Consider the following 288,358-nt stretch of genomic DNA (forward strand, 5'->3'; position numbering starts at 1 on the left):
TAATTGTCTAAATTTGAGTTGTATTACAGAAAATATAAGCTAAATAATCTAAATTTGGCAAGTTTTGGGAAAGTTATATAAGGTCATAAAATTTTAAAAAAACATACAACTGTAATAACGAGAAAATAATCATGCTAACGGAGAATGTGAAGCAGCAAATACAACCCTGTTTTCATGAGTCCCGGCAGATATTCCCCGCCTACACGGAGAAGGAGAACCCGCGATTATACAGGAGGGTCTCTCCACATTACAAGGGGTCATGACCTGAGGAATTACAGAGGGGCGTGGTTCACCAGAGTCACATTGTTGGTGAAAGCAATTAAACCTCTTCTTTCGTCGGCACGTGCGTTCTGTTTTCGCTTTTCATTACTCTACGTGTGTTTGATAATGGCATTGTTTTCGTTTCGCGGTTCCAATTATACTCCATACGTAGACGTGGAGGGTTGAAGGGCTGCGTGGCGTGTCAGCCAGCGAACAGGCGCAGAATTACTCCTCGCTTCAACTCTCCTTCTTCATACGGTACATTATCGAGTTTTTATTAACTAAACGTGTACTTTGCAGTTGGTTAATATTAGGATAATCATCAATCAAAGGCGTTCCCACAAATTATTTTAAAGGCGGCGAATATAAATACGTTCGGATGTTTCGTCTTTAATTTTTAAAATGAAATACAACATTCGGTGACTGTAGTAGTGCACGAAGGTTTTGAAGTCGATTTGAGTGACTTTGAGTCCTTTTAAAATAAGAGTCAGATGTTCGCCGTTCCAGTCCTATTTCTAACAACATAAGCAACATAATAGCGTAAGTATGATGACCACATTACTGCCAGGCTAGCGTGATGGTCAAAAGTGTGGATTTCACGGACATCATTACCAGGCAGTTCCAAAGACTATAGCCAATTTATGATTTATGTTGGTGACATCATTACACAAATTGGCATTGGGAGAACCGAACATACAATATCCCGAATTTATCTCTCAGCAAACACCAACAATTTTTTGATATTAGTGAGACATGCCGGTTGGAAGATTCGTTATATCGATATGATATTGAAAAACCTAATCTGGTGATTTTGGGATGTTCGCCGGGAAACCAAATGCTATTATTATCCTTGTCCGTGTGACATCCAATATTGAAAGTTAGTGAAGTGCGAAAGAAAATCTAGGGTTTTTCGTAACATCCTATTAAAGTGCTAAGAATATTAGTTACGTACATTTTGAGAACATCGTTTAGAATTTTAAAGAGAGGATACTTTCCTACACTCTTAAAAAAAAAGAGTTTATTTTCAAACCTTTAGGGTTTTTTCTTGTCCCATATTTAACACCTTCACAGGTTTAAAAAGGAAGTTATTCTACACCTTAAAAAGCAGTTTTCCTGCTAGGGTGTTTATTTACACTGTTTGGGGTGCTTATGTCCTCCGTGTTGGTTCCTTTGGTAACAGTTTGTGGTATAAAACTATTCCCTTCAGGGTTATTATCTACTCCCTCTAGGGTACAATACCACTACTTTTAGGGTACCAAACGACGCCTTTCAGGGTGTTACACTACCCCCTTCAGGGTTCTACAATACTCCCTTAAGGGTTCTATAATTATCCCTTTAAAGTTTTTAACTACTCCCTTTAAGGTTCTAAACTACTGTCGTAAGGGTGCTACAATACTCCCTTTAAAGTGTTAAAATACTCCTTTTAGGGTACCAAACTACTGCCTTAAGGGAGCTACACCCTTACCAGGTGTGAAATCACTCAATTTACGGGGTAATAAAACACCCTTTATACACCTTTTGAAGTTTTTAATTTGGGACAATAAAAATCCCTTTAGAGCGTTTAAATTAACATAAAAGAGTGTTTTTTAACAGATATTACACCCTTAATATACCATTAAAAACCCTTTATTTAAGAGTGTAGGCTTTTTGCTCGGTGGTTTAGTAACACACAAATTAAGGCGCTTGTAAAACTTTGAGAAATTTAAAACCACATAACTTTATTAACTAAAATCTAGTCTGACTCTGAAGTAATCTGTACTACACTGTACAGATGTAATTATTCCACAAAGCTAAGTGCAAAATATAAAATATATTATATAAATTTATTTTAAATGCTATAAGTTAAGGTTTAAAAATATCTTCCTATATTTCATACGTTTATAAATACCTTAAAATATTTAAAAAAATTACTTTGTAGAAAATCAACTTGAGCATTTAATTTTTTTAATTTTTCAATCAAATTAAAGATGCTCTGGTCTCTATCAACTTTTTTTTTTCATTATATCGTAGGAAAAACCAATGGTTTTAATTTGATTGACCTAGGCACATGTGAAATTTCCAGGATGTACACTATCGGAGAAGGTCGTTGTTATACAGGGTGTTTAAAAAGGTTATGCAAACACTATAAGGAGTGGTAGGGGGTGACTTGAGAAGTATGCCTGTTTATTTCCCATTTTCCTACGATGAGTTAAAAGAACGCCAGAGAGCTTGAAAGTGTAGCCTTCTGTAGGCTGCGACAAGCGCAAAACCAAGCAGCAGGGAAATGCTATTTCAGAGCTACGATGAATTCGCGAAGCCGTGGGAATTGAGATCAATAACAAAAAGCAAATGAGTAAATAATAAATGTGCAATGAGTTTACTTAAGCACAGAAGAATAAAGTAGGAAAATGTGTATTTTGCACTAATTACAATAAGTGTTCGAAGTTTCTTCCTTCAACTCTTACACAAAGATGACAGCGTCGAAGGAGGGATTCGCGTATGTTGAAATACTCCCGGTGTGGTCCGAATCTGTTAGGTAGCGGCTTGGATCCTTGCCACCAAATCTTTGTCAGAATCTACTGACGTGGCGTATACCAGACTGGCTCCCATTTCTTATCCTACAGCACTTGGCTTGTTGACGGGTTGTCGTTGAAAACCTCTAGCACATCTTCGAACAGAACATTGTGGGCAACCCGTGGTCGACCTACTACGTTCCTGTTCTGTAAAACATGCTAAACGTTTGTAACGAACCAGTCACGGAGAAGTTCAAACCAAAAAGTTAGTAACATACCTAAAATATGCCTGTCTCACGTAATCGACGATGGACATTGGTTAAAGTCTGCGAGACGGGGATGGGCCGGTTCGGGCATCTTTTCTGGTAGAGACGTTGAGTAGCCAAAGCATTGCCATCCGCTTGTACATACACGAAATGAATAGCCGCTAGTTTTTCCGAAGTGAATTCCTAGTTGCCGTTTGAGAGGATTATATAATTAGCAGTTTGAGAGTGATGAGAAATAGCGGTCCATCACGACTTTAAATACTGTTTAAGTTTACTTTTTACGCTGGTTACCTCAATTAGTTTACAAAGTCCTTTTAACCTATCACACGAATCCAAACCTTAATGATCGCATTTCCCTGTTGCTTGGTTTTGCGCTTGTTGCAGCCTACTTCCAGGGGCTAGTAGGCCACACATTGAAGTTCTCTGGCGCTTTTTTACCTCATCGTCAGAAAATAAGAAAAAACAGGCACATTTCTCAACACACCTCCTACAACTAATTAAAAATGTTGCATATCCTTTTGAAACACCCTGTAAGTATGTAAATTTAAGCAAAATCCTGAAATTATTTACGTTTAAGATTATTTTAACGCTAGGTGGTAGTTGAAAACTCTCAATGAACAAGTTGTAGAGCATACTCGAAAACCTTATATGAAATTGGCTTGGTCGGAACAAGTCAATTTGTCACTGAGATATTAAGTCATGAAAAATAAAAAGTTGGAAGTACTAATTTAAAAATAAACGTATTTAAAATGCAATGTTTGTATAACTGCTAGAAATTAGCAATTTTTAATTATTTTTGAATTGTAATAATTCTTGAGAGAAAAAAAAACAATTTCCGAAAGTGTTACTAATTTTTATTTGAAAAAGGTGATTGTAAGAAGTCTACAAAAATGTTTAATTTTGCCCACTAAATTTTCCATAGCTTTTTTTGCATTTGCACTTTGTTTAAATTAAGGTTTCTTTTTAAGTTTTTAAATTGCGGAGTCACTGATTCGTGAAGGAGGAAGTTAATTATTTTATAAGACGCCGGTCACTAGCGAAGAAGACTTGCACCAAATAATTATTGTAGCGTTTCAACTCCTATCTTCCGCTATGGTCCGTGATTCAATTCAAAATATGCCGTATTGCCAATGAACGTGTATAGATATCAACAGATGGTGAAATTATTAAACCACATTTAGTATAATACTGGCACATTTGTAAATTTTGTAACCAATTGGGAATTGTTTTTTTTTCTACCCTTAATTGCCTAGGACGTTTCGTCTGTAAAACAGAAGGTTGTCTGACCGGCAGCCGGCGACGCTTTGACCAACGTCGGCTCGACTCCAATGAGATAGAGAGGGTGTGGGAATACTTGTATAAACTTACAGGTATTGGTCCAGCGTTTTTTCGAAGAACAACCTTTACCAATCCGCTACGTGTTGAAAAAACTCTCAAGGAAAGTTAAAGTAAAACTGCCTTTTACCAAGGTGAAACTAAAACGAAACAATGAAAATAAAAATTATATTTAATTAATTTTAGAGCGACAGTACATGTTAGCAGTGACCATTCAATTTTGCCCACAAACCAAATAGACAGAAACGAAGCCGGATGGCACCAATCAGAAGTTCGACTCATTTTGATTAACCGCCCTCTGATTAACATATTTTTAAAGTGTTTCGATGACTTCTTGCGTTGAGGCATGCTGTTCGATAGTCGCCGTCCAAATCTGCATACTCCTAAATTGATGAACTGCTGGTACGATGACATTGCTTGGCGCCATAGTTAATTGCAGCCTTACAACGGAAATATAACATAGGCTTACAAAAAATTGTGAAATGTTCAATTACAGCACTGTATAACGTTCTACTTCAGGTTTCCCAAAGTACGTGACTTTCACGGCCATCACACGAAATATTACAACAATACTCTATTAAAAACAACGTACCCCAATTTACGCCAGACCATAATTAAGACCAGGAAAGTGGGCTCTGAAGGTGCCACAGAGTAAAGTGAGCGCGTGACGTCTCAACTGGGTTGAGTTGCGCATGACGGCTTCCAATCGGACACCATCTGCCACGTAATACATATAACGCAGCAGTCATATGAAGAATATTCTCATTTTCATTTGTTTCGTCGCAGTCACTTTGAGTTGTTGCGACATTCGTGCAAGATTTCCTTTTCAAGTCAGTGAAATAATAACCCCTGAAGGTGAGCTTTTTCTCCATTCGAATAATCGCGTTTGTTGGGGTTAACTTAATAATTAAACAGGCATTGTTTAAATATCAAAATGAAAGACATATTTTTATTTACTTAGGAAATGGTGACTCTTTACACCGCCTATTCATTCTCTGAACAGTCTATCCTTTTTACACTCTCAACTCCTTTTCATATTACTCTCACAGCGCCCTCTTATGGTGGACGGTTAAACTACATATATATATATATATTGTCATTATCTCAACATTACCTTTTCCTTTTTTTTTATTATGCATACAAAACAAATATAAAAAAATTGTCAGAGAACAAACAAAAAAATTGTCAAAGGTTCAAAAGAACGCGAGGTTTTTTAATTCGTGTAGAACGCCTAGCTTGAGAAACATGAGTCTGCGGAGGATTCAATGAAGGTTGTAGGGCTGCGTTGCTTGATGAGGGTTGTGGAGGTAGAAATTGCAGATGTTGGTTAGGAAGTGGAGCCCTAGTTGGAGAATGTCGCACCGGTCTGGGCACCTGGGGAACTGGCGTCGGTGTAGGTCTCTGGACAGTCCTGAAAAAGATAATAGGAGGTGCAATAGACATGCCTGGCGACACAATTGGAACATGCTTAGATATCAAAATCTCCTTGGCTGGGTAGACATTCTGTATTGGAGGTTGTAAAACATTGAAGCGAATTTGATTACGGTGACGTCTGTGTATTCCTCCATCGTTAGTTTGAACTTCAAACATGACCTGTCCTAAAGAGCGAATGAGTTTTCCTGGAATCCAGAGATCGCCCCGCGCATAGTTACGAATGTATACATCTTTACTTTGGTCAACAGACTGAGTGGTGGATGGTGTTTTATTTTTGAGAGGGTGAAATAAATCTAAACGAGTGAAATTTTGGCGGTTAAACATAAGTTCAGCTGGAGATTTGCCATTTTTAACAGGAGTACGTCGATAATTTAACCGGATTCTTGCAATACGTTGTTGAAGTGTGCCTTCTTTGAATTTCTCAAAACCGGCGTCAATCATCTCAATGGTTGGTGAAGTTTGTCCATTTAATTTTTTTAAAGTTGATTTCACCGTGCGAACAGAGCGTTCGGCTTGGCCATTGCTGGCAGGGTGATAAGGAGGAGTTGTAATATGACGAATACCGTTATCTTTTATGAACTTCCGAAATTCGTCACTCGAAAAACATGTAGCGTTGTCAGTAACAAGTGTTGGTATGATTCCAAACCGTGCCATATGTGTGCGAAGGCAACTAATGACTGCTGACGAAGATGTAGATGACGTTATGTCGATTTCCAGCCATTTAGAAAATGAGTCCACAGTAATTAATAGATATCGATTTTCAACAGGCCCTGCGAAATCTATATGGACGCGTTTCCAAGGTGAATCTTCTTGTTGCCAGCTGGAGAAATGTTTTGGTGGCATAGGTGCATTTGCTCTGCATATAAAACATGATTTTGATAGTTGATCAATTTCATCATTGATACCAGCCACCATACCTTCGACCTAGCTAATTCTTTCATAGATCTTGTGCCCTGGTGTGTACTGTGTAATTCAGTTAAAACAGCTTGTCGCAAAGAGGTTGGCACAATTACTTTGTTGGATAAAATTAAAATATCCTCAGCTGCTGTTATGTCAGTTAGGTGTTTGTGATATTTTTGCATTGCAATTGACAATTTATTGCAATCACGTGGCCATCCATTCATGGTAAAGTTGAGAACTTGTGAAAGTATTTCATCATCTTTAGTAGCTTGGGCCATCATTTTAATGTTAATCGGGCAGTTCGAGGTGTTACTGAGTAAAAGTATAAGTTCTGGAGGAGCTGGTGTATTTGTTGGCATAGACTTCAAGGGTAATCGGCTTAGCGCATCAGTATTGCCATGTTCAGAACCTTTTTTGTAAATAATATCATACGAGTAACCTGACAAAGTTAAAGCCCAAAGCTGTAAACGTGATGCAGTGGTTGCTGGTAACGGTTTACTATTTCCAAATATCACAACCAACGGCTTATGGTCGGTAACCAAAGTAAACTTTTTACCCAACAAATAATCCCTAAATCTAGTGACACCAAAAATAATCGACAGGGCTTCTTTTTCAATATGAGGATATTTCTGTTCAGCACTGGATAATGTTCTGGACGCAAAGGCAATAGGCTTTTCGATGCCATCAACTAGGTGGGAAATGACTGCGCCTACACCAACAGGTGAGGCGTCGCAGGCGAGAAGAATATCTTTTTGTGGGTCAAAATGAACCAATACATTTGAAGACTGTATTGCGTTCTTGGCTTTCTCAAATTGTTCTTGATGAAATTTTGTCCACGTGAATTTTACATCCTTATGAAGAAGCTGGTTAAATGGTTCTAGGAGTGTTGAGGCATATGGAATGAATCGTGCATAGTAAGTGATTAATCCGATGAAAGATCGAATATCTTCAACTGATTTAGGAGTGGGTACTTCTTGAATTGCTTTAAGTTTCGATTCAAGTGGGTGAATTCCATTTGCATCAACTCTGTATCCTAAAAATTCTATTAAAGTTTTCAAAAATTGATATTTTTCACGGTTCAACCTAACATTTTTGACAGTTAACATCGCCAAGAGCTCGTCCAACTTGATCAAAAGGTCATCATCATCTTTACCACCAACGAGGATATCATCCTGAAATGGAATAGACGTGTCGTGACCTTGGAGTAATGTTTCAATAAATTTCTGAAAAATAGCAGAAGCGGATGCAATTCCAAAGGGCAATGTATTACTTTCAAAAAGACCTCTTGATGTATTTCTTATTACGTGTTTACGGGATTCCTTATAAAGAGTAAGTTGGTTATAAGCTTGTTTTAAAACTAGTCTTGCAAATACCTTGCAACCGTGAAGTTTTGCAAAAATGTCATCCACTTTTGGCATTGGATATTTTTCCACATTTAGAATCTTATTTGTGGTAACGCTGAAATCACCGCATACCCTCACGGTGCCATCGCTCTTCAAAATAGGTACGATGGGAGCCGCATACTCCGCATGAGGTATTGGCGTTATGACCTTTTCATCTTCCAATCTCTTGAGCTCCTTTTCTACTTTGTCCTTGACGTGGTATGGAAGAGTTCTAGGTTTGTGAAAACGTGGAATTTCAGCATCAGGACGAATGTATAATTTTACTTTAATATCTTTAATACGTCCCATTTCCGAACTAAACGGTTTTGGATACTTCCGCAGGATTGCTTCCAATTTGGCATGTGAGGATTGAATGTAGAGAACTTTATCATCTGGTCTATCAAATATTTCAAATGCAGAGAAAATCCAAGTACGTCCAAGTAGATTAGGTCCTGAGCCTTTATATACCAAAATTGGCAATGTCAATGTTTTATTCTTATAAGTAACTATTGCCATAGTTCCTCCAATAATTGACACTGGGTGTCCCGATAGTGTGGTAAATCGATTATTGATCGGTTGTAGATTTATTAGATTGAAACGTTGTTGTTGATGTTCAGAGACCAGAGTCCACTTCAAATGTGATATTTGTAGAATTTACTTGACAAGATACAAATACCGGGGCAGGTGCCGATTCTGAAGAGTCAAAAATATTGTGTATTTTAAATTGGATGGTATTGGTGCAAGTTAATGGGTAATCGTTGCGGTGTCCTTGAATATTTTCAGTAAGGTGAAACAATTCATATTCCTTAGGTAACGTCTCGGTAGTTTCAGTTGCATCAGATTGTTCGATATGATTAGCGGAATGATTTTGTCTATTATGTCCTGGATGACTTGATCGTCCTTTTGAAGTTAATTGTCCTTGATTCATACTTCTTTTTCTGCAAGCACGCGATATATGACCTTTCGTGTTACAATGGTAACAGATTTCGTCCTTGAAATGACATTCCCACTCTGGATGTTGAGAAGAATTACAACGAATGCAAGCTTTTTGCAGTGACTGACCTGAGTTCTGTCGATGGGGGCCTTGATGTTGTTGATATGAATTATTCCAAAAAGAATTGTGACTGTACGAGCGTCTTTGTTGGGGACCATTTGAAAAATTCGGAGTCGGATGATGGCCTCGATGATAAGATCTTGATTGATGAGTATTATTATCTCTACGAGTTGATTGATGCTTGTTTTTTGGTTGTTTACGTTCACTTGAAATTTTGTTAACTGTAAGATCATCTGTCCGAATACCACTGTTCATGTCTTGGGCATCACGATTTACTGCTTCAACTGACTGTGCGATATCCAAAGCCTTTACAAAATCCAATTGTTTTTCAGCTAATAATTTTCTCTTAGTAATGTCACTAGTAATTCCAGTTAAAAGTCGATCTCGTAACATTACGTCAAGAGTTGCTCCAAAGTTGCAAAATTCAGCCATTTTTCTCAGGGTTGCTACGTATGTGGCTATAGATTCCCCTTTTTCTTGATTTCGGCGATAAAATTTATCTCGTTCAACAATCTCATGTGGTTCAGGTTCAAAATGTTTGTTAAGGGTGTCAATCAATTCATCATATGTTTTGTCAGTCAGTTTTTCAGGTGAAATTAAACTTCTTAGTAATGTAAAAGTTGGCGTACCCAGTACTGTTAGAAGAATGGCTCTCTTTTTGTCTTGTACATCTTTTATAGCTGCCTGATTCGCTGCAATATCTGCGGCTACATTTGATAGAGTTACTGCAGGTTCCTTTATGTCCATTGCTAAGAAGTAATGAGTTAATCTTTCAGAGTAAATGATCCATTTATCAGTTTGGATATCAAAGGATGGAAAATTTCCAGCTAAATTTGACATCATGGCCATGGTAAAGTTGATCCTCCTAAGTGTAGAGCTGTCTAGAGCTTTACAACCTGTCTTTCTTTTGTCGAAAATAGCCACGAGTTGAGAAACCTTGTTAAGCCTAACGCCCAATGCACGTGGCTATCTTGATAACTGGATATATTGTTTTACTTGATAACTTGATTATATAAATTGTCATTGTTTAAACATCTCCGTCGCCATTTGTTGGGGTTAACTTAATAATTAAACAGGCATTGTTTAAATATCAAAATGAAAGACATATTTTTATTTACTTAGGAAATGGTGACTCTTTACACCGCCTATTCATTCTCTGAACAGTATCCTTTTTACACTCTCAACTCCTTTTCATATTACTCTCACAGCGCCCTCTAATGGTGGACGGTTAAACTACATATATATATATATATATATATATATATATATATATATATATATATATATATATATATATATATATATATATATATATATATATATATATATATATATATATATATATATATATATATATATATATATATATATATATATATATATATATATATTGTCATAATCTCAACAGCGTTGAAAATGAAGTTTTCCAAAAATAATCTATTTAGAATATCTACGTTTAAAGCTATGAAATCGGTTAACCTAGTTAAAATTTCGTGTTAAGCACGCTGTAAAAAAATAGTAGAGCAGAATGCACGAAACAGATTTTCTTATAAGCTCAATATAATTCAAATATACCCAACAAAGAAATTGAATTAAAAAAAATTAAATTGTTCATTTCAGGCTAAAGATGACTTTCTTCGTTCCCTGCGTAATTTTCCTGGTGGCATTTCATAATGCACTTTCGTATATAGATGAAAAAGGTAATGTTATAACTTTGTATCTGTTATTGGTTTGACTCATCTGAAAAAATAGTCTTACAGAAATATTCCAGAAAAAGGGTGTCAAATAATTAAAGGAAGACGCGCTCAAGTTATTCGTGTTTGGCTTTGAATCCATGTTCCCAATTGGGAACTCAATTAGCCTTTTCCATTAATCCGCAGCGTTAATTGGCGGCCAAGAAGAGAAGGTTATGTATCTGATGGATTTTCGTCTGCTAGGCTGCCGTTAACTCTGCTATAAGACAAAAATGGAAAATTATATCATTTAATCAAATCAAGTTGTTTAAAATACTTACAGGGTTTTCTCTGCTCGTGGGTCCTTAATTTGGGGGACACTTACTTAAAATTTTCGAGACCCCTTTTTAGAAAACATTTTCGGTAATCTCATTAATAATATATGCGCAAGATCACACATAGATTGTTAGATTGATTCCATGAAAACCATCTGATAATTGGATCTCATCCTTTATTTTATTTCTATTGTTTCAGAATGCAAAAGTAATTCAGAGTGCAGTGATATTTCCTGTCCCAGTTCCGCTGCGGCAATATGCGCGCAGGTTTCTAACGGTAATGATCGGTATTGTTTGTGCCCCTGCAGCATGGGTGATGATTGCGCCAATTCCGTGCCGTTAGACCTTGCCGGCTTTTGTGCACTATTAGGTAACTCTATTGCGTGTGCTTCTCAAAAATTTGCCGATGAAACGACTGGAAACGTTTGCTCCTGCAAACCGGAAAGCCCACAATGAATGTATACTCTACCTTTATTTTTTGTGAGCCACATTCGGACCTTTATTCTATGTTTGTAATATGTACGTTCTCTTAATAAAAAATTCACATTATTATTTAATTTCAAATAGGTAATTATGTAGTTTAAGTAAATTAAAATTTAATGCTTATTAGTCGGTCTGATTTTCTTATTTTAATACTACGAAATTTTCGTAAAATTCATTAATTTTATTTTCGCAATTTATATTTCAAAGATAAAAGAGAACTCCGTACCCGAGCTTGAAAGTCAGAGATAGTTTTGTGACGAAGTGATTGCCCACTTCCGGTACGTGACCTCCGAAAAATCGACTTCCATCGCGCTACCTTATAGCAAGAGTCAAGTAAGTCTGAAAACCCTTATTTGAGAAAAACCATTTTTAAATTTGAAATCGAGCATAATAACAATGATAATATAATAATTAAATTTGATAAAAATGGACTGAAAATATACATTGAAAATTTTGTACTGAGTCACCTTAATTTAAAAAACACTCAAGGATTCTTATTTTTAATTTCTTTCAATAGTCACGTATCTCGACTTACTTGACTTTGGCTCTCAGGTAGCGATCGGTTGCTGTAGGGCGCTATCTGTAGTTGCTAACTACCGAGCTAATTTTTTCGGAGTTAAGGCAGTTAGTTGGTAAATGCTATTGACTTAGAAAATGATTTTGAATCTATGGTATAAGAGATATTATGTGTAATCTTTAACTTACGTTTAAATCTGTGACTTGATTTGGAATACGTTAAAAGTTTTTGTTTAAATTTGGGACAGTAAAAGTCAAATTTTCTGTTTAACGGGAATATAACCTCAATTATTTGGCGTGAAACACCAATGTTGGCAGCTTTGGCTTCGAAATGTCTGGCGCCACTACAAAGGTTAATTTGGAAAATGTAATGGGTTTTCCATAAAGATTGCGTTGCAGGTTATACTCCTGTTAAATTACAATTGCGCACCTCGCCACCATCTCGAGAAGTTCACTCAGACTCGCGAAATTCGTTTGCTCACAAGAATATTTGGCGTTTTAAAATGTAATAATCTAGCAGGTATGGAGCTGCAAATTCATCCATTTGAATCAATTAAAGTATCTTAGAGCGTAGACCGTGTTTCAATCTAGGTAGGTAAAATAATAAGTACAAGATGTTAATTTCTGTGTAGCTAAGTTAAAAATAATCTACATTTGACGCTGTCGAAATGTTCTCCGGCAAGAAAGGAAAAACTTCACAGTGTTCCAGAGAGCCTTTATTTTTGAGTAAATTCCACGAAAGATCATGTTGAAATATTTTTACTATTAAAATACAATAAAGCATGGCGACTCGTAGTGGTGGAACTAGCTTCCGTGAAGAAGTATCGAAACTCCGCGGCAGGAAATGGATAGTACATCATGAAATAAGTCAATTTGTACAATTTCAGCTTCTTAGCTATATTCGAACTCTCGGCAAAGACGAAATAAGAATGAAATAACTCGTTTGCGGCCATGTTTAGATCAGGAGTTTTTCTTAAAAATTTATATGATTGTTATAATAATAGGGGTGACGTATGGACGACGATCAACTACAAAAAGCCCAGGACATCAGTGTTCATTCGACGAGGCTCCCTGTTTTTAAGTAATAAGTGAACTGAGCGAAAAAAGACGTTCAGCAAGCGAATTACATTTTCTGGAAAGGCTTATTAAGCCGGTATATACTTAGAGTACTTAAACAATGTCAAATGCAACTATCACATTTGAGTGCCTTAGGTGTCAAAGTACTAGGGAAGAACTAGAACCGCTTTAAATATATCCTCAAATATCTATTGGGTTTTCACATAGCTTCTGCGCATGCGTGTGTAGAGTATATTTGTAACCGCGAAACAAAATCCAGACTTCGCATTCAACATACAAGTATAATATAAACCTGTATTAATGTAACGGAAAACGTAAAGCAGAAAACACAGCCTCTGTTTGCATGAACCCCGACAGATATTCCCCACCGAAACGAGGGAAGGGGTGATGACCCGAGGAAATACAGACGGACGTGGTTCACCAGAATCACTTTGTTGGTGAAAGCAATTAAACTTCTTCTTTCGTCGGCGTGAGCGTTCTGTTTTCGCTTTTGATTGCTCTACGTGTGCTTGATAATGGCATTGTTTTCGTTTCGCGGTTCCAATTATACTCTTCGCACGTGCACGTGGATGGTTTAAGGGCCGCGTGGAGTGTCAGCCAGTGAACAGGCGCCGAATTACTCCTCGCTTCATCTCTCTTTCTTCTTACGGTTCATTAGGCAGTTTTTATAAATTAAACGACTTCTTTCCATTTGGTTAATATTCTAGGATAATCATCAATCAGTGGCGTTGCCACAAATTATTTTAAAGGGGGCGAATAGAAATACGTTCGGATGATTTCATGGGAGTGCATCTTCAATATTGATGTCTTCAATATTTTAAAATGAAATCCAACATCAGGTGACTGTAGTAGTGCCTCCAACCACCCTTCCCCATTCCTTTGTTACATTCCAGGATATTAAATTGGTTTCTAAGGTGGCCTACATGATGGAAGTTTCGTAAAAATCAATCGATATTTCAAGGGAATAATTCTTCGTGTATTTGGTGTGGAACACCAACGTTTGCCGCTCTGACCGCTCAGCCTTTGGCTTTAAAAAGGTTTGACACCACAGTAAAGGGCATTTTGAAAAATTAAAGGGGTCTTCCATAAAGATTGCTTTTCAGGTTATATTCCCTTTAAGGGAAATATTTACCATGCTCCTCACATTGCGATATTTTATTTTTATTTAACAGCGATAGTTCTTTTTATAAACTAACGTGGCCTTCTGGTTTAAATGTGGCTCTTACGTCACAGTCTCTTACTTTCAGAAGCCTACTAGCGCGCGCTACCGCCTCGAGGAATATAGGTTTTTTTAGCGCGCGTGCAAATCGCTCGTGCGTAAAATATACTAATAAAGCTGTGTCTTTTTATAAAATCAACTATTCCGATAAAAATTAGGAATCAATTGCGGAATTTAGTACCTTCTGAAGTCGATTTGAGTAGTGTTCACTTTTAAATTATAAGTCAGATGTTCGCCGTTCCTGTCGTATTTATAACACCATAATCAAAGTAATAGCGTTAGTATAATGACCACATTACTTGCCAGGCGTGATGGTCCAAAGTGCGGATATCACGGACATCATAACCAGACAGTTCTAAAGAAAAGAAACCCTCCTTAGCCAAGTTATGATTTAGGTTGGTGACGTAGACTATCATTACACAACAAGAGGATCGAACATGCAATACCACGAATTAATTGATATCTCAGCCAACAGAAAAGATTCTTTTGATATTCGTGAGAGTGCCGGCTCCAAGATTCTTTATATCCAGATGATATTCAAAAACCTAAACTGGCAGAGTTGAGAGATATCTTTTTTTTTGACATCCACACATCGGTGTCGACCCAAGGCCTTAGACACCAGCACACAATAACTGATTAATCAGGGCGAGATATGTGTAACGGCCACGCCAACGGGGGGATACGTGGGGACAGGGGTGGGGACACCCGTGGCGGAAGTATTCCGACCACCCGTTGGGGGATTGGTGGTAGGCCTCACACGGCCATCCACAAACTCTGCCTCCCGGACGCCCGGGATTACAGGAGTGAGCCACTACTCCCGGCTAGTTGAGAGAGATCTACCCGAGCAAGTCAATTAATTTTACACAGCTGACGGATCTCATTCAAGGTGAGCGTCCGGATGGTCTGTTCAACAACAACTGCTTGTTGGACTGGGGGCGTATATTTCAAAATACTGTTTTTTTATCATCATAACGAATTTTTTAATTGTTTTTTTCAGTGACGGGACGAATATTTTTCTTTAATTTATCATCGATTTATGTTCTAAAATTTTAGTAAAAAGCGGAACAGAGGATATAAACGAAAATGTACAAGATACTAACTGCAAAAAATTTTAATTATTTAGAATAATATAAAAATAAGAAAAAAATATAAAACAAACAGCACCAAACAGTCGAGATATTAAATCTGTAGGTAACAGGTTCATTGGGCCGGGAGTAGTGGCTCACTCCTGTAATCCCAGGCGTCCGGGAGGCAGAGTTTGTGGATGGCCGTGTGAGGACGACCACCAATCCCCTAACGGGTGGTCGGAATACTTCCGTCAAGGGTGTCCCCACCCCTGTCCCCACGTATCCCACCGTTGGCGTGGCCGTTACACATATCTCGCCCTGATTAATCAGTTATTGTGTGTGTGCTGGTTTCTAAGGCCTCGGGTCCACACCGATGTGTGTGTATCTCAAAAAAAAAAAAAAAAAAACAGGTTCATTGAAATCTGGGGGGCTCAGTGGCTGCAAACATTTTACTCTCGATTTTAATTAATCCTGGTTTTTAGTATCGTTTTATACTGAATTAAGGTTAAAGGGGTTGTATTGCGAACGTGGGAAAACATTTAACTTTTTAATCACTCCGCCTGTTACGTCACATGACCCTTTAAGAAACCAAATTTTTGTTAGAATAGTGTTTCATTGCCCACGGAAATAACCTGTGGCGTACAGAAGGGGTCGGATTGGGTAGAGTAGCTGATTTACCAACTCTCTACGGAAGTTTTCCAAGTCACAAAGGAAATCTGAGTTTGCAAACTAAATGAGTAATTAATATTTTTTAACTTTTTGTAGTAACAAATCCCTTTTACATCAAGGAGGAATTCACATAACTACAAGAACTCACAAGCGATAATTTTTATGGCTTATAAATACGTATATCACAGCCAAAAAACTAAAATTAGTAATTATAAAAAATTATTTATTTCCATATGGAATATATAAATAAACATTGCACTAAGAAATCTCAGCTTGGCGTAGTAAGCCAATTTAACAGTTGTTACTCATTCTCAAAAAACCCAATAGTCAAAGTGTTCTTTTTACCTCTCCGAGGGGACAAAGTCCCCTAGGAGGGGTTATACAACGACCGTGTCTGTCTGTGGGTGGGTCTGTGGGTGTGTCTGTCTGTCAGGACTGCGAACGCGTTCGCATTTTCGGTGCAAAGTGTAATCACTGCGTACGCAGTTTCTCAAAGGGTTGGCAAAACCACCGTGTGACGGTGAGCGTTAACGGATGCATTTGCGGTTTGGTTGGTGTTTTTTCGCTCACCGTCGTGACGGTTTGGTGTATTACGTTTTTGTAATGTTTATGCGTAGGTTGTGAGTGTTGAATTTGTTGTGTTTGTGTTCTGATGGTTGTGCATGTTGAGTCTGTTGTGTTTACATGGGCGTTTTCTCTCCAACTTCTTCTTAATGACTTTGGGACGGACCGAGTGCTGAGTGTAATGCTACCTCTCAACGTCCAATGGCAGGGTTTCCACCAGTTGTACACGGTATTCGTCTTAGTATCAATTTGCGATCGCATCGGGCGGGATTTGAACCCGAGACCTCCTGATTGACAGGCGGACGTTCTACCACAGAACCACCGACACTTGTTACGCCTTATTGAAAATTAGACCTTCAGCTTTATCGGAAGCGTATTTAATAGAGTACGAAATTTTGGTTTAATTGAAATAGAATTGAAATTGAAATTATTGCATCGAAGAAATTCTAATTTAGCGTTTCTCTATTGATTAAAAACAAATGCGCCACCCAGGTTTCGAACCCAGACCATTCGGCTTGGCAGTCGAGCGCTCTACCACAGAACCACCGATAGCTGCTCAGATTCACTGAAATTAAGACAGGCATCGTAAGCATAATAGGTAATAAAGTCTTTTTTTATTAATGAATTTATGAAGGCCTAATCTGGTATTTTTTAAAGGTTAAATCTTGTTTTAGCGCAGTCAGCCGAGATTAGAGGGTTAAAGGGTAGACCCTGTGGGTGGTCCACTTTCTTAACGACCTATATATAGTTCTGTTAATTCAAAGGAGATAATTTAACGTTAATTGCTTTAAGAGGTGGCGGTTAGTCAAGTGGCTCTCTGTGCTTTGTTGATGGTAAGGTTTTTGCTTCTTGTAAATACATTTGGTGTGGATATTTGGATATCTACGATTTCTAACGCAGTCAATGATTTCTTGGGTGTGCGAGTCATTATATGATATTGGAAATTGGACGGCATTGGTCTTTTTCATGTGGTATGCGTCACAACGTCAACAGGAAGTGAACGAGTCGTCCACTACCAGATATCTACGGTATCTTCATCAAGGGCGAGTGTTGAAATAAAATGAGCGTTAAAGATGCGGCAAGTATTTCGTAAGCGAGTAATTCCAAAAAGCCTCTGTAGATATTTCTTTCATTAAAATTTGCTTCGTATTATATTTAACTGATAAACTTGTTCTGTAAAAGGGTTTAATTCAATTGTGCATTGTTATAGTACGTCTAACTTACTGTTGTAACTACTTAACTTATGATATTCTGAATAAATTAAAATTCGTCGTTCGTCTCAATTATTTTAATTATAATTAAAATTTTATACCGGGCGGGATAGAAATGGGTTAATATTTTTAACAAATAACTCTAAATTGCGGAGATATATCTTTAAGGGTTATCTCGAGAAATTAATACCACTAGGGATAATTCTACCGAGGAGAGGTATATTTTGGCTTGCCAACTTGTTTGACGTTTAAGTCCACCCAGTCAGCAAGCTCTGTACCGAAACCCATTAAATGCGCCACACATTCTTCCGATGTGTACAGTTCCGGACGTATAGCATTATATATGGGACACTCTACTAGGATGTGTCCAATATCCTCATGTGGTGCCCCACCCAGAATACATTCAGAGTCCTCCCCAAAACTTTCGCTCCGGTACGAGCCTGAAACCAAAGGGGGCTCGGCCTGTCGTTACTTTCTTGCTACATAACTTAAGGCTTCTGTGATTGTGAACATCTCGTCGGCATTTTTCTTCAGCGATCTTCTCAGCGGCCTTCTCGCCAATTCTGGCCCATTCTTTGGGAGAAGTAGCTCCGCCTCTCCTGATAGAAGCAAAACCGGAAGTGTGATCGGCAAATTGTACTCATCTGCACCAACGGGTTTGCTGTCCTTTTTCTCTCATATAACGGAAGACTTTCCCCACCATCCTGTCCCTGCATCCAGCGGCGGCAATCGGAAAATATTTCCGTGGGGGCACGGGCCATTATTTCTTTATTCAAAAATTCATATACTTAAACTTAAGCAAGAAAATGTACAGCTCTAAATTTTTATTAATATAAATATATATATTTTTTTAAAAGTGTTCTTTCTAATATCTCATCCGTCAATGAATACATTGGAAAAAAAAAGTTAAGTCGATAACTTTAGAAAAATATCTGTGTACATGGCTAGATAATTAAGCCCTTCTTGACCACATGCTTAACGAAGGTAATTTAGGTAAAATAGGGTACACGACGACTTGACGAGTCGATTTTCTGTTTAGTCGAATATATCGAAATCAATTTTACCGTTATATCATTTTAATTGTACTTGCATCTGCAATCTCAAAAAACTTCTGTAAAAAGACCGAATTCGGGCCCAAATAAAGCAGTGAGATTATACATTTCTCCCTGATTGATATTTTTCCTCAATTTAATTTATCTGGGGGCTCTGCCCTCGTTTGTTTTTCCTTGTGGGGGCTCGAGCCCCAGAGCCCCCACGGGATCGCCGTCACTGCCTGCATCCATCGTTATCAGGCGTCCCAAATAAACAACAACAGCGAAATTGAAAAAAGCGAGCAAGCCTTGTATTGCGCCTTTGGCCGTCAGGAAATATCCCCCTTCGGCCAACTTGCCTACCACCAATTCCACCGGTTCCAATGGCCGATTTGTAGGTTCTTTAAAACAAAGAACGTCATTTGCGTTACGTAAGACCTGGTACAGCAACGTGCTTCCCCAGCGTACGAGTCCAATGGCTCCTTGAAGACGAAGCGACTTGGTCCTAAATAACTTTTGCTTCTTGCGGATCTAAATACTCCTTCTCAGCTGACAAGGACACACCGAGATAGACGAGTTGGTCAGCGAATTATATTAAACAAAACTTTGGGCGGGGTGATCTAGTAGTTATCTAGTAGTGTTATTTTTAGGGTTAACATTTTGTACATTGAAATGTTACATATTTACACTTACATATTTCACATATCGTATATTTATATTCACATTTTTAACTATACCTACTTATTCAACAATATTATAGACTTATGTTTAGTCTAAATACCAATATGAAAATTCCAACGACGTCTTATAAAGCATGACCAGTTTCTATCGTCCGTATACCAAACTGGCGTTTAGGCTTAAGCTCTGCTATTGTGCTTGTTCGGTTGTACACATCGTAATTTTGTATAGTACATCTACCTATATTCGTTTTCAAATGTTTATATAGCGCACGCGCGCGTGAAAGTGAGTTTTTGGTTGCTGTTAAAAAAGGTGTTATTTTTCGCGTGTAAAAATAAATTAACGGCCAGTTCTGTTTTGAAATAAGAGGAAAAAGGTTTACCGGTTTTTATGTCGGAAAAGTTCGCGTCTTTTATTTCGCTGTTCACGACATTTTTTGGTCCGTCGAGCCGGATACATTCGTCAACTTGATTATGTTCCTCAACTAATCATCGAATCGGCTATCTTTCCGTGAGAGACAGTGACAATTAGCGTGGATTCTCCGTTGGAAACCGTTTAAACCATCGATCATATCCCGATCGTAAACGAATCAACATAAGTCATCATGGATGTTCTGGTGAGGAGAAGAGCAGCTATCAAGGGACAGATCACCAGGATTGAAAATGCGGTGGGTCAAACAGCAACGAATCTATCTGACGTCGCCTTGAAGCTGTATGTAGACAAGGTGGAAAAACTTTCGAAAGACTTGGATGAGGTTCACGATGCCGTAGTTGCAAATGTCGATCCCGACGACGACGATTTCGCGGATCACGAAGATGAATACAACCCCCTAATCGCTCGACTCGAAGATCTGACAATCCTACTCGTCACTGAATCGAATGAAAGAGCAGCAAACATTCCAGTGAGACAAGTCAGACCAGCTAGTGATGTACGTTTACCGAAGCTGGAACTTCCATCATTCAGCGGTGGTTACGTCGATTGGCTTCCATTTCACGATCTCTTCACGGGCACCGTACACAACAACGAATCGCTCACCGGAGCTCAGAAGTTTCAGTATTTGAAGTCATCGTTACGAAACGAAGCAGCGCTCCTAGTTCAATCTATTCCGGTAACTGACGCTAATTATCTGGAAGCTTGGGATATCTTAAACAATCGGTTCAACAATACCCGGGAAATCATCGATGCACACGTAAAACGTCTCTTCAGTCAAACTAACGTCATCCAAGAATCTTCATCCGCTTTACGAACGCTCATCGATACCACCGCCGAATGCATAAGGGCGCTCAAGGTTCTCAAAGAACCAGTACGACATTGCGACTCCATACTACTTCATCTTGTAAAGGAAAAACTGGATTCAGAATCTCGCCGACAATGGGAACTTTCCCTGAGGGGGACCGAAAGACCAACTTTCGAGGATCTCGTTACATTTCTTGAACAACGGGCCAGAGCCTTAGCAGCAGCTCCGCCTACAACTACTGCAATCAAGTCGAAGCCTCCATTACATCAGAGACCGAGTACAAAGGCTCATCATGGTGCTCTGAGCGAGACGTGTCACTTTTGCAACGAAACACACTCGGTATACAAATGTACCAATTTTCTGAATGCATCTTCGGACGAGCGTTGGAACATGGTCAAGAGGAGTGCCATGTGTTTCAATTGCTTACGAACCGGTCATCAAAGCAATGACTGCAAATCTGGTCATTGTAGGAAATGCAACGCACGACATAATACACTTCTACATCAAGAGAAGGAATTAACGAAGACGAAGGCAACCTCCGGTGTAGTTTCATGCCCATCTCGTGAAATAATTGGATCAACCCAAGTTATCTTGGCAACCGCAATGGTCCAAGTCAAGGGACTTGACGAGCAACTTTATCCAGCCCGAGCGCTTCTGGACTCGGGTTCTCAAGCCAGTTTCATCACGGAACAATTCACGAGGAAACTAAGATTGAAGCGAACACGTTTCAACGTCTCAGTTGACGGAATTGGAGCAACCGGAATGAACACCTCTCAAGGCAGTGTCATGGTGAATATTCAGTCAAATATCATTAACACGTCGGAGGTCATCGTCGAGGCAATCGTCCTGAAAAAGGTCACGGATTATTTACCTAACAGTCCGTTCGATCCTGGAAATTGTCTACACTTGAAAGGCTTAACACTTGCTGATCCAACTTTTCATAGCCCTGGACAAGTGGATATTTTACTAGGTGCTGACGTGTATCTAGAGCTCTTACAAGATGGCATTTGCAAGGGGAAAGAAGGTCTTCCAGGTGCCTTTAATACTCTTTTCGGATGGGCAGTTTCCGGTCCATTGCTGATGGCCGGAAGAAGTTCGAAAATAAAGGTCCACCATTGTACATTGGAAGCAGATTTGAAACATCTTTGGGAGCTAGAAGACATCCAGCCTCGTAGAATACTATCTCCAACAGAAATTCAATGTGAAAAGAACTTTGAAGAATCACATACACGTGACTCTACAGGAAGATTCACTGTACGATTACCAAAGATAAACGATGTACCAAAACTTGGAGATTCTAAACAAATGGCAATCCGTCGATTCTCTCACTTAGAACGACGTCTACGTGTTAACCCGAATCTCTATGAGGAGTACCGCAAGTTCATGAGGGAATACATTGCCCTTGGACATATGGAACTCATTCCCTCGAATGAAATAAAAATCGAAACCAATCCATCTTACTACGTGCCTCATCATGCGGTATTCAAAGAAGACAGTACCACCACGAGAGTTCGTGTGGTGTTCGACGCCTCTGCCAAATCTACAACTGGAGTTTCCCTAAACGATCATCTGCTAGTGGGGCCAAAACTTCAAGATGATTTGGTCAACCTCCTTATTCGCTTTCGTCAACATTGCATTGTAATGAAAGCAGACCTTGCCAAAATGTTTCGTCAAATTAGAGTACATCCAGACGACTCCGATCTTCAAAGAATTGTTTGGCGAAACAACTCACACGAACCCTTGCTCGAATACCGTTTGCTAACCGTTACATATGGAACCGCATCAGCGCCATACCTAGCAACTAAAGTCTTGAAGCAACTCGGCCATGACGTGAGAGAGACACTTCCGTTGGCATCTTCGGCTTTACAAAATGACTTCTACATGGACGATCTAATGACAGGAGACGAAACGATTGAGAACGTTTTAAGACTTCAGTCAGAAATCATTCAAGCTACATCTCAAGCAGGATTTGAAATAAGGAAATGGGCGTCGAATGAAGCTGCATTATTGGATACACTACCAGCCAACATGAAGGATTTACAAAAGCCACTATGCATCGAGAACGACGAATCAGTCAAGACTCTCGGCCTATATTGGACTCCTTCGGCTGATAATTTCTCGTTTATGGTTACTTCTCCAGCGTCAAGAAGTTCAATCACTAAACGTACGATTCTTTCGGATACAGCAAGGATATTCGATCCTCTGGGACTGTTGGCACCAGTAACCGTTCGAGTGAAACTGATGTTACAGGAAATGTGGCAGCTAAAATTGAATTGGGGTGAGCAACTTCCCCAACCACTTGAAGCTAAATGGAGGTCGTTTCGAACCGATTTACCAGAAATTGAAAACATTACGGTTCAACGGCACATTTCGCAAGCTAATGCTACAGACATTAGCCTGCATGGATTTTGTGACGCATCGGAGAAAGCGTACGCAGCTGCCGTATACCTGAAGACGGTGAATAACAACGGACAAATCAAAATACAACTGATCGCTGCGAAAACAAGAGTCGCTCCGCTCAAACAAATCACACTTCCGAGACTGGAATTATCTGGTGCATTACTTTTGGCTTCTCTGATTCAACTGATCAGGGAGTCATTGAGATTGGATATAGCTGATGTTCATTGCTGGTCGGACTCAACAATCGTCCTAGCTTGGTTGAAAGCTCCACCGCAACGTTGGAAAACGTTCGTAGCCAATCGAGTGTCAGAAATCCACGAGAAACTACCGAGAGCGCAATGGCATCACATTTCAGGAGATAGCAACCCTGCAGATTGCGCTTCTCGAGGAATATCCGCTAGCGAACTGGGAAATCATGGTCTCTGGTGGCATGGACCGCAGTGCCTTATTTTCGCCGCAACAACGCAAGAACTACATGAACTCTCAGAGCCAAATGAATGTTTATCCGAGGAAAGACGAATTATAATCGTTAGTAACACATCATCAAATGGATTTCACGCTCCTTTCCAAATTTTCAGCGCTTAAAAAACTCATTCATATCACCGCCTACATTCTACGTTTTGTCTTCAATTCGCGAAATGCGACAGAATTGAGGATTACTGGACCTTTATCGAAGGAAGAGAACGAAAAGGCGCTATCCCATTGGATTCGGGTCGTCCAAAGCAACAGTTTTAACGAAGAGATAGCTTGCCTTAAACAAAACAAGGAATTACCACGGAAAAGTAAAATCCTTTCGATGCGTCCGTACATCGATCAAGATGGGATTCTTAGAGTTGGTGGCAGACTTTGCCACTCCAACTTACCATACGAACAAAGGCATCCGGCACTGTTACCGAGACAGAGCAAATTAACAGAACTTCTAATACAACACGAGCACGAAAAACATTTTCACGGAGGTGCTCAACTACTAACTTCTGTCTTACAGAAACGTTATTGGATCGTCGGTCTTCGTGATGCCATACGTTTCCATATCAGAAGATGTGTTTCATGTGTACGACAGCAGGCAGTCACTGTAAAGCAACTTATGGGCGATTTACCACCAGCGAGAGTAAATCCTGCTCGGCCATTTTTGAAGTGTGGAGTCGACTACGCAGGACCATTTACCCTTAAACTAATGAAGGGACGAAGTCACCTCAGGTTTAAGGGATACATTGCCGTCTTCGCTTGCTTTACCACAAGATCAATTCATCTTGAACTTGTCAGTGACATGACCACCGAAGCATTTCTGGCAGCATTGAAACGCTTTGTTGCTCGACGAGGAAAATGCGCCGATATTTACAGCGACTGTGGAACCAACTTTACAGGAGCCGATCGAGAGATGAAAACATTCATCAAATTCATAGTCTCTACAAACAACAACGATCAAGTATCACGATGGCTCGCAGACGAAGGAATTAATTGGCACTTCAACCCGCCTGCAGCGCCACATTTTGGAGGCCTCTGGGAAGCCGGGGTGAAGTCCGTCAAGTATCATCTGAAACGAGTTCTTGGCACCATGGTTCTAAACTTTGAAGAAATGCAAACGCTTCTTTGCCAAATCGAAGCTTGCTTAAATTCACGTCCTTTAACGGCGTTAAGCTCGGATCCAAACGACTTCAATGCGTTGACACCTGGACATTTCCTAATCGGAGATGCGCTCACCGCAATACCCGAACCAGATCTCACTTCTGAAAACGTCAACCGCCTGTCACGTTGGCAATTGGGCCAACAAGTACTGCAGCACTTTTGGAACCGTTGGCGAAATGAATTCCTCTCTCGCCTTCAACAACGTCCAAAGTGGACTACACCAAAACCGAATCTACGAGTCGGCGACTTGGTCTTGCTCAAAGATGAAGATTTACCTCCAACCAAGTGGAGAATGGCAAGAATCACTGAACTTCATCCAGGACAAGACAATCAAGTTCGCGTCGTAACTGTCAGAACCTCTGACAAATCACTGAAAAGACCCGTAGTTAAATTATGCCAGTTACCACTAGACTGATTTTAATTGTATTCAAACTGTTTACTAAGGGTTATTTATGTATGCAAATGTAACTTTTCGGACTTTTACTATCTCATTTGAAATTCGTTATTTCAAGGCGGGCGGAATGTTCGGTTGTACACATCGTAATTTTGTATAGTACATCTACCTATATTCGTTTTCAAATGTTTATATAGCGCACGCGCGCGTGAAAGTGAGTTTTTGGTTGCTGTTAAAAAAGGTGTTATTTTTCGCGTGTAAAAATAAATTAACGGCCAGTTCTGTTTTGAAATAAGAGGAAAAAGGTTTACCGGTTTTTATGTCGGAAAAGTTCGCGTCTTTTATTTCGCTGTTCACGACAGTGCTAGTTAGGGTATTCAATTAATAGCCAAACGGTTTTTGCCATTTTGATATAATAAACTTCAACACCAACAGCCTCCACCTAACAAGTTGGGACAACCAAATCTGGTACACGTATTACGCAAATAACCAAAATTGTATCAATAGAAGCATAATTGAAGTCAAAGTTATTTGCTAGGTAAAAGTTGGTAATGGAGGAGGGAGAGAATGAAGTTCAAAAGTAGGTTAATTTTTTTACCCCTCGACGGAAACGCTACCGCCATCTAGCTTCGTTTAAAAAAAAAGACGGTAGAGCAAACCAGAAAGTAAGTCCATTGTCCATCCTAGTCCAGCCTTGCCTTCTATGTGGTATATCTCGATAGCAGCATTCAGAAAATCTTTAGCTCGGGGAAACATAGGAAGTGGCTTAAAAAATTAAAAATTAAAGCAAGTGGCGGCTCTATCAAAAAAAGTAAAAAAAAGTTTACAAAGTGCTTCTAAGTGGCAGCACCTTCCGGGCACCTAAATTGAAAAAGCGAGTTGTCTGCCATCTATTGGCCCTAAATGGGTTCGAGTGTGCAATAACTGGTGGCTTTACCGGGGAGTCGGGGTCCGGCTCTTGTAACCCATAAGGGCGGTGGCGCACTGGGAGATGTTAGCTCTGATCAAATGGTCCTATCTCCACCTCCGACTTCGGTCAGGTTTGGGCTGGATACTGAACTTCGGTTCAGGCTAACGGAGAGGGTCCAGGCAAAATGGCCGCCTCGGCGGATTGGGTAGCCTGCTGTGGGGCGGCGAGCCTCCATATGCGGGCACGGCGGTCCTGTTTCCCGGCCTTTTGGGGCCCACCGGATCTCCGGTGCCAGCTGTGCCGGGTTACTTGGGCTGCTGTGTGCTCGTCGTTCCCCTTTAGGAGCTCTTTCCAAAGGGTTTGGCTCCTTACCTTCATAGGTAGGGTGTCGGCTGGAGTTGCTATAGCATCCATTCTAAATCCCACTGCTATGTGCGAAGTGGGGATTGGTCCACCCATTGCTGCACCTTCTGCTGGGTTGAGTGGCTTGCGTCAAAGGTGAGACCATCAGTAGTAGGGTTCTGCTACCCATGCTGGATTTGTCACCTGTCCGGGCTTGGGGACGCTGGCGTAGGGCACTATGATGATAGGCCTCCGGTGGTATGGTCTTTGTTACTAGGTACACCGGGATATAAATTCTGAAACACTGTCTGCCATCTATTGGCTTCCCGAAACCACGTGTTCAATAAGTTAATTATCACGTGATTCCGGAAAGCCAATCAACGCCAGACGCTCCCAATTTGCGCCACCTTTTAGGCCAGATTTTTCTGCTAAATTAATACGCTAACGACCTCTAGTGCGTGCGAATGCAACTAGGCATGAGTTGGCACTTCTTTTCTTCACTCGTAATAACATCCGTTTCTATGCAAGAAAAGATTATGGCAAGGGACAGTGGCCGACTGGGTCTAATATTTTGGGTTGCCAGAAGACAAACTTTAACAACTATAACGCTATCATGTTTGAGGGGCCCACTTCATGAACGGTCCGTAGGGCCCACCTGCCATCGGGCAGGTTCACTCTATGGCCAGTCCACCACTGACAAGAGGGGAGGACTACCCCATCTATTGGTCAGATAAAGAAGTTACTCGGATGTTTATTAATGTTGAATGCAGACAGCTTTAGTTGTGTCAATAAACATTAATTTCGCGCATATTTACCCCCATGGTTTGCCAAAATCTACCAATTTTTAACGTATTGTTTTTCTTTTTTAAATCATTAAAACATATTTCAAATAACAATAAAATTAAAAAAATTGACATTGATTAGCATAAATGTTACACTACTAACATTTCCTAAAGACTTTAAATTAAGATCATGCGGTTTTTACAAGATAATTTCCATAATCTCATTGCCATCTATCGCCGTTAAATATACTATAAGGATGGTACTTTTCTCAAAAAGGGGAAAGCAAAGCTGACGGCAGCGGTCACTGAGGTATGAGATTTCAGCCCCTCATAGCGAATGTGTCAGACATTGGTGAAGATCGCTTATGGAATTATGATCTAATTAAGATATATATCTGCAGGAGATGATCAAGATGACAGTGACGGGGATTATGTCAATGACAGTGAAAATTATTCTTATGAGACGGCCACTGACGATAGTTCCGAGCCCAGTGAGGACTCCAATGAGACCTTGGAGGATGCAGATAGAGCCCACCCAAATGGAGCCCACACAAATGGATACGTTCTGAGAAATTATTATTAAGGTATTCAAAAGTCATCTTAAAAAATATTGAAAAAACAATATAAAATGGAATTTAAATAAACGATTCAATTTGGTTTAACGGTAATTCGAACAAATGATTTAAAGCAAGTGGCGGTTTCACGTAAAGTAGCTCTTTTTACAATAGATGTCGCTAACTTAAAGGTATCCTTCGTGTTGATTGGATCCTTTGTAAATTGTTCAATAACATAAATTACAGCAATTATAAACATAGTTTTTACACGGAATATATAATAAAGTCCACTAAATAGAGTATAAACTGTCTAACGATAATACTCTACAATGGCTCTCTGACGACGTTATCATTTGACTATTTCTTAGTTTAGATTCCTTTGCCATAAATAGATGGCACCACGCTCTCCAGAAAAGTGTTGTTTTTTTGAAAAATCCGATAGATTCATAGCCATCTCAAACAACAGCGGCCTTTTCATAATACAGGTGGCAATGATAGAGCCACCACTTGCTTTAAATATTTTTAGAAATTTAATAATTCAACCTTATAAAATACTTATTGTTTTTAAAAAGGTATTTTAATAGTAATTTTTTTAACAGTCTTCCCTTAACACTGGTAAAGGAACGTTTTTGGGTAACTAAGGGTGGTTGAAAATTTTACTCAACGGAAAAAAACTAGAAGGCGGAATTGGCGTTGTAGTTGTAGTTCCAGCATTCAGATGGCGCTTTAATTTCTACATCTTACATTATACGCGGTTTTTGAATTACTGCCTGGAAATTAAGATTGCTTATTGCATTTAGCGTGGCTAATACGATGGTTTTGGTACCACCTCTTTGGCGTGGTTAATGTACTAATTGATTTAGTTCCACCTATTAAGCGTGGTTAATATAGCGGTTTTGGTTCCACTTATTTAGAGTAGTTTCTATGTTTGTTTTGGTTCCACTTATTTAGCGTGGCTAATATGGTTGTTTTGGTTCCACTTATTTAACGTTGATCGTATTGTTGATTTGGTTCCGCTTGTTTAGCGTTGTTCATAGAGGTCTTTAGGTTCCACCTATTTAGAGTGATTATTATGATGAATTTGGTAGCAATAGCGAATAAGAAATGGAAAAATTAACGTACTTATTAACGACCAAACTAAAATCGCTTTATTAACCACGCTTAATAAGATAAGCCAAAACCACCATATTAGCCACACTTAATAAGTGGAAAGAAATCAACCATATGAATAACGCTAAATAAGTGGAACCAAAACAACCATATTAGCCACGTTAAATAAGTGGAACCAAATCCACCATATTAACCACGCTAAATAAGTGGAACCAAAACAAACATAGAAACTACTCTAATTAAGTGGAACCAAAACAGCTATATTAACCACGCTTAATAGGTGGAACTAAATCAATTAGTACATTAACCACGCCAAAGAGGTGGTACCAAAACCATCATATTAGCCACGCTAAATGCAATAAGCAATCTTAATTTCCAGGCAGTAATTCAAAAACCGCGTATAATGTAAGATGTTGGAATTAAAGCGCCATCTGAATGCTGGAACTACAACGATAACGCCAATTCCGCCTTCTAGTTTTTTTCCGTTGAGTAAAATTTTCAACCACCCTTAGTTACCCAAAAAACGTTCCTTTACCAGCGTTAAGGGAAGACGGTTAAAAAAATTACTATTAAAATACTTTTTTAAAAACATTAAGTATTTTATAAGGTTGAATTATTAAATTTCTAAAAATATTTAAAGCAAGTGGTGGCTCTATCATTGCCACCTGTATTATGAAAAGGCCGCTGTTATTTGAGATGGCTATGAATCTATCGGATTTTTCAAAAAACACCACTTTTCTGGAGAGCGTGGTGCCATCTATTTATGGCAAAGGAAGCTAAACTAAGAAATAGTCAAATGATAACGTCGTCAGAGAGCCATTGTAGAGTATTATCGTTAGACAGTTTATACTCTATTTAGTGGACTTTATTATATATTCCGTGTAAAAATATTGTTTATAAATGCTGTAATTTATTTTATTGAACAATTTAAAAAGGATCCAATCAATACGAGAAAATGCATGAATTCTAAAGGGTTGCGTTCTCCTGGTGCGTCTGTTGCTCCTGGGTTAATCTAAAGAAGAATAAAAATAATTTACAAAAACTTAAGTGTAAAATGAAATTAAAAATTTTTACGAAAATATTGTAGGATTAAATACATTATTACTTGCTTAAAATTGTATTTTATTGTGAATTTCATATTAAGAGCACGTACATATTGACAAAACTCGGATAAAGTTCAAAATGGGGCTAAGAAAAAATAAAGGTACAGATTACATGCATCACTCAAATCCGCAAGAGCAAACGTCTCCAGTCATTCCATCGGAACAACAAATAATTTCGAAATCCAATGACACGGAATTGGCGCAATCATCACCCATGCTGCAGGGGCATAAAAAATACAGAACATCATCGTCAAGAAACTGCGCGCATATTGCCGCAGCGGAACTGGGACAGGAAATTCAGTGCTCTCTGAAGTACGTGTGCATTCTAAAACAATAGAAAAAAAATACGGAATGAGATCCAAATATCAGATGGTTTTCATGAAATCAATCCAACAATCTATGTGTGATCTTGCGCATTGATTATTAGTCAGATTACCGAAAACCTTTTCTAAAAATGGGTCTCGAAATTTTTAAGTAAGTGTACCCCAAATTAAGGACCCACGAGCAGAGAAAACTCTAAGTACTAGATTTTAAAAAACTTTTTTTTATTAAATGATATAATTTTCCATTTTTTGCTTAAAGCAGATTTAACGGAAGCCTAGCAGACGAAAATCCATCAGATAATAACCTTCTCTTTTTGGCCGCTAATTAACGCTGCGGATTAATGGAAAAGGCTAATTGAGTTCCCAATTGGGAACATGGGTTCAAAGCCAAACACGAATAACTTGAGCGCGTCTTCCCTTAATTATTTGCAACCCTTTTTCCGGGATGTGTCCGTAAGACGGTTTTTTCTGATAAGTGAAACCAATAACAGATGCAAATAGCGGAGCTATAGCATTACTTATTTCTTCTGTTTGCGAAAATGCATTATGAAATGCCACCAGGAAAATTACGCAGGTAACAAAGAAAGTCATCTTTAGCCTGAAATAAACAATTTAATTTTTTTAAAGAAACCGATTGACTCAACAGTTTAAAAACTTTCAATTTCTCTCTTGGGTATATTTGAATTATATTGAGCTTATAAGAAAATCTGTTTCGTGCATTCTGCTCTACTTAACACGAAATTATAACTAGGTTTACAGATTTTACACATGGAGATTCTATTCCAACGCGACCCAATCACCGGAAGGACACAAAGAGCTTAGCTCCCGCCGTTCACCCGCGCCTATCCCGTTCCTCCCCCACCCGCGCCTCTCCCCCATCTCAATCACCAGAATTTCTAATCACCAGAATTTCTAATCACCAGAATTTCTAATCACCAGAATTTCTAATCACCAGAATTTCTAATCACCAGAATTTCTAATCACCAGAATTTCTAATCACCAGAATTTCTAATCACCAGAATTTCTAATCACCAGATTCTCCTTCACGGGTTGCTTTCCCCCATCTCAATCACCAGAATTTCTAATCACCAGATTCTCCCGTTCACGGGTTGCTTTCCCCCAACCCCCCATTCACTGGATACTTTATCTCTCGTTCACCAGCTCCTTTCCCCCATTGCTTTCACCCCTTCTAATCACCAGTTGCTTTCCCCCATCTCTAGGCAATAAAAACAACCATAATTGTTATCTCTCATACTATCGATCCCAATCGCTAGAAATTGGCTTTTTCCCCATTCGCTATAAATCGCAGCAGTTTGCCAGAATTAGTTTTATCTCTCCGAAATAATTTATGTACCCAAAATTGGACCGCCAGTTTATTATTCTTTTTAGGGGAATCTCTACGGGAGTTTAACATTACAATAAAGCTAAAAGGTCTAGTTTGGGGTACATTTGGTCCGAAATGGGGTACATAGGGCCGAAAATGGTGACTTTGGTCGTTTTTGGGGTACATTTGGTCCATTTTGGTCCATTTTTGGGTACATCCCTGCTTTCCCCCATCCCCATTCTCCAAAATTAGTTTTCCTCGCGCAGATATCTGGAGATTAGATTTTTACCCGTTTGCTTATCGCTTTCGAACCCCTTAATTTCTAATCTCTAGGCAATAAAAACAAGTTATTTACATTTAATTTTTTATTTTAGAACTTTGTTTTACATGTTAGTAGGTACTATCAGATATTCCATTAGATGGTTATCTTGTACATTACACAATTAAAACAAATTAAAGTAGTTAAGTTTACAGGCATTTAAATGGGGTGAAACGATCTCCTGCAACTTAATTTAATTAAAAGTTCTAACTCACGTATTTGTAGTGTTTAGCAACAGTATCGTCTGACATCCGAGGGACAGTCACAAACGTCTTCTTCTGGTACAGGTGAGAAGCTTTTGTCAGAGACCGTAGTTGCTTTTGGCGTCGGGGGAATGTCCCATTCTAGCGAAAGGTACTTTTTTTCCGATGGTGAATTATCCCTAGCCGGACAGTTTGGAAAGAATCTAGCATGTTCAAGTTCTGGTACGTCTCCTGATTTCCATCCTTCTAATACGCCATGGCATTTGTAACATCGTACTTCATCGCCCTGCTGAATATAGTAGAATCCAGCCTTCGCTAGTTGCTCCTTAGTGACGTGCGGATTTTTCCAGTGACGAAACGTTTCAAGTCGATACACTTCAATGTCCATAGCTGATCTAGACCAAATACGTTCTATAGTTTCAAATGATACATTCTCTAAGCCTACATTTACCCCTAAGTCTACTAAACCTAATTTTATCAATATGGTTAAATTTCTACGCTAAAATTATCAATATAAACGCTTTTTTCAATATGCAAATTGTTTTAAATATGTCTAAAAATATAGTCTATTACCAAGAAAAAATAGTAACTTACTTTACGGGTAGAAATCCTTTGTCGAGCTGTAGAAAAGACTGAGCGATCCGTCAGCAGGTCTTTACTCGTCAATGCGCCATAGAGAAATGACGCACGGAAGATTAATTTATTCCTATCTTGTTGAGAATAATTCATCACGTGATCTAAACTTCAAATAACCCTCAAATTCTATTGGCTGTCTCTCTCTGACAGTTTAAACTGCCTCTAATGATTGACGGCACATATTAACCCACTTGAGTATTTGGAAAAAACCCTTTGCTACTCGAAAGAGAGTTTTGGAAATACCACGTTGACGATATCAAAATCGAGCTCTCACTTCAAAATGTTTACGGAAAACAATCCTCTTGGAAAATTGAGTTACGTAGAAGATTGCTAAAAAATGGCTAAGTGTTATGTTTTTTTCAATAATGAGTCTTATTTTTTACATTTTAAAGTATTTATTAAGAGTGAAAAATCCTATGACTACACTGACGGCATATCTTAAGTACCGGTGGAAAAAAATCCATTGCTCAAAGTTCAGTTATCTTATTAAACGTGCGCGTGCACAGAAAAATGAACGAGTCACGTGATAGTAACTTAATTTCTACGCTAATCTTACCCCTACTAGACCTAATTTCTGTCTAATACATTTCCAATATATATATATAAAAGAATGCCTAAAAATTTCATTTTAAATATAATAAAATAGCCTAGCTGATTATTATTATTATAACTTACTTTTCAGCGTGACCTTCAATGACTATTCCCAATGCTAAGACTCTTTATTGAGATAACTAAGAATTGATTCCCATGACTACCCTGACGGCATATCTTAAGTACCAGTGGAAAAAAAATCCATTGCTCAAAGTTCAGTTATCTTATTAATCGGGTGCGCGCGCACAGAAAATGAAAGTCACGTGAGAATCGGTACGTCACTGAAAATAGTGGAAGTTTCATCACTAGAGTTCTTTTATCAATATATTTAATTAAGGATTATTTCAAAGTTTAGATGGCGCCATGGTTCTCAAAGCAGTGATATTAAAAGATCTCAACGGGTTGAATTGGAGAAACGCTAAAAATATTATCGACATATTCATTCTCCCTGAGTATAAATAAATAAATAAATAAATAAATACATTCTTGGCATAGTAGTAGGATTTTAAGAAAAAAATTAAATACGGAAAATCAATTATTTTATTTTAAAGGTTTTGTGATTTCTCACCAAACAATTTCAACATCTTCAATGTAGGCTATCACATCAGGGGCATCTCAAAAATCTTTTTCCTCTGATCTCCTAGTTTCTGCCTCTGTCTTTAGTATTTATAAATATGTTCCTATCCATAAACCATTTCCTAACTGGTGGACATTGATAACACTAAAAGTTTACTTATAATAATATGCTGAAATACATTTTCCAATACGCAAAAAATTAAAGCTAGACCTAAAAACCTGTAAAGTGTAAATAGTTAAGACTAAATTTCTAAGCCTAGCCCATGAAAGTACATTTTCCGTAAATCATATCCTAACATGAATGCATTTGTTAAGAATAAATGTTTTTTTTTTAAATATGCTAATTAATTTCGTAAACAAGCATAAATTTTAGTTCGCCCTTCCTCCAAAATATCTAATAGAGCTAGTACATTCTCGATAAATATACATGTTCTTGGGGAATAAGAGACGTTTTTTATCAAAGTAAGCCAAGTTTAAAGCTTATTGTCATTGGTTCCATAACAAAAACCACATTCGGATCAAAATAAATTTATTTATTTTATTTTTATACAGATTTTTTTTCATTTTTTTTTGCCTTAATTTCAATTTTGGGAGTCGGTACCCGTTTCACCGAAGATGAAGATGCTTCGTTTTATTCAGCGTTGGGTAAATCGCCGTGTAAAAAAACATCTAGCATTGCATTAACTTTTTCCTCGTCCTCGTCCGAGACCCCTACAATACGTCTCTCGATCTATAAAGTAAAGAAATCAAAATAATAAGCTAAACGATAATCCATACCTTCTATTCACTAGTTCAATTTATCACTGTCTCATATATCCACTATCGTACATACATACATACATACACTAACTTACTAACGCTTTATGTTGTATAATCAAAGTTTTGAATCGAATAATAATAATAATAATAATAATTAGATCAAAACAAATTTCAAGCTTACGTTAATGTATTCCCTTGAGTGAGGGCCCAATCTTTGAAAAATCTTCTCAATGACGACATGGGTAGCTAGATGGACGTCGATGTAACCTTCGTCCTCTTGCAGGTTCAATTCACGTAAATACCAGTTTTTATATTTTCTTAACATTATTTCTAACGTTCTAAACGAAAATTGTTTTTCGTTTGGCATATCAGGCTTAAAAGAAAACCTAAGAACTGCTTTAGTTACACGCATATCCACGTTATTTTCCATAGCTAATATTTAGCCCTTAAACTTGCTCGTAATTACGAAGAATGTAAAAATGTAGAATGCTCGCTCCTATATTTATGCCAAATCAGAAATCACTTGAAATAATAACTTCATTTGGTACTTAAAAACGGTGAGAGGAGGGAGGAGGGGTTTGGTAATTTATAAATTTTTATAATCAAGTGTACCATAGCAAAAGTATATAAATAATACAAGAAGTGCACTAATTATTATTTTCGCTCGCCAGGTAATTTCGTTTGATTTCCGTTTCGCACGGACGCAGATAACATGGTAACGCGACTACAGCGAACCGATAAAGCTAATTAATAAAATATTGTCAACCATTTGATATTAGAAATGTTAAAATAAAACTTTTACAGATAAATCTAATTTATAAAATATTGCCAATTGAGGGTTTGCAAGTTAGTTTGATTATAGGTTTTGAGTGTTAGAATAGAAATAACGCTAAATACAGGGTTAAATTCAATTCAAAATAAAAGACCATGACAATAAAAAATAACCTTTAAAATATAAATCGCGAAGAAAATGAAGTAACGCGACTTTTAAAATTAGTATAAAATGTTTAATCCCTCTGAAAACGTGAAAATTCATATAGGACAAAACCCAAATACATGTTTACTGAGCTTAGCACTCTACTTTTTCAATCCTCTATTCTCAATGGTGGCCTCTATTTTTACCATCGTCTGCTTCGTAAACTTTATGGATGCATTGGAAGGGCTCAAATTAAGCTAAGTGGGTACACTTCTTGTTTAATTTATATACTTCTAACCATATTAAAGTATCAATTTAAATAAAGTTATTGAAAGATTGAAGCATTTTTTTTGTATACTTAGATGGAATCATATATTACCTACTTTATCAAGTCAAAGTTTAGTAAATTATACCCAGGATATAAGTTATCATGTTGACTTATAACCCTAACTTAATAATTTAAGCAATTCTTTTCTCTCTCTCTCTCTCTCTCTTAAAGAAATCTTATTGTAATAAGCTTAAAAATTTAGGAATAAACTTATATTATAGGATGAAGAAAAGTCAATAGACATTTATTTGTAAATTATTCGCAATTTTATTTATTTATTTATCTATTTATAAAACGAACTACAGTTCGGTCTCTGGGAGGCTTAGGGTAATGACAGCATCCCATGAAATCGAACGCTGAGCACTCCTCCCGTCGACGGCTTCTCTTCGACCCTCTTCTTCCACAGTACGTACAGCGGAGATGGGGTGGGAACTCCTTTATAAGATGCCCAGGGATGTGTTTGGTATAGACATTACCATGTCGAAAAATTACTCCCATTTGATAATGCGCGCACTCTCGACCCCAGCAAAAGAAGAGTCCTCCGCCTCTTACTGCCAATTCTTCCGTACATTCGCCGCAGTGAAAGCAAATCATAGATTCGTTTGTCGTACCGACGTACTCATTTCCCGAGGCCAAAGTTATGGAAATAGGATCCATTACTATAAAATTAGTAAGAATGAATGATTGAATATAATATATATACAAAGTTTAGAATTTACAATTGACGTATATCTACGTACTTAGTCCCTCGAGCCGATTCCGAAACAATTCGAATTGGCTGTTTTCTTAATACTATCTCTCAATTTTTCTGTTTACCCTTTTTATACTCGAAAAAAAACAATTTACAACTGACATCATAATTATAAACTGGGGGCGGGGGTAGAAGAGAAAACTTTTCGAAAACCAATCAAATTTAGTTATATCAAAATCAAAACAGTAGTCCTCCAAATTGGTAGTCAAACCAAAAAATAAGTAATTAAAAATTTAAACTATATTCAAATTTTCCTAATGAATCATTATCGAACATAGGGCTCTAGAAATCGTTATCATACTCGTATCTTATTAAACGGTACAGATGTTTGCGAAACAATTTTGGTCAGGGACACTTTACGTGTTTCACTTTATCGATTTAAAATCATAGTTTTAAGCAAAATCGTAAAACTAAGTACTTACTTTCTTAATTACAAGTACGCTAGGACGTCGCTCGTAAATTGCTTAGCTTAATCAACTTTTTTCCTGTATCGGATTTCAGGAATGGAATGGTTTTATAGTACAAAAATGACCCTCTTTTATACGAGATGAGAAGTATGTGGGCACTTAAAAAATTAGATACCACAAATGATTATTTCGCTGTATACTTAAGTTATTTCTAAAAAAAAATATTAAAATCAACTTAAGTACCCCTGTACTACCTTCTTTGTTTTCGAATTTCAGATAGCAAAACAACACTTAAGTTGAATTCCTTTTATTAAAATTGATACTTTAATATGGTTAGAAGTATATAAATTAAACAAGAAGTGTACCCACTTAGCTTAATTTGAGCCCTTCCAATGCATCCATAAAGTTTACGAAGCAGCCGATGGTAAAAATAGAGGCCACCATTGAGAATAGAGGATTGAAAAAGTAGAGTGCTAAGCTCAGTAAACATGTATTTGGGTTTTGTCCTATATGAATTTTCACGTTTTCAGAGGGATTAAACATTTTATACTAATTTTAAAAGTCGCGTTACTTCATTTTCTTCGCGATTTATATTTTAAAGGTTATTTTTTATTGTCATGGTCTTTTATTTTGAATTGAATTTAACCCTGTATTTAGCGTTATTTCTATTCTAACACTCAAAACCTATAATCAAACTAACTTGCAAACCCTCAATTGGCAATATTTTATAAATTAGATTTATCTGTAAAAGTTTTATTTTAACATTTCTAATATCAAATGGTTGACAATATTTTATTAATTAGCTTTATCGGTTCGCTGTAGTCGCGTTACCATGTTATCTGCGTCCGTGCGAAACGGAAATCAAACGAAATTACCTGGCGAGCGAAAATAATAATTAGTGCACTTCTTGTATTATTTATATACTTTTGCTATGGTACACTTGATTATAAAAATTTATAAATTACCAAACCCCTCCTCCCTCCTCTCACCGTTTTTAAGTACCAAATGAAGTTATTATTTCAAGTGATTTCTGATTTGGCATAAATATAGGAGCGAGCATTCTACATTTTTACATTCTTCGTAATTACGAGCAAGTTTAAGGGCTAAATATTAGCTATGGAAAATAACGTGGATATGCGTGTAACTAAAGCAGTTCTTAGGTTTTCTTTTAAGCCTGATATGCCAAACGAAAAACAATTTTCGTTTAGAACGTTAGAAATAATGTTAAGAAAATATAAAAACTGGTATTTACGTGAATTGAACCTGCAAGAGGACGAAGGTTACATCGACGTCCATCTAGCTACCCATGTCGTCATTGAGAAGATTTTTCAAAGATTGGGCCCTCACTCAAGGGAATACATTAACGTAAGCTTGAAATTTGTTTTGATCTAATTATTATTATTATTATTATTATTCGATTCAAAACTTTGATTATACAACATAAAGCGTTAGTAAGTTAGTGTATGTATGTATGTATGTACGATAGTGGATATATGAGACAGTGATAAATTGAACTAGTGAATAGAAGGTATGGATTATCGTTTAGCTTATTATTTTGATTTCTTTACTTTATAGATCGAGAGACGTATTGTAGGGGTCTCGGACGAGGACGAGGAAAAAGTTAATGCAATGCTAGATGTTTTTTTACACGGCGATTTACCCAACGCTGAATAAAACGAAGCATCTTCATCTTCGGTGAAACGGGTACCGACTCCCAAAATTGAAATTAAGGCAAAAAAAAATGAAAAAAAATCTGTATAAAAATAAAATAAATAAATTTATTTTGATCCGAATGTGGTTTTTGTTATGGAACCAATGACAATAAGCTTTAAACTTGGCTTACTTTGATAAAAAACGTCTCTTATTCCCCAAGAACATGTATATTTATCGAGAATGTACTAGCTCTATTAGATATTTTGGAGGAAGGGCGAACTAAAATTTATGCTTGTTTACGAAATTAATTAGCATATTTAAAAAAAAAACATTTATTCTTAACAAATGCATTCATGTTAGGATATGATTTACGGAAAATGTACTTTCATGGGCTAGGCTTAGAAATTTAGTCTTAACTATTTACACTTTACAGGTTTTTAGGTCTAGCTTTAATTTTTTGCGTATTGGAAAATGTATTTCAGCATATTATTATAAGTAAACTTTTAGTGTTATCAATGTCCACCAGTTAGGAAATGGTTTATGGATAGGAACATATTTATAAATACTAAAGACAGAGGCAGAAACTAGGAGATCAGAGGAAAAAGATTTTTGAGATGCCCCTGATGTGATAGCCTACATTGAAGATGTTGAAATTGTTTGGTGAGAAATCACAAAACCTTTAAAATAAAATAATTGATTTTCCGTATTTAATTTTTTTCTTAAAATCCTACTACTATGCCAAGAATGTATTTATTTATTTATTTATTTATTTATACTCAGGGAGAATGAATATGTCGATAATATTTTTAGCGTTTCTCCAATTCAACCCGTTGAGATCTTTTAATATCACTGCTTTGAGAACCATGGCGCCATCTAAACTTTGAAATAATCCTTAATTAAATATATTGATAAAAGAACTCTAGTGATGAAACTTCCACTATTTTCAGTGACGTACCGATTCTCACGTGACTTTCATTTTCTGTGCGCGCGCACCCGATTAATAAGATAACTGAACTTTGAGCAATGGATTTTTTTTCCACTGGTACTTAAGATATGCCGTCAGGGTAGTCATGGGAATCAATTCTTAGTTATCTCAATAAAGAGTCTTAGCATTGGGAATAGTCATTGAAGGTCACGCTGAAAAGTAAGTTATAATAATAATAATCAGCTAGGCTATTTTATTATATTTAAAATGAAATTTTTAGGCATTCTTTTATATATATATATTGGAAATGTATTAGACAGAAATTAGGTCTAGTAGGGGTAAGATTAGCGTAGAAATTAAGTTACTATCACGTGACTCGTTCATTTTTCTGTGCACGCGCACGTTTAATAAGATAACTGAACTTTGAGCAATGGATTTTTTTCCACCGGTACTTAAGATATGCCGTCAGTGTAGTCATAGGATTTTTCACTCTTAATAAATACTTTAAAATGTAAAAAATAAGACTCATTATTGAAAAAAACATAACACTTAGCCATTTTTTAGCAATCTTCTACGTAACTCAATTTTCCAAGAGGATTGTTTTCCGTAAACATTTTGAAGTGAGAGCTCGATTTTGATATCGTCAACGTGGTATTTCCAAAACTCTCTTTCGAGTAGCAAAGGGTTTTTTCCAAATACTCAAGTGGGTTAATATGTGCCGTCAATCATTAGAGGCAGTTTAAACTGTCAGAGAGAGACAGCCAATAGAATTTGAGGGTTATTTGAAGTTTAGATCACGTGATGAATTATTCTCAACAAGATAGGAATAAATTAATCTTCCGTGCGTCATTTCTCTACGGCGCATTGACGAGTAAAGACCTGCTGACGGATCGCTCAGTCTTTTCTACAGCTCGACAAAGGATTTCTACCCGTAAAGTAAGTTACTATTTTTTCTTGGTAATAGACTATATTTTTAGACATATTTAAAACAATTTGCATATTGAAAAAAGCGTTTATATTGATAATTTTAGCGTAGAAATTTAACCATATTGATAAAATTAGGTTTAGTAGACTTAGGGGTAAATGTAGGCTTAGAGAATGTATCATTTGAAACTATAGAACGTATTTGGTCTAGATCAGCTATGGACATTGAAGTGTATCGACTTGAAACGTTTCGTCACTGGAAAAATCCGCACGTCACTAAGGAGCAACTAGCGAAGGCTGGATTCTACTATATTCAGCAGGGCGATGAAGTACGATGTTACAAATGCCATGGCGTATTAGAAGGATGGAAATCAGGAGACGTACCAGAACTTGAACATGCTAGATTCTTTCCAAACTGTCCGGCTAGGGATAATTCACCATCGGAAAAAAAGTACCTTTCGCTAGAATGGGACATTCCCCCGACGCCAAAAGCAACTACGGTCTCTGACAAAAGCTTCTCACCTGTACCAGAAGAAGACGTTTGTGACTGTCCCTCGGATGTCAGACGATACTGTTGCTAAACACTACAAATACGTGAGTTAGAACTTTTAATTAAATTAAGTTGCAGGAGATCGTTTCACCCCATTTAAATGCCTGTAAACTTAACTACTTTAATTTGTTTTAATTGTGTAATGTACAAGATAACCATCTAATGGAATATCTGATAGTACCTACTAACATGTAAAACAAAGTTCTAAAATAAAAAATTAAATGTAAATAACTTGTTTTTATTGCCTAGAGATTAGAAATTAAGGGGTTCGAAAGCGATAAGCAAACGGGTAAAAATCTAATCTCCAGATATCTGCGCGAGGAAAACTAATTTTGGAGAATGGGGATGGGGGAAAGCAGGGATGTACCCAAAAATGGACCAAAATGGACCAAATGTACCCCAAAAACGACCAAAGTCACCATTTTCGGCCCTATGTACCCCATTTCGGACCAAATGTACCCCAAACTAGACCTTTTAGCTTTATTGTAATGTTAAACTCCCGTAGAGATTCCCCTAAAAAGAATAATAAACTGGCGGTCCAATTTTGGGTACATTAATTATTTCGGAGAGATAAAACTAATTCTGGCAAACTGCTGCGATTTATAGCGAATGGGGAAAAAGCCAATTTCTAGCGATTGGGATCGATAGTATGAGAGATAACAATTATGGTTGTTTTTATTGCCTAGAGATGGGGGAAAGCAACTGGTGATTAGAAGGGGTGAAAGCAATGGGGGAAAGGAGCTGGTGAACGAGAGATAAAGTATCCAGTGAATGGGGGGTTGGGGGAAAGCAACCCGTGAACGGGAGAATCTGGTGATTAGAAATTCTGGTGATTGAGATGGGGGAAAGCAACCCGTGAAGGAGAATCTGGTGATTAGAAATTCTGGTGATTAGAAATTCTGGTGATTAGAAATTCTGGTGATTAGAAATTCTGGTGATTAGAAATTCTGGTGATTAGAAATTCTGGTGATTAGAAATTCTGGTGATTAGAAATTCTGGTGATTAGAAATTCTGGTGATTAGAAATTCTGGTGATTAGAAATTCTGGTGATTAGAAATTCTGGTGATTAGAAATTCTGGTGATTAGAAATTCTGGTGATTAGAAATTCTGGTGATTGAGATGGGGGAGAGGCGCGGGTGGGGGAGGAACGGGATAGGCGCGGGTGAACGGCGGGAGCCAAGCTCTTTGTGTCCTTCCGGTGATTGAGAATGAAATTCTCAATCACCGGATGGACACCCTTCTCTCTTAAATGTTGTCATATCATTTAATGTCTCATTTTGCTCTTCGAATTTCATACCGTATGCGCTTTTGTTTGGGTTGCTGTCATACTTTGAGTAACTATTCATTATATCGAACCTTTTGTTCATTCTTTCTAAAAATTCTGCAGTTGCCTTTTGCTCCTCCGGTATTATCTTATTATTTGGCTTTAATCTATTTACGACTGTGGCAACAGTGTGAGATAGTAATTCGGCAGCCAACCTAACATTCTGTCTCGCAGACTGTACACATTTTAAGTGTAATTTTGTGATTTTGTGGCAAGACTTTAATTCCTTATCACCATTCTGAAATAATAATTGCACTGGCTCTTTTGAAATTTTGACTTCATTATATATAAATCCATAATCTAGAAACCAATTCCGGATAAGTTTGAGTTAATGAGGGACATCGGCGAAGCAATATACAGGATCATTGGGGCTCGCTGGATTGTAGAAATATTTTCTCTGGGTAGACACTCCGAGTGATCGCCAAAACCCCATATTGCTTGCGCCCATGTCACTAACACAAGCATGAACCTTAAATTCAGCTTTCTCTAGCTCTAGAATACAATTAAAGAAAATATCTTTCGTCATTTTTTGATCGAAAGCATAATATATTGGTTGTTTCCAACTAGAGAATAGGCCCCTAGCCATAATAACTTGCATATGACTATGCATACCTACAACTTTATCTCGTTTTGGGTCGTATTTGTAAGTCGATCGTAAATGTACTTCGTCGTATGTTAAAACTGTTATTTTGTCTATTAATGGAATATTTCTAGCACTAGCTTTCATCAGATTTATTAAATCACGCAATATACCCTCCGAAAAATCTAACTTAGCGGCATAACGTTTTAAAGTAGAAATATGTGGAAGGGGTATATTCATTTGGCTTTTCATATATAAATAGGAGCGTTTGCTGAAATATCTCAGAGCAAATGCATTTGCTAGGTCCTCTTTCCCCCAAACAACTTGTTTGTTCCCCTTTAACATTTTAACTTGACTTTTCGAGAAAACTTTGTTTAAAATAGTTTTACTTTCAAACTGAAGTTTAGACATTGTTTCGTTTTCTTTTCTTAATTTAATATTTTACCTTTGGAGTCTAATGACTTCCATTTGTGACATTTTTAAATCGGTACGTAAGATGCGTTTAGCTTTGTCGGACATAATTAATTTTTAAAGGAGTTACTAACACGATTCTCTAACTTCTTAACTTTCAATTTAAGTTTAAAACATTTTTGAACGGCTTCGGACCTGTCACATCTACATTTCCTTTACTTATGTTTAAGATCTATAGAAGAGCAACTACATTTTTGAGTTAAAACTGCCTCATTATGTTCTTTGGGTCTGGTTAAAATAGTGTAGGTTTCGCTAATAGTTAAAGATCTATTTACATTATCACAATTTTTTTAATTTCTTCAAAAGTTGGCGAAATATCACCGTTTTCTTTAGGAAGATAAGACCTATCACAATTTAAAGAAGCGTTAGTAGCTTCTAACACTGGAGATTGGTTAAAGCTTTCTCCTAAATTAAAATTTTGTGATTTAAAATTTTTCTCACTTTGATTTACATGGTCATTACCTGTTTTTAAAGTTGAAAAATAATCACAGTTATCTTTAGGAATGGTAAAACTATCACAGTTATCTTTAAGAATGTTAAAACTATCACAGTTTTCTTTAGGAATGTGAAAACTATCACAGTTTTCTTTAGGAATGTTAAAACTATCACAGTTTTCTTTAGGAATGTTAAAACTATCACAGTTTTCTTTACAAACATACACATTATCACAGTTTACGACTGCATCAGTAGTTTGAAAATTTTCTTTCTGTAAAATTGAGCAATTATCGTGATTTTCAAACAAATTTGTACTTTTCGTTAATAGATGTGTCAGTTTCGTGGTTATTTTTGTTTGTAGGTATATTTGTAAGCTCTATTTGGCAGACTTCCCTTTTTTGCACAGTTACCTTTTTTGGGGCACGAGATGGTCTAGATGTCGAAGTGTAGTGATATGATAACGTATTCTTTGAGAGGTTTTGCGAAAGTATGACATTCGCCTTCAATATTCTGCGAGAATTTGACTCAAAAAGCCCGAAAAGTGGCTTAAGATGGCTTTCGTGATCATCTTCCTTAAAATGGCTTGAACACGAGCATATTTCAGATTCATGCACCCTGGGTTTCTACATTTTTCAAGCCATTCGTTTCTTGTATTTACATCTTTTGGGAAGCTGTGATAAGAAATCTTGCGGTCTCTAGTTGTCTGGTGATAATTAGTACAATCCAATATTGAGCATTTAATTCCAGGCATGATTAAATTTTAACTTGTAACAAAAATATACTGAAAAAGAATAAGAACTATTTAAGCCTTGTATTGAAATTCACAATAAGCGCCTAGGCTTAGCTTTCCTCACATTAAGAGGAAGTATACGCTCATTATATAAAATTGGCTTTAATAATTTTGATTACATCTTTAATCTGAGCATTAAAAATATATTCTACTAAAACATACAATTTTATTTAAAATATTACATACCTATATAAGTTTTCTAGTTTTCCGTTTCCCCATGATCAGCGGCCCGCCAGCTGTGGTTTTCGAGTTTCGCCTTTCCTTTCTTGCAATTTTGGCGCGCTTGGATCCTTTCCCCCGCGTTTCGCCTACCCCAAAACGGCCAAGTTAATTTTCACCGGTAGGTGCTAGAAAAAACGTTTCTAAGTGAAAGTTGTAGAGTGCTGTCGAAGATGTTCAAAGAAATTAGTTTCATTGGAAAATAACACTTTTTCACGAAGATATGAGCTGATGAAAAAAAAAGCTGTCTGTAGGGGCCAATAGCCTTCGCATTTTTGTACGTAAAGGAAAGAAATGTCTGAAAGATTTAATAGAACATTTTTTCGAATAAACATCAGAATTTTTCAAGTGCCCGTTACGATTGGCTTCACAAAACATTAATCCCACTTAAGATTCGAAGCCAACCCCGCCAATGCCTAGTTACGACACTGCCTTCAACTATTTTCGATGTTGCATCAGGTTTTTCAGTGATATAAAATTTGAGGTATTCATCAACCGAAAAGCCACGGCGATAGAGGGCGTCCCGAATTGGGCTCAGCATGGCGTTTTTCTATTTCCATTAGATTGATGAAAATTTGTACCACTGATGGGCTCCTTAAATGTTATTTTAATAGTAAATTATCTAATTTTTCTTATCCGCATACCAGTTTATTTGTAAACTGAATAAAATTTTAACTAAAGCTTATTGCCCAAACCAACTGTAGTGCCAGTGGCGGACTGGCCATAGAGTGAACCTGCCCGAGGGCATGTGGGCCCCTCAAAGATTATAGCGTTATAGTTGTTAAAGCTCGGGCACTTTGTCTTCTGGCAGCCCAAAATATTAGACCCAGTCCGCCACTGTGTAGTGCCATGTCACTTATTTTTGTTGATTTTCAATGAAGGAAAGTACCACTCCTTATTGTTCGTCTTCTAATAAATTCAATTTTCATGTGAGCCGTTTGACATTTCGTTTACTTCTCAAAGAAGAGTTTTCTTTACTGTAAGCCTTTATAGTGGGGTGGCAGAGTGGTTAGCACTTTCGCCTCGCAGCAAGAGGAGCCGGGTTCGATCCCAGCTTGTGGCACTGGGTGAAAACTCGGAACCACTCCTTCTGCGCTGAGTTTGCAAGTTCTCTCCCCACTGGTTTAAGGGGTTTTCCCCCGAGTTCTTCGGTTTCCCCTTCCATAACAACTTGTTGAGGTTAACGGTAATAGTTAGTGTAGGGAGCTGTCGGCTCGATCTCGTGGCATGCAGGGTTTGCCACCACCCTCCTACGCATTGTAACCCGGCCACCTAAACTAATGGCTTCAAAAGTCGCTTGATGACTTAGGCCTAAGTTGGTGCCTTGGGTATTAGCCTAGCTGATTATTATTGTTATTATTATTTTCCAGGATTATGTTGAATATTTATTTCTAAAAGCGTTTTACAAAAAGGGTTCCGAATTAGGGGTTTCCCGAATTAGGAGATCGCACCCTATAAATACCTAATTTATATTCCTTTTAAACGGAACATTTCACTTCTTACTGTCGAAAATGTAAACAAAAACTTTTAAGGTATTCTAAGTCAAGTCACAGATTTAAACGTAAGTTCAAGAATACACATAATCTCTCTTATAAAGATTCAAAATCATTGTATCACACTAACGAGGAGACGACCCGAGGTGGTTCTCACCGATTTGGTTCAAAGTTGGGGGATTGTTAGACCTAGATGTAAAATGAAACCCGTTAAAGGGAAAAGTTACGCTGGGCTTCCGTTTTGCCATGGCAACCAAAAATGTTTTTGACAACATAAAATAAGAAAAAGTCTATGTAAAATAACATGCGAAAATGACAAATTCTAAACTTCAATAAATCAAAAAAAAATAATTAAAAAAAAAATAAAAAAAAGTATTAAAATTAACATTTTTGGATTACTTTGGACAAATAGGGGGGGAGTAAAAACCATTTTGGATGAACTCGAGCTAATTTGAATAAATAGGTCGAAATTTTAGGTAGAATACAAAATATTTGTAAAACTTATGCCGTGATAACTACAATATATTTTCGCCGATAAATCTTAAAATTTCTAAATTACATTATCTGAACGATGCTAACAGATTTTTAGATTTCGATAGAAAAACGACGCCATTTTATAAAATGGCGGATACAAATATAAATCATGGTGCAATAAGTTAGGTAATTTGTATCCGATTAACCTAAGAATTTCTACGTTACATTATCTGCCCGAACGAATTCGTACTATAGATTTTTATAGAAATCCGACACCATTTTGTAAAATGGCGGATATCAATAAAACTCATCGTGCGATAAGTTCCGTTAATATTCGTCGATAAATCAGAAATTTTCTACGTTTCATTATCTGCCCGAGTTAATTAGACCTTTGGTTTTTCCAATAATAATCCAACGCCATTTTGAAATATGGTGGATATAAATATAACTTATGATGCGATAACTGCCGAAATTATTTGTCGATTTACGTCAAATTTTCTACATTACATTATCTGACCGAATAAATAAGCCCCTTACACTGTGATAGAAATCTGACGCCATTTTACAAAATGGCCGATATCTCTTAATGCGATAACTGCCGAAATTATTGTTCCAATTACTTGAAATTTTCTACTTTACATTACCTATTAAATATAATAAATCCTATTAATTTTAAAATTCGAGGCCATTTTGGAAAATGGCGGATGTCATATAAGTTCCGTAATTATTCGACGATAAATCTGAATTTTTCTGTATCATATAATGATCGAATAAATAAGTCCTTTCTATTTTGAAAGAATTCCGAAGCCATTTTGCAAAATGGCGCATGTCTGAGAAGTTCCGTAATTATTCGTCTACTATTCTGAATTTTCTTATTTCTGACCGAGTAAATTAGTCCAATTTCTTTTGAGATAAATACGACGTTTTTTTTAAATAACGCACATCAATGTATCCCTTGGTGCGAAAAATTCTGTATTGTTATTGTTAAAAAAACTATAGGAAACTTCATATAAAATGGTTAAATTTTAATACATTTCGGCAAAATCCAATATCCAATATCCTTCTCAAAGTCCATAGGTGGTTTCTTCTAACTTAAGTTATTATATCATTGGATTAATAGAAAATAATTATGGTTAAATTTATCATTTAGGCATAATTTGGGTTAATTGAAATATTATTAAATAAGTTTAATTGGCATTGTAGAATTATTGGTAATTCGGGAAATTATTGGTAATTCGGGAAATTATTGGTAATTCAGAAAATGGTTGTAATTCAGGAAATTTTGGGTAATTTGGGAGATAATTGGTAATTTGGGAAATATTTTGTTATTCTTGAAACTATTGGTAAATCTGGAAATTATTGGTAATTCTGGAAATTATTGGTAACTCGGGAAATTATTGGTAACTGTGAAATTATTGATAACTCGGGAAATTATTGATAATCGATAATTTTTCTAATAACAATCAAGATATATATTGTTATGCGCTATTTCGCATACGGCAGATTTCAAATTAATGGAGAAATAATTTCGGCAGTTATCGCATTATAAGATATTGATATCTGACATTTTGTAAAATGGCGTCATATTTCTATCACAGTTTAAGAGCTTATTTATTCGGTCAGATAATGTAATGTAGAAAATTTGACGTAAATCGACAAATAATTTCGGCAGTTATCGCATTATAAGTTATATTTATATCCACCATATTTCAAAATGGCGTCGGATTATTATTGGAAAACCCATAGGTCTAATTAACTCGGGCAGATAGAGAAACGTAGAAAATTTCTGATTAATCGACGAATATTTACGGAACTTATCGCACGATGAGTTTTATTGTAATCCGCCATTTTCCAAAATGGTGTCGGATTTCTATAGAACTCGATAGTACGAATTCATTCGGGCAGAAAATGTAACGTAGAAAATCTTAGGTAAATCGTATACAAATTACCTAACTTATTGCACCATGATTTATATTTGTAACCGCCATTTTATAAAATGGCGTCGTTTTTCTATCAAAATCTAAAAATTTGTTAGCATCGTTCAGATAATGTTATGTAGAAATTTTAAGATTTATCGGCGAAAATATATGGCAGTTATCACGGCATACGTTTTACAAATATTTTGTATTATACCTAAAATTTCGACCTATTTATTCAAATTAGCTCGAGTTCACCCAAAATGGTTTTTACTCCCCCTATTTGTCCAAAGTAATCCAAAAATGTTAATTTTACTACTTTTTTTAATTTTTTTTTTAATTATTTTTTTTTTATTTATTGAAGTTTTGCACTTAGAATTTGTCATTTTCGCATGTTATTTTACATAGACTTTTTCTTATTTTATGTTGTCAAAAACATTTTTGGTTGCCATGGCAAAACGGAAGCCCAGCGTAACTTTTCCCTTTAACGGGTTTCATTTTACATCTAGGTCTAACAATCCCCCAACTTTGAACCAAATCGGTGAGAACCACCTCGGGTCGTCTCCTCGTTAGTGTGATACAATGATTTTGAATCTTTATAAGAGAGATTATGTGTATTCTTGAACTTACGTTTAAATCTGTGACTTGACTTAGAATACCTTAAAAGTTTTTGTTTACATTTTCGACAGTAAGAAGTGAAATGTTCCGTTTAAAAGGAATATAAATTAGGTATTTATAGGGTGCGATCTCCTAATTCGGGAAACCCCTAATTCGGAACCCTTTTTGTAAAACGCTTTTAGAAATAAATATTCAACATAATCCTGGAAAATAATAATAACAATAATAATCAGCTAGGCTAATACCCAAGGCACCAACTTAGGCCTAAGTCATCAAGCGACTTTTGAAGCCATTAGTTTAGGTGGCCGGGTTACAATGCGTAGGAGGGTGGTGGCAAACCCTGCATGCCACGAGATCGAGCCGACAGCTCCCTACACTAACTATTACCGTTAACCTCAACAAGTTGTTTTGGAAGGGGAAACCGAAGAACTCGGGGGAAAACCCCTTAAACCAGTGGGGAGAGAACTTGCAAACTCAGCGCAGAAGGAGTGGTTCCGAGTTTTCACCCAGTGCCACAAGCTGGGATCGAACCCGGCTCCTCTTGCTGCGAGGCGAAAGTGCTAACCACTCTGCCACCCCACTATAAAGGCTTACAGTAAAGAAAACTCTTCTTTGAGAAGTAAACGAAATGTCAAACGGCTCACATGAAAATTGAATTTATTAGAAGACGAACAATAAGGAGTGGTACTTTCCTTCATTGAAAATCAACAAAAATAAGTGACATGGCACTACACAGTGGCGGACTGGGTCTAATATTTTGGGCTGCCAGAAGACAAAGTGCCCGAGCTTTAACAACTATAACGCTATAATCTTTGAGGGGCCCACATGCCCTCGGGCAGGTTCACTCTATGGCCAGTCCGCCACTGGCACTACAGTTGGTTTGGGCAATAAGCTTTAGTTAAAATTTTATTCAGTTTACAAATAAACTGGTATGCGGATAAGAAAAATTAGATAATTTACTATTAAAATAACATTTAAGGAGCCCATCAGTGGTACAAATTTTCATCAATCTAATGGAAATAGAAAAACGCCATGCTGAGCCCAATTCGGGACGCCCTCTATCGCCGTGGCTTTTCGGTTGATGAATACCTCAAATTTTATATCACTGAAAAACCTGATGCAACATCGAAAATAGTTGAAGGCAGTGTCGTAACTAGGCATTGGCGGGGTTGGCTTCGAATCTTAAGTGGGATTAATGTTTTGTGAAGCCAATCGTAACGGGCACTTGAAAAATTCTGATGTTTATTCGAAAAAATGTTCTATTAAATCTTTCAGACATTTCTTTCCTTTACGTACAAAAATGCGAAGGCTATTGGCCCCTACAGACAGCTTTTTTTTTCATCAGCTCATATCTTCGTGAAAAAGTGTTATTTTCCAATGAAACTAATTTCTTTGAACATCTTCGACAGCACTCTACAACTTTCACTTAGAAACGTTTTTTCTAGCACCTACCGGTGAAAATTAACTTGGCCGTTTTGGGGTAGGCGAAACGCGGGGGAAAGGATCCAAGCGCGCCAAAATTGCAAGAAAGGAAAGGCGAAACTCGAAAACCACAGCTGGCGGGCCGCTGATCATGGGGAAACGGAAAACTAGAAAACTTATATAGGTATGTAATATTTTAAATAAAATTGTATGTTTTAGTAGAATATATTTTTAATGCTCTGATTAATCGACGAATATTTACGGAACTTATCGCACGATGAGTTTTATTGTAATCCGCCATTTTCCAAAATGGTGTCGGATTTCTATAGAACTCGATAGTACGAATTCATTCGGGCAGAAAATGTAACGTAGAAAATCTTAGGTAAATCGGATACAAATTACCTAACTTATTGCACCATGATTTATATTTGTAACCGCCATTTTATAAAATGGCGTCGTTTTTCTATCAAAATCTAAAAATTTGTTAGCATCGTTCAGATAATGTTATGTAGAAATTTTAAGATTTATCGGCGAAAATATATGGCAGTTATCACGGCATACGTTTTACAAATATTTTGTATTATACCTAAAATTTCGACCTATTTATTCAAATTAGCTCGAGTTCACCCAAAATGGTTTTTACTCCCCCTATTTGTCCAAAGTAATCCAAAAATGTTAATTTTACAATTTTTTTTAATTTTTTTTTAATTATTTTTTTTTTATTTATTGAAGTTTTGCACTTAGAATTTGTCATTTTCGCATGTTATTTTACATAGACTTTTTCTTATTTTATGTTGTCAAAAACATTTTTGGTTGCCATGGCAAAACGGAAGCCCAGCGTAACTTTTTCCTTTAACGGGTTTCATTTTACATCTAGGTCTAACAATCCCCCAACTTTGAACCAAATCGGTGAGAACCACCTCGGGTCGTCTCCTCGTAAGTCAATAGCGTTTACCAACTAACTGCTGGAACTCCGGAAAAATTAGCCCCGTAATTAACAACTATCGATAGCGCCCTAGAGCAACCGATGGAAGCCGATTTAAAATCATGGAATGAGGTATTTTTCCGGAAAAATACGTAAAATATTCCGGAAAAAGGTCTCGGTCATGATCCGGGGAACATTTTCCGACTTAAAACACTAGTATCACCTTATCGCGATTTCTATCTATTAATCCAATAACCCTTAAAATAACTAAAGTAAAAGCCTAAGAAATCGGAAACTTTCCTACTTAGCCACTAAAGCGTCTGCTTAGCAGACTAAAAACCATCAGATAAAAAACCTTATCTTATTTCTTTTTCTAGGATATATCTGTAAGACGATTAAAGAGTGCGAATAGTTACAGATACTAATAGTGGAGTTATAGCATTACCTATTGAATCTATTTGCGAATGTGCAATATGAAATGCCACCAGGAAAATTACGCAGGTAACAAAGAAAGTCATCTTTAACCTGAAATTTATAATTGAAATTTTTATTAATCAAACAGATTGACAAAAAAGTTTAAGCCCTTTCTAAATTCTTTGTTTGCTGATAAGAAAACCTGATTAATGCATTGTGCTTTACTATTATTTATTTCAACCTGCTAAACGGAAAATTATAACTAGGTTTACAGATTTTATAGCCTTACACGTAGATATTCTGAAAATATTATTTTGGGAAAACTGCATTTTCAACGCGACCCTATCGAATGGAAACAAAGCTCACCTTCAGGGGTTATTATTTCACTGACTCGAAACTGTAAACTTGCACGAACGTCGAAACAACTCGAAGTGACTGCGACGAAGCAAGAAATGTGAATGCGTCCACTGACTGCTTCGTTATGTGTATTACGTGGCAGATGGTGTCCAATTGGCAGCCGTCCTGCGCAGTTCACCCCAGTTGAAAAGTCACGCGCTCACTTTACTTTGTCATACCTTCTTGGTCTTATTTATGGTTTAGCTTGGATTGGGGTTCGTGGTTTTTAAAAGTGTATTTCGTTAGATAGCCGTGAAATTCGCGTACTTTGGGAAACCTGAAGTATATCGATATACCGTGTCCTTGTAATTGAACATTTCACCATTTTTGTAAGCGTATGTTATATTTTTTGTGTAAGGCTGCAATTATCTATGGCGCCAATCAATGTCATCGTACCTGAAGTTCATCAATTTAGGAGTGTGCAGCTTTGAACGGTGTATATCAGATCAGCATGTTTGAACCCAAGAAGTTAACAAGATAAACTCTAAAATATTTTAATAATAGGGCGCCGAATCAAAAGGATTTGAACATCTGATTGGGGTCATCCGGTTTCGTTTCTGTCTACTTGGTTTGTGGCCAAAAATTAATGGTCGCTGCTAACGAAGATCAAAAGTCAAGTATCCCCGATCACACTATAATCTCAAACATTACGATGGTGCCTGATATCACTCAGTTCTTTACAAAATACAAACCTCCTTGGGTGAAAGTAGCCCTAGATCAAGTAAAGGCGTTTGACAGGATCGACCATAAATACTTTTTCAAGATTATTCAATATGTAGGCTTTGGACCACTCGTTTTTAACTTTACGAGGGCGATCTTTAAGTCGGCGGAAGCCTCCATCAAGTTTCATAACGTAATCACGTCGAAATTTGAAATCTTCAAAAGGATAAGACAAGGATTCCCATTATCCCCATAGCTATTTAACCTCTCCTTGGAGCAATTTCTTTATCACCAAAGGGATAAAATAAGCGATTGTTTTACCTACCGTTTCTTTCAAGACCACTATTCGTTTCATCTTTCGCTGGCGATACAATTAGTTTCGTTACATAACGATCCGAAAGTCTTAAAATTATTGAAGGGGAATGTTCGCGCTTCAGTCAAGTCACCAACGCTAATTTTAATATGAAGAAAAGTTGCGGTCTTTGGATTGACCCTTGGACAAACCGCATTGACACCCCTTTGGGGTTAATCTGGAGTATATCTTCGATGAAAGTATTAGGAATCGACTTCACCCAATACCCTTATTGCTGGACTGTGCAATCGGATAAAGTCCAAAATGATATAAATATGTCACTTAAGAAAATCAAGTGTCTAGCGCCTTTAAAAACAGTTTTTTTTTCCACATCGAGTCACAAGTTTGGCATCCTCGCGGAAGGTGAAAAACTAATTGCAGCTACCGTAAGAGCTTTGTCTCGTCAAACTGACATCTAGAAAGTAACAAACATAGCACCCAACACAAGGAGAACGCAACTCGTCAAAAGCCGTGCATTTTCTTGTGTAAATTTTTAATTGGTTAGACGCTTTAGTATCTACTGCCGTCGGAAGGGAAAAATTCGGAAATTGTCTTCCCCCTTTTCATTAAACGTTCAGCGTAAATGCTCCTCCAATGAAATTTGTACAAAAGGCTGTGTTAGCGTGTTTAAAGGCTAGCTGCGTTCTCCTGGTGTTTGATACTCCTTGCTGAGATAATCAAAAGCGACCTTGTGAGCGCGTTTCCAGCAAATTTTGGTTTAAGAGGAAACCATGGGAATCCCATAAATGTAAATCTTCATTCAACAATGGACATCTCAGAAACCGAATCAAACCGATTGTAAACATTGACTACTTTAGATTGCATACACTTATCAACCCAGAGCCCCCGCAATTTAAATCAAAACTTCTATGTTTACTTGATATAAATTTAATTCACTTACATCCATGATTATTGCTAATGACCTATAACCGGCTAATTATATATTTGTATTTTACAATATTCTTTTATCTTTTTTTATCTTTTGCGGTTCCAGATGGCGCGAGGCACCTTCAAATCAGAGAAACCTAGCGCGATCGCTCTGGTTACGCAAGGTACATTGTAACAATATGCCCGACTCGCTGAACTTACGAAGCCAAACTCGCCCAGGCGACATAGGTTAATTTCTCTAAGACTTTGAATAAATTTTGTCCCAAAACAGGCTTATTATGAACGAACCCAAATTAAACGTTCTTTACTGAAAAATAACTATTAACGTTTTTATATTTAAAAAAAGTTAAATGAATAAAATAACACACAATGCTAGACTTGACCAAACTGCTGAAGTCAAATGTGAAACTGAGCACTATTAGTGGTCAAATCTAACCTCAAAATTCAACTTTTGGAACTGAGACTGACATGCATCGAATGAGCGTTTTGAGGATAGATTTTTACGCGGCGAAATGGCCTAAGGTTGCAATTTAATTCCAATGCATACATTGCTTTAAAAGTAACGTTGGCGCCACCAGTTAATGTATCTATTGGGAAAAGGAGTTTAAAATTAATTTAAATTGATATGAGATCGACAATTATGAGCCAAGACCGTTTGTCAGGTTTGACGATTGAAAATGATATTGCTATAGATTTAGTTAAGGATGATATATTTGCCGACTTTGCAAATGCCAGTGCAAATGCCAGAAAAATCAAATATATTTATACTTATCATTTATTAATGATATATGAACTAAAGGGCCTCAATTTGGTTTTAGTCTGTCTTGGGCAAATGACGTTGCTGCGGATTTTTTTAAAGGCCCACCTCTCAGCGGGACCAAAATTGAACGGAATGATCTAAATGGTGTAGATTGGCTCGATTCAGCTTCTTCAAAATTCTCCTCAAGAGCTAATTCATTTAATTCACGCGTGGGAGGGCAACACAGATCTACCAACAATTCAAAAAATTCCAAGAAAGAGGTTATATTCCCTTTAAACGTCGACGAAGCCATTTAATAATAATTTTATTAAACATAACAAACATTAACGTTGTAATTTCTTTAGTGATAGAGAGGTTGCCTTAAATTAATTAGTCTTTAAACTTAAAAATATAACGTATTAAAAAATAAAACTAATAGATCAAAAATAAATAAAACCATGATACGGATTATTATTTTTATTATAAAAACAACTTAAATATGCGTAAAAGGGTAATGACGCTTTGTAAATAGACCATTGAACGACTACCACAGTTAATATAACTTTAAATAATACAAATTTCATTAAAATTATTTAATATTTTAACTGTGTGGACATTCCTTAACTTCTAATTCCCAACGCAAAGTTCATTCTCTACGTTAAAATATTTTATGGTGCCGAAACCCAAGACTAAGGAATGAGTTCGCTGTATGTTCAATCCAAGGTCATCAACGAAACACGCTTTGAAATCCGCTGATTAAGATGATGGAAAGGCTCAAGGGAAAACGAAAAGCTAACTGATCTTCTGCACTATAGCGAAAATCTCTTATCTCATCGAAACTGAGTTAGCAACCAGAGAATTCAACATTCAGGAAGCTTAATGGGGTCGTTCTGAAATTAATTACGAAAGCTGATACCTTTAAAGAAATTGACGCTGAATAAATAGAGTTCTTGCAGACCGAAGACGAAATGGACCACCAGACATGGCTGACACGGAACCAACCATACAAGATATAACCACCTGGTTAAAACCTGTTAAAGCCACTTGGCTTTTTTAAACTGAAACATTTTACAATATGTTACTAAAATAATAGCTTTTATTTAGATTAGCTTTTGTTTCATATTTACTAAATTTGGGGTGAGTTAAAAATCCTGTCTAAATGAGGGGAGTAGGTTTAAATTTCAAAATTTCGCAGCGTAGGTGACTCAGTCGGCGCGTCATTAACAAAAACTAGGGGCCTTCCCATGAGTTTACAAAACCGGCTATAACCTTAGAAATTCAAGATTAAGCCATTCATTGGGCGAGCCTTGCTAACCAGAAAATCAACGCAAGCAGACAACGAATCTCGAATTATACGACCAACGACAGCGCCTCCCGTATTCAGCTCAACATTGATAAATTTTACGACTTGTTTCAGTCCTCGGTTCCCAAGAACCCTACATTATCCGGAGCTCAGAAACTACACTATCTCAGGAATGCCATCTACGAAGATGCTGCTTTTTGATTCAATCACTCCCACTGACAGACGGCAACTATGTGAAAGCCTGGGATGCTCTTAAAAATAGATTTCAAAAATCCAAAAATCGTTGATGCTCACGTGAAAAGACCGTTTCATCGGTCAGCTTTAAAGGAGGAATCAGAAACTGCTTTACGACGTTTGATTGACATAACCTCAGAATTTATCAGGGCCTTGAAGGTTTAACAAGAGCCAGTTCAACACGGGGACGCGTTACTGATTCGCATTGTCAATGATAAATTAGAGCTAGAATCACGACGCAGCTCGTACAAATTGTGAAGAGCTCTCCGTATTCTTGGAACAACGAGCTAGAGCGTGAGCCGCAGCATCACAATCCACTTAAATCTTTCCAAAACCCAAAGACTAATTTCAAGCACTAAGAGAAATAGCATCGCTTCATGAAGCGATCAAGTTAAAATGCTATTTTGGCTCCGCATAACATTTAAATTATAATCGTCCCGTGTTGTGGGCTCTGGTTAAAAAACACAGCGTATGCTACAACTGTTTTCGACCGGTTTAAATGAGCGGCGACTGTCAAGGCTTAAGTTACCGGATTTGCCGTCTCAAATACCATTGTCTACATCAACCTCTTAAACAAAATTAAACCCCAAGTAACCTAGAAATCAAGACACATGTCGCTCGAGAGTCCATTCGAGCCTCATCAAAAATGTCAAATGAATACCAAGTTCTGCTGCCAACAGCGTTGATTCCAACTAAGAAAGTTTACGGGAAATTCAAACCAATTTGAGCGTTATTGAACTCTGGATCTCAGCGACGTCCATTACAGAGCACGGCATACAAAAACTTCAATTAAAACGCAATCGTTATAACGTATCCATCGGTGGAATCGGAGCTAATTGTAGCTGCGTTTCACAAGGGAGCGTTCGACTAGATATCAAGAGAGGAGAAGACCCCCTGTTACTCAAAGAGTAGATTTAGGGTCGGGTTTGGTCGGAAATCGCTTTTGGGTCCAAATCAAAATGCCGATTCTAAAAGTATGAAACGTTTTTGAGATAATTCCGAGTAAGTACGCTTTTGACATATTATCCCCTGAAGCACATTAAAGTCGAGCCGACGTCAGTCGAAGCCCTCAAATGGCTAGGTCGGTCGACCTTCGGTTTGACAGTCGCAATGTCCTATGGGAGTTAGGGTTGGCCCACCTTCGGTTTGAGAGTCGCAATGTCCTAGGGGAGTTAGGGTTGGCCGACCTTCAGTTTGACAGTCGCAATGTCCTAGGGGAGTTAGGGTTGGCCCACCTTCGGTTTGACAGTCGCAATGTCCTGTGGGTGTTAGGGTTGGCCGACCTTCAGTTTCACAGTCGTAATGTCCTAGGGGAGTTAGGGTTGTCCGACCTTCGGTTTTACAGTCGCAATGTCCTAGGGGAGTTAGGGTTGTCCGACCTTCGGTTTTACAGTCGCAATGTCCTAGGGAAGTTAGGGTTGGCCGACCTTCGGTTTTACATAGAATTATGTATTTGTACCCCGCCGTTCCGCTAGGCACTACGGTGGCTTACAAGACTAACCAGGCCGGGACAGGCCAGGACAAAAGTGCACTTTGCGGAATGAAAGTACAGCCAGTGAGACAGCTAAAAAAACTGGCTGACATATAGCAAACAAACGCCTTCATCATGGCCCAACAAAAGGCGACACTATGGGTCTGCCCGAGAACCCATCCTCGCACAGCTGAGAACTAGAGTGACCTTAATCTTCCACTGCAACTACCATCCCCGATAAGGTTATCAAATGACATGTATGGAGCGAACCATCGCTCGACCCCAAAATCCAGGCCCAGCAATCTCGAACAACACCCGTCACCCCTAGACAGCAAAGGGGCCGATGCGAACTGACGCGCAAACCTAGAAATCAGGCCTGGCAGCCGGAAGGACACCAGTGACCCCATTAAGGACAATCCGGATAGGGACAGTGGGAACCTTCGGATTTACAGTCGCAATGTCCTAGGGGAGTTAGGGTTGGCCCACCTTCGGTTTCACAGTCGCAATGTCCTATGGGAGTTAGGGTTGGCCCACCTTCGGTTTGAGAGTCGCAATGTCCTAGGGGAGTTAGGGTTGGCCGACCTTCAGTTTGACAGTCGCAATGTCCTAGGGGAGTTAGGGTTGGCCCACCTTCGGTTTGACAGTCGCAATGTCCTAGGGGAGTTAGGGTTGGCCGACCTTCGGTTTTACAGTCGCAATGTCCTAGGGGAGTATGGGTTGGCCGACCTTCGGTTTTACAGTTGCAATGTCCTATGGGAGTAAAGGTTGGCCGTCCTTCGGTTTGACAGTCGCAATGTCCTAGGGGAGTAAGGGTTGGCTGACCTTCAGTTTTACAGTTGCAATGTCCTATGGGAGTAAGGGTTGGCCGACCTTCGGTTTGACAGTCGCAATGTCCAAGGGGAGTTAGGTTTGGCCGACCTTCGGGTTGACAGTCGCAATGTCCAAGGGGAGTTAGGGTGGTCCGACCTTCGGTTTAACAGTCGCAATGTACTAGGGGAGTTAGGGTTAGCTGACCTTCGGTTTTACAGTCGCAATGTCCTAGGGGAGTAAGGGTTGGCCGACCTACGGTTTGACAGACGCAATGTCCAAGGGGAGTTAGGTTTGGCCGACCTTCGGTTTGACAGTCGCAATGTCCTAGGGGAGTTAGGGTGGTCCGACCTTCGGTTTAACAGTCGCAATGTCCTAGGGGAGTTAGGGTTGGCTGACCTTCGGTTTTACAGTTACAATGTCCTATGGGAGTAAGGGTTGGCTGACCTTCGGTTTTACAGTCGCAATGTCCTAGGGGAGTTAGGGTTGGCCGACCTTCGGTTTTACAGTCGCAATGTCCTAGGGGAGTATGGGTTGGCCGACCTTCGGTTTTACAGTTGCAATGTCCTATGGGAGTAAAGGTTGGCCGTCCTTCGGTTTGACAGTCGCAATGTCCTAGGGGAGTAAGGGTTGGCTGACCTTCAGTTTTACAGTTGCAATGTCCTATGGGAGTAAGGGTTGGCCGACCTTCGGTTTGACAGTCGCAATGTCCAAGGGGAGTTAGGTTTGGCCGACCTTCGGGTTGACAGTCGCAATGTCCAAGGGGAGTTAGGGTGGTCCGACCTTCGGTTTAACAGTCGCAATGTACTAGGGGAGTTAGGGTTAGCTGACCTTCGGTTTTACAGTCGCAATGTCCTAGGGGAGTAAGGGTTGGCCGACCTACGGTTTGACAGACGCAATGTCCAAGGGGAGTTAGGTTTGGCCGACCTTCGGTTTGACAGTCGCAATGTCCTAGGGGAGTTAGGGTGGTCCGACCTTCGGTTTAACAGTCGCAATGTCCTAGGGGAGTTAGGGTTGGCTGACCTTCGGTTTTACAGTTACAATGTCCTATGGGAGTAAGGGTTGGCTGACCTTCGGTTTTACAGTCGCAATGTCCTAGGGGAGTAAGGGTTGGCTGACCTTCGGTTTGAAAGTCGCAATGTCCTATGGGAGTTAGGGTGGTCCGACCTTCGGTTTAACAGTCGCAATGTCCTAGGGGAGTTAGGGTTGGCCGACCTTCGGTTTTACAGTCGCAATGTCCTAGGGGAGTAAGGGTTGGCCGACCTTCGGTTTGACAGTCGCAATGTCCAAGGGGAGTTAGGTTTGGCCGACCTTCGGTTTGACAGTCGCAATGTCCTAGGGGAGTTAGGGTTGGCTGACCTTCGGTTTTACAGTTACAATGTCCTATGGGAGTAAGGGTTGGCTGACCTTCGGTTTTACAGTCGCAATGTCCTAGGGGAGAAAGGGTTGGCCGACCTTCGGTTTTACAGTTGCAATGTCCTTATCGACCTATATATAGTTGTGTTAGTGCAAAGGCGATAATTTAACGTTTATTGCTTTGCGAGCTGTCGGTTAGTCTAGTGGCTCTCTGTGCTTTATTGGTGGTAAGGTTTTTGCTTCTTGTAAATACATTTGGTGTGGATATTTGGATATCTACGATTTCTAACGCAGTCAATGATTTCCTGGGTGTGCGAGTCATTATATGATATTGGAAATTGGATGGTATTGGTCTTTTTCATGCGGTTTGTGTCACAACGTCAACTGGAAGTCTACGAGTGTTGAAATAAAATGAGCGTTAAAGATGCGGCAAGTATTTCGTAAGCGAGAAAAATACAAATACCATCTGTAGATATTTCTTTCATTAAAATTTGCTTCGTATTATATTCAACTGATAACCTTGTACTGTAAATAGGGTTAAATTCAATTGTGCATTGTTTTAGTACGTCTAACTCACTGTTGTAACTACTTAATTTATAATATTTTGAATAAATTAAAATCGGTTGTTTCGTCTCATTTATTTTAATTATAATTAAAATTTTATACCGGGCGGGATGGAACCGGGATTACGTTTTTAGTAAATAACTCTGAATTGCGGAGATATATGTTTAAGGATCATCTCGAGAAATTAATACCACTATGGACAATTCTTCCGAGGAGAGGAATATTTTGGCAAGCTTGCCAACTTGTTTATTTTTTACACTTAGCTTTGTGGTTTAAAAACATCTGTACAGTGCAGTACAGAGGGAAGGTACATTTGTTCTAAATTCAATCGTCCGAACGGTGGAACAAATGTTAGAATTTCATTCGTCTGAACCGCCGAAATAACAAATGTTTCAATTGTTCGAATTGGACAACTTGTTTGTTTCATTCGTCCGAATCGGTAGCAAGCTCTTGTCCGAATTCTGTCGCTAAATTAGTATTTCTTTTTGATCTTGTTAAATTCAAAATAAAATGAAATGTAAAATATTTCAATAATAAACGGATATAAGCGGTATAATGTCTATTCATTTTATCCTCTTATGTACATTTTTCCTTTGGCTGATATAGTAAGTGGGAATTGCGTTAAATGTTGTGGATATTTTAGGTTAGGTTAGGTTCACGTTAATGTTACTATTTTCTTATATTAACAATATTTTAAAAAAACAACAACCAATTACTAATGTTCGAAAAAACGGACAAACGATTATTCGAACAAATGAAATTTTGCCAGTAAAGTTAACATAAATTGAACGACTAAATCACCAACAAAAGTTGTGATAAATTTTTCGGGCAAATGAAGTACGTTTTCGGACATACGATCCTTTTCCCAGCATTCGGACAAATGATCATTCGAACATTTGTACCACCGTTCGGACGAATGAAATTCGAACAAATGTAACCAAATCCTGTACAGATGCCTTCTGAGTCAGACTAGAAATTTAGTTTCTAAAGTTGTTCTGTGGTTTTAAATTTCTCAAAGTTTTCCAAGTTCCAAAATTTTTGTAAAATAAAACCACAGAGCTAAGTGTCTAGGATAACAAAATTTCTTTAGAATTCAAACCAATGTTCTTAAAATGTAAGTAACTTGGTAATCAACAAAATTTCTAAATATTCGGTATGATACTTTAAGAATATTCTTAGCACCTTAAAAGGATGTTACGAAAAACCCTAGAATACCCATTGATTATCTTTCGCTCTTCTCTAACTTGCAATATTGAATGTCCTATGGATAAGGATAATGATGACATTTGGTTTCTCGACGAACTTCCCAAAATCATCAGTAGGATCAATAGGATTTATTGTGTTTACTGAGAGATTAACTAATTCGTGATATTGCATGTTCGGTTCTCCCAATGCCAATTTGTGAAATGATAGACTATGTCACCAACATAAATCAGATCTTTGGTAATCTTTGGAACTGTCTGGTAATGATGTCCGTGAAATCTGCACTTTTGACCATCACGCTTGCCTGCTAGTAATGTGGTATCATACTTACATTATTACGTTGACTTAGGCCTAAGGTGGTGCTTTGGGTATTAGCCTAGCTGATTATTATTATTATTATTATTATTGATTATAATGTTAGAGACAGAACTGGAACGGCGAACATCTGACTCTTAATTTGTAAGTCAATGCCATTCAAATCGACTTCAGGAGGTGCTAAATTTCACGATTATTTCTTAATTTTTATCGGAATTGTTGTTAAATATATAAATTATCACAATCTGAGGAACAGGGAAAATATATTACTTAAAATATCGCTTGATGTTTTTGAAGATTCCGTCGTGTAGACCACCGTAGAAACCCATCTAATCTAAGGAATGTAGGGTGTTGGTTGTGCACGTCAACAGTCACTTGATGTTGGATTTCATTTCAAAAATATTGAAGACATCAATATTGAAGATGCACTCCAAAGGAATCATCCGATCGTATTTATATTAATTAAATGATTTGTGTGTTCTCCACTGATTGATGATTATCCTAATAACAGAAACCACAATCAAAGTAGTCGTTAAGATAATAAAAATCCCGAGATTGTACTGTAGGAAGAAAGATATTTGAAGCGAGGAGTAATTCGCCGCCTGATCGCTGGCTTACACTCCACGCGTTCCTTCAACCATGAACGTACACGTGCAAAGAGTATAATTGGAACAGCGAAACGAAAACAAGGCCATTATCAAACACACGCAGAGCAATGAAAACGAAACAGAACGCAAACGCCGACGAGAGGAGATAATATAATACTTTTACCAACTAAACTAATAAAGAACAGTTCTTGTACATAATTAAGTAATTAAAATAATTAAAAACAGCTATTGTACAATTAAAAGGTTTTATTACACAACTACGCCGGTTCGACGCCAACACCAGCGTCGTCGTCACTTTTTAATTGTACAAAAGTGGTTTTTAATTATTTTAATCTCTACTTTTACCAACAAAGTGATTGTAAAATGTGAACCTTAATTGTTATAATTTTATTTAAAACCCTCAAAATTTTTAAGGAAAATTAATTTTAAATATTTTTAATCAAAAATTACCGAGAAAATGAGAAAAAATAACTTTGCAAATAATTCTAAAAATCAGTTTCTTAGAAAACATATTATTAGTCTAGTTGTCATGCCCATTTTGATGCCTAAGAACGAGAATTTTTCGATTTATTAGCCCTTAAGTGTAGTCTTTTGTTCATTATTCGCTTCATGACCTTTGGTGTAAAATTTCTCAGGTTCCGATTACGTCGGGCTTAAGCCATTTCCACATAAATTGTGATGGGGAACACTTTTCTATTACGAACCAAGTTTCTATCTTTAATGGTTTTCGAGATACAATTTGAATAACCTTGAAGGCATGGTTCAAGGTCATATAAATTTTCATTGTCGAATGACCCCCTCGCTACACGCTTTATACACTCTTAAAATTTCAAATTGGCAACTAAAACCCATTTTGAGTAATTAGCTCTGTATTCTTTTTTAGTAAATACTAGTGTTGTAAGTCGGAAAATTTCCCGCTCGGAAAATTTTCCGGAAAATGACCGAGGCCTTTTTTCCGGAAAATTTTCCGTATTTTTCCGAAAAAAATAAAAAAAGTTTTCATTCCATGATTAGTCTAATATATTGTTTGCAAATTGAAATAAAGCGGTATTTTCGTCTCATTTTTTCGAATCTGGAAGTAAAACTAAACCTATACACTAGTTTAAACTGATTAACAATGTAACGCTATTAATGTTTTGTAGTATGTTTACTGATATTAGACATTTTATATCGATAAAAAGGTAAAAACATTAAAAACCCTTAAAAGGTAATTTATGTTGCAAATTTTTATTTTTCCGATTTGCGGAAAATTTTCCGCAATTCGGAAAATTTTCCGGAAACTTTTCTAGAAAATTTTTCGCATTTTATTTTTCCGGAAAATTAACATCCCTAGTAATTACCCTGTATATCAATTTTCTGCGTCAGCAAATTAAACTCTCAACCTAAAAAATATATTTTCCTAAAATATTGCTTAGATTTTTAAAGCTTTTGTATTATCTGACACTGAATAGTGCGTTCTATTAAAACACTAAAAGACCAAGTATCTTTAAGTAGCCATCGCCCCCACCATTTTGAACGTAGCCCTCGTTAGCGCAATATTAATTTCGCCCATCGCGGGCCGAGAAGTTAATAATTTGCGATTTTGTCTTGAAATGTAAGTATATTTTTTAAATTAATACCGACTTGGTTGGAAATCATATTTTTCGTTCGTACTGATAATTTCTGAACTTATGGAAATTCTACGTTATGATATTTCTGATGTTGCTATACAGGTTTTATTTTGTACTTTTTTATTAGACGAATGAACATGCTCATTGATAAAAGTGTTTTTTCACTGCATGAATAACAAGGTGATTAGGATAGCTGTTAATGCACTAGGTTATGTTAAAGAACAGGGTGGTTGAATTTATGTACAGGGCGCTTGATGTTTTAATGAAATTAACACGTAGGTACGCTTATTCATTTAAGATACGGGGTGATTGAAATATTATTCATAATTAATGGACACAGAGTTATGCATAAAGCTTGGCCACGGGTGTGTCGCCGAGTTAAATTACTCTTTGGTTGTTATTTATGTTAAAGGACAGAGTAATTGGCATAATGTTTTTTATACAGGGTGGTTCGTTTGTTAAAGTGCGCTTATTAATATAATATACGGGGCGTTTTAAATATTGGTCATAATCAATGGACAGGGTGATTAATGGAACGTGGTCATGGGTTTTTATAGTTCAAATTTATCTTTTGTTGTTTATGCTTAGTGGGTTAGTTATTGTTAGCGATAGGGTGATTGACATGTTTTTAATATGCAGGGTGGTTGAGAAAACCCTAATTTACGACAAAATTCCTCTTGGTTCATTAATTTAGCAGGAGCGTAGGAACCGGGAGAAGCAAGGGGGGGCCATTCCCTTCCCAGATGTTATGCTGGATAGGGCAACTAACGTAATTGCTTTCTCCAACCTTTTGGTCAGATAAAAACTACAGTCCAAACATTAGTTGGGAAGCTAGATAAGAACATTTTTTATATAGTTTATTTCTTTTACGAGAGTAGAAGCGTGGTTTTTCTGTTTATACACAAGCCACAACCGAAAAAACCAGGTTCTCGCGAACGTACTATTCCCTTTTGGTACAATGTAGGTTTAACAATTGAAAGGAACGAGTCATATTTTCGATTTCATTTTATTTTGTCATTTTGGGGAAGTCGTTATATAGCCTAAATATTTTAGTGTTGGTTATTTATTTTTTTCTTCTATCTTCATAAATTAGTTACCAATGCTTTCACTTCCATGTTAACCAAATACATAAAATCCTCGTTACAAATAATTATTAGGTGTAAAGTTCTCACGAAATCATCTAGGTTTGTTTGGTTTTTTGGTTTCTTCAGTTACACATCCATACCAGACGTTAAATATACAAGTGTGTGAATTTAATGGATATTAAACTCTACCTAATTTTAATCAGTTTTAGAGCATTCGCAACTTTGTGGAATGCCTCGAAATGGAAACGAACACAATGTTTAGGCCTATTAATAATATAATCGCATTTACAATGAATTTATGTACATTTACAGTTACTATGTACAATGAAAGAAAAATGCGAAAGCGTTCAATAAATTTGGGATACTGAATGTTTTCGTAAAGTGAAAGGTAATTTTTTGTTTATTACGCTTAAATATACCATAAAATTGCTTCTCAAAACTTTGAACTATTTATTTTTTTATTAGGTGAGCTTTTTTTTTATTAATTTTAGTATTTTCATACGTAATGGGAAGACATTACAATCCCTTTTTCAGTTTAAACTATATTCTTTTAAAAAAACCATTATAAGCAACGCAACATAAATTTTAAATACACAACATTTTCTTTTTTTGTTTCGAATGAAAATTCGGGAGTCCTCGATAGACAAAAATGAAATAAATTAAATTGTTTTTTATATTAATGAATAAAGTCACCCGTAAAATTTCCACTCGCTTCCGGAAAGCAAAGATTGAAACAGAGCGGGATTGGGGTCTCTTTTTTTGAATTATTTCCACGCATGGCACAACGAACTTTCATTTAAAAATTTTGGGATATGGCTGATATTTAAAAAATGGCGGAAATAACAGAAACTGGTTCGCTCTTCTTGGTTTCGTCGCGAATGCAAACAAGGGACAACGATGAAGAGTTCGAGTGTCCGAGGCACTGTCTTTAAAACGCGCAGTCATGGAGGGAACGTGGCTTCGATTTCATACGTTTCTCAGTTTATACTAATTATTTGGCAGTGGAACCAGACTCACGCGCGAAAACGGTTTGAATTTAACGGATTTCATCATTCTGGAGCTGCTTTTTTTTGTAAATGTTAGCTAACTGGTTTTCTTATTTTAAGTATCTTTTAATAGAACGCTCCATGTTCAGCCTGTGGCCGACTTGTTTGACCCCGAGACCCATCAAATCGTTGTTGTCCATGTTGGCGAGTTTCGCCCCGGTGATGCCCGCTTCGGTGAAGCGCGGTTTGTACTCGGCCAGGAATAAACTCTCCAACCAATCGCACACGTCTTTCATGCTCCACTCGTGCAAAGGCTTCTGACGAAACTCTTTAATAACCGTCTTAATCTTAACCGGCGGGTCTTTGGTGTTACTGTCTATGACGATGGGCGCCGCCACCCGACCGTGAAGTCTGGGTTCGCCCCGGTTGATGTATTGCTGGTGGTGTCCGGAATGGTGCGGCGGGGGGCGGTGGTGGGGCTGTCCGCGACTGTGGTGGTGGTGGTGGTAAGGAACCTCGGGTTGCTTCAAGATAGCGCTGTCGGGTGAGCTCGCCTGTCCGGACGAGTCGCTGGCGTTCGAAGGCAGCCGAGTCACGCGGCTTCGGCGGCCCAATCCGGACTCGTCGGAGAACTCCGGAGGCGGGGCCAATGCGATAGCCTCTAGCGCGGCCGGCTCCGCTCCGTTTTCCGGGGTTGGAATGTCGAACTCAGGCGGAGGTGGTAAAAGTTCAGTCATCACGTCCACTTCAGTCACGGCAGCTAAACCCAAAGAATCTACTTGTAAACGAATCATTTGCAAACTTTGTTCAATGCTCTGACTAAGATTAGAGAGGTCCTGGTCCGCCCTACCAGAGTCGTGATTGGTGAGCGGGGCTCCCTTGTGCGGCTGCGCTTTCGCGTGATACGCTTTCTTCCTTTCCGGTTCGCACTTGATGGAGTCGCCCTCAGCCGAGCTTTCTCCGGATTCCGTCGGAGGCGGTAAGTGCGATAAAGACACCGCGTGTTTGGTCAGCTGCCTTCTGCTGTGACTCTCCACGACCTCTTGAGGAACTTGTTGCCTACGCGCGATGCGGTCCTTCATGATTCCCAACGCCCCGGAGTCGGGCAGGCTGCCTTTCCGAGTGCAAACTCTGTGTTTCAACAGATGACTAGCTTGGGATAAAGTGGCCGACGTCGGGATCGTGATATTGTTCTCGTCCATACTCATCGTCTCGATGTCGGAGGACACTCCGCTCGAGCTGTTGTCACCTTTTTCGTTGTCTTCTTGAATGAAATCTTTCGGACACGACTTCGAAGTTTTCATTTGGGCTTTCACCTCCTTATCGTGCATCTTGCTCAGGGTACCCGCCAGAGCGTTTTTGATGGCTTCGTTTGTCTTCTTGAGAGCGGCCGCTTGGGGACCGGTCAGAATGCGGTGGTTGCTGGCGCGTTCAGTCCTTCGTTCGAAAGCGTAGATGTTTTCCTTGACGGAACTAGACGCGACTTCAACCACAGGCGACAAATCGTTCTTCGTGTCGGATTTCACTTCCAAGTCACCGTTCACGATCGGTTTCTCCGGCGTCGTTGTTTTATCCGAACCGTTAGTTTGATTACTCACTGAATCGCTCGCCACAGTGATATTCAAAGTTGTCGGGTTCTGATAATCACTTTTCACCGACGAGGAACCGTTCGAACGAGACGACAGGCTATCGTCCTTCGACGAGTCGACACCGCCAGCGGTTTGCGTTTCGCAGTACTCCGAATCTATGTTTTTCACTTTCAGTCGATGTTTGGCCTCTTGCATGGCTCGCTTCGCTTCCGCGTGAGGACTCGGAGGAAATCTGATCCTTTTATGGGCGACCACTTCGGCTTCGTCCATCGGGCCTCCACCCACGGGGCTCTCAGCACCGTCGGCTTTTCCAAACGTCACTAGAGTGTTTTTATCCATAGGCGTTTCTAGCTCGTCGTCCTCACTGCTGTCGTAGTCGGGTTCGGGAATGAAAGGTTCTCTGTTCTGATTGCGAATCGGAGGATAGTGCTGGGGGCTCTCCACCTCGGAATCGTCGGGGCAGAATTTGGGGCTGAAAGGTCTCGTCATGGTGGGCTTTCCTTTCACGGATTTTAAAGTGCCTCGATCGGAAACTAAACCGCTGTCCGACGACAACGAGTCTCGTTGCCGATGCAAAACTTTAAATGCCGTGTACAAACTACCAGAGTCTCCGCTGTTTTCCGCTTCGGAGGAAGTTCCGCTGCGCGGTTGTTGCTTGCAGCTGCTGTTCGCTATTCTCGGCGGCAGCGACTGGGAGCGCAGACTAGATCCACCGCTGCTGGATCTTCGAGAATGACCGTGCTCCTTCTTAATGCCGACGCCCATGATAGCGTCCGGAGACTCGTACAGCTTAGCGCTGTCGCCCGGTCTGAAACTGGACATGATGGTGGTTTTCTCCTGACGATTGAGATTGACGTTGGCGTACTCGCCCATGGATCTCGAGATATCCACCTTGACCACTTGCACCAGATTGCTGCCTCCGGAACCTCTTTCCCCGATGGCGACGGGTGGCGGCGGAGGCGGGTGCGAGGGAGGTGGACAACTGCTCCGAGGTTCTCCCTTCTTGGGGATCGAGACTGGCAACGTCTCGGCGTATATGCCGTTCTCCTTGTCATTTCCGTAGTCTTGGTTAGCCTTGACGCGTTCATAAATTTCTTCAACCGACTTCCAAGCGTCTTTGTAATCGCCGAAAGCCTCGCGACCAGATTTGTGATAAGCGTGAGGAGGACAAGCTAAGGAATGATGGCTGTGGCGAAAACTGACGGTGTGGATATCTTCTTGACTATGACTGCGTCGTTTCAGCGGTTCGTTACAGCCGGAACCCGCTTGATATATTTCTTCGACGTTCAGATCCGGGGAACTGTGAAAGTCTTTGTGGAGTTTGCTGTTAAAGTCGATGACTTTGCCCCTCGAGGCTTTGCATCTCTTCATGGCCGCGACACTGCCGTACACTTTGGGAATTTTGCCCTTGGTCAAGTGGGCCGGAAGGGTGGAGTAGCTGGTGGTACCCTCTTGGTGTCTTTGTCGCGAGAAGAACTCTTCCAACTCGGCCGCCGTGATTCTCCGCGAACTCGGCCGTGCCCGGATTGAAGCGATCTTCTTGGCGTGAGATTCCGAAGGCGTCGTGTTGGCGCTCTGCTTGTTCGGAATACTCTCGATGGAGCTACTTTTCGTTGATCGACCTTCCGAATCGTACTCGTTCAACGAACGATCCAAGACTTCTGGAATAAAAATGGATGTAATACCGCGCCTAAGACACGAATTCCACAACAGATTAGATAGAAAAATTAAAAGTATTTGTTGTCAGACTTAATTAATTGGAAATTAACGATAACGGTGATACTTTCACTGCCAAAATACGAGTGCATTACCACAAATATCACCAATCCTCAAGGCGTTTGTTCTTTTAGTTCGGCAGATTAAAACAAACACTGCATGCTACCATGATGCGAGAGATAACGAAAATTAATTTTATAGAGAAAGTATTAAGAAAAAAAACTAAATGTTAACTATATTTCAAAGAACTTTATTTTACATTACAGATCTACAAGAGTTAAATTTCGCGTAATAATAAAATGCTTAGTATTTGGAAAACAAAACTGTGAAACGAATTGCCAAAAATAGCAATACGATTGCATACTGGCCCAGATTCGGAAGAAAGAGCGCATGCACCAACAAAAACGCGTAACCAGGGACAGATACACCAAGAACGGATCGAAGGAGAAGTTAGAAATTACCAATTTCAGCAAGCCCAGCTACCATCGACCGTGCCCTCGCTCGTCCAACCGACAGCGTCGTTTTAGGATCCCGTTTTGGAGGAACCGGAGCTGAAAGTAACGCCAAATTAAATCAGTTCTATTCAGTGGTCGAGATTTTGAACGAAATACCCTTTTTCGTCGATAGCTTCCTAGGTAAAGTGGCACACTGTCTTCTAGGAATTTGCTGGCGATCAGCAGTGCCTTGCCCAGAAGGTGGTTGCACGGTTACCACCGTCATGGCCACCAAGTCTCCGGATTGCCGAATAATGCTCACTACGTGTTCGTGGGAGGCTTGAGAGACGTCTTGACCATTAATCTGAAAAGTGGAATTTAGCGTTGTACCACACTTCCACGAGTGGCTGTCTTAAGACGAGTACCTCTAGCAAGAAGTCTCCCTTCTTTAGGCCAGCCATATCGGCCACGCCTCCCTTGTCGACATCGTCTAAGTATTGCAAACTCGGCCAGTATTCCGACGGTTGACGTTCCATCAACGGACTAGTAGCTGCTTAAATTTGGTTAAAATTAATTCAAAGGTTAACATTTTGCCAAATATTTCAACAGGACGGTTTAAAATAAGCGAGTTTTAATATTATCTGGCCCGTCAGTGATTCGGTACGTGACAAGATGACGACACGCCTACCGTACCCTAATTGCCACGATTATGACACGTTTATGACGTCGTATAATGCATTACAAAAAAGTTTTTCAAGCGGATAGATGGCGGTGCAAATATTAAAACTGGCTTATCGCGAGCAACGTTAAAATAAACCGACCTTTGGCACCTCGAAGGACAAATCCAAAACCTTTCTTCCCTTTATGGAGGATGACGGTTCGGGGTTCTCCGTACCGACAATCCAAACTGAAAATTCCAAATATTCATCACTTTTATGGTACTCAAACGGCTGTAAAAGATTCTAGAACCACGACACAATAAACCATTTAACTGAGTTCGGTTAGGATAGACAATATAACGTTGTTAAGGGTTGCTCTAGTTTTACCAGTTTAAAATTCCCTGACTTTATTTTATCACAACTGGCCAATTTTTAAATTATCTTTCAGTAAACGTTTTCCATTTGCCAACAAAATTATATTCCGACTTTTTTGTAATAATTTCAAAAATTCGGTCTTCATTTCACTAGTTCTTAAAATTCCTTAACTTTAAGACCGCTTTTCAAATTTCCTTTTCCAGGTATCGCTATAAATTTTTACCAACCAGAAATCGGAAATTCAACAAGCAATTTAAAGTTCAAGAACGATAAGATGGAAAACGTTTACGTTTAACAATGGAAACCGTATAAATATTCGAGTACCGGTCTATTGATTAGACCTAGCGCTCTTTGCACTTTGAAATGATGATCAAACAGCGGCTGTGTAAATTGAGCATTTAAGTTTCGCGTGTGGAAGTTATTTAGTAAAGGGAATACAAGTTTACACGAATCTTCGCGACAGTAACGGCGCTTACATTCTCCATCGTCTTGGCACGGTACTGACTCTCCTCGCACTCAATTCGCGGCGACCTTCGACCCTTTGTCTGACGGGCAGTATTTCCGTGTTCCTCAGCTTGACCTCCTGAACGCAGTGCGGGGGGAAGAAACCTTCGTCACCATCTCTCGTGCGACCCTCGAACAAACCGGTCGACGTGATCGCAGTGACTATTTAACGAGGTAAAAAATGGTCAGTTGGTACAAGGTCATACCAAAAATAGGCCAAGAATCTCACAGAAGCCACGGTCACATGGCTGACTAAAGCTAGTGGTCCACCAGATGTTACGTAGCCGTATCGCAAGCGTTACGTCACTTCCACGTCGCATGACGTTTTAGCTGTGTTATATTTACGTTTCAAAAAGCACACGTCCATTATCTCTGATGCTAATAAGTAGACGCTGATTTTCAATAAAAGTATTGGACGCCATCTTTCGGTTATTTTACGTTCTACATACGGTTACGTAACCTCAAGTTGACCACGAGCTTTAAACGAATCTGAGCTGCGTTTAAAACTAGCTATTGAAAACGGTTTCAATGTAACCTAGCTCATACGAGTGTTTCATTACAAGTGTTATTAGCTGGGATGACTAACTTCTAACGGTTTTAATGTAACGTAGCTCATAATACTGTTTTGTATTTTTTTGATAAAGCAGGGTACACGACGACGAAATAGTACGCATGGATTAAATTTGTGTTGGTTTCTTCCAATTAATTATGTTTTTCGCCTTCGTGTACTACGGCTTAGAACAAAAATAGAAAGAAGATTTTTCAGAACCAAGTACTGGAATACAGTTTACAACTAATATTTTTGCATTTGGGTTTGATCATACGATGGGCGGGAAATAACAATACAACTTCATATCTTATCTTTTTTTTTAGTACCGAAATGCCTTGACTCGTGCGTTACGTTGACGCTACGATTTATTGATGCGTTATGAGTTACTTTGACTCTAAGGATTTATTGAAGGTTAGTAGATTAAGCTTTTTGCGGAAAATAAAATTAGTTTCACAATGGTAGAAATATCTATTTTCATAACTAAAGCTAGTCCTAATTTCCATTAAAACCCAAATAAAATAATTTATGGACAACTTGTCTAATAAAAAATCTGGGGTCACAATGATTGCTAGACCTCGGCGAAACAGATAAATTAACCGCTAAAGTTTTGATTAACCATAAAAATTACGATTAACTGTTTATCCATGAATATTATCAACGGCTATATAGCAATTTAACATGTAACAATCGTTTTTTCCCAAATAATTTTCGTTAGTGGATAAAAATAAATGAAGTGATTATTTCTTATCCAAACGCCGAGCTCTAATTAAGTCCTGCCTTAACTGAAATCCGGCCCTAACTGAAATTGGTAAACAACTAGTTAGTTTAGTTATTTATTTCTTAGAGTCATGGCTTTACTATGTTAAAATTTATATTCAAAGAAAGAGACACGATACTTCATGACTACATTTGGTTTTATTAAAAATTGTTTAAAATCTGCCAGGCAGTTGATTGTCACCAACTAGTCAGTTCAGGTTTGCCACATTATTCTCAGATCCATATTCCATGTTTTCCCTGACCATTTTACAAATTCTTAAAATTCCCCGACTTTTTAAGGCAATTTTTTAATTCCGACTTTTCCCTGATTTCCTTGACGTGTGGCAACCCTGAAGCCTATTGAGTATCAGTCGTCGTGTGACCATGGCTGTAGTTAGATTAAACGCCTATTTGTTGTTATTGGGAACTAGTTTGATAAGATACAACGGAGAACAATTACCTTCAACCAAATCTCCTCGAACCACATTCAGATGTCCCAGAAGCGGTAATTGGTAATCTTCAATGCAAACGCAGACTGCGCCGGGCCCGATTCCGGCGTCAGAGACATCCGGGGGTTCAGAGCCGGATTCGTAGCTGGTGCCGCTGTTGCTGGTGCAGACCCCGGACGAGTCGCTAGTCACGCTTTTATCTACGGAACACGGCAAAACATAGATTAGACCCAAAAAAAAGCGATCGAATTAGGGTACGTCCGCTTAGAAATGGAAATCTTGAAATCGAGATGAGAGGCAAGACACTGGCCGCCAAACAAAAGGAGCAAAAAATGCCATTATGATCATGCAAATTTGAGCACATCACACACGAACGGGTGAAAACACGCAACTAAACGCACAATCCAAGGGCCGAGATAGAGAACAAAATATAATGCAATTTTGACACAATAAGGGATTGAAATATTAAAATCTTACGGCGGATTTTTTTCTAGTTATTTTTAGGTATAGCGTTTAAGAATTTGCTTTCAAGCGCGATTTAGGTATATTTTTAAAAGTGAAAATAACATTATTAATTATGAAATTTAATTACGAATTAAATTGCATTCTTGGTAATTTTTTGGAACATTAGATTACGACGGTAATTGTCTATATTTGCATACGCGATGGCGCCACGTAACCTTAAGGGAGTTAGCAAGTTTGCCTTTTACAGGTGCCGTTGAGCTTTTTTAGTAGAAGGCTGATGGTACGTGGCGCCCTCGTTTGTTTAGATAGAGCAACTATAACGACCCTCATTGTAAAATAAAATTCCCAATTTTCGGACAATGTGATTGTAAAAATTGAGGGACCAAGTTTTACGTTTACAGAAACGCCTAGTGCAGATTTGAAACACCTTTTGTGTTCTCAATAGTTGTAACATCATGTATTTTCTATTTATGAAGATTTGCTAATCTGTTTTGACGATCTGATTGTGCGTTTATAATGATAATACCTCAGATTAGATACCACTGATCTGAGATGAATGTGCATAGACTGGTAACAGAGTTTCAATGCTACACATACAGAGTATGTTATATTTCGGATTTCTTTATAGAAACGTATCTTAAATTTTTCAAATTTTAAACGACTAATCAAAATATTACGAACAAAAGATCACAAGGTTTCTGTAGAAATTCTATGGAAATTTAATGTATATAGAATCTTTAGAAATTTGGCGATTTTTTCGATAGCTATTTATAATATTGCATGAAGTCTGTAGAAATTATTTGTAAGCGGATTCTCCAATAAGAGTTTGCAAAAACACCAACTCTACTAAAGCACTTATTTTGGGTTCCGAAGTTTGTTTTGTGAAGCTTTAACTATTCAATTACCAAATTTCAATGTAATTAAGATGAAAAGGTTCAAATTAGGAAAAATATTTTGTTTACAAAACTTCGTTCTATCAAATTAAATTAAAATCCGAAAAACAACGTTTGTTATTCAGTTTCGGATGAAGTCGCTAGTACTTCTCGCAATCTGATCAATGTGTGGGACAAACACTTTCTGTACGCCGATTACGTAAATCAAACAGCGATTACAAAATAATTACGGAGTTATGACGAGGTCTCCAAGGAGTGATTACAGGATTATTCCGGCAATTGCCCGGGAATTGTCGTAACGATTACCGTAGTAATTTCATCCAGAGTGTACACCGAATAGGGTAAGTGGTCAGCCCCTTGGACAATTAAGCGAAAATGTGGAAATTTTGAAACTCTGTAACCTTGCTACGGTGTACAATATTTATGTTGTAAGATGAATGAGCACGTGATACAATCTACGTGTCACTACTGGTGCATTGCTAGAAAGCGTAAATTCTAAAGCGAATGATAGATACGAATTAAGCTGAGCATCGGCTGAAGGACCAAGAACTTCTAGGTGCCTTATTGGCTAGTTTTGCGATACGAGAGTTTTTTGTTGCCTAGTAACACCCAATTTTTATCAAAAACAATTATGTACAAAATATCATCAAAATAAAAATTGAGTAAGGAGAAATCTTTTTAAGAATTTTTATCGTGAACATTGAAAAATGCGTTTTTTCAATATTGTTTTAACATGGTTCGTACAAAATTTGCGTAATTAAATTCCCTGACATTTCCAGGTTTTCCCTAACCAAATTGCAAAATTTTCTGACCATTTTTGTAGAATAAATTAATGTTTTGATATAAAAATCTTGAAAAATATCTTCTTACAAAAATTTATTGGCCCGATTTTTTTGGGGTTATTTTAAAATTCCCTTACTTTTTGGGACCATTTTCAAAGTCCATGACGTTTCCCTGACATTTTGGAATAATTTTCTAATTCCCTGACTTTTCCCCTGACATTTTGGAATAATTTTCTAATTCCCTGACCTTTTCGAAACATTTTCAAATTCCCTGACTTTTCCAGGTCGTTTACGAACCCTGAAATGTGTCCCTTACACTTAACAAGTCTATTTTTGCAAAATTTGGGAAACCCATTCGTACGCTTTTTAGGAAAGGGGGTTACTAGAAGTGGCCAACAAAAAATGCTCGGTGTAGAGAAACGATGTTAGCGTAATTGTGAACTCTGTCGTGAGTAGGTCGTACCGGTGACGACGCTCGCCGAAGCGGTATCTTCACTATCGTCTCCACTCGGCTGCGTGCACGTGGACGAGCCCGTCGACGCTTCGGAGATGGTGGAGCCCCCTGACGAGAAGGGCGGCAAGGAGCGGTTCGAAGGGCAGGGCGACGGCGGCTTCAGGCCCAAGGTCAAGTCCATCCTGGGGTCGCTGTGAGTGCGATTCAACAGCGCCATTGTGGCCGAACTGGCTCGCCGCCGCGGGTTGTACTTTGGTGCTTCGCGATAAGGAACTACGGAAGAACGAAACGGGAAGAACAAAAAAAGAAACGAAAAAAAAGAACAAAAATAAAAATAACCTGAAACATTTATAAATTGCGCAATAGCCCCTTATCGGAAGATCCCGCGATCCGTATCACAAACCGGTACTAACCCAATTTGCCAAATTGTTTACAATAGTTATCATTTTGAAATTTTAAATAGACGATAAAATACGTAGTGTCATAAGTCTACAAAATGAATTCCATAAGTACGACTGCGTCGTTGAAACAGTTATAAAAATTTTACGTTAACTGCGGAGCTATAGTCGAAAAACTTCTATCATGTTCGTGTACCGCTTAGCCACAGATTTAGTTTAACGAGTAGTGTACAGAAAACACGTAGTTATGGCACGAAAGCTATAAACTTATGACAGCCCTTTATATATTTTTCATATAAATTTCCGATTGGTAGGTCGTAAAAGACTGATACCATCTTTCAAAATGGCGGATGAATAAGTTTGCGAACTTAAGTTTTCCGCCATTTTGGATAATTACCAACTGAATTAGACGGATATGCAAACTACTCTAACAATCGTCACCTAAACAAGAATTCATAGTTGAGGATAATATAAGCGCTTAGTCTATATAACAGCCAAAAGTTTCGGAAATATCGCACACAGATTTAAGCAATATTTCTAACTAGTGCCGTTTCGTCGTATTCGAGATGCTGCCCCTTGGATCCAACTGTGCTTCCCCGTAACACACGGGTATATTGTACGCTTAATGGGAAATACAATATTATCTTATCTTACGAACGAAGGGGAAATAAGAGCCCGTGGCTCCATGTTCCCCCTTTTTTCGCGTCAAATATACATTTTCAATTGGACTCTAGCACTCAATATAACACTGTGCACTAAATATTAATCCTTCTCACGGTTAATCTAACATCGTGTATCAGATCCCCCACTGTGCAACAGGTAATATTCCTTACCCCTCACGGCGCGTCTGGTTCAGAGTAGTAATCCACCCTCATTCTTTGAATTGAATATTCCATCCCCCCCACGGTGCGTCAGGTTCGGGGTAATAATCTCCCCCCCTCTGAGTGGAATATTCCTTCCCCCTCATGGCACGTTTGGTTCGGGGTGTTAACCCCCCTCTATTTCAGTGGAATATTCCTTCCCCCTAATGGAGCATCTGGCTCGGGGTAGCAATCCCCCCACTATTTGAGTGGAATATTGTTTCCCGCTCATAGCGCATCTAGCTCGGGGTATTAATCCCCCACTATTTGAGTGGAATATTGTTTCCCGCTCATAGTGCATCTAGCTCGGGGTATTAATCCCCCACTAATTGAGTGGAATATTGTTTCCACTTAGGAATTCTCTAGCTCGACCTGCAAACCTCCACTGTGTACGTCCAATAATCCTCCTCCTGGACCCCTTCAAGAAGCCGGTGGTTCAATTTGCCACTTCGTTCATAAAATAATACGGTATTTCCCCAAACCAACAATACACGGTTTAGTGGGAAAGCACAGACTGGACCAAGAGGCAAGGCAGCACCCAGTGTCATGTAATAGCCAAATTGAAATGAACAAGTGACATCAATTCACGATGTTTGAACCACAGCAGAATTGGGCAGAACGATTAAAAAGTTCTGTCCGGGGTTTCAAAAAGCGCCAACAGATGACTCGCGCATTAGTCAAATCGTCTATTGATATTTCAACACCGCTTTCGCAAGTTTGCACATTTATATATGAAGATAACACATGTTTACAAAGTATAGGATTATATCTTTCAATTTTAAAGACCAGTTCTTGCTTACTAGTATTAGGACAAACAAGAAATTGGACAAAACGCCAGTTATCATTGAGTAAACAGAGGTCGATTTAACCTTCATCAAGCTTAAAGCAGTTCTATGAAAAGGAAACTCAAAGAGCTCCTGAAGCAAGGAAGCACATCAAACAAAAGAACATAAAACACATCGCATGCTTTGAAACCAAAATTGAACACAGTAAAAGCTAGATATATATGGACAAGTCAGTTCCAGATTTGTATTTCGGACAAACTGGGACAGAGTTATAGAGATAGAGATAGTACTCATGGTTATTATTAATTAGATTATTTCGGCAAGCCATGCTATGTGAAAATGTTTAGTTAAGTACAGACCTGGCAATTTTCCATGAGGGGCTGTGAAAGGAAATCAAAAGTTAGTGCTCCTGAGATATTTATTCAAAGTTTCCGCGCCGTGTTAGATTAATTAGGGATTTTCCTACTAAAAGGTATACTATACTATGTTATGTGCGTTACTATCACGAGCTATTATATAATTAAAAGTGTATTAGATAAACTACTTAAAATGGTTAAAGCAAAACAAAAAACAAGAGGTTATATTAAGAGGCTGGAAAAGTAATTTTAGGATGGACCCCAAAGAACCCGAAATACGAAGGCCAAAGGCCTAAATAGGAGCCATAATAGAAGCAGAAGAGTCGGGGATCTGCTTGGGACTGAACACACTTTGCTTTGAGTCTGTTGGTGAGATCATAGTTAAAATTGACCCACGTTACCTCGAAGCGCCAGTTTTAAAGTTATCGTAAAAACAGTATTTGCAAGAACGTATCGAAGCAACAAACAAACAAATGTGGCTTTACTTAGTGCTCTTGTTGCAAGATCTAGTATTTATTAAGTTCATTTTAAAATGTGAATTATGAAGATCGTCAAGGTCATTTCCAAAAGAAACCAGGTTCTTTCGAAATTAAAATTTAGTATTTAAGGGGGAAGACTACAGTGGCCATGGTCTACTTTCGCGCTATTTCAAGCTGAACTCTTTTAATTGTGAATTTTAACTTATAAAATTAATATTTAATTGTCGAACGGCCTCTTGTTTAGTGCTTAAAATAATTTTGACAATTTCATATTTAAAAGAAATTAAGTTATTACCTTTCAATTCGGATCCCCCGGAGCTAAGCAAGTTGGGCAAGCGCCCAAACTACCCATTAGTCAAGACCTTATATCTCGTTAACTTAATATTATAATTATCAAAATTATTTTAAGCACTAGAGAAACGTTCAGCTTGAACGAAAAAGAGGCTTTTACCGTATTCTTCCCCCATAACAGTAAGGCATCTCTAATTTCAATTAATTAAACCATTACATTAAACAAGAAAATTGTTTTATATGATACTTGACTTATAAGGAAACCGCTGACAAAGAAGAACAATGTTATGTTAGTAAACAGAGCATCAGAATTTATGACAATGATCGAATTCCGAGTCTAAACTCAGCGCAGAAAACCTTCAAAAGTAGACTCGGAAATGCAAATATAGCATATTCAGTGGGCTAAGTAGTAGATGAACATTTCTTTATACTCAGTTGCTTCGATTTGTTCTGGAAAATTGTTATTACACATGACCAACGAAGTAAATTTTAAACCAGCCCTAATTTCAACTAAAGCAAAATATGAAACTGCTTCTCTTATTTTTCCGTTACATGGAGCTGTAGGTAACACTTCCCACGAAGTAATACACATTTTACGATATTCAACTTTCTATTTATATTTTTTAAACGAATCAAACTGTCCAATTACTAAAACGAAAACACAAATCAAGACCTGAATAATTTAAAGAAATTTTGACCAAATACATGTAAATAAATTTAAAAAATAAGAAACACCAAGAAGCCAAATGTTGTAATGATATTGATTGAAATGTATATTAATTATGCAAGTATTATTTTAAAAACCAAGCGCCAAATAAAAATCAGCGGTTAACGGAAGAAAATTAAACACACATTCTTGTAAATACGCCCTCGCGAAAACCCCAGTCGACAGATGGCGATGCAGATTGGGCACAGATGTGACAAAGTTGGTAATCATATTAATGGAGATAGAGAGAATGGGCACGAGGAACAAATGGTATAATAATGACGATGAAACAGGTATTAACGTAATGATCATATCTTTCAATCTAACTACCTCAGTTTCAGGTTTGACTGATGGATGAACAGACTTCTCTTAGGCTACATTTTATTTAACAGTACATATATTTTGCTAAAATTGACCAATCTGTTGCCATACTACTAAAGTCGATCAATCCGTTGCAGCATGCATATAATCGGTACATCGGTAAGACTATCGTTAAAATCGATATATCGGTAAAACTTTCGCTAAAAATCGTTTTATCGGTGGTAAACAATTGTTAAATTAAACTATCGGTCGAAATGTTAAAATCATGGTAGCAGTTGAGATATCGATATTGGAAAATATAGTAATGTAATATAATTATCATAATCAATATTATTGTTTTCAATATTAAGGCGCTTTCGTGATACGAATTTGGTAAATCAACAGACCAGTTAAGTTAATTATCTAGATCCGCATATTGTTAATTTAATTACTGAAAAGGTAACCGAAAATAAAATAGTGATAGTACCGCCATCTGTCACTTTTAAGAGCTGTTACAGGGAGTGTGCGTTTAAAACCATCTAAAAATACGAGAGGGCTCTCTACAAATACTTTAGAACTGGTTTTTAAAATGTTTGTTTTCCGTCAATTTGAACAGCAACTATCAATAACACTTTGACTACCGTTAACTACGACTACAATTGACTAGATGCCAGCCGCTGAGGCAAAGATAGAACGGATTTCGATTCTTACCAACATCCTCGGGCCTGTGGTTCTGGATGATTTCCGCCAGGTTCAAGTTGCCGGCAATGACGGCCACCTGGTAGGGGTTCTGGTTGGCGTAGTTGAGCGAGTTCTTGTCGGCACCCCTGAAGAGCAGCACTCTGGCGCAGCTCTCTTGGTCGTTGACGGCGCACACGTGCAAGGGCGTGTTGCCACTAGCGTTGTGGGCGTTCATGTCCGCTCCGTAGAACAGCAGATGCTCCAAATGCTGAACCATGCCATGTTTGCAAGCCTTGCGGATGAAATAAGAATGGTGATACAATATTTGTACAACCACCATTTTACGTATAGGAGAACGTAGAACATGGAACCGGATATGTCAACAAGTTCATGTAGCTCTACCAATATTTATTTCCACTTTGGGATAATGACTCTGTTGAGACGATTTGTAGTGTGGTTCCCAATCCATCTCCCGCTCTGAGTGAGCTCCATCCCCCTCAAAATCAAATCTCATTGGTCCGACGCGATTGAAGCACACAGCGGTGACGTTTTTCTTTCCCCCTTAGATGAGTACAAGACCGAAATACCCACTGATCGTCTCAACAGTCATTTTCCCGATGTGTTAATAAATCCATTCTTGTTTAGAGAGGTATATTACCTGATGCACTTCTTGCCAGCCTTGAGGATCAGTAGCTCCAATCATGGCGTGGTCGTGCAGTAACAGTTCCGTGATCCTGGCATCGCATCCGTACAGAACGGAATAATATAACGACGTAAGACCTCTGCTGTCTTTGTAATTCGGTGACGCGCCCAAGTCTAAAAGCGTCTGCATTTGGAAAAACAAAATTCCATTTTTGGTAAGAATTAAGAATTCAACGAAATTAGTTATTTTGAAATCATTGTCTTTAAACACAATAGACAAAAATATTTATTTAAAGGAGGCGTTGCTGTTTGTGATTAACACGGTTTATCAACTACTACGTGACGTGCTCTACCCACAGTCTGGTTAAAATGGTTCTCACTCTAGAGATAAAAGGTTGAAGCGAACGGTAATAGTGAGTGTAAGGAGCTGTTGGGTCTCGTAGCATGAAAGGCTTACAACCAACATCTGGGACATTTGACTGAAAAGGCATTTAAAGTCGCTAGACGAAGTGGGCATAAGATGCCGCTATTTCTCTTCATTATGTCCGCCATACATCATTGATTATCTCTATTCACGAAGGTCTTCTTAGCTAGATACTACAGGAAGACATCCTGCATGGCGATTTTTAGAATACTAGATTAAAGGAGGTGCAAGCAAAAGATACTGCCTACTTAGAAACAACTATAATAGTGGTTTTGCCGCTTATGGTTGCACATGTTGACGCTAAACCAGGTTAATATACCATTTTTAAAATTCGTTATAATTTATGATCGTTTACCCCAGGAATGCGTAGAAACAAATGTAACGACAGGGTCTTTAAGCCCAGGAACGAGTAGAAACACACGTAACGACAGGGTCTTTTACTCCAGGAATACGCGAGGAAAGAGCGATAATTACCTTGAGAGATTCATAATTGTCCTTCTCGACGGCTTTGTGCAAGGCTGTCCGCCCGTCTTTGGTTCTGAAATCGAGCAGAGCTCCGCCGTTCACCAGCGTCATGATCAGCTTCGCCGAGTTGGGCACCGTCACCGCTATCGTCAGAGGCGATTCTGCCGGGAGAGATTCTACTTCATGCCACACTCATTTTAATAATATTTCAATACGTAACAAAAACAACATTCACGATATTATCTAATTAAAAAAATTTAAGGGATATGGTAATGGTAATAAATATAATTCGCGTGATTCATTGCTAGGGGAGATTTCTGACGAGGAGATTTTAATGAAGATACCACTCGCAGATTCGCATGAGTTTCCGCGGGGCTGTCTTTTAATAATCGTTTTAACTCGCAACAAGTTATCAGTTTATTATTTTCTTTATAACGCTGTTCTAGAATTATGTATTACATCGGTCTTTGGTTTGTAATAAATGTTATGTAGGTTGTAGGAGAGTTAAAATGGACAAACGATCTTAGACCGACGCCAATACTAGCCCACACAAACCATCCTCATTTTTCCCAGGTTCTTTAGAGTATTTCAAAATCCCCCAAAAAAAACAATCCCCCATGTTAAAACTAAAGCCATCCCCCCATGTTAAAACTAAAGCCATCCCCCCCATGTTAAAACTAAAGCCATCCCCCCATGTCAAAACTAAAGCCATCCCCCCCATGTCAAAACTAAAGCCATCCCCCCCATGTCAAAACTAAAGCCATCCCCCCCATGTCAAAACTAAAGCCATCCCCCCCATGTCAAAACTAAAGCCATCCCCCCCATGTCAAAACTAAAGCCATCCCCCCCATGTCAAAACTAAAGCCATCCCCCCCATGTCAAAACTAAAGCCATCCCCCCATGTCAAAACTAAAGCCATCCCCCCATGTCAAAACTAAAGCCATCCCCCCCATGTCAAAACTAAAGCCATCCCCCCCATGTCAAAACTAAAGCCATCCCCCCATGTCAAAACTAAAGCCATCCCCCCCATGTCAAAACTAAAGCCATCCCCCCCATGTCAAAACTAAAGCCATCCCCCCATGTCAAAACTAAAGCCATCCCCCCATGTCAAAACTAAAGCCATCCCCCCATGTCAAAACTAAAGCCATCCCCCCATGTCAAAACTAAAGCCATCCCCCCATGTCAAAACTAAAGCCATCCCCCCATGTCAAAACTAAAGCCATCCCCCCATGTCAAAACTAAAGCCATCCCCCCATGTCAAAACTAAAGCCATCCCCCCATGTCAAAACTAAAGCCATCCCCCCATGTCAAAACTAAAGCCATCCCCCCATGTCAAAACTAAAGCCATCCCCCCATGTCAAAACTAAAGCCATCCCCCCATGTCAAAACTAAAGCCATCCCCCCATGTCAAAACTAAAGCCATCCCCCCAACGTAAAACTAAACCAATCTCACCACGTTAAAACTAAACCAATCTCACCACGTTAAAACTAAACCAATCTCACCACGTTAAAACTAAACCAATCTCACCACGTTAAAACTAAACCAATCTCACCACGTTAAAACTAAACCAATCTCACCACGTTAAAACTAAACCAATCTCACCACGTTAAAACTAAACCAATCTCACCACGTTAAAACTAAACCAATCCCCCCCCCGCCCCCCCCCCTGATAAAACTAACCAATCCCACCATGATAAAAAAACCCAACTAAACCAAGCCATAACAAAACTAAACCAAACCATAACAAACCGTAAAATCAAATCAACGGAAAACCACACAAAAAACTAGTTTTGTCTTTAAAGGAACCGATAAAACTGATAATACGATTCAAAATATTTCAATTTAATTAAAATAGACCGAATATTTAGACTTCATAATAAAATGTATTAATAAATAATTTCCATATTTGACAATAGGGGCTTAAAAGCATGACGTTGGTTATACGTCAGCCAGGTTTTTCCAATTAGAAAAAAAAGTCTTCCAGCATGGCAGCCATAGCCAAAGGTACGGCGTGACGTCATGTTACCAAGTCCGTATTACCTTTAACATTAAATTAACCTAAGAAAACTTCAAAAAGAGTAAGAAATTTTCACTGCAGCAGTACGTATAATCTAAATAAATTCAGTGAAGTCAAGCTGGCTAAGACCAAACTCGTTTAAATTAATAGTTTGTTTAGGAAATTAGCGACATCAAAAAAAAAAATTCCGCAACAACGTAAACACGGAACCCGAATAAACGTGCATTTATAATGAGTAAAGATCTGGATAAAGAGGACCTCGCGAGGGCGGTAATGACTTATTAGCGTTTCAGACGATGCTAAGTCGGAGAAGATAAATTAAGTCAAGATTTATGAAGTGCCTGCAAAGGCCAATTTTCGAGCTCATTAAGTCGTTATTAATGAACCGATTAGGAGGGGCAATTAGGGCCAAACCCGAATCATGTTCAGTTCCCCTCCTTCAAGAGCAAGAAGAAGAAACATAGCCAAAAAATTAGAAATCTATTTAAAAATTTACGTTCCCATTTTCGCCATTATGAAAGTGCGTTCAACTTAAAAGTAGCAAAAAAAAAAAAAAAACCAGTGAAATGGCCCTACCCCTAATTTAAGCAAGATTAAAAGCGAAAGGTTTTATCTTTTTTCTTGGATTAAGAATTTATGAAAGTTAAAACAGGGTTGCCACGATATTTTCAGATTCAAATTCCCTGACTATTCCCGGTTTTCCCTGAGCATTTTTGGAGATTTTCCCTGTATTTCAAAACCAAAATTAGACAATATTTAGCTTCGTATTTTATCAGAAGTGTGTAAATGGAAATCAATCTACATTTAAGCACAAAAGTATTATTGCAGCGTTAAAAAAATAGCAAAATATTAAGGGAACTATAGAGTCAGTGAATTTGTCGGATAGCTAGAGTAAAATGTAGAGTTATAAAAATGACCCAAGTTTTCATTCCATGATAAGTCTAATATTGTTTGCAAATTTAAATTAAGGGGTATTTTCACCTCATTTTTTGAAATCTAAAATTAAAACTAAACCTCTAGACTAGTTTAAACTGATTAACTATGTAACACTTTTAATGTTTTGTAGAATGTTTACTGTTAATCGACCTTTTATATCGATAAAAGTTGAGAATTTATTTTTTTACTATTACGCAGGAATTAAGAATTAGAAGTTTCATTTAAATCAAGGAATACCTCTGCGTATTGTTCCATACCAGAGTGACTGAGAAAAATCATATCACCTCGGACAGGAAACGGACCTACGGCCATTGGGTTACCGTCCCAACGCCACTACCATTGTACTACCGAGGCCACGAATTATCAGGCCTCGGACATCCAATTTAAGAATTACTCGATCCGGTTCACATTATTGACGGGATACATTTAACCCGTTGTTGACGGACCGTAGCATTTTACGTCAACTAATTTATAACAGGTCCTTGATCGCCTGTAGTCATAACATTGAGAATTTATCAACGAAATAACTAAAACGAAATAACTAAAATAAACCCCTAAATGAAATGTGCCACAACGAAATAACTAAAATAAACCCCAAAATGAAATGGGTCAAAACGAAATAACTCAAGTCCAAAATGCAATGTGTGAGCTTACCTCCCGTATCCGGGCAATGGAAATTGGGGTCCAATCCTCGAGCGCAGAGTTTACTAACTTTCTCCACGTTATTGTTCGATACGTTCTCCAGCATTCGTCTCAAATTAGCCTGCCACAAGAAACATCCCGGGTAAGAAAAAGAAATAAGATAAGCGAGAAAGAGGAGAGGCCCGGGATGAGGGCCCGAGATGAGGGCCGCGGGCGGGCTCGCCTTCACTACCGCCATTCGATTAATGATGATAAAAAAATATAATTCCCCAGAAAACTCGCGTAAACTTCTTCGTCTAGCAAACACCGCGCCGAAAACGTCAAACCCGTTCTTTGAACTTTCCATCTCGTGTTTCCGGAAATGTATCGCGTCCAGAAGGTTTTCGTGTCGACGACAGCGATTTTCTGCCACTAACGTTAAAGAAAGTAAATTTATTCGTCCGGTAACACCGCGCGCCGGTCTTTGATGGGTAGTAAAGGTTTGGTTCTTCTGGCAGCGGCGCGTCCCGGTGGAATCGCTCCAACGTGCAATAAAAAGCTACAACTACATTTCTTTCGGAACGATATTACTTTCTCGAATTATTTAAATACCCGAAATCGTGTCCGCTGGCGGCGAGTGATTTGCCAAAAGGGCTTTCCCGGAGCCGCATTCCTCGGAGCGAGATCACATAAGGGTACTTTCATGAACCAGTTTTCTTCTGGGCTGAGGTGCGCGAAAAAGGGTTCGACTCGATACGTGACATCGACCTCCGGATGGAAGGTCAAGTTTGTCGTCATGTCGAAATTGTTGCTATAACATCTTGAAATGATCGTTATAAATACGAGTTTATACACGAAGGATTTTAAGATTAAGAAACTGTTGTTGAAATATCATAAAGGAAAACCGCGTTTTGGGTTAAAGACATTAATTTTTCTAAAGATATCATTAATCATGTTAAGGAATTATGATAGTTTTATAATATGTTTATGATGATAGATTTAAATTAACAAAGACTCATTAATTTATCAGTTACAGCAATTGCTAGGTAAACTCGCGATATAGTTGATTGCACTGATCGTTAAAAGTGCAAGATTTTTCACGAAGGAATTTAAAGTTAAGCTGTGCTCTGATATCATAAAAGTTAACATTTTTGAACACCGCATTTTGGTTTTAGACATTAAATTCAATTTAAAAAAAACCGTTAATGACGTTGCGGAATTTAGGGATTAAGATAGTATGGTTATATCAAGAATGTATTTATACTCAGTGAGAATGAATATGTCGAGACTATCGTCGGGCACACTTAGGCCCTAACCCCGTCACGCTAAGGGGGGGGGGGGGGGCGAGAAAAAAAGGAGGCGGTCTTATTTTAATCGCGTCGAAAAACGTAATTTTTAAGAACCAATAAGATTGCAGGATTATTTGATTTTATTTCCGGGGCCCCAACGGGTGGAATTGGAGAAAGGCTAAGAATAATCTCGACATATTCATTGTCCCTGAGTATAAATAAATACATTCTTGGTTATATTTAATACGATTGATTTAACGTAATATAATTGACTGCACTGATCGAATTTTAATTTTAATTGTTTTGACTGGATTGCGGCAGATTGAGCAAAGCATTTAAACTAATTTTTGGTTGCTTAACGATTTGGCATCAATTCTTGGATAACTGAAAACGTGTCAGATATTCCAAATACGGATTCAGATCTTCGAATTATGTTAAAACCAAGAATGCATTGATGTACCTAAGTATATAGGATATTAGAATTAGCATTTGCCACAGCCCTCATATAGTTTGATAGCAGCAGTTCGTGGAATTTACAACCTCAACAATCCCATATTCTTAGGCTTTAAAGGCCGACTACACAAATCTTCGGTTTACTCTGTCTTCCACTGGAAGTAGGCTGACTGCATGGCACAAGTGTATTGCAGTGAGCCTACTTCCAGTGAAAGACATAGTAAACCGAAGATTTATGTAGTCGGCCTTTAAGGAGGAATAAATAAACGTACTTATCTGAGATACCAAATTAACGCAAGGTATCCAAAACTACCCTTACTTTAATTATAACGCAATATCATTAAAAAAAACCCATTGTACGTTATAATATTTACTAAATGATCTTCCAATTTGCTGATCTAATCCTTAACGAAGGGTAGAAAAACCATGAAACGAATACTGACCCGGGTGTGAAGCTGCTTCACTTGCTTCTCCTCCATATTCATCATTTTATAAATGCGACGTTTGTAACGTAACTGCGAAAGATTAAAAAAAAACATTTTTATTAATTAAACAGTTCCCCGTAAGGCGCGCTCCGATCGCTAAGAAAAAAAAGTTAATTGACAGAAATCATAGGGGGGGGGGGGCGGAATTTGGTTCATTTAGATGATTGTGTCGGAAAGGAGTTGATCCATTATGGAGAATAACCGCTAACGATCGCCAAAATATCTGGGCCTAGCAGCCCTAGCCGTTAATAGAACTTAATATTTGTGGTCGAAATTAACATCGAATCGCATTTAAGGCGAAAATAAAAGTGATTTTCGAGGCGATAAGAATTACAAATTTTCTCATCGTCAACATGGAACCTCTGAAACTGAAGTCGCCACTACATCCCGCCTACCGCAGCGTATGAATTTGTAATCAGTGAAGAAGCGTTTGCTTTCGCATTAGGAATAACCGCCCGCGAACCCTTGCTGAATAATACACAGATCGAACACGTTTACGGGGTGATGGACAGTTAACACTAAAAAGTTATTTATACATTTCAAAGATTTATCTGGTGTTTTAGGAATAATTGTTATAAATTGGGATAATTAATAAAAATATTTACTCCGACTACGCTGAATATGTCGCTACGCCACACTAGGAAGTCGGTCAGTCTTATTTTAAATAACGGCGCGCGGCGAATGCTCGATGTCACGTGTTAATTCCAACATTCCACGGAGCACGCGTCACGCGCCGTTATTAAATAAAAGAGCGCCAACTTCAGATTTCTAATTGCTTTTAGTTTATACAATGGAAATTATAATTAAATTTAAATAAACACTTAGTTCAATTTTTTGTAATTATTTATGGTCTATTCAATCAAAATTATAATTGAATACAAATATAAACTGTGGCGTGGAATCTTTGGTTATACGAAAAGTGAAATTAATATACAAATATTAAAAAAAATGGCTTAGAAATTTCAAACGTTTGTAAAATTAAATAATAAGATTACAAGAATATGAATTACCAATAGTTTCTTAGCAAAATAGCACCACATGTTACAGCAGCGATACACAGATGTAGTTAGGGCGTACTTATATCGTTTCCGACAAGTAATCCGTCGTAATCTATACAGAAGAGTTCGCAAAACGGACATTCTGGCCAACGGACAAGACACGAGTGAAACGTGGAAATGGTAAGCGTACCAGTATAACCCAAAATTAATTAATACACGAATATTTTCGGAATCGATAGACCGAAACAACATCCGCCGTTGGATATAGCGCGTGGAATTCTAATATTTGTGACGTTGGAATGTCTTAAAAATATATTAAGTCAAAAGCAGGTACTGTAGCAAACTGCGATAAAGAGGTTCGGGTACTGTAGCGAACTGCGATAAAGAGGTTCGGGTACTGTAGCGAACTGCGATAAAGAGGTTCGGGTACTGTAGCGAACTGCGATAAAGAGGTTCGGGTACTGTAGCGAACTGCGATAAAGAGGTTCGGGTACTGTAGCGAACTGCGATAAAGAGGTTCGGGTACTGTAGCGAACTGCGATAAAGAGGTTCGGGTACTGTAGCGAACTGCGATAAAGAGGTTCGGGTACTGTAGCGAACTGCGATAAAGAGGTTCGGGTACTGTAGCGAACTGCGATAAAGAGGTTCGGGTACTGTAGCGAACTGCGATAAAGAGGTTCGGGTACTGTAGCGAACTGCGATAAAGAGGTTCGGGTACTGTAGCGAACTGCGATAAAGAGGTTCGGGTACTGTAGCGAACTGCGATAAAGAGGTTCGGGTACTGTAGCGAACTGCGATAATGAGGTTCGGGTACTGTAGCGAACTGCGATAAAGAGGTTCCGGTACTGTAGCGAACTGCGATAAAGCGTTTCGGGTACTGTAGCAAACTGAGATAACGAGGTTCGGGTACTGTAGCAAACTGAGATAACGAGGTTCGGGTACTGTAGCAAACTGAGATAAAGGGTTTCGGGTACTGTAGCAAACTGCGATAAGGAGTTTCGGGTACTGTAGCAAAATGCGATAATGCGGTCTAGGTGCTGTAGCAATGCGCGATAAGGCGTTTCGGGTGCAGTAGATATCTGCGATAACGCGGTCTAGGTGCTATAGCAAAATGCAATAACGCGGTCTAGGTGCTGTAGCAATGCGCGATAACGCGGTCTAGAATTGAAAATACTTTTTCACAAAATCAAAAAAGATTTGAGTTTGTTTATCGTATTGCTGAGATGTAACTACCGCGAGAGAGAAAAGAGGTGGAGTATCGCAAATTGGAGAGGTTTGGGGAGCGTCTTTTAATGAAGCAGAATGGACACTGACCTCTAAGAAAGCGCCGGGGTCGTCGAAAGGATAGTCCCCTAACAGCCTCTCCTCGTCCAGAAACTTTCCCGCTTTACCGTTGACTGGAGGACAAAACAGCCCATAGTTGAAACTCTCTTTCAATTCCTGAAACAATATCATCAAACACGTCAAAGAACGCCGAAGCTAATTTGAAAAATATTAATTTATGCTCAAAAATATATTAAGGCCACGAAAAAACCCTGGATCAATAGTTAACGTATGAATGACGTTATGTGTTATTAATCGAGGATGTTATACCGTAGAGGTTTTATAACAAAACAAATATTTCGCTGAGTAATACGAATTATCTAGAGTATTTATTGTTTTGTAAATAACAAGAGGAGGGATGACTCGAATTTTTTATTTAATTTATAATAATAATCCATTTAATTTAAATCGATTTTATAAATCCACTTATTATACTTCAATGCATTTATGAAAATGAATGGACGTAGTTTCTCTAACAATGTCAAATCGAGGTAGTTACAATTAAACGTCTATTTGATAATTAAATTAAAATCGGATTAAATTCATTATTTACACATTACCGCCGCACTCAAATAATAAATTTTGTCAAGAAAAACCTACATTAAACCTCAAAAACAATTCTATCAAAATCTATAAAAATCGGATGTAAATCTAATACATTTTTTTCGATATTTAAAAAAAAAACAGACAAGCCTGGTTTTAGAAATTTAATCTTGAGGTCTCGATATTTAAAATTTATACTACGTTATCGATTTAATATTGATACAATCGGGATTTCCATAAAAGATCGAGGTTTACTATAACCAATAATATGATATTAAGAAGCCTGCTGAGTTAGGTGATCTTAGGTTTAATATAAGAGTTATGTAAATGATTTTATAGTGGTTTTAATATTTGAGTCATAATTCGGTCAACTTACCTTAGGAAGGGATGATAAAATTTGTTGTTTGACACTCCAAATTAATTCGTCTCTATGAAAGCTCATACACTTCTGCAAAGATAAATTCGAAATTATTAATAAGCGTGTTTTAACAAATTACATAAAAATCGTAGGGTTGATTGAAATTAATCATTTTTTTAAAATCGCTTTAAATTAACTATTTCAATATATTTATGAAAATGTACTAAATTGTGCAATGCCAATTCAAAGCAAAATTGATTTAATTTAGTTTTTAATTGGTAATTATATTTAACTATGATGAATTTAAATTTTAGTTTACATTATTTTAAATAAATTCACCCGTATCACTGTTTTGAATTTTTATAAAACGTAAGAATATTTTATTGGCTTAAATCAGGGTAGGCTGATTTAAATCAACTGATTTTTTTGAAAAACCGGACTTTAAATCATAGAATGTATTTTAATGTAGGAATAAAAAATTACAAAAAGTTTCTTAAAAACTGAGCAAACTATAATTAATAAATAATTAAATTCCATTAAGAGAACAATTAATTCAAGATTATCTAGAGGTCGGCGGAACAAATAAATTCACCGCAAAAAATTCAATTAATCATTAAAATTAGTATTATTTGATTTATACGAATAAATTATACGATTAAACAACGATTTAACATGCAAAATTTATATTTATTTTCGAATATTTCTGAACAATTCTCGGTTATGGATAAATATAAACAATCGTATAATTTCTTATTCAAACGCCAACCTCTAAGATTATCCAACTAAAAAATGTAAAATATTTGTTAATTATACGGGAAAAAAGCCATAATTCAAGAAATCGATTGATTTGTCAACCCTGGTTTAAATCTAAGATTTTGAAAGGGGGAGGAGGATAATTAAGGATAGGACGCTACTGTGTATTATAATAAAAGCAACGCTACTATATATCTATAAAAAAGCAAATTCGAAGAAAATTTAATTCCGAGAACATCCAAGAGATGGCGATACGTGCATAAGAAACAACCGCTGTTTTAAATAATAATTTACTCCCTAAACGGATTCAGGTATTTGGTATCTAGGTAAAAGATACATCAAATGAGTAAATAACAGTACCTACGTTAAGGCCACCAAGGGAATCTACCACTGCCAGTTGTAAAATACATTGAAACTAATTTTTGTATTAACAGGGTTCGTAAAAAAAAATCCGGAATTAATATCCCAATTTGCCAATGTTTCCCTGACCATTTTTGTAGGATAATGAAATATTTTAAGGTATGTTTTGCGAAATAATACGAATATTTAATACGTATTTTTAATATATCTTTCAAAAATTATTTGCCTTATTGTTTGGGGCCATTTTTAAATTCCCTGACTTTCCAGGTCGTGTAAGATTCCCAATTAATAACTAAACGATCTGTATAACTTATCTTTCAAAACAGTCACGTTTGTACTCAAATATCTAGATATACCTTGAATATCTTATTAATGAAGTTGTCTAGGAATAGTACAAGTACATTCATGATTAACACGCTTGTAGTAAAAATAATACAGTGACACGAATGCTCAAGGTGGCCCTACACATCTCTAGGGCTCTCCCGATTTTCAAAATTAACGGCACGTGCTGTGTCACGTGGTTAATTGCAACTTGCCACAAAGCAGCGCCATCTTTAGCATCGTCGGAATGAAATAATATTCCTTATCAAATTTAATCGACAGAAATTTAACAATTAAACCTAAATTAGGAACGGGTTTAATATCATTGATGTCTCGCAAAAAGGAAGCTTTGTCTCGAATGGAACTCTCCATTTTCCGATGATGACGTCGAAACAAAGGGCCTCCATTGTTTAACACCCAAAGTTGGCTTATTACCGAATTAACATTCCTCGAAAACCGGTTTCGCCCACCACGCACGACCACATTACGAAATAAGAGAAACTTCACTTGATCTTTCTTGACCCCGGAGCCACGCTACGCGAAAGAGAAAGTTTGCCGAGAGTCGAGTCCCGCTCGGGGTCAAAGGGCGACGTCTGCCGGTTACGGGTCAACGCTCTACACGATTTTCAATTGTCTGAAAAGGGTGACTTACCAACCCGGGCTTGATAAATAATCGGATGACCATCAGATCGAGAGATTGGCTCGACGCACGATTAACATTGAGGATTTCGGTTAGTATCGGTTCGTGGAATTAAGGGGTTTAACAAATACTACAAAACGTCTTAAGCCCTATTCACACTATCCAACATTTTAGACACGTTTCGTTCGCTTACACGCGCCACATAATGTTGCCGAGATTTCACGCGTTAACAGGCTACATTTAGGTCTTTAACATTAAAATTATCACAACGATGTGTACGAAAAATAGATTTAAAAATTGGGATCCAAGCGTCTAGTGTTCCTAAAAAGGCTAAAAAAGCAACTTTTTGGAGGAAAGTCCAGACCAGTGGCAAATAGTGGAAAATTAGCCAAAAGTGGCAAATAGTGGCTAATAAAAAAAAATTGCATTTCATAAGAAGTTTATTGTAAAAATGTCTTAGTTTACACTGAACTTACAATGTTAGAATGAATTATTCCAAAAAATTTACAGACTATTCTAATGTTAATCATTCCTATAATTCATATGTATTAGCCTTAAGTAGCCCAAATCTGAAAATTGTGTTAAAATATTTATTTTATAATTATTATTATTACTTTTTATGGTAAAAATATTTACTGGCCACTTTTGTCCAGGCCGGAATTTTTCACTATTTTACACATTATTGTCCACCTCGGAGTAGCTGCATTTGCGATTCATGTTGATTCCAACATTTTTACTACACGTTGTTGGACATGTGTGAATACGCCTTAGCGTTGACGCGCCTAACAACGCAGGCTTACGCGTTGTCGCGTGTACGATAAACCCGTCCCAGTTATCCATTGTTCACTCGGAATGATTGATGCACCCACGCGCTATAACGATTACCGTTCAGTAAAGTCCGAACATTAATTCTACGGCCGTTCACGACTAAACTATCCTTCGTAAATATTTTAACAATGACAAAGACAATAAGTTGGAATATTTTTAAAGGAGTCAATTGCGTGTAATCCATTGTTACTAAATTTCATAAGTAACATAACGTACGCAAGTTCGACATGCCCTATTCTAACAAAGATAGAAAAATTTACGTAACACGAATTAAGTAATTTCAGCTTTAAAGCGCTTAAACTCTTTGATGAAAAACAAGTCTTCTCACAAATATTCACGAAGATAATAACTATCTAAGAAGAAAATCAACTCTTTCAAAATATTAAATCAATATTTTTATCCAAATGGCCGGTAAATAATTGTATTGAAACGTATATTTTCTTTTTAAACCAATATATTAGTAAAGGTATTCCTTTTGCAAGTAACATTAAATTGAAGTGTTTTACTAGATTTAAAATTCCCTGCTTTTCCAGGAACTGTGGTAACCTTGGTTTTAAATCAACTGTCGGCTCTATCATTGCCACCTGTATTATGAATAAGCCCTTGTTATTAGAGAAGGCTACGAATCTATCAAATTCTTCGAAAAATGCGACTTTACTGGAGAGCGTGGTGCCATCTATTTATGGCAAGGGAAGCTACAATTCAAAATAGCCAAATGATTGTGGAGTATAGCTAGACAAATTTGCTCTATTTAGTGGACAAACTGGACATTAACCTAAATTATTTATCCCATGTAAAAATACTTTTTTTAATTGCTCTAATTTATTTTATTGACCAATTTACAATTGATCCAATAATGCGAGGTTTTCAACAGATGTCGCTAGCGCCGACATCAAAACAAGACAGTTGAGCTACATTTTTACTCGCGTTGATTGGATTATTAGGTAAAAGCCCACTAAAAATAGTATACTCTACATTGGTTCTCTGACGACGTTACCATTTCGCTATTTTGAATTTTAGCTTTCTTTGCCATATACAGATGGCACCACGCTCTCCAGTAAAGTCGCGATTTCCGAAGAATCGGATAGAGTCATGGCCATCTCTAATAACAGGGGCCTTTTCATAATACAGGTGGCAATGATAGAGCCGACAGTTGCTTTAAAAGAGAGTTCATTTTAGATTTTGCTTTTCGCTTCAACGATATATTTGCAAGGACGTAAAGTTAACAAAGCTTCAAAATAAATGGAAGTTTTCGAAGAACACACAGCCATTAGGTTTAAGTCCATACAAAACGTTGTACAAGGTTCCCTAAAAAGTCATGAATAATTCCTTAAAATTAAGCCTACGCGATTTCCCGCTTTACAAATAGCGACCGTTTTCTGGGATAGAAGTGGTTACGGAAAGGCTTATTCGCGAAAATATGTGGGTATCAATTACGGCGAGTGCGTCCACCAAATGGCAAGCGAAGCTGGAGTGGCCACGAAGAAGTACGGTCTCGCCCACTTAGCGCGAATGAATGGGTTTGGGTCCGATTATTATCTGGGGAATTTGGGAGCTCGTGTTACCGATTTGGGCTAATTGACAGCTGAATAACCGTCTATTAGTCAAGGACTCGCGCGTCGCTCAAGGATTAATTATCAACCTTGCCCCAGACGGGGCATTTTTTGTCTGTGCCCAACAGACTATACGCGCGAGGTGTTGATTTTCCCTCTTCCTACAGAATGTGTCTTCGCTAACAAGGCTGCTTTGTAACTGGATAACGAGGCTCGCAGATTTACGCGTCTTGGTTCCTTTTATATGGTTTGTGTAGTTTTAGAAGCTGATGCACGAGTCGTAATTAGGTTTATATAAAAGGGGTATTGTCACCGAAAACAAAATTTACAAGGTTTTTTTACAGAATGATAGAAAACTATGAAATTTCATAGTTATTGGAAAAGTACTTAAGAAGTTACGCAACTTTTTCCGCAACCTACATCAAATGGCTTCAAGATATTCAGAAATCGCGGTTGAACCTACGTGCAGCGCCAAAAGAATGAAGCGGCAAAAATTTGAGAAAGGGCGGCGTGTAAGGCATTTTAAAAACGCGATAAACTACAATATACGAATATAACTCTGTTAAAAAGGCAAGGAGAATCTCGTAGCCGACGACAGTTCCGACCGAAAAACGATAAAACCGGGGAAAATAATATTTCGATCACGAGATGGCGCTGCAGGTAGGTTCCACCAAGCGGTTCCGAGATTCTCGAGTCGGGGGGGATAAAACACGAAATTTGGTTGCTTATAGTAAATCAACTTCTGGAAATATTCGGACCAACGACGTAGTTCCAAGTTAACCGAAAAAGGGACTTGACACAATGCGGAAAATGGTTATCAAATGGAAAGATTAGTTTACTAATAAAACACGAAAACTTAAACACTACCCGAATAAATTGAAATAAAAAAATAACACGAGAAGAAGCCACCATGGATCTTTGAAATATGAACAAATTAGTCTGTTTTTTATTTAAATATAACTAGTGTTGTAAGTGGGAAAATGTTCCGGAAAATGAGAGGCCTTTTTTCGGAAAATTTTCCGCATTTTTCCGAAAAAATAGAAAACGTTTTAATTGCATGATTAGTCTAATATTGTTTTTAAATTTAAATAACGCGGCATTTTCGTATAAGTTTTTTCAAATCTGAAAGTAAAACTAAACCTCGACTGGTTTAAACTGATTAACAATGTAAAACTATTAATGTTTTGTAGTATGTTTACTATTATTAGATATTTTATATTATATATCGATAAAAAGTTAAAACCCACAAAAAGTAATTTAAATTTTTTATTTTTCCGATTTGCCGGAAAATTTGAAAGAAATTTTTCAGCATTTTATTTCTTAATTTTCCAGAAAATTAATAACACTAAATTTAGCGGTCCTATTACCATTGTTTTAATTTATTCAGAAAAAATAAGAAGTCCACGAGAAACAAACATTAAATTTGAAATTAGGTCAAATGTAACCTCTCGATCATAAATTAAATCCTGATGCCTCGGTCACATTAGGCCTTAAACCGCAGTTAAAATCAGATTGAAACAATGAAACTTGAAAAACTGGTCTTAACACAGACAATTGAATTGAAATAGTGTACTCACTTGAAGCAGAAGATCCGGAACGTAAATTTGTAAGGGAATGTATTGGTCGTCACTAGTCTGGCTTACACTGTCTTCACCTCCATCCATTTCCATCGACTTCATGACCAGCCAGTTCCAACCTCTGCAAAGACAGAAAAAAAGTATCGTTAGAAACGACGTTCACATACCCGAAATACAATCACATCACGTTTCGAAAAGCATGCTAACTGGTCTAAACCAGCGGTACCCAATTTTTTTTTGCTATGGAACCCTAAATTATCCACCTAATTCTGGCGGAACCTCAACACATTTTTTAACTTATCTTAATAACTCTTGACACTAACAAAAATGGCCGCTCGGAACCCCTGTGACCCTTAATAGGCCCCATAGGGCTAATGCGGAACGGCGGGGTACAAATACATACATTTATGACCCTTCCACGGTACCCCAGGGTTCCACGGAAACACCTTTTGGGAACCACTGGTCTAAGCTAACACCAATCCAAAATATATCACTGGAAATTATACCAACATTAACACTTGAAGTTAATCGACATTTCGAAATCAACGACTTTTATTTGGAATTGATTGTTATCTAACAGTACTTAAGCCTTGCCCGTTAAATATTGTCACATTCCCAAATTATTCCATTAGTACCTACACATTTCAACCAAACACTAACACCACAAAAACTGAAATATGACGCACACCGTAACGCTAAACGAGCTAAGCCACCGGATTGGCAAATAATCGACAAACCGCTTCGTAAACTACGACAAAATAAACAAAAATGAAATCAAAACTAGTCAGTCATATTTTTTAGACACATCCGATATTCCAATTAATTTTCTAGCTGTCGAATATAAAAAAATTGCAACGGAAAGAGATAAAAATCTTAACACCTTATTGAAAAATTTGCATTTTTGCCATTGATAAATTTTGTTTAAAAAATCCGGCTTATCGGGCATTGTTAAATTCTATTTAATTTTATCTAAGCAATATAAAACACATCATAAGGAATAAAAAATATGTATACGCTAAGATTTCGGGCCAAGAATGTTTTGAATGGATAACTCCCCTTTTCTTAATTTGAGATTACGTGCTGAAATTCAGATCAAGTTCCCCGTACCCGCGTAGAACCAATACAAATTGTAAGCCCACGTTGAACAGCCTCAAATTTGTGTACTTTGTCTTTTATAACTGTAAACTGTTTAGAAGATATCTTAATTGATACCGAGTTGTCGTTGTCGTTGTCCCCGTATTAATTATGTATACAAATACCAAAATATTTCTGTTAAAAGTTAAAAATAATTCTATATTTGCATTGAAAAATATTTAGAAAAATCTTATTTTACAAGATTTCTATAGATTTCCGTGGAAAATTACCGACAAAAAGGTTTTTTTTTCCATGATTAGTCTAACATTGTTCAAAAATTTCAATTTCGCAGCATTTTTACCTCATTTTTTGAAACCAAAAGTAAAACTAAACCTCTAGACTAGTTAAGGAAATAAATAATAATCATAGAATTTGTCATAGATCAAGAATGTATTTATTTAAACCTAGGGAGAATGTCTATGTCGAGAGGGTTTGTAGCCTTTCTCTCTATCCACACGTTGGTCCCCCCCGTACGCTCCTCCACTTAAAATAAAACGAATAGTCCCGGTATTTCATTGGCTGCTTAAAATTTACGTCACCTAACGCGATGATAATCAAACGTCGGTGACGTTTTGTGTCCCCCCCCCCCCCGCGCGAGACGGGGGAAAGGCGTTCAACGTGCCCGGCGATTGTCGCAACATAATCATTCTTCCTAAATATAAATAAATACATTCTTGCATCGATCTAGAGTAAAATTACTTTCAAAAAGTGTCAAGAGAAAATTTAATTCCCTGAAGTTTAACAAATAATTAAATTTCCTTGACCTTTCGGGCCCATTTTTAAATTCCCCAACTTTTCCCTGACATGTGGCCACCCTGTATAAGTAGCACGCGCTTACGTCACACGTTTTTTTGAACTTCCCTTAAAACTCAAAATTGCCTTCCAGTGACGGGCTTGTTCTTATTATTTATGAGGTGATTTTATTTATGCCCTTAAGTCTGCGAGCTGGGGTCTAAAGACGATAGGATTTCGTTGAAAAAGCAGAATGATTTATGCGCCATTCATTTAGATAAGCTGAAACACGAAATTTCATTCTAAGGATAGGATTATACTATTTTTCAAGTTGAATTAAAAACTTTGTTTTTAATGGTCTGGAAATGATTGGAAGTTTTTTTACAAACCCGAAAAACCAAATAAATGTAGGAAATTTAAATTTATGGTGAAGTTTTCTCGTGTTTTTTCGAAATAAAATATTTTGTAGTGCAATAATTCTTCAAGCTCAACAAAAAACAATAGTCTAGGATAAATTTTCCTTCACACGAATGTCAAAGGCTTATTAGGAAAACTAGGAAATTTTCGATCGATTTATAGAATTTGTTTGGACACAGTTAAAGCATAATTTCTGTTTAAATTACCAAAAAATATACATATCAAATAACTGTTGCAATAGGAGATTTAAATCAAGAATTTTTAAATAAATGTCGATTTAAATAACCAATTGAATTTATTGAAATAAATTTTACCGGTATGGATTAAATATATACTTCTCTTATAATGTATAGATTATCTACTTCTGATATCGTTGTAAGCAGCTAACTTTTACATTAACTTTTAGCCCAGTTAAATTCAAAGCAAGGTACCACCCTAAAAAGTATTCGCTACTGGATATAAAACCGCAAAATGTCACATCATAAATTTGAGTTACAAGGTTAATCTGATAATTTATTCACAGTATCGGTTTAATTTGAAAATCGTATTGAAAAAGGCAATTTAAATGTGCGCGTGGGCACATGAACGTTTAATTAGATATTCAACACAGTTGGCCAACCAACTTTTTGGCGAGTAAATTTATATATATTTTCACAACTTGTTGGGTACTTATTTGAACCACGGCCAACTTTAATCACGCGCTGTTCGCGCTACAGCGGCCAACACATTCGTCGAAATTCCGCGAGCAAGGATTTTCCCCCTATTAACTGTACTATAACGTGTAGGAGTTCAGCGCCACGCTCGGTTTCTATATTGGCTTCATTGTAAAAGCTATTCTAAAAATAATAATCCGCTAGGGGCGCTCACGTCATACACATCTTTTGCTCATAGGTTAACACAGAAACGTCAACGAATGAGATGGCCGCTCTAGCGCGAGAAATGCGCGAGAGATCAAAGTTGGCCGTGTTTGAACCAAAGGTAAACTCCAAATATTGAAATTTATAATTTTGATATCCATTTCACCTAATATAAATTTAAATTTTTTAATATTTGACACCTTTATAGGGAGGTATTTTTGTTGGACTTGCAATTTTAAAGGTAATATAAATCACGCCTTAATTTTGGTTTGAAAATTGACTTGAGCACCAAAGTTAGGCTGAAATGTGAATACTGAATAAAAAAAAACTATTCTAAAACTATCCATTACAATCGAAACATAATTACAACTGACCAAAACTGTTTTACAGAAATTGTAAATTGTTTAAATATCATTTAAATTATCATAAAATTGATACGATATAAAAATGGATAAAATTGATACGATATAAAAATGGATAAAATTGATACGATATAAAAATGGATAAAATTGATACGATATAAAAATGGATAAAATTGATACGATATAAAAATGGATAAAATTGATAATATAAAAATGGATAAAATATCTTTAAAGATAAAATTGATAAAATTTAGCATATAATAAAAATAATATTATTTAAATGGTAGTTTAAAAAAATGTAAATTTTTTTTGAAACTTTCTAATCCGTTGTATAGTGAGCGTTGAAATTTACTGTAGTGTTTGGTCTCACGCTCGAAACAGATTAAGCTCCACACAGCACCGCCCACACTGGATAAATTGTAATTGAGATTTGCCAAGTCAAGGACTTCTGTTGTATCTTTTGAAGTTGTTTAACATATAAATCGCAGTTATCCAAATGCGAAGAAAAACCAAAAATAATCCTATCGCCGAAAAGTTGTACAAACTAATCTTTTAAATTTGAATAATGTTTAAATTATGTCCTAACTGTCGCCATCGGGCTGGGAAAATTCAAAGGGGAAAATTATTCTGAACTATCAGAGATTAAGCTCACCCCAAAAACGTTAAAAGGAACACTCTTAAGTAATAGAAAGAACGTATCGAAGCCACCGAGAACAAACAAATGTTACTCTATTTCGAATTTTGTGGGCGGTGCTATAGTTGAGCAATATGCCGCCATCTATGGCTAAATAATACGACTAAAATTTATTAACAGTTCCATGTTGAACAATAATATAACTGTTTTTAAATATTTTTACTGTAATTTTAATTAAAATTATTATAGTTTTGAATTATTTTTCAATATTTAGAATGTTATTTAGTAATTACCAAAAATATGTTAAAAATTTCGACACTATAATTATACAGGGTGTTTCAAAAGTTATGCAAACATTTTATGGAGTTGTAGGGGGTGAGTTAAGAAGTATGCCTGTATCCCCCCATTTTCCTACGATGAGTTAAAAGAGCCCCAGAGAGCTACAAGAGTGGCCTACTAGCCCCTGGAAGTAGGCTGTAACAAGCGCAAAACCAAGCTGCAGTGAAATGCGAACATTAAGGTTTGGGTTCGTGTGATAGGTGAAAAAAAGGACTTAAACAAATTGAGGTAACCCGCGTAAAAAAGTAAACTTAAACAATTTTTAAAGTCCCAGTTGCTTGGTTTTGCGCTTGTTGCAGCCTGCTTCCAGGGGCTAGTAGGCCACTCTTTGTAGCTCTCTGGGGCTCTTTTAACTCATCATAGGAAAATGGGAAGAAAACAGCATACTCCAAAGCTCGCCTCCTACAACTCGTTAAAAACTTTGAATAACCTTTTGAAACATTTTATATAATAAAATATAATATATTTTTATTTATTATAAAACACGTGTTGAAAAGACAAACCAAATTTACGTTAGCGCCTATTACAGACATACGTCAATATTAAATATCGATTCCAGCGTTCAAAAACGCCGTAACTTGGGTTACTCTAAAAATAGAGTTACGATGTTTTGAAACTAAGGAAGCGATATATAAAAACACAGGTGTTCTAACAAAATCTATAACCCTGCAAAAACAATACTTTGATGAGGCGTACGCAAAATATAGCCACGATATAAAAATAGGGGGCGTTAATAGTCTCTTCTTCCGCGTGTTTGCTGGAAATAAAGTATATTGCATTATTGAAGCGCCACACTTTAAAGATAGAAGGCGCTGTTTATCGCTTTCGATCTCCGGCAGTTTCGTCCCTGAACGCGTGCTAGCGTTAAATTTCGAATAATCTTCTTCGGAACCGAAAAAACCGCCGTCCACATTTGCGGTTTAGGCTTGAGCGGCGATGCGTTAAAACGATTTCGAGAAAAAATACAGCAGAACCATCTGTATTCGCGAAATACACAATACAAAATAAAGGGAAATATACAAATAAGATAAATGGCATGCATAATAATGGCAGCCGCCTCAAATCTCTTCAAGTGGTTAGCGCGTATAAAAGCATTAACTAATTGGAAAAGTTTTCCAATTGATGGAGAGGTTTTTATTTTCGTATAAATTACCTTTATATTAATTTTAGATATGTAACTTTTATAATAAATATATTATTAAAAGTTTGATAAAATATGTTTAAACGTATTCTATATGAAAAAAAAAATGGTTTGAGAATTTGATAAATTTAACACATCCCTAGTTAAACCAATGGATAAGAGGAACAAGATTTTTTTTAAATAAGAATTTGTATTACATTTTTTGAACAAAGAAATCGAGATTTAGTTAACTAATATAAAACAATAATTGCTTCAAATAAGTATTTAAATTTATTTCAAATTATTGGAAAATGGAACTTAAAAAGATATTTTGTGTAGAATAATACAATTTATGTATTAAATAAACGGTGTTGATGTTAACGGTAATAGTGAGTGTAGGGAGCTGTTGGCTCGCGTGGCAGGAGGGGCTTGCCACCACCCTCCTACGCTATTGAACCTGGCCACCTGAATTAATGGCATTTAAAGTCTCCTGATGACCTAGGTGGTGCCTTGGGTATTAGCCTAGCTGATTATTATTAAAAGGAGTAGAAAATAATTGGAAAATTGTCTGCTACCACGAGGTGCTACTATTTATCGATGTAACTGGCCCCACCAGACTTCTTTCCAGCTATTGGCAAACTGATTCTTCTGATATTCCACGATTTTCCAGGTGAAAGAGCACCCAATGTTTTAAGATAATTAAAATAAACCTTAATTCAATTTGAGTTGACGTCACTAACACTTAATTGTCTAGCGCACCTTAACATAACTAATCATTTCACGAAGAGGTATTAGGCTAAACGTTACATGATTGAGGATTAAATTCTTTAACAAGAAAAATAAGTTGCCAAATCCTTAGAAATTTCCTTGACTTGCATAAAAAAGGGAATTTTCCTGATTTTCCCTGATATTTAAGGGTGTACCACGATTGTACGAACCGTCTGAGATTGCAATGCAAAATAAAATCCCTAAATTATGAGCTTAGAGAATCGCAAAACCACAAAAAAACCATTTCAAATTGAACACATTTAGACCGCAATAAAGGAAACTTGATTTTGGGTGGGCTATGGTGTTCGAACTGGCGTAGTGAGGCGCGTAAATTAACCACAATACAACGGCGTTGTTAAATATATCACAGACAGGCAATAAATGAGAGCCTAATAAATACAAAAACTTTCATTTTCGATTGCGAGTAATCAAGGTCGTACAGTCGACCGGGGCCACGTCAGGCTAACTTGGACGTCATCTAGCGATTGTAACGAATTGAGATCCTCTCACGTAACACTAGCAGGCTAAGTGGCCTTTTCGACGGGTAGAACAGTGAACCGTAGACCTTGACGGTTTTTATGGCGGCGGCCAAACCCGTTAGTAACGGATCGCTGCGATAGAAGAGATGAGTTTGATAATAGCTATCAATCTCAACCGACACAATTACCAAAAGAGAAACGTGCGAATGCAGGGTTAGTTCATGGTCAGAGTTTCGCCTATACATTCCTAGGGGGCGCTCTCCGATAAAACGGATATACGCTTATTTAAAGTCGAATTATATGCAACGATGTTTTTGATTCTTTTTCTAACGTACTAACAAGGTTTCTTCTTCGTCTAATTGACGAACTAATTATGATCTTTTATTCGTTACAGACTGCCAGTTTCTGGGCTAATGGCCGATAATGACAAATCTCGGACTCAGATGCGCGTGAAATAAAACGTTCGACCGAATTTATTAAGAAAGTAAATTTATACATCAATAGTAAATCGTTTGATTCAACAGAAATAAATTAATGGATTTATATAGAGATAAGCAGAGCTCTCGGGAAATAGTACTGAATAATATAATTCAAACATTTTATCCGATGATTTCTAAGACAAATTTACCAATTTAAAGGATATTTATAAGGTTAAAATATAGCGTTAAAAATAATAAAATTTTCACAACGACGGATACTTCATGGTACTATTTTTATTAAAATAATTAAAACTACGCAAGCTTTCGGGCGTCTTGTCGATACACAATTAATTGTGAAAATTTTATTACTTTTAAATTATATATTAACCATGGTAAAAAAATTTTACCTATATGATTAAAATATAGCGTGTATTTAAAACGAGTCATAACAAGGTAACACAGATAAAAATGGAAAATCGAAATATTTTCAAATCTGAGCTCATGTTTCCATGTTCGCGAAAGTCATTGCTTTACGAGGAAAATGACAGTAACTAGTTCTTGTTGGCTTTTAAACGAATATCCTAAAAATGTAAATATAGGGTAAAACATTTAATTTTGTATTTTATAGAAACATTTCAGAATTATAGGAAAATTAATAAATAAATACTTTATTGTGAATAGCCTGCATAGACGAAGCAAACTAAACACTTTTAAACCAAATTTTGCAATTTAATAATAATAATGGATTCAAAGAGCTCTAAATGATTAATTTTATAATAAGGAGTATATTTCTATACAGTGTCAGGTTGGCAAGGCTATCCAAAATCAACATTTACTATTGGACCAAAATCGAAGCACGAATTTGCAAAAATCCAAGTCTGACTGAACCAAAATCTGCATTTAAAATGTTATAATATGTACCTTAAGACTACACGAAACAATATATTTCAAAGGGCAAATCAAAATTTGACGTTGGACCCAACGTTGAACAAAAGCCGAGGGGCAAGTCACTTCCATTTTGGGTGCGTCTTAATCATAGTAAAATGATTAAATCGGGGTAGTCGTGATTAAATCAGGGTAATCAAGATTAAAAAATCTAATCAAGATTAGAAAATCTAATCACGATTTAAATGAGATTTGATCATTCTAATCATGATCTAATCTTTTTAATCAGAATTTAATCATTTAAATGAGATTTAATCATTCTAATCATGATCTAATCTTTTTAATTAGATATAATCAATATAATCAGTTGAATCGAGAATTTATCATTAAAATCAAAACTAAAGTACGAATTAATCATACTAATCACGATATAATTTTTTAATCAGGATTTAATCATTTTAAACAGATTTAATCATTTAATGAGGATTAAATCAGATTTAAACATTCTAATCATGATTAAACGTGATTTAATCAACTTAATCGTGATTAAATATAATTTAATCAAAATAATCACGATTAAATATAATTTAATCAAAATAATCACGATTAAATCGGATTTAATCTTTTGAGGGGTGCGTCGTTAATCAAGGAAGTGACCTGCCCCTCGGCAAAAGCCAACATTTGACGTTGGACCCTACGATGAACCAAAATAAACATATTTAACGTGGGACCCAAATCCACATTTCACGTTGGACCAAAATCCACATTTGATACGCAACATAGAATAAAAAGTATATAAAAACTGAACTCCAATTTAAATTCAAATCATTCGCGATATTTAAATACAAGAGATTCGAGGGTGAGCCAATCAATCGAATCGACCGATAAAGCTGTCAAAAAGCGAGTTGACATCCATGAAGGAAACGTAACCCGTGTAGCCAAAAAACCAGTTTTCCCAAATGAAATGTATCACACCAAAAAGGAAACTATTAAAAACCATTTCCATTGAATATCGAAACCTCAATTCAATCGGCTTCTGTGATAGAAAATAAACTTTAAATCGGGCATTTTTTGAGGGGGATATGCTAATTGGGAGGTACTACACTTTGACGATATCCCCGTCACTTCCAAAAATATTAATTTATCCTCTCCCGAGAAGTCAGTGAATAAATTCGGGAGGAAATTTGCGGTGAGAAAACGCCCAATTTCAATGAACATCAATTGAAGTTCCCTCGCCACGGCTGTCACCAAAACGTATCACGATGGGAAATGGGAATTTTTTACTAGCCACTTCTCCATTGAGGAATAATAATTGCACCCCACCAAGCGATACTCAAAACTGCCAACTTCTTTTTACAAGAAGTATATACTTTATTTAATGCAAATATAAACTAAATCCCAAAATCACGTTTGGCACTATTTTTGATGTTTCTAGGGTGACCACAGAAATTTCATAAAACTCTTATAGAGTAATGGAAGTGCTACGTCACACGACGTCACCCATACTTTTTCCTTTTCAGAAAAAATTCCCGTCCACAATGGCGGCCATGGCCAAAGCTACAGAGTGCTACTACTCTATAGGAATTTTAGGAAATTTGTAGTTGATTTATAGGAATTTATAGAAGACTTTTTTTGCGAAATGAAGGTAAATATAACACATTCTATTAAATTATAGGTTTCAAGTACTTGTGAAGTGAAAATACATCATTTTATGGTGGAATATGGCTTAATAATTGGTGGTCCGCCCCTCCACCCCCCTCGCTACGCCACTGGCTTAATAATTGGTTGGGCGAGCGAAGATTTAAAATATTGGAGATTTGGATATCAAAAGACATAATTGCAACTGTTGAAGGCCATAATATTCCGCAAATATGAAAAAATAGGAAAATATTAATTATAGGAAGTTATAGGAACACATTAAAAATATAGGAAGAATTATAGAATAGAGGAGTTGTGGTCACCCTGTGTGTCTGATCGAGTGGCTACTTGGTATAAAGGCCAGGGTTGTTCAAAATGCCAAGTACTCAAAATTTATGTAAAATGAAAAATACTTTCTACCTAACTCAAAATGCAAAATACAAAATGTTAACTGCAAATTGGTTTTTGCAGCTCAAAATAAAAATACAAAATGCATATTGAACAACCCTGAGAATGGCATTAAAATCCGCTGGCTGACTTAGTCATGTCGTGGTGCCAAGGGCAGGAAGCTCATACAATGTTTTGAATTACTTTTAGAATAAATAGAATTATTTTTAATTTATAGCAGAAATGGCTGTGATGCATAGTTGAAGATGGTTATATGTCCCAGATAATCAGAAAAGGAATTGTAACATTTAACACTATTCAGATCGAAGGTCAAAGAAAAAAAAGAAAAATATTGAAGGTGAAAATTGTACTATTTTCGCTTCAAATCTGCAAAACGCGAAAGTTACGCTTAGCTCCTTTTTACTCTAAGCCATCAATTTATAGCCAACCGACACTTTTTTATGGATAAAACTTAAATAAGTCTCAGTATCGACAACGCTGTCAAATGACTGACGATTTATGTACCTGATGCCCACGGGTTACGAAGCCATTACATTCGCGGCTCTTTTTGCGCCGTTAAGTTTACGGTTACACCCTTGATGGGATAGTCAAACACCCAAACGATATCGAGTGTAAGCAAGCCCTAAAACAGCAATAAAAACACTTGTTCGATGTTCCCGCCAAATTCCTGGAATATGGTACTCTCTATCTACCTATGTGACGACGGGTGTTTGAGGTGCTAGCACAGGTGACACCTGTGCTAGTCAAATTTCTACCTTAAGGTGACTATACGATTCCGAAAGAATGAATGTATAAATTTACAACTAATCGACAGTTGACTAGGACGCGTAAGATAAAAAATATTTTTACTTAATTGTTGCAAATATTATTATATGCCATTAAAAATAAATCAAAAGCGTTTAAGATACGGAATTTGCCATGAATTTATATCGCTAATTTTAATAAAAATGTTTAAAAGCAACTGCTATTTTGCATTCTTGTTGTAAAAGGACTAACAAGGAGAGTACCCGAGGTGTTTATTACCGATTTTGTTCAAAGTCGGGCGTGATGTAGACCTATGTGAGGTATGAAATTTCCCAAAAGTAGACGTTACACTACCCATTCGATTTCCCATGGCAAGTTGGCAACCGAAAATGTTTTTGACCACTTTAAACAAAAAAAAAAGGTTTTTACCTTATTTTACTCAAAAATTGTTCCAATTTACCAAAACGTGATGAAATTTACCTAAATGTTGTCCAAATTACCCATTTCGTGATTTTCAATTAAAAGAAAATTCTTAGGTGAAACCGAGAAAATCCCATGCTTTTTTAAATGGACATTTTTGTTTTAAGTGATAAAAAACATTTTCGGTTGCCATGGCAAATCGAATGGGTAGTGCAACGTCTTCTTTTGGGAAATTTCATATCTCACATAGGTCTACATCACGCCCGACTTTGAACAAAATCGGCCATAAACACCTCGGGTACTCTCCATGTAAGTTGAAAATGTATACATAAGTTAAAATCCAGACTGCTCCTTGAACCAATCTGTGCTACAAGTCCCAGAGATCAATAGAGAATTAACGATGGGACAATCTCCCAAAAGAGAAATAAAAAATATTTTTAAGGCGGAGACAATTCAGTTTCTTTTCGGTTCGTTTTCAACCCATCCCAAAACCACCATTCATCACGGCTTACAAATATAAAGAAGACTTTAAGGCGGACGTCAATAAGTTGAATCAGGGAAATAAAGGTACATGAACTGGTGGCACTTCAATATATATTGTTGAGAAACCTTGAAACCTACGAGCTAACTAACACGTTATTTATGGGAAGCATGAAGCACGAATGACGTCACTTCTACTAGTCATCTTACCCAATTTATTGCGCTGTACTTTCAGCCGAAAAATCTAAAGTTTGCCCTAAACGCTAAAGGCCCATTTTCATGCTCGCTGGTAGCGGATAAAAATCGTCAAAATTCGCATCCGCCACTCGCAAGCGTGAAAATAAAGCTAAAATATCTGTTTGAAACAGATCGACGCGGAAAGTGAAAAAGTGTGTAGCGGAAGCGGATTTTGACGATTTTTACACGCTACCAGCGAGCATGAAAATGGGGCTTTAGGCCTATATTAACCTAACATAATTTTTGGTATCACTAGATGTATGTGGTGGCCTGTGTTTAAATATTCTTTAAGCGATTGAAACCACACGTGAAACCTCATCATTTGATCTGCTAAAAGTATAGTAACCTTGTCCAAGGGTCTAAATTCGAACACCAATTTTGTCTAAAAGACAGCTGGCCTCTTGAAAAATGTAATTAAATATTCACATTTAAAAGAATAAGCTAATTGAGTGAGTGTTACTTTTATGATATTTTTGGAAAAGTTGTGACTTCATGAATTGAAACTAAATGTATTTATGACAGTGTCATGCTTGACCCAAACCTCCCAGCTCTCCTAGTGACAGGGTCATGCTTGACCCAAACCTCCCAGCTCTCCTAGTGACAGTGTCATGCTTGACCCAAACCTCCCAGCTCTCCTAGTGACAGTGTCATGCTTCACCCAAACCTCCCAGCTCTCCTAGTGACAGTGTCATGCTTCACCCAAACCTCCCAGCTCTCCTAGTGACAGTGTCATGCTTCACCCAAACCTCCCAGCTCTCCTAGTTACAGCGTCAAACGTGATCAAACTCCGCCTTACCAATAACTAGGAAAAGCATGGAAAAGGTGAATTGAATATGACCGTCCATTTTCCGAATATAAATCTGACAAATTCCATCGTTGGAATACAATGCAATACACGCGTTCGTAGCAAACATCACTGGAATGGACAAAATCATCCGCTTGTTTCGAACGGAATTACGATCAGGCCAGAGTCAAAATTAAGAATCTACGGCGAAAGTTGTGGCAACGCTGGGGAACCGTACAAAGTTGAACAGAGCAACAAAACTACGACGATAAAACGTTGCTAAGTCGCCGGGCCAGGTCGTGATACCCCTTTTATTAGCTACAAACAAGGAGCGAAAGGGTATCCCAGGATATCCTTCGTATCTTCAGAGACGTCTTCGGAGAACGCAACAAAAACAGCGATTCACGGCAATTCGGCGCGTACGAAGCACTCAAAGTGGAAAGTTAGTTCCGCCTGCCACCGCTAGATGGAGGTATTCGAGGCCGGTAGTTGGCGCTATCTGCCAGCCAGAAAGAAAGCGAAAGATAGAAAAGTCCGAAAACGCCATTATCACGATTCGCCGGGAATCCGAAATCCATTCTTCGGCGAACTGGCCAGTAGAGGGCGTTGAACCGGAGAGATAGGGTGCCGCGCCGAAGACATATTTTGCATAATTTTCGGAACTATTCTCTTATTAATCTCCTTTTTAACGGAGAAGAATGCGCCGGAATGTTCCCTCCATTTTACAGACTGAAATGTCCGATTCCGGCATTGGGTGTGGCGCTAACAACAGGCCGCGAGTAACGCTCCGCACCTGGCAGTTGTCCGGTAGGCCCAGCCGGTGCCTTTGCCGGAGATGGTCAGGTGGTGCTGGCGCCGCTACGAAGGACCCCCTGTTCCTATATCAGTATCCTCCCCCGGAATAATTTGAGCGATCCCCCTCGAGAGATGGGGAGGCCGCCTACGTCGTTGAGGTTTTATGACTTCGTAATATGCAAATTTAGAAAGCTCGTAAAGCCAAAAGGGGATTGGATTCTCCTTATATGCTAAAACCTCCAAAAGCCGAAGAGAGGCCGGATTCTAGGAATGCACTTTGCCTTTCTTTTACGCTTTTCTCGGAGATTTTCATCCGGGTAAATATAACCAGGTCGACGTTGTTTGTTTGGGCCTATAATATAATATTAATATGGCAAATTTTTGCGGAGGAAATGTTTCGTATATTTTTAATTTCGGTATAAATTGAGAGGCGATTGCCGGGGCGTAACTAGGATGGGGGGCCTTTAACCACCTCATATATTTGAGGCCCCATTTCCAAAATTTCCCGTGTTCTTAATAAATAATCGTATCTGATGATGTGTGGAAGATAAAATCGTTTAATTTTATTAATAATAATCAGCTAAGGAATACCCAAAGCATCGCTGTATCCCAAATGGCCGGGCTGAATTGCGTCGGACGGTGGTGGCAAGCTCTTCATGCCACGCGAGCCAACAGCTCCCTACACTCACTATTACATTTTTATGGAAATGGGAAACCGAAGAACTCGGGAAAAGACCTTTAAAGATAATTTCAGTATTGCGGATAAATTACTTTATTACTAATATTACGATGTTGAAACTAATATGATTTTAAAGAAACCTTTTCATTAAAGAACATGTTGTAAGTCGGAAAATTTTCAGTGGAAAATTCCCACTCGGAAAATTTTCCAGAAAATGACCGAGGCCTTTTTCCGGAAATTTTCTATATTTTTCCGAAAAAAATAAAAAGTTTTCATACCACGATTAGTCTAATACATTGTTTGCGTGTTTAAATAAAGCGGCATTTTCACCTCATTTTTTCGAATCTGAAAGTAAAACTAAACCTCTAGACTAGTTAAAACTGATTAACAATGTCACACTATTAATGATTTGTAGTATGTTTACTGATATTAGACATTTTATATCGATAAAAAGTAATTTTCTGGAAATTTTTCCGCATTTTATTTTTCTGGAAAATTAACAATACTAGAACATCCGATGGTAGGTCCAAACATTTCGTGTTTTGCCGCTAAGAGCGCTGTTGATTTGACTTAGGGCGAATTGTTTGTGGGAGATTTTAATCCTATGACTCATTGTGTAAACTTGGAAAATTCCTTATATTTTACCGAACTGCAGACTTGTTGGATAACCAAATATATTAGATAATTTAGTTGGTAAAACATTCGTACTATCAATAATAATAAAATTATAATTTTGTTCAAAATATTTTAATTCAGAATAATAAAATTATTCTGGCATTTCCTATATTGTGGTTGCCAAGACAATAGAAAACATAAGAATTGAATTAAAAATAATGAAATGAGATGTGAAAACCAATTGAAACGGATTAAACTAAAAGTTTTATAGAAGTCAATTAGAAATAAAACACTAAGGAACTAGATCCGCAATTTCAAACCAAATTAAATATTTCACAAAAAATGCAACTAAATTCAAGAGTTGTTTATTTTGGGCTTAGTTTAGCGTCATGTGAAGCCCGTTTCCGCCATATCACAGAAACTGGGGTCATTAGCAGAAACCCACGCGTGATTAGCATAAGCCGTAAACTGGCGAGTCGGAAATGAGCAGAGTGTCATACGCAGAAACGTATTTATATGATTCAGAAAACGTGCCAAAGGTGTAGCGTCATTTTCGCTTTGAAACACGAACTTTCTACAATTAACAAAGAAATTCTTAAAATAATTATTGACAAAATGAAACTTGTTTAAGAAATTTAAAAATATAACTGACCATTTGGAAAATTACTGAAGTTTTAATTATTATCAAGAACGCGTAAAATTAACTAAGAACGATATCATTATTCCCCGCTGCCATGATCGCATACTCCTCAGAATTGACACGCCCTAAAACTGTTTGTAGCGCCATCTGGTAAATGCAAAATTGCTATAATTGAAGATAAAAATTTAAGATAAGTTTTCCAATTGGCATTTTGGTATAGTCGCAATAAAATAACGTTTGTTGGAGATACGTTTAGTTTAAACTTACTTAAAATAACTCAAATCTTTAGTTTCGGTAATTTAAACAAAATCCTCTTGGTAAATTTAATTTTGAATGAAGTAATATTTCTTTAAATAATATTAATTTATTTTCATACAACGTTCCCGACCCCGACGAAAAACTAATTAGCTGCCAATATTTAGACGGTAGCGCATAAAAAGGAACGTTAATGACGTTTCTCGAGGATCAATGCCAAATAAAATCGATATCTGTCTATCAATATTTCCCGTTAAATATCGGTTTCAAGGATACGTTTTAGAGCGCGCGAAACGAGAAAGGTCAAATCATATTGAACTGAACTGAAACTAGCGTGGGCGCATCAACGGCGGATAAAAAGACGAATACAAGGACTTTGCCAATATTTAACGGAGAGAAATAGAAAAACAAGAAGCGGTTACTGTTGGCGAAAAAAGAAACGCCTTGGAGATTGGATACTGGCGCGAGGATCTTAAGCTACGTTCACACTTACCCCTAAATTCGCTTCGGTTAGATAACTGGTTTTTAAAACCAACGTGAGAAATCGCTTCGTGTTGGTTCGGGAAGCAACTCGTCCAAGTCGGTTCGCTGGGAATCACTTTCAAAACGACAAAGCTGGGAAGTAAAATTGCTCGTATTTTCAAAAATAATGGCGATAAAATTCTAAATAATGTCAAATAATATTACTATATGTATAGTAAACGTGATTAACTAATTGTTTTGGGATACATTTTAGTATTTTCAAAATTCTAGTCATAAATTGAAATGGCGTTAAGCCTTGGCTATAAGCGAACCGGGGTGAAGCGATTTCGCACGTGTGAACCAAGAATTATCGTCGGCGGTCAAAACTGGCATTCAAACCGACCTAAACTGGGTTTTAGGCTCTAGTGTGAACGTGGCTTTAGTGAAAGAGGCGAGTTTACTTACAATGAAAGGCAAGTTCTTCAACAGCCTCGACGGCCGAAGCAAGGTCGTTGGGCAAGCCACAACACAAAGCGCGTCTTCAGACGACCATCATTGCAACGCGAATGAAAGGTGCCCGTTGTCCGAGAATATTTCCAACGAAAATAATAACTGCTGGAATTCCACGCTGCACCTCTCGAGAAGAGACACTACGGTCCTTCTTCAATTTCTTTCGTTGCCTTCGAAAACGGAACCTCCACTCCGGGCCTTCGGTCGAGTGCAGTTCGTGAGCTAGCACGCCTTTGACGCGAGAAACGGGGCTTGCAAAAAGGTGCCAAAAACACTACAGTCTACCGAGATTTCGCCCGACGACTAAAACACAATCGGCGCTGTTAATCATCGAAGGAATTAGGTAACGCTGTTAGCGCGGAAGCATCCGTTAAGTGGCGCTACTTGATCTACAGGGTTCCCTCAATTTCCACGACTTTTAATCAATTTGTAAATGGGAGAGGGTTTTACCCCAGTTGCGGAAAAGCGAACGGTAGTCGACGAAACGAAAGATCAGGGTTGCCAAAATGTTTTTCGTATTCAAATTCTCAGACTAAGTTTTACCTAGATATTTCCCCTCACTGTATGCCAAAATTTTATTATTATTTACCAATATTTTAGTAAAGATTTCCTATTTGCAGCCGAATTTATTTATGTAACCGGCCACCGGTCTAGGGCGGTGCCTCGGGTAATAGATTAACTGATTATTACTATACCCAAATTAGGCAATTTTTAAAATGTTTGCCACAAAAATTACATACCCTGACATTTGACTAACATTTAAACAAATTTTCTAAATTCTGACTTTTCTAGGAACGGTTCTCTCTGATGTTTTGCATATTACTTCGTGGACAACTTCAGTCTATTGTTAATATGGTATTTAAAAAAGGGATAAATTTTAAGTTACATTACTGTATCAATTATTTATTCCGCTTTGAAAACCAACTAGTCCACATAATTCAGAAAATGTACAAATTTAATATTGGACTGTTACATCAAAGTTCACTGAAGTACATATAGTTCTCTAGACGATATTTTATAGCACTAAAGCTATTAAGTACTGGTACTTCGATCTGCCCACATGACCATAACACGGAAAGATAACACTTTTGTGGGTATCACTATAAACATTGTAACTTACGAGCAAAGTCATCCGAAAAAAACTAGACAAAGCAGTTAACATTTTATGGGAACTTTTATCTTGGCGTTGCCGAGCCGGTCGTCCAATCAAAAGAAGTGGATACAGCTCAGGTCGTATAGGAACTTTAACAGGGGTCAAGAAAGGTCACTTAAGCCCTTTTGGAACTTTATTTGAAAGCCAAAAAAGTCCTACAGCTTTAATTTTTTTGACATTTCAGAAATTCTTAAATGAGGGTAGTATAGATATTTTTTATTTATTTCAAACTACAGACTAACAAGATAACGAAGATTATGAAATTAACTTTTCAAGTACAGGGTGGTTAATTTTCCTTTATATTTATCTCTTCAATTTGAAGTTTTGGACCAGCCCTACCGTAGGGTTCCTTGGCTCCTGGTATGGCAAGGAACAAACATCGCCTAAAAGCCAAAACCACGTATAATTTTAACTTCAGGAATATTTGTGATAAACCAATTCGGTGTTCACCATTGCTATCACAATTAATAATACAATTTAGACCAGGCCAGTTGAATTAAAAGTTATTAAATTACTGTGACCAAAGGTAGTCCCTTAGCCTAGCTAACGGTAATAGTAAGTGTAGGAAGCCATGGTATGAAGGGCTGACCACCACCCTCCTACGCATTGTAACCCGGCCACCTGATTTAAAGGCAATAAAAGTCACTAGTTGACTTGGGCCTATTGTGGTGCTGATTATTATTAGTATTAATATTTATCATACAATTAAAATAATTCCTTATAATTGGCGTTAACGTGGTTACCACTTTCAGGCGGCGTAGAGCCGCAAACGGCATGCATGGCGGAGGTAAAGAATTTAAATTAATCACATATTTAAAAGATATTCTTTGGCTTGTGAGCGCGCTCACATTAAATCTCACGTTTAAAGCGCCAAGAGCATTCACACGACCACGTCTTCTCCCCATTCAGCTTGCCACACAGCCAAGCGGTTTAACCGAGGGAGTTGACAATCGTGAAGTCAATGTTGACACTCTGCGAAAAAGGATGTACCCATCAAAAGCAAATTAAGCCACCGCTCAGAAGAGGCCCCCCCCCTCGCGATCGGATTAAAGGCTTGGAACACCGGCTACTATTTGCTAAGTTCCCCAGCCATTGATACTGTTAGAGCATTCACGACACTAAATTACAACTAGCATGTGTTTTAGTTTTTCACTCGAAGATCTATTTGGTCCGAGTTTCGCGTCTTTTTGTTTGCCCGAAGACCTATCGGTACGAGCTATTTTTAAGATTTAATTTTCTTCAAATTTGTTTAGGGTTTAGCTTTTTTATCCCTATTCATAATGGACTAATCTACTGATTCGCTAATTTTTTCAATGCAGTCCTTTTAACGTTACATAAAATAAACTTATAACATTTATAAATAAGGTGATATAAGATTATTATCCTATATTTTATACCTTTATAAATACATGTATTAATTAACAATTTCGAATATTTAAAGCTTGTTTTAAAATAGTTTCAACAAGTTACTTTTGAGATTATTGTAGCATTTAGGAGCTGACTAAAGTTTCTTAGTTTAAGCTAGGAGCAACACTAACACAAGGAGAACGCAGCTAGCCTTTAAACACGCTAACGCCGTGTTGTGTACACATTTCATTGGACGAGCCTTTACGCTGAATGTTTTACGGAAATGGGGGAAGACAATTTCCGAATTTTCCCCTTCCGACGGCAGCAGGCATTTAACCAATGAAAAATGTACGCGAGAAAATCCACGACTTTGGACGGGTTGCGTTCTCCTTGTGAGGGGTGCTATGTTTGTTGCTCCTAGGTGGCATCGTTCTAAGAGAAGTTTAGTTGGGGTTTAAGTCTAACATTGTTTATGGTAAATAGTTTTAGTATGTTCTTACTAATTTTCCTACCATTACGAAATGTAATGAAATAGAAGTAATGATACTACTATGGAGAATCCTACCACAAATCGGATTGTGAAATCGAAATGCCAAAATTCTTTTGTTATTACCTTATAGATAATGAGGAAATAAGATTTAAACCACTTAGTGTACAATAAAAGTTTTTATTAGAAAAACGACGACTGATGAAGTTCCCGAATGGGAAACGAAACTATAGTCGTCGTTTTTCTAATAAAAACTTTTATTGTACACTAAGTGGTTTAAATCTTATTTCCTCATTATTTAAATGTACAAGTGCCGTTTAATTTTTTAATTTTTTTAATTCATTTTAATAAATTTTAAAATATTCAATACCTTATAGATGGTAGACTTCATATTTTCATAGCCAAACTGTAATAATGGTTTAAATGTGGCTCTTACTAGTCTTAAAGCGCTGGCTACAGTCGCCAGAGGAATATCTTTTTCTAGCGCCCGTTCAAATCGCGCGTGCGAATATTAAACCCATAAAGCCTTGTCTTGTGACGTAAGAGCAACACATTTTTAACTTTATATTTATATTAATTAATCCTAAGAACAGTAGGTACACTAAATTCAGAATTAAAAGATATTCCATACGATTCTATATTGTTCATAGGATTAATATCAAAATAATTAATTGTCATGAATTATTTACAAAATTGAATACTGACGTGAGACTTTCTGTAACGAAATAACAAAAAAATTTAGATTTAATTTAACAATATCTTATTTAACTATAGTTACCGCTATTTTCAACGATTTAACAATAGTAACGAAAATAACGCTGGATTAAATAAAATAAAACGATTCCCTTTTGAAAACCAATCAATAACAGCCCCTCAGTTTGATAAAATATTCCCACAAATTCCACCCCAAAAAAATCCAAAATAAATGACACAGTTTTATCGAGATTACCCTAATTGTAAAATTGAAATCGGCAGTTCACGACTTCAGCAGCGAGACCTAGAAATAGGGACGCGCAATTGGTAAGTGTAAGACAAAGAACAACGCTTCGAGAAACAATTAGAGCCGCAAACTTGGGTACTTGAAAACATCGGGCGTGCTCGACATTCGAACGGAGAGAATGACTGACCTAGAGTCGCGCAGGCTGGCGCAGTTTTAAAATCAATATTTTTGTAGCAGCCCGTGTTTGCCAAGAGTCGTTCACCTGGCTGACGAGCGAATATTTTTCTCTTCGGTGCCACATTAGGAAGATTAAGGAAAATATTGTCTTTTTAACAGAGAATTCTACAATGAATTGTCGATAACTGGCAACGTCTGCTAGGCGTTATGCAAATCTATACGCAAGGTGACCACAGAAAACTTACAAAAATCTTATAGGAATTATAGGAGATTTGTAGTTGATTTAAAAGAAATATTTTTTGCAAAATAAATTAAGATAAATTCCATTAAAATTACTGTAAAATATACGTTTCAAGTACTTATGAAGTTAAAATTCACGGAATTTGCTTCAAATAAAAGACAGGGTTTTAAAAAATTTCAGGAATTAATTTCCCTGACTTTTCTAGGTTTTTCCTGACCAATTTGTCAAATATTTAAAATGGATTTTAAAAACATCTTTTAAAAATTTATTAGATCGTTTTTAAGGGGTAATTTTTTAAACACCCTGATTTTTCCCTGACCTTTTGTAACCATTTTCAAATTTTCTGACTTGTTGTAACCCTTTTCAAATTCCCTGACTTTTCCCTAACTTGTTGTAACCCTTTTCAAATTCCCTTGACTTTTCCCTAACTTGTTGTAACCTTTTCAAATTCCCAACTTTCTCAAACCATTTTTAAATTCCTTTAATTTTTCAGGTTCTACAGGTCGTGTACGAACCCTGAAAGAGTTGAGGTCACCCTATACACATTTATACGTAAGAGTTGCTAAGGAAAAACGTTTTTTCCTGTTCGTGGACGTAACAGCTAGGCGCGCGTCGAAATAGTTTTAAGTAAGATTAATCTGTGTTTAAAAACAATACAAGCGTATTGGAAAGTCGACAGGAGCGGTGCCAGCCGTAGACAGTCTGGCGAAGTAGACCGTCTTACTTGTACGAGTGGAATGCCCCTTATCGATTGAATATATTCAAATTTAATTGGGTTTAGTACCATGGTAACCGAAGCGCCACAAACCTTTATTCGAGACGTGGCGCGTTACTTTCTAGACTTTCGGTTAATATTCAAAACATACCGGATTCTGTATCTTAACAATCAATAATGATACGCGAGATTGAAATCCACTGAAGGAAATTGTGTCAGCAATATATTTTTAGAAAATTTGAGCATAGATATTTTTAACCCAGAAATAAAAAAATTATAAATTTTTTTTTAAACTTCAAAATATTAAAAAAAAAATAGTTTAATTTTAACTTCAAATTTTAACTTTAAATGAACTAACATTTAAAATGAAGTTACATTATACACCACTTTAGGCCCAATTCATCCAGCGACTTTTAAAGCCAATAATTTAAGTGGCCGGGTTACAATGCGTACCAGGGTGGTGGCAAGCCCTTCATGGCACGCTAGCCAACAGCTTCCTACACTCACTATTACCGTTAACCTCAACAAGTTTTTATGGGAAGGGGAAACCGAAGAACTCAGGTAACGCCAAGGTGAAAGGAGTTGTTCAGAATTTTCATCCAGTGCCACAAGCTGGGATCGAACACGACTCCCCTTGATGCGAGGCAAAAGTTCTAACCTCTCCGCTATCCCACTTACTGACACTATACTCCAATTTGCATAAAGAATTTTCATGACCAAATTTTTAAAAAGCTTCAACACCTGATTTTAGAAATATAACATTTTCCGTGGCTAGGGATGCACCGATATATCGCCCTATTTTTCTAATATCGATATCGGCCAACATCGAAGCCGACTGTGGCCGATACCGGTATTAGAAAAAACAATTCAGAAAAACATTTAAAATTAAGAAAATTCTCGATTAACTAACTAATGATAATATTTTATTTAATTGGCCGCGCCATGTACGCCAGACTTCAGAAGCTAGATCATACCTTTTTTTAGACAGGGGGTTACGAGCGTCAACAAATAAAAACTACTATATTCGATTTGGGATAGAAAATATGTATCACGTAAAATTAAAAGAAACATATTCGGATAGGCTCTTGCAAACTTTTTTCATGAAAAATTAGAATAAAATGGTATGACAGTGCACTGAACTGTTTTTAACAATGATTTTATGTACACTACTGTTATGATAGATAACTTTGTCCAAATCGGCAGCTATTATCGGCTGTACCCATATCGGTGCAACCATAAACATAATTATCTTTTGTAATTTAAGCAAATCAACATGAACATAAGTGTCGGCGTTTAATTATAATAAATGAAGCTTTCACTAGATATAGCCGGAAGCGTATATTACAGACATTACTTCGAAAACTAAATTACAACGCGTGTAACCCATTTCCGTTAATTCGGCCCAAGATGGCGTACAAAGGTTAGGTCATCGCAATTACGCCAACTCCTTTGAAGTCCACCGTCTTTTATAAACTGGTTCGCCTTAGCATGCGATAAATTAATTTGGAAGACACACTTACTTATTGAGAAAGTTTTCGTGATCCAACATTTTGTACAGCGAAATAAATCCACAAAAACGCGTCTTACAATCATGCTAGACACACTCGCGAGTTCACTTTCTCCGATCGCCGAAAAAGAAACAATTTCCAAATGCAGCCGAATACGCGACGAGGAAAATAAAATGAAAGTGATCGGGGAAAGTCGAGAGTGACAATACTGGTTGCCACAATTAAACGAAAAATGGGGTTTTTCGTGTATAAAGAGAACTCAGCTACGATGGCTTCGGGCGATCCTCTCTTCCTTACTTGGAGAACTGCCAACTCGAAGCGACTTTAAGTTATACGCCAACACAATACGAAGTTGGATCGACACAATTTGTACGGAATATGGGCGAAATGGCGGCGTTCAGGCCAGAGTGACGAAACTAGTCTCGTATCGGGAGGTATACGCGACGCAATTGGGTTAAACTGATAATTCTTTGGCGTAGAGAAAAGAGGCGTAGATTGGGGTATTAATTATGGCCAGTGTAGGCCTATTTCTTCGCTCTTTCAATATGTATCGCCGACTCGTTGCGATTACGTTGTAACTCCATTTTTCGCAATTTAAGAAATCGATAACCCCACTTTCTAATGGAGGTTAAATTTAAATAATTTTGGCATATTTTTGATCATAACAATAATAGCTTTAGAAAACTATGGAAACCCTGTACTAAGATTCAAATTCCCTGGCTTTCCCTGACTATTTCTAGAGATTTTACCTGACGTTCCGAAGAAATAATTGGTCACTTTTTAACCTTTTTTTTACAGGGTTGCCACCAAATTTCAGATTTTAATTCCGTTTTCCCAGATTTAATGTGGCTATTTTAAAACTCCGACTTTTTGTGGCCATTTTAAAATTCCCCGATACTTTTGTGGCCATTTTAAAATTCCCCGATATTTTTGTGGTCATTTCAAAATTGCGATATTTTTGTGGCCATTTTAAAATTTCCTTTACGAGAACCGCGATTCGGTCACTTATGGCGTTAAGACTTTAAGACAGCTCTATCTCAACTTTCCCGAGCCTCGCGTGACACGGTGACATATAGAGAAGGCTTATAAGCCTTTGTTTACGAGTGGACTTTGTCGGGTTGCTAAGCGCCGTATACACGTGTTTTCCTATTAACCTTATTTATAGAATATACGCTCCGAAAGAAAATGTTTATTACGTAAGTGTTCCTTATTTACATTCGCTTTCTGGTGTTGATTTTATCGCGTTGCACGAGAAATTTATGACGTTTAATTTTTACTTTATTGGATTCTTCCGCTTTTTGTAAACATCCTTGTCGTTCAGAATACCAAGAAGAGAAAGTGATTGTTATTAATTTTTACTTAGGATAAATTAAAATTATCCAATATGACTTTTAATAATAAACAAGCCCCAGCATAAGCCCGAGAAACTTTTAATATAAGGTAAACGGGTTTAATAGGCGAGAGCATAAATAATAATAATAATAATAATAATCAGCTAGGCTAATACCCAAGGCACCACCTTAGGCCTAAGTCATCAAGCGACTTTTGAAGCCTTTAATTCAGGTGGCCGGGTTACAAGGTACAATTTCTTTCGGGACACATTTGAGCGCCATCAAACAGAATCGTGTAAAAATAGTCACGTGGTTCTCTAAAGTTTACCGTTGAACACTGAACAGCGACTTCCGGCTTCGTTAAATAAACCTTTAAAAGTTTAACTTTTAAAGAAATTAAAATTTTGTGGTAAGTTGTGTTTTTAAATATTTATACTTTTTTAATAGAAAAAAGATTTGTTTAACTTAATTTAACGACGACCCGGATATTAACCATTACTATCACAAAAATAATACTAGTATCTTACTAGAATATTGTAAAGAAATTAAAGACTTACGCCCAGTTCACACTATACAATTAATTGGGCCACTTAATTGAAACCAACTAATTGTAAGCAAGATAATTGTACAGTGTGAACGGAAAAAGTGGGAACAAAGGTTACAATTTTTCTGTTCACACTATTCAATTTTCTTGCTTAAAATTAGTTGGTTTCAATTAAGCGGCCCAATTAATTGTATAGTGTGAACTGGGCTTTAAACTAGCATACGATTTAAACTGGGCTATGTTTTGACCACGGCCAACCCCGATCGCAAAAGCGAGTTGTAGTAGTTGTCAGTGCTATGACCACGGCCAACCCCGATCGCAAAAGCGAGTTGTAGTAGTTGTCAGTGCTATGACCACGGCCAACACCGATCGCAAAAGCGAGTTATAAAAGTTGGCAGTGCTATGACGAATTTACGAGAACCTTTTAAGCAAGTTAGTTAAGACCAAAACCATTTACGCTATCACCTATTGCACCCCGTTCATGCAACGCGAGATAACTTTCAACCTTTAATTTTTATGGAAAGTAGAAATCTAAAAATTCGGGAGAAAACTTTTTTTTACCAGACTAACTTAAAAACTTGATAAAATTAGCTAATTTTATCATCCTTAACACTAATCTTCATATTCGCTAATTTCTTCATCCTTAACAATGCAGTCCATAGGTGGTTCCTTTTAACTTATCATAACTTAAAAACTTTATTTAATATAATAATCAACAAACTAATAAAAATAAAAATTCCTTTTAATCAAAATAAACATTTATAAATTGATATACCCACAAATAGCCACAAATAATTTAGTCACAATGAAAAATAAAATTAGATACTTTGAACTTAAATTCACTTTGGCATCACTTCCTGGTTTAGAAAGTAAAATCATTCCCAGTATAAATAATACCACTTTCAGAAATAGCACATTGAGAGAATTATTTACAATGGCGCGAGAAAACACCGGAAAACATTAGACCTAAAACGTTTTAACTATTAGTCCAAAAATATTCTTCGTATAGCAGCGAAAAAATACAAATTGAGGCGTGAGATATGACTTGAAACGTGAAAGCGTAATTTTAAATGATTACATTGTGACTTTTTTGTACGCGGCATCTTAAAAAAAGATTCTTTTTCCGGCTACCGAGAGCTTCGAACAATTTACTTGTTTCAAAATCGTGATGGCTTTGCTAAATTTTATGTTTGGTAGGAACGTGAGATGAAGCCGCAATTAGACCAACTGCTTTCTGGGCTTCTTGAATACACTCACTACCGGTTGCGGGTCAATTAGGGCCTTAGTCACTATAAGGTTTAGTTCAAATTAAGTCCGGTTTTGACCACGTTGTCAAGATAGCTGGACGAAACGTTCGGGATTATCACTGTGGAAGCCAGGGGACTTTCAACGTTGATACGTCAGATGCTAAATCTCACTAATGGTTCCTCGGAGACCACCATGGAACGTAGTCTCAAGCGTGGGTTTTCATAATGAAAACGTTTTCTTTGCTAAAACGTTCCTAAGTACCACGCGTATTTAGTATTACGACGGTGTATTAGCTTCACTTTCGATGCACGTTAACTATTTATAACGAAAAGAGGATATGAAGGTGACGCTTATGGGTTTTCGAATATTCTGGATGAGCACGAAAGACACCGCAAGCACCGCCTCCAGTGGCGAAGAAAACAACTTTACGTAACAGCGCTAATATTTAACGCGAAGACCTTTAGTCTCCTCATGCGTAAACGGCATTTGGGATGTCATCCATTTCGGGAAAATGAACAAAATGCAAGAACGCGATAATCGATAATCGCAAAGCACAAACACGATAATCGCAAAGCACAAACACGATAATCGCAAAGCACAAACACGATAATCGCAAAGCACAAACACGATAATCAATAATCGAAAAGTAAGAACACGATAATCGATAATCGAAAAGTAAGAACACGATAATCGATAATCGAAAAGTAAGAACACGATAATTGATAATCGAAAAGTAAGAACACGATAATTGATAATCGAAAAGTAAGAACACGATAATCGATAATCGCAAAGCACAAACACGATAATCGATAATCGCAAAGCACAAACACGATAATCGATAATCGACAAAAGAACAAGATTATCTGTAATGGGCCAAGTGGAACACGATATTCAATAAAAGAAAAAGATTATCTATAATCGGCAAAATGGAACACGATAATCGGCGCCAAACTAACACGATAATCCGCAACAAAAGATTTAAGAAACGTTTCATTTCAGATAAAATATTTTCCAACCAGAAACAAAAGAGGTTAGTTTTTCTATAAAGTGGTGCTTTTTGGTCGAATAGATCTTTTATGTCGTACGCGAAACAACCTCAACGAGGTAATAATTCATTTCAAATACGACACAATTAAAACACCCAATGAATGCGCGATAAATCTCGAGTTAAAAGATCCGCCACATAAAGATTTGTTTACTTGAAATGTTTGACAAGACAAATATGGGGATTTAATTTACAACGAAAAGTGCGAAAATGAATGGCGTGTACCATCAATCACCGCTGGACAAAGAAACAACGTGTCTTAAATAAAGCCCTATAGAAGATAACTAACCTATTTATCGGAATATTACATTTTTGGATAGGATTGAGCGGCCAAAGAGTAAATTAATCATCTTATTAATACTGTATCTAGAGAAAAATCTTCGAAATTACAGTCTCGAAGACTAGTTATTACACGAAGACCCAATTTTTTCTCGTGTTATTCAATTACGCGCCGGGTTATCCTGATAACAAAAGGGAAACTAAATTGGATTGCAGGAAATCACGGAACGGCGTGTCATCTTAGCTTGTGGCATTCGCAATTCCTAACGGGTTTCAGAGAAGGCTGAAAAAAGTCTGCGGGGAAACTTTTTTCCCGTTTCAACATTGAAAGAAGGGAAAACTACGCGCTCAATATATTTAATCATTAAATTAAATTTTATTTTTCCTTTCTTACAATCGTTCCCATTTTAAATTAATAAATGATTAATGAATTAAGCGTTGATGTTTAAGAAATGGGGTAACTTTATACTATGATTTTTGAAGTGGAATATAACTATGCGAAAATGTAAATAACAGAATAAGATTTTTATATTTTATTAAACATCATAAAGTTTCAAAGGGGGATCTTATAAAAATGTTTCAAATAAATATTTTCAATGATCTAAAAATATTTCAAATAAATATTTTCAATGATCTAAAAATATTTCAAATAAATATTTTCAATGATCTAAAAATATTTCAAATAAATATTTTCAATGATCTAAAAATATTTAAAAAATTTGTAATACAATTGTTAAAGTAAAATAAACAAAATTCAATAATAATAATACTGCATTACATTGTCTTAAATTTAAATTAATTTAAATCAAGTTAACTAACCAGAATTATAAACAAATACCAGCAAGGTTTTATAATTATTGCAGCAAATTAATGCCCTATTTACCACATCAAAAACGTTGCAATACGAAATGCAAGAAATGTCCAAGCTCCTGTTAGTTGCAATACACATTTTTGAGTTTTAATAAAACGAGCGGTAACACCCAATCTTCGCAGAAATCTACAAAGCATAGTTTTAGAAATATTACCGCATTGATTAAAATTCCAACTATTTCAAAATCCTCGGGCATACGTAATACGCGGGGCGAATGAAAATATTGGCTTTTGATATCAAAATTTATTCCAAACTAAGTTATTAGTGAAATAAATTAAGTACCTTCCGCAATTATTCAGCACCGGAATGAATTATTCAATTTGACTCAAAACAATAAAATATTAAAATTCAGCAAAACAATATTAAGGCATAAAATGAATCATTAGATGCGCCGGGATTCGGAAACCTTGCCGGCTGCCTTCGCACGCGACAATCAACGTATTTATAATATGCAAATGAGCCGCTATTTGTTAAAACAGCGCCCTAAAACCCGCGCGAGGAGGTCCGGAACGTGGGAGGACCAAGAAGGAACGCATTTCGGTTGACAGGCGCACAAAGAAACTTCTCCGAGATAAGTAGGTTTGGCCAACAATAATTAACAGCCTTCGAACAAAAAAGAGCCCTCTGAGTTGAGAATACGCCTAAACATTCCCGTCAAAATCGGCAGGAAAATGATTATTAGGTATATCATGCCAGAAGAAACAAATTGGCCCAAAGTTAATTTTAGTTCGGGGTTTAGGTTTCCATCAATATACGGAAAACTGAGAAAAGCGCTACTGTATTTCTCCGTTTTCCGTATATTACTTAATAATATTGTAAGAATTAATATTAATTAATAATTTATTTTAATTTAGTAGTAATATTTCATATCAAATTCATTTAAATTAGTAGTAATAATTCATATTAATTAAATTTTAAATTAATTTTTAATTAATATTTCATATTAAATTTTAAATTTAATTTAGAATATTTCATATTAATTTAGTAATAATATTGCATATCAAATTAAATTGAATTTAGTAATACTTCATATTAAATTTAATTTAAATTTCATTTAGTATTAATTCTTCATTTTCATTTCATATTTTTTTCATTTAGTATTAATTCTTCATTTTCATTTCATATTTATTTCATTTAGTATTAATTCTTCATTTTCATTTCATATTTATTTCATTTAGTATTAATTCTTCATTTTCATTTTATATTTATTTCATTTAGTATTAATTCTTCATTTTCATTTCATATTTATTTCATTTAGTATTAATCCTCCATTACAATTTAATATAGTATTAAATCTTATTTCTAAAATAAGGCTTTTATCATAAGTTAATGATTAACTTATGCTTTTATCTATAGATACCCTGGGAGCCAATTCTCAGAAATCTTCAGAATATAATTCGGGCGTCATCTACGAGGCGCCGTACCAAAAAGGAAGCGGAATTTTGCCTAAGCTTCGGTCTCAATTAAGAGTTAACGCGAAGTGGGACCCAGCCCGTTTAACCCCGCGAGAAAATCCAGAACAAACAGTGAATACTAATGAATCCGAGAGAAAATCGGGTGAAAGTTGAAGCGCGTGTTACGGACGACTATACTTGTCGGGTTTCATTGCGCTACTTTTGCGACGAAATCGATTGATCCGGCGATGGAGGAGCCATCGCATTTCACGCTTCGGGCGTTTCCTCGTGTTCTATTGAGTCTATGCGCGGAGCTAACGATACGACATTCTTAACGGATGGCCGTACCCAATGTTATCCATGTTAAAGAAACATCTTTATTTCGTTTCAAGATAGCCATCAGTTATTTGGAGAAATTTTTGGGTTCCAAAACCTGGTAACTTAAAATAGTAATTTTTTCCAAAATCACATATCTTAAGTCCAATTAAGTTGAGTTTCAGGTCTGTTACTCACTTACACAGTAAAAATTTTAAAAAGTGACCGAAAAGTGACTGATCTACCAAAATGGTAAAAAATAGTTTTATTACGTTTTTTCACTAGTTACACAACCAAAATAGTCACTATATAACCATAGGAAGTTATATCACTTAGGCTAGCTAATTAAAAAAATAAAAGCTAACGGAGTTCGATTTTTTTGAAAAAAAAAAAAGGGTTGTAAGACAGTTTTCGAACGTTCTATGCTAAGGAAAATTCGAAAAATTCTAAAAATTCGAAAAGAGTGATAAATAACTTATTTTGGGAAAAGTGACTTTTAGTGATAGATTTAAAAAAAAGTGATTTTAAGTTGGCGCCTTATTGGTTACAGCGGTTTAACCCTTAGTTCTTCTGTTTCTCATTCCATAAACACTTGTTGGCTCGAGTGGCATGAAGGGCTTGCCACCATCTTGGGTAAATAATATTGCAACACTTATGAATCCAAGCCACCATCCTCCTACGCGATGTAACTCAGCCACCTGAACTAATGGCATTTTCATTGAGACTAAAAATATTATTGGTGAAATTTTTAGAATGAAGCCTATTACGTTTAAGTTTAATCATTTGTATTTAAGAGAAAATGGATAATTTATTTAGAAATATTTAAATAAAAATATTTTAAAATTTATCCATTTGAATTTACAGCAAACAACAACTATTTATGTATAATTACGATTAATTTAATATTAGTTTCAGTTACCGATTAAAGCAAATTATCAAACAAGTATAAGAAAAACTATTAACACAATTTTTAAATCTACACAGAATTAAATTTAACGTTTAAAATTTTTTAAATCGCCCATGCAATCTATGTCATTTGTTCTGAAACGCATTACTTATTACTACAGCGCCATCTGTCAAAGCGTATCTAAACCAGAAAATGATACCGATCTATAGACTAACCAAAATGGGAAAATTCCAAATTCCTAATTTTACAGAATTAAAAGCAAATTTTTCAGGATCGCCTTTTGCCTGAGTTACGTGGTTTTCGCTTTCAATCACCGACGCATTTTCAGAAACAATTGTTGGCCGACGATTGCAGATTACACGATTCATGATCGAGGTAATTGAGATCACAAACATCCTTGAACAATTGAAACGCGAGATAAACAGCATTGGACTCTGCCTCGCAAATAAAAATTGTTTTGTGAATGGCAGATCAGTTTCTCATTGAAAGAAATGGCGTTTGACAATTGTATTAAATAATGGCGCTAAAAACGCAAACCACCCATCAACCCGTCCAAGACATTCAGTACGCCAAATACGTTAAAAGAATACGTCTAGCATTACAAAGCAAGTTTCACGCTTTTCTTAAGCCTAAATTGGAGCTTCAGTAACGCTTGGATGAAGTTAGGTACATTCCTATAAGTGTTACAAATTTCTTAATCCCACTAATACCACGTTTAGATTTTTTGCATAAGACCTTGGAATTTTACGCGCCACTAAACGCGGTAAATTTTCAATTACCATGTTTTGAATGTGATTTAAAAATGCAATTGTAGATAAACACATTTCCTATTGTATTTCAGAAACAAGAAAAACAAATTATTTAGAAAGATGCCAATTTTCGTCGGTAACATTAATACCATAAATTCGTCTTTTACAATATTCGATCATTAAAAAATTTAGCTTTGACAGTTAGATTTATAACGGCTATTCGTGGCCGGTAATATCGGCCGATATTAACAAAGTTATCAATCATAATATTAGTGTATATGATAAAATCATTATAAAAGACGGTTCACTAAACTGTCATACCATTGTATTCCAATTTTTCATGAAAAAATGTTTGCAAGAGCATAGCCGAATATGTTTCTTTTCATTTTACATATTTTCTATCACAAATCGAATATCGTTGTTTTGTATTTGTTAACACTCGTAACCACCTGTCTAAAAAAGGTATGATCTAGCTTCTGAAGTCTGGCGTACGTGGCGTTGCCAATCAAATAAAATATTATCATTAGTTAGTTAATCGATAATTTTCTTATTTTTCAATGTTTTTCTGAAAATAATTTTCGCTTAAGCCGATATTGGCCGATACCGATACTAGAAAAATAGGCCGATATTATATTAGTTTTATGATTAATTTATTGAAATATAATTCAATATAACTTTAATTTGAATGATAATAAAAGTGGGAATGGTAGTGTTAACTCAAATACGTGAAATAATGGGCAAGTATTTAAATTGTGTAGAATATTATAAATTCATCGACAAACGTTTTCTGTCGTGTTTAGTTTTACGAAGCTACGTCGTACATTTTTCCTTCGTAGGTGGCCGCGGCTACTGCTGGATGAAATCAGGGTTGTTGAATTCTTTGAACAGATTATCAAGTTCCTGATTAGAAAACCACTAAAGTTTATGGGCGGATAATCATTTCTAAATGGGGTCCTTCTAAAATATTTAGCATATTCATAATCAGTATCATACACATAAACAGAAATTTAATCATTCAGGAGTCCATACCTATAATTGTAATGCTTATCATGGAACATTTTCGCCTCGATGTGGTCGACGGTTTTATGACGTCACTATGTTAACTTAGCAAACAACAACGTGAGAGGGGAGCGCGCGCAGAGGTGATTTTATTCTCTCGTAGGTGGGGCCAAAGCCGTCAGAGTGATCTTACCATACGCGATACGGCAGGATAAGCATTACTAGTATGGATTACAGTAATATTCCAAATCACAAAAACAGGTGGCCGAGTTATACTGCATTGAAGGGTGGTGGCAAGCCCTTCATGCAACACGAGCTAGCAGCTCCCTACACTCACTATTACCATTGACCTCAAGAAGTTATGGAAAGGGGAAACCGAAAACTGAGGATAACTCCTTTAACCAGTGAGAAGAGTTTGCAAACTCAGAAGTAGTTGTTCCATGGTTTCAGCGAGTGCCACAAGCTGGGATCGAACCCAGCTCTTCTTGCAGCGAGACGAAAGTCCTAACCACCCCGCTATCCCGGTTTTTCAAGTAACCCCTCGGGAATAACTAATTGTAATTACGAAATTTATGGTTTTACACGCTATATTTATGTTCCCTAAACGGAAGTACAGGTTAAATACCAATTTATAAATAAAATAATTGTTCCAATTACTTCAATGGTCATACTAAAGAAACTGCAGCTGAACCAAGAGGAAGATTTGAACTACGAAAATTATAGTTTGAGTTGATAAGAAGACTTAATTACACAGGGCATCAAAATAATAAGAAATAGCGTCCACAAACAATAGTTAATCATTAAGAATACCCTATGAACCTCGTGACTGTTTTTCTTCGAAATTCATGTCAATTAAAACGACGGAAATAAGCATTTCCGAACCGCCAAAAAAAAACCGAAAAACCAAAAAATCTTAAAAGTTTAAACTGCTTGAAGGAAAGATAATTTTATTAAAGATGCAAATTTCTCCAAAATATATTAATAGTAACTTGTATAATTAGTTTTTTCCCTTGGCTCGGAAAATTCAAGGAAACCCGACGAGATTAAATAATTAGTCTAGAAGGGTAAAAATTAAGAAAAAGACTCAAAATATTTCCTCGTAGCTAATTAGTATTTTGATTGTTTCAGGCTTAAAACAATTTGTTTTGGGGTTCGAAATGGAAACACTGGCCAGAATAACAATTGAAAAACAACTGAACAATACCAGAAGTAAACTAGAACCTTCGAGAGGATATGAAGCGGTAAATAAAAAAATTACATTTATTCGCTTCATTTTGTAAGCGTTTAATACAGTGGTCCGCACTTTGTTATCTCAGTTATTCACTTCAATGGTTGTATTTTTGTTGTAAATGTGGAAAATCGCGCATAATGGAATCGCTCATGTGTGCAAATATTTGTTTGCCAGGATTAGAGGATACGCCTGATGTGGAACTTCTGCCTCATCTCTGTTGTTTTTGCAATATTTCAATATTCGCTCCGCTAATTAGAAATTTTTTCCTGGTCCAAAAATTAATGAATTAAAAACGTAATCAGCCTTTCCAATTAAATATCAATCATATATCTTCGTTCTCTAACATTTATTAATTTAATTTAAATTTCAGTAAATTTAATTATACATTATATTATATTCTAATTATATTGTTCTTAACAACTAATTTTTAATAAATTTAAATAAAATTTGATTAGTTAGAAATAATATAATTTTAATTTATATTACTTCAAAATATTTAATTTCAATATTCGCTCCGCTAATTATAAATTTGTTTTTCCTGGTCCAATATTAATGAATTAAAAATGTAATCAGCCTTTCCAATTAAATATGAATCATATGTCTTCGTTCTCTAAGATTTATTAATTTAAATAAAATTTTACTAAATTTAAATATAAATAAATTACATTATATTATTCCAAACAATTGAATTTTTATTAAATTTAATTAAATTATTCTCCACTAAGCCAGCTAAGCAAAAATTATTGAAAAATGTTCAATAAATTTATAATACTTTTTTTTCACATAGACATCTAAGCAGCTATTAGTATAAAATTTCACAAAAATTATAAATTATATTAAATTATCCAGCTGATAGTCATATCATCGTCAATAAATTATTTCAACTTAGCCAGCTGAGTGAGTAACCCTGGAAATATTTCAATAAATTAAAAAAAATATTTTAAATTATTCAGCTGATAAACTATTAATTCAAAATGTTTCACCAAATTTAAAATTAATTATTTAAACTAGATCAGTTGAGCAACTACCATTATTAAATTTTCTAAATAAATTTATAATAATTTACTTTAAATTATACAGCCGAACAAATGCCATTGAAATTATAATGACATCTCGTAAATACATTTATTTTGAATATTGAACGTAATTAAGCTAGATGTTAATTAAAACTAATAAGAAGTTTGTTATTTGACGATACCGCCTTAAATGACACTTGCAGTAATTGGTGTCGAAATAAACATCAGAAACTGTGATGAAAAGTGGAATGCTACGTCGTTACGAAGAGATTTCGGGTTTCGGGGCCAAAATTGTTTTCGTTCCAAGGCTAATGATAATTAAATTAAAATAAAATGAATCCGGATCTTTAGGAAATATTAGAAACGGAGCGAACGAAACAACCGCGCTCTTAATTCGAATTGAAATGCATTTAGACCGGTTTCTCAATTCGTGAATATCTTCAGAACAATAGAACCAAAATGACCGAAAATGATAACCTAACGAAGTTAATTACTATAATCCGTCGCGAGTGGACTGACAATTGTGAGAAAAATGGGATGCAATTTTCATAAAACTAATCCAAATGATGGAAGAAAATTAAAATACGATTTACCTTTATAAAAACATAATTTTCAAGGGTTCATAGTTCGTTAAATATTAAGCCCCAAGGAAACTGCACGGATTATTTTAATCCAAATTCGTCAGGTACCGTTCAGATTATAAAATTGTGCTGAATTAGGTGTTCATACCCGATATATACGCTGCTCAGTGTTCCAGAAATACCATTTAATTAGAATATTGAGCGTACCACTGATATGATAAATAAAGGTTTATTTTATTATGATATGTGAATTCAAAAAATCCTTCAAAAAGGGAATATATCAACTTTAGAAGATCTTAAACTTGATTTAAATCTTAAACCTACATTTATAGCGATAAAACCTTTAATTTTTAAAAACTGTAAAAAAAATTCATGAAATATATTATTTACCATTATCTACCACCTGTTAAATACCACTTCGGAACCATGCCTGTTCACACCTTTTCACCGAAAAATGTATCCACACGAGGGCTAACGAAGGCTCAAAGGTTTCATAGTTTCCGCGTCAGTGACGTTGAGGAATAGCTTAATTTCATTGGTTGAATTTCGAACAACTTGTACAACCGAAAAACGGTCACCTACCCGAAAATTGGCGTGCTGGTCCTTCAAAATATGTACCAGCAGTTTCTGTTCACACTGCTTAATTTCATGACCATTATTTGTACAATTTGTTGCTTCAATTAATTGACCTTTAAAAGTTGTTTAGTCTGAATATGGCTTACTTTTATCAAATTATTTAAAGGGCATATTTAAATATTAAATAACTGATGAAATCAGATTCATTTAATCAAAATTTGCTACTGTCACATTAACACTTATTATTGCATAAACATTTTTTAAGTTTAAAACACTTCTCAAATCCGGTCGATTTTTATGAAAACAGCGTCTTAAGCAACAGCAAAATAGAAAAAAGTTAGGATGTGAATAAAATTAAAAATATTTCCAAAAACCACAAACTAGGATGTAAGCAATCTTTACACGCGACCAGATTAGCAAAACTTAAAATGATGTTAAGATAAAAAAATGTGTTAAATTTAGGAAATTCATTAAAATTAATAGAATCGTTACATAAATTATGTTAATAACAATACTATTTAAAGGTTAATTTTAAGAATGTGAAGCAAAACTAATTTCTAAATTGAAATTTTGAAATATCAGTATTAATTTTCCATATGAAACTTGGAAGTTTGGTCTCAACAATATCGCCCAACCTCCGAAGCCATTAATCATTTTGTTGCGAGCAGTACGCTTTTAATGAAGAGCAACGGCTACGGCGCTAAACTAGCATTTTAATTAGAGACGCGGTCGTTGAAAAATGATGATTGATCTCCCGCGAGTCAGGCGCAAGCGTCTAACGTACGCTAAGTCCTACCAACAACGCATTAAGTAGACGTTATACCAGCCAACAGAGTGCCAAATCAGAGACCGCTAACTTACAAAACTAAGAATTATCGCTAACGGTGTTGCGAATGCATTAATACTATAAACGTAGCTGCAAGGGTATCGTGTTTGGCTTCTTAAGGATTCGAGTCGAAAGCGTGAGTGCATTCCATTTTAAAGGAAGGGAAGCCAAAACTCGCATTTATCATGACCAAATTCAGCCAATTCGAAAGACATTACAAACAGGATTAGGATTTTGTTATATTAAGATAAAAAAATACAGTATTATATTTTAAAAAATTACGAAGCTTAAAAGGTCGAATTTTATTTTTATAAATCGAAAAGTAACTACCGCGAGTGTTAAGCAAAAAATTAACTACCGCGAGTGTTAAGCGAATAAGTAACCACCGCGAGTGTTAAGCAAACAAGTAACCACCACGAGTGATAAGCAAAACAAGTAACCACCGCGAGTGATAAGCATAACAAGTAACCACCACGAGTGATAAGCATAACAAGTAACCACCGCGAGTGATAAGCAAAAACAAGTAACTACCGCGAGTATTAAGCAAATCAAGTAACTACCGCAAGTGTTAAGCAAATCAAGTAACCAACGCGAGTGTTAAGCAAATCAAGTAACCAACGCGAGTGTTAAGCAAATCAAGTAACCAACGCGAGTGTTAAGCAAATCAAGTAACCAACGCCGAGTGTTAAGCAAATCAAGTAACCAACGCCGAGTGTTAAGCAAATCAAGTAACCAACGCCGAGTGTTAAGCAAATCAAGTAATCACCGCGAGTGATAAGCAAAAACAAGTAATCACCGCGAGTGATAAGCAAAAACAAGTAACTACCGCGAGTATTAAGCAAATCAAGTAACTACCGCGAGTGTTAAGCAAATCAAGTAACCAACGCGAGTGTTAAGCAAATCAAGTAACCAACGCGAGTGTTAAGCAAATCAAGTAACCAACGCGAGTGTTAAGCAAATCAAGTAACCAACGCCGAGTGTTAAGCAAATCAAGTAACCAACGCCGAGTGTTAAGCAAATCAAGTAACCAACGCCGAGTGTTAAGCAAATCAAGTAACTACCGCGAGTGTTAAGCAAATCAAGTAACCAACGCGAGTGTTAAGCAAATCAAGTAACCAACGCGAGTGTTAAGCAAATCAAGTAACCAACGAGAGTGTTAAGCAAATCAAGTAACCAACGCCGAGTGTTAAGCAAATCAAGTAACCAACGCCGAGTGTTAAGCAAATCAAGTAACCAACGCCGAGTGTTAAGCGAATAAGTAACCACCGCGAGTGTTAAGCAAACAAGTAACCACCACGAGTGATAAGCAAAACAAGTAACCACCGCGAGTGATAAGCATAACAAGTAACCACCACGAGTGATAAGCATAACAAGTAACCACCGCGAGTGATAAGCAAAAACAAGTAACTACCGCGAGTATTAAGCAAATCAAGTAACTACCGCGAGTGTTAAGCAAATCAAGTAACCAACGCGAGTGTTAAGCAAATCAAGTAACCAACGCGAGTGTTAAGCAAATCAAGTAATCACCGCGAGTGATAAGCAAAAACAAGTAATCACCGCGAGTGATAAGCAAAAACAAGTAATCACCGCGAGTGATAAGCAAAAACAAGTAATCACCGCGAGTGATAAGCAAAAACAAGTAACTACCGCGAGTGTTAAGCAAATCAAGTAACCAACGCGAGTGTTAAGCAAATCAAGTAACCAACGCGAGTGTTAAGCAAATCAAGTAACCAACGCTGAGTGTTAAGCAAATCAAGTAACCAACGCCGAGTGTTAAGCAAATCAAGTAACCAACGCCGAGTGTTAAGCAAATCAAGTAACTACCGCGAGTGTTAAGCAAATCAAGTAACCAACGCGAGTGTTAAGCAAATCAAGTAACCAACGAGAGTGTTAAGCAAATCAAGTAACCAACGCCGAGTGTTAAGAAAATCAAGTAACCAACGCCGAGTGTTAAGCAAATCAAGTAACCAACGCTAGTGTTAAGCAAATAAAGTAACCAACGCGAGTGTTAAGCAAATAAAGTAACCAACGCGAGTGTTAAGCAAATCAAGTAACTACCGCGAGTGTTAAGCAAATCAAGTAACTACCGCGAGTGTTAAGCAAATCAAGTAACTACCGCGAGTGTTAAGCAAATCAAGTAACCACCGCGAGTGTTAAGCAAATCAAGTAACCACGGCGAGTGTTAAGCAAAACAAGTACCCACCACGACCGTTAATAGAAGCAAAAAGTAGCTAGACCAGACCCATTCAAAATGTAAAAGAAATGAAAATAACGCCATCTGTTGCCGATTCAATTTACAATTTTCATTGGAAACAAGACGGTATATTGACCATAAATCCAAAACGTTAGCAATATAATTACTACACTAATATTGATGTAAAAACTATTCAATCAAATAACGCTATTCAAATAAAGTCGAACAAAGAAAAACCACCTACGCATAATTATACACTACCTTAAATTATCGCATTAATGTCAAACTAAATTGATGGAACGATCCGCGTAAAAATGACCCAAAATATCTAAAACACTTATTAAATATTAAATTGATAAAACGCCCTTTCTTGAAAAGCACGCGGTGCATCAAAGTACCACCGCCTCACCCCAAAAACACCCCCAAAGCGGGGAAGACCGTGAACTCTGGTAGCGCAGACGTTGGTTGGGAAGTGAAAAGACGGTGGTTACCGCGACATAAAACTGAGGAAGTAAAACTCGTCCCACTTCCGTTCAGTGTGTATAAAATGTGTTTTACGGGCGAGCGGATGAACGGGACACAATGCTGGTAGGAGCGGAGCACCAGGGCTTCTTCTCAGGGCCACAGGAACGGAGCAAAATGCGCGAGAAGGATTTCAATGGTTCATTGATTGCCGACCAAAGTAGGGACGACGTGATAACTTCAAAGTAGGAGCGACCTAATGGAGATTGATGAGTCTACGGCGTACAGACATTTCCTTTCACCTTTACTAACACTTTCAAGTAAACCCGTACTCCGCCACGGTCGCTTTTGCACGCCTTATGTTCAGCCTGGGATTCGGGGAAAAACCCATTTCGCGACACCCCCTCCCCTTCTAACATCGTCCTGTTTAGTTTTAAAAAATGTCGTCAGCCACGTGACGAACATGTACGTCTTTTATGCCGATCCGAAATGGCACGAAGGGAAGAGGAAATGGACCTCATTAGCGGCGTTTGCAGAGTTTACAATGGGACAAGTTACAGGGAGTTTAAGCGTGTTAAGAACACGTCTAAAGAATACAGCCAATCTTAAGTAATTTAAGTCTAGAGAAAAATTAAGTTGAGTGATATTTGTTTAATTCACGGACTTTTCCAGTTTTAATTCTAACTATAGAACCCGAAACTTAACAAAATTTTATTTCCGAGTCTCAAAATTCCCCCTTTTTATTTCCGAGTCTCAAAATTCCCCCTTTTTATTTCCGAGTCTCAAAATTCCCCCTTTTTATTTCCGAGTCTCAAAATTCCCCCATTTTATTTCCGAGTCTCAAAATTCCCCCATTTTATTTCAGAGTCTCAAAATTCCCCCATTTTATTTCAGAGTCTCAAAATTCCCCCATTTTATTTCAGAGTCTCAAAATTCCCCCATTTTATTTCAGAGTCTCAAAATTCCCCCATTTTATTTCAGAGTCTCAAAATTCCCCCATTTTATTTCAGAGTCTCAAAATTCCCCCATTTTATTTCAGTCTCAAAATTCCCCCATTTTATTTCCGAGTCTCAAAATTCCCCCATTTTATTTCAGAGTCTCAAAATTCCCCCATTTTATTTCAGAGTCTCAAAATTCCCCCATTTTATTTCAGAGTCTCAAAATTCCCCCATTTTATTTCAGAGTCTCAAAATTCCCCCATTTTATTTCAGAGTCTCAAAATTCCCCCATTTTATTTCAGAGTCTCAAAATTCCCCCATTTTATTTCAGAGTCTCAAAATTCCCCCATTTTATTTCAGAGTCTCAAAATTCCCCCATTTTATTTCAGAGTCTCAAAATTCACCCATTTTATTTCCGAGTCTCAAAATTCCCACATTGTAATTCTGGTTCCCAAAATTCCCACAATTTCTTTTTGGTTCTCAAAATTTCCACATTTTCTTTCTTGTTCTTAAATTTCCCCGGCTTTCTTTCTTGTTCTTTAATTTCCCCGACTTCTTTCTTTCTTCTTTAATTTCCCCGACTTCTTTCTTGTTCTTTAAATTCCCCGACTTTCTTTCTTGTTCTTTAATTTCCCCAACTTCGCCATGATATTGAGAGCCATTTTCCAATTCCCTGAATTTGTCGGGTTCACCAGAAAAAGCAGTTTTTCCTGACCGAGGTAAATTAGAAATTTTGGCCTGGGATCAACTATGATCGTTACAGTATTTGCTAAGCCTAACCAATATATTCTAGTTCTACAAATTTTAAAAGAGAAAAAAACTTCAGTTGGAGTACCTAAAGTTAAGAAAGTATGTATAAAATGAAAACTGGTTAAAAAAGGCAAATTTTTTGATGTCAGTCCCAAAAATAGAACGTCTCCAATTTGACGTTCCGCAACGAGGAACCCATCGTGATTCTAATAACCCCTAAAAGATGGAGTTAGTGATCCGTTTACTTAATGACATAACCTTCAAATTTCGTAAATATTTTCACAGCACTGTTGTAATTACGTTAAAATAGATTATGAATTAATAGCGATTAGAAAACTAATCTTAACAACGTAGTAATCACGACGCTTAGTATTGAACTACGTAATAATCACGACGCTTAGTATTGAACTACGTAGTAATCACGATGCTTAGTATTAAACTACGTAGAAACCCCGATGCTTAGTATTAAACTACGTAAAGTAACCCCGATGCTTAGTATTAAACAACGTAAAGTAACCCCGATGCTTAGTATTAAACAACGTAAAGTAACCCCGATGCTTAGTATTAAACAACGTAAAGTAACCCCGATGCTTAGTATTAAACAACGTAAAGTAACCCCGATGCTTAGTATTAAACAACGTAAAGTAACCCCGATGCTTAGTATTAAACAACGTAAAGTAACCCCGATGCTTAGTATTAAACAACGTAAAGTAACCCCGATGCTTAGTATTAAACTACGTAAAGTAACCCCGATGCTTAGTATTAAACAATGTAAAGTAACCCCGATGCTTAGTATTAAACAACGTAAAGTAACCCCGATTCTTAGTATTAAACAATGTAAAGTAACCCCGATGCTTAGTATTAAACTACGTAAAGTAACCCCGATGCTTAGTATTAAACTACGTAGTAATCACGATGCTTGGTATCACACTACGTAGAAACCCCGATGCTTAGTATTAAACTACGTAAAGTAACCCCGATGCTTAGTATTAAACAACGTAAAGTAACCCCGATGCTTAGTATTAAACAACCTAAAGTAACCCCGATGCTTAGTATTAAACTACGTAAAGTAACCCCGATGCTTAGTATTAAACTACGTATAATAACCCCGATGCTTAGTATTAAACTACGTATAATAACCCCGATGCTTAGTATTAAACTACGTATAATAACCCCGATGCTTAGTATTAAACTACGTATAATAACCCCGATGCTTAGAATTAAACTACGTAAAGTAACCCCAATGCTTAGTATTAAACTACGTATAATAACCCCAATGCTTAGTATTAAACTACGTATAATAACCTCGATGCTTAGTATTAAACTACGTATAATAACCTCGATGCTTAGAATTAAACTACGTAAAGTAACCCCGATGCTTAGAATTAAACTACGTAAAGTAACCCCGATGCTTAGTATTAAATCACTACGTAGTTTAATACTAAGCATCGGGGTTACTACGTGATTTAATACTAAGCAAGTAAGCATCGGGATTACTTAGTATTAAACCACGTAGTAGCCCCGAAAAGTAGTATTAAATAACAAAGTAATTAGGATTAATATTAATTAAACAGGGATAATATAAAACCTAAAATAATCTCAAGAAAATAAATAACATACTATAAATGTATTTATTTCGACGAAGCGTTGTTCCTAGGGATGGGGGGAACTCACTTTTTATATCTTTATTTTTATCATTTTTATACTCAGTAGCGGTTTATTGCGAGAAAGGCTCTAAAATACGGTATTCAAATTGTTTCGCGGTGTGGAATGTGACGGCTAACAATACCAGCATCCATCACATTTGGAATCTAAACGCCACCCATTTCTGGGTCAATGTCGAAATTACGTGAAGTTTTACCAAAAATGTGGCTAAAGTACCAAATAAAAAGGAATGTGGAATATTTTATGCTGGAGCGTTTTTCTTACAGCACGGCCCGTTTGGCGGGTGATTTATGAGCGGGTTAAATTTCACTGCGTTTATTATGATAGTACGCTGGAAATTATACGCACATTTTAAAAAGGTAACGAGACAGCGCGAAACAATGGCGTTTTTAAGTTATTTGTAGCGTTAAATTCAAATTATAAATAAGGCGTTTGTTTGTTGAGATAAATACCTCCTGAAATGTGTCGCAACTGCGGACCAGATACGAAGACTTATTCGAAATTAGTGTCATATATATAAATATTGGGTAATTGTTTGAAATATTTTAAGGTCAAATTGAGAAGGAAAATATTAGTTTCCAATTAAAAAAATGAAATGCGCAAAAATGGGAAAACGTGGTTTTAAAATTTAAGTAATCGTACGTGTTAAAAAGGGAAAAATAAGGGTTACAAACTGAGAAAATTCTACGTGACAACAGGAAAATATTGGTTTCAAATTGATAAAATCGGGAAGGAAATATATTGGTTTCAAATTAAGAAAATCGTACGTGATGAAGGGAAAACATTGTTTTCAATGTGTACGTGATAAAAAGGGAAAATATTGGTTTAAAATTATGAAAATTGTGCATGATAAAAGGAAAATATTGGTTTCAAATTACGAAAATTGTAGGTGATAAAGGTAAAATATCAGTTTCAAATTACGAGATTGTAGGTGATAAAAAGGAAAATATCGGCTTCAAATTACGAAAATTTTATGTATGTTATTTCTTAATAAAAAATTGTGTAGTAAACTAGGAGTATATGTTATTTATATCCATTTCAATTGATTGAATCAGCAAACTAAATTTGGAGTCCCAAACACCGAAAACACTTAAAACTATCCCTTTTACGAGATTACGGGCGAGAAATTTCAACCCAAATGCAAAATTCGCAAATTTTTCGACATGCAAGGGGTACAAAGCAGAAACACAGATGTTGTCTGGATTTCTAGCCGCGCAGTATGCCACTGGAGGCTGGAAAAACCCGAGTATAGGTTACAGAGGGGTTTCGCCCTCCACTATAGCGTGTACCGGCAGAACAAGTTGCTAAAATGCGATAAAAAAGTCCGGTGCTTAAGTAGAAGATTCCGCGGGAAAAGCACAGTATATATTTCAATAATTGAATAAAAAGCTTAAAAAAATAAAATTAAAAATATATATTACACTAATTGAATAAAAAGCTTAGAAAAACAAAATAAATAATTAATATTTAAGTAATATTATTAAATATTACAATAATTGAATAACCCAGTTAAAAGGGCTCCAAAATTCTAGACCAGACAGCGACGAAGCGAGGAGAAATGCTCTCTATATACTTTATACCCTGGATGGCAATTTACCTTTGGCAATGGTTGCAATAAAAACTAAACATTTATGAAATTTGTTCTTTTATCAAACCACGGAGTTTCCACAGATTTTATATTCAAATTCCTTTGGTTATTTTCTTGAGATTTTTCCCGACTTGACTTTTTACCAATATTGCAGGACGTTTTCCATTTTGAAACAAAACTTAAATCCCCCGTTTTTACTAGTTGTTAAAATTCTCTAATTTTTCCCAGGAGTTCTATAACAATTTTAAAATTCCTTGACTTTCCCGGGAATAGTAAAGCCGTTTTCAAATTCCTTGACTTTTTCAGGGAATTTTAGAACCATTTTCATATTACTTGACTTTTTCAGGGAATTTTAGAGCCATTTTCTAATTCCTCGACTTTTTCAGGGAATTTTAGAACCATTTTCATATTACTTGACTTTTTCAGGGAATTTTTGAGCCATTTTCTAATTCCTCGACGTTTCCGGGAATTTTAGAGCCATTTTCTAATTCCTCGACGTTTCCGGGAATTTGAGAGCCATTTTCTAATTCCTCGACGTTTCCGGGAATTTGAGAGCCATTTTCTAATTCCTCGACGTTTCCGGGAATTTTAGAGCCATTTTCTAATTCCTCGACGTTTCCGGGAATTTGAGAGCCATTTTCTAATTCCTCGACTTTCTCGGGAATTCCAAGTACTGTGTCAACCCTAGAGCATAATTCAGGCGCCATATACGCCGCGCCACACTAAAAATGAAGGAGAAACGCAAATGTGGTCTTGGGAAGTGCCTTATTCCGCGGATTACGAGAAACTCGGCTGAGTCATACTTTTAATGGGCGTTTTCGGTGTTTTGGCGGTGGTGATGTAAGACGTCCATTATTACGCGCGCTCCTCTTAAAGCCCAACGCAAACAAACAAAGAGCCGCCTCACCAAATAAAAGGGTGCCAAAAGCAGCGCCCGGAACCCGAACGAAGGTTGGAAAAAGGTTGAACGCGGGGTGATCGCGGGAGCCTTATTCCCACTTGCTTCATCTCGGATAGTAGGACACACACAGCTGCTCCAACCAAGTTGCTCCAAAATAAACGTTAAACCTTTAACCATGAGTGTACAATATTATTACTTAAGTGGGACACTTCATATTCTTTACATGCAAAGTTTTACTTACAAAGTGTTTAATAATAATAATAATTAATTTCCGATTTCGTTCAAAGTCGGCCGTAATGTAGAACTATATGAGATATGAAATTTCCCAAAAGGAGACGTTGTACTACCCATTTGATTTGCCATGGCAATCGAAAGTGATTTTGACCACTTAAACCAAAATAAGGTTTTTTTCCTTATTTTACCCAAACATTCTAACAAATTTACCCCGAAAATGTTCCAATTTACCCAAACTTGATGAAATTTACCCAAATGTGGTTCAAATTACCCATTTGGTCAAACCAGGAAAATCACTTTTAAACGGAGATCAAAAACATCTTCGGTTGCCATGGCAAATCGAATGGGTAGTGCAACGTCTCGTTTTGGGAAGTTTAATATATCTAATTTAGGTCTACATTACGCCTGACTTTGAACAAAATCGGCAATAAACACCTCGGGTACTGTCCTTGTTAGAGCTATTCACAAGACAGACTGCATTACGGGCTTCGTCACCGTTTTGTGTCCGCTTGCCAACGCGTTTAACAACGAAGAAACTGGCTGGAAGAGCAGGTTCAAATGTTTCAGCAACGGTTCAGCAACGCTTCGTCACACCGGAAACGGAAAAAAGAGTACAGTAGAAAACCGGTTCCGAAATCCTGCAACGTTTAATTTGTTGCAAGCTACTGAACGTAGCCTTTGACAGCGCCTCGCTTGGGGGATATTTTCTTCTTGTGATGACGTCAGTAAAATATTATCCAATAGACAAACTTATGGAACAATATTATAGACTTCTGCTTTTACAGAACTTATCGGAGCCATTAACGCTTTTCGTAACTATTTATCACACACCCTGGAACAAAACTCTAGCTACGCCACTGTTATAATAATAAGCATTTTTAAGAGTAGTTCTTACTAAGGTTTCAGCATTCTACACCTATTAAATTTTAATAAATTAAATTTATTTCGTGAGTCTTGCATTCGTGGAAATCAAATATTGCCTAAACAAGATTTTGAAAAACTTGGAAACTGAACTTGAAATTCCTATAATTCGGTGGAAATTCAGATCTACAATATGGAAATCGGAGTTAAAAGTTTTAAATTCAGTAACAAAGTTATCAGTTAAAATTTTCAACCTGAAAATTTTTATTTTATTCGCACCATTGACAAATCAATATTTTACATAATTTATTGCAGCCAGTTTTTTCAGAATCAAATTCTCCGACTTTTCCAGGCTTTCCTTGACCATTTCCAAAGATTTTCCCTGACTTATTTGAAGCTTTTATCTTTTTAAACGCTTGCTATTTGCAACTATTATCCAATTCCCTGACCATTCACCGACTTTTTATACTAGTTCTTAAAATTCCGACTTTTCCCTGACTTTTAGAACCATTTTTAAAATCCCCTTTTCCAGGTTATTTAACAATAATAAACAACAATATTAACATTATTAACGATAATTAATCATGTTGAGCGTCATATTTGGCACGCCAGTACTGCGAACTGGCCCTCTGGAAAAGTTCAGGACCCTATCAAGCGCCGAAAAACGAAAAACTCCCAAAACAAAAGAGGCGCTCGTTTTTTGTTAATAGTCGGCTCGCGTAACTTGATACTTTAATCGAAGGCAGTGGCAATGGTAATTCAACGAGCGTTGGCTGAAGTCTCGTACTGCCTTCGTCAACGCTATCGAGTAACCGTGGGAGTTTCCTTAATGGCAGAAAAGGTGAATCCGCTTCGGAAAGACCTTGACAACATTTCCACCCTTTCAATTTCTGGGTACTTCAATTGCGAAATAATGCACAAGTCCGGGTTTGGATGCGTTACAAGTAATAGTTACAAATGGCGTTCTGGGTTTCGTAATATGATGTAACCTTAGTACGTAGTTCTAAAAATGTTTATATTTATTGTATATCAAATAGTGTTGTAAGTCGGAAAATTTCCCGCTCGGAAAATTTTCCGGAAAATTACCGAGGCCTTTTTTCCGGAAAATTTTCCGTATTTTTCCGAAAAATATTAAAAACGTTTTCATTCCATGATTTGTCTAATATAGTTTGCAAATTTAAATAAAGCGGCATTTTCACCTCATTTTTTCCAATCTAAAAGTATAACTAAACCTATAGACTAGTTTAAACTGGTTGAAATGTAACACTATTAATGTTTTGAAGTATGTTTACTGATATTAGTGATTTTAAATCGATAAAAAGTTTAAAACATTAAAAACCCTTGGAAAAGTAATTTATGTTTAAATTTTTTATTTTTCCGATTTGCGGAAAATTTTCTGGAAATTTTTCCGCATTTCATTTTTCCGGAAAATTAACAACCCTAATATCAAATCTGATATGATCATTCATAGCTATTTTGACGATTCAGATAACGCCACTCTTTGGAGAATCGGAAGCACTCTACTCAACTCTAGAAGTCTATACAATTGTGGAACTATTACTGAACTTACAAGGAGACGACCGAGGTGTAACGCACCGATTTTGTTCAAACTCGGGGGTTTGGTAGACCTTCATGATACTTGAAACACCCTAAAGGGAAATGTCTCCATAAGCAACAGTTTTGGCATGGCAACCAAAAATGTTTTTGACAAAACAAATAGGAAATTTTCCCATTGAATACAACATGGGAATCTGACCAATTTTAAGGGTACCCTCTGTAAAAATTTTAATCAATTTCGAACTTTTGTATTATTTTTTTATTTATATTTTCTATTTTTAGCATTTTAAAAATTTAAAATTTTTTTACACGGGGTACCCTTAAAATTGGTCATATTCCCATGTTGTATTCAATGGGAAAATTTCCATTTTGTGTTGTCAAAAACATTTTTGGTTGCCATGGCAAAACGGTTGACTATGGAGACATTTCCCTTTAGGGTGTTGCAAGTTACATGAACGTCTACCAAACCCCCGAGTTTGAACCAAATCGGTTTGTTACACCTCGGGTCGTTTCCTTGTTAGTGTCAACATCGTGGTCATTTAAGTACCTAACTAATTCTGGTATTTAAGCATTGGCGATTTTAAGGTATATATTTCAAGATTTTATAGAACTTTAGCCATGTTCAGCTTATATTGCTTAATCTGTTGTATTTTGGACTGCTAAACAGACCCTTTCATAATAGCAGATCGAATGCTGAAGCAAACAAATCCACTTTGGCCGTTACATGGCTCTTATTGCAAACTGGAAAATTTAATTGATTTAATGATTTTTATTATCAACTTTGTCTACTGTACATTGCATCACGTTCATAGAGCATTTCACATTAGAGTTGGCTTTATTAGTTTTTTGGTTTACTCTAAATATAGTCCGAAATACAGCTTACTAGAACCCACAACACGAAAATAATGTTATCCAAAATTACAGGTTGAAACAACCGTACAACAAAATCGATAAATCTATACTTTTCAATGAAAAAGATCAATATCAAGAAAAATCAATTCACGATAATTTCATAATGCTTTGTCAACGTATGATTAACCAAACGTTAGCGCAGCACCGTGGAACGTCACACGTGCCCGTTCGTAAAGAACGTTTTTAACCCTTTACTATTTAATTTACGACTAACTTAAATCTAAACCGTACATTTTTCTATAATAAATAACCTTCAAATACCGCGCGCAAAAAAACTGCGTTTACTTACATTTTAGCGCTAGCAGCGAATGGCTGTTTTTTCAAACTCCAAAATGAATATAATTCACTCCCCATAGCTAACGCCACGCTGAAATTCACATTTCACATACACAGACAAGACCAAATTAATAAATAAAAAACTGAATTCACGTCATATCCCCTATCATCAAAATATCCAAGTGTAGTTGGGTACGCGACGAAATGAATTTAGATAAAAAGTTGCGCCAAAAGTTGAACAATTGAGCTTCGGTTAATGCGACTATAAACACCGTTAGGTATAAACGAGTAATTTTTCTATAAATGGAATAAACCTATCTTGGTATTAAAATACTATTAGGATCCTTCACTTCAGGCACTTGCCAAAAACAGACCCGTCGGTCCAGAATAGAATAAATTATATGTGAGAAAAGTATTTTCCGCCAAAATAGCGGAGGCTTTTTCCTGGTCACGAAATTCCAGAAGAATGAAAAAGAAACTGCCCAATGAATTAAAAGAAATTTGAATTCACTTGTTCGCGACGGAGAAAAATACATCCTGATAAATGACCGTTGACGTAATCATTATCAAGACACCTTCCTAGACTCTTTTGGCCCTGAAAACTAAAGTTATATTTATTTGAAATATTCGATGAGCTAATTTTTCAAAGCGTACTTTAATATTAAATATTAAAAGAGTAGCTTAATCAGAAGTAGATTTCATGAGGGACTTTCAAATTTTGGCCACCAAGTTGAACAGAAGCTAGTTACGTTAATAACAATCAGGAATCCACACCTCTACTTGGAATGCTAATCCTGCCGTATCGCGTACGGTATGATCACTCTGACGGCTTTGGCCACGCCTACGAGATAAAAAAAATACCCTCTGCGCGCACTCCCCTCTCACCTAGTTGTTTGTTAAGTTAGCATAGTGACGGTAAAAACCTGTCATCCAAATAGAGACGAAAGTCTGCCGCGATAAGCATTCCAAGTAGAGGTATGGATTCCTGTAACAATTCATAGCGGGCAGAATTAATTTACCCTTTAAGTAAGAACGCCTAGACTTTCCAATTTAATTTTTAGGTAAAAGTACATCCAAATAACCTAATTAGTTTATAAAATCATTCTATAGTTTAACTCTAAGTGTAATCTAACTTTGTATAGTCTTTAGATGCAATTCCATGTCATTTCTTTGCAATTATTTAATTCTTCAATTTACGCAGAAGACGGCGACACTCATATTATGGGCGATTTTGTTTCCTTTCACCTTAATACGTGCCGAAGTGTAAGAGTTACGAAATACCTCAATGCCACATGGCGCCCTCTTCCGCATAGACAGTGAAACCAGTGTTCTGAATTTGAAAAAAACCAGGTGGTCAATATTTTTTTGACTACAAGAAAGGTCAAATAAGTAAAATCCACATTCAAATTTATTAAAATCTTAAATAAAATAAAATTTTCCCTCATTAGCTACTGGCTTGGAACATGCGTATAGCAAGATTTGTTCATTTTCAACCAGATATTAGCTAATTCAAATCTCAACAGCGATCAATAGATACTTCATTTTGAATGGAGAATTTAGGGGCAGTTTGGACTGAACGCATGGCGAAAAAACGGAATCGAACATTTGTTTCCTAGAATCGAAGGTGCCTATTACGAAAGGTAATAATAGCGCTTGTTACGGGCGCGAGAGGGCGCTGTGTGCCTGGGCTCATTATCGGCATGATCTCCCGGCGCAATGAAAGCGCGTCAAAATCAGCCGATAAAGGAACTTGGTATAAACCCGTTGCTTCTCACGTTCGGCCCCAGGGGGAGACACTTTCAATAGACCCAATTCGACTCTCTACGGCTTCGTAGAATAAGTGGCGCTGGTGGCACGACGGACACGCTTGGGCTGGCCGTCTTTCTGGCGTGACGTATTAAGACGTCCCGGGCCACGCCCACTTTGTTTATTGATTTGGAAGTCTCAGCGTGGACCACCAATTAGGATCCGCCAGCTCCCTCTGTCCGCTTGTCACGACTCCCAGAGTCCAAATACAATAAATAGACAGTGTCTAATGCGGAGAACCCAAGTAAAATCCGGCTGCCAACTGGATCTGATTATGTTCAAATTCCTCCCCTTCAGCACGAATTGCGCGTTGACTTAAGCATTTAGCACTTCTATTTAGAGCGCTGCAGATACAATTGTAGTCAATTGCTTTGAGTTCAATTTAAAATTAATCCAATACAAAAAATTCGTTATATTGTTTTTTTTACAAAATTTTTAACATCTTTTTCCTAATAAATTGATTAATATTTTGCTCACGTTGTTTAAGTATATTAAAAATAAATTAATCATCATAGTTACATTGGATTAGTAATTGCATGAAAATTGGTACAAGAACTATTTTTTTCATAAAGCCATTTTAGTTTACTCATTTGATTTCAATGAAACATTTTACTCATTTGATTTCAATGAAACATTTTACTCATTTGATTTCAGTGAAACATTTCAAACATTTGATTTCAGTGAAACATTTCAAACATTTGATTTCAGTGAAACATTTCAAACATTTGATTTCAGTGAAACATTTCAAACATTTGATTTCAGTGAAACATTTCAAACATTTGATTTCAGTGAAACATTTCAAACATTTGATTTCAGTGAAACATTTCAAACATTTGATTTCAGTGAAACATTTCAAACATTTGATTTCAGTGAAACATTTCAAACATTTGATTTCAGTGAAACATTTCAAACATTTGATTGCAATGAAACTTTTCAAACATTTGTTTTCAATGAAACTTTTCAAACATTTGTTTTCAATGAAACTTTTCAAACATTTGATTTCAATGAAACTTTTCAAACATTTGATTTCAATGAAACTTTTCAAACATTTGATTTCAATGAAACTTTTCAAACATTTGATTTAAATAAAACTTTTCAAACATTTGATTTAAATAAAACTTTTCAAACATTTGATTTCAGTGAAACTTTTCAAACATTTGATTTCAATGAAACTTTTCAAACATTTGATTTAAATAAAACTTTTCAAACATTTGATTTAAATAAAACTTTTCAAACATTTGATTTCAGTGAAACTTTTCAAACATTTGATTTCAATGAAACTTTTCAAACATTTGATTTAAATAAAACTTTTCAAACATTTGATTTAAATAAAACTTTTCAAACATTTGATTTCAGTGAAACTTTTCAAACATTTGATTTCAATGAAACTTTTCAAACATTTGATTTCAATGAAACTTTTCAAACATTTGATTTCAATGAAACTTTTCAAACATTTGATTTCAATGAAACTTTTCAAACATTTGATTTCAATGAAACTTTTCAAACATTTGATTTCAATGAAACTTTTCAAACATTTGATTTCAATGAAACTTTTCAAACATTTGATTTCAATGAAACTTTTCAAACATTTGATTTCAATGAAACTTTTCAAACATTTGATTTCAATGAAACTTTTCAAACATTTGATTTCAATGAAACTTTTCAAACATTTGATTTCAATGAAACTTTTCAAACATTTGATTTCAATGAAACTTTTCAAACATTTGATTTAAATAAAACTTTTCAAACATTTGATTTCAATGAAACTTTTCAAACATTTGATTTCAATGAAACTTTTCAAACATTTGATTTCAATGAAACTTTTCAAACATTTGATTTCAATGAAACTTTTCAAACATTTGATTTAAATAAAACTTTTCAAACATTTGATTTCAATGAAACTTTTCAAACATTTGATTTCAATGAAACTTTTCAAACATTTGATTTCAATGAAACTTTTCAAACATTTGATTTCAATGAAACTTTTCAAACATTTGATTTAAATAAAACTTTTCAAACATTTGATTTAAATAAAACTTTTCAAACATTTGATTTCAGTGAAACTTTTCAAACATTTGATTTCAATGAAACTTTTCAAACATTTGATTTAAATAAAACTTTTCAAACATTTGATTTAAATAAAACTTTTCAAACATTTGATTTCAGTGAAACTTTTCAAACATTTGATTTCAATGAAACTTTTCAAACATTTGATTTCAATGAAACTTTTCAAACATTTGATTTCAATGAAACTTTTCAAACATTTGATTTCAATGAAACTTTTCAAACATTTGATTTCAATGAAACTTTTCAAACATTTGATTTCAATGAAACTTTTCAAACATTTGATTTCAATGAAACTTTTCAAACATTTGATTTCAATGAAACTTTTCAAACATTTGATTTCAATGAAACTTTTCAAACATTTGATTTAAATAAAACTTTTCAAACATTTGATTTAAATAAAACTTTTCAAACATTTGATTTAAAAAAAACATTTAACACTCTAATCGAGGCTAAACCATTAATGTGAGTGCCTTAGTGTCAACATATGGTCGAAGATTTTTCCACAATAACAGCCCAATTATTCCCAAATCTCATTTCATATTTGATCAGAAGATTCGCGAGCTAGCCCGGAGTAAGGAACCTTTAAAATTGCCTATTAATTAAAACATATTTCCGACATTAAAAACTCCATTAGACGATGCGCGAATAAACCTCGGTCGCCCCCTGGTGGTGGAATCCTACACGAACTATTCCGTCGAGAAAACACGTTCGAATTCGGGCAACCGTAAAAAAGGCGAAGAGAAGTTCGTCGTTGACCCTTGGACGAGATGGGCCATACATCACAAACACCAACGATGAGGCCCGCGCTCCACCAACTAGACTCTTTTGAGAAACACCAACTGTATTAAGAATTCGAAATGTAATTCCGTCAGAGGCCCCCAGACGGCGTGGTGTCGGGAATACCAACGACGAGAGCGAGGCGACAGCTTAACCCGCCACCGCGAACCCCGGGCCAGCCCGATGGAGGTTAGTGGCGGCACTGGGTTTGGAGGACGGTTGCAGCTAACGATGACGGCCGGAAACCCACGCGAAAGAGAACTTTTCTCAAAACGAGACGACCACGAAGCTACCGAAAATATTTTTAGGGCAGAAACGAAAGTTTTGGTGCCTTCAATTTCAGTCCGCTTGATGATGGAGTGCGTAACGCCACGGGACGTATCGCGTCTTTTCGGGACGGATTCTGTGATTCACGGGGCAGTGCCGGGATGTCGACTGTTTATTCGAAACTAATATTACGCTTGACGGATCATTATGCGAGCAAAATAAGACTTTTGGGTTAAGATTTCAAGCGTTAGACTTTCACAAATTTATATTTTACTTCGTACACTTTAACCTTTCTAACAAAACAGCTATTGCAATATCAATTATTGGCGAATGTTTTTTACACTTTGACCTTTGTATCAATACAGTTAGTGAGATACGAACTATTTTCTAGTGATTTTTACACTTTGACCTGTGTTACAGTTATTTAGACTTTCATTAACAGGTTGGGCAAAAAACCAGCTTTTACAATATAGTTTTAACCGGTTAAATCCAGAATTAAACGACCATTAAAAAAACTTATATCAGGCTCTAATATGTATTTCTCTTAGTGTTGATGTATTTAGCAGACGACTCGAATAGTAAATTTCGCGTTGGGCATATTTTGCCACTAGGGGGGCTCTGTACTGTTAACTATACGTTGATTGCGCAATAACTCTGAAAATCAAATCGGCGATTATGTTTCATAATTGACATACTTAGTTAAGTTGGAACCTATTTTGAATTACATTTGTAAAATAATATATTAAAATTTAACTAATTATTTTTATCAAGTTCAGTTACAACTATTCAACAATAAAATAAATAAATTCAGCCTAATTTGAAAGTAAAGTGTAAATAAAAAATACTGCTTTAGAAAAATGTAGCAACTAATTTTAATTGAATGATCGGTAATACTTAAATAAAAAATTAGACTGCATTTGCAACAGTTTATATAAGGCTTTTGTATATTTAACCGTTGAACGTGTTAAGAAATAAAACAGCAAACAATGGCCTTAAGGAATTCATCTAATGGCGCGTAACTCTTTTTTTGGCTCCCGTAACCGAGTCAGTCATTCTACTAGAAAGGCGAGCGCTGAAAAAATAACAGGTACATCGCGAGTACCGCTGCACATTTGGGCACCTGCCAATACGATAGGCGTAAGCGCAACTGTTGAGGAATAAAAATCAGGGACTCCGCGCGCAGATTGATCAAAAAGACCCGGTGGCCGCTCTAGCTTAACCACAATGACGCAAACGACACCCACGGAGGTCATTAAAAGGAAGCCGAGAGTTGGTGTTCAAAAAAGAGCGCCGACACTAGCTCGTCGTGATTAAATAATAATGGGAAACCGCGCGTCCAAGGTCCCGCGTCCATCTCCCAGCCGAAATCGCGTATAATCCTCGACTGTACAGATACCAACGCGTATAATCCTTGCCTGTACAGATAAACGTATATACTAGCGTTATCCTGGACTGTACAGAGAATGTCACGTATACCAGCGTTATCCTGGACTGTACAGAGAATGTCACGTATACCAGCGTTATCCTGGACTGTACAGAGAATGTCACGTATACCAGCGTTATCCTGGACTGTAAAGAGACGATAGTGAATATCAAGGTGACACTGTCAAGGTTATATCAGTCAATCTCCACGAAAAATCAGGCATCCGTCAAAAAACATACCCGGAAATTGACTTCCGGCGCACTCTGGTGGGAGAAAGGTGAAACTTTAAATTGGAATTTTTTTATTCGGAACCACCAGGGGGAGCTTGCGAGAATGATATCGCGTTCTTTTAAAAAAATAGCGCCAAAAAATGAGTGGGATTGACGCAAAAACGTGACACTAATATTGATTCGCTCCAAAATACCTCTGGACTCCAATCGGAGACTTTTTAAGCCATAAAAGTAGCCGTATCTCCTTCAGTGTACCTCCAAACGATCGAAATGATTAACCGTCAAATGAGATTAAGCCTGTTAAGAGTTGATTTTATGTTCCGTTTAGTAAGTCAACTTCACGAGGGATGTCTTTATCTTCAATTTTATTTTCCCCCTAAAGTTATTTTAATTGTAATTATCGATTTAGCCTTTTAAACATAATTAACATAAGTGTTTATTTTTAGTTAATCTTTGGTTTTGATACAATAATTAACACTACGCAACCGCCAAATTTTATATTTTGTTTAATTTAGACACAATCGGCTTTTAAATGTACAGGGTTCATACAATATTTCAAAAACCATTTTCCCTGTTATTTCCAGGTTTTCCAGAGTAGTTTTGAATATTTTCCAGGTGTACTTTTGAAAACAATAGGGGTCTCTAAAATGTTAAAAGCATTACTGTTACACTTTCTAATATAATATAGTCAAGATTGAACGTATGAATTCAATACTAAGAAAAAATTTCAGTAATACTAAAACAAATTGTACATAATTTTAAGTTATAATTATTTTCCCTGATTTTTCAGGAACATTTTAATTTTCCCTGATATTTCCCTGACTTTTATGCTTTTAATAAATGTCACTGATATTTCCAGGTTTTCACTGATTTCCATGTTCGTATGAACCCTGATAAATGTACCACAATATAGAACCTCTGTTTACACTCTTAATAATAGACGTGCATTGAACACGTAACGATATTAAACATTTAAACACGCCACCAATTTTTCGCTAATGAAAAGAAGTATTAGTACAAGATCGAATTCCTAAATCTATTCAAACATCACGTACAAAATGAACCGTTTAAAATCTAGCACAGTTAAAACACTATTTATCATATATTTTAAAAAGCAACTAAACCTGTGCATTATAATCACTGTTGAAATTCACCCAAAAACAAAACGTTTTTCCTTATGATAAACTATTTTAAAAATATATTTTTTAGTTGTTTCCCGTTAAAGGCGATTGTGTGTGGAATACAAATAAACCCGGCGTTTTCTGAAGCTCAATTTAAACTTTGGTGTTTTTTTGCGCTTAGAAAATTATATATTTTCTCTTTTCATTTTAAAAGAACTCTTTAAAAAATTAAAAGGAAAACGGTATTTAAAGAATAAATCTTTAATTAATGCAAATTGGGCTATTGAAATGTAACGAGAGGGTTTGAGGTACCTTTTTTTCGGCGGGGAAGATAATGAGGTTTAATTATGTCTCGAATTTTCGCATACGTTTAAATAATACGTTCGTATTTAACGGAGAGACTCTTCAACTAGACGAAAAGCCAAATTCACACCAAGTTTTGAATTTGGATGAGATTGAAATCTATTAATTGACATTTTATTAAAAGTGGTTATGTTAGTTTAGTTAGAATTATTCGAGAGCCGTTCGCAGTTCCACTTAAGTTAAATACTAATATTTAGTTAAGTTTGCGATGCAACTATAAGGCAGAACGAAAATTAGGATTTTTTTTACGTTTTTGTTTTTTTATAAAAAATCTTGAACACTTCCGTTACTTTAAGTTTCAAGGGATTGAAACTAAAAGTACAGTTCTCGTGTCACGAATATTTAGGGTTAACCGATTAAGATAAATTTGATTTACTCTGTACGTATTTTAGCACCCTCCTACGCATTGTAACCTGGCCACCTGTTTAAAGGCATTAAAAGTCGCTCGATGACTTGGGCCTAAAGCGATGCCTAGCTGATCTCTAGCAATGTCAATTCAGAGTAAAATTAACTTAAATTTGGTTATTAACTAAAATTAAATTTCATTGAAATTTATTTAAAATGCAATTTAATAGCGCGAGTATGGCGGTAACGTAACCAATTTGACAAATAAAGAGGCAAAAAACGTTCAATAAAAATTAAAAATCTAATTAAAATAGAAAATTTATTTTAATCAAATAAATCGATTAAATAAAAAAATCAATCCCAAAACCGGATACTCAGATTCACAAAGAAAGGTTGGCGCTAGTTTCGTTAAACACAAATCGTAAAGAGTGTTAATAGACTATTTTTGATTTAGTTCATACACCCTTTAAGAAATTTTCTTATCTCAATAGGCCTCGTACTTGAACCGTTTCTTATGGTGCGAACGCGTCTTCATTTTAAGGGTCGAAAGAAGATAATTGCAATAATCGTTGCCAATTGTCGAGTTAAGGCTCCGGTCCCTGGGGTCATTATTAGGTGCTGGTAATTTTAACCCTTAAGTGTAGAATGCCGTATTTGATAGACAAATTAAATACCGATTACAGAAACGGTCAATAAACGGAGATTTCCAAATTCCAAACAGACAGACTCGTTCTCAGTTCTTCCCCCGAATGCTGATTTAATAAAGCTATTTTCGTAGAAATAATTGGCCAATATGTAAACGCGAGCCGACAGTATTTACAATTGTAATTATTACCCCTTATTACAGGAGGTAAAATACATTTTGTTCCAAACTTTTCAGTATTCAAGGCTTGTTTCAAATATTTTTGTTAGTTTAATTTATTTTTGCTATACGCATAATTTAATGGAATTATTATATTTTAAATTGAACCATCCGAAGAGTTAAGTCACCTTCTTGGAAACTTGTAGAGATTTTAATAAATGGTTTTGAAATATTCAAGTAATATGGAATTGAAGGCAGAATGTAATTTTGACATTTCACAAACCTTTCCATGTGTTGTATTTTGTCTAACGATATAAAGTGTAAACATTTTACACACTTAAGGTTTATTCATCGATTTATGGAGCATGCACTAGATTTAGAAAAGTAATAATATGAGGTACAAGGCCTCAGCAAATCAGTAATTACGGGCCTAAAGAAAGATAGCTATACGATTCAAATAATTCTTCGGGGAAGATTATAAACAAAAGCCCCATGGCAACAAGTTCCCTAATAATTCGTACCAGCTTATCCCTTATCTTTAAGGACCTGATGACGTATTTCGCTGCCCAGTTGTTCTTCCTAACCGTATTTTGATAAATCAGTGAATGACTATGAATGTATTACGACACCGTCGTTCGGCAAATCACCAATTTAAAAACTCGTATTCGAAGTTAGTTCCTTTTGGAAAGTTTTATTTTTCGTTGCGAGGTCCGAAATCGTTGAAAACTTATTTTGTTAAAAACGTTCAAATGAAATTCGATAGCACCAGAATTTCCATTTTGGTTGGATTTTACTAGCATGTATAGATGTTTCAAGCAAATAACAGGGTTCGTACGAAATTTTCGGATTTCAAATCCCTGACTTATCTAGGTTATCCCGGGCCAATTTGTGGCAATATCCCTGATCTTTATAGTAATATTCCTGGTAATTTTCAAGAAACCTTTTTTTAAATATCACAAACTTAATTATATTTTATAACCGCATACTGAGATGGTCTCTCTGAAAAAGGTGCCAGGAATAATACTTCATTTTTCGCCAACTATATTGGGAATATTCTCCGCGAAGCAAAGTTTGTTGACTGATAAAATCCCTGATTTATCCTCGACTTTTCCACAATTTATAAATCCTGGACTTATGCCGGATATCCAGGTTCCGTACGAACCCTGCATAAGCACGATGAAATGTATCATATACTTTTGGTTTTAAATATTGTATAGAAAGTTACCTAATAAGTTAAGGATACTTAGACCAAACTACCCAAGAACAATAAAGATAAAAGATTAATTCTTTACTCGAAGCGTAACGAATAGGCGCTAGCATAAATTATTCATATCTTGTTCAACTTGTTAAAATGTTCCACGCGCTCTTTAATATTTTAGCGTAAAGGGCTCGTACGTTTTTTTTATATTTCAGGGAGCACGCGCGAAATCGCTCGAGCCCGTTTACGCTAAAATATCAAGACGCGCGTGCAACTTTTTAACAAGTTGAATAAAACAGAGTTCATGCTAGCTAGGAGCAACAAACACAACACCCCACACAAGGAGAACGCAACCAGTCAAAAGTCGTGGAGTTTCTTGCGTACGTTTTTCATTGGCTAGACGCTTTAGCGCCTGCTGCCGTCGGAAGGGGAAAATTCGGAAATTGTCTTCCCCCCCGCCCGTAAAACGTTCAGCGTAAAGGCTCGTGACACTCGTCCAATGAAATTCGTACACAACCCTTCGTTATCGTGTTTAAAGGCTAAAATTAGATTTTTACGCATCAGTTTACTAAGGCATGTACAAAAGTACTGTAAAAGTTTCACTTAAAAGTCATAAATATTTAACTATTTATGTATTTTGGATTTTCTAATTTTCGCATTAAAAACCACGTTAAAATCTTATAACTTAGGTTTTGAAAAAGTCAAATATCTCAAAATTACGATCGTGGTGGTTAAAAGGTTTTGCCATGGGACAGCTGAGCTGCGTTCTCCTTGTGTTTGTTGCTCCTAGATGCTAGCGTCTATTAAAAATCTGTGAAACAGCGTTAAGGAAATGTAAAACCACAAGAATAATTCCGAAATGGTTGGGATCGGGGAAGCGTTAATGGTTGGCACTAGGAAATATCTCACAATCAAAGCAGCGTCGTCCGAGAAGATTTTCCCTTCAGTAAAGAAAAGTCAAATTTTCCAGTTCATCAAACTTCAGCCGCTGCCGATGGCCAGAAGCAATCACTATCGGAGCGCAAAGCCCGAACCCTTACGTAATCCGCCGAGTAACAAGACTCTCATTAAGTACCGCGTCAGTTGTCCCTTAGGAGTAAGACCCTAGAAGTAAACCGTAGCGTACGTTCTACTGCCTTCCGACATACTTCAAGCTATTATAGGAACCGCTACGAGGTTAAACGGTACGACGTACTTCAAAATTAATGAATCGTGAAGCGGTGAAGGCTTAGCGGGCAGGCGACTGGCGTTACAAACAGCTTCGGCCACCGCTAAGAGGATAAGTTGTGACGCCAATGGATCCTTTACGGAGATGAGAAAGTCATTTTGGTTTTAGTATTCGAAATACGGGGTATAGCGGCACTCGCGACTACTTAGCTTTTAAGAATGGAGATTCTCCCGGGGATACCCAGTCACAGTCTGGCTAGCACGTTTCCGGTTGTAACCGAGGAAAAGTGTCGCGAATACGATGAGGAACAATGGATAGATTTTTAAAGATTTTTTTCTTGAGGGTAAAATATCTTTTTAGACGGCTGTTCATTAACGAGATAGGAAACTGCGCTACTTTTATTAAAGTTATTAATTACCAGGATGGAAAACATTTTTCCAAGTTAAGAAATTTTTTAACAAACCAAAAATCCTGCAAAAAATTTATCAGATATTTATGAAACAATTTAAAAAAATAAAAAATATTATTTAAAAGTATTTTTTTATTTATTTTTATTTAAATGTATTCTATAACTTTATTTTAAAATATGGATGTAGCTATATTGAAAATGAAGTAGTTTTTGTACTGTTATTTGCAGATATAACTTCTCAAAATATTGAAATATTTCAATCCATTTACGTTTAAATCTAGGCTTCGAATTCAATTTGCATATAAATGTAAACATTTCCATGTATCAAAATTTGCTATTTCTGATTCAACGAACACAGCGAGCTACATACAATTTTTGGTCCCGAATATATAATATATTCAACTTGGTTATATTATCGACAAACGTAGACATGATGGCAGTGATGACCTCATGAGAATACAGCATATAGGAACCGATTACTAACTAACTGTTTCATCCATCTTGTACTAACATTCGCGGTTTCTCGAGATGTGGCCTGTGAGGGGAATCATTTCTCTACCTCACGTTCTTCGGGTTTTCAATTGAATTATTCATAGGGTACAGAGAGAGATACGAGAGCATCTGCATTTCCCGGAACTCCTCCCGAGCTGGCATTATGCAACGCGCATGCACACACAGTCGCTTCTAACATACGCGCCCCACAGACAAGACGCGATTCATCGGGGAGTTACCTCATCCTATCAATTATTCTTCCCGCGTTGCACACTGAGCACATGCAATTCCCGAATGCGATATCATATCTGCTTTTCGTATTCGATAGTACCATCGCAACTTATCTTTTGAAATATCGGAAAAAAATATTTTAAGCATGCATTACGTTTTAAGATAACTTCACCCTGATTTGTTGCAATTGCTACAGGCGAATTTAGGCGTAAGTAGTAATTGGATAATCAAAATATTTTGTTAAACAAGAAGAACTAAATTCACTTTGGGAAATTAAATTTTCGGAAAACATTTTTTCTTTGAATTTCTCTAAAAATACTGACATCGAAGCTTGATTATTAGATCATGCTCAAAATTTGATTAAATCACGATTTAAACTATAATTGAAATGATTCAATGTATATTATTAATTAAAAGAATTAATCACGATTATTGGACACTCGTTGTAACGCAAAAGGTTCAGAACGTTTTTTTAAATAAAATATTTAGAGCTACGATTTTAACAACTCCATCTATAGAGTTGTAAATATCGTTTAATCATACCAATGAATTAATATTCATTTATCTTTTGTAATATAACAAAACCTATTATAACAAGGAAGAATTCATATTTGAACTCGTGCTTCGCAATTACATAAATATAAAATGCTTTTCACATGTTTCAAACATATATTTATAGGTTTAAGAAGTAGATTTATATATACAAGGAGTTTATACTTTCATAAACCATAACAAACACACATATCCCACAAACTAATAACTGGGATAAAGGTATGTGATAAACAAATAACCTTGTGTACAAACACAATACCACGGGGAAGCGCTGAAAAATCGATATATTAGTGAGTGGAAGTGGGGGGAAAATATCCTCCGCAGGAATGGGAGGAATTACGTAAGACCGCCCGACCCGCGAATCGATTGGGAAAGCTTTCAAGAAATTCCTCCGTCTCGAAGCCTCGTTCTCCACTATAGACAGTCCACCATCGATTGGTAGCTCTGCGGAAGCATAGACGCAACCGAAGTTGCTTCGACTATAGTTTCGATTCGTCAATAGCAAGATTTAGGGCTGAAAGATTCCTTGAAAGTCATAGGAGAATGCACAATGAATATCATCCTAATATTCGGATTCTCGAAAATGTAAATTAGCTACGTCAAAGGATGATGGATACCAAGAAGAGTTATTTGTCTCTGGGAAATAAGATGGGGATGGCATACAAGACCTATACCAAAAATTGCCACGAAGAACGTATCTATGGCTTCCGCTTTCTTCGAACTATCGATCTATATGCAGAAAGCAAGTGGAAAAGGGACGGAATAAATGGCAATACTATTGGCACGTTCTGTTGCGAATAAATCTTTTTATACTACAAACCTTTTCCCAATATATGGAAAGCAAGGCCTAAGTGATCGTTGAATATCATTTAATTTTCTAAACGTTAAAGTGTAAAATCGACAACTCTTGACATCATATCTCGCCCATCCTAATGAACTAAGCGAGTTCTACCGCCATCTATTGGCTTCAAAATAAATTAGATTTCTATTCCGTTTCCCCTTTCCATAAAAACTAGCTGAAGTTAACGGTGTAGGGAGCTGTTTGTTCACGTGGCACTGTGTTGCAACAGGAACGTTATTGTAACAACGACACGTGGGAAAGTAGATCAGGCAAAAGCCCTAAAACCTCAAACTTCTACTTGGAGCAATTCTCGGAAAAACTCCAGTGAATAAACCAAGAATAAAATTTATTTAAAAAGGTTTAAAGTACAATATCCCACTGACTAAAAAATAGGTTAATCGCGAATTTAAATACGGTAAAAATGAAATGTCCAATCGAGGGGCCCGTTTATCAGGCAATGTCACGGATGTCAAAGTCAACGGACTTGACTCGACAGAACATCGGCGTGCCACGTAGGAAAGCGGTGTATTTCATCCCTAATTCCTTTCCGCAAGAAAGTGATCACCCACAACGCCACCTGGTGTGAGACGGGCGACCTAAGAAAAAGCATTTTCTTCCTTTAAGAACTGAACGAGTCCTTTTCAGACGTTTATCTCACGGCCGTCAATCACCCGCTGCTTGCCGCTAAATTTAAAGCCCCAATCTCAGCAAGCGACTACACCCACGGCTCTCGCTCCCTCTTAAAAGGGTTTCTATAAATCTAGCCAGACATTTTTACTTTCGAGATCTAAATAGGGTCACCAACTTCATAGCTTGATAGTGCGGGGGTCGCTGGATTTCAACTCTTTTATTGTACTTTCTTAAGTGGCAGCAGGAATATAAGTTACGTTGATATCATCCTCGAGCATTAAGGCCCATTTTCATGCTCGTTGGTAGCGGATAAAAATAATCAAAATTCGCATCCGCTACTCGAAAGCGTGAAAATAAAGCTAAAATATCTGTTTGAAACAGATCGACGCGGAAAGTGAAAAAGTGTGTAGCGGAAGCGGATTTTGTCGATTTTTACCCGCTACCAGCGAGCATGAAAATGGGCTTTACGGAGGAATTTTGTACCGGCCACGTTGTAGCGTGACTATTTAACCAATAAATATTCAACTGAAATACCATGGGTCTTCTCCGGCGACGCGTAGGGCGGAGTTTTTTATAGTGACGTACTGGAAGTAGATCTCAGCTGTTATTTCCTAAAATAGCGCGTTATATTTAAGTTTCCTATTTGTAGTATTTATCAGGAATCTAGTACGAATCTATTTATATAAATTCATTTATTTAATATTATTATTAGAATTGTTAATATTATCATTAACTTATAACCGAGCATTTATTGTTTCATAATTCCAAAGTATCACCGAGGCAGATATAGTTTAAATTGTTAAAAACCTCACGGGTACGCAATAGAATTGCTTTTAAAAGATCGGAGTTAAATTCCTTCATTTTGAATTTTTATTCTAGATATATTTATAACTGTAAACCTTATGAAACAAAATAACGCGAACTATCCGTGAGAAATCATTTCGCGGTAATTCTGCTCTCGTAAACTACCTTTCCCTAAAATTATATTAATTTCGAATTCGTTCTTATTGGCTTAAAAAAGTACGGCGCAAAAATAGGCTCCATCCCACGCTATCTCGAAGTATATAGTGGCTAATGATAGAGTCGAACCTATTTCAACTAAGAAAATTCATTGTTTTGGGGAACTAAGAAAATCATGGCTTCGACAAAATAACTTAAAATGGTTTATTTATTATTCTTTAAATTACAAGGAATCTAATCAAATCTTTGACCATCAGAAATATTCTGTTAAAGTTTTTCGTAAGTAACTGGCCCAAAGGGTAATTAGCCTCTTAAAAGGAAAAGTCCAGGTTCGGTAAAACTTGGGTCTATTTGAAAGATCATGTTTAAATATACTCAAAAATATCAGTCGTAAAATTTTATCTTTTTTTAATGACGATAAATTAATTTTTAAACGAGCGAAATTTACCCGCCAAGCAGGCTGCCATTTTCTTTCACCTTCATTCCGCAGACCGCACGCGGAGCAAGTGCGCGCAGGTAACAGAGCTCTGTTATAGCGCGAGCAGCGCGTGATTAAAGTCCTAAAACGTCAATGCGAAACAAAATGGCAGATCGCTTGGCGGGTAAATTTGGCTCGTTTAAAAATTAATTTATCGTCATTAAAAAAAGATACAATTTTACGACTGATATTTTTGAGTATATTTAAACATGATCTTTCAAATAGACCCAGGTTTTATCCAACCTGGACTTTTCCTTTGAAAAAGGTTACATTTCTTAATAAAAACCAAAATGATTTCAAAAGCGAAATTTGGTCACACCAATCTTGTTAGCCCTAACAAATCTGAACTGGGCATTACGAAGACAAGGGTCAAAATGACGATACGATCTCTGGCATTCGCTGGATGGAAGCAGAAGGGGCGTCTTGGCCACGGACAACCTTATTACGAACTGCTCGGGATAGTCAGAGACAGCGTGGCACTCTTTTAATGGCTTTTGGCGAGGCCTCGGTCGCAGTTCTTCAGAAGTTATGTTAGTCGGTTCGAACGAGGCGGTTCGCGGATATTTATTTTGTCGGAAAACACCTTTCCTTACTGACCATTATTTCAAAACTACGCCACGAGGCCCACCAATTTGACTCATCGTGTAGGTCGTACAAGGACATTTAAGCACCCAACCAGTGCCGGATTAAGGACTAGGCCTACTAATCACCGAAGGCCACCAACACTGCGAAATAAATGGATATTCACTGATTCGGTTTAAGACGGGTTCGTACGAAAATTTCTGATCTAAAATCCCCAATTTTCCAGGTTATCACTGACTAATGATTGCCAATATTCCTGACCTTTCTGGTGATATTTTTGGTCGTTTTTTTATTATTTTAGGTCAAAAATTCTTTGTTAATATGTGGTTTGATTGACTAAGTAAAATCCCTGATTTATCCCCGACTTTCTACGAAATTATTTAAATCCCCGACTTATCCCTGACAGGTTTTCCAGGTTCTGTACGAACCCTAGTTTAAAAGAAAAACCATATCAGGCTTGTTGCTTTATTATTTGAAAAATTATTCTCGGGACACGTAGTCTGGCGTTTTCAAGCTTTCCTTGTAAATGTCCCCACCAACATCTGCCTATGTCCCCACCTTCAGTAAATCCAGTACTGAACACAACTTGACGAAACTCGAGCGAACATTAGAATTTATGGTTTTATCAAGAATGTATTTATTTTTGGGGAGAATTAAAATTTTGAGACTATTTTTAGTGTTGATATCAATAGGCAATATCATAAATTGCAAGGTATACTCGGTTTAATTTATTTCGGGAAGCATTTGAGCGCCATCAAACGGTAGAAACATTTCACAATAGTCACGTGGTTATAAAATTGCTTTAAAGTTTACCGTTGAACAGTGATTTCCAACTTCATTAAATAAAGAAAAAACTTAAAAAATTTTAAGTATGACTGTTTTTAAATATCTACTTTTTTATAGAAAAAAGATTAATTTGTTTAACTTAATTTAACGACAACTGATGTTAAGTCTAACTAGAAAATTGTAGGGAAATGGAAGACTTAACACTAGAACACTTTTAGCCTAGGCTTAGTGAAGCAGCCAACCAAGGCCAACCCCGATCGCGGAAGCGTGTTATAGAAGTTTGCAGTGCTATGACAAATTTCCGGGAACATTTTAACAAGTTAGCTAAGCCCAAAACTATTTATACTATCGCCTATTCTGAGAAGTATGCGATCATGGTTACAGGGGACAATGCTATCGTTCTTAGTTAATTCTACGCGTTCTTGATAATAATCAAATTATGTTTAATTACATAATTCATGCTCTAACAGTAAGTTATTTCACTCTAAGCAAAATTAAAACCAGTCCAACATCTCATGGGTGACCAAAAACTGACGCGTCAACTTTTCGGGGGAAAAAGTCTCGTCTAAAATTTTACGTAAATTAATTTTTACTAAATTATTTTTGCTTTTACGAATTAGTTTTGCCCAATTTTAAAGAAAATACTAAAATTCAAAACAGCAATTAAAATAGACGCTCCTTTCGAACCACTATGGTGAACAACAGTTCGATCAATGACAAACCTTTTCCCAAAAGACGGATCAAATTCTGCGCGCTCATCCTCGGAAACGCAAAAAAGCGTTGAAAATCGGCTGGAATAAGGCGAGAGCGGATCAAATTGGCTCGCCCATAAATTAGGGTTTCACCTTCACGCCAGCATTGAATTCGACTTTGGAGAGGGGTTTATTCCTACAACTTCAACAAGAATGGGTATTGAGGGGTGCAAGCGAGCGGTCAGACACTTGCCAATTTTGAGTACGGATTTGGAATTTAAATGAGAACTGTTTTTGAAATGTCAAACTACGATTTTCGTGCTAATTTCTGGTGTTTCAGGCTAATTTAGAGATTTTTGATTAATTTTCGCGCAGATCTTGGAATTTTTAGGTTGGTTTCAAGATTATTAAAATGATTTTTTTGAAGAGTGTACGGTATTTTAACAAATGTTAGACCCTTTGAATGCATGTCATAAACACCAAAAAAAAACTGCTTTAAATCCCACAAGTTTCAACTTCTTTTAAGATAATTCAATTTAAAAATCAACTAAATCATTGAAATCCAAATTAAAATAACAACATCGCGAAAGTTCTTTGAACTTTTTTTCGTAATATATTAAACTTTAAAATCCTAACGAAATATCCACTAACAATTGTAAGTCTAAGATATACGAATCTATCGAAATCGGAAAATCCCAAAATTTATAAAATCTGCAAAACTACGACGATATCGCAAAAATATGTAAATCTACGATCAAATCCTAAAAATACGCAAATCTACGACCAAATCCCAAAATCCACCAAACCTAAAATATCTTCGAAAATATAAAACAATAAAACAACAAAGAAAAACCCAAAAACCCTCCAAAAATTCTTTAGGTAAACATCCAAAAAAATTTACAATAATTTTTTTTAAATTTTCCACCACTTTAGCTGAACCGTGTAACAAATGAAAATCACGACGTTCGCGTTCAACGCTCCAGACTTAATCTCGCTATGAATTTTTCAACAAAAGATTTAAAACGTTGCATTTTCCGTTTGATTAATGCAGTTTTCTCGACGTTGAAAGAACGGAATTTACAACGAAAAACAACTTTGCAATTCATTTCTTTCTACGATTTCGATTATTCGAGTTCAACAACATTTTTGAAAGACACGCACTCTCTGGGCGATACCGGTAATTATGACGTAGCTCTGACGTCGATTTCGGGATGAAACGACAAATGGATTGTTATTATTTTAATTAGTACCTTATTCGTGAAATAATATAATAACCGTTATTATAAGGTTATTAAATATGATTTAATTCGATGTTCACTTTTTTTACAAGATAACTCGTTTTATCGCGAGTATAGAAAATACTTATTGTTTAAGCGGAAATGAATACGTATAATAAATTATGTTTGTTATGACTTATATATAAGTCATTTCACGTTATTTCAATAATTACAATGGTAAACTAATTTTTAGCTTGTGTTGTTTTACTTAATCTAACGCAGTAGCTGTATTGCTTTAGTCCCATTCGACCGAAATCCCATTCGACCGAAGGCGGTTTTTGAGGTGTCCCATTCGACCGAATTCCGCCGAAACGTGCGGTTTTTATGTGTCCCATTCGACCGAACGCTGCTATATAAATTGGCTTTTGCTATGTTTTCAATTTAGTTACTGAAGTCGTTTGCAATGGAGCGGATAGCTAATAAAGGAGGGTATTTATTTAGCTATGCCATTTTAGTATCTTTGTACTATGCATTTATTTGAAAATAAAATGGAATGAGCATGAATGATATTTTTATCTTCACCTAGTCAAGAAAAGTAACTGAACCAAAACTGAAATAGTAAACTAAACCAACTCTAACCTATCCTAACCTAAACATGGATCTTCGATAGTACATACCTTATAAATAAAATACCAAATCACCCCGCCAATTGGGCTACATTTTAAAATTCTTTCGGTCGAATGGGATTCGGTCGAATGGGAATAAACAGCTGTATTCAAAAATGTTCTCGTATTAGTAATATTACAGTAACAGAAATGGTTTGGTTTTAGTATAACTATATTTAATTTTTCTTCGTATGTTGTAATAGTAATAATAGGATAAGCGAGCAAAAACTTATTACAAGTCGCTATATATTACTGGGCCCCAAGGTGGGGTATATGTATTAGCCTAGCTGATAATATAATTTGATTTAAATCAAGCAAAACAAAAATCATTAATATAAAGCTGAAATTATAGAAAATTAATATGAAGTGTTATTTATCGGTTTTTCCACTGATATTTCCCTGATATTTCGTATTTCTCCAGGTGCACGGACCCATTGTTTTAAGGTAACCTAAATAAAAATTGAAAATTTTATATTTTTGTGCCGCAAACATTTACGTAGTGTAACTCGTCACTCCTAAATTAATCACTCTACATTAAGTCGTACAGGATTTATCATTTCATTATTGATATTTCAACTAAATTGGTTACATCAGTAAAAAAAAGTCAAATCTTTGATGGGAAAAAATTTATTGATGTAAATTTGTACTCTTCAGAGCAAACTTTCAGAACGCTCATATCTTTCCCTAATATCTCTAGGCTATTCAGGTCTGTATGAACATTGAAACTATAGGAAATATATTAAAACCAATTATCTTGATATAATAAAATCTATAATTTCTTCCTTATGTACAAAGTTAAAAAAATTGAAAGCATAAAAATATATTAAAATATAATATCCCTCGATGTACTCAACAACCCGACCCTTTGTAGACCCTGGGGCCTTTGTGATAGGTGGCCATTCCGGAATCGACAACTACCTATTTTTTTTCACGTCTGGAAATGGAAATGTAGCTAGCGTGCGTAAAATTGCAATTGAAAGGTAAATCACGTAACAAGCAAACGCAGAAACGATTTCAGCGCATTTTTGATATTCAAAATGCCGCTACGGCGAGAATGGAGTTCCCGACACATTCACGGAATTCCATAAAATAAGTTAAGTTTTGCGAAACTTATTCCGAAGGCCTTAACACGTAGCGTAGTTGACGTTAGCGAGCTGTGGGGAACTTGTAAAATGCCCCGGGAAGAGAACTTTAGACACGTCTTGCAAATTTAGAAATATCATATTACGACTTTTTTCCTTTATAACCTTTTATCCATAAACTGGTCGGAAAATAACAAGTTGAGAAGAAAGGGATTTTACGAGCAGAAATATTTTATGTTACTGTTTTGATATTATAAATAAATTCCAAGATTTGTTTATTAAATTTAATTGTGAAATACGAAAAATATTAAATACTTAATACATGAAGAATTATTTTTAATTATTGACGTCAAATTAAATATAATTTCCAATTACCTCAAAAATGAAATTATTGTAATAAGTATTTATTTTGATTTTGAAATTAAATTTGAACTTACGAACTAAGAAATTAATGAAATTTTATTTTAACTAAATTTTAAATTACTTATGATTTGACTAATAATAATTGGGTTTGCATTACTAAAAACTATTTTGCACATCCTATTCACTGAATTACACTATTTAAATGAATAATTTGAAAATAAATTAAATATCCAAAGAAATTAACTAGTTGAATTTAATCAAAGAAATCCAACTAGACATAATCCAAGAAATCCAACTAGACATAATCCAAGAAATCCAACTGGACATAATCCAAGAAATCCAACTGGACATAATCCAAGAAATCCAACTAGACATAATCCAAGAAATCCAACTAGACATAATCCAAGAAATCCAACTAGACATAATCAGAGAAATCAAACAAAACAATCAAAATCAGAGAAATCAAACAAAACAATCAGATAAATCGAAGAAATCAAACAAAACAATCAATTAAATCAAACAAAACAATCAGAGAAATCAAACAAAACAATCAGATAAATCAAACAAAAAGTACGATCTCATATTTAAAGTAGTTTCTAAATGAAGAAATATAAAAAGGCGTAACTTTGCAAATAAAAGAGCCCTTATGGAGATAAAACATTTTGCTCCGAGGCCGAGACAATATTTTTCCATATGGGGGGTCAGGGGGGGGGCACCCTTCCCGTTCGTTTCAGGCTCAACTCTTTTTCAGCGCGTTTTCTTCACCCGGAGATCAACGATCTATTTTTACGTTTTTTCTTAAGACTTTTCTTTATTCATCGCTTTCTCCCCGATAAAAGACGATTTACTTCCTACATTTTTTTCCACTTTCACCCGCATGGCGGTGCGTAAAACCGGTTCCCGCGTCACCAATCACTGACTTTTACGAATTCATTTCGGATATTTTTTATGAATTTTGTTATTTTTTCCTTGATAGTTTTACCCCCCAAAATATTTGGAAGAGTTAGTTCGAAAAAAATATTTAGCTACATACTTTTTCAGGCTTAAAGAAATGTATTGTATTATTAAAAAAACTGGTATTATTCACGATTAATCAAGAGTAACAGTATATTCAAACGAAAATCATATTATAATTAACGGTATTCACTTGTTGAAAATTAATTATTTTGAATTTTATTATCATTTGCATTTTTACTGAAAATCAAAAATCAGTAATATCTCGTAATATCTACAAATAATTATTGGTAATCGATAACATTTACGTGGTATTAAAACGTAATCAAACGATAATCAATTGTTAAAATTACAAATAGTAGTTAGTATTCAAATGTCATCAACAGATCGTGGGTAATCGAGAAATTAAATCAACAGATATTAAACGTAATCAGGTAATCAAATTTAATCAACAGATATCGAGAGTAATCAGGGAAACAAATTTAATCAACTGAATTCCCAGACTTTTTACAATTTCTAACAATTCCCTAACCTGTCCCCGACTTTTTAGGGCCATTTTTAAATTCTCCGACTATTCCCTGATTTCCCTGACGCATAGCAACCCTGGCATCTAGGAGCAACAAACACAGCACGCAAAGAGAACGCAACCACTCAAAAGTCGTGCATTTTCTTGCGTACATTTTTCATTGGTTAGACGCTTTAGTGAAAAGGCTAGTCCAATGAAATTTGTACACAACACTCCGTTCGCGTGTTTAAAGGCTTGTGTTTGTTGCTCCTAGATGGCAGTAATAATAAGAAGTCTCATGCTTATCATAATTATATTACCTATGTTAATATTCCCTGCGCGTGGAAAAAAGATAAATTAAGACAGCGATGTAAAGGGCACCAGAAACGATGGTCAAACAAATTCATATCCACCCACGCTAGGAGCCGGCGTCCAGGAAACAAAACCAGCACGCGCACGCATGTAGCGCCATCTCGCATTTTTCTTTTTAAAAAGCGAGTAATTGTAGGCGCCGCCACGGAGGTCACTCACGTGGTCATCAATCTAATACTAAAGGCGCGCGAGCCAGAGAAGCGATCGGGGTCTGGCCCTGCTCCGGCGTCATACGAGGCGCTTCTCGGAGGGGGGAGCGGCGGTGGAATAACGCGACGAGGGTGGGGTGGATCTGAATAGGCCTTGCTGCGAGGCACGCCGTACCCTGCCCCGAAATTGCTGGATCCCGTTTCCCGAAACGAATACGAGATTAACGAAACAAGATTGACAAGTAACGTAGTTATAACAAGGGATTAAAACACTCTCCTTCCATTGTCTAAATGCTGCTTTTCACTAGCGTTGACGTAAGATAATCCCGTTAGGCCTAATACATTTTTTGCGTCTACGCCATATACTCGTTAGGCCTAATACATTTTTTGGCGTCTACGCCCGAAATTCCCGTTAGGTCTAAGCAGCACTGCCAGGCAAATTCTCAGTTTGACAATAAAGATGACATACACCGAAAACGGACAACTTGAGTTTTCCAACCAAAGCTGGTAAGACACTACAGATTAAGCCAATTATAAATTCATGTGTGCAGTAGCGTAACTAAGCCAATACCCCCAACGCGGTTCATTGGGACCCTCATTATTTATTGGAGACCAAAAATTCAGCCAGCCGCTACGACCAGTGGAACTATCTGTGGCCAAAGTGTAGGAGGGGTAGCATTTGCTCATTTTGCGAACTACGCCACTGAAACCAGCGTCTGGAGTCTAAATATTTGCTATTTAATATTTCAGAAATTAATCAAAGGATGACGCCACGTTTACAGTTTGCCACCATAAAAGACTCCGATTCGATTATCTAAATAATATTAACGAAGAATTTATCAAAAGAATTAACATCCATGTACAAAATTGAGAGCTTACAACATTAGCCAATAGATGGCTCTAAGGTCAACTGAGAGCGTCCGTACAATATGCACGCCCTATAATTTAAAACCATCGACAACAACTACGAGATAGCGCCAAAACATAAGACCCCTTCTCATTCCAAAAACCAGGGCCAGGTGAAAATCTTCGACGGGCAGTAAAGCAGCGCCACCTTCCGCCACCCACAGCGTAAAATTACGCGCCCGTTTTGAGAAATTTATATCAAACGGGTATCCTTAAGAAAAGGCTTCCCTGGTACGTCACGCGGACGGGTGAGAGCGCGCCGTCACTTCCGGATGTGGAAACATCAATTTCCATTTCTTCGACGACACCGTCCTCGTGGGCCCGGGGGACAGAGCATCTGGCGCTTCTTGGGCTATTTCCCCTTTGGGAAATGTACTGGCCGCTATTACGCGTGCCAGGACCCCTCGGAAAATGCCGAAGCCCCGCGAGTGAGGTCTCACTCTAGAAGAGCGGAAATAAATATACGCTAGAAGCTAGTCAAGCACCTCCTGCCATTCAGATGGCATCGTAACGCGATGGCTGTGAAATATCTATCGCGGTGACATATCTTGAATACCTCTAAAGGCTGAAAGCTACGTCCATAGACGATACATTGGCTTCCATCGAATTAACTGATTCCAGTGTTCGTACGGAAATTTCTGATCTAAATTCCCCGACTTTTCCAGGTTATCCCTGACCAATTTTTGCCAATATTCCAGACATTATTGGTTCAATTTTTGGACATGTATTTTAATTAATTTAGGTCAAAAAATTCTTTTGTTATTTTAGGTCAAAAATTCTTTTGTTATTTTAGGTCAAAAATTCTTCGTTAGTTTTGACCTAAACTAACGAAGAATTTTTGACCTAAACTAACGAAGAATTTTTGACCTAAACTAACGAAGAATTTTTGACCTAAACTAACGAAGAATTTTTGACCTAAAATTCTTCGTTAGTTTAGGTCAAAAATTCTTCGTTAGTTTAGGTCAAAAATTCTTCGTTAGTTTAGGTCAAAAATTCTTCGTTAGTTTAGGTCAAAAATTCTTCATTATTTTAGGTCAAAAATTCTTTCTACGAAATTATTTAAATCCCCGACTTGTCCGTGACATTTTTCCTCCAGTTTACAGATCCCTGACTTATCCAACTTTTCCAGGATGTCCAGGTTCTGTACGAACCCTGGATTCGCAAGGAAGCTATCATTTAGAGCGAAGACCTGAGAGGTTATATTTTAAAACGTTTAATTCATACAAGATGGAGCCAATATATTTTTATTGAGCAAGGAACAGAAACCACTCAAGCCATGATTAAGTAAGTAATTGTACACATTTTGCGGTTGTGCTATAACAAAACCAACTACTTAACACTATTTTAAGCAATGATTTATGTTAATATCAATTATGAAAGATTTTTGCATGGCCATGCAGTAGAAAATAATATTTTACAATTGTGATCTCTGCGTGATATATAAATAAATCAAAGAAAGCGATAAATTTTATAATATTGAATAAAATACCTACTGTATTTTTCGAAATGTTGTTCATTTTCAACCTAGGGTAGTGCCTTGGATATTAGCCTAGCTGATTATTATTTTAAATTATTATTATATAGAAATAATACAGTGTTTACACACGTCCGGAAGTAGAAGGAAAGTGAGGGTGTGGCATCGATCCCGGGTTCGGGTTTGGGTTCGGGATCGAAATCCGGGATTTAAGGGATGAAATGGGGGTAAAATCATCGAAAAGTCAATGTATTTAGGGTATTTCTCGCGACGATTTGTTTTCCCGTATATCAACATATTGTGTCCAGGCCAACTTGTTCATTTATCTACGCTTATCTCGAAAGATACTTGAACGTATATCTTATCAAGTTTTATCGTACGGAATAAGTTGAAATGATGTAAAAATTGATAACCTAGGCGCAGATTACCCCGGGGGACGCGGTTAATTTGAATTGAAGTGTTTTGACGTCATGGAATATTCGTTGTTAAAGTAGAATGGAAATATTTTTAAACTTCATTTTAATATCATTGTAGTATGCTTGACACTTGAACCAATCTCACGAGTATTTCTTAAAACGAATATCTCGATCGCGTTTTATCGTACGAAATAAGTAGAAATTATGTAAGTTGTATGATACTTGATAACCTAGGCAGGAAGATAGCGCGCGCGTGCGTGGATTACCTGGGAGGCGTGGATTACCTGGGAGGCGCGGATTGCCCGGGCGCGCGGTTAATTTGAATTTAAAACATGGATTCCCTCTCCGAAATAATTCATGTACCCAAAATTGGACCGCAAGTTTTTTTCTTTTAGGGGAATCTCTATGGGAGTTTAACATTACAATAAAGCTAATAGGTCCAGTTTGGGGTACTTTTGGTCCGAAATGGGATACATAGAGCCGAAAATGGTGACTTTGGTCGTTTTAAGGGTACTTTTTTTCTATTTTGGTCCATTTTTGGGTACATCAGAAAAGCAGTTGGAAAAACGAAGAGCCTTATTTTTTTTTTTCCCACCCATCTCCAAACTCCAAAAATTTATTGCTTTAATTTATTTATCGCTTCCGTAGGTATAAAATAAGATAAAAACCACTTACCTATATTTTAATTACGGTAAATTAAAAAAAATTAATTAGTGTACTAAGTTACGTTTAAAAGAACCTTTTGTAACAATTCCAATATGTAAATATAGGTATAAGGATTGAAAAAATACTTAAAGTGGTTTTACTGATAAACTCTAAAGGAATTTAACTTTAAAGGGTATCTTAGATTATTGTTTTTAATTTTATTCAAGTTGAAAACGTATTAAGAGTCCTTCAAAGTACTATAAAAGGATTTTATTTACGAACTTAATTCATATTTTCTTCAAACTTTCAATTCGCTTTTATTACTATTTAAATACGGTAAAATATAATTCTTATACACAAATATAGTCAGAAAGATACTATAAAACACTAAAATTAAAATTAAATTAAATTTGTGTGGATAAGATTTGTAAATATCATTTTGAAACTAATAACTTTCACGCTTTATTTAAGTCAAGCCAATAAAAACAATTACCTATATTTTAAATACGGTAAAATATAAATACATTTCCGATATGTAAATAGGTAGAATAACACTATGAAAAGTTCCTTTTTCTTCTTTTAATACGACAACACACAACTCTGATACGCAAATATATAAAGAAAATATAAAAAAAAATTTACTCTACGTTCGATACGTTAAAATACATTTCCGATACACAAATATAGATAAAGAAATACTATAAAATGTAAAAAGGAAGAAAAATACTACACATTAACCATTATGAATTTAAGCTTACAACATCCTTCACGTATAGAGCATAACATATATGTTCAGAGTTAACTTGTTTCCTCGTTATCTTTATCGCATGTGTTTTAAATAGCGTATGGAATAAGTTAAGAATGTACTGAAATGGTGTATGTTTAAACCTCGTAGAATAAAGAGTAAAACATATGTTCAGAGTCGGCTTGATTACTAAAGCGAATAACACAGAGACGTTTCCGGTGTAGTCACGTAGGAAGAAAAATACTACAACACTATATACTCTACATTCAACACGTTAAAATATACTTCCGAAATGCCAATATAGGTAGTAAAATACTACAAAATCTCTATACTTTACCTTCAATACGTTAAATTACATTCCAATATGTAAATATAGGAGGAAAATACTACAAAAGCCTCTTTTCTTGGCGTTCAATATGTTAAAATAGATTTCTGAAATGCAAATGTAGGTAGTAAATACTGCAAAATCTCTATACTCTACCTTCAATACGTTAAATTACATTCCAATATGTAAATATAGGTAGTAAATACTACAAAAGCCTCTTTTCTTGGCGTTCAATATGTTAAAATAGATTTCTGAAATGCAAATATAGGTAGTAAATACTACAAAAGCCTCTTTTCTTGGCGTTCAATATGTTAAAATAGATTTCTGAAATGCAAATATAGGTAGTAATTACTACAATTTAAAAAACGTTGGTAAAAAGAATATCATTTTAACTTATTTAATTGTGTTTTTTACCCAACCAAGCATTTATTTGAATAAAAGTGGTATTTATTTAAATAACCAATAGTTAAATAAAAATTGTTAAATGTTTAAATAATCGAAAGTGAACAAGCCTATTTTTTAAATAAAACAAACAGACTTTAGAGTTGATAAGATTTGTAAATATCATTTGAAACTAATAATTTTCACGCTTCATTTAAGTCAAGCAATTACATTTTTAAAAATGAAAGAAGTTAAACAATATAAAAATTTGTAAATATTGTAAATATTTTTAGGTAATAAAGAAATTAAGAAATGTTTTAATTAAAATATCTTTCATTTTCTACTACATTTTTAAAAATGAAAGAAGTTTAACAATATAATTATTCTAATATAATTTCAAAATCAGGTATTATTTAAAGTACAAATGCATAATTTAGTGAAGCAATTCTTATTTAAATACTTTTATTTAATTAATTTGTGTATCTGAAATGTATTAATTGAAAAATAAGTGGGTTTTACTATTTATCACGGTTTTTTATATATATACATATATATTGGAATTGTTACAAAAGGTTCTTTTAAACGTAACTTAGTACATTAATTTATTTTGGAAGTTCAAAACGTATTAAGAGCCCTTCAGAGTACTATAAAAGGATTTCATTTACAAACTAAATTAATATTTTCTTCAAACTTTCAATTCGTTATAATTCGAATTTAAATGAAAACATCATGGATTATAGGTGCGTAATCTACTATTAGACCGAACGGATTAAAAAATACTTAAAGTAAGTGGTTTTACTGATAAACTAAAGGAATTTAACTTTAAAGGGTATCTTAGATTATTGTTTTTAATATTATTCAAATTCAAAACGTATAAAGAGTCCTTCAAAGTAATTTAAAAGAATTTTATTTACGAACTAAATCCATATTTTAGAAGTTAGTTTGTATGAAATACTTACTAATACCTGAAAAATGGACTTTAGAGTTGATAAGATTTGTAAATATCATTTGAAACTAATAATTTTCACGCTTTATTTAAGTCAAGCAATTACATTTTTAAAAATGAAAGAAGTTAAACAATATAAAAATTTGTAAATATTGTAAATATTTTTAGGTAATAAAGAAATTAAGAAATGTTTTAATTAAAATATCTTTCATTTTCTACTACATTTTTAAAAATGAAAGAAGTTTAACAATATAATTATTCTAATATAATTTCAAAATCAGGTATTATTTAAAGTACAAATGCATAATTTAGTGAAGCAATTCTTATTTAAATACTTTTATTTAATTAATTTGTGTATCTGAAATGTATTAATTGAAAAATAAGTGGGTTTTACTATTTATCACGGTTTTTTATATATATACATATATATTGGAATTGTTACAAAAGGTTCTTTTAAACGTAACTTAGTACATTAATTTATTTTGGAAGTTCAAAACGTATTAAGAGCCCTTCAGAGTACTATAAAAGGATTTCATTTACAAACTAAATTAATATTTTCTTCAAACTTTCAATTCGTTATAATTTGAATTTAAATGAAAACATCATGGATTATAGGTGCGTAATCTACTATTAGACCGAACTAATTAAAAAAAATACTTAAAGTAAGTGGTTTTACTGATAAACTCTAAAGGAATTTTGGAATTTTCTAGAATAGCAAAGTAAAACTAAAACGTAAACCAAGTTTAAAACGAAACTAATAACTGGGAGAAAGGTTGAAGTAAGTAATTTTTTTGATTTTTCGTTTTTTAATTTTTGAGTTCCCTATATTATTATAAACTAAATTAAATATAATTTATGAAAATTTGTGATAAAAGATCTGCTCCTTCGTGTTTTACATATATTTAAAAACTCGAGATTTTAATGAATTGTTTTCAAAGCATGAAAAATATAGCAGATCCTTTGATTTTAATTGTAGTTAGTAGTTACTTAAAAAAAAAGTCGCTAGCTGACTTGGAGCTGGTGTAGTTAAATTTTAAAAATGTGTATTTTAAATTTTGTTTGTAAAAGTTTTTTTTGAAAAAGTTTAGTATTATAGTTTAAATTTATTAAATAAAATAAAATATAAATTATACATTTGGTTTAGTATTTTACTATTGCAAGTAAAATTAATAGTAATTTCAATTACTTTTTTAGTTTTTTTTTTGACAAATATGCAAACTATTTAGTTATTTCAAAAACAAATACGTCGAATTATTTGGTATTCGAAATACTATTGGTTAGTTTTTATATCTTTAATTTTATTTTTCAGAACAATTTCTCTTTGTCTAGCTTCTTCTAACTTTAATTTAGATGGCCTTAAAGCCAAGTATTTAACAAATTTTGTAACCAAGTAGATGGAGCTTTAAACAATTTTTCTGTCATGTAGTCAAGGAAATGTTCAAATATACGTGTATTTGGTCATTTTGATGGTCAAATAGCCCAGTATGGAACTGCGAGATGATAGTCAGACATTGAGACGCAGGTGGCGCCCGTGCCCCAGCGTCCGCGCCAGCCCCGTCGGTGCCCCATTTCACATTTCAGACGTAGACGGAGGCTCGGGGCACCATCAGGGCGAGGGCGCGGACGCTGGGGCACGGGCGCCACCCGCGTCTCAATGTCTGACTATCATCTCGCAGTTCCATACTGGGCTATTTGACCATCAAAATGACCAAATACACGTATATTTGAACATTTCTTTGACTACATGACAGAAAAATTGTTTAAAGCTCCATCTACTTGGTTACAAAATTTGTTAAATACTTGGCTTTAAGGCCATCTAAATTAAAGTTAGAAGAAGCTAGACAAAGAGAAATTGTTCTGAAAAATAAAATTAAAGATATAAAAACTAACCAATAGTATTTCGAATACCAAATAATTCGACGTAGTTGTTTTTGAAATAACTAAATAGTTTGCATATTTGTCAAAAAAAAAACTAAAAAAGTAATTGAAATTACTATTAATTTTACTTGCAATAGTAAAATACTAAACCAAATGTATAATTTATATAATACTAAACTTTTTCAAAAAAACTTTTACAAACAAAATTTAAAATACACATTTTTAAAATTTAACTACACCAGCTCCAAGTCAGCTAGCGACTTTTTTTTAAGTAACTACTAACTACAATTAAAATCAAAGGATCTGCTATATTTTTCATGCTTTGAAAACAATTCATTAAAATCTCGAGTTTTTAAATATATGTAAAACACGAAGGAGCAGATCTTTTATCACAAATTTTCATAAATTATATTTAATTTAGTTTATAATAATATAGGGAACTCAAAAATTAAAAAACGAAAAATCAAAAAAATTACTTACTTCAACCTTTCTCCCAGTTATTAGTTTCGTTTTAAACTTGGTTTACGTTTTAGTTTTACTTTGCTATTCTAGAAAATTCCAAAATTCCTTTAGAGTTTATCAGTAAAACCACTTACTTTAAGTATTTTTTTTAATTAGTTCGGTCTAATAGTAGATTACGCACCTATAATCCATGATGTTTTCATTTAAATTCAAATTATAACGAATTGAAAGTTTGAAGAAAATATTAATTTAGTTTGTAAATGAAATCCTTTTATAGTACTCTGAAGGGCTCTTAATACGTTTTGAACTTCCAAAATAAATTAATGTACTAAGTTACGTTTAAAAGAACCTTTTGTAACAATTCCAATATATATGTATATATATAAAAAACCGTGATAAATAGTAAAACCCACTTATTTTTCAATTAATACATTTCAGATACACAAATTAATTAAATAAAAGTATTTAAATAAGAATTGCTTCACTAAATTATGCATTTGTACTTTAAATAATACCTGATTTTGAAATTATATTAGAATAATTATATTGTTAAACTTCTTTCATTTTTAAAAATGTAGTAGAAAATGAAAGATATTTTAATTAAAACATTTCTTAATTTCTTTATTACCTAAAAATATTTACAATATTTACAAATTTTTATATTGTTTAACTTCTTTCATTTTTAAAAATGTAATTGCTTGACTTAAATGAAGCGTGAAAATTATTAGTTTCAAATGATATTTACAAATCTTATCAACTCTAAAGTCTGTTTGTTTTATTTAAAAAATAGGCTTGTTCACTTTCGATTATTTAAACATTTAACAATTTTTATTTAACTATTGGTTATTTAAATAAATACCACTTTTATTCAAATAAATGCTTGGTTGGGTAAAAAACACAATTAAATAAGTTAAAATGATATTCTTTTTACCAACGTTTTTTAAATTGTAGTAATTACTACCTATATTTGCATTTCAGAAATCTATTTTAACATATTGAACGCCAAGAAAAGAGGCTTTTGTAGTATTTACTACCTATATTTGCATTTCAGAAATCTATTTTAACATATTGAACGCCAAGAAAAGAGGCTTTTGTAGTATTTACTACCTATATTTACATATTGGAATGTAATTTAACGTATTGAAGGTAGAGTATAGAGATTTTGCAGTATTTACTACCTACATTTGCATTTCAGAAATCTATTTTAACATATTGAACGCCAAGAAAAGAGGCTTTTGTAGTATTTTCCTCCTATATTTACATATTGGAATGTAATTTAACGTATTGAAGGTAAAGTATAGAGATTTTGTAGTATTTTACTACCTATATTGGCATTTCGGAAGTATATTTTAACGTGTTGAATGTAGAGTATATAGTGTTGTAGTATTTTTCTTCCTACGTGACTACACCGGAAACGTCTCTGTGTTATTCGCTTTAGTAATCAAGCCGACTCTGAACATATGTTTTACTCTTTATTCTACGAGGTTTAAACATACACCATTTCAGTACATTCTTAACTTATTCCATACGCTATTTAAAACACATGCGATAAAGATAACGAGGAAACAAGTTAACTCTGAACATATATGTTATGCTCTATACGTGAAGGATGTTGTAAGCTTAAATTCATAATGGTTAATGTGTAGTATTTTTCTTCCTTTTTACATTTTATAGTATTTCTTTATCTATATTTGTGTATCGGAAATGTATTTTAACGTATCGAACGTAGAGTAAATTTTTTTTTATATTTTCTTTATATATTTGCGTATCAGAGTTGTGTGTTGTCGTATTAAAAGAAGAAAAAGGAACTTTTCATAGTGTTATTCTACCTATTTACATATCGGAAATGTATTTATATTTTACCGTATTTAAAATATAGGTAATTGTTTTTATTGGCTTGACTTAAATAAAGCGTGAAAGTTATTAGTTTCAAAATGATATTTACAAATCTTATCCACACAAATTTAATTTAATTTTAATTTTAGTGTTTTATAGTATCTTTCTGACTATATTTGTGTATAAGAATTATATTTTACCGTATTTAAATAGTAATAAAAGCGAATTGAAAGTTTGAAGAAAATATGAATTAAGTTCGTAAATAAAATCCTTTTATAGTACTTTGAAGGACTCTTAATACGTTTTCAACTTGAATAAAATTAAAAACAATAATCTAAGATACCCTTTAAAGTTAAATTCCTTTAGAGTTTATCAGTAAAACCACTTTAAGTATTTTTTCAATCCTTATACCTATATTTACATATTGGAATTGTTACAAAAGGTTCTTTTAAACGTAACTTAGTACACTAATTAATTTTTTTTAATTTACCGTAATTAAAATATAGGTAAGTGGTTTTTATCTTATTTTATACCTACGGAAGCGATAAATAAATTAAAGCAATAAATTTTTGGAGTTTGGAGATGGGTGGGAAAAAAAAAAATAAGGCTCTTCGTTTTTCCAACTGCTTTTCTGATGTACCCAAAAATGGACCAAAATAGAAAAAAAGTACCCTTAAAACGACCAAAGTCACCATTTTCGGCTCTATGTATCCCATTTCGGACCAAAAGTACCCCAAACTGGACCTATTAGCTTTATTGTAATGTTAAACTCCCATAGAGATTCCCCTAAAAGAAAAAAACTTGCGGTCCAATTTTGGGTACATGAATTATTTCGGAGAGGGAATCCATGTTTTAAATTCAAATTAACCGCGCGCCCGGGCAATCCGCGCCTCCCAGGTAATCCACGCCTCCCAGGTAATCCACGCACGCGCGCGCTATCTTCCTGCCTAGGTTATCAAGTATCATACAACTTACATAATTTCTACTTATTTCGTACGATAAAACGCGATCGAGATATTCGTTTTAAGAAATACTCGTGAGATTGGTTCAAGTGTCAAGCATACTACAATGATATTAAAATGAAGTTTAAAAATATTTCCATTCTACTTTAACAACGAATATTCCATGACGTCAAAACACTTCAATTCAAATTAACCGCGTCCCCCGGGGTAATCTGCGCCTAGGTTATCAATTTTTACATCATTTCAACTTATTCCGTACGATAAAACTTGATAAGATATACGTTCAAGTATCTTTCGAGATAAGCGTAGATAAATGAACAAGTTGGCCTGGACACAATATGTTGATATACGGGAAAACAAATCGTCGCGAGAAATACCCTAAATACATTGACTTTTCGATGATTTTACCCCCATTTCATCCCTTAAATCCCGGATTTCGATCCCGAACCCAAACCCGAACCCGGGATCGATGCCACACCCTCACTTTCCTTCTACTTCCGGAAATTTAAAAAGAGGGTTAAAAAGTCAGGGAAAGGGCAGGGAATTTAGAGAATTTGTAAAAAGTCAGAGAAATTCTATGATTATCATTTATTTCCTTGAAAGTTTCGCTAATATTTTCAACATTGCAATAACCTTTTTACTGAAATATCAGTCCCATTTAAATTTATTAGTTTCTGATAAGAGTAAAATAAAATAAAACATTAAGCTTTAAAAAGTCAGGGAAAACAGGGAATTGGTTGTTGTTCAGAAAGAACTCTTATTCTGATATCAGTTAATTTGGTATTTCGTCGGTTTGAAAATAAACAGATATTTGACGTGGACCACACCGTGACCGCGGCATCAGATATGGCGCTTAAAATAGAGCTTTAACGCGCGGGTTGAAGCATTTACGGTAAAATACGCTGGGTTCCGGTCCAAAGGAGTCTTAGAAATAACCCGCTACGGTGCCAACCAACGATTCGAATAGTTCGCGTCTTCTCAGCCAGCAATCGCCCATTGAAGATCGAGCCAAATCAACGGGTGAATGTGTGAAATTGACGAATAACGCCAAAAAGGGTGCTCCATTCTCTACCTCAAATCTACGATCATTAATAAAATAAAACGTTTAAATTTACAACGTTGACATCAATAAAAGCGATATTTCCAATATTCCAAATCTATCGACTTTGAATTCACATGACCCAGACTTTTTCTAACATGTTGTTGGTCAGTGATATTGATTTTAATGATCTTTTAAAGGTCTACGTCAGTTTTTCTTTACAAATTTTAGTTCTAAAATTTAAATTATTCTTCATTAAATTCGATCTATTTTTAATTTATAATTTAACTGAGTTTGCTCTGAATTGACATATCTAGATAATATTTTCCATAAATAAATTGAAGTATAATAGGCGATTTAAATCACTGGTTTACATCAAATTTATTTAAATCAGACAGCCCTGGCCTGGGCAGTGTGAATTCAGAAACATTTTCGCACCATAATTTCCCACTCACAATATTGTTCGACAAGTTTTGAAAGAACGGTTTTTATGACTGAGGCTTAGCGCCAACTGTTAAAATATAATACTTATCGTACCAATCCTTTCGATTACACAAACCTAAATGATAATACTAATAATAAGTACCTTGATTAATATAAATGATCATACTCGTAGTTGAAGAGGCATTCGTTTTAGAATTACGATTAATTTACATCACCGGTTGACAGGCGAAATCTCGGCAACTTTATCAGGCGCGTGCAAACGAAATAGCAACTATGCTCACCAACAATATTTGGCTCGTGTGAATAGACTAACGACTAAGCAACAATAGTTCTTTTTATAAATTAAACTTTGCCATCTTGTTGAAATGTTGCCTCCCCGCTTCTGCTGCGGATCCGTTTTCTCTCCCACTAAAGAGCTTATGAACTCATTCTTAGGCATTGGCTGAACTATTCCAGGGCAACATTTCAACAAGTTGGGCAAGCGTAAAGACATTTTATAAAATCAACTATTACGTTATAAGTAACATTGCTATGACGTTATTAGGTGTAGTTATTTATCCTTAGATTTCAACTGTTCGATTGAACGGAAGTAAACAGTTAATTCCAAACGACGTTGTACGAATTGAGATTTTGCGCGTACGTAGATACATTACGTCAGCGGTTCCCAATTTGTTTTTGCTATGGAACCCTAAATTATCCACCTAATTCTCGCGGAGCCTTAACTCATTTTTTTTTACTTATCTTAAAGACTCTTGACACAAACAAAGATGGCCGCGCTGCGAATTGTCGGAACCCCTGTGACCTTATCGTGGAACACCTTTTGGGAACCGCTGCATTACGTCATATTAACGTCATCCACTAACAAGGAGATGACCCGAGGTGTAACACACCGATTTTGTTCAAACTCAGGGGTTTGGTAGACCTTCATGTAACTTGAAAAAAACTAAAGGGAAATGTCTCCATAGGCAATCGTTTTGCCATGGCAACCAAAAATGTTTTTGACAACACAAAATGGAAATTTTTCCATTGAATATAACATTGGAATCTAACCAATTTAAATTTTTTTAAATGCTAAAAATAGAAAATATAACTAAAAAAATAATGAAAAAATTTTAAATTGATTAAAATTGTTACAGAGGGTACCCTTAAAATTGGTCAGATTTCCATGTTATATTCAATGGGAAAATTGCCTATTTGTGTTGTCAAAAACATTTTTGGTTGCCATGGCAAAACGGTTGCCTATGGAGACATTTCCCTTTAGGGGTTTTCAAGTTACATGAAGGTCTACCAAACCCCCGAGTTTGAACAAAATCGGTGTGTTACACCTCGGGTCGTCTCCTTGTCAGTTATTCTTATAGTTTATCTAGTGTCGTTGAAAATACGATTATGACATCAAATCCGTAAATGGGAATGCAAAATTTCCAATGCTGAATATTCAAAATATTTTTTAATATAATATAACTAAATATTTTGGAAGCCACAGTCACGGTCCCTGAGGAACTGAACCAGCAACAAAGCAGACACGCGAGACCATGGCTTCCGGAGGAATCCTTATCAACAGCCGTCACGCTGAAGGAAGGAAATGTCAGGGAAAATGCGTCTTAAATTCCAAATTGAAGACGATGATATCTCTCATTCCGGAGCTAAATTACTTCATCCAGGAAAGGAACAGACGTCTTCATTCAGGGTCAATGTCAAATTTGTTTTGATACCGTAACGTTTATGGATTTAAAATTGGCAACGTGGAGCACATCGCGTATAGATAGAAGTTAATTAACCCAGAACTGGAAAGTATCAGAAACATCCAAGTCTTAACGGATGATTAATTTATCGTATTCAAAATTTTCACTTCTGGCCCTATTATAGAATGCGGGATATTTAAATTTGGGTATTTGTCATGATGCATTCGTACGTTAAAAATATTAAAATCTGGGTTAGTATTATAACACGCTGACATTGAAAATTTAACAGATTATTAATAGAAATGTAAAGGAAGATATTTTACAACTATTTTCCATATATCCTGTTTTTATAACAATCGCAGGATATGCATACCAACGATATTTATACGTTTACGTTACTGTTTCAATTGAAGAGTCAAATAATTAAACGGACTTTAAATTCAGTTTTCAACGAGTCGTTTTAACAAATTCTAAAGGCCTAGTTTTAAGGTTATTCCTAGGTTGAGGCCAACGGCTTACACAAGCCAGTTGAGAAGGTCATGCTCATTTGCATCGATAATTTCTACTTAACGGGAAGTAGATTTTAAGCGATATCTCCTTTCGTAACCATGGTGATGCTTTTGTAGTAAAGAACTTATTGGCAAGACACTGCAGCTAATAGAAATTAATTCAGGTTTTCCGGTCATCGCATTAGCTGTTAAACTTTATTACATAATATAATAACCAGCTAGGCTAATACCCAAGGCACCACCATAGGCCCAAGTCATTTATCGACTTTTAATTCAATTCTTTTAAACCAGGTGGCCGGGTTACAATGCGTAGGAGGATTGTTGAAAGCCCTTGGTGCCACGCGAACCAACAACTCAATACACTATCCTTAGCACATTCTTAATTTTAAGAAATTTTGAAATTTACTTAGTCTACAAAAAACCAACTAAACCCAGGATACGCGAAGGAATTCCTCATATTCAAGCGGTAAATACATTTAGAAGGGCCTCCGCCGAAATTGAAGGAGTGGTTTCGGGCTTAATTGTATTAATATCGTTTCAAATGGTCGTACACGATTAGGGGCTCGGGAAGAGATGGAACGAACATCCGTTACTGTTAAGTGAGCCCGATGACTCGTCAGTCAAAAGGGGGGTTCCCAGGACCAGCCTCGCTGGCAAACCATTATCTTCCATTCAACCAAATTCCGGGTACGATCCTGGACTCATAAGTCTTCTTTAAGTAAAACGGACAGAGATTAAAGCGAGCATCATCAAACGGCCAATATACCATCAGAGTTAAAATAGTTCCCGCGAAAGGCCTCCAGATTAAATTTACAAAAGAATAGTGGAAAGACCTTGGAAATTTCATAATCCTCTAAAAGAAACATTACGGGGTAACATGGTCCTATCTGATATAACCCACACGCAACGCGGTTTGCCAAAGATTTATTTTATCTGGTTGAACTTTGTTCTCTAGCTTTTAAACTTTCGACTTTAAGCCTTTGTCATTGATGTCATTGAGATTTCTTGAAACTGTAATTCCCAGAATGATAACTTAATTTTCAACGGTAGATAAAATAAATTTTTATACAAGTTTCTATGTGCCTTCAGATTGATTTTATAAATTTCAAAACAAAATATGGTGTTTCATCCCCTAAATTTAAATTTTTATGTTCCCTGCTGTGGCAAGTCATTCATGCCACGCGAGCCAACAGCTCCATACACACTTACTATTACCGTTCATTTCAACAAGGTTTTAACTGAACCTCTAGCAACAAAATCCATTAGACCAATAACGTATCCTAGCTACTAGGAACTATTACACGTTACACGAAATTAATTAGGCTCCTCCCCTCCTGTGAAAACTGGTTGGGTGCTCGAGAAAACGAAGTTTATCATTGCCGCTTTTAAAGAGAAAACGCCTTGTCTGTGACGTATTTTGAAGACATATCAAATAATCTCCTACTAGTAGCAGATACGAATTCCAGTCAAGTTCAGTAAAGTGGAATTTCTCCTCAAGCAAGCAATCACCAACGTTTGAAAAGCAACGGAACAGCGAACTACATTTCATCGGAAATACAAACAACAAAAAAACCTAAATCCTGTCGTAATGTTTTCGTTATTGGGTATAAAAGCCTGGAAAATAGCTTGGAAGCGGGGGTGCGAGTTCCCGAAAATCCTCAATAGATGTCACTAGAGTCGAAGAGCTCTCGCCAAATCAATCTCTCGGAAAGGATGCAGCCGCTTCTTCCTCAATCGAAAAATCGATTTCTTTCCACAAGAACAAATTTCGGGAAACTTCTAATAAATTGGACCCTACAAAAGTATTGAGAACTCGGATAAAAGAGGGCGCTTCAGGACGGAAAAGCGAACCGTTGTCCATAAATGAATTACAAAGAGTCCCAGCAGTGGCAGTAGCCTTAAAGTCTTTTATAGCGAAAGCGTTCAATATGACCGATTGATTGTATTTATTCAGCGGAAACAAGGATTCGCTAATAAACGGACCAAAGTTTTGGTCTATTGGGAAATGTGGTCCACATTTTCTTACACCATACATATCCAAAAAGGACTAAAAATACGAAAATAACTACATGAGAACTTTAGATTTAAACAAATTAATAAGAATGAGAAAGCCAACTTTCAAGCTGAGTAGCTTTTGAAATATGAGACATTTCATTACACCGATATTTGAAAGTGAAAACTAAAATTGGGTATACATTCAATCGAAGGGACAGTCACTTTAACTCACTTAAGAAAGTGTACACTAGGTTTGTGATTACCAGATTGTCGTCCATTGCTAACGATTTCTTTAAATTCTAAGAATCTAGGCGATTTCTGATTTCAAAAACCATCTCTAATTTTTAAGATTTTCCAAGATAAGATTTCGTGATTTTTTGGCTGAAGCCACAATTTTTTTTAGGAATTTTCAATGCTGCCAAAATTTTCCTCGATTCAGTGATTTTACGATTTGAAAAAATGATCTTGAATTTCCATGAAAGTTTTCAGATTTTTTAGTCGATGGCCGATTACCAGGATTTTTCACTGATTTCTATTGATTGTAAATTATTTATGATTTCTGAAACCATTTTATTTTTAAGTTATGCACCAAACATTTCTTTAAATTAACCGATTTTTATTGATTTTGTCTGATTATTTTTGATTACTTTTAAATTTGAGTTCTTTAGAAATATTCTTGACGTTTAAAAAATAATTAAATTACTCGAAATCTACATAATCTTTTCCATTTTTTCATGAATGTACACTAAATTTCTCGAGTGAATTGTCTTACGTTAGGTTTCCAATCAGTAAACAACAGGTCCCGGCAGTTTATAATTTGAAAAAATTAATTTTCAAAGCAAGAATGTAAAAGCTCATTATACAAACACCCCTTTCATGGTTCTGATAGTTTTGGCGAAGTGAAAAAAGCGTACTTAAAATAGGGGAACCGGAAGTGAAGTATCGTTTTTGTCGAGATCAAAAGCGGGTGTTACGGTTCATTGTTCCTCATCTGGATAAATTGGGTTAGGGTACCGACAATGGAGGTCTCTATTGACAATATTTTCACTTCTGCGGCGTGGCAGCAGCTAACTATGCCCCGCATCTAGAATCACCTTAACGCCCATTCAAGATACAACCTCGTGGTCGTGAGATAACCTATACGAAGCTAATAACAGCTGAATTCACCTCCGAATTGCTTTGGAATCTCCACTCAATGGTCAAGGGACGATCAGTCATGATAGTGTTTTGTTCCGAGCTACATTCAGATTTCATTATAATAGCTTAATCGGATAATTTGCAATTAGGAAACAAGATCAAGAAGCAAAAAACACGTTATGGAAATAAGTAGCCAATCGCTTTACGTAAAGAAACGTTTGTTGAACTTTCCTTTATCAAGGCTTGCATGAATCCATACCTCTACTTGGAATGCTTATCGCGGCAGATTACAGTCTATGTGGCTGACGGGTTTTTTGACGTCACTATGTTAACTTAACAAACAACAACGTGAGAGGGGAGCGCACGCAAAGGGGATTTCTCCTCTCGTAGGCGGAGCCAAAGCCGTCAGAGTGATCTTACCATTCGCGATACGGCAGGATAAGCATTCCAATTAGAGGTATGGATTCCTGGGGCCTGTTATATAGTGGGTAGTTCTGCTTCTTATTTGGGTAGCTCTAAAATTTGGTACTACCCAAACACGGTCTCTGAAAGTCATTTTGGGTTTTTGTTAAATTGGTTTTGACAACAAAATGTTGGCAAATCAGTGTTTCTATAAAATACGGGAGGTCACGTGTAAATGCTTTTCTACGTCACTAGTTATTGAAGATAGAGAGCACGTGATCGAGTTAATAAAAGTTTTGGAATTTGAAACCCGCATGCAAAACGCTAGTGCCAAAAACCAACTGAAATGTTACAATTTTCTATTCATAACTTAAGATACTTAATTTTTTATTTTATTGGTGTTTAACCGGTTAAGTTATCAGATTTATATCAAATTGTATTTTTAGATTTAGTAAAACGATTTAAATAAGGTTTTAAGATTTAACCCAAATAAATAAGCTCGACAGTCTCGGATATTAATTAAAAAAATCGAGACAACTGATATTTTCAAATCCCTAAAATCGGAAAATTATCTTATTTTCGCAACACGGAAATCCCCGAAATAATAAATACTTTGTTTTTCAAACTGACGTAAGGACAAAAAAATCAATGTCAAGAAGATTGGGCGAAAAGCGACTCAATTAACTGAACGGATGACAATCGCGTTTCTACTTAATTCTATTGTTTCTCTTCTAGCCCTGAAAGGCGCGTGCAAGCGACACTTCTACCCCCTCGTTTCTTCCTTCCCCCGTCGCCAGTTGCGACCCATCCGCAGACAATCGCCACAATGTCTGCTGGTCAATGTAGAGACACTTTTGCCTCCATTGTGTCTACAAATGGTCTTTAAACGGTTCAATTTCTAAATTAAGATCGAAGGCAAACGCGACCTTGAAATCGAGAACGGAAAATGGTTATATTTCCTTTTGCTTATCTCGTCTTTAGATGCTTTATCGCGATATCGATGTTGTTCTATCGTACCTCTTTTCAGTTAACTTTTTTTTCAAGGTACATTTATATTGACAGGAATCCATACCTCTACTTGGAATGCTTATCGCAGCAGATTTTCGTCTCGATGTGGTGGTTTTGTGGACGTCACCATGTACACTTAACTAAGAACTACGTGAGATGAAAGCGCGCGCAGAGGGGACTTGGTCTCTCCTAGGCAGGGCCAAAGCCGTATGAGACATCTTACCATACGCGATATATCAGGATAAACATTTCAAGTAGAGGTATGGATTCCTGATATTGATTACTGTAGAGCTGACATAAGCAGAAAATTCAGAAATTTAATTAAATTATTCAATTAAATGCTTTAAATATTTATAGTTTTTCCACGTTCAAATTCCCTGACTTGAACAGATTTTGCCTTACAACTCTTAAATATTTGCAACCATTTTCCAGGTTTTTCCATAACTATTAACGTGAAATTTCCGTTTTATTTAAATAAAATTACAACCTTGAGGAACTATTTTCAGCCAAAATTAAATTCAGACTTTCCTGAATTTTAGATAATTTTTAAATTCCCTTATTTTCCCAGGTATTCCAGGTAATGTGGCAACCCTGTTAAGTAACAGATTAACAACAAAAGAGTTTCATAAAAACAAGTATATTTCTATACGAAATTGTCTTGCAAAGAATTTTGAGACAAAATAGCGTTTCATTGTTTACATGAAATTGACATTGCAATAATTTGGAAATTTTAATTCGTTTAAATACATTAAAATCAAGGTTTTTGTAAAAAATCAATAGATTATTCATCTTTACTTAAGTCAAAGAAGAGACGTGCATAAATATACGTATTTAAACCATGTTAAGGATTTTAAGGATTTTTAAATAATTAGAGTCAAGGATATTTCCTAACACTATGTATAGAGCTATATAGAAGTTTCATTTCAAATCAAGGAATACCTCTGCGTATTGTTCCATACCAGAGTGACTGAGAAAAATCATTTCACCTCGGGCAGGAATCGAACCTACGACCTTTGGGTTACCGTCCCAACGCCACAACCATTGGACTACCGAGGCCACGAATAATCAGGCCTCGGACATCCAATTTAAGAATGACTCGATCTGGTTCACATTATTGACGGAATACATTTAACCCGTTGTTGACGGTGCCGTAGCATTTTACGTCAACTAATTTATAACAGGACCTTGATAGCCTGATTATTCGTGGCCTCGGTAGTCCAATGGTTGTGGCGTTGGGACGGTAACCCAAAGGTCGTAGGTTCGATTCCTGCCCGAGGTGAAATGATTTTTCTCAGTCACTCTGGTATGGAACAATACGCAGAGGTATTCCTTGATTTGAAATGAAACTTCTATATATATTAATTCTTGCGTAATTATAAATAATAAATTCTCAATATGTATAGAGCTGTTAAATCTATTAATGCGTGTTATACAATCGCGCGAAACCTCTACGAAGAATTCATTTTCCGTCTAATCATAATCTAATGGTTGCTCGCTTTACGAAAACAAGTCAGTCAAGCCATCATATTAGTTTGACATCGCGATACAAATATATTTTCCGAACAAATATTTGGGTCCTATTTACTCAAGTTGAAATCGCGAATGGTTTTCTCGAACCATATCGATCATTTTAACAACGTCAGAAACCATTAAGTCCTTAAAACCGCCCAAACATATTAACAGTTTCTTGCATTAGCGAAGAGGAAGCCAACGCATAACAACAAAAACAGCTACTACTCCACCTTCGGATAAAACAATAAATATATTTTACGTGAAACTAAAAAGAAATGAACAGATGCCTTAACAGCCATTTTATAATATGATATACCTGTATTACGATAAAATACGCGACTAAGTAGATTAGTCCATAAAGAAAAGGGAGTTTCACGTCCTTCTGTTTTCTCGGAGACCTATTGGTACGAGCCTTGGGTATTAGCCTAGCTGATTATTATAATTATTATTATTATTATTATTATTATTAGCTATTGATAAGTTTTTAAATTTCTTCAAATTTGTTTAGGGTTTAGCTTTTTTATCGCTTTCTACAATGGACTTATCTACTTAGTCGCGTATTTTATCATACTTTACAATGCAGTCCATAAATGGTTCCTTTTAACTAAACCTGTATTAGGACGACGACAACAACATCAACAAACCGCTTCTACTACTACACCGCATATAAACCAACAGTCCCACTCCAAATATATTTCGAAGATAAACTTATAAGTAACCGCCATTCCATAAAAAAGCATTTGTAGTAAGACAACAACAACACCAACAAACAGCTACTACAACTACTACACCTTCCCGTAAAACAATAGTCCTCCTTGAAATCTATTTGGATGTGGAACGAAAAAGAAAGGTACAGGTGCATTAACCGCCATTTCATAAAAGGCACCTGTACACAAGCGATATCATTGAAAATGTCACTCGCGGGCCGGGTTGAGGAAAATCCATCCGCCATCGGCGCAGAAGGGACAATCGAGAAACGGTGGCCCTGAATGAGGCCATCGTCAGCCTCCTCACTCACGACATCTTCGTCAAACGTTTCTTTCGATTCTAGTCCGTCCAAGGTCACTTTCGTCTCGTAATAAAGCCTATATTAGCTCCCTTTCGAGAAATACCTTTTTTTTTTGCTTCTCTTGTAACTGATGATGCTCATTTTTTTTTTCACTATTAACTCCCTGAAACCGTTTAATTATCGTGGTTTCAATTTTATCCTTACCGCTTAGACGCGGCGTTTGTTTGGGGGAAGGGTATGGAATCGTGATACTTATTAGTTGTTGTAGCGCGTTTGGTTTAGTACCATTTTTCTCAAAATCAATTTTTCAAATCTTGTTACTGTCTAAGTATTTCATACAAAATTATTTTTAGCGTTTTTTATAAAGTAACAGGCTTTTTGTTTTGATGTTGCTGCCGCGTTACGGGTGACGTATCAAGGACGTTCTACTACGAAAAGCCCGGGACATAAAGGTAAATTCGACAAGGCACCCTGTTTTTAGGTAAAAACTGAACTGAGCTTCAACTTATCGATACGAATAAGCTACAAAAAAATTCAGAAATCGTAGCTTATTTTATGGAAATGCCAATTCACCTCCTGCTTCCGAAACTATTAAAGTCGGGGGAAAATTCCTAAACCATAAATTATTATTTTACCAACATCGGCAAAAAGTGTAGTAAACTTAAAGGATAATTGCTGATTAATTTAGCTTCTTTACTTCTTTTGGAGTGATAGAATTAATACAGAATAAATGAAGAATTAAATACTTGCATCTAGGAGCAACAAACACAGCACCCCACACAAGGAGAACGCAACCCGTCAAAATTCGTGCATTTTCTTGTGTACCTTTTTTATTATCGCCTGCTGCCGTCGGAAGGGGAAAAATCGGAAATTGTCTTTCCCCTTTCCGTAAAACGTTCAGCGTAAAGGCTCGTCCAATGAAATTTGTACACAACACTGTGTTAGCGTGTTAAAAGGCTAGCTGCGATCTCCTTGTGTTTGTTGCACCTAGCTTGCATCTACTTTATACTGCCCATAATTAAACACATCCAACTTTATACTTCTTGGAAACAAAGTTAATTTATTGAAGACAAAAACTAATACTATATTATTCCGTTTGTAGATTCCAAAACGTTTTTTAAAACTTTATAGAAGCAATTACAGTCAGAAGTCGCGAAAAGTGTCCGTGAGAAATCCGTGGAATGGTGGTCTTGAGCGTCCTGTTCGGTTGGGTATGAGCGTCCTGTTCGGTTGGGTATGAGCGTCCGGGGGTTGCTTCGAATCGATCCGTCTTTCAATTAGGCTACTGGGCAAACGGAATAAGTGGGAAAAAGAGAAAATTTCTAGGCGTTCATTAAATGCGAAGTTCGCCTACTGAGAGACAGGGAGGAATTCGACGTTATATGGAAAAACCAATTAAATAATGTAAATGAATCTCAATCCCATCAAATCGAAAGGGACGGAGAAATTTATGAAAATCTCGATTCCGACGCGGGAAGAAAAATGAAGAAAATTAACGTTGGTATTATCACACAAACGATCCAAGAGTGAAATGGAAGACCAGCTAGGAGTGATAGGCGCATTAAATGTTGGGAATATTATTACGGAAGTAATAGTAATAAGTCTGTAGAGAATGCGGTGTCCTTTGTAAGGACATTCTGGAAGGGTATATATCACCTATGGTATTTCTCTGTCGTCCTTCCAGAATAAAAGTTCTAAAATTAGCCATATAGATTCTGGGAGCTGCTTTGTGGTTTGTGGCGGAAGTAATTCTGCAAAATATTTGAGAGGTGATATTCCCTTTAAGCAAGACATGGAAGAACACGAAACGGCATTGGTCAAATAAATTTTGTGAAATGAACGGTCCTATTACCAAATTACAGGGCCCCCCACTCAAATCTTCAATTTGTTTATAGGAAAAATACGATTGTATTTCTAAAAATATAGGTCTTTATAGGACTATTTTTTCAAAATTATAGGATTTTATAGGACTATATATGCTATTTAATTAACTAACTTTATGCATTTAAAAACAATCTATATTTAGGCAAATAAAACTTTGATTTTCACTTAAAAACAAACTATTTAACCATTTTATCACAAAAATATACTAGTAGCTAACCATGTTAACAATGACCAAAGCATAGACTAGAAGACTTTGAATAGGAATTTATCCTATAGCTAAATCTAACAATTTCACTGAAAATATGAGTGGCGGGATTTGAAATGAGCAAAATATGAAAATTATAGGATTTTTCAGGACTTTTTGTAGATTTTGCTAAAAACATAGGATGTTATAAGAAATTTTTGAAAATATAGGATTTTATAGGAATTATAGGATCTCTGGGGGCACTGAAATTACTTCGTTTCAAATAACTAGCAGATCATTGTTTGGTTTTCAAACATATTGTTAAAGGAAATATTTATTACATTGAAATCAACATTAAACTGAGGTATATTTAAGGGAACTATTAGAAATAACTTTTTGTAGTAAATAGCAAGTCTAAATTTTCGTTAAATAATCGTTGGTATAATTTGGTTAAACTTTCGTGGTTTAAATAATTAAATTCAAACGTTTATGTCCCTTTAACTACGTTGCCTCGAGCTAAGGGAGCTTCATTAACTAACATTGCCATCCCAGTTTCCATGGCGATATCTACAAATGACGTCACACCAGGAATTGGCTACAATCTAAGGAATATAACAGAAATAAAATCTATTGAAACGCATTAAGTTTCCGAGACAACACTTACAAAGAAGGTTCGAAGCGATTGTTAGCGAGCTCCACCACATCGAACGTTGATTGTACGATTTCGATACATTGATTGAATAGGGTCGATTTAACAAGAGCTTTTCTAAGACTAAATGGAACCGGAGAAAGTTGGGCCGCCAAGTAAAGAATGTAATCATGGGCTAAATGGTAATGCCAGAAGTTAATACGGTTCTTTCCCCGCTGATCCGAACGCAATCTGGTGGCGAAAAGGGAAGAAAATTACAGAAAGGTGGGTGGCTCCGATCGATCCGGGCGTGAGGGAAACCCCGCACAAATCTCCGGGCTCATTTGACGCAGATCGATGGACGTGGGAGGTCAGTCTGGGAACCATGTTAACTGACCACTCCCAAAGACAAAGGGAATCAAACTGATCACGGGGACCAAGAAAACACTCCTTACTGCTGGCTATTGTAAGCGATCAAAAGTTAAATTACTTCCTCGAAATAAAGCTGGATCCATGCCATAAATGGAAACAATTGCTTCAGCACTTTGTTTTGTAGACATCAAAATGTAGTTTCTTTTATACTACTGTTTGGAAGTAGTAAAACTAAATTACATGAGCAGTTCTCCCTTTAAATTTAATTTGCTGATGTTAGTAAAAGCAAAATGGCTTTATTTCCACTTGGGGAGTAGATTTTCATGGTTGAATTTTCCCAGCGTTGCCACAGTTATTTAAAGATCCAAATTAACTGACTTTTCCAGGTTTCCCCTGACTTATTTTGTGCCATAACTTAATATATTTATCCTATATTTTAATTAAGGTTTCCAATTTGCAACCGAAATTAAATTCCTTGGCATTTCCCTCATTTTTAAAATCCCCCAACTTTAAGATCTATATTTAAATCTCCTGACTATTCCTGGAATTCCAGGTATCGTAGCCACTGTTTCGAAAATTCAGTTCAAGGGGGGGGGGGGGCAAAAACGTCACCGGCGTGTGATGACGTCAGATTTAGGAGGCCAATTAATTTTTGATAATATTTAATTAAATGTCAGATATCCTATGGTAATAATAGAAAACGAGTACCTATAATAGATTTGAAATTGTAATTTAAATAAGAACCATAATTGAAAAAATGTTCAACATAACACTGAGAAAACACCCGCGATATCGAACTATAACAACATTCCAAAAACAAACGGATAGGGGTCATTCTAAAGGTCGTTGAGACCAGTATCCCAGTAATACTGTTAAGTACATCCAACCACAAGCGAAAAGCACGTTTTAGCAACACGTGAAAACGGTGAAATTTCACGGGCTGTTGAACACGCTGGGAAACATTTTACCGCCACACAACGGCATAATAGTGTAATAAATATTCAAACATGAACGTGACCAGCGCCAAAAGGAGTCTGTCAACACAGATCTGCCGCTGACGATCAACACGAATTCGACAATGCGGTTCACAAAACGCGCCAATTCATTCCAAAGATTGGGCTCGTTATCAGTGTCTAAACTACAGGTTTCTTTAAACACGGTCGCACGCCGAAAAAATTGCAAATATTAAAACAAGAGATCCCCAACTACACTTTGCTTTTATACAGGGTTGGCACAATTTTGCCAAGGATGGAAGAAACTAGATTTTCCCCAACTATTGTTTTCCTGTTAAAAACCGTGTGGAAAATCGTACTTCCATGGTTTTTCCACCTCTAGTGGCAAAATTCAATAAAAATAAAAGCAGTATATTCTTCTATTCTATTCACTCTTCTTCTGGCTTTTCTTCATATATCCTATTTGCAATGAACAAATTAGTTACTCAATAGATATATCAATGATTAATTTAGCAGGAAAAATCGACTAGTTAAGCAACCATAATATAGGGTTCCACTATAGGTAATTGGTGGTCTTTTTCTAGAATCCAACTTGGAAACGGCGTCCAAGCATTCAGAGCTCCCGTTGTAATGCCCAGTTTTACTACGGTTTTATTGATTGTTTTTTAATGTAGATTAAGATTAAAGATTAGAGATAATCAGCTAGGCTAATACCAAGGCACCACCTTAAGTCATCAAGCGAGTGGATATTGGGAATATACTAAACCTACTAACAAGTAAAGCTAGACTACGTTTAAACCGATAAACTATGGTTGACTGATTTTAATATATTTGATGTTAATCACTTATAATTTAAATTAAATGATAACTGTAACCGATTTTAAATTGAAATTCAAATTGTATAATCAGGGCAGGACAGACAATATTATCGCTACACATTAGACTCCCGCCATTGATAACGGAATAGAAATTACGATTAACTAGAGAATTCATAAGAAAGGCTTAATTTTATTAAGGAGAGTGCGCTTACGCGATGCAATTCAACAAGATATTCCCATGTCGGTTTCTCCCTAATTAAAATAAACAAGTTCTTTTGTTTCTTGGAGACCTGCCTCCTTTCAAGTTTTTTCTTCTGGATCGATACTACGAGGGACCATTCACTTCAGTGAAAATTGGAAAATAGATTTCTGATCGACGAAGATTTTATGAATTCGAACATAACCTTTGATTTTTAAGATTTCCACGGCGCATTTCCATGATAGAATTTTTGTGTTTGGTCGAAGCCATGATTCCCAGATTTTTTCGCTGATTACCAAATATTTTTCTCGTTTCGCAGTGATTTTATTATTACGAAAGTAATCTTGGATTTCCATGAAAAATTCCCCCGATTCTTTTTACTAATTACCAAATATTCTCCCGATTCTTTTACTTATTACCAAATATTCTCCCGATTCTTTTCCTTATTGCCAACTATTCTCCCGATTATTTTACTTATTACCAAATATTCTCCAGATTCTTTTACTTATTACCAAATATTCCCCCGATTCTTTTCCTTATTGCCAACTATTCCCCCGATTCTTTTACTTATTACCAAATATTCCCCCGATTCTTTTCCTTATTGCCAACTATTCCCCCGATTCTTTTACTTATTACCAAATATTCTCCCGATTCTTTTACTTATTACCAAATATTCTCCCGATTCTTTTCCTTATTGCCAACTATTCTCCCGATTCTTTTCCTTATTGCCAACTATTCTCCTGATTCTTTTCCTTATTGCCAACTATTCTCCTGATTCTTTTACTTATTACCAAATATTCTCCCGATTCTTTTACTTATTACCAAATATTCTCCCGATTCTTTTCCTTATTGCCAACTATTCTCCTGATTCTTTTACTTATTACCAAATATTCTCCCGATTCTTTAACTTATTACCAAATATTCTCCCGATTATTTTACTTATTACCAAATATTATCCCGATTCTTTTCCTTATTGCCAACTATTCTCCTGATTCTTTTACTTATTACCAAATATTCTCCAGATTCTTTTCCTTATTGCCAAATATTACCCCGATTCTTTTACTTATTACCAAATATTATCCCGATTCTTTTCCTTATTGCCAACTATTCTCCTGATTATTTTACTTATTACCAAATATTCTCCAGATTCTTTTCCTTATTGCCAAATATTACCCCGATTCTTTTACTTATTACCAAATATTCTCCCGATTATTTTACTTATTACCAAATATTATCCCGATTCTTTTCCTTATTGCCAACTATTCTCCTGATTCTTTTACTTATTACCAAATATTCTCCAGATTATTTTCCTTATTGCCAAATATTACCCCGATTCTTTTACTTATTACCAAATATTATCCCGATTCTTTTCCTTATTGCCAACTATTCTCCTGATTATTTTACTTATTACCAAATATTCTCCAGATTCTTTTCCTTATTACCAAATATTCTCCAGATTCTTTTCCTTATTGCCAACTATTCTCCCGATTCTTTTACTTATTACCAAATATTCTCCGAGGTCTATTAATTATCAAAAATTTCCCCCAGTTCTAAATCTTTGATTTTAAATGAGTTTGATTTCTAAAATAATCCAAATTCTTAACATCAAAATTTCTGATTTTACCGAATTTTCCCTATTTTCGCTGATTTAAAAAAAAAATTACGATTTAGATAACTTTTGGAAATTTATTTTATGTCTTTGAAGTTAAGAAATCGAGTAATTATTTATGTACCCCAGATTTCTTTAGTGTCTGACCCCTCGCCATAATGAAAATTGAAGTATGTTCTTAGTCTTTGCTACACCAACTGAGTAAAGGGCTGTTGTTCAATTCAACTTATTGTCCCGTTTGTGATTACGAAAGAGTTTCTCTATCACGACGGCCCCACTTTGTGAGAACGAAAACGATTTGACCTCCCAGGGTTAACCACTTCGCACGACAGCTAGATAACGTAGAACCGACGAAGTAAACGAAAAGGATTGTTCGTATTGTGAATAAATATAATTGGTCGCACGACAACTAGATAACGTAGAACTGACGAAGCAAATAAAATTGTTTTTCGTATTGCGAATATAATTGCTCTCAATGCCCTCAAGCTTCCGATTAACTTAATTAAAACTAATCTTACAGAATAATAGCTTAATGAGGTTAATCTCTGCTTAAAACATCCGCTATTTTCGCTGTAGTGTTAATTCGAAATGGCTGAATATTGCTAGGAGGATTCGGTAATTAAAATGTTCTCAGGGCTTAATTAAGCGGAATATTTTAATTCGGTGCTTCATCTTTTTCCTGAACTGCCGGTTAGAACATACCTGGCCCACTAAATATAAATGCGTTCTTACAATTTTAACCAATGCTATTATCTTGATTATTTTAATATCACTTTATTAATTTGCTAAATTACAACAGATTATATTTACTGGCCACCGACATATACTGGCGCAACGTATAAATTGACCAAGACATACTGTCGCAACGCATAAATTGACCAAGACATACTGTCGCAACGCATAAATTGACCAAGACATACTGTCGCAACGCATAAATTGACCAAAGACATACTGTCGCAACGCATAAATTAACCAAGACATACTGTCGCAACGCATAAATTGGCCAAGACATACTGACGCAACGCATAAATTGACCAAAGACATACTGACGCAACGCATAAATTGACCAAAGACATACTGACGCAACGCATAAATTGACCAAAGACATACTGGCGCAACGCATACATATTTTTGATATTCATATGAAATATATTGCATGTTGTTTTATCATGATACGAAGTTGAAAAAGGTATTACCTTTGTAAAAATTGATTGAGAAACTTAAGTAACCCAAAAAAGCTCTTAGAACTAATTCGATACAAGAAAAATGCATCAGATAAATGACTAATTCGCACTTTCTAAACAAATCGTAAACACGCTGATACACGCGACACCAAAAAGAAGTCGAGTGTTCGACAGCGAAAATAAGGTTTCAAATCTTATGGCAATACCCTGTAAACGCCAAATTAGAAATTTCAACCCTCGGGGAAAAATTCGTGGATGAGTTACACCCATAAGAAAGTGGGGTGGATAACACTTTCGTCTCGCAGTAATTAAGACGAGCCGGGTTCGATCCCAGCTTATGGCAGTGGATGGAAAACTCTGGTGCTATTTTTACCACGTTGAGTTCGAAAGTAATCTCCCCCAATGAGTTTTTCCCGAGTTCTTCGGTTTCCCTTTCCATAAAAAATTAGAGGTTAACGGTAAAAGTAAGTGTAGGGAGCTGTTGGCTAGCGCGGCATGAAGGGCTTGCCACCGCCATCCTACGCATTGTGACCCAGCCACCCGAGTTCAAAATGCATTGAAAGTCGACAGATGACTTGGGCCTAAGGTGGTGCCTTGGGTATTAGCCTAGCTGATTATTATTATTATTATTAAATTCTTCAATACAGGAATCCATACCTCTACTTGGAATGCTTATCTTGCCGTATCGCGTATGCTAAGATCATTCTGACAGCTTTGGCCCCGCCTACGAGATAAAAAAACCCTTTTCGCGTGCTCCCCTCACACGTTGTTTGTTAAGTTAACATAGTGACGTCAAAAAAACCGTCAGCCACATCGAGACTAAAATCTGCCGTGATAAGCATTCCAAGTAGACGTATGGATTCCTGTTCAATACCATAAGAAACTGATACACCTCAAAATTGAGTAAAATGGCGTTTACTAGGTTTTTCCATTATACAAAAGATATTAGAAGCTATAAAACACTCGAAAGCGTTTCAATCTAATCTCAAAGTGAAGTGGAACACTTGAGCGTACTAAGCCCGAAATAGAGTTAAACTGCGACTGTTTAACTGATCACCGAGAATCAGGCTAAACGTATGGCGGCCATGTGTTCATTCCGACGCCGGGGTACAAAAAAGTCCTTTTCGTCAAGCTTATCTTACACGATTGCGATAAGGCGGGAATTTTGTATCAGAGTGCTCGCGAATGTTATGAAGTACTCGAAACAACGATGTAATTGGATGGATTCTGTCAAATTAAATCTCTTTCCGTGGAGTGGCGAGATGTTATCTCTCTCGCTCTGATGAAGACAAATTATTCGTCCACACATTCCCGCGCGATACGGATTACAGGAATTTCTTGGATGTAAGTATTTATTTATACAGGGTTGCCAGTTTTTTCACAATCAAATTCCCTGACTTTACCCTGATTTTAATACCCATCTTATAATTCCCTGCCTTTTAAAGATTTTTCCAAGTACTTCGGCAAACCTGCTTTAGTAATTAACTACTTTAAAAGAAGAACTGCATAGATTTTTAATCAGTAATTAAATTTCTGTTAGACAAACATCAAGAAAAATATTACAAAAAAACGTTAGTTTTTCTAACTTAAAGTTACCTTTAACGTTTATGAATTTCGCATTTATGTTTTATAAATATGGTTAGAATAACAGATACATTTTATTACGTTGAGATTGCACGTACAAATAATAACAAACTATTAAAAATTATAATGTACATTTTTATTACTTAATATTAATATTATATGAAATTTATGATAATGAATTTAATTTACAAAGCCTCTATAATTAGATTTGGATTGTTTGAATATATTCAATGTAATTTCGAGGTTTTCAATTTCAACAATTATAATTGAATGAATATTTTTTTAAGTGATAAAAGCTAAGTTACTTTTATTGCTAACCCAATTTTTAGTTTAATGCATTTCTGAAATTAAATTCGCTCCATTAATCCAAATTGAAACAAAAGCAATTATCGATAAAAAATAGTATCTAAGAGAATTGAATCTCCGAAAATACGAGCTGGGCACTAAAAACTTCGAAGAAGAATCACTATTTTCAGATTCAGGTCAAAACTTGAAAGAACGACCGGTGACTCCTCACAAAGAGCCTCAATTTAATTTCGAAAGAGAAAATTTTATATTAATATTGAGTTATTGTTATTGAGGACGTATCTTCATAGAGTGTACCCAATATTAGACGTCCACAGAATTGTAAAAAACTAAAATGGAGTAAGAATTTCGATTATTTTAAAATATGATTTAAGATCCACATTTTTCATGCTAATTTTTTTATAATATTATAGCTGATTTTATGTTTTTAAGGTATGATTAAATTATGTATTAAAATTTTTTGTTTTAGAAATCGATCTCGCGATCGAACCCCAAAAATTTCCGAAATCGATCCCAAAAATGTCCACAATCGATCTCGCGATCGCCCCCAAAAATGTCCACAACCGATCTCGCGATCAACCGCCAAAAAATTCCACAATCGATCTCGCGATCGACCGCCAAAAATTTCCACAATCGATCTCGCATTCGACCGCCAAAAATTTCCTAAATCAATCCTGCGATCGACCACAAAAATGTCCACAATCGATCTCGCGATCGACCGCCAAAATTTTCCCTAATCGATCTGATATTTCTAGAAAGTTAACGAGATTTTTACTAACATTAAACGCAGCTGTTCCAAACCTTTTCAGGACTATAATAGATGTCAGACAGATAGAAACCATATTTGTAACATTCGTTATAACTAATACGTATTTAAGTGACCACCACTCGAACCACCAACTTGCCAATAATTATACTTAGTCATATATAACAAGCATCGGGTAGAATTTGGCCAATGGGCAACATTAGGGTCAATACCATTTATGGGGGCTGCTACAAAATCGCCCGTGCTTCATAGACATATACTTAGCTGGGAGACAATTAGCCGAGGTTCGGCAAACACTCGGTCAACTATAGCAACGCTTTTAAGTTAGATTGACGAAACTCCAACGAAGAACAAGCTGGATAAAACCCCCTATAGACGTTCGCGACGCCCAGCGATTAACCTCTTCAAATGACGATCATATTGGGTGCATGTTTAACTCCCCACCCCTCTAGAAAACCAACTAAGCAAAAAGCGCTAGACGGTAATTATGGGTGTGGGAAAATGTTGAGCAAGTCGGTAGCTGTGGTCGTAATCATTTGCCAAAAGCAGTTCGGCCGATCACGGCTAACGTGGGAACATTACCGTTACAATTCGGGTTTCTAGCGAAGGGCTTCGATATTTTGCGCGCCGTTATTGGAAGCTAGGTTCGCCACTAATTTGGTGACCATAACAAGGTTCTCCTTTCCAACAATTATAGCACGACATTAAACTTTGGCCGGCAATTAAAATCGCATAATTCGCGTTATGCAATACAAGGATTCCCGATAGTTTGAACTTTCGAAGCCTTTCTAGTTGCCAATATTCAAATCGATCGCGAAGTTATTACGGAAATATAATGAGTGGAATAAATTAAGCGGACTTATTTCAGCGATTTGGTTTAAAAAGGTATTTATTTTTATTCTCAATGCGTTTCAATGGCGGAATAATAAATAATACAAATACATATATTTAAAACAAAATGATATTTTTGTATTTGTACAATTTTTTATTTCTCCATTGAAATACAAAAAAATTATGCGTTTCAAAACGAGAAATATAAAATGCACAAATACAAAAAATATTTATTTTCAATCCATGTATTTCTATAAATGCAACTATTGTTTTAGAACTATATAATGTATTTCAATGGATGAATAAAAAAATTGCCCAGTCCCGATTTGACTGGAAAAAGAGTCAAGGTTTAAAAATCATTAAATAAACCATAAAACTAAAACAAATTGTTCGATTTTTTTATCAAAATAACAGCCGATTCAGCCTGAAATTCTATATAGATCAATTTGACCTATTAAACATAATTTATAATTGCAATCACAGATTTTAAAAAGGATTTAAATTAGGTTTCATTTTAGAGATTTTTGCATAATACGACGTAAGCTAAAACATAAATAATTTAAACTACAAATTTATTATTATATTTCCGATATTCTGGTAAACGATTTAAAAACATGGTCTGAACAAAATCAAAACATTTTTTAAATAAATAACTGTCTAAAAAATTGCAGTCTGCATACTCGAATTTTTAAGAAATTTATTATAAAAGCATGGCCAGAAGGAGGTTGTTGGCGAATCAAGATGGAAATTATCATACGAAAGCCATTAGTATGATAAAAAGCTCTCGTCCTCCCAAACATATCTTCTAAGGAAATAAAGGAAACATTTGGACGTCATCAGAAAGTCTTTGAAACGGTTTTCAAGGTGGTTTATTAAAATGTATAGTCAAATAACAAGCCGGGAAAACTGCGTATTTCCCCCCAAATTAATCGCTCATTCAAATTTTACCACATCTAATTCGTAGCATTTTACGTTCACGTCTATTAAAGATAGGGAAATTGTGTTTAAGTCAGATTTTTAACTTTTGGTTTGCTGTAACACGCGCATCAATAATAATCATATTAATAATACCAATGTTATGTAATTATAATTACAAAATATATATATGATTACACCGATATATCGGCCAATTTTTCTAATATATCTTTATCGGCCAATATCGACTTAAACGAAGCCGATTTTGGCCGATACCGGTATTAGAAAAACATTTTAAGAAAATTATCGATTAACTAACTAATGATAATATTTCGTAAGCCAGACCTCAGAAGCTAGATCATACCTTTTTTAAGACATGGGGTTACGAGTGTTAACAAATTAAAGACAAGGATTTTCGATTTGTGATAGAAAATATGTATCACGTAAAATGAAAAGAAACATATTCAGATATGCTCTTGCAAACGTTTTTTAACCAAAAATTAGTATAAAATGGTATGACAGTGCACTGAAGAGTCTTTTACAATGATTTTATGATAGATAACTTTGTTAATATCGGCCGATATATCGGCTGTACCCATATCGTTGCTCCCCTAATAAGTAATCAAGTAGTTTACAGATTTTGTACTGTTCTATTGCACTTAAAATAAATTAAATTAAATTATATAAAATAGCAAAATAATACATATAATTATAAAATAATACGAAAAATGGAGAGACCAAAAAACATTACCTTTCAATCCCTTTTTTAAACCTGAACGAATACGATATCCAAGTGGCTGGACGTTGGTCAACAAACCCGCCGTGGTTCGTGGCAAACGACTGAGAATCATGCTGGCCATTTTCGTGTCCGAAAACGGACATAGTCCAGCAAAATAAAACTACCGTAAATTGTTCTTAACACAGCCAAGAATTCACGTGAGCACAGATATAAAAATACTGAAGCGAAGTAGTCGAACCAAACCCCGGTTAACTAATGAAAATTGTGGGCTAACTAGAGTGACAACCATCGCCGCTAACCCCCCGAGGGGTGTCGAATGACCCTGAACCAGATATTTGGGGGGTGGCGAAACCCCGGCAAATCTCTGACACGGGCTGATTCAAACTACTACCACTATGGGTAAGTTATTCCCGGAAAACGCCGAAGAATTCTTTTGTGTGCGGGTGGAATTGGAATGCAGTTGGCCAATTTTTAAGAGTTTAGCTTTTTTTCGTGGGGTCATGATTTGAGACAAAAAAGTCCAAAAATAGTTACTGGACTCCCATTCGCGTTCATACATTTTTTTTAACCAAGCCCAATAAATAAAGTATTTTTTAATCACGTATAATTAATAGAATTCTTTGCACCTGCACCTATCTCATAATCTTTTTATTGGTTTTTAAAAAATTTCTACAATGTAAATTATTCTGTATTATTTTTATTTGTTTTTAAAAAATTTCTACAATGTAAATTATTCTGTATTATTTATATTTGTTTTTAAAAAATTTCTACACTGTAAATTATTCTGTATTTTTAATATTTGTTTTTAAAAAATTTCTACACTTTAAATTATTCCGTATTTTTAATATTTGTTTAAAAGTATCGTTCATCTAATGAAAATCGCGTGGTTTTATATTTTAAATAAATATTCGCTTGACGAACAAATACAAGTTTCCATAACATCAAATATAATGAATAAAAAGGAAAGTATTTAATATGTGGCTCTTACGTCACAACACGGCTTTATTGGTATATTATTCGCACGCGCGCTAGTAAAACCTTTATTCCTATGGCGCCTGTAGCGTGCTCGTAGCCTTGTCAAAGTAAGAGACTGTGACGTAATAGCCACATTTAAACTAGAAGGCCAAGTTACTTCATAAAAAAAACTATTGATATATTCAATAGAGTACAAGCATAAATCTATACTATTATTTTATAAATTTGTAACTTTGGGGAATATTTTACTAAGAGTTAGTAACGGACAGGGTGACCACTGAAAAACCCCAAAAAATTTATAGGAATATAGGAAATTCAACAGGCGATTTATAGGAGAATATAGGAGTATTTTCTTTAAAAAAAACAGGAACATATAGGCGAGGGGTCGGACATTTACCAAAATCCCGTACACTTTGTCTAAAATCGCAAAATCTTTTAACTCTCTTTATGGTAAATTAACATTTAAATCCCAAAATCACTTCAAAAAGTCATGATAAAATCGCCAAAATCTCTACGAAATCCCGAAATCCCGTACAAAATAATGGCGAGTGTCCGACCCCTCGCATATAGGAGTATTATCTTTGATAATATAGTAACATATAGGAAAATTTGCATAAATAAAATTTAAATTTGTGTTAATATAAAAGAAACTCTAATTAAGCAGACTACGATATTCTTAATTCCGTTCAGTGCAGTTCTTTAGAGAAGCAGTTTACATTTTATCAAAGGCATTAAGTACATTAAGCGCCATCTGTATTACAAAAAGCGAACTAGGCACGCGGGAAATTCGTAAAAACCGCACGAAATACAAAATAATATCGAATTATAGGAAAATATAGGAAAAATGGTTAAATTATAGGAAAATATAGGAAAAACGTTAAATTATAGGAAAATATAGGAAAAACGTTAAATTATAGGAAAATAAAGGAAAGCATTGAAATATAGGAAAAATTATAAAATAAAGGAAGAATGGTCACCCTGAACGGAGTGACGTCATCACCAGAAGAAAATCTCCCCCTAGCGAGGCGCTGTCAAAGGCTACATGTGACGCGTTAGCAAGCGGACGCAAAACAGCGACGAAGCCCGTAAAGCAGTCTGTCTTGCGAATAGCTAACAGTAAAACTTTTGCATGTGAAGAATAGGAAGTGTCACCCTTATGTACTATATTATACACTTATGATACAAGTTATCTCTACATGTTTAATATATCTAGTTTACATCTAGACCGTTTAGTGAATTTCAATAGGGAGGTTAAAGACCCGACGTTCGGACATTATTTAAACTTCAATGAAGCTTAACCTCGAAAATATTTATCGTGAAATTTTTGGTTTTGAAGCTTAAAATACAAAATTAAACTTCGCAAATTTTAATAATTCCCTGACTACAGAATAATTTGTTTGCGGGAAAGACGACCAAATCTGATGTAACTACCAAGTCATTATCATTTCAAGGTCACGCGACAGTACCAGACAATGCAACCGAGGTCAAGACCAATAGCTATCCGATTAAAATTAAATTGAAAAAATAACTTGGACATTTCGAGGTTATATTTCATTGTCTTTTAATGCATGCTTTGTCGAGATTGGAATCTTCAAGGTCATCGCTACAAACACGGGTACAAATAAAGGCTACTTATCCTAAATGGACAACGGAACGCCAAGGACGCCAGAATATTTTCAACGCGCTTTAAATATGTAAAATAGTTTTTTCGGAACAATAATAATTAAATTGTTATAATTATAGCAATAACGAAACTGCTTGATTAAGGAATTTTAGCATTGTTCAACCGAAAGGCCGGACAATCTAGGTCAGGAATTATTTCAAAGAGGTTTCTAAGTCACGAGCTTTACTTGGTACTTGAATATAAATATAACAAAAGTAACTGAAATTGACTTCAACAAAAATAATTAAATTCTGAAAGATATTTCAAAAAGTATCAAACAACGTTTAAAAGTAAGGATAACGCCTGCTACACAGAAATTCAAATAAATTTTAAATTATATTTTATTAATTTAATTATTCCTTATTATCAGGTTAAATAGTTATAAAAATGATTTGCTTGCAACGGTAACTTAAGCTTAAATTTAAACGAATTAAATTTAATTACTAATCATAATTTAGTTTGATCTGAGCGTTTTCATAAATGTATTGTTTTATTTTATATATTTAAATTTTATTTTAAAAACTCATTTGATTTAAATGGAATTGATTTCTAACACAATACTGCTCAAAAACTATTTCAAGTGGTTTTCGAACGAGCCAGGCCTTAACCTCTCTACTACCCTATTTACCAATATGTAGTTCAAAATTCAGTGGACTGAAGGTGACTACAAGGGATTACAAGGTTACATAACATGCAAGCACATACGATAATATTATACGTGGGTTAGTTAAGACCTTATTAACTTTCTTGCCAAAATAAAACAAGAATAATTTCAAAATTGACACTCCTAAATAATTAATTAAATACATCAATTTGATTTAAATCGAGATATTTTTTTAAATAAATCATTGATTTAAATCACACAATGAATTTCAATGGAGAAATAAAAATGGTAAAAAAATACATCAATAAAAATTAAAATAGAAAACTGAGCAAACTTACATATTAAATAGTAATTAAATTTAATTAAGATTTCATTAAATTCAAGATTATCCAACTGATAAATGTAAAATATTCGTTAATTAATTTTTTAAATAAATCAGATTTAAATTAAAAAAATCAAAAAATACAGGTTATAAACGGCATAAAAAATAGGGAGACGTGGACACTTCTAGATATTACGTAACTTTTGTTGACACTTATTACCTTAAAACTACACGAAACAATATTCAGAATTTTAGATACGTGAAATGAATTGACAGATTAATGAGATCATTGTTAATTTGATTGGTTGACGGATTGGGGTTGCTCCAAGAACCAATCTCATTTATGATTTGCAATACGTTAAGCCTAACTAACTAATTAAACCATACACTCCCAATTTATTCAATACTTGGAACAACAATATCTTGGATGTCAATATTGGGATGAGTCCCCCAGACTCCCCATATTAATCGATTTTTGAAAGAAAACAGGCTGAAATAAATCTGCTACAAGGCTTTGCAATGCAATACACTCCAATACTTGATATAGGCGCGGTAAATTTGTTAATCTAACCAATCAATAAGTAGGTTAAATCGCAATGCATTTTGACCATCATTGCTAAGGCCATAACAAAATTGTAAAAGTATTGATAAATACACCTACGATAATACAAAAATATGGCCAATTTCAGTAATTTAATAACTTAGCAACCAGAGCAAAACGCACGCGAAAACGAATAAAGCAATGAATAAAGAAAACACACAATGGCGCCTGCGAGTTCGGCTTCGAAACCCTCTTCCGAGCAAATGTCAAAATATAATATTTCGAAGACAAATAAAAGGCTTACCTTTAAAACGTGCAGAAACGAGTTGGTAAAATATTGCAGCTGCAATAACTTCCGGTTATTGTTTTTTTAATAAAACGACGGTTTTGAAATCGGCTGTTTCGCGTCGACGGTTGATTTGAGCAACTAAGGCTTAGCAGGCGAAAGTCGATGGCCGCCGCGAAGACGCCGTACGAGCAGCCGCGCTAGGCCGCGCCATAAGCCGGCTTCGATGCACTACTACGATGATCGCTTCTCCGTAAATCAATGATGCACTTAAAGAACCTTTAATCCAAATCGTGCGGCACTTTTTGCTAATGACACTTCACGAATTAAAACCGTTTTGAAAATATCCACAAAATGAAGTCCTTCGCGAAGTAACTGAGACGGGAAAGCGACGTTTAACAACCTATTCGAAAATATAACGGTTCCACGCAGTGCGCTGACGAGTGATTACGGGCGTCGCGGGGAACGCTTTGATTTTCTCCGCTGGCTTCCCACATCCCAAAAACGTTCTCCGTTTCGAGACGGATATTTTTCCTCTTTCTTCACTAGCGCCATCTAGCCCGCGTTTCGGGAACTAACGGAGAAAATGCGAAAACGCGTTTCTTGACCTTTCGGATAGCACAGCACTGGGTACTGTTTATTGTTTTGGTTTGTTATTAGCAGCCAACGAACAACGCTAAATTAATAACGCGGTTGAAAGATACCTTTAGAGTAATGACTTTACAAACTAAAAGTAATTTATTATTGTTTGAAACGTTCGGTGATTATTTGAATTGGTTGAAGTATACAAACAGGTTTAACCAAATAAACGGTTTACAGACTATGCTATAATAAACAGACATTTAACTTGTTTTACAATCAAAAGCCGTTGTTTAAGAACGTTAATAAATTACCAATTTTAATGTTTAATAGGCATTTGATTCTATTGCTGTATTTAGGAAAATCAATTTTTACTCACAAATTCACACGAGTTAAGATTGTTCTGAAACGAATTACGGAACGTTTTTGAAGACTGTTCATTTTTATGGCCAAGGCTTAGCTATAAAATTTCAATTCGTTTCGTGAAACCAAATTAAATTTAGAAATTAATCTTGTCTACCGTGCTGTATTTAACATATTTCTAAATACGTAAAACGCAACTTGTTGAAGGAACTAGCCTGGACAAAAAAAAGATGGATCGTATCATCGAAAGTCTGGAACTGGGGCTCGCGATTCGGTTTGGATCGTTGTTTACATGATAAAATTATCATCCATTGCTCAGCTGCACGTGCACGACAATCAGAATTTAGTAACGTGCAGCTGAGGAAGGACCGCAGTCTGAAAGCTCCGGCCAATTTCAAATACTGTTCCATGAAGTAGCAGTCTTTTGTAAACATTTTTATTGTCAATTAAACCAATAAATTTCGTAATATTTCTTCTAAAAAAAGTAGCGCAAAGTGAAAATTTGGCGAGAAATAACTATCGGTTTCGCGTCCTTATTTTATAGTGCTTCAAAGTTAGGCTTAGGCATTATTTTACAGATATCTTAAATTTATCATTAAAACGCCGAGTAAAAACTTAAAACCACCTTTAATATACCTCCTAAACGGTTCAAGGTGTAAACTCTATCCGATTCTTTGGGCCGAATAGTTTATACAGACCATCTTTTGTCTTCAAAGTTGATAATTTAAAATAACGCTCATAAGTTTAGGAACTCAATCTTTAACGTCCGCCATATACGGTGTGGAGAAACAGCGCTGCCAGATAACGAAACTATCAGCTGGCCAAATCACGGCCAACTTTGAATACGCGCTGTTCGCCAAATACAGACAGCAGTGCTGTCAGATTCATATAATTTTGTTGGAAATTAACCATAAATGGTCATTTTCGGTTTTCCAGCCAACAGTGAGAAAAAGCAAATGTGTATTTTGCGTCGTAGATAATTTTGCTGTAAATATTACATCAGAGGACTGTTATAGATCTGGAAATGCAAACTCTGAAGTAAGTTTACAGCACTAATGCCTAGTCTTGGAAAGAAAGTCTACTTTCTGCCCTTGACTTACGAGATAAGCTGGAACACACAAAAAGACTTAACGAATCTAATTGACTCGCTCTTTGTTCGCGTATACATTGGGGAAATCGTAAGCCTCGCTTTATCCATCCGGCTCTAGCCCGTGGCTCCATCTCGAGAGTCCCTTCTTTACTATTTATGATTTTCGGCGGAGCTGAATGCAAAAGTAATCACGAAATCAGGCATCTCAACGACAATGCCGGATCGCGCATGGGCAAACCAACAATTGAGTAGATAATTATGGATTTCCTTTCGAAAAATCAATATGGATTTGGGTTCGTATTTTATTTGATTCCTCTAGACGTACTTTTCAGGGTGTTAGTGTCACATAATAATATTATCGACCTGATAATGTTCACAGGTACGCCGCTAACGAGCTTGGCGCTGTGTGTAACTTTCAGGCTAATGTTGTCACATAACTTTCCAAAGATACCAAGACTTATTGAAAATTAAAACGCTTTCATAATCAAAACTGACGGTTATTTTGGCAAAATAATGGGAAATTGTAGTGAATGGACTATATTATGAACATTTCTAAATAGGTGCTAGCATAAATTATGCATGTCTTGTTCAACTTGTTAAAATCTTCTACACGCTCTTTAATATTTTAGCGTAAAAGGCTCGTGCGTTTTTTATATTTCAGGGAGCACGCGCGAAATTGCTCGAGCCCGTTTACGCTAAAATATCAAGACGCGCGTGCAACTTTTTAACAAGTTAAATAAGACATAAATAGAGTTTATGCTAGCGTCTAATGGGGATCAGAAACGCGTTTTCAAGGATAATTGAAACCAACACTACTTGCTTGTCCTTCGTAGCTGAAGTTCAATGTTTTATCTGTATACGAGGTATATTGGGCCTCTTAAGTAACCAGGAATATAAATCGTAGGTAATCACGAAAATTATCTTCAAAATGCCAAATTCCTAATCGAATTTCTAATCTCACATACTCTATTCATACTCTGGCCCAGGTCCGTGTAGAGGAGCGATGGCCGGGAGGGGGGGGGGAATCGCTGGGGCAGAAAAGGACCCCCAAAGTATGCTTCCTAGGGCGTCGCTGCGATAATGGCCCATCACAACGCTCTTCGGCCAGCGACGACATAATTGTCTCCACTCGCTTTTCACTGGAGAACGAATTTGTACATCCTTTTAAGTGTATTTATAAAAATAAATCTGGCAACACTTTGCTATCGTTTATGAAAATTCTTTTGATCTGGCAGCGCAATTTCACCGAAATGTTTTTCACAAAAATATGTTACAAAACAATGGAAATCGCAGAAGAAATGTAATAGATTATTGTAAATTGCAGATCAAATGTAATAAATTATTGTATATTGCAGATCAAATGTAATAAATTATTGTATATTGCAGATCAAATGTAATAAATTATTGTAAATTTCAGATCAAATATAAGAAAATAGTGGAAATCTCAGAAGGAATCTAATAAATTAGTGGAAATCACAGAACACATTAAAAAATAGTGGCAATCACAGAACAAATTGTAAGAAAATAGTGGAAATCACCGAAGAAATGTAAATAATTAGTGGAAATCGCAGAACAAATGTATGAAAATAGTGAAAATCACATAAATGTTTTTTAGAAAACAATGGAAATGATAAACAATAGTAAATAGTGGAAATCATAGAAAATTTGTAAGAAAATCAGTCGTTAGTTGTACAACAGTATCTGCAGAGCTAAAAACGGCACTTGTACATAGAATACGATAAATTGAAATTCAAAGTTAACTTACAATTGTACAAAATTAATTATTTAAAAAAATTATTGTACAAAAGTGGACTTTGAATTTCAATTTATCGTACAACAGTATTACGAGAGACTATCTCCACTTTGAAACAGCTCTCAAATTGCCGCAATTTTTTTAAATGTAAAGTGGTGCAATTAGCCGTACATTTAATTAAGCAAAGCACTCTCATTTACTTTCGAATATTCCGTGACTAATTGCTAATACATGCCTTTCCAAAATTAAAGTAACGGGGGGTGGGGCGGTTGTTAATATTAAGCGAGTTCGTATCAAATCCCCCCTCAGGTGTCGGTACTCTTGACAACTGTAAGTAGCAAGCTCAATGAAATTGCAATTCTCCCCGTTTGACGATGAAGCAGTGCGATAATATACTAAGTACGAAAACACGAATTTATTAATTTTTCGATATGTTTTTCACACGAAATTATTCAACCAGCTTATATTACAGAACAGAATCATAATTTATGTCGATTTATGAAACATTTGTAAATTGGAATAAACGCCGAATCATCGACGATCTGAAAAAGTTCAATCTATTTCTAATAGTTGTTTCAATAAAATAAATAAATAGTAAAAAAACATAATATTTTGCTCTTACGTCACAGCTTTATTAGTATATTATTCGCACGCGCGCTAGACTTCTAGCGACTGTATCGCGCGCTCGTAGACTTCTAAAAGTAAGAGACTGTGACGTAAGAGCCCCATTTAAACAAGAAGGCCATGTTACTTTATAAAATGGACTATTCAGAGTACATTTGATAAACTTCGAAAAGTTCTGTTAAAATCGTGACTCTACTTATATCATAAGTACATAATATCAGTATTCTCACGATTCGAAGGCATTTTCAAAATAGGTCTTTATGATTGGTTAGAAACCATCGTAGACGCTTTCGATAAAAAACGTGTAGGGAGTTATGTCATCGTAGAGGTTTAAAAAAATGATATTCGTTACTGTCAGAGTATGTTTTACAATACACATTTTCAGCTTACAAATACACACTCAATATATTTCAAGCGGTGAATCGATCTTTTGAAAGGGCATATGTTTCACTTATGACAGTAGTTATTGCAATCGGAGGTGGTGCCAAGATTTGCTTACTTTTCATTTTACCTGTAGGGCCCACAAATCGATTTTAAAGGACCAGGAAAAGCTTCCTCTAAGTTAATTTGTGGGCCACGGACAAGGTCATTTAATTCTACTTGGGGCCCCACAAAACGATTTTAAAGGACTCCGGAAAAGCTTCCTCTAAGTTAATTTGTGGGGCTCGAAACAAATTTATTTAATTCTACTTGGGGTCCCACAAAACGATTTTAAGGGACCCCGGAAAATCTAAATTGTGGGGCCCGAAACAAGGTCATTTACCTTCTGAAAATTCTGTAAAGGTCTAAAAGAGGGTCAGCTTTTGAGAATTGAACAAATTAGCGTACATTTCTTACAGGGAGTATAAACTAAAACGAGAAAACATCACGTGCTACTTATTATTAACGTCACTAGCGTCACTCATATCTAGTGTTCTGTTAAACGTGGTGAGAAATTCGTAGATTCACCATAAATAATTTAAAATCTAGGCGCGCCTACTGATTCCAATATCTTCAACATGGCAAATTTGGAGATGTCACGTTTTGGATCTAACCAGGCCGTGACACCTCGAGAGCGCAAGAAGATATGTTTATCGAATGAATAATTCATGAGGACGAGTTGGATACCGCCGGTGCTTGCGCGAGGGAAAAAGGGTTTCGAATTTCATCTACGAAACGAAAAATAGCAAGTACAACGTCCTACTAATTAGCCCCGGCACTCGGAAATAACGATTCGGGAAATGGAGAAAGTGGTGCGCCAAGCCACACTATCCCCTGCTACTACCGATTAGCTGCTGCAGGCAGAGTGCCGTCTGCTCTAACGGGCCTAAGAACGCGTCGTGCGAGGCTTATTGCAGACGTGTAGGGTATTGACTCTCATCTCTCTCTCTCGATGGCGGGTGTTCCCCAAAGAATGGTGCGGTGAATTGTTCTTGGTGGAGGGTGGATGGCCTACGGGGATTCGCGAATTTGATAAGAAGGGGAACGGTTGTTATATCGCGAACTGATCATCCACAGAGATATGAGAGAACTAGATAAACACTCGCTGACTCTAGGTAAGACTATGTAATTGGCCACAAGTTGTAACGATCGAGCCATTTTCGTCCTTTTTTAGAACGTTGAGATACCATAATTACCAATAAAAGTTATCAATTTATTAAAAAGTTAAGGTTAATGGTGCTAGTTACGTAAAAACCAATAATCAGCACCTGTTAGCAGACTATTTTGTTTCTTGAATATATTAAGTTGCTAATTTTAGGTAGATCAGCTAATGACGATTTAGCATCTAATTTCTCAGGTTTATCAACTCACATTTCGTGTTAGCAGACGATATTAAAATTTGGAATATACGCCCTTTAAAGTTTAAACGCATTTAAAATATAGTTTCTTTAGAGATAAATTAAAGTTTAATAATAACGGTGAATTATCTAAACTAATATTTCTTCAGCTCATCTTGCAATAAACAAAAGTGGTATACATGTATCATGTTAGAAGACGATTTTTCATCTTAATATACGGAGATTTAAGTTAATAATAATAATAATAAAATAATAATAACAAGCTAGCCATTAACTAGATAATTTAGAGTTACATAGCAAAAACAAATTGGAAACGCTGGTCTACGTCATCTAATGACTTTTAATCCTTTTATATTAGGTGGCCGACTTACAATGCGTAGTACGGTGGTGGCAAGCCCTTCATGCCACGCGAGCCAACAGCTCCCTACACTAACTATTACCATTAAACCCAACAATTTCTTATGAAAAAGAGAAGCCGTGAAACGCGGTGTAAAACCCCTTAAACCAGTTGAGTGAAAACGTACAAACTCAACGTGGAAAGAGTTTTCACAGAGTGCGACAAGATAGGTTCGAACCTGGCTCCTCTTGCTGCGATGTGAAAGTGCTAAGCACCATCTTGCATATCCCCTGGCGTTACCACTGGGTACTAACCTCATTGTCTTCGTTCGCTTATTCTGCACTCGGTCAATATCTCGAATATTTCGTTACATAGCTTTAAAAGCATCCCTGTTGCGGGGGCAAGGAAGGGGGGAGTGAACGGGGGAAGGCAGTCAGTCGCGTTACAATAAAGCGACATCTTACGGAGTCGGGATGAGTCTCGCGTTTTAATGTCGCTTTCCTGAAAACGATCCGTTTTTATCTTCGGAAGAAAATTTCTTTTGTTCCGTTAAACGCGACGCTACCGGTATACGTTACGAGCGCCATTCCTTCTCCTGGTGGCGTGTATAAGAAACGCGGTAAAGGAAAGTAAAAGCGATAGGAGGATGCGGGGGAAAGGTCACGACCCGGCACAAACGCAGTGTCCGCTATCGATTCCTTTCGGGCCGCTTCTCCGCGTCGTCGTCAAGAGGCGCCCTCTAGCGCTCGCGAACTATTCGCGTTACGAGCAAAAATGATCTAGCTTTTCCGCATCACGAGAGTCGTCTTTCTTACGACGCGGCGCACAATGCTCACTTTCGATTCTTTTCCTCGAGAGATTACACTCACTCGCATCCTGGATCAGAGTGCGTAAAGCACCGTCGAATAACGGAGTCCGAGTATTGCTTATTTCGCTGATATTTATAAGATGTCTTTTCGGTTGGATAAAAAATAGGCGCTATGTAACTTCGATGAAAGATGCCGATCTCGCAAATATATTTTAAAAAATATAAAAAATTATCAATAAAATTTAGTAATATTCAATTTTGAAATTAATACATCTGATTCTTTTCCATATTGCTCTTTGATATTTGAATAAATAGAATATATCAAGAGCTGTGATTTCTGCCATCTTGGAAAATGGCCGCTATTTTTTTAAATTCAATAACTCGCGTTCTGTTTGTCTAAAATGGACGTACGACGTATCAAATTAATCAGAATTGATGAAAGATGTCGACCTCGCAAATTTATTTTAAAATTTATCAATAAAATTAAATAATATTCAAAATATTCAATACTTAAATTAATCAATCTGTTTCTTTTCCATGTTGCTCTTTGATATTTGAATAATTAGAATACATTACGAACTGTGATTTCTGCCATCTTGGAAAATGGCCGCCATTTTTTTAATGGCAATAACTCGCGTTCTGTTTGTCTAAAATGGGCATACGACGTACCAAATTAATCAGAATTTAAATGTCTAACATTAAGTAAAACAAAAATGTAGGGAAAGATTTTTACTACCAATAATTTTCGTTTGTTCTTCAAAATAAGAACTATCTACTTAATGTCAGTCTTTTTTCATATTTCAAGAACTAGTGTTTTTGTCTCTAATACGATGACAGTGCCATTGAGGTCCCTCGTGTACAGCACGTCACGTGCGCGTCAAAAATAGGCCTAGGCATAAGACACTTTTTTAACCTCGTGGAGAAGTAATGGAGAAGCCGACATTTCGGCGTCAATTTCCAGTCGGCTACTTTGAAGAGGTCGATTAACGGGAAGCTGAGTAAACTGGTACCAGGGCGTTGACAGCCCCATCGTTTATCACACTTTTACGTTTTTCTGTTCTTTTGAAGCGAGCCCCGAAAGGAGAAAGTTGCGCAGTTCTTTAGAAAGCGCCTATCTCTTTCAATTCGCTAACCAGCTTTGCTCGCGTCCGACACTTTTATTTGGGAGCCAATGGACCAGAGTCGAACGTCAAAAAAAGTCGTTGTTACAGCGTTCGGCCAAGTGAGGTTATGATGTTAAAGGGAGTAGATAATAATCGAAAAATCCTCCTCTAACAAGCGTTACTACTAGCTTCTGTTCACCCTGCTGGCAGAAATGCGAAATTGATTGATCCAACATCGATATGGAACTGCATACTCCCTTTAAGCGAATCAAAGATAACGAAAATTCTGAGTTCTTCAATAATGCGTCTTACCATATGTTAGTTAGATACTATAAGTGTGTCATAGCGAATCGTTTACAAAATTTACGTTTTGTTTAAATTTTTCTGGTGTTTGGTTTCAAATAAAGTACGGTATTGTATGAAAATGTGCGGTGGCGGAGTGGTTAGCACTTTCGCCTCGCAGCAAGATGATCTGGGTTCGATCACAGCTTGAAGCATTGGGGGATAACTCTGAACAACTCCTTCTGAGTTAAGTTTGCAAGTTCAGTCCCCACTGGTTTAAGGGGTTTTACCCCGAGCTCATCGGTTTTCCCTTCTATAAAGTCTTAACGGTAATAGTTAGTGTAGGGAGCTGTTGGCTCGCGTGGCATGAAGGGCTTGCCACCACCCTCCTACGCATTGTAACCCGGCCACCTGAATTAATGGCTTTAAAAGCCACTTTATGACTTACGCCTAAGGGGGTGCCTTGGGTATTAGCCTAGCTGATTAAAAAATTATATTTTGTTGTTATTTTATGACGTTGTTAATCCTTTTTTAACTTTTTGGTTTATAATTTTCAGGGAAAATTAAATGCGAAAAATTGGACTAGTCTGCCCTACGTTTCAGAAACGCGTTATCTCCCAAAATGGCATTTTGAAATAAATCAAAACTAAGGTATTTAGATAACTGAAAACTAGTTGGTAGGGGTTTCTTTTAGTCCGCAATCCAAATATGACCACGACTATCACCAAAATTAAGTAAATCTCAGAATAATTTGACATAATTTACGTTTGTATTGGCTAAAGCTCTTGGCAGGAACGCATTATGTGGTATAATAATTCTGAGTAACGGCCATTGCGACTGTTACCCTAGGAATGCAGCTGAATAAATTAGAGCCAATGAAATTATACGAAATGAAGACATAATGCGTTTCTGCAAACTTCCGACGGTCGTTAATGCGTCGAGTATTTTCGAAACTTTTCGATTTTAATGCGTTTTTGCATTTTAACATCTCGGAAACTAGCCCAATATAAGAAAATACGGACTTCAAATTTAGAATCAGCGCTCTAAAATTAATATGAGGAGCATTCAAACTCAAAGAGTCAAAAATGGCCGATAATGCGTTTCTCAAACGTCGGGCAGTTGTCTAGATGTTTTGTTTTACTTTTGTATTCGAAAAAATGATGAGAAAATGCTCCGAAATTTAGATTGGCGAACAATATTAGGGTAATCATAGAATTAAATCTTTTTTTTTAGAAAAATACGGAAATTTTCCGGAAAATAGGCCTCTGTAATTTCAGGAAAATTGTCCGAGCGGGAACGGGAATTTTTAACTACGATTTTGTGGAATCCACCACGCAACTATAGAACCGAGACCATTTTTTATTTTGAAATTTCGTCGATATTGTCCGCGGATGGGTCACAGGGGTTCCGAGAATTCGCAGCGCGGCCATCTTTGTTTGTGTCAAGAGTCTTTTAAGATAAGTAAAAACATTAGTTGGGGTTCCGCCAGAACAAGGTGGATAATTTAGGGATAATTGGGAACGCTGGTCTACGTCATCTAATGACTTTTAAACCTATTATATTAGGTGGCCGGCTTACAATGCGTAGGAGGGTGGTGGCAAGCACTTCATGCCACGTGAGCCAACAGCTCCCTACACTAACTATTACCATTAACCCCAACAAGTTCTTATGAAAAAGAGAAGCCGTGAAACGCGGTGTAAAACCCGTTTAACTAGTTGAGTGCAAACGCGCAAACTCAACGCGGAAAGAGTTTAACCCAGTGCGAAAAGATAGGTTCAAAACCGGCTCTTCTTGCTGCGAGGCGAAAGTGCTAAGCACCATCTTGCATATCCCCTGGCGTTACCACTGGGTACTAACCTCACTAGCTTCGTCCACTTACTTTTATTTAATCATAATTAAATTTAATTACTATTAGTTATTTGCGTTTCCTTTCAATTGTTATTTATACATATTTCAAATTGCGGATTTCAGTGAATTGTTTTTTACAATTTAAATCAATGGTTTTATAAAGAACAAAGCAATTGAATTAAATCAATATCAAGTCAAACTTCAACCGCAGATAGCTTTTACCATTTCATTATTTTAAACAAATGTGCCATTACCCAAATTTAAAGTCTCGATCGACGGGTGAAAATTGGGAACAAAGGGAATTTCAGCCTAGTAATGATTTTTCTCTAAACGGAGAAAGGACATCGACAGTCATCCGCGAGTGGCCGACGACAGAACTAATACGAATCCGTGTCTCGTCAGAGTTCACGTCCGTCATCATTTTCAGCTGCTCCGAGATGAAGGGAAATTAAAGAGCACTTAACTCGATGCTCTTATATTTTTGTCAAAATGGCTCGCTTCCCGTTTTCCGAGAGCGTAGGCCCCCTCTTGTTCTCGATAAAGGGGAATCAGTCCTTTTAGGCGAAGGGACGTTCCCCTTTCGTCATCTGTCGACGACCCTTTCACACGCGGAGTTTCTTTATCGCGACGACCCGAGACGCAAAAAGCAGACGCTCCATTTTGGCAGAAATTGGGAAACGACGCTATATCTCGAATCTCCGTTCTACGAACAGAACGATTTTGGGGCCCACTTCTCCTTCCCCCGACTGATAAGTAGCGTCAATAGTCAATGTCAATTCCGCAAGTTAGACTCTTTAGGGCTCTTCGCAAATTACCAAATGCCCAGAATAAACTTTTTCCAGACACAAATATTCAACCCCTGAACTAGTGTAGCAAAATAAACTTTAAAATCACTCAAATTGATTCAAAGTAAAATTTAGTAAGGCTTGGTTTCATCAGTAAAAGTCAAACTTATAACGGAACTTAAAGTAACTGAATTTGCACGATAACGGTAATAGTTAGTGTAGGGAGCTGTTGGCTCGCGTGGCATGCAGGGCTTGCCACCACCCTCCTACACATTGTAACCCGGCCACCTGAATTAATGGCTTCAAAAGTCGCATGATGACTTAGGCCTAGGGTGGTGCCTTGGGTATTAGCATAGCTGATAGCTGATAAACGGCATAATTAAAATTTTATAGTCTTATGGTAACACAAATGTATTGTAAACAGATAAGTTTGTATTATTTTTTAGTCAACTTGGAAAAGACTAAAACGCTAGCGGTTGTTCAGAATATAGAAAAGTAATTACCAAAGGTCAAAGTTCATAACAATATCATTGATAATTGGTAGTTTTGTACTTACTACACTAGATCACTCCCAGATCGCCCTAAGTAGTACTGCCTTTTCTGTTAGCGTGCTCGAATCTAGTTTGATCAATTTCGCGTGTTCTATTTAATGCACCCAAGTGCTCAGAGAAGTGAAAATAGTTGATAGTATTTGTCGGTGATTTCAGGAAATGTCTACACTGAAAAGAGGTGTTGCTTAAAAGGAGGAAGTTGAATTAGCCGTTCATTTTACATAATGCTACGTAGCAACCAACACGAGAAGCTAAAAAATTCTGGATTTTTATCTGCTAAGCAAGCTCTTTCTGATATATCGTCTGCTTCCCGCAGTGTTCGAACTTCTGATATTGGTTGCTATCTGCCTCTTTGTTATCTGAAAAGATTAATAAATGCGTACAAGAATGTATTGAAGTTACTAGGAATATTTCAGCATAGCATTAATCCCTGGTACCATCCTCACAGCTTTTGTGGATAAAGTTCGTCTGCATTTAAGGGGCATTCAAGGTCATACCATATAGCCAACTTGAATGGGAAAGCAGACGAATTTCAGCTACAAAGGCTGCGAGGATGGGAAACAGAATCCTGTAGTCCAATATTCTTAGTAACTTCAATACATTCTTGATGCGTAATGAATAATCCCGATTTTAGATGCAATGCAGTATTCCAAACCTAAAAAGATACTATTTTAACAAGCTCTAAAAATACTTTACTCGAAAAACATTTATTATTATTCATGTATTTATTTAATCGCGCGAGCTAAATTCAAATTAAACTGTTTTTTGGAAAGCTCTTATACTTATAAATAATTACAATATTGACAATTTTAGAAAATTAACGTTGGTTACAACATTAATTTCGCAACTAATACATATATCAGACAGATTTTAGCCACAAGATAAAATATAAACGATGTAAGTCGAAACTTGTAGTAGAGTAAACGTAGCTCTATTCGTATTCTTACAAGTTGGACCTACACTTTTTTGAGCTTAACCTATATAATATTAAAACTAAGTAATATTTTTTTAAAAATCAACGGTATTTATTGTGCACAAAATTTTTTTTTTTTTACATTTTCGGTTGTAAATTATAAATTTTAAATATTATGCACAACAAATACCATTACTTTTCTAAAATTATTATTTAGTGTTATCTATGCATAAATAACCACAAATAATGTAGTTACAGTCTAATATTATTTAAATATTAGAGACTAAACGGATAGTAAAAACCCCACGGAGATGGTTAATTTCTGTTCACGAAAGCATTTTATTATTATTATTTCGTTTAATACCGATTATATTCCAAAATTAAAAAATTTATAACAAAACTACGATAATTAGAAGAAAAATATTTTTTCGTGAAATTTGCATAAACAAACTTAAAAATGCTAGCGATCTGATACTCGCTTCTCTGCTAAGTGGATCGAAACATGTTACACTAACAGCAACGCTACGTTTAAATACAATTTTAAGTATTCAAATTTAATTAATTTAATTCCACTTATTAAAATTAATGTATATGTATTGAATTGAATTGTATTAATTTTGTTATTTGGTTATTAATTTTGTACAAGTGTTGTAAGTCGGAAAATATTCCGAATTTTTGTTTTCGCCTAATTTTTTCGAATCTGAAAGTGAAACTAAACCTCTAGACTAGTTTAAACTGATTAACAATGTAACATTATTAAGGTTTTGTAGTATGTTTACTGATATTAGACATTTTATATCGATAAAAAGTTAAAAACCTTAAACACCCTTAAAAAGTAATTTGTGTTTCATTTTTTTATTTTTCCGATTTGCTGAAAATTTTCCGGAAATTTTTCCGCATTTTGTTCTTCCGGAAAATTCACAACGCTATTTTGTACTGTTCTTACGCACTTCAAATAAATTCAATTTAATATATAAAATATTAAACTAAAAGTAATTCGAAATAAATTTTTATTGAAGTAAAGTGAAGTTAAGTACATCATGGACTAATTAATTAGTCCATGAGTACATCCACGCGTTTTATTAAGTGAGTTTAATCTCACATACGCCTTTATCCATTTTATTCTTCGTTTGACGAATTAAGTGGTGGCGATTACGCCTAAGCGTCTAGCTTTATAGCTTTCATCGGGCTCTCGATACATTTAAACGACGAAAAGTGTGAGATAGTTAAATACCGAAAGAGGCTCAGCAGAGTCTGGTCGTAGCCGCCGGCGTCGCAAAATCCACTTCTAACTTCTTTATGACTAGAAATTGAGAAGTAATGAAAAGAAGCTGAATTGACGGACGTCAAAATCTAAAAGTCGCCGTTTAGTCGCTTATTTTATCCAACCTGTTTTTTTTGTAATAAATTTTTAATGGGTCGTTATAGAAAGTCGCGAGAAATTTAGCACATTTTCTAGACGAGTTAGTGAAGGTGTTGGTGAGGTTCTTCGGGGAAAGAATTAAGGCACCATTAATTGAAAGACCGATTTTTTGCAAAACTAATATCAGAAATATCACTGGCAATATAAAACAGAAAGACTCGTATATTGGAAAATTACAAATTATTATTAACGAATATTAATAAGTATTAAAAGGTATAAATAAATATTAATAAATATTAATAAATATTAATAAATATTAATAAATATTAATAAATATTAATAAATATTAATAAATATTAATGAATATTAATAAATATTAATAAATATTAATAAATATTAATAAATATTAATAGGCATTAATAAGAATGAATAAATATTAATAAATAGTAATACATATTAATAATTATCAATAAATATTGATAACTAAATATAATATTAACAAATATTAACAAGCATTATTATATATAAATTAATATTATTAAAAATTTATAAATTGTAATAAAAAGAATAAATATTAATAAATATTAATTAAAATGAATAAATATTAATAAATATTAATTAAAATGAATAAATATTAATAAAAAATAATTAATATTAATAAAAAATAATTAAAATGAATAAATATTAATATTAATTAAAATGAATAAATATTAATATTAATTAAAATGAATAAATATTAATATTAATTAAAATGAATAAATATTAATATTAATTAAAAATGAAGAAATATTAATATTAATTAAAATGAATAAATATTAATATTAATTAAAATGAATAAATATTAATATTAATTAAAATGAATAAATATTAATATTAATTAAAAATGAATAAATATTAATATTAATTAAAAATGAATAAATATTAATATTAATTAAAAATGAATAAATATTAATATTAATTAAAAATGAATAAATATTAATATTAATTAAAAATGAATAAATATTAATATTAATTAAAAATGAATAAATATTAATATTAATTAAAATGAATAAATATTAATATTAATTAAAATGAATAAATATTAATATTAATTAAAAGGAATAAATATTAATATTAATTAAAAGGAATAAATATTAATATTAATTAAAATGAATAAATATTAATATTAATTAAAATGAATAAATATTAATATTAATTAAAATGAATAAATATTAATATTAATTAAAATGAATAAATATTAATATTAATTAAAATGAATAAATATTAATATTAATTAAAATGAATAAATATTAATATTAATTAAAATGAATAAATATTAATATTAATTAAAATGAATAAATATTAATAAAAAATAATTAATATTAATAAAAAATAATTAAAATGAATAAATATTAATATTAATTAAAATGAATAAATATTAATATTAATTAAAATGAATAAATATTAATATTAATTAAAATGAATAAATATTAATATTAATTAAAAATGAAGAAATATTAATATTAATTAAAATGAATAAATATTAATATTAATTAAAATGAATAAATATTAATATTAATTAAAATGAATAAATATTAATATTAATTAAAATGAATAAATATTAATATTAATTAAAAATGAATAAATATTAATATTAATTAAAAATGAATAAATATTAATATTAATTAAAAATGAATAAATATTAATATTAATTAAAAATGAATAAATATTAATATTAATTAAAAATGAATAAATATTAATATTAATTAAAAATGAATAAATATTAATATTAATTAAAATGAATAAATATTAATATTAATTAAAATGAATAAATATTAATATTAATTAAAAGGAATAAATATTAATATTAATTAAAAGGAATAAATATTAATATTAATTAAAATGAATAAATATTAATATTAATTAAAATGAATAAATATTAATATTAATTAAAATGAATAAATATTAATATTAATTAAAATGAATAAATATTAATATTAATTAAAATGAATAAATATTAATATTAATTAAAATGAATAAATATTAATATTAATTAAAATGAATAAATATTAATATTAATTAAAATGAATAAATATTAATATTAATTAAAATGAATAAATATTAATATTAATTAAAATGAATAAATATTAATATTAATTAAAATGAATAAATATTAATATTAATTAAAATGAATAAATATTAATATTAATAACTATTATTATAAGCGTCAATATTCACACTCTGTTGTTGGTCGAAACGACTACATTTCATTTTAATTGTTCTGAAAGAGGTTTTTAAAATTATCACAAATTACGTAACTTAAAAGTTACTAAATGTAACACGGGTACAAGGATGGTTAGCCTAAATATTACGTGGCAAACCATAAACTAAATTTATATCTATTTTAGGTTACACTACCAATTTAATACTGGTTTTCTAAATTTTAATAGTATATGATTAGTTTTTACAGGCAAAGCAATACATTTTCATCATTTCGAAAGAAGTTTAATAATTTTAGACTTGATGGTGCTATTTATATTTATATATAATTATAAATTATAGATATTATAATTTAGGGGGAAGTGGTGTCTTAATAAACGATTTTTGGTGTTACGTAACAATTAGACGTATTCTAGCAAGAAATCTACCAAATTCCTAATGTGTCCATGCTCGTACATGTTTATGTTTATATATATATATATATATATATATATATATATATATAATTATCTCACACTTATGCCCCTAAAAATAAATAAAGTGTGCAATACATTATTCTAGGAAACTATTTATATTTGGGTAATGATTCACCGACTTAACAGAAACCAGAAATATCAACAACAATATTTATTTACAAATATATCAATGCGTGAAATTAGAAGCCTGACACGCTTTAAAGCATTTCGAATATCGTTATTTAGTGCAGTATATAAAATACTAACAGACTATCGACCAAGAAAACACATATTTCAAGTGAGAGTGTTCAAATACACGCCACCAATAAATATCTTGAGCGAACTCGTACCTCTGCCTGGGGCTCTTCGTTGAAATTCATTCCGTCTGACCTTAGACTGACCCTTCTCTGACAGGAATGGAAATTGAGAATAAACGTTTTGCTTAATTTTATATAGTTTATAAAGTTTTTCTTTATTCTAACAATTTACAGACAAGAAATTATATTCGGAGTTTTGTTGAAATTTGCGGCGAGCTCATTACGCGGGGCGTGGCTTTATTATTCGCAAAAAAGAGAATGACGTTTCTTACGAAAGATTGAAAGAATTTTCAACGCATTGCGAGCTCTGTTCGAATCTGCAAAAACGTATCAACTGACATATTCAAAATTTCGAGAATTCTTTGTTCTCCTTCGAAAATGATGATGACTGATTTGCGAAAGAATTTTGGTGATTTGCAGTTGTTTATGGGTGATTTTCAGTAATTTCCTTCAACGATTTCCCGTGATTACCCAACGATTCGTACACCTGATTACTAAAGGCACTACCCCAGCATCGATTTTAGAACTTTTAACTTCAATAAGCTTCTAGATATTATTTGGATAAGTTTGTCAGTTCCCTATCCTTTACGTTCAAATTGTTTAGTAAGGGCTATTTCTAGAATGACCTCTCATTTTTGCTGAACTTTAGACATTTTCTATTAGGTATGATATCAATTTCGCGTAACTCTACACATAGTTATCATTAATTATTTCGCCTAACTAACACCTATGGAAAGTTATTATACAACTATGGTATTTCTCCAAACTCCATTCATGTATCGTAAAAGATAACTATTTATTGTGAAAATTTCAATATAATATTGATTCTATGAGTAAAATATGCAAACATTCATAGAGTTTTGTTATAAATTGGGAAACATGACTTGAAAAATGTCAAATTACAATTCGCTTGATCGGTTATCCCTAGATACCAAATGGGTGGAGCTACCTGAAGTTCTGGACAATTTTTAGAAAAGTTTCTGTGAACCTTTAAATGTTTTTCGAACATTATTTCCCACCAAAAGCTACTGCGATTGTCGATAGCTTGTATTGTTCAGTGTAAACATTTTTTATTAGCACTTTCAATGTGTCCAGACAGCACAATACAATAGATAAATGTTGCCCTACAGATATTGTTTAATTTTCAACTACATTTATTGATTCGAAAGAAAGTACAACTCGAAAACGATCAAATGTCAGTTGATGCGTTTGGGCCCGATTATCAGATTAGCGATTATCTTTTGGAAAGAAGCATCAGACAAAATCTCATTACTGCGGGATTATTATTTTCGAAGCCAAATGGTGATTAGGGGCTGAATTAATGACAATCGAGCAGGCCATGCCAGAAATTTAAATATTTAAACTGCGCGCCTTTTGCAAATTTTATTTTTGATTTGCGACGTCTAAATATAGCATATTGCTCATTTTCAATTCATGTTTGCAAAATTTATCCTAAAAGATATCGCATTTTAAAATAGCCATTCAACCAACTGCCGTGGCAGAACAAAGGCGGCTAAAGTCAGCAATGACTAAAGTTAATAATATATTTTAAGAGAAAAGTATCTACTCGTTACAAATATGGTGGATTAAGTTTGATTCAAAAATAATATCCAAAAATGGACAGTTCCAGATTCGACTTTGATTAAAATTAACATAATTAATGTGTCATATTTGATCCAATTACGGTGTATTACAATTCAAATATATTCCAATTTAATCAAAATTATTTAATCTTCACCGAATAAGATTCATTTTGGATGTGTTGTTATTCTAATTTTTAGATCATTTTCGAATTTATTGCCAAATTGCGAATTTGTACCCCGCAAAACGACTCAAAATTTACCTTCGACATGAATTGTAAAAATTATACTTATGTATAAACCTTATTTGCTCGATTTAATACGTTTAGAAACTCACTATTTCTTCTTCAAAAAAGTAATTTGGAAAATCAGTGAGAGCCGGCAGTATAATAATTATATCTTAAGATAAGTATTATTTACTCCTAGTAATATTTAATCAAGAAGTATAAACTAAAAGCGGAACAACAAAGTAATATTTATTATAATTATTGAATGATTCTTGCAATTTAACGTGCTCCAAATCTATTTCTTACAGACAATATTTTTAATAAGGAATTCATAATCACCATTTCTTGCTTGAAGTGGATCATGACATTTACAGAGACGTAAAAAGCATACTATTAAATTGCTGTCAACAGAAAATCGGTTTTTTGAATAGAGTAAACTAAATGAACAAGCATACTATTTGTCCGCATTTGCAAATAGATATATTCCAAACATGTAGACACAGATTGATGTTATTTATCGCTTCCTCTTTGAAAGCTGAATGAGTAATCAGCATTCGTTCTTGGAGCAGTAATTGAACTAGCTCTCTTTTCAAGAAATATTCAATTAGGGAACTAAGCACACGAAATTAGGCCACGCAAATCAAAAAAACAGCCACAATAGAAGAACGACGTCAGGAACTTATAAAAATTAAAAATTCAGCGATAGATTTACCATTCGACGGGTCAAGTAATAGGCGTTTCCATAAAATCGATTCAGTGATACGCCAAGAAGTATTCGTAGCCTGGACGTACAAGTTGCTCTTTATGTGGTCTTTGTATCGTAAACTAAACGTTGACTAGATTTGATTCCAGAATTTATTGTATTATTTGCTTAGGTAAGATAATTTTCTAACCAACCGAAAATATTTAGTCTAAGTTTAACTATTACGTAACCACAATAAATAATAAACCTTGTTTAGTAATATAATAATCAGCTAAACAATTTTTTTTTTCATATCCCAAAATGGCACATTTTTTAAATAATAATTTCGTTGAGGTTTTTTAGACGTAAATTCTATAATAGGTAGAGTTTACAAATTTTTAGGGCTTACTTAGGGAAAGATTATACAAAGATATTCATGTTTTTCAAAGATTATTTTTTTGACCGGTATAGCATTCTTGAAAATCTACAAATACTACATAACCCTGAAAATTTTAAATCTCTACCTACTATAGACGAGTTTTGGTATTTTCCTAAGGTGGCCTACGTCTATTAAGTATTGATTTTCAAAATATGCGAATATTATAAATATAATATTAACACCACGTACAATCACGGCGAAAATGGCGGATGTAGTGAGGGTCAAAACGAAGTTTATTGTTGGAGAGTTATCAAAGATTATTTAAATTGAGACATCTGAAAATTATGCACAATATTTACGGGCTTGAATCTGGCAAGTTTAATTTCCTGATTTTGCGTCTAACTGGTAAGAAATATAGAGATTTCTGACACACTGTGCGCTGTGACGGTGGAAGGAAAATATTTGGTTTGTCTTTTTAATCAGTCAAAAACGTTGATGATATCGGTTTTTGTTTGATTTTCTTAATTTGTATGGCATATTTGATTTTCACAACCATATAGCAGTGTTTAGCAAATAGCAAGTCTAATTCAGTATTTAATTCAATAACTTTCTTAATTTATATAATTATTATACAGTTATTATTAATAATATAATGAATAATTCTGATGTTTTTTGAGAATTAGAGGGGTACAAATTCATTGATTGTACCCCCACCTGGAATTTAGTAGGGTACAATGTACCGCTGTACCCTTATTCCCCATCACTGACTGCGCGTTGTGCTATGAAAATTTTCAAATATAGTTTTCGCAAGAGCTCTTGTCAACCTTACGCATTCCATATATAAAAAATGATTCACTAAATTATATTTGTTAGTTACAATTTCTTTAAATCAAAGCTTGCAAATTTTCTTGATTACATTTTGAAATTTTTGGGTTGAGCTTTTCTGAAGATGACGTAATTTTTGCTTTCTTTATTATTGCGACATTTGTACAAAAGAAAGTTTTAATTTTAGTATATGCGGATGTTGGGAAATTTGGTGAGTAATTATAAGCCAAATTGTTTAACAATTTTGATATTTTTTAGGAACGTTCTAGAAGTTGAAGGGGGCAAAGAGAAACGAAAAGGGGTCGGGAGAATGGTTTTAATTTTTAATGGAGTGTAGCTTCGCATGTGTACTGTTTACTACTATGTAAATTGGCGGGAAAAGACTGAAATTTAAACACAGTTGAGGTTCTATAAGCTTTCTATGCTTTTAAAATTAGAAATTGAGCCTTTTGAAGATTTCATCTGACCAAAATAGTTTGAGGGGGCAATAACATTATTTGCCCCTTCCAGCAAAGTTTTAGGGAGGGGCATTGCCACCCCTGTCCCCCCGGTTCCTATGCCCCTGAATTGAATGATTTTTCAGTAATAGAGGCTTGTTTAACGAATCGATGGTGCGTGAACGAGAATGCAACCAATATTAATACTAATAAAAATTTGAATTTGAATTTATAACGAACTTGTGTTGTTAATTTTCTGGAAAAATAAAATGCGGAAAATTTCCGCAAAAATTGAAACAAATTATTTTTTAAGGGTTTTTATTGTTTTTAACTTTTTATCGATAAATGTCAAACATCAGTAAACATACTAAAAAACATTAATAGTGTTACATTGTGAATCAGTTTAAACTAGTCTAGAGATTTAGTTTTAGTTTTAGATTCGAAAAAAATTAGGCGAAAATGCCACTTTATTTAAATTTGCAAACAATATATTAGACTAATCATGGAATTAAAACTTTTGGTATTTTATTCGGAAAAATACGGAAAAGTTTCCGAAAATTGACATTTTCCGGAAAAATTGTCACTATTACGAACTCAAGTTTCACCAACAGAAATGCTGACTAGTGTGAATAGACCTTGATTCGATTTCTGCGATTACCAATTTAAACTTAAAATCAACTACAAATAAACAAGTGAAAAATGTGGAATGTTTCGGGGTCGTATTGACCCATTTTCTCGAGATAGTTTGCCAAAGAAGAACCGCGTCTTTAGCAATCGTAGGTGGACGATTCGATCGGTCACGGCTATCTGGCCACTCTGCACGCTTCCATTATAAAGAGTGTGAAACGAAGGACTGCTTTTCTTAACTAGACGGTTGCGTGTCGGGGGTGTTTGATTACCAGTGGCACCCGTTTCGTTGCTCAACTGCAATCAGCTGCTGCCGTTGTTGGTCCGTGGCTCCGTAGAAGGGCCATCTTCTTCGAACGCGCCAAGAACAGCCCGTGAAGTGTGACTAATTACGCGAATTTGGAGTGTCATTTTAGGAACGCCAAGAGCACGCTTCGGATGGGCCTCGCTTCTAACCTTCGCCAGACGAACAATCCTTCGCGAAGCCGAACGTACCCCAGCAGATGGTGAGCCGCACCTGTTACCGAAATGGGTGACCTTATCACACTGTTTCGAATTAGCGGCTTTTCAACCCGATTTTACAACTACCCGCTAATTATTTAAATTCGAGTCAAGTTATTTAATAACGAACGGGAATTCATTTTCGCTACTAGGAATGATTAGGATAGTGTGTTTTGGAACCTTATGGGCCGGCGCTGTACCATCTACGCCTTTGAACCCGATTGTACGACTGCACGGTTATTATTTATATTAAAATTAAGCTAATGAAAATTTAATATTTTAAAAATAATTATTGTGATGGCGCTGAACGATTATTTATAGTAATAATTAATTTCTAATTTCTTCAATAAAATTTGTTATTATTTTTAAATTTTAATTAGTTTAATAAAATTTGTTATAATTTTAAATTTTAATTAGTTTAATTAAATTTGTTTTTATTTTTAAATTTTAATTAGTTTAATTAAATTTGTTATTATTTTTAAATTTTAATTATTTTAATTAAATTTGTTATTATTTTTATATTTTAATTAGTTTAATTAAATTTACTTATTTTAATTTTCATTAATTTTAAATTTTCATTATATTAATTTTAATTATTTTAAATTTCATTATTTTAATTTTCATTAATTTGAAATTTTAATTAGTTTAATAATTTTAATTACTTTAAATTCGTTTATATCAATGTGATGCCCCCTGCCTACATGTTCGACAATAGCTTTAGGTCTTTTTAATCGTAAATCAGCGTCTAGCTTTTAGGCACCGTTTGGTTTGCCCCGCATAGCTCATATCGCAGGAGCATTTTCATAAATAAATACCACTCTGCTCTAAATCGGTAACTTTCTCTTTTCGGGGGGAAAATTAGATGGAATTTTGTTCACTGGTTGAAAAACCGGTTTTACAATGTTCTTTCTACAAATATAGCCTATTTTTATGTTATACTAGTAAAGGGTAGAAGTACAATTTGATCTTTTTTATCAAACGGTTTTAATTTTGTATTTATTAGGGTTTGCGCTTTGTTTTGTACATATTTTATAATATTGTTTATGATTTGTAGGGTAAAACCGAGGGGTAAAACACTCTGCGAACTCGGTGTACACTGCTGTATCTTTGACAGTGCTAAATGGAACTCGCGAACTCTTGAAAATATGAACCTTTAACAGTGCTAAATGCATGAACTCGGTGTACAGATTATCTGAGACCGTCTTACCTCTCGGGTAAAACCTCTTATTACGGCTATTGTTTTTATAAGATTTATTTCGTCCTCGTAGCTTTCGAAACTGCAAAGGTTGAGCGATCTTTCAGTGTATGTGAGAAAAGCGGAATTGGGGTGTACCGACTTAAAATGGGGAGAGGCAACCATTGAAAATGGTTTGCGGTAGACCATTGTAGAGCTCAATGAGTTTGTTGATTTGCTAATCAAAATGTCCAGAAAGGGTAGTTTACCATCCAATTCCATTTCAACCGCAAACTGTATATTAGCATTGATGTTGTTTAAATATTTTAAGAACACATCTAAATTACGGTGTTGCCATTTGGATAAAATGTCATCTAAAGCTATTGTCGAACATGTAGGCAGGGGGGTTGGGGACGTCACATTGATATAAAGGAATTTAAATTAATAACTAAAGAAAATAATCCCGTTAAGTTAAACATCAGAAAGTCAATAGAAATTATCAAATAAAAAAAACTCTAACCTCCTTATCAATGATATTGAGGGCCCCGCCCATGACAGCGTCACTCCATACATGAAACTGTTTAATTAAAAATCATTTATAGATATCTAAAAAACAATTAATTTATTGTCGCGTACGCCATTTTTCTCTCGCGTTGTTCATTTTGTTTCTACCTGACGGTAAAGGAGTCGAAACAGCTGTAGTAGTTTTTAAATAAAACATTTTTACTGTGCAATAGTGGTTTTAGATTCTTTCAATTTAGATTATCTATCTCGTCGTTAATTGGCTGATTGAGAAAAAGAAAGCCTTCCTCATTGGCTATAGCCCCTCAACTACTTTAATGACGTAGAAAACTTTTAATTATATTATCATCGTGTCTGGAAACGTAGCAACGATTAAAATCTCGAGACTTTTGAAAATTAATTTCCCGTCGACTTAAAATCAGTCATAATAATAATAATCATTGCAGGAATTAAAACTGTATGTTCATCCAGTGAAAAATATTTGTTCCAAGTCTCTAAATATAATCAGGGGTGTCTTTTTTATTGTCATTGACAATGATTTCATATTAATTATAGAAATACCACTCACTAGTGCATTAGTATAGTTAAAATTGAATAAAAACAACGTATTTAAGTGCACTATAAAAACTTTAATTTTTAATTTTTGTTTTTAAAAATTAAAGTTTTTATAGTGCACTTAAATACGTTGTTTTTATTCAATTTTAACTATTTTAACCGATTTCATATTCCTTTGGCTACCGGATAGCCACAACCCATAAGATCCAGTTTCCCATGATATAAGCTTTATATATATATATATATATATATACATTGTCGGATATATAACAAAAATTGTAATACAGTTGGTCTAGTTCAATATTTAAAAGCCTCATTGGTAAAGCTTATATATATATATATATATATATATATATATATGAAAAAAATAGAGGATTTTGCTACAGTGAAACAAGTTAAGGCCCACGAAACACCCTTGACTTCAAAATTTATTTAATTACGTTCCTTATTTGGGAAATAAGATAAAAACACTTTTGCGAATTATATATAATTAAACCGAAATTGAAGTGATAGAAATTCGTGTGTAGAGTCAGAGAAGTGAAGGTCGTCAGCGAAATTCGACTTCAATTTTAATCGCTTTGGCTTCAAATCCAAGAAGGAAAGATTTCATTTATCTCATTTGAAGAAAAAAAATCAACTCATCAATCTTCAGTATCTCCCCAAATCAAGTATTTTTTATTATCTCTTTAAATTGACGTATACAGGAGCAGAAATATATAACGTTTCTTGGCGTAACGATTTAGGTAATATAGAACATATATCGTCGAAGATCTAGCAGTTTATGAGCTGCAGACAACGCGTTTTTTTCTGGATGCACTACGTTATAGCGCCATCTTTCCACCAAAAGCAAAAAAACGACAAGTGACTTCAACTTCATGTTACTCTAGGGCTCTCAACGTTTTTAGGCCTAATCTACCACGTTCTTTTTTCCAAATACTAATTTTGGTCTAAGAGCCTACTTACAGGCCATTGCCAACTTAACAGACACTTAAAGGGGAATTGTCACCAAAACCAAAGTTTACGAGGTTTTTTTACAAAATGATAGAAAATATATTAATGATTTTGTCCCTGAAATTTTATAGTTATTGGGAAAGTATTTAAAAAGGTACGCTACTTTTTCCGCAACCTACATCAAATGGCTCCCAAAATTTCAGAAATCGTGGTTGAACCTACGTGCAGTGCCAAAAGAATGAAGCGGCAAAAATTTGACAAAAACACTATAAACTACAATCTACAAATATAACTCGATTAAAAAGCCAAGGAGAATGTCGTAGCAGAAGACAGTTCCGACCGAAAAACGACAAAACCGGGGAAAATAATATTTCGTCCACGAGATGGCGCTGCAAGTAGGTTCTACGAAGCGGTATTGAGATTCTCGAGTAGGGGGATAAAACACGAAATTTGGTTGCTAATACTAAATCAAATACTAGAAATATTATCATGAAAGTTTTTGTATAACCATTTTCGGACGTCCTCTATCTATTTAAATGGTTTTTAACCAATTTTAGGGTGGTGACAATTCCCCTTTAAATCTTATGGAGTCAGTTATGACCCGCTGTGATTACTATGCAGCTCAAAGGTTTGAACATCTCGGTATGCATCGGTTGGAGAAGCATGACTTCTTCAACAACCTGGCCAAGCTCATTCTAAGCTATGTTTCGGAAATAGGACGTTTATCTTAAAGTCACCGGTTGGGGGTTTCACAATGGACCCAGGGTCGAAGTGCGTGGCTTGCCACTCCTTAGTATACCTACGGCTGTTCATTGGCAGATCTTATGAAATTGAAAGCTGATCGCCCCGACGAAAATATTGCTACTCTTGCAAGAAGAAATGAGAAAGGTTTTGCAGTGATGTAAACGGAAGAGAGGATTGTGGAAATTAATTTCAGGATGACTGAATGCCACTAAATCCGTTTCCACACGCAACACGTTTGATTGGTTGAGGTACCAGCACGGTCTACTTTTACGTTGATGCACGAAATTAAAATTTTTTTAATATATTTCAAAGCGTTTCACGTGTGCCTTTACATTTACTTTGTATGATGCATTTAATAAATTGCAATGTAAAACTAAATCCGTTGCCATCCATATAGCCGCTTTAATCATTAATAATTAATATTTATAAACTGTTTTCTAGTGATTCCACTGATTAGATTGTTATTAATGTGATTAGATTATTCATCCTTAAGGGTGTATTTTATTAAGGTAAAGCTTTAGAAAAGGGTGTTAATTAAAAATTTCCAAATAACAATAAACTAAAAATTCCAAAGGTTGATTTTAATCTTCATAATGAATAGAAGGCTAAGTAATGCAATGTCCTGTTCGTGGTTTTAAGTTCAATTTAAATATCACCTGCAAGAACCTTTTCTTCAAATTGGCAAGCATTGATTTACCAATTTTAAAAAGACCAGTATATATTTTCTTACCAAAACATTTTTTAATATGAAAATCATATTTGCAGCAAAAAGATGATTTTATCCATGTCATGCCTATTTGACGGTAAAACCCTTAGATTGCGAAACCTATGTTAATGTTACGTTGCATTTTGTAGGAGGGCCCGGTGTTCAGTTAGATAATTGCCTAGAGAGAATTGAAAGTGCATCATTGCCAACTGGAAATTAAACTTCGACTCATCGTTCATGTACCCGCAATTTCATTGTGTTCGTGATACAAGACAAAGTACATGATTTTTACTCCCTTTAACATACAATTATTTTCTCATATTTTCCACTTCACCCAAGAACGAAATACGAACCGAACAGAGCGCGTCATATTCGGTTTAACGTCTCCTGAATTGAGAGTTCGCTATTGTTATGCTCAGAACATAAGATAATTGACTCGACACTGCTATTGCACTTCAAGTATCTCCAAGTGGCTCTATTCGTAAGTTGCTTTTCGAGTGATTACAAATACTCGGACATCCTTTAAGAGTGAAAACTACATTTTAAGTGTATTATGGATTTTATCATAAGTTAATGATACCTCTAAGTAGACAAATAAGCCCTTTCAAGGTGGAAACTTTGTCCAGAAAATGTGATGTCAAATCTTGTCTCTCCGATTCCCGCGAAAATGAAAGATTTTAAAAATATATCGGACCCAGCGCCGCTGTGCGGTCGAGAATGAAACCATATTGGGCTGAGAGAAATAAACCAATAGCAAAAAAAAAAACGTTCTTTTGCCTCTGCGGGGGGAACGAATTTTCTAAGGGAATACCGAAATTTATCTCTTTTGGGGAAGTTCAAGCTAGCCTTGCACCAAACGGGATAAAAGAAACGTCAGCTTCGGCAGTTCCAAGTGTATGTTAAGGCTACTTTGATACGCAGTACGGAGAGACATAGGTCGATTTGGACAAGCATATCCGCCATAGGCATCATAGCCATTTGTCTACTTAGAGGTATCATTAACTTATGATTTTATTTACGTTAGCGCGATAAATTTCAAGTAACCATTTAACTATGATTTTCTGTTATAATTTTCCATTCCTAGTGAATCGAAATGAATTTCAAATATAGCGTTGCTCTGTACTTGTTCTGCGCTGCGATGTTGCACTATCGAAAATTCTCGCAAATGGTGAATTGCGTAAATTAATTTAGCTCGTAAAAACGGATTAACCATTTTGTGTCGCTCTATTAATGAATCTATCAATAGTTCTTTATTTTCTAAGCTTGGTATTTCTTCACGTCGAATATTTAATCTCTTTAAATAACTAAGAACGTATTCGGTCAACGTTTAGCAAAATTTTGAAATGAAAGATTTCAATTTGTTTTGATATAATGTTTTGTTCTTTAATGTTGCTTATTTACAGAAATCATTGCACTCAATCATCTGCCCTTAACCTAAGCTCATGACTGCGAAATACTAATCGATTATCGAAGGCATTAAAAGGGGAAAAATGTAGTTGCGTTTTCGAGAGTGTGATCCCGTATTGTACTGGTGATTGCTCAGAATAAAACTCGTCTTTCACTTTGCTTGATCTATTGACACCGACGGGCGCAAAGATGGTAACATCCAGATACCTCTTTCAACTATAATGTACAATAATATAATATTTAATTCCACTAGAATTATATATACAGGGTGTTTGAAAGGTTATGCAGAAATTTTAAGGAGTTGTAGGGGGTGAGTTGAGAAGTATGCCTGTCTTTTCCCATTTTCCTACGATGAGTTAAAGAGCGTCAGAGAGCTTAAAGTGTGTGGAAGTAGGCTGCAACAAGCGCCAAACCAAGCAGCAGGGACTTTAAATACTGTTTAAGTTACCTTTTTACGCTGGTTACCTCGATTTGTTTAAAAGTCCTTTTTTTAACTATCACACGAACGCAAACCTTAATGTACGCATTTCCAAACATCGTAACAATATACATTAAAAGAAACTTTAATTTCTTGTCTTTTATTTGCTTTTTGATGATAGCATAAATTGATTCTGGGAACATATTGATACCTAGAAAAAACAAACACAGCACCCCACACAAGGAGAACGCACCCCGTCCAATGTCGTGCATTTTATCGCGTACAGTTTTCATTGGTTGGACGCTTTAGCACCTGTTGCCGTAGTAAGAGGAAAATTCGGAAATTGTCTTCCCCCTTTCCGTAAAACGCTTAGCGTAAAGGTTCGTCCAATGAAATCTGTACACAACACTGCGTTAGTTTGTTTAAAGGCTAGCTGCATTCTCCTTCTGTTTGATGCTCCTAGTTGATAGCTATAATTTATAATCGATTAACAACTCGTTATTGCCAACTATGTTTGCACTTACAACAGTTTTATGTTACCGAACTTTCCAAGAAAGAGAAATAGATGGAAGAATCGTGGTTGCAGCAGTGTTCGTAGCGTCGTATACAAGACATTGTTTTTTTCAAAATAAATAAGAAGGATTGAGCAATGAAGATTTTGTAAATACCACGAACAATTTTTATCTTCCTCATTAGGGCATGAGGGTTTCAACATAGTCATTTTCCCAAAGTATAAATAATAATAATAATAATAATGATATAATGTTATGTTTCTACTAACGCACACGCCGCAGACAATTATGAGTAAAGATAAATTTGCAAATGCTTGAAGACTATAATAATATATTGATAGACTAGGAAATGTAGAAAACCTAATGTGGTTTTCCCTAAAAGGCACATAAATAAACAGGAACATAGGGCTATAACTAGTGTTAAGTATAATATTTTGTCTATGGACTTGAAGGAAGGCATTTGGTCCAACCACAATTGATGGAGTTTTAACATACGCTTATTGGTAGAGTATATTTAGAACGGTCAATATAGTCGTTTGGAAGGGTCTCTGTTATTATCAATTCAGGAATTTTTTCCCTTCCCGCATTTAGAGACGGCCCTCGATTTGTCCAAGTGAGAGAAATAAATCAATACAGATTGCAGAGCGCCCCTGCATTCTGTATTCCATCGCCGCGTCAAATTAGCCTAACACTAAATGCGGTTCCCGCTTTCGAATACGCGGAAATGACGTCGCACTCCATCAGCGCTTACTTACTAAGAAGATCAGTCAACGTTGTACAAGTACATTTATGGAAAGTACGCACTCAAGGCGCCCCGAGTGCAGCCGGGTGAATTCGCGAGTGGGAATAATGCTCTGTTCACACTAGAGATATTTTTGGCCGAACGTGGTTGCCAAACAGGGTTTTGACGAAACACGAATCAAGATGTACCAGAAATGTTCTCCGTTATAAATGAAATTAAATTTGAAAAGGACCAAAAGGAAGAGGTAAGGCTATTAAATGTCCATTTTTAGATACTTAAAATCTTACAAGATGGCGCCCACAGTTTGAAACTTAGAAATTTTAAATTATCTAAAAATGTCATCTTCCTATTTATACCGAATTGGCGCCATCTAGTATAAATAAAAACATTAAAATTGAATTTCTATAAGGGCTTCTCTGTAAACCATTTGTGAAGAACATCCACCATTTACATTGTATACACGAATGCTCACACGCCACGAACTTTCAAGCGAATTGTTCTTTATACATGAAGATTAACAGATATTTTAATAAATAATTACTTAGCTATTTATTTTGTAATAATTAATTAATTAATAATAACAAGTCAATTGTCATATTTTGTATTAATGAAAATAGTTTTGTATGATTTTCTAGTAAATAATGATTATAGTGTCAAGCTTTATGTACGATTGAAAAAGGGAAACTTGATGTGAAAATTGTGTTGGCCAACCCAGTTGGGCCAACATATCGGCCCAACAGCGTTGGCCAACCAAGTTGGACTGAAATGTTGGCTCGTGTGAATAGGCCTTCAAGGATGCAAGGTGGCCGGCGACGCAAATCATCTTTCTTCTCTTGTCACAGGGACTTCGCTTCATTTCCTAACGTAATAGCGTTCTGGAGAGCGAACGGCGCTGATTCCCACTAAAATATGGCCCAAATCGAAAGCGCAATGGATTGACAGCGCGCCTGGAACTAACGTCGCTGAGATACAAGCCGAAAACTTTCGCTGAAAAGAAGTAGTCACTGTCAACTTGCTTTGACATTGACAATACCGTTGAGAGGTGCCAGGATAAGTTGTCGGCGTTGGGGAGGCGTTAAACCCTTCAAATTGGCTATGTGGAAATTGCTTTTGGTGCGAATGGTGTTGCTTCCCAGCGCCCTCTGCCAGAAAGAACCCAAACAGGAAATAGATCGAAGCCCTTCTGTTTCTGGATAACTATTTCTACCATTACTAGACTGACTGCCGCTATTAAGTGGGACCCTACGCCTGGCGTTTTGCAGACTGGCTGACTTTTATTACGATTGAAATAATGTTGTGAAAAATTGACGTGAGAAGTGGGTGAATAAAATAGACAGCAAAATGGAAATAGTTTATATTTGCCATTTACCACGGTAACCGAGGTAATACCACGGGAATGGGTGGGTCTAAATTGATATCGTATTTTTGGTTAGGGTAAGAATGCATTTATTTATAATTTCGGAGAACGACTCTGTTAAGACGTCATAGTCGAATTCCCCCCGGCACGAGACGGGGGTAAGAAAAATATTACCGAAGTGTGCTTCAATGACGTCAGAGTACGTCAGTTTTGGGGAACCAATGAGGCGCCAGGCTGATTTGATTTTCTAAGGTGGGAAGAGCTTACTGATCAAGCGTGAGAGTGATTGGGAGCAATGCTAAAAATCTTAGTAACTAGGTCCCTAATTATTGTTTAGAGCATGAATTAAAAAGGTTATTTTCAGGTCGGGAATGACCGGGAATGGTTGGGAATGAGAAAATGAATGTCAAATGAAGTGGGAATGGTTGGAAGACAAATAATTGGACGGGTTATTGTTTCAACAGAAATGAGAGGGTATGGTAATGTTTATCCTTTAAATGCAGCTCTCTTTAATTAAAGAATTGATCTAAACCGAAAATTTACGGCTAACCAGAAATACCGCCACTAGTAGCGACATCTATGTAATGGTTAAATTTATATTAAGCTGAAACGCATTACGATTTAGATCGAATCACGCGACTAATTTGGAAGTTATCTTTGGCTCGTGCTTAAAGTTGCCGATAGATGTCCCTACACGCCACCGGAAAAGGACACCGGAAGTTGTGATATACATTAGGTTTCATTAATTCATTTCCCATATTTCAACCTTTTCTTAGACAAAACAACCTCAATTGATCGAAGTATCAAGTGCAAAACCGACATAGTTGTGTAAATCGTTTTCTGTGTTATTAAATTTCGAAAAATGTTATAGAGAAAGTATAATATATTTTTCCGAAAGTTATTAGTACGAAATATTTCCTACCTAACCGTCAAATAAATCGATTAAACGCGGCCATAAATCGATCATTGGAGATTAAAAATCGATAAAATACGGCTGATTTGGTGCAATTTCAGAACTTTTTCGTTTTGTATCAGTATTCGTGAAATAGATATTTCTTTGAAAAGTTTCACGCATTATTTATAATAAAATATTCTTAAAGGCAGTATAACCTCACTTGTTTGGTAGGGTGCGCTTAGACTATATCGAGTAGCTTCCACAAGCCTTCCTAGCGACGGGCTACTCGATATAGTCTAAGCGCACCCTACCAAACAAGTGAGGTTATACTCCCTTTAAGCGTAAAAGTCAAATCCCAAATTGAAGCTAACTCCATTTCCTAGCAATAGAAAATTATTTGCCTTGTTATCATTTTTGGAAAATAACATTGTGTCGTCTGGAGTTTTTCCAAACCATAATAGGTGTTTTCATAAAATCCTGCTATGTTGTTTCCCCCCCCCCCCCCGACAAAAATTGCCTCCTCAGTCTTTGATGGGAGTTCAGTTCAGTACGTTCCAGTTCTAAGACCATCGGCGCGACACGCATGAATGTACGTCAATAAGCTGGCAAACATATTTCCCGAAAAATCTATAAAAACCAAAGAGTACAGCCTGTTTCATGTCCCTTCCTAGAGTATACCCCCTCCTAGGCTCTTCTTTGATGGGGATTTTAAGAAATTGACTTCCAAATCCTTATAAATAAGATGATACGCCATTATGAAAATTCTGTTAGATTAATAAAAATAATTTTCAAACATATAAAATTATTGCCACGTAAAAATAACTTATTTCTAATTTAAAGGCCGACTACACAAATCTTCGGTTTACTCTGTCTTTCACTGGAAGTCAGCTGACTGCAATACACATGTGCCATGCCGTCAGTCTAGTTCCAGTGAAAGACAGAGTAAACCGAATATTAATGTAGTCGGCCTTTAACGTAATAATACGTTCATTAGATAAAGTTTTAGCCATCTTGGGACATCCTCAAAATTGCGAAGGAACTTAGCGACCGAGATGACCGTATTGGGACAAAGTTCAAACTTTCTTATTTGGCATTGTATTATCATTTGCAATGAAGGCAGAAAATTAGCGAGGCGAAATTCATCCGTTCTGGGAATTTGAATGACCCAAATAAACGGGCTGCAGAAACGTTTATCGAAACAGAAATTAGGGGGCGCTAATAAATAATGTCCAAACGGACAGGTCGTAAACAGGCGTTCGTCGCCAGCGGAATTCCGTTGCCGAAAGGTCCCCGCGCGAGTTCCCTATCTGCGTCTCCAGACGCTCCTTTTTGTCACCTTTTTAATGGCGCTCGAGCGAATAATTTGGTTAGCGAGCTCAACACCCGAGTTCCATCTAGATTAAAGAGCCTCGCTCATTCACTCTCCCGGAAGCTCGAAAGGTGAAAGGCTAATTTCCTTTTCGAAACAGCGCTGTGCACCGCGATGGGGACGATCAGCTCATTTGCGAGTGGCATTGAGGGTTGGTGGCAGTGAGATGAGTGGTATTTCGAGCAGTTGTAGCAGTGAGACGAGGTGAGTGGGTGTTCTAAAATCATTTAAACGTCGTCATCCGCTCACGTTTGAGCGAAATGGAGCAGTTGTAGCGATGAGACGAGGTGAGTGGATGTTCTATAAACAGTGTAACCGCGTTATCTGCTCACGCTTGAGCGAAATGGTCTGCGCAGTTGGCAATTTTGAGACGAGTGAAGAGAATTGATTTTATTTATTAAAAACATACTACTTTTTATAATTTGGCAGAAGTCGCAGTGGTATTTTAGAAATGAGCAGCTCTTTAGTGAAATCAGTATCTTTTATTTAAGCGTAGTATGCTCCTGGAGGGAAGAAGGAAAACATATTATCACAGTGCCTCGTCGCGCCATCTAACGACCGCCAATGGAACTAATGTTATTTTAGCACGTAAATTATAATACACCGAATAATAGCTGTGTATTATGACGAGCAATCCATTGATCATTTAAAAAAATACAAATAAAATTTAAGGATATGAAATAAAATGATTTGCTTTATATAATTTCTTATGTTTTTCATTTGGTTTACCAGTATAGATGGTGCAAATCAGCACACTGAAGTTTTTCAGTGAGCGAGTGGCGATGACCTCTCAATAAAATGATCTTGGTCAATTATTGACCGAGGTCAATTTAAAGCAGGTGATTTTGCTACGATGTTAACAATGGTGATAGTAGCATGGCATTTAGGCACAGTTAGAAAAAATTACTAATTGTGGATTTGTACAAAATTTTGTTTGATTAACCATAATAATAAGGCATCACCTTAAGCGCAAGTCATCTAGCGACTTATAATGCCTTTAATTCAAATGGCCGGGTTACACTGCGTAGGAGGGTGGTGGCAAGTCCTTTATGCCACACGAGTCAACAGTTCCCTACACTTACTATTACCATTAACCTTAACATGTTGTTATTTGAAGGGGAAACCGATGATTTCGTGGGAACAACTCTAAAGCCAGTGGGCAGATAATATGCAAACTCAACGCGGAACGAGCAGCTCCGAGTTTTCATCAAGTGCTGGGATCGAACCCGGTTCCTCTTGCTGCACCCCATTTATTTTCTTAGCGATAATGAGTAAAATGATAAATTAATATTTGGATTTAGCTCAGGAACTCGGCGGATTTGTTGGCAAGAGCGACGCAGCCAGTCAATTATTTCGAGTTAGCACGAGCGGTTTGTGAGCTAAGTGCTAGTCGCGCTCATTGGACGGGACCATAAAAGGTCGGTCAATATGGCCAAATTGCGAGTAAGCGATCAAAGGCCAGAGACGGGATTTCCGGGACTGGCACTTTCCACGCCAACGCCCCCTATCGTTATCAGCCCGAACATTGAGCGTAATGTCAATAAGTCTCCACTCAGGACGACACTCGATTCTAGAAGCTAGACACGAGGCCTGTTTATATAACGTAACGTTAAATCACAAAGTAGAAAGGTATAATCAAAGATGTGTTTGTTCTAGAACTGCAGGTGTTTCATTCAGAACTTGCTTAAGACAGAAGTGGAACTAATTTTCAGACCAGAACTGTTTCAATGATTTCGTCGACGCTTGTGGCACAATGTAATTTGGTGTTGTTATTGACATTAGCTTAATTTGTGGAAGTGTTAACAATATACAAATGGAATGTCTAAGACTATGGTGGCCCTGATTATTCTCGTAGAAACGGGTGTGATTTAAAGACGAGATTTCGCTCATAAGGGGCAAAGCTAGACTTCAACATTAAGCCTTTTCTCGAATAGAAGTGCGCCTACTTCCTTTACTCTTGGACATTCCACTGGTAAAATTAATTGTAAATAAATTTTTACATTTGGTTCAGGATCAAATACTATATGTAATTTTTGGAGTAAAACCGGGTACGCGACGTCAAAATGAAAACGGAAAAGATGAAACTATTTTATAAGGCCTTCGTGCCCGTGCTTTAAGTCATTAATGTTTCAGCTGGATCGATGGCTTGGACAAGCTGACCATTCCACCCCACTTCAGTCATCACTTTACTTTGTTAGAATTAAACGCGCACGTCCTCTGTTCGGTGATCGTTGCTGGGATAAACACCATTTAAACCAACTTAAATTTGACTCTACTTTGTTTAGAAAATTAACAAAACGGAATCGAGCAACTTTTAAAAAGTCATTTAGGAGCGCGGTAACAAATTCGAAAAGACTTAAAACAACAATCACCTCTCACCGAGACAACGTGTTTGCTTTTTAATTCCGGTTAAATCCTGGTAATATCCTGTAGGCTATTTTAAATAATAAACAAAGATGGGGCCACGGTCACCGGAACCACGTCGTTCCGATGAATATAAACTTGTCGGTCCCGGTAAACAAATATTGCCCTGCCTCCCTAACTCTGCAAATTCCTCGTTTTGGTCGAAATTTATTTAAGTAGAAGGCAAGGCCTAACTTCCTGGTAGGAATTCGGGCCTTGGCGGATTGAAGCTGAATATTGTATACCACTGGGAAGATATTTTTGGGCTCATTGGAAATTCAATTTCCTCGACTTTCTAGCCAAGGACATTAAAATGGCGACAAAGGAAACTTGGCCAAGTCTTACGGATCTCTATATTACACGGACGTTGAGGAAGTTGAGGACTATGACGAACATTCTTAAACTTTGCCAAGAACTTTGGAATATTTTAACGTAGTTCACTGTCGATGGGAACTTCACCAAAAATCTAATATCGGAAAGTGATAGCATGCCCTCGATGGACTTTCCTTTTTTCCCGCGTTTTCAGAAGATTAACTTCAAAGCGTTTTTCTTATACGGTATAAGAAAGTTATCGGGATTGTTATACAACGTAATTTTATGAGAATTTTACGTGCACTGTATGATATTTTTCCGTTATACTTACCGTTAGAATGCAGATTAACGCAGGGTACTGTAAAAGTTAAACCGTTTTGGACTTTCTTTACAAAAGGTAATTTTGATTTTCAAAGTCAAAATTTTAATTTTTACAATACATTTCAGTAAAACAGCTCAACTTTGATAGTTAGCCACACTATAGCTAATTCTAGTTTTACGTAACAAAGTACAAGGGTAAACCATGTATTGGTATTATAAAAAAAATTTGAATTAAAAGGAGTTCATTCTAAATGAAATAATTGTTTGCTTAAAATCTCTATGACTGGTTTTGAACGTAACTAGCGCCAATCACCCTGTTACCAGAAATGGGAGATTTTGTGAATATGCAACTTAAACTCCCTTTAAGATGATTTTTTTTACAATATACTCAATGGAACATGATAATTTCAATTTGAAGGATCCAAACCAGCCTTCGAACACGTTGGTACAATTTCAATAAGCGAGTTTCAATAATATCTGACACATGCGCAGTTAGACGAAAAAGTAGATTTTGACTTCATTACTTATCGTGACCTCGGTGACCTATGACGTCAGTTTAGGTTTTCTCTGTTGTGAAAAGTATCATCGTTAAAGTTTTTAAAGCCGATAGATGGCGGTGCAGTTATTGAAACTGGCTTATTAAAATGAATGATAATCTTGAAAACTTTCGGACCACTTTCGAGCACCAATTTAGTGCGTTATTTTGATTTTCCTAATTATGTTTACTTTGTAATTTTGAATTGGTGTTTATAGAAAAAACCTATTTCTTGCCAAAACGTGGACGCAGCCATTACTGATCAATACTGATCAATATTCATCAATACTTTTAGAGTAGTAATCATAGGTCCTATCCTACAGCTTGGTACTTACTAGTTGTTGAGCGGTTTGATTGATTTCAATCACATATCTAAAGTAACCAACATAACGGAAGAATATTCCAAAATATATCGATATTTTAAGTGAGATATAATTTACTCTGTTCTGAAGATTTGAATATGAAACTGTTAAATTAATAAAAAGTGCGAAATTACAATTAATTGTAAATCAAAACACTTTAAACACTAAATGTTTCAACAAACTTTTCTGAAAATACTTTTATCTCTGGCCGCTAGGCGCTCTGAGGTAACATTTTTAGAGCTACATATTTCAAGTTATTTTTATTATCAAACCCTCTGGTCTGGACCTTTCAAATTAATATCTTAAAATTTCAAAAGAACTATATAAACTTTACAACTAAAATTGAAGAGTTAGTTCTTCAAGCTTATATTACAACGTGCACATCAAAACATTTTAAATAACCATGTAACGATAAATTGACGAACCTGGTCTTTGCCAAACGGTTGGCGAGAATGCCTCCATAGCAATGCGATGGAAATGTGTCCTCGCCGAGTGCCAATGGTGCTCGCTTCAAAAGATCACAAACTACTCTTCAGCTGGATCGCTTTGACTCCTGAAAATGACAAACAAATGAGAATTTATTTTATTTATATTTTTTTGCACAAGTTTTTTTTAGTAAATATCATATTCTATATCAAAAAGTTTTTATTTCTACTGAGAATAGGAGGGTTATTATCGCCTGTTTTCGGACTGAAAGTATACTCTTTTTACCCTAAAACGTTTTATTCGCCTGTTCCGGGGATGAGAATTACTCCGACCCATACGCTATTCGCTTGTTCCGGGGTATTAGGGTTACTTGTTTTACTCTTTCTGAAAACGAGGTGTAAAGGAGTAAATCAGATTTTGTCGTCTGCTAGCCACAATTTATCTGATTAAAAAGCCACAGGCAGCTATTTTGGAAAAACGTTTTTACTCCGGCTCAAACTATTTGCCACCCCAGAATCAGAGTAAAATTACGTCTTAGCGTTACTCTTTTTATACCTACTCCGAAATCCCCAAACAAGCGAAAAAAAGCTCTAACAGAAAGCTACTGCCCCTAGGAAATCCAATCAACCTGGTAAATCATTGGTTCACTAAAACTGTCGTATTTAGACGCGATTCAAACACATGCTGGTGACGTAATTCCTTCCCCCAACCGCACCAGAAGACATTTCTTCCTTGATGACCGCCCATCGTTTTAAGATAATCATTAAAAGTGGTGTGGCAGAGTGGTTAACACTTTCTTCTCGCAGCAAGCGGAGCCGGGTTCGATCGCAGCTTGTAGCATTGGGTGAAAACTCGGAATAACTTCTTCTGCGTAGGGTTTGCAAGTTCTGGGGGTTCACCCCCGAGTTCTTGGCTTCCCCTTTGCACAAAAACTTGTAGAGGTTAACGGTAATAGTAAATATAGGGAGCTGTTGGCTCGCGTGACTTGAAGGACTTGCCACCACCATCTTACGCATTGTAACCCGCCACCTGTTTAAAGGCATTAAAAGTCGCTTGATGACTTGGGCCTAAGGTGGTGCCTTGGATTATAAGCCAAGCTGATTATTATTATTATTTTCCTTAGGAATAAATAAACACATTCTTGATTACATTATGGTAAACAATTTTTTCTAATAACAATTAAACAAATTAATTTTTAATTTCCTTGAATTTATTTATTTCTATACAATTAATGGTTCTTTTGAAGTGTAATCGATGCATAAATTGATTTTATCGGATATAAAATGAATTCTTAATTAAATTTAATTACAATTTAATATTTTAGTTTGTTTGAATTTGCTTTGCATTGGATTGCTTTCAGAAATTATTTTGGACCAATTTCATTCCATCCTTGAAATATGTTATTTAAAAATTTAAAATGAGCAACCCCCTGATAATATTAGATACGATTAAATAAAGATAATTATAGAAAATCTTATTTTCAAAATAATTAAGTGATATAGCATAATCGGTAAGGTTAAGTATTAAACTGATTAGAATAAAACCAAATATCATAATAATCAAGAAATTTAATTTCGTTAAGAATTACTTTAAACTAAATTACTTTCCTAATCTCCCATTCCGTTTCGTTCTAAAATTGTACAGGCTTCAATTAAAAGAGAGCCGTCCTAATCAGTAAATAAATTAATTTCGAACATTAATCAAAATTATGATTAGTGCAAGTGGATGTGAAAGGTGCTTTCCTCGTTATCTGGGCAGAATACGGTTGCAGACCCCCTTTCGAACATTTCCCCAAATGGAGATAGGATCTCCGATGTATAACATTGTTAATATTATTCTTATTTGTTTGATGGCCCTCTATCGGCCACTCCCCGAAACCGTCCCGCAAATTAAGATGGAATCCTTAATTATTGACGTAAAGCTCTTCTTAATTCGTATAATTCCAACATTTGAATGATCTCCGTCAGTTACTGCCCACTAATTATTTTAATTACAACATCCTCCTCAATATATAGAATTCTCACGCTGACACCATCGACCGCCTTTAGCTCAATTAACGAAGAATGCATTTAGTCATCCGGTAGCACTGCTCTTTCTATCATTGAGAGGTGTAATAAGTTTAGTTGCGTGGTAGGGCTGTGTTCGTGTGAAAGCCACAGAGCGAGAGGTAATGCTGGACAGGTTGGCGCTGCTGGTGAGGAATTCGAAACCGAACGGTGTAATTAAAGAATAGCTCTGACGTCGTACTGAATTGTCTTAATCACTGTAGAACCGGAATTCTCTTGCTGGGAACTGGACCAAAACGTATATTTATAATTCAAATGATCATTTATTAATTCCAATTAAGATCATCTTGTTAATCGATAAATTTAATTTTAGGTCCGTTCTATTTTTGAGAAACTCAGTTTGAAATTCAGTTACCCTTCCATTTTTGAGATATTCATTAGAGACACTCAGTTTGATAATGGGCGTCCACTTCATTTTTGGAAAATCTCAATTTGATAATAGGCATTCACTCCAATTTTTGATAAATTCAGTTTGACAATGGGCGTCCACTTCATTTTTGGAAAGTCTCAGTTTGATAATGGGCATCCACTCCATTTTCTTGATAAATTCAGTTTGACAATGGGCGTCCACTTCATTTTTGGAGAGTCTCAGTTTGATAATGAGCGTCCACTCCAATTTTTGATAAATTCAGATTGACAATGGGCGTCCACTTCATTTTTGGAAAGTCTCAGTTTGATAATGAGCGTCCACTCCAATTTTTGATAAATTCAGATTGACAATGGGCGTCCACTTCATTTTTGGAAAGTCTCAGTTTGATAATGGGCATCCACTCCATTTTCTTGATAAATTCAGTTTGACAATGGGCGTCCACTTCATTTTTGGAGAGTCTCAGTTTGATAATGAGCGTCCACTCCAATTTTTGATAAATTCAGATTGACAATGGGCGTCCACTTCATTTTTGGAAAGTCTCAGTTTGATAATGAGCGTCCACTCCAATTTTTGATAAATTCAGATTGACAATGGGCGTCCACTTCATTTTTGGAAAGTCTCAGTTTGATAATGGGCATCCACTCCATTTTCTTGATAAATTCAGTTTGACAATGGGCGTCCACTTCACTTTTGGAGAGTCTCAGTTTGATAATGAGCGTCCACTCCAATTTTTGATAAATTCAGTTTGACAATGGGCGTCCGCTGCATTTTTTGAGAAAATCAGTTTGCCATTCGGAATGCGCTCCATTTCGCCAAATGAACTAACTTGATTCAACCTTCTACGTTATGATTTTTTTCCCTTTAAAATCCCTGGCTATATTAAAATATTTGCCGGTATAGCAGACCCAAGGCAAATTTAGTTAAACCTCTTAGCTTTTAAAATAAAAACAACAGTATTTCTTAGCTTTTGCTTTGTAAACGTTATAACAAGTGCCAAGGTTGTGATAAGATAAATCGGAGATGTGTAAAACCATAGATTGGTCTTTGTAAAATTCCAATTCCGCAGGCTGGGTCAACTGAAAAACTAAACTACTGACTAGATAAAGAAAGATTTTTAATGAACGATGCCTAATATTTTAGGCTGATTATTAAATATTCGAAGTCATACCGGATGCCTCCAACATAAATTTTTAATTGCATCAAAACAGCGTACAATTTTAGTTGTTTCGTGTTTCTCTTTAAGTAGAACCTTGTTTATGGTATTAAATGTTGGAATCTGTTTTTTGTAATAATAAATGGAGTATTTAAATTTAAATTGGCGCCATCTAGTATAAATAAAAGCATTAAAAATTCGTACATATCTAATCAAATGAGACAAAGTCTGCGTACTAAAACACCAACATAATTTTCATTTAAATATAAAGAAAATGTATTAAACGTAATCTTCTGGGCTCGAACTAGGGGTCTATAGGCTTAAAATGGTTTCGGATTTAGCGTCAGCCGAAGGCTTAGCGTACTACAAGGATAAATATGAACTTCGTCACGAGCATAGCATTGTTTCCACTAGCACGTTTGTCGTTACGCACGTAAAATGTACTAACTTTGGCACATGCCATGTTTTTACGCGCGTGAGAAGTAAGCTTAAAAAGGTACTTTTTTATGGCTCTTAAAGCGTTGAATATATTTCTTAGGCGCTTATCAAAGATACGATCGAGATAACGTCACTCTAAACGTCACGAAAAATCTTAAACGATTCAAAATGCGATTGGATCAGACGCGATAAAAAAATTTCCCGCTCGAAAAAAAAACCGAAGAAGGGGAAATAAAGAATAAAACACTGGCGAATGTGCTCAGTTACTTAGACAGACACTAGGGGGCATTGCTGCTCATTTTAATTTTTCTTCTTGATACCCAACCGATACGTTTTAGAAAAGGAACAACAATTTCAAAGTCAATTTTTAAAAGAAGATACTAATCATATATTGCCTGGTTTTCTGTAAATTTACTTTAAAATTCTTCTTTCAAATGAATTTATTTGTTTTTGTAAGAAAATTTTGGAAGTTAAATGTAACACATGGATTATAAAAATTGAGTTTTATTTACATCGTATTTGCTTTGTTTATTTAAAACAATACAACATTTTTGAAAACTTCGTTGACCAACACAACCCGGAAATTTATTTGTGTTGGATACAAACGCTTTTGTTGTTACAGATTTGAAGAACATCTATAAATACTAAAAACCAAGTAATTTCGTACACAATTTGATATTAAATGATAATATTAATATTTAATACCATTTATAATGTAAATATAAATAATTTTTAGAATTTGAGTTTTTTTAACAGCGAAATTCCAACTTTTCTTGTGTCTTACGAACTTAAGGCGAAAGCTTTGTCTACCAATTAAGCTGGTTCGTATCAATAGTAATGTAATCCGAGGCAAAAGGGTACAAAATAGGTCTCTTATGTATCGACCGTTGGTGGCCCAATTACCTTTTTCATTTCTTGACAATAGACAATTTGCAAGATATCTTAACAAAAAATGTCCCAGTTTTAATATGAAAATATTCCCAATTCCACTCAGTCCTATTCTGAATTTGATGAAACAAAAACATGGTGATATTATGCAAAAATAAATAAATTTCTTATACCTAAGTTTCATAATTTTTGGAGGAAATTCTTATTAATTGGTTCCACGTTTTTTGGTGGTATAAGAAAGTATCAAAAACGGTATCTTTTCTAATCGCGATTTGTGCCGAAAATAGTGTAGCATCTCGGTATGGAGGCCGCCATTGAATGATGCTCGCCATAGATCAATAACAATGGCCGCCTCCATAAAACCACGAACGAAAATAGCCTTACACCCAGAACGTCAATATTATCATTCGACATCGAAAAGTATACTCTTAAATTCCCATTTCGACACATTCGCAAAGTAACGACAGCGAATCATCTAATATTCGCTAAACCAATAGCATAAACGGTCACAAAGGTCAAGAACAACAATACATTTACCAACCTACAGAGAACGACCACCGTGTCAAGCCTTTTCCGATCATTTTCCAAAGCCTAAATACGCGGCTAGGCTTAGAAAATGGGTTTAAATTAGCTATGATATCGGGATTTTTTCTCCGGCAGCGTATCGCCCAACCAAATAACAACCCCCAAGGACTGACCGTACGCGAGCTCTAAATAGAGAACACTGCTCTAGATACGATCCCAAATTTCGCGACAATAGTACGCGAAACAAGAACAAAACACAGACCAAAAAAGAAAGCAAATCCAAAAAGTAGAAGGTAAACTCACAGTGTGGCAAAGTGGGGTCACTATAGCCATAAATCGATCGGGAGACGAGGGCGACGTGGGAGAGTGGTAAGTATAGTGGCTGTCTCGCTCACCCGAAACGGAAACAAGCAAAAACGGAGAAGAAATTAGTCCACCGCTATTAGAACATTGGTACGAGTGGACTCTACGAAGCGACACACTGAAAGTCGTAAATCTGAAGATCGAGACGCGTTACGGCCATTTAAAGCGGCGAATCACGGCGCGTTTTTTTTCCAAAAAACGGTTAAAGTTTTAACGGTTTATACATGAGGAGAAGTGGCCGAATTCCGGGTGACACTGGCGAGCGCGGCGTAGAAGAGTCTTACGGGGAAGCTAACATTGGCTGGGAATAGCGAGCGTGTTTAAGGATGTCCCAGTCGATACGGCGGGGGCCGCGAGGGGGCGGAAGGCGGAGGAAGAGCGGAGGCATTGATCCTGGATGCAGTCACCATGGTTACCTAATAGGGCAGAGTCCATTCTAGGGCGGTTGGCGGCCGGAGATGGCTTCCATCTCTCTGGCCGCACTCCGCATTGAGAGGGGCCACTGATGATGCGTCGCTGCGCGGCGGTGACTACAGGGGGAACGTTCTATTTCGCCAGTCGCGGAGGGAGACTAGCTCGAGAAACAAGACGGGGTGTCACTTTAAAAGCGAATGCCCGCCCTGAATAATTTATCGCGCGAGATGGGCTTTCCTACTAAAGTACGCTTAGCAAATATTCGCGAATACGCAAAAATGAAAGCCCGGGTTTCGCCACCAGGAGTCGAAGCGTGACGTGGCCCGGTAAGGTTTGTAATTTAAAGGGGATCGTACTCTTCGTATTTTTAAATTATTTACTAGATCCGATACTTCCAAAATGGGCCGCTAACGAAATTGGCGCTGTCTGACACTCCCGCATAGGCCGTGCCTTGAAATTCATTTCGGATCGAGCTTCTTTACATTTCAGCTCAGACTTAGCGGAAATTAGAACGATATCGGAATTTAATAACTTTATAATTTATCAAAACCAATCTGGCAGTATTTCTGACAAACAAAAAAATTACAGATTGGGACATGGAGTTTTAAATTTAAGTAGAACTTTTATACGTTTTTAGTGTTTAAAAAATATTAGATGATTACGATCATGATAGGGTTTTCGTTTTTACTACCGAGTATAGCTATCGCTCGAGAATATTTGTGAATTGATATATAAAGCTGTATAAATAATAATCTTGATATTTAACCATATTAATAGCTTTAAAAGTCGCTTGATGACTTGGTTCTTTGGGTATTAGCCTAGTTGATTATTATTATTAATATATTTTAAAGCATTTATTCATCACAATGGTATAAATGATATTTAATTAAAGAAGCAGGAAATGTAGTTGACGGCCAAGGTAGCCATTAATTAACTTTTAACTTAATAGGGGGCATAAATCCTACCGAGGGCTCCCAAAATATTTTAAAAATATTTAATATTTAAAAACTACTAAAATGGTTACTTAATATTCAAATAAAAACAATATCCACAAATAAATATCAATTTCGAAAATGACCCATTTACTTGGCCCTCTTGATAAAAATAAATTATGGCACCGCTACTGCCTAACGTCCATTGTAATTATCATTAACTTTGGATAAATGGGACATTTTTTCATTTTTCTATCAAAAACGTATTTGTAGAGGCCTTTTTACACAACCCAACAATTTGGAACCATTTTTGTTGGTAAAGTGAGCGGTTCTGTTGTTGAAACCAGTTCATAAGGCACCAGACATTCACAGACGAAGAAGATAACATTTTATCCTTTTCAAATTATTAATTAAAGGTGTGAAATTTATTATCAATGAGAATAATATTTATTTTATTTAAATATTTGTCTATAAAACCATTTGGTTTTAAAAATGATTTAAGGAAACCTAACGTTGGTTTAAAAACCGGTTGAAAACTGTTTGAAAACCAGTTTTGTCCCATGAATTTAAGGTTAACTCGTATTGAAAATTGGTTTCTAGCGATATTGTGAAAGTATCTTTAGTAGAATGTAGACCCCGTTTTATAAGCTTCATTTTAAAATAGGATTAGTGAGCTCAGCAAATTGCAATACGTTTTCACTCGAAGCCACCTTGTCTGCAAACCGTTCTGGTCCACGTTTTTTCGTCAATGTTGTACAATGTTGGCTCATCTGCGGCGGTGAATAAATAATTACAAGGGCTCCTAAGTTCGAGCTTTATTAGGGCCCGTGTCCCCTAGGCTTATCTTACTCAGTCTATGGATAATCCACCACTGATCGTGTGGTGGAATAGACCCCAAGTAAAAAAATTCAGAGAAAAGTTAGAACGTTGGACGATAGAATTTGCCCTTTATTTGGAAGCACGTGACCATTGGTCACGAACTAAACAACCGGTATTAGACACATAATAGCCCAAACGTATCCCTAGAAGGGACACCCCCGCGCTGTCTGCGAAACCCGGTTGTAACGATATCTTTGCAGACAGTACTAACACGATGACGGGTCTATGTCCGGGGATCATAATAAGCGAGTAAATGATTCCTCTCTTTGGTATGATTCACCCGGGGGTCATGAGTGTGCGCCACGGCTGTACCACCATCACCACCGACGATGGCGCATTAGCGTCATACGCGTTACGTTCTACGTCATGACGGGTCTCTTTTTCCACGCGAGCGTCTCACCCCGGGCCTCCGCTGATTTGACTGCGTGCTGGCGTAATGCCCGTTACAGATGCACTCAATCATGCCTATCGCCGTAGCGGAGGCAGATGCCAGTGCCCCCTGTCGCGCATTCACGCGCCAACGCTAATAGCTCTCCTCCAAATCGATACAAATGCTGTTGGTCACTTTTATTCTGTCGACTAACTACAATTGCTAATTTTTTAAGAACAATTTGTCCAATTTAAATGCCCGTACTTTTTAGTACTTTTAATTTTAGTTAGTCTTCGGTTTCCCCTTCCATAAAAACTTCTTCAGGTTAAAGGTAATAGTTAGTGTAGGGAGCTGTTGGCTCGCTTGGCGTGAAGGACTTGCCACCACCCTCCTATACGTATTGTAATTTGGCTACCTGAATTAATGGCTGTAAAAAGTCGCTTGATGACTTAGGCCTAGCTGATTATTATTATTATTATTTTATACTAAGCATCGTGATTACTACGTAGTTTAATACTATGCATCGTGATTACTACGTAGTTTAATACTATGCATCGTGATTACTACGTAGTTTAATACTATGCATCGTGATTACTACGTAGTTTAATACTATGCATCGTGATTACTACGTAGTTTAATACCTAGCATCGTGATTACTACGTAGTTTAATACTATGCATCGTGATTACTACGTAGTTTAATACTAAGCATCGTGATTACTACGTAGTTTAATACTATGCATCGTGATTACTACGTAGTTTAATACTAAGCATCGTGATTACTACGTAGTTTAATACTAAGCATCGTGATTACTACGTAGTTTCATACTATGCATCGTGGTGCCTTGGGTAATAGCCTATATCTGATTATATTTGTTTATTTTATATTTAAATTTTCAAAATCCTAACTGTAAAATGAAATCAAAAATGTTCAAGGAAATGAAATCAAAAATGTTCAAGGAAAATGAAATCCAAAATGTTCAAGGAAAATGAAATCCAAAATGTTCAAGGAAAATAAAATTTTAAAAATCTCATTAAACAAAATCAAAAAGTCATTGTTAACATTTAGGTAACATCCTAAAATATCATGGACGAAAATTAATTGTGAGTTCTTATTGATAACCAAATTTATAAAATATTAACGGAAATCTCAGAAGCAAGAAAACTGTAAAATCTAAATATCGAAAATAAATATATACATTTCGAAAAAACTCAGGAGGAAATAGACTAAATAAAACAAATTACCGGAAAACGTGTAGGGAAAACTAGTGGGAGGTGCAGGCTGTACGCCAAAAAGGTACGTCTACACTCCAGTAAGTTCCCGCTTCACGTTTTCAAGCGCGGTCTTAACTTCTTTATTGATTTTCTCGAAATATAAAAAGTTAACATTTCGAAAAATGTCAAGAATAAATGAAAAAAACGTAACAAATAAATTATTTTAGAAAAATCTCAAAATAAAATTATTCTCAAAAAATCTCAATATAAAATTATTCTCAAAAAATCTCAATATAAAATTATTCTCAAAAAATATCAAAGTAAATGTCAAAAAAACGAGATAAAAATCCGGACTACACTAAAATGAATTATTTATTCCAATATACAAAATCATCAAAAATCGGGGATAAATACTTTCCTTAGACTGTACAGTTATACTGTGGTGTAATTCGACGAATATGTACCGAATAATGATGATCGAAAGTATTCGCGACAGCCTAAGCCGAAGCAGTGGCTTCTAGGCGGCTACAGATACATCAAATCATCTTCCAAAATATCATTACAATGTGAACGCTAAATGTGGCGCAGAATAATATCCGCTTATTGAATGGCATGGCTATGAAATGTGCATGCTTCGATGTTGAATGTGGGGGAGTCACGCTAATGACCTTTTCAAAACTGTATCCAATAGAACTGCACAGGGAAAAATACGCTTGTTTATCTAATATTATTTGGTTAATTAAATATTCTAATAACAAACTATTTAACGCTTCGTGTTTACTTTAGCGGATATTCAATTTGCGAGCTGGCTTCATTTCTTTTGGATTTGTTGTGTCGTTTTGAAACTCATCTGGCCACGTAGTTCAATGGCAAAACGGGAAGCGCCGTTGGCTGAGCAGAGTCGACCTTGGATCGATATCCAGAGCGCGCATCGATCGAGTTGGCGACCTCAACATTAGCGCCTAAAATAACGGCCTCCGGAATTTATAAATAACGATTCCCTACGCGAAACGCTTCCTTGCTCCGAGCACTCACGGGTCTGATAAGCCGGATTTCAAGATTTAACGGATTATCCGGATTTCAAGACTGAGCGGATAATCCAGATTTCAAGATTGAACGGATAATCCGGATTTCAAGATTGACCGGATAATCCGGATTTCAAGATTAACCAGATCATCCGGATTTCAAGCTTGACCGGATAATCCGGTTTTCAAGATTGACCAGATCATCCGGATTTCAAGATTGAACGGATATTCCGGATTTCAAGATTGCCCGGATAATCCGGATTTCAAGATTAACCAGATAATCCGGATTTCAAGTTTGAACGGATAATCCGGTTTTCAAGATTGACCAGATAATCTTGATTTCAAGATTGACCAGATAATCCGTATTTCAAGATTGACCACTTAATCCGGATTTCAAGATTGACCAGATAATTCGGAATTCAAGATTGAGCAGATAATTCCGATTTCAAGATTGACCATTTAATCCGGATTTCAAAATAGAGCAGATAATTCAGATTTCAAGATTGACCAGATAATCCGTATTTCAAGATTGACCCGGATTTCAAGATTGACCACTTAATCCGGATTTCAAGGTTGACCAGATAATTCAGATTTCAAGATTGAGCAGATAATTCAGATTTCAAGATTGTCCAGATAATTCGGATTTCAAAATTGACCAGATAATCCGGATTTCAAGATTGACCAGTTAATCCGGATATCAAGATTGATATTAAGATTCATCAGATAATATATATTTTATGATTTACAGATTATTCGGATTTTAAGAATGGCAAAATAAGGCAGATTTCAAGATTGAATATATAGTCTGTGTTTAAAGATTGGTCAGATAATATGGATTTTATGATTACTATATCATCTTATTTTTAAGACGGACCAGATATTCTGGATTAAGATGGAGTAGATAATCGTGATTAGGATTGATCAGAGAATCTATATTTTAAATGTCAAATTCAAATTCAAATTTTATTAGATGAGGTATAATAGTCTGTTACACTACGATATGGCCAAGTCTTAAAAGACTTTTGGGCCTGGACACTGTCAGTGCCCATTTAAATTTAGTTTATTCAAATACAGTGTTTTAGTCTACAATTTTTTTATACAGTGTTAAAGATGTTCAGATTTTGAACGTCATTAAATTTTGCATTTCTTGAATAGGCGTTGGAAGAGAATTTTATAGTTGTACTCCAGTGTAAAAAATGGCGTTTAGTTTTTTTGTTTTATTCGGTGACGGTATAGTTAAGAGGTTTTTTGACCGAGAGTTATAGTTTATTATATGGGCCAAAGTAAATAAACAGTTATCAGGTTGTTGTAATAATTTGTGAATAAATAATAAATAATAAAATTTTCAGAGTTTTATAACATTTAGTATATCAAGTGAAATAAAAAAGTTATAGGTTCGTTCGTTCCTTTAAATCATTCAAATGGTACGTATCGATTTCAAAGAATTAAAAAAATAATTAGATAATAATAATTATAATATAAATCCGCTTATAATTATATAATAATATATATTAAACTTATTATTTACCATGGTGAATATTAGTAGAAATTAGGTTTAATTCAGAGAAAACGGCATGGTATTAGAAGATAAAACTTTATTTTACGAACGACTGAAGAAGAGCCTCGGCTCGAAACGTCTTGTTTAAAATAAAGTTTTATCTTCTAATACCATGCCGTTTTCTCTGAATTAAACATAATTTCTACTAATATATAATAATAGTTGTAATATAAGTCTGCTTCGCTTTCCGAATTTGTTAAAATGGGACTAAGAGATACTAGAGCTAAAGCCTATGTAAGAATTGATACGATCTTTCATGGGAGGGCTAATGGTGTCACTGTCGAAGGTAGTCTTTCCTATTAAAACAAGAGTGCCACGTTACTTTTTAACAAATCACTTCAAAAACCAAATCTTTCGATATCAACCACAGTTACGGAATGTATTTAAAAATAACAGTCAATGTTCATATTTTTAGCACAAATGTATTTATAAATGTTATTATTTGTATATATTTCTACTTAAGGACAATGACTATGGTCGTATAGTCATCCAGCACGAGTGGATAGAGGGGGAGTAAAAATGTCACCGTCGTGTACTTCATTCACATCAGTAGGATTAATCAAAATATTTTAGGAGGAGGAGCTTACTCTTCGATCATGAGGCTTTTGGGAGTAACGTTAAAACAGTCGTCTCAACAGAGCCATTCTTTCACTAGAATCCATACTTCTACTTGGAATGCTTATCGCGGCAGATTTTCGTCTCGATGTGGCTGACGGTTTTTTAGACGTCACTGTGCTAACTTAACAAACACCAACGTGAGAGGGGATCGCGCAGAGGGGATTTGTTCTCTCGTAGGCGGGGCCCAAGCCGTCAGAGCAATCTTACCATACGCGAGTGGAGGTATGGAGTCCTGCTATAAATAAATACGTTCTTGTTTAAACAATGAAAATTAATTTCACAATTTAAAATAAACCCCGTCTAAAGCCTGGTTTTCACTTGGCGGAAAATCACCGACAGAAAGTTCGACGTCGGCGATATGGTTTTCGACGTTTCGCTCACTGTCGGCGTTTTAGCATTTTCACTTGGCGTTTTTTTAGGGCGGAAATAAAGCGATTTTTTTCTGGCAGCGAGTTCGTCGGTTTTCGTCTGATAGTGGAGATTTAAGCCTAGGCCTAAAAATGGATGATTTATCTGATCATAATAGTGAACTATTGATTAAAGCTCATGTAAGCATTTTAAATTTAATGTTATTTTACATGATCTATCGTGTTCAAAGAAATATGAGTTATGAAAGATCGGTTTGGGTGAAAGAAACATGCTGGAAAAGAAGGCAACAAGGGTATCAAGAAAAAAAACACGTTCCAAAATTCACAGAAAAGCACGTGGCCGAGTTCCGGATGCAAGAAGCGGGAAATAAACCATCCTCCCTGACGTCACAGTAACCTTTCGAATATGGTTTTTGATTGGTTGAAAAAGAGCGAAATCGCCCAACTGAGCGAAAAAAATAGAAATGAAAATCGCCACACAAAACCGAAAACCGACGGAATTTCCGCCCGGCGTCGACGGAAATTTTCGCCCATTTTCCGTCGACGCCGGGCTTTTTCGCCCAAAAACCGCCAAGTGAAAACCAGGCTTTACACGGTTCTCTTTCAAAGAACTTTTTTTAACTTCTTTTGTTATACCTGTTTTCTTTTCCAAATTAGTCTTAATTATGAATAAAAAATATTGTCTACGTTATTAATTGCAAAGGAATTCACTTTTAACCTTTCAAAATTTCTTCTTCCGAGAGATTGAATGGAAGGACTTTAGCTTGAAAAAAGGGCAAAAACAGTCCCCGGAACAAATGGGAAAAGAAGCTGGCGTAACAATGTACGTTCGGCCGCTTTGCGAAGGGAAATAATAGAGCGTAAATGAACAGAAGCGAAAGTAACAGAACAACTGCAGAACGAAAGAAACGGACTATAGACGGAACGAAAAAAATCCTAACACTGCAGGATAACGAGAGAACAACGAAAACGGAAAACAAGTTCGGGCGTGCACCAAAATTTTTTCGGCGTCCCGGAAAAAAATCGTAAAAAGAATGTAGATGTTTTTTTTCACCAGAAAAATCCCAAAGAAATCTTAGAAATAAAATCCCAGGAAAAAATCGGAAAACAAATTCCAGTAAATTAAATCCCAAAATCGCAGGAACAAATCCATAAAACCAGAAAACTGTGTAAACAAATCGGGAAAAAATAATTCATCGGTAATAATGGTAAAACAAAATCCGAAATCAACTGGTGTGTGTTCAACAACTCAAAAAAAGGCTCAGCGCTGAGCATCGGAGGGAAAAAAAAAGGTGTTGTACGGGGTTTTCAAATTTCCGGTTTTGACGTAACAATGCAAGCCGATGGATCCGATGCCCATCGAAGAAAGTGCATTCTTTTTGTAGCATGTGTGAAAAGCACAAGTTTTATTTTTGATGATGGGGTATGTAAATGTTACATTGAAGGATGGTCTAATAAAATCTTCTTCAATCTCGTCATCATTACCAAGTTCATTTATAAGCAAAATAGCAATTTTACTTTTTTGATAATCAGCTTCCGCCATGTTATCTATTTTCTGAAATTACAATAGGGGAAATAAAATCGTACAAACAGCCTATATTTGCGTCACAATGGGAATCGATTTTTTTTTAAATGTCATACAACAACCTCTGACGTCACGCTGCTCAGCTCCGAAACTTCACTATAATTGGAATCGCTTTTCGAGAATGCTTATTTTAGTTGTTGAACCGAAAACCGAGAACAAATCCAGAAGCAAAGGTCAAATCGAAGCACCCACGAAATAAATCGTTCATGAAAGTCAAGAGTTCAAATCCAGGCAAAATATCCATATAGGGTAGTTCACAAATTACGTAACGGAAACATGTTCTAAACCCCTTTGCCCTCGTAATGAAAAGTAAAAATTGATCAGACCCCACCGCTAAATTACGTCAGAAATTCTTAAACCCCTGAATTAAATTAACACCATACAAATTCAAGTACTTAAATTTAAATATTGTTAACTCTAGAAAACGAATCATATTATTATAATTAAGAAAATCAAGTACTTAAATGCGACTTTAAGTTATAACAATTGATAATTAAGGTTGCGGTAGTTAATTATGAGATATGACGTCACATTTTTAATAATAATCAGCTAGGCTAATACCCAAGGCACCACCTTAGGCCTAAGTCATCAAGCGACTTTTAAAGCCATTAATTCAGGAGGCCGGGTTACAATGCGTAGGAGGGTGGTGGAAAGCCCATCATGCCATGCGAGCCTACAGCTCCCTAAGCGACACCTACCCCTGCAACATTTAGTTAAAGGCAGTATGAACTTCAATGTTTATGGTGGATCAACGAATAATAATCAGCTAGGCTAATACCCAAGGCACCACGAATTTCATAATTTAGTTCATACTCCCTTTAAGGCTTGTATAAACCCTTCCCCTATTTTTAAGTCTGCTTTTGAGATAACAGGAATAGGTCAAGCCATAGCTCAGTCTAAAATATGAAGATTGGGACGAACCAAGAAAGTGAGAGTGAGAGAATGAAAAGCGATCTTTTTTCACTCCGCCAGTAGGGTAAAAAAATGGCGGTTTTCGTATGTTAGATTCCAGGGAGGGAAGGAAATAATTGGCGGGAAAGAATGCCAAAAAGGGTTGAGATAAAAAAATGGGAGTTTTTTGACACGAGAAAACGAGGCGCGGCGTTCGGGTGAAAAAAAAAATAACTAAGACATAAAAAAGCCGCCGGTGCTCGGGGTCAACTGTTAAGACTTTGAGCCCGGAACTAGTCTGGCCGAGATTGGTTGCCGCAGTGGTTCTCAGACACTGTGGAATGGTGGGGTTCCTTGTTAATCCGTTCTCTCGGCCGACGCCGCGGGCCTCCTAGAGATTGGGTGTCCTAAATGGCTCTCGAGATGCATTTTTATTGATACCTGAATCGGAGCTGGATTGAGGTTATTTCGATCCACTAGCAGAAGCAAATTAACCCGCTCATTCTTTTCATCGGCCGTTAATGTTTTCTGCCATTTTAAATCCTACCGCAGCGCCATCTCAAAAGCAAACTTCAAACGCGATAACCTTATCAGAGTTAAATTAAATTTATGCGTCTAAATACCGTTAATAGCTATAGCCAATATTAAGGAGCTGCCAAGTCAGCTAGTGACGTTTAATGCCCTGAATATTCAGGTGGCAAACCCTTCATGCCACGCGAGACAACAGCTCCCTGCCCTCACTATTACCATTATCCTCAACATTCGGTAGGATATCAAATTTTGACATTCTGGTGTTTCAGTTTGCTTTTTTTTAAATTTATTGATGTCTTATTAATTACAAAGATTTTCTGTTTATATCGTACATCGTCCCAGTCCCACATAAGCATATTGCTTGTGCGTGGGTGGGATTCTCTTACATTATAAAAATATTATACAAAGGAATAAATTAATTAAACAGTATCTCTGAAGACTCATATATAAATTACGATTCTAACATTTTACATAAATTTTCTACGCCAACATCAATTAACCATTGTATAATTTTAATTTTAAATACATTTAATGAGTTACATAGTTTTATATTGTTGTTTAGTTTATTATATATTTTCGGGCCTAAATATGTGACATGTCTTTGACTAATGCCTATATGAGTTCTTAATTGATTAATATTTCTCATTTCAACGTTTCTAGTTTTATATGTATTTTGACATAATATCGGGTCTTTTATTTTATATGTAAATAATAAAATTTGCTTAACGTACAATTGTTTAACCGTTTGGACTTTAAATTCATTATATATTATTACGCGACTTTCCAAGTAGTTGGCTTTGAGACAGATACGTACAATTTTATTCTACATAATTTCAAGGGGCTCAATGATTGAATTATACGTCCCCCCCCCCAGCCTAACATACCATAACCTATTATTGATTGAATCAGTGCAAAATAAACAACTCTTAACCAATGGACAGTTAGGAAATTTCGCATTGAGTAAAATTTGTATAAAAACCCTCTAAGCTTTTTAATTATCATATTAATATGATATTTCCATTTCAAAGAACTATCAAGAATAATGCCCAAATATTTAATTTCAAATACTCTTTCTAATGTTAAACAATCATTCGAGCAATTTGTACAATTTGTAGTTCTATGCACTAGGATTTTATGGTTAAGATTATTTATTTTAGTTTTATTAATGTTTAATGTTAACAGGTTTATATTTAATAATTTATAGATCAGAGTCACGCTATTCTGTGCTTTATCGAAAACTTCAAACCAAGAATTTCCTTCAAATAAAATGGTTGTGTCATCAGCGAAAGATATTAATACGCCTGGGAGGTTCGTATTACATAAGTCATTCATATACATCAAAAATAATATTGGACCAATCACAGTACGTTGAGGAATACCATAAATTAATGTTGTCGGGTCACTTAAAGTATCCAGAATTTGACCGTGATATTTTTTCCAAGCTTAACTCTTATGATATTGTGTACGGCGAATGGTTATAAGTAACTTGTTCAACGTGCATCGAGCATCACACTTAAAAATTTGCATTAAATAACGATAATTTCTTATAAACTATCACTAATTATGAAAAAAATGGAAAAGATAATTTCCTAAGCTAAAGTAGCCAAACCCTCAACAAATACTTTATAGCGCCACTACAATTACATTTGCAACTTTGACTAATCTTTGATTTTACATAGCAAAGCGAAGAGCGTATAGTTCAAAATATAGAAATATTATAAATATAATGTTTTCGAAAACAATGATAATGGATTTATTTCCACTTAGGGAGAAGAGTTATTTTGTGACGATTTTTGTGATGGTTTCCAATCCACCTCATGCTCTAAGAGTAAACTCCTTCCAACTAAAACATAACATTAGATCTTACTGTTTCCCTAAAACCGACGTCATTCGACGCGATTGAAGCACACGCTAAAGACGCTTTTCCTTGCCCCATTCTCGCGCTCGGGGTAATTTCGACCATGATGTCCGCAGTTCCTATCACTATAGCCATTATCCCTAATTATAAATAATTACATTATTGGTATGATGGTTGGTTTCCCACAAATATATCTATATTAAACCAATCATCTAGTGAGATTATCTGGTAATTTAAAAGTTTTTCACTATACAGAACACCCATTTTAAAAAAAGAGACAAGATATTTCACGACTGTAGTTAAATTAATTAAAAAGGCAAATATTTATATTTATATTGAATATCCAATAACTCCTGATGAAAATATAAATTCTAAAACAATTGTCAATTTACGAGGACTTATCACTACTTGAAAATTGAAATTAAATCTCTATTATATTTCAGAACTATTGCGACCAAACAATGGGACACCAATGTCAAACTAAACCTTTCCAGAAAGTCGTCAGGGAATATATCAGCAAGATTGAATTCGAAATGGTAGAATAACAGGATGAAACATTTCTCCAAAAGATCTGATCCGACTTCGTCCATAAAACTTTCTCCGACTTGCAAAAGGGAGATCAGTATCGGTAGATATCGAAGCCAAGTAATCTTCAATCCAGGCGCATCTTTCCCCAAAGTGACGTACACGATCCGTCAACGTAATCCCTAAATCATCGCAGCCCCGAGAGAGGAGCGTCCGTTTTTCGCGATGTGGCCGGGGGAGTCCACCCAGGCATCCACAGTGCCACCAGACTCGGTTCGCCGAGTATAGGAGCCACGCCTCCGAGAAAATCGCGATCGGTGTCCGCCCTTAAGAAGCTCGCCACCGTGAAATCAATCACGACAGAAAACTCATTTCTTTCTTCAGGGCTGCCGGTTTAAGGTTTCGTAAAGCCCATTGGGCTATTTCAACAATCGATTTTTTCCGACGTCTTGCTCTTTTATTTAAGCCTCGATTCATTTCTCGGGTTTGGATCCCCAAAAAACCCCGTCTCAATTCACTCCAAGGGGTTTGATACCTCCAAAAATCTCTTAAATAGGCCGTTAAATTCTTATATCACATCATTTATCGAATATCCTAATATCATATCATTAATCGAATATCCTAATACCATATCTTTTATCGAATATCTTAATATCGTGTCATTTATCGAATATCCTAATATCATATCTTTTATCGAATATCCTTATATGGTGTCATTTATCGAATATCCTAATATCATATCATTAATCGAATATCCTAATATCATATCATTAATCGAATATCCTAATATCATATCATTAATCGAATATCCTAATATCATATCATTAATCAAATATCCTAATATCATATCATTAATCGAATATCCTAATATCATATCATTAATCGAATATCCTAATATCATATCTTTTATCGAATATCTTAATATCGTGTCATTTATCGAATATCCTAATATCATATCTTTTATCGAATATCCTTATATGGTGTCATTTATCGAATATCCTTATATGGTGTCATTTATCGAATATCCTAATATCATATCATTAATCGAATATCCTAATATCATATCATTAATCGAATATCCTAATATCATATCATTAATCGAATATCCTAATATCATATCATTAATCGAATATCCTAATATCATATCATTAATCGAATATCCTAATATCATATCATTAATCGAATATCCTAATATCATATCATTAATCGAATATCCTAATATCATATCATTAATCGAATATCCTAATATCATATCATTAATCGAATATCCTAATATCATATCATTAATCGAATATCCTAATATCATATCATTAATCGAATATCCTAATATCATATCATTAATCGAATATCCTAATATCATATCATTAATCGAATATCCTAATATCATATCATTAATCGAATATCCTAATATCATATCATTAATCGAATATCCTAATATCATATCATTAATCGAATATCCTAATATCATATCATAATAATAATAATAATAATAATAATCGAATATCCTAATATCATATCATTAATCGAATATCCTAATATCATATCATTAATCGAATATCCTAATATCATATCATTAATCGAATATCCTAATATCATATCATTAATCGAATATCCTAATATCATATCATTAATCGAATATCCTAATATCATATCATTAATCGAATATCCTAATATCATATCATTAATCGAATATCCTAATATCATATCATTAATCGAATATCCTAATATCATATCTTTAATTGAATATCCTAATATCATATCATTAATCGAATATCCTAATATCATATCATTAATCGAATACCTATTGTACAATCACAAAATAATTAAAAAACCATATAGTGACGTTAATTTAGTTAGGCTGCGTTTAACACTATTTCGGTTTCTGGGTCCCAAATGAAAATCGCCAGAATCCGTTGAAAAAGCAGTCGTTATTCAGCGGCTGATTATTCGCGCGTGATCATTAAACACTTCAGTCGGCGAACGCCTGCTTTCTAACTGGCCAATGTCCGTTCAAAGAAATCGACCACCGCCTTATCAATCAAACGGGACGGGAAACGCCAATTCATTTACAGCAGCGCCATCTGCGAGCGAGCGTACGCGAGATGCAGCGACTGTGGTCGAAGAGAGGAGACAGAGTTCGTTAACCTTCTTGACCTCGATCTTCGGAGAAAGTAAAAGCTAACACCTTTTCCGTACCCAACAAATTACCCTCGCGGCACATGCCCACTGACACTCCGTGTCGTATCGGATCAGCCTATCGCGAGGGTCGCGGAAGCTTAGAACGGTAACGTTACCAAGTTGAATGGCACGCCTAGCTTCAGAACGTTAGAGAAATACTTTCCCATTTTAACACGCTTGGAATGAGTAGTTCTTAGACTAAAACGGAGTCAGACCACCCGCTGAAGTTTTTGACGCGAGCTCGTCAATTTGGCTGTTCTCTCTCCAAGCGCAGTCAATGCACGTCGCGATTACATAGGTCGTGACCTTTCTTCATTTTCTATTAAAGTTTTTGCAGTTCATGGTGATTTATCTTCCAGGCGATAAAATCAGCTCTACGACAGAAATACATCCTTAGTTCCATTTAAATTCGAGGGGTCGGACATTGCAGTAATTTCTGTACAGGATTTGAAAACATAAACTGATTTCTCGATTTCGGAGTTGATTTCTCGATTTTGAACGTGATTTCTTGATTTTCGCCATGATTTCTTTTTTAGGAACGTGATTTCTTGATTTTCGACTTGATTTCTCTTTTTGGAACGCGATTTCTTGATTTTCGCCATGATTTTTTTTGGAACGTGATTTCTGGATTTTTTGATTATCGCTATGATTTCTCGATTTTGAACGTGATTTCTTGATTTTTGAAAATGTGAAATAATTTACATGGAATTGTGGATTTTTATAATGAATTTTGTATTTTGACGCCGAATTGAAGATTTGTAAAATCAAATTTCTAGAAAGTGTACGGGATTTTCCTCTATGCCCTCTCGTTTAAATTATGCTAGCTAGGAAAACATGGCTTTTGTTAAATTAATAACTAACGACTTATGGAAACTAACTATATGTTATTTTTGGATAAGTTTTGCTTTGCTTTGGAGATAAAAGTATGATATGTACTCTCTAAATTATTCTGAATAATTTTTTATTAACAATTTATAATTAGAGAGGTTAAACCCGCTCCCGCAAACTTGTAGGGTAAACTTGTAGAAGGTACCTTCTTGTGCACAGCCTGCACCTCCCACACGTTTTCTGGCCGTTTTATATTGTTTAAATAATTCTTAAAGTTGACGAACAAACTCAAAATCATACGATTCGACAATGTTTTATTTAAATTTTTAATTAATTAATTTTTAATTAAAGAATGACTTAATATTGGATGGGGTTTGGTTTTACTTGATTAAATAGATAAAAACTGAAAATCGATTCAGTACACAATTCCAATTTTGACAATAAAATAATAATTTCGGTAATTTTAAATAAAACGCTTGTTTAAAAAATCCGTGTCGTGGGTGCACAAATTGAACCATAAGAACAATTTTAGTCAACCACCATTTACTGACTGACTTTGTTTCGCGCCAAATCATGGCCGCTGCCATTGAACTCTTCTTGCTGGTTAGAGGGTTTCTCCTTCCCATAAGAACCGCTGAGGTTAACGGTAGTAGTAAGTGTAAGGCGCTGTTGGCTCGCGTGGCATGAAGGGCTTTCCACCACCCTCCCACGCATTGTAACCCGGCCATCTTTTTAAAGGCATTAAAATTCGCTAGATGACTTGGGCCTAAGGTGCAGGTGGTGCCTTGGGTATTAGCATAGCGTAGCTGATTATTATTATTATTTTAATTAAATGTAACCCGGCCACCAGAAATTAGCTTCAAAAGTCACTAGTTGACCTGTTGTGGTTCCTGATTATTATTAAACTCCATATTTTGAAAATAATTCTTTTCCCGTAGTTCACCTTACGTAAATACCAAAAATTGATTTAGAAAACCCCAAATTAATTTGTACTTTTCTTACTATACCATTTATACTGTCAACTAATGAAAAACAAGGAAAGCAGTGTTTCAAGTCATGTTTTATACAAAGTAATAGCAGAAGAAAGCCAACCTCTAGAGATAGACAAAGCTGAAAAATGATCAGATTAAAACACATCTTAAGCAATATAAAAAAAATTATTACTATTGCAACTTAAAATTTAATTTTTTCGGTAGATATAGCTTTATCGTTTCAAGAAAAACCACAACACCGAACTGGAAGGTTCCTAATTAAATTTTCATCACCAGCCCCTATAATAAAAAAGATTTGTCTATAATTACCGGGGGCACCTGTAGAGCTAAGAATTTATTCTGGAAAAACCACACTGTGGATAATATTCTTGAAGATCGAGATACACACATCCCACCTCATTGTCTTCACATAATATAACAATAAAATATAAACGAAGTCAGGCGATGGACGCCCTCCCGCCATTCGAATCCATAATATTTCCATAATTCTCCAATAAAGCCGCCAGAGGGGGTTCCCACCGATGGCCATTTTCACGAGAGTCACGGCTCAGCTCGCAAATCGCTTATGCTAGCGTGAAATGATTGTCTCGAAACGCAGTTTTAGATATTATCGCTGCTATTAGATTATCTCATTTACGCGTATTTTACAAACTACCTTGTCATGATCTTTCTGTGGATAGGTCAGCGTACTCATTTGACAGTTGCAGGTGTGGGGAAAATCTCACTGCACTGTTTGGCGCCATCTACATTTCGGTACCTCAAACTAATTAATATAAATTTTATTAAAGCAATTATGGTATCAATATCATTATTTTAATGATTTTTTCGAACATTCTAATATTCAAATATAAAAGTGAATCAACTCAAACGGCGAAATGTTCGTTTGTTAGTTAATTTATTAGTTAACACCAAACGCAAAGTAAAAGTTACCCGATTTGTATGAAATTTGTTCATATCTAAGCCAGTGGCGTAACCAGGGGTGTGGGGGGGGGGGGGGGCGGCCCACCCTGGGTGCCACCCGTTTGGGCGAGATTTGGGGGTTATAACCGACCGTGAAAAAAATCAAAACTTACACAAACTAGAGACTAGTAAATAGCACACCATGATATCCACCCCGGGTGTCACCCATGCTAGCTACGCCACTGAACTAAGCCTACCTAGGACCAGTGTCCCGACGAAGCCCAAAAATTAAAATTTATCTATGGTCCTAGAAAATTTGAGGTTAAATTTTAAAACACGCAAGTCTATGGGAAGTTTCGACTGCGAAAAAATGCTGAGTCACCGATCGTGAAATATATTCATAATAATCACCAAATATTTTGTATGGAATCAAGAAATTCACGTGCCAAAAGAAGTTTTATAATGAAGGTTATTCATTCCGCGCGTGCCATAAAATAAATTAAAATCAGATTCTGGCTTTTAATTTAATACGTTACTATTATTTTCTTGTGTTCGACAAGTTCTATTTTCAATGCTACCAAAATTAATTAAGTAATTTCTAGACACATGGCTGGAGCTTATAAGTTATCGTTAAATGTGTTATAAGTGTAAAAATCAAATAAATCCATAGTTTCATCATATGACAATTTAAATCGTACTGTCTTACCTCGTTTCAGAACTTGGTCGCTAGAGGCAACGTGGTATAATACAATTTTAAGGATCGATGAACTGGACATCGTTTCACATATTTTACGGGCTAAATATACATAATCTCCAGATGGCACGACAAAACACTAATATTACCCCTATTTGCCTTTTCCCTAAGCCGGAGCAGAATACGTTTGTGACTAACGGAATTCAATTCGATATAAGACATGCACTTACCTCTCTTTAAATATATCTTGCTCTGGCGTTCAAATATATTATGCAACTAGATTTTTTTTCTTTTTCACAACTAAATATTTTACAAAAAAGTATGAAAGGGAGATACGTAAACATGAGTTAGCTCATCTCGATCAATATCTCACCTACATAATAATAATCAGCTAGGCTAATACATTTTAGCTCAGGACTCAGTTCAGTTCTTAGATCTTTTGTCAAGAGCTCTTATCACCAAATTTAATTAACTCCCGTACTTCGTTCAACAACGACCCAAATAAGAGATTTATATATATTTTAATTAACTCTAGCATCTCAAATTAAAACCACCAAAAAAAGGTTGATATACTCTAAAATGAGTTGAATGTGCCCATAACTATTTGAGATAAAAAAGCTCGATATATTCCATGCCACTCGAAAAGGAGCGTAATGGGCCCATTACTGTTTGATACGAAGTAGGTCGTTATACACCATGCCGCTCGAAAAATGAGCAAAATGTATCCGTTACGGCTCTAGACAAAGTTACTCGATATACTCCTAGCCACTCGAAAATGAGCGTAAAATGCCCGTTACTGCTCGAGCCGAAGAAGCCCGATATACTCCGTGCCACTCGAATATGAGATTAAAATTCCCATAATTGCTCGAGCCGAAAAAGCTCGATATACTCCGTTCAGCTTCAAAATGAGCGTAATGGGCCCATTACCTTTAGAGCCAAAGAAACTCGTTTCACTCCGTGCAGCTCAAAAATGAGCGTAATGGGCCCATTACTGTTCAAGTCAAAGAAGCTCGATGCACTCCATGCCGCTCGAAAATGAGGGTAATGGGCCCATTACTGTTCGAGTCGATCAAACTTGATATACTCCGTGTACCTCTAAAATGAGCGGAATGTGCCCATTAGCGTGCGAGCCGAAGAAGTTCGATATATTCCATGCCACTCGAAAATGAGTAATATGCCCATTACTGTTCGAGCCGAAGAAGCTCGACATACTCCGTTCCACTCTAAAATGAGCTTAATGTGCCCATTACTGTACGAGCCGAAGAAGCTCGATATACTCAGTGCAGCTCGAAAATGAGCGGGATGAGCCCATTGCGAAGGGTGCTGCGACTGGAATGCGCGTTGTTCGCGTACATGGTCGGAGAAATGAGAAATCTTCCGCCTTTCTTTCTTATCCGAGAACTTTCGCTGGCACCCGGCAGCGATGAGTCCATTGTTCTTTTTTATACTCGCGATAAAAAATCTCAGAACTTCGCTCAAGTTTGTTCCATATACGAATTTGATATTTCATTTTTTTCTCGTTGCAATATGGAGGCCTACTCAAGATTAAATCTTCGCGGGCTAAGTCCATATATGAAGTCACACCTTATCTAACATAATTACTCATTACAACGCCTCTGTATAGCATTTCTGTTAAAAATTTCAATAATAACTTGTTTATTTACCTTGTACTATTGAAAAACGTTACCAGGGAAACGAATATTCCCCAAGCAAGACCAAAAATTTAATTTGTAAAAGGTAATAACGCTATAAGAATTAGAACTCTGCTTTTCTAACTTCCTTAAATTTCCCATCTTTAAAGTTGATGACGCGTTACCTTCCCTGAAAAGTGAGTTGGTAGAGACAACATTTACTTCATATCCCGGGAGCAAGGTTTATTACAGTACATACATTTATGGCATACTTATGAATGATTATGTTATATTTGGTCACACTAATCACCTTTTCTTTTTTAAACCCGGAAGGTTCCAAAAAATTTAAAGGAAATTTAAAATTTTTAACTTATTTATTTTATTTTTCTTATTTATTTATTTAAAAATTGCTTTAAATTGGAATTACTTCATTAACAACTTTACACAGAAAGCAAATCAACTAAAGCTATTGAGGTAATCTTGGATTCCTTGTAGGTGCAAATTAAGTCTCATACCAAACTTATAGTTTTTGTAATATTTTGTACAAGTTGTTCCCTCAAGTGGCAACCAAATAAATATCTCTACACAATTACGAAAATAAGTTTAAAATGAACGGAAGAAAATAGTTGGAAGCTGAAAAACAGGAAAATAACAGTAGAAATCAATAACAAAATCTTTTATCATTCTGAACAGTTTTTAAAGGATAACTTTATGTCCTTAATTACCATTGAAAGTATTATATTAGTGTTTTAAGTTCCACAATTTACTTAAATTGAAATGATTTTTTTATTTAATATATGTCTTATAAAGTTTAAACCAAAACTCGATGGATACTTCATGGTTTGAATTTCATATTTATTTAAATTTAATTTCTTTAATTATATTTTAAATAAATATGAAATTCAAACCATGAAGTATCCGTCGAGTTTGTATTTAATTTTTATATATTTGATAGTTCTTTTTATAAAATAACGTGGCCTTCTTGTTGAAATGTTGCTCTTACGTCACAGTCTCTTACTTTGACAAGCCTACGAGCGCGCGCTACAGTCGCGAGGAATATAGCTTTTTCTAGAGCGCGTGCAAATAGCTCGTGCGAAGAATACACTAATAAAGCTGGGTCTTGTGACGTAAGAGCAACAGTTTAACAAGTTGGGCAAGACCACTTTTTATTTTATAAAATCAACTATTACCATGGTTAAAAACTTTAACTTATATGAATTTATGTCTTACAAGTCAACAGATTTTTTATGAAATTAAAATTGCTCATTAACTAAATGTGTTTTGGATATATTGAAAACAGTAAGTGCCCAAGGAAACCCATTGTGTACAGTCACATATCGCAATCGCTCGTAAAGATTTAAATTGTTTTCAGTATGTGTTCACTCATGATTTTCTTACGATTCCTCTTTGAAATCATAATTTTTTTAATATTCAGCCACGATATGTTTCTTTCAAGTACTGATAATATGATCCTGACTTATGTCAGACAGAGCTTCGATGCTAGAGTGTCAACTTCGTCCAATAGGTGTTTCTATAAAATACGGGAGGTCATGTGACAATGTTTTGTCTACGTCACTTAGCTGTAGCTCTTGAAGGTAGAGAGCACGCGCTGCAGTCTCGAGACCCTTCGGAATCTGAAACCCGCGTGCAAGTAAAGCAACGGGGTCTCGATCGAGAAACGGTTTGAAAGAATTTTTGGATTGCCTCCAAAATTCGTCTGTTGCTGACGTCACCCAGATGAGATCCCATTGATTTTCAAAAGGATCTCATCTCAGTGACGTCACGATGTTCGTTAGCAACGAAGTTACCAACCTTAGCCCTTAGCAACCACAGCGTATCGAGGCAACCTTTTATAGCCTAAAATTTACTAACCTTGCAAGTAAAGCACTTAAATAACAGGCACCCGTGACGCAGATAAAAACATTTTATACTTCTAATTTTTATTGTTTTATTTTATAGAAACACATATTTATTTCCGATTTAAAATATAATTTTTTAAAGAGTATGAGCTTCCATTTGGAAGTAGGATCAACGATTTTCATAACAAATAAGTTGAACAGGAGTTAAGGGTGATTCGCGCTAGTTACGTTAAAAACGGGTCGTAGCGGGTGTTAGTAGACGGTTTTTCGCTTTAGATACCACTCCCTTTGAGAAAGGTGATAGTAATAACAATAATAATAATAATAATAATCAGGTAAGCTAAAACCCAAGGAACAACAAAAGATTCTACTTTTCACGCATTTTAACTGCATTATAGTCCGTAGGTGGTTTTTATTATCTTTAACTTATCGCCTTATTTGGCTTTCCGTTGCTAGGCAATGCGTTTTGAAATTTTTATTGTTTAGGGTTAGCTTCTCTTTACGGTTTAAATAGTCGCAAGCCAAATTCCCCGCGTGGTACTTATGAGCTCCAAATAGGGCGAAACCGGTCTACCGCTGGGAATTATGGCTATTTAAGTCCATTTTAATTGGTTTTGGACTCTACGAACTATTTGGTCAGAGTTTCGCGTTTTAATTTTATCCTCGAAGACCTATTGGTCCAAGTATTTTGTAAGTTTTATCATTACTTTAAATTAGTTAGGGCTTAGCTTTTTTGCCCAAATTTTATTAAAGTAGTTCTACTTTTTAGCGTATTTTATGTCAAATATTGACATAGTGATTGGAACCAAACAACCAATTAAGGAGCAGATTGAGTTGAAGCACTGATTTAGGAGCTCCAGTTGAGTTTCACAACTAAGTTAAGTCTAAGCTGTCATCACAGGTCACCGAGAGCTAGGAGCAACAAACACAGCAACCTACATAAGGAGAACGCAGCTAGCCTTTAAATCTCTAACGCAGTGTTGGGTACAAATTTCATTGGACGAGCCGCTGCACGTTTTCCGGAAAGGGGGAAGACAATTTCTGAATTTTCCCCTTCCAACGGCAGCAGGCTTAGGTATGAAGTCAAAGTACCTTCTTTTTATAATTTTTAGCGCATGCGTCCAAGATTATTGAAACTCTCATCTTGAATATTAAAAATTGAAATAGCAGAAACGTGCGGCGACGTGAATATCGCTTCTAGTGATCGCATTCGAATTTGCGGTTTGTAGAATGAAACGAACTGGATAAATCGAACGTTGACTCTCTTAACTGTTACTCGATCAACGAAGCATCCTCACATAACCATTAACTCTTCTTCCGACAAGACCCGTTTAAACAGTTTTGCCATTAGGGGCATTTCTAGCTATAGCGAAATCATTAGCGACGAAACGATTCAGACCAGTTAAATTAAAGAATTTAAAACATTCGTAGATTTAATTAAACAAAACATTACGGCCGCTGGAGGATTCGAAAGAGTGCTAATAAAATAATTAAAGGGAACTTTTCCTTTCAATAGCTCTTCGAAAACAGGTTTCGACACTTCATTGTGTTTAATGGTACAGTCAGATCATTGCCGCTGTGTTGTCACAAGCAGTTCGTCGACATTGAACGCTCATCAAGAAATAATATTTTATTTGGATAGCCTATTTAGAGAGAAACTGTGAGCTAATTAAATGTATCGCGTAATATAGTGATTAACTAATTGTTTACACGAAAACAAACGTTTAGAGGGAAACCGTAAATGATTAAATTTTAATGATTTTATTAACACTATTTATTATTAATGAATAATAATCATTTTTGAACTAAAACACTATTTTAAGTAATGTTTTGTGTAAAAACTATAAGCAAAACCTCAACTCAGAAAAATTCCTTGTAAAAAACCAAACAGTCTTAGCCGATTTAAATTTTTTCAAAAGTTTTATATTGCAAACTCTTGACGCCATCTAGTGGAGACTTCGAGCACGAAAAATTGTCCCGTAATGGCGTCACCCCGGCGAACTTATCTTCTTCTTTGTCTATAGGCCTATTTTGATTTTTCATAAAAATATCCGATTAGTTTGAATACTAATTACTATCGTTTATTAATATATTAACTATTATTATATTATATTTTATTCAAAATAAAAATACCATATATTTTTGAGATTTTTTTTAAATCACTTAAAATTATTGCAATCAGTCAATAAATGTAATTTCACAATCACAATATCTTATATAAAATATTATAAATTTAGTTAGAATTTAAAATAGGGTATTACTTAAATTAATTTTAAATATTAACCATTTATTAACGTATAATATAATTAATTTACGTTGCTTTTAAAAAATTAAGTTCTTTCCACTAATTAAATGAGCCCTGACGCACTACAAAATTTCGAATAGGGTACCAATTTGTCGATTTTCAGTGGTCAATAAAATATCCAAGGGATACGATATTCGTAAAAATTTCGTACACTCTAAAGAAAAATGATTTCAGAAAATCCTGAAATCAGTTTCAAAATCTCGAAATGAGCTTAATAAAAAATAGAAATCAACACGAAAATTGTGCTCTGAAATCTCAAAATCATTTTCTGATTTCTAAAATAACTTGGAAATTCAAAATCCCATACGCAAAATATGCAAATGTTGGGCCCCTCGTAAATAACCAAATATCAATCTAAAAGAATCGAATGAGTCCCTTTACAGATTTGTCTGTTCAGCGGTCGATTTCATTCTAAAATTGCCGAAGAAAAACCGGAAATAAATCGTAAAAAATAGGTACAAGGGCCCCCCAACAGACGAAGCTACTCTTCAAAATTAACACAATTACGGTAGAACGACGGCAATGATGGCCCGAGAATTTGGGAGTCAATTACACATCACGGTGCCAAAAGAGGGAATTAAATCCGGGAAACGCGCTCTCAGCCCCGTCAATAAATGAAACGATTTTCTTCTCCAGGGAGGAATTTCTGTTTCCTCTCTGCGCCTCTGAGACATTCCGAGGGGTCGGACATACAAATCCCATACACTCCACGAAAAATTACAGAAGGAAATTAAAAATACACAAAAAACATCCGAAATGATTTTCATTTTTTTAAAATAAAAATTAGAATTTTTAACAAAACTACAAAATCTGGCGCGAAAAAAATTCAAATATACAAATTTATCGAAACATATCCACCCCGATCCACCCAAAATACAAATCAGTTGATTTTCTGATAAAAAAGCTAGGTTTTTAAAAACAAAATCCCCAAAGCCGGTTCAAAATCTGTAAAACCACTTGATAATCTCCAAATCCAGTTAAAAAATCCAAAAATACAGTAAAAAATTCACAAATCCAGTTAAAAATCTACAAAAACCGTTATAAAAAGCCACATATCCAGTTAAGAATCTACAAATACAGTTAAAAAATCCACATATAAAGTTAGAAATCCACATATTCAGTTAAAATTCCCCAAATCTAGCTAAAAATCCGCAAATTCAATGAGAAAATCAAACCGTGTATTTTTAAATATGACATCTTATTTTTTTGTATAATCTTCAAAACTAGTTGAAAATCTCCAAATCCACAAAAACCAAGACAAAAATCCACAAATACACAAATCCACCAAAAATTATAATTAATAATAATAATAATCAGCTAGGCTAATACCCAAGGCACCACCTTTTGAAAAATCCACAAAATCAAATAAAAAAATTCACAAATCCAGTTATAAATCCACAAATACAGTAAAAAATCCCCAAATCCAGTTAATAAATCCACAAATACAGTAAAAAAATCCCCAAATCCAGTTAATAAATCCACATGTCCATTTAAAAATCCACAAATCCAGTTAATAAATCCACATATCCATTTAAAAATCCACAAATCCAGTTAATAAATCCACATATCCATTTAAAACTCCACAAATCCAGTTAATAAATACACATATCCATTTAAAAGTCCACAAATCCAGTTAATAAATACACATATCCATTTAAAAATCCACAAATCCACTAAAGAAGTCACAAATTCAGCCAAAAATCCAACCCGTGTATTTTTTAAAATGACATCTCAATTTTTTTAAAAATCTTCAAAACTTTTTAAATCCATAAAATCCAAAAATACACCAATCCACAAAAAATGTAATTTATAATAAGAATCAGCTGGGCTAATACTCAAGGCACTACCTTTTGAAAAAATCCACAAATCCAGTATTTGCATTTGCTTTCTGAATGTTCGACCCCTCGTGTGTCTACCACTTCATCATCAAAAGGCGTTTTTTAATTACACACTTTTCTTCTCAGAAATCATTATTGACGCTTTGTCGTTTAGTTTTTCCCAACCATACTTTTTTCATATATTTTACTTGACGTTATGAACGGGAACGATTAGGCTTCCACAATGCTTCGCAAACGTTCCGTCAAGCTAAATTGTTAGTGCTCTCGAAGCGTGCGGGAGTAGCAGTTTTAGTTTCTACGGGTTTTTGATTAATTTCGCTAAAATAAAGAAGGTTCGTTCACATCGAATACTCGCATTGGCGACACTGAATGAATGACGTAGGTTTAAAGGGCAAGATCTAGTTCGAAGGGAGTCCACCGGTGGCGCTGCAGTGTTATGGAAAATGTATTAGTTTTCCCTATTGCCAAACCATATTTTGTTGTTCTTTAAAAAAGTTAAAAAGTGAATTAATGCTTTATCTTAGAATAAGATGAGTTAATCTTTAGTTCATTTCGAACAAACGTGGTGGCGCTGCAGTCGATTTCGGAGATTAATGTTAAAACCGCGCCTGTTTTATTGGAAAAACGCCTCTTTTTATACCTAGAACGTATTTATTTATGCTTGGAGAGAATGACTATTTTGAGACAACTTTTAGCTTACGCTACTTCCCCCACGAATATCACGCGCGCCATCTAATTGGTTCCCTAAAAGAACGTCACCCAGCTTGATTGAAGCACCCGCTTGTGACGTTTTTCCTCCCCCCCTCTCGTGGTGGGGAGAAATTAGACAATGATGACCACCCATCGTCTCAACATAGTAATTCTCCCAACAGTATAAATAAATCCTTGTTTTTGTGTTGGGATTATAACTCCATGTAATTCTGTTGCCCTGCCCAAACGGTTCCAATATTGCCCACTACCTCCAATGGTATTTCACATTTAGGGCGCTGCTTAGTGGTTTTTATTTCCGGAGGTAATTTCTCAAAATGTTCTGATCTTCCGTAATTATTTTATCTTCAAGATTTTTAAATTTAGCTACTAGTTACAAAATCTATAAAGTAATTTGTTAAAGTGGTGGTAAAAAAATTCGTGAATTAATTAACAAACGATCTCCGACAGGGGGTGTTATATAAGTCCATGATCTACATTTCCTATTTGAATTCAATTCCTTTTTCAAACCCTTGAACCGAACGTCCATGATCAAGATCTGTATGAAAATGTAACGAAGAGCCACGACCAGCCAACACTAGTCCTTCAGTTGCTGGAATCGTGACGAGCTCATCCGCTGAAGTAGTACTCTTCGATTCTGTACAAATTTGGTTCGGGAAATCCCTCGATTAATTTATTCTGGGCATTTTTTTCAGCACCCCTTAAGTTAACTGACCATGAAAGATTTCAAGTGTGAGGAGCCCTCTATCGACAGCCGATCAAACAAAATAAAAACCAGAATTTAACAACGTGGTCAAGACAAAATATTCTTTGAAATTTGAAATTCCCTCGCATATATTATTACTCTCTAGCAACACGGCTTACTAAAGAAGGGGGACCTTACCTACGTACTGCTGGCCTTTAACAACATTGGAATTATAGCTTACCAAGCGCCACCTTGATTGTGGAAAAAGTACTAATTATTATTAGTATAATTTAATTAGAACTACAGCAAAAATTGTTGTTTTAAAATATTATTTTAGTACTTAAAAAATTATATTTTAACTATTTAATTAAAATAATAATAATAATCAGCTACGCTATGCTAATACCCAAGGCACCACCTGCACCTTAGGCTCAAGTCATCAAGCGACTTTTAATGCCTTTAAACAGATGGCCTGGTTACAATGCGTAGGAGGGTGGTGGAAAGCCCTTCATGCCACGCAAGCCAACAAATCCCTACACTAACTATTACCGTTAACCTCATAAAGTTTTCATGGATGGGGAAACCGAAGAGCTACTGGGAAAACCCCTTTAACCAGCGAGGAGAGAGCTTGCAAACCCAACGCAGGAGGAGTGGTTCCGAGTTTTCACCCTGTGTCACAAGCGGGGATCGAGCCCGGCTCCTCTTGCTGCGAGGCGAAAGTGCTAATCACTCCGCCACCCAAATATTAGAATGCGGGTGGCGCTACTAACGGACCTCTAATCCTAAAGTGCGTAAAATGTTTACCACGAGCAACCATGGCTTTGCCTCGTGTTTACTAAACATGAAAAATGGCTAAGTCTAAGCTAAATTAAGAAATATATGATTAAAGCCAAAGCCACATGCCTCCGCCTAATTTTTCAAAGACTTGTTTATTTAATAAACAATATGAAGATGTAACATAATAATTTAACTCTACACTGCTATTTCAATTGTCTTCAGAAACTAAAATAAACATCCGCTAAATCACGATTTACGATTCCATGTTCCATAAAAACACAAAAACCTATCTAAACAATAGTTTCAACAATTAATCGATAGATGGCGCGTCGAATGCCATAATTATTTTGGGCCGCCATCTTGCAGTTCATAACGGCCCCCCACATATCGCTTTTGAATTCTAACCTGTGTAAATAAGCCGTGCTAGCAATATAGCTGTTTGATTTTTGTAGTTGTAATTTTTTCCGGGCAACATCTGCAGTACGCGGGAAATATAATTAAGAACAAATAAAGGAATTGTTTTCTCTTATGAATATAGATGGAGCCAGGTTAAAATTACATTTCTGTATACGCTTTTTTAGGTGTTGATTTGTGGTAAGCCGCCTCATTTGCCACGCCATACGCCTGCCCAGACAGAGTAACTTTTTCAATGTTTATCAGCATAGATGGCAGCAGGAGTTCGGTTTTAAGGAAATAATATAAATGTAGTAAAATACGAGTGAGTTGGAAAATATTTCGAGGTTCATTTGGGTTTCGTTTGATAGAGAAGGTCAGCTGTTACATGTAGCTAAAATATAAATCATAAAATTTACTGTAAAAATTCTGCCCCTCCAAATCAGGCTTTTCGAAAGTTATATGATAAAGATTTATTACAATTAGACGTATATTTCTGTAACTTTTGTACAGGAATATAGATTTTAAATTAATTTTGTGTGTTTTACAATGAATTTAGAATTTTAAACATAGTTTAAGATTTGAAAGTGTCAGTTTGCTGCTTTCTCGGTAGTTTAAAAGTAAAAAGCGCAGGATAATTGATATTAATTTTTAAATAAATTATCTTTAAATATATTAATATCTTTAAAATTGCGCAAAACTGTTTTATTAAAAATATTTAAAAAAGTTTCAGTATAATCCAAAGGTAACCGTTCCGAAACTTGGACGGTTTTCAAATGTTTTTAATAAAACAATTTTGCGCAATTTTAAGGATTTTAATATACGCGCAATTAAACGTTGGCGATAATGATAAATTATCTGGTTCATTTTTACAAATCGTTGTTTAATACTTTTTAACTATAATTTTGGCGCAAGTAGCTAGTTTTTAGCCCCTCAATTAGGCATCAAGCATCTGGTTTTTAAAACCCTTTGCAAAATTCTAACCGTTTTTGTTGTACCGAGAAAACTATTCCAAAATTATAAATGAAAGAGGCAGAAGCGAACCTGAAAACCAGATGACCCGTCCGTCCAACAACTACCAGATTATAACTTTCGATTTGAAATCGAAAACGAGTCGATAAAACAATTTAGAATACCAAAGCGTTATTGTACCTGTGAATAAATAGAGATAAGTTACATATAAAACTTGAGGTTTTTATAAATAAATAGTGTTTTTTTAATATAACACTGCACCTATAAAAATGTTACGTAAATGGCACAACAGACCACCCAAGAATATTTGCTTTTCGCATACCGGGGCTATTATATCTAAACTGGAAACAGGATTTAGTGTGAGAATTAGAAGGTTACAAAAGTAAAAGTTCCAACGTACTAATTTTATTTAATTTAATTATATACGAACGATCAGAGAAAGGATAATTGGTCGTTAAATTTTATGGCGTTTAAATACATCAAAACTATGAATGAAAATTTCGTCAGAAATATTTATTCGCTACACAAAAAAAATAATAATCAACTAGGCTTATACACAAGGTACAACCTTAGGCCCAAATCATCTAGCGACTTTTAATACCTTTAATTCAGGTGGCCGGGTTACAATGCTTAGGAAGGTGGTGGAAAACCCTTCATGCTACGCGAGCCAACAATTCCATACCCTCAAAAAGATATTTACGGAAATGGGAAACCGAAGAACTCAGAGGAATATCCCTTTAACCCGTAAACGCTAAATAATAATAAGCAAGGCTAATAACCCAAGGCACTACCTTAGGCCCAAGTCATTTAGCGACTTGTAATTTCTTCAAGTGCGTTGGTTGGGTTGAAATTCTGATTTTTTTTCGAATTTCTTTTTGATATGTATACAGGCAGTATGATTTTACTCAATTGAAGCCTTTAAAAAAACTAAAAGAAGTACAGTTTTAATTTTTGTAGGGTATATTCAAAATGTAGAGTGGAAATTTTCTGTATATGGTCTCAGTAACCACGAAAAGTAGAATATAAAACAAGTAGAAATATCAATATATGACAATTATTTATTCCCAGATGTGAAAATCAACGGTAGACTGCGTAAGTACATGTTTTACGCGAATGATATTAGCATGGCAGGTAGATGAATAGATAATAATAATAATAATAATCAGCTAGGCTAATACCCAAGGCACCACTTTAGGCCTAAGTTATCAAGCGATTTTAAAGGCATTAATTCAGGGGGCCGGGTTACAAGGCGCAGGAGGGTGTTGGCAAGCCCTTCATGCCACGCGAGCCCACAGCTCCCTGCACTAACTATTACCGTTAACCTCTTTAAGTTTTTATGGAAAGGGGAAACCAAATAACTCGGAGGAAAGTCCCTTAAACCAGTGGGGAGGAAAACACCTTTAACCAGTGGGGAGAAAACTTGCAAAACTCAACGCAGAAGGAGCGGTTCCGAGTTTTCATCCAGTACCACAAGCTGGAATCGGACCCGGCTCCTCTTGTTGAGAGGCGAAAATGCTAACCACTCTGCCACCACACCCTACGGTGCGATGAAAAATGTGGTCAAATTTATAAGAATTCTTGAGTTAATATCTAGATTTATGTCGCTCTAGCCTAATTAACTCTTATTCAACCAGAATACAATTAAGTTTTTGCGGTTTTTCCAGATTTGGAAGAAATATTTAATGTTCGATTCTAATCATAACTCAACTTACAACATTTTGAGTTAAGAATAATTATTTATGAGTTATAATACAAATTTTAAGTAGAAATAACAATTTATTAATAAAACGTAAGAAGTTATTCTGCATTACAATAATTAGGGTAGGTTTTATCAAATGAAGTCATTAAAAAGTTAAAAAATAGTCTTGTCAAGTACGGCATACTTGTCAATTTGACATAAAATAAATTTTCTGTAAATTTATTTTACAATTCCTAGTTTTTAAAATAACTAATATAACAAACCATTTTTATCAACGATACATACAATTCTAAAGTTGAAAATCGTTTTCAAAACTGACTGTTCACTAAATTTAGCCAGGTCAGAGATATTTCAAAAAGAACGTTAGGTCTGTTCTAGGAATCGGGAATACTTTATACAAGCCGCAACAATGAATTCATGTAGCTGTCTTTGCGAGGCTTATCAAAATAGCTCGAGAAAAGAGCCGCATTTATGAATCGTACGTTGGACTTCTAAGATCTTTTGAATAGCGAAGAAGATTTGCACAGATTCCGTCCGACTCAGCAATATTTCTTTTCAGAGCATTTTTGATGACGAGATAAAAATCGTTTAAGGAACTCTTTCTTTCGCTAAAATGAGACTGGCAATTTAAAGGTGGCTTATTACCATCTCAATTGATGTCAGTACGAACCAACTGGAAAGCGTTCAAATTTAATAACCACATTTTGTCTCAATTGAAATTAAAAAAGGTAATTGAACCAAAGAACATTAGAAGCTTAGATTACAGAGCCAATAAGCAAATATAATTCATGATGAAAATTACCATATTGAACCGTAATGGTCATGAAGTTAACAACCAAATGATGTAATTAGCCTTAATATCAAAACCACTCATTGAATCAATGAAAATTAGTCATTGAGATTAAAACATTAAATAAGCTGATTTTATTTGGTTTCCATTCATGAAGAAACTCACCATAATTAGAATTAATGAATATTAAAACTATTAATTGTACCAAGGAAAATAAGACTTTTAGGTCAAAGTGTTGTAGCAACGAAATATTTCCCAAAAAAATTAAGATTGTGGTGGATGACTGGTTAAATTAAAAGAATTATGAAATCATGATTAAATCTGATTAATATTAATTGTAACTTGTGTTGTATAAAGATAAAATTGATTTAATCCTTAGTAAATTTTCAATACTTTATTAGGATACACGGACCTTCGGTTTTAATAAAAGTTCAAAGGATGAAAACATAGATTTAGTGATTTACTGATCCATTTTCTGCTGTTTTTTGACATTAAATAAGAGAGTGAGGAAAAAACTAACAGGGCTTAATTTAAAAAATATTTATCCTTGATTTGAAAATCAAAAGATGTTTCTATAAAATAAATTGAATAAAAAGTAAAAAATAGAATAAGTTGCCTCTTACGTCACAGTCTCTTAATTTTACTATAGGAGTAACAAACACAAGGATAACGCAGCTAGCCTTTAAACACGCTAACGCAGGGCTGTGTACAAATTTCATTGGACGAGCCTTTAGGCTGAACGTTTTACGGGCCCGCGCTAAAGCGTCTAACCAATGAAAATGCACGATTTTTGACGGTTTGCGTTCTCCTTGTGTTTGTTGCTCCTAGCTTTTACAAGTCTACGAGCGCGCGCGTGCGAAGAATAATATAATAAAGCCGTGTCTTGTGACGTACGAGCAGCGTATTATATTTTTTCCTTTTTATTCATTTTATTTATAGAAACAACTATTATTGAAAAATTAATGAAGTCCCCAGAAGGATATCTTTGTGGTCTTAGGTTTCGTTTCGCTTCAGAATCTCGAATTTCATAATTTATAAAATAACACGATGTAGAAACAAGTGTGTAAAAGATTTTCTAAATTGCTGGTTCTTTACTATTTATAATATGGTTTTTTATAACGTATAAATAAATAAGCATATATCAACGGGTAAAATAAATGCTAAAGATGTAGGTTTTGAGCAAGTTGTTTAGGTTGCACATAGAATGAGTAATTGAGTACGTGGTAAGTTAGTTTAAAAATGTGTTTAAAATATGTTTAAAAATAATGAATCGCTTTTGAAACCAAATTATGATTTTGAATAATTACAATGTATTTTTTTAAGTTTTAATGTTTTCGAAAAAGCAATGTTTTTTGAAGTGGTAATATTTTTGAAGTGAGAGTACTTTTGAAAAAACAATTTTATTGAAGGGATAAAATTAAAAAAAACTGTGTTTTCGAAATAATAATATTTTTGAAAAAACAATGTTTTGAAAATATAATATTTTGGGAAACTCAATGTTTTTGAAGCCAAAGGTTTTTCGAAAAACTACGTTTTCCAACCCCATCTCTCAGTACTGAAATGAAAACCTCATACCACCTTCGTCTGGGAAAAGTATCACTAGCAATTTGGTTTAAAAGGACCCAATATAGTAAAAAGACAGGAGATAACGAATATAGGTAATCTTCGTTATTCCCATTAAAGCGTAAAAAATAAGGTTGCAAATGTTGATACAACAGCGGTGGAATTTTGTTTTGCTTCAACCGGTGTCTGCGAGCGTCTAGCTGGCTGCCCCCTTTTGCCCTTTACGGTCACCGAAACAAAATACTGAAAGATAAGGTAGGCTTTTAAGCTAATGGATTGAAGTAGGTTTCAGAAAGAAAGGTGTTTCAATGTACACCACGAAACGACAAAAAGTGGCACTTTGAAGTAATTTTCCAGAACAAGCGCTAACTTCGTTATTGTCAAACGATTATTTTTCCCTTTGTGAAAAAAATAAAGTTAGAATTTAGAAACAAAATTATCCAACAGCCATAACTGAAATTAAAATAAATATAATGTTCTATTCACACCAGACAACATTTTCTCCATGACGTGAAGGAAGATCCTTGTACGCAGGTGTGACGCCATTAGAGGGTGGTGTTTAAATACGCAAAGTAATACTAGATGTCACCCACAGTCTGAAAGATAGA

At 35.7% G+C, this 288,358-nt stretch overlaps 1 protein-coding gene across 9 annotated transcripts; it reads right to left on the bottom strand.

Moving 5' to 3' along the window:
• Positions 1-65,867: 65,867 nt before the first annotated feature.
• On the bottom strand, positions 65,868-210,703 carry Prosap (SH3 and multiple ankyrin repeat domains prosap). Of its 9 annotated transcripts, XM_090165447.1 has the most exons (19): positions 205,873-206,061; positions 98,018-98,138; positions 92,004-92,075; positions 91,076-91,201; positions 88,722-88,793; positions 86,570-86,678; positions 82,971-83,122; positions 82,089-82,256; positions 81,461-81,722; positions 78,977-78,997; positions 76,584-76,847; positions 73,992-74,180; positions 72,198-72,387; positions 71,509-71,594; positions 71,113-71,240; positions 70,865-71,051; positions 70,715-70,804; positions 67,799-70,198; positions 65,868-67,708 (listed from the first exon to the last, which is right to left on the bottom strand). In XM_090165447.1, the coding sequence occupies exons 1-19, from the start codon at positions 206,001-206,003 to the stop codon at positions 67,059-67,061; spliced, it is 5,418 nt and encodes a 1,805-aa protein (XP_090021573.1). In that variant the 5' UTR covers positions 206,004-206,061; the 3' UTR covers positions 65,868-67,058. The 9 variants fall into 9 exon arrangements, with proteins under 9 accessions (XP_090021573.1, XP_090021574.1, XP_090021570.1 ...); XM_090165448.1 differs by lacking the exon at positions 205,873-206,061 and adding an exon at positions 210,270-210,703 and having other exon boundaries at positions 65,868-70,198; XM_090165444.1 differs by having other exon boundaries at positions 65,868-70,198; positions 71,113-71,237.
• Positions 210,704-288,358: the final 77,655 nt, after the last annotated feature.

The sequence above is a fragment of the Leiobunum rupestre genome, chromosome 2, assembly GCF_980474605.1.
Source record: "Leiobunum rupestre chromosome 2, qqLeiRupe1.1.hap1, whole genome shotgun sequence".
NCBI lineage: Eukaryota > Metazoa > Arthropoda > Arachnida > Opiliones > Sclerosomatidae > Leiobunum > Leiobunum rupestre.

What these genes read in the sequence shown, in the direction of transcription:
- Prosap (XM_090165442.1), bottom strand. Translation starts at nt 206,003, where the DNA reads ATGTCCGTTTTCGGACACGAAAATGGCCAGCATGATTCTCAGTCGTTT. An exon ending in TTTTATCATCCCTTCCTAAG is followed by an intron (nt 91,202 to 92,003) that starts GTAAGTTGACCG and finishes ATATTGTTTCAG; the next exon opens with GAATTGAAAGAGAGTTTCAA. An exon ending in AGCTGGGCTTGCTGAAATTG is followed by an intron (nt 70,199 to 70,714) that starts GTAATTTCTAAC and finishes TTTTTATTCCAG; the next exon opens with AAGTCTTGGATCGTTCGTTG.